General features: G+C 44.5%; 3 protein-coding genes and 1 pseudogene across 3 annotated transcripts; all 4 read left to right on the forward strand.

Moving 5' to 3' along the window:
- Window positions 1-9,635: 9,635 nt before the first annotated feature.
- On the forward strand, window positions 9,636-18,387 carry LOC148478440 (up-regulator of cell proliferation-like). Its single transcript, XM_088455396.1, has 3 exons — window positions 9,636-9,646; window positions 10,028-10,047; window positions 13,673-18,387. The coding sequence occupies exons 1-3, from the start codon at window positions 9,636-9,638 to the stop codon at window positions 18,385-18,387; spliced, it is 4,746 nt and encodes a 1,581-aa protein (XP_088311522.1).
- Window positions 18,388-64,740: 46,353 nt separating this feature from the next.
- On the forward strand, window positions 64,741-80,098 carry LOC148478441 (interferon-induced very large GTPase 1-like). Its single transcript, XM_088455401.1, is given in 4 exon segments — window positions 64,741-64,750; window positions 70,266-70,580; window positions 75,436-76,629; window positions 76,632-80,098. Coding segments are annotated over 3 exon segments (4,956 nt in total). The 5' UTR covers window positions 64,741-64,750; window positions 70,266-70,285.
- A 24,864-nt stretch (window positions 80,099-104,962) lies between these two features.
- On the forward strand, window positions 104,963-180,639 carry LOC148478442 (up-regulator of cell proliferation-like; annotated as a pseudogene).
- LOC148478443 (uncharacterized) lies at window positions 121,367-122,425 on the forward strand. The gene has a single exon (XM_088455390.1). The coding sequence runs from the start codon at window positions 121,367-121,369 to the stop codon at window positions 122,423-122,425; it is 1,059 nt and encodes a 352-aa protein (XP_088311516.1).
- Window positions 180,640-288,358: the final 107,719 nt, after the last annotated feature.

The raw sequence follows: 288,358 nt of genomic DNA on the forward strand, positions 1-288,358 counted from the left end.
TATGTGTAGGAAGCCACTCCCATCAGATGGAGTAGCAGTGGTTCCTGTTTTGTTCTGAGACATAATAAATGATAGAAATGAAAGTAGAAATGTGTTACTAATGAAAGCTGTCTAGTGTCATAGAAATAATGTAAATATGAGGACAGTAGAAAAAAAACGGAAAAATACTATATATTGGACAAAATGTGAAACTGTAAAAAACAATCCAAGTGGCTGTGAAAGGAGAAGAAAAATATTTGATGTGCACCAAAGTCAGTTCATAATTCACACAGATGAAAAAAACAAAAGAAGTGAAAAAAGAAGAATGTACAAAAAAATAAAAAAATAGAGATGTTTCTTGATGGGTTAAAAAGAATAATAATCCAAAACGGGGTGCCTTGCAATCCACAGGGATGTATAAATATACCCCAATGGGAAATTATGAGAGATAACCTTTAGGTATGTGTACTCCCTTTCCCTGCGGCTTGTACGTGTAGTATTTCTTTGTCCTATGCAACATTGTTTGCATATCTTTCTCTTTCTCTTATTTTTTATTTTTTATTTTTATTTTTGCACACTGTTTGTTGGGTCACACTTTAATGTATTGTACAATATTTCATTTACCTACCTGCCCGGGCATTCATGCTCGCATATATTCATTACTTGTATATTTCTGATAATAACGTATTTACCATGATCAGATAGACCACATATTGTTATCATGTGTCTTATGCATTGCCGTTTGAATGTCTTCTGTTACATTATTTATCTGTTAGCGACCGCTACTCAGAACTGGGTTGCCACGGCAACCTCTAGTGGCGTCCTCTGCTCTGAGTGGCCGCGTCATCATGCATGCGCCGGTCCCTCCAGATTGACGTCATTCACTCAGCGGGCAGCAAGGCAGGTTGCACGTTCACATCATGGGATGTTTGGGGGTATAAAGGTATGTTGTGTTATCATGTTGTGCTGTTCTTGATAAAAGTCCAATCGACTTAAACATTGAACGCAGACCTTGTGGAGTCGTGAGTCTTATTTTTTCAAGTCCTGAGAGTGCCGCTGTTATTTTGTGTATATACCTGGTTTCTTAACCATTTTGAGGGCACCCAGGCCAGTATTGTAGTTAGTGTGGAGTGCCGGCGTTCATTCTCTCTCTCTCTCTCTCTCTCTCTCTCTCTCTCTCTCTCTCTCTCTTCAGGGTGTGTAGTCCAGGAATCTTTCCCACATACCAATACTAGTCTGTTTGGTTTCGGGTAAGCGTGTTATTGTTATGCCAAGATCCCCTGGGATCCTACAGAGACCAGCATGAGGATCAGGTGAGTATAGGATCTTTGTTGCAGGTGCTCCCATTGGAATCTATGGGGACAAGTAGACAGAAACATCTGGTAGAAGGTAAATATGTGTGATTGAGGTATGTATGTAACAAAGTTATACTAACTATGGTGTGTGTGTTTTGTATTTATTTAACTATTTATTTTACCACTTTATTACTTCTATTCCCACAGCCCAGGGGTGTGGGGAGGAGCCCTGGGCTTCAGACCAAGCCTGGGGTTTTGGGGGGACCCCTTCTTCGGGGTTTCCCACCTTCCCTGAGATCCCCAGCTTGGCTTGACCGGCTTGGGAATGATAATGCTTTGGCCACAGAGCCCCAGTGAAAAAGTCTCCAGGCTGTGGCATTGCAGCCCAGTCAGTTTGGGTCCGGAGCTGGTTTTAAGTATAGGGGGAACCCTGTGCATATTTTTCCTCCTATATTCCACCTATATTTAAAACCAGGACTAGCCCTGCAGCCTGGTTCTTAAATTACGGTAGAACCCTACTCATTTTGTTCCCTGTAATTTTTGGAACCAGGACTTGCTGGCAAGTCCAGGGCTGGTTTGCCTTTTGGGGGGGACCCCACTTAAATTTTTTTTTTAAATTAACCCTTTAAGAACACTTGCCATTAACAAACATACACAAATCACAATGATTTGTGTATGTTGGATGGCAATCTTGCAAATCAGGAGGTGGTGCATTGAAAACTTCTATTGACTCCCTGATCTGACTGAAAAACAGCCGAATTAAGCAAAATGAATAATGGTAAATTCCTGATTTAGGCAGAAATGAATGAAAAGTACTTCCGATTTGATCCAATGATGAATTTATTTCTAGTGAAAACAACAGCTGAATTAGCGATATTAAACCACCTGATTTCAACCCCAAAAAAAGAACAAATCGCCCGAGTTTAATGATAGTAATTCCCGATTAGCAAAAAAGTGAAATTATCACCAGAAAATGTAAATCGGGACCAACTCAAATCTTAGTAAATTTACCCCTAATAGTCTCTCACCAGCCAGTAAACAGCTTCCAGCTATGCAAAGTCAAATCCAATATGTCCGCCGTCAATTTGTACTGCTGCGGACACTGAAGCCCAGTGTGAAGCGGATGGCAGACACAGGTGCCAGTCCACTGCAGCATGTAAGTGGAAGAAACGTCCCCTCTGTGAAGCCAGCCGCAGCCAAGCAACCCAGTTTATAAGAGCCGCTGGAGCCGGATGCCGTAGGATGTAGCCGCCCAAGTGCGAGACAGGAGAAGAAGCAAGGCAGTTCCAGGTGTCCATGGCACCTCTGAACTCAGGAGAATCCCAATTCCAGGCCCAGGAGGGGCAGAGGACCTTTAGCCACCAGACTAGGTAAAATGAAGCATAGGGAAACACTCCTTCAGGATGATCAGCAGGATTATCAGTGGGAGAGCAGGTAAATTAGCTCCTACACCCAGCCACCCATGCCACACCCCAATTTTACAGACATTTAGCAAACCCTTAGTAAACTTTAGCATTACCAATTTTGAAGAATCAGTTGCACTACTGGATGTGACCGTTAATGCAAGGAAGGAGAAAGATATAAAGACATGTTTCTTTCCAGACATTCCCGTGTTGCTGTAAAGCAAGATGTGTTGGAGGCTCTTGCCATTAACCCTTCTCCTTATTGGATGAGCCAATAACTCCAGTGTAGCCAGAAGGACTATCACCAGGAATAAAACACAGCTTCATTAAACCTGCATTGATGAACAACACTGCAAATATATCTGGAAGAACAGTGCCGAAATTCCCCTGATCTACTGTTATAGACAATACAATAACATCATTGCAGCCAGAAGCAGATGTCAGTGAACATTCAGAACAGCTGTCACTGGAAATATCAGACAGGCTTAGTTTACTTGCAGCTCTGAAACTTTCCTATTTATTATGGAGATCCCCAAAGAAAATTAGGTCTGTTTGTGGAAAACCTGCATCCAGAATTCCTCTGAGTATCATAATCCCACAAATTTGTATTTATAGCAAGTCAGGGCCATTTGTATCATAACACCCAAGCTATTTTCCAGAACATGTTTACACAACCTGCTGGACCACAGGTTTCACTTACTGGGTCCAGGCAGGTTCTGTTGGCCTCTTTTCCATCTTGTAGTCATTTATGAACCATGGCTTTCCCCTACTGGGTCTGGTCAGCTGTAGCAGCATTAGTTTACAACACATCGGCAGTAATTCATGGGTGCTGCCATCTTGGATTTCCTTTCTCCTTTCAACACCCAATCATAGCAATGGAATATCGGTCAGCAGTTCACAGTTGACCAATCACATCTCACCCATTGTTAGGTGGGCTACTTAAACCTGCCTGGAGCTCCACTTCCTGCCAGTAGCACTAACTTCTTCTCTACCAGAGTTAGATGGTCCTTAGGGCCTGATTCAGACCCTCTTGCAAGTATGCATTCGCACGTAGCCGTCCACAGTCAAAGTATGCAAATCCTGCAATCACAAGCAAGACATCAACATACCCACTATGTCTTGGCGTGCAATTGCAGTATGAAGTTAGACGCCCACCAGCCTGAAACAAGATGCCCACTTTCCTTTCATTACATACGTCATCTCCAGGAAGTGTGTTAAACAATCAGTAACATCATCTTACATCGGACCCATACGCACTACTTGTGGCTGACCATGCCCTACTGCAAGCACTAAAATGAAATTGAATGTTCTTATGGTAAATGACACGGCCATAATTGGCCATCACAAATTTGGCTACTGCAAAGTTAAGTTTCTTCCTAGCTTCGTCAATAGCAGGAAAACTCCTAACCCCACGCCAGACCTGTCGAGGTACAATGCAAGACCAAATTAATTTACACGAGGGCCAGGTCGCCAAACCATTGACAGTATCAACTCGTATTCTACAGTGGACCTCTGGAGGAAAGCAGTAAAGAAAAAATGTACTAATTGTCATAAAACAATAAAATTTTATGGTGTATTAGTGGGATCTGATAGAACATTAGTGAGTATCTGCCAAAAAGAAAAATTTTCTATTGGTCGCTGATTTTACTATTTAAAGTGGCTAAGACAAACAAAAGACACAAAGGGGGAGAATGGGTGGGGGGGAAATTGGAAAAAAACAGGTGAACTTGGCAAGAGGTAAAATAAAAACCTGCCGAGGGATGGACTATGAATTAAATGATTGAGAATAGCCGAATTGAATCCGTCAGTTCAGGTAAAAATTGTTAAATCCCTCAAGACTCCCATTGCCAGCAATGGCGAGTAGCTAATCCTGAGTAGGACAGACAGGGGTAACAGACAAGACAAGACAGGACAGTACATGAGACAAGACAAAAAACCAGGCAAGCATAAAATATAAATGTCACAAGAACACACTGTGATATGACTTTAAACAAAGGACCTTAACGCCTAGGTCTAATGTAACTTTATATAACTATCCGATTTCCAGCATCCCAGGGCCTTAATTGCTGATGCCGAGAAACCCGCAGCTGCCGCCGAAGTTGCGGCTCCGATCCGAAACGAGTGTGTACCAAAATTCTGAGGCAGGAGGCCTAAACCTGATACACACCTCTTCATAAACCAACCAAACTGGCATTTGGTAAGCGGAGTCCTGTCCAAATGCATGAGCCATGTACCAGGGACATCTGGACGTAATAATGCATAGCTAGTGCCACAGGGCAGATCTGTTCGTCCTTAGACGGACTCAATGAGATCCACCTACCGTTACCAGCCTGGTCGGTCTTTGACCGCCGTATCCTACACAGCACAGACCTTACATTGACCAAGATATCCGAGAGGAGCATGGTGGCATCAACCCATTTGGAAGACGCCACCAGCTACGATACCCGCAAGGCGTCGTAAAAAGCCATCGGAAACGCCAATTGGATCAGGACCACCTCATACTCGATACTGCCGAAGCAAATGAGCATCCACAGGTTTCCTATGGCCAGCTAGTTGCCGGGAGACCCGTGCCCAACCCTTTAAAGCCTTCATGATCAGAAAGCTTTTTGTAAAGTCAGGCTGTCCCTTCAACTGACAATAAAATGCAATGCTTGCCAAAGAGCGCATAACAGAAGCCCTGGGTCTGCCAGCCAAATGGAAACTCTAAATAAAAGAAAGCATTGAACGATGCTGACTGTTACCTGCCTGCCGCTACGGGAATAATCTACCCATTCATTCCAAGCCTGACGGAATGCTCGCAACGTGGAGGGGCCTAGAGACTGTTCTGCTAAGCCCTCCATGCCGGCTCAATCACCTGCCAAACATAAGAGGGGCAAAGCACCGCGTCAGCGTCAGCACCAGGAGCCAAAAATCGGAATTGAGCCCACTGGAAACATGATAACGCATCGGCTATCTCATTATCAACCCCCGGCACGTGTGTTGCTTTAAACGTGATGTTACAGCGCAAACATGTAAGCACCAGCTGCGCTAGCAAATGCAAAACCAGCAGGGAAGATGCGCGTTGCCAGTTAATCGCGTGCACCATGCCCAGGTTGTCACACCTGATCACATTGCTGCGATTGCATAACCATTCACCCCAGGTTTCGAATGAAACCATTATGGGAAAGAGTTCGAGAAGGAGCAAGTCCTTAGTAAAACCCCTTCCCTCCCATTCCTCCGGCCAATGACCAAAACACCAGGAACCATTGAGGTAGCATCCGAACCCCGTGGCGCCTGCTGCGTCGGTGAACAGCTGCAGCTGGGAATTGTCCATGGGTGGAGACATCCACAACCGGACGCCATTAAAATCCTGAAGAAACGAGACCCAGACAGAGAGGTCCCGCTTATTCTCTGAGGACAAACGGATCAAATGTCTCGGCTTAGTGACTCCAGCCGTGGCCCTCTCCAGCTTTCGCAAAAAAACTCTGCCCACTGGTATGACATTACAAGCGAAGTTTAACAGGCCCAGGAGAGATTGCGCCTGCCGCAGGGTAATTTTACTGGAAGCCGTGCACTCCGCTATGGCATTGCGCACCTTGTGGACCTTATCAAGAGGAAGGCGACAAGCACCCGCTGAAGTATCGATCTCAATACCTAGGAATGACAAGCAAGAGGAAGGGCCCTCAGTTTTGCCCGCAGCAAATGGGAACTCCAAAATGAAAAAACAGTGCTTGCAAAGAAAACAACAAATAACTACATCTATCTGAACTGGAAGGGCCGACACACAGAAAGTCATCGAGATAGTGGGCTATCCCATGACCACCACAATAAAATTCCACGCACCAGTGTAGGAAAGTGCTAAATCACTCGAAAAATGCACATGACACAGAACATCCCATAGGCAAGCATTTGTCGATGTAATATCCGTTGTCCAACTGAAAACCCATAAACCCGAATGACTCTGGGTGTAAAGAAAGTAGGTGAAAAGCTGACTCAACATCTATCTTAGCCATCAGTGCGCCCGGACCATAACACCTAATGACATCCAAAGCATCGTCAAAAGTCTGGTACACCACCGAGGAAACCTCAACTGGTATGGCATCATTTATTGACGAGCCTGTATTTTCCTGGAATTTTCTTGGGAACCACACCCACCGGGGAAACAACAAGATCCCTAATGGGGGGTTCAGCGAAAAGGCCTGCCATATGTCCGACGCCAACCTCAGCAGCCACCTTATCCCTAACAATGTGAGGCAACTCAAACGCAGACTTCAAATTTCTAGGCGAACCCGTGTTGACAGCCCTGCAAATAGGTAAATGAAAACCAAAACTGAAACCCTTTTAACAAAAATTCTGCATCCTGCAAATCCGGGTACCAACGCAACCATTTCGCCATTGCTTTAACACGGACAGGGGATGGGGCTTTACTTAGCACCTGCTCCTTTTGCTGGCTGTGCAGGCTGCTGCTGGGCACCCAGCTTGAAACATTTGGAAGCTGGGTGGTTGCCACTACATAGCAAGCAGAGGTGACGAAAACGACATTTACGTCCCTGCGTACACGTGGAATTGTTAAAAGAGAAACATTTGCCAGACGCCTGCTGTTGGCCTTGACGAACCGAACTAGTCGCTTTGCCTGCGCAAAGCCCTTCATAGGCAGGACACGAAGGCTGCGTGACTTCCAGCCACACCTCCACGTCCTTCCACCCTAGATCCAACACCTGTCTGCCATCTTGCTTGCGACTAAATTCTTCATCGTAAGCGCGCCAAGCCATGCCCTCTGGAAGATAACTGCATGCTATGAACTAAATGCAAATACCTGTTGACGTTCAGGTGCTCCTGAGGACGCATCTCCAAATAACAAGCCGAAAAAATGCAAAAACCGGCCAACCAATTATTGTACTATTTGGAAGCTTCCAAACCTATACCGCCCTTTGCCCTAACCGCTTTAAACGCCTTCTTCGTCTTTTCCGTAAGAGCAAAAATATCCACATAATCTCCCTTGCGGATCTTAGGGCCTGATTCAGAGCCGGACGCTATTTGCGGATGCTCGTTCAGAAAAAGGGGCTGGCTATTTAAATGAAGCGCTCGCTCTTTGCGGTCTGTTGACGCCTCTATGTCTGAACGAGCGAACGAAACATGCGCTCGCTATTTTTTAAAAAACGCCCCCTGCGCGCTCGCATCATACGTCATCTCCGCTATTTATTTGATTAATCGAGTACATCGAAAGGCGTATGAACTGCTCGCAGTGCTTGTGGTTGGATATTCCTACCGCAATCATGCGAGCAGTGCAGGCTAAAAGACAACCAAGTGACGTGATCGATGACGCTGCTTTGATAATTATGCACACCCTTAAAACGCCCGTTTTGACCGTTTGGCACGCCTGCGTTCGGATCTCCACTCCCCGTTTTCAAGCACCTTCCCCTGTTACCACCCACAAACGCCTCATTCTGTCACTCAAATTAGCAGGCATTCGCTATTTTGCGAGCACACGATTTCCGACCGCACTGACTGGTTTGCACATGCGTATTACAACCCATACGCATGCGCAGTTGTGCGAACATCGCTCGGAGCGAACGAGCGGCCGCTTACGAGCGGCTCTGAATCAGGCCCTTAGTGCTGCAAGTTGCCCTTAAACCTCGCAACACAGCGGTGTTGTCGCAGTGTACCCCTGTGGAACCCTCCACACCTTTTTCCACTGGCTTACGCTTAGGGGTGCGATGCTTCCACTTCGAGCGTCGCTTTGCCTCCAATTTCGCATATTTTGCAGCTCGCTTACGCGCTCTGCTGGCACTGTCCGCATTAGATACAGAGGAAGCAAAAGAAGACGTCAAAGAACTAGATTCTGAGAGAGAACCACCTGAAGCCTCCGATGTCTCAGTATCAGAGGAAAATCTGGACGGCCCCTCACTGGCGTCCTCGTCAACAAGTTCGCCTTCCTCGACATCGTCCTCTGAAACAAAAGAAAGGACAACTGCTGAGGCTCCCCGGCAGGCAGCCTCATATCTGAACTGCCCTGACCAGTGCCCTGACTCAGATGATGGAAGGGTGTGTCAGCCACTAAACTCTGCTGGACCTTACTAGGTGCAAAAGCCCTCAATGCTTGCACCAATTGATCTACATCGGACCCCCCTTGAACCCTTGAGGAAGTAACGTTAGCAGATGCGACAGACTGGTTAAGCAAAGAGCCTGCTGGCGGAGATGCTAAGAATGGGGCAAAAACAGCAGCCAGGGCTGACAATGCAGACACGATAGCTGAAGGCTCTGGCTGCACATCAGAGGGAGGAGGGGCAACAATACCTGACACTATTGGGGCTGACAGGGCTTGCACCAGCCTGTGAGCACTAGTGGCCACTTAATCCCCGCCCCCAGACATGGGAACAGGAGTCTGATGCAGACTGCCTGCAAAATGGCTGACCCCCCGATTAAGCCCCACCCCCCGCTCACTAATATGGTGGAGTGGGGAACAGGGAGGCCCCCAGGGTAACTGGACCCTGCAGGCCCTCTAAGTGATGCCCTATCCCCCCGCCGGGACCTCCTCCTTTTACCGGAGGATGAGTCCCTTATGTCAGACGGGGGAGCACGCGCCCATGCAGCTGACATGGCGCGTTCCCGCCCATGACCAGCCGACAATTCTGAGGGAGCAGCGGCCGTGCCCGGGTTCAGTAGAGCCGGGCGCTGACACGCACTCCGCTCCCGCACGGTGATGGCGCTGGGAGCATCTCCTGCCGCACACGCAGCAGGGTCCGCCCCGCGGCGCCGGTACCTAGAAACAGCCGCGAGGGGAACGGAATCCGCCGCGTCCGCAGCAGAGGCCGTTCCCCTACGCTGGCGTGTACCTGGTGTCCTGGTTGCTATGGCGCCAGGAGCAGCAACCGCCGCGTCCGCAGCTGAGGCCGCTCCCTGGCGCCGGCATGGGCTCTGCTCAGCCGCAGGGACTACATAACGGGCAAGAGGGGGCACAGAGCGGCGGGGACGGGGCATGCTGAACAGGTAAGAGGGGGGGGCCAGGAACAGGGCAATAATCCCTGAGAATTGACAGGCCAGGAAAGTAAGAGTAAGAAAGAAAATGCAGAAAAATAGTAGAGAGATATGTAGAGGAAGAGAGATATGAAGCAGAAAAGTGAATACAAGAAAAACAAAAGAAGAGCAATTAACAGTAATCAAACTAGACAATGGCTAATCTCTGTTACTGACCAGAATCTGGAACAAAGAGGCTTTGGCCCACACTTCTAGCCCTTTATATAATGTTCCCGTTACAAACCCGCCCCTGCTTGCCATAGGCTAACTCCAACAAGTCATTTGCATACATGCCGGCCCCCATCCTAGAGGTTTAAAACACCTCTTTTCTTATGTAATCTTTGTTTCTCTTAGGCCAATGGTGTGTTTGAAAGGTAATACGGTGTAGGTGTTTGCAAAGAATTGCTGAATGGTGATGCAGTGCAGGTGTGTGCAGGGACTAACAGGAGTGATAAAAGGTGAGGTGAGGTGATAGGGGTTGGGGTTGGAGGAGAGCATGGGTGGGCTGGTTGGAGATTACTTCGTTATAACGGATTTGACTTCATTGTCAATGTTGAGCTGCCTGGGGGTTAATGTTTTCAGTGTGAATATCCATCTAAGTTCCTCCTTGTTGAGGACATTGTTCTGGTCTCCGCCTCTCCAGTTTTTTTGCATGTGTTTGATTCCTATGAAAGTGGTGCCTTGTGTGCTGCTATGGTGGTATTCTTTGTAGTGTACGGGTATGTTATGGTTCTCTGTTTGTTTGGTGATGTTTCTCAGATGTTCGGCAATTCTGGTTTTTAGTGGTCTGGTGGTCCTACCTATGTATTGTTGATTGCATGGGCATTGTATGAGGTAGATTACGTTGTTAGTGTTGCATGAAATGTGTTCTTTAATTTTATACGTGGTGTTTGTCTGTGTGGATGAGAATGTTGTAGTGGGTGTGGTGCTTCGATATTTTAGTGTGACGCAGTTGGTACATGAGCCGCAGTGGAAGAAACCCCCTGTGAGTTTGGAGTTGTCTAGAGTGCTTTGTGTTCGGATGGGGGGAGGAATGTGGTTGGATACGAGTTTGTTATGGATGTTGGGGGCCTTGCGGTAGATGACTTTGGGTCTGTTGGGTAGGATACTTGTCAGTTGTGCATCTTCCTTAAGTAAGTGCCAGTGTTTGTTGATGATTCTTTTTATTTGTGTCGCCTGGGTGTTGAATTGTGTGATGAAGGAAATGTGGTTGTATGTGTTTTGTGGTTGTTGTTTGTATTCCAGACATGGTTTCCTATCTTCTAGTCCTATTCGGGTGAGTGTGGCTTCTAATGTGTCCGGTTTGTATGCTTTGTCCATGAATTGTTGTTTAAGTGTTGTGGCGTGCTCAGCAACTCACTCCTGGCCAGGGTTGTCTCCACCATCGATCCCCATTTCCATGAGGGACTGTCAGTGATAAGAGCACCCCGCACATCCGGCCGCAAGTCCGCCCAGCCAACATCGCCAGTGACCAGCTCCATCCCGGTCACACTTTCCACATCCCCCCTCCTCCCTGGCTTTTTTTGAATCAGTATCCCAGGCAGACCACCCCCCAGGGGCCGTCCCAGCACACACGCTGCAACTCCCAGCGGCTCACCCATCCACACCTCTGGCTCCGCACCACCAGTGGCACGACCAAGAGCCAACTTCAGCTGCATACTCCAGTCGCTGACCTCCGCAGACCAATCAGAACAGCCGTGCACCTGCAGCACACCAGCAACACACTGATCCAGCTCACCAACAAACCTGCAGCTTCCAACCTATCTGCAACGGCCGCAACGTCGACCTACATCACCATAACAAAAAACCTACTGGTAGGTAAGTACTGCCAAGACTCACACCAACACGCCGCACAGGTTTTCCAACCCACTCTGCAAATCCCCCCACCCCCCCGAGACTTCCTAGACTGTCGACCATAGGTCCAGCAGGGGTGACATGCAAGGTCACTGAACCGCAGGGGAAGGAGCCCCCTAAAAGGGTCCACCTACCTCCCCAGTCTCATCACCACTCATCACTGAACTCCACCCACCTGCCTGGGATCAGCATTGTGACTACTCAATAAAAGATTTTGCCCCAAATTACTGTGTCTCGCTTTCCTCATTTTGATCCTATTTCATTCCCCTTTTCACATTACTCCAAACTACACTCCATACCCAATCACACCCTCCTCACTCCCAAAACATCACCAGAAGAAACATTCTAATTAACACCACTCACAAACACACACAAGTCATCACCATCACCACTACTAGCAGGAAGAGCGCACCTTACCCCCCCTACCTACATACAGTACTATCAGCATAATCACAGTCACCACCTACATACAGTACTATCAGCATAATCACAGTCACCACCTACATACAGTACTATCAGCATAATCACAGTCACCACCTACATACAGTACTATCAGCATAATCACAGTCACCACCTACATACAGTACTATCAGCATAATCACAGTCACCACCTACATACAGTACTATCAGCATAATCACAGTCACCACCTACATACAGTACTATCAGCATAATCACAGTCACCACCTACATACAGTACTATCAGCATAATCACAGTCACCACCTACATACAGTACTATCAGCATAATCACAGTCACCACCTACATACAGTACTATCAGCATAATCACAGTCACCACCTACATACAGTACTATCAGCATAATCACAGTCACCAACTTCTTTTTTGCAGCTGAGAGTCAGGGCAGTTTTTATTTTAAATGTAAAATATTAATATTCTTCCTTAAGTGTCCTGTAATAATATTTAATTTTAATGTATTAAACTTGTTTATCATATTACACTTATCTAGGTTACTGTATGACAAAATTCTGAGATACCTCTGAGTCATGCGCAGGGCTTTTGCTTCTCTCCTGTCTCTTCCACACTACGGCAAGTAAGATGTTGTCTGCAGACATATAAAATGCTGATAAACTAATATAGATAGTGGTGGCAAAGGCAAGAACTATCAGAGTCTATCTAATGCCCCATCACAGGGAAATACAATTTGGGGAGAAGGTTTTACTGTCATGGAACATGGACTTCAGCCCTAAGTTATTGTGCCTGATTCAGCAAGGAATTCAAGCCTGCGTTTGCACGTACCTGGCCGATGTTTGCGTTCTGCGTATGCGTTACAGTGCACGTGGGCGAACCTGCTGCCGTGATTAGGAAGCAATGGCAGCGAGATAGCAGTGTAATGGCAGAGTGCTTGACAGGAAGTGTCCGTTTGGGGGTGGTGACGGGGGGTGGTCAGAGAAACGCTGTTACAGGGGCATGCATAGTTAAGCCCCAGCGTCAGCATACGCAGCCTGAGTACTAGTTACCAACAGGAAGTTTAGCATTTTGTGAGAGGTCAGGTCAAACACAACTGTGCGTATGGGTCCGATGGTTCTCGATGTTACCAATGTTTTCGCTGTATTGCTAACTATTGTGGACAGGGGCACTTCTAAAGAGGAGGGGGTCTGTGTGCAGTCTCCGCAGCGGCCATTTTCCAGTCGTTTTTAAAGCGCCTAACCCCTGCTTTGACGTGGGACTCTCGTAATAAATACGCATTCGGTATGGAATGCCGGCTGCCGCATGACCAGCAGTTCGAATCCCGGCTGCGGGTGCAGTGTGTGCGGTGCAGTGCCCCTCTGGACCCAGGGGCCCTTGTGCCCCACACACACTGCACCCATTATAGATACGCCCCTGATTGTGGATGTGAGCAAAGGGAAGGGGGCGGCTTTATGTAGTGCTGGGCAACTGCATTGTTTGCTGCGCCGGCAGTGCGATTGCAATCATTTGCATAATTTTGTAGTGGCCAGGTGCGTGCGCGTGCAAGCTTGTGATCCATGCTGAATCAGGCCTATTGTCTATAAGTACATAACTGTTATGTCTAAATTACACATTAGTTGAAAATGATGAGTACATTTATAGAAATAAAATAATGAAAGACAATAAATTATATACATATGCTTATGTTCTGTAATGAGAAGATTATTTTCTTTCAACAGAAAAGAAAAATTCTTGCAAAATTCTGGAGAAAGTAAATATAAAACACCCAACTGAGTCAAAGCTGACCCTGAGGGAAGTTCTAGAGATTGGGTCAGAGAACCAGGATGAGTCTCAGCCTCAGGACATAGAGGATATTCCCTGGCACTTTATAAGGAAGCTCATGGCCCTGGACAGAACTGCAATAAACACCCAATTACAAAAACTTTCACCAAATATGGAAACAAATGAAAGTGTAGAAGAGTTTAATTTATCAATGACTGAAACAGAGGACGATTCATCTCCATATATCCACCCCCTGGACGTGGTGTGTGATGTCCTGCATTGCTCAGAGAGTTTTCTACAGCAAGAGATTGTATCAAAAATGTCCATGTGCCAGTTTGCTGTCCCTCTGCTGCTCTCTGCTGGTGATGGCCCAGAATGCACCTTCATGCTGTGGGCAATGAGAGATATTGTGAAGAGATGGAGACCTCAGTCATTAGCTGACAGTAAAGGATTCAGAGAAGAAAATGTTGTGGATATCCCCATGCCGATCTTCTCCTTTGTAAAACTGGGGAAAAACAAACTATCCAAATCTAAAATCCTGAATCAAGTTCTTAGTCCCCCTCAGCAGCATCACGACTTCTTCATACATGAGAATATGGAGGGAGGAAATATTGAGAGGAAAATATCTGATGGACTTGTGGAAATTTCCTGGTATTTTCCTTGCGGTCAGTCTGATGTCTTCCCAGAGCCCATCGCAGTGACCAACCTACGTGGTGACCTGGCGTCCAGCTGGGAACAGTTCACGTTTCTGACACGAGTCTCATCGGCTGTGTTTGTATTTATTGAGAGTATTAGTGAGAGAGAATTCAGACTGTTATCCACCTGCAGTAACACGGGCACCGAGTATTATCTCATTGTTACTCCAAGTCCTGGGAAACAAGTGAATACAGAGACTGAGAAGCACATAAACAATCTAATGTCACACCTAAATATGAAGAAAACAAACATTATACAAAAGAACAGCACAGATAATGATGCAGCTTTTGTGAGAAAGATACAAAACACCATTCAGAGTCTTATAAATAATTGTCAGAAAAGAAGTTTGGTTGGTATTAAAGATGAGATACGAGGAGATTATATCTGTGTAGATGAGAACACGGCTGCATGTCAGCGTGCAAATGACTATGCCAGGAACATCACCTCTGTAATACACGATGTGGCAGAGTATAAGAACCAAACTCTGACATTACAGGGAGATCTGTGGAAACAATTGTCAAAAATAGACAAAGAACTTTGCAGAATGACGAAACAAGGCGGGAAAAATGCTCAGGAATATAGAAGTGACCTCATACAGCAACGTAATTCCCTGCACAGGAAACAACATGAACACGGCATTTCCGATGGCATCTCATTGTTTATTAATGCAATTACTCATTTGTCTCACGTAGAAAAACATTATTTTTTGAAATGGATGAAGTTTGAGCTGGATTCAATTGCCAGAAATAATATTTCTACACTGCAGTCTGAGTACAAGGAGAAATGTAACAATACATCACATAATGTAGAAGAACTAAAACAACTAGACCAGAAAATCTCTGACAGCTCATTAGGAATTGAGCATTTCCTACGTGAGCTGGGGCAGGTTTATGAGGCTGAATGTGCAGTGGTTAATGAGCAATTTATTTCTAAAACCCAAAAACAATTTACAAAACTCCCAGGAATCGCTGCTGATCTTCTGCTGGATGGGTTCCCATTGGAGCTGATTGATGGAGATGCCTCCAACATCCCCCTGCAGTGGATAACTGATGTCCTGACTGAGCTGGACACCAAGACAGGAGGACACTGCAGAATGAGAGTTATAACTGTGCTTGGAGTACAGAGCACGGGGAAATCCACCCTTCTGAACACCATGTTTGGGTTACAGTTCCCTGTGGCCAGTGGTAGATGCACACGAGGAGCCTTTATGACCCTTATTAAGGTGAAAGAGATGCTTCAGGAGGAACTGGGCTGTGACTTCATTCTGGTGATTGACACCGAAGGGCTGAAAGCTTCTGAGTTGGCTTCTCTGGAGGACAGTTATGAACATGACAATGAGCTGGCGACACTGGTGGTCGGGTTGAGTGATATCACCATCGTCAATATGGCCATGGAAAATACATCTGAAATGAAAGACATATTACAGATCGTGGTCCATGCATTTCTTAGGATGAAAGAAATTGGGAAGAAACCCAACTGCCAGTTTGTACATCAGAATGTGAGCGATGTGTCCGCACATCAAAATAACATGAGAGACAGGAAGAAACTTTTGGAACAGTTAAATGAAATGACAAAAGTTGCTGCTGAAATGGAGAAGATAAGTGGAATTACAGCTTTCAGTGATGTGATGGACTATGACCTAGAGAGACACAACTGGTACATTCCTGGGCTGTGGCAGGGGGTCCCACCAATGGCTCCGGTAAATTTTGGTTACAGTGAAAATGTTCATGAACTAAAAAAGTATTTGTTTGAATTCTTAAAATCCCATCGGTCTGATCAGAAGCAATGTCACATTCCTGATTTTATTATATGGTTAGAAAGTTTGTGGAATGCAGTTAAACATGAGAAGTTTATCTTCAGCTTTAGGAACAGTCTGGTAGCTGAAGCCTATTACAAACTGGCTGCACAATACTCTCAGTGGGAATGGGAATTCACCAAAACCGTCCACAGCTGGGCGATCAGCACAGAGACCAGTATTAGGAATCAGTCTGCTGATAGACTGGATACAGAAACCTGCGCTCAGTATAAGGATGTTCTCCAACAGCTGCTACATGACGAAGAAAAAAAAATGGTTGAACTACTTAAGAAATACTTTGAGAATAAATCTAACAATGTTCATCTCATAGAGAGATACAGAGAAGATTTCAACATGAACATAATGTCCCTAAGAAAAGAACTAGAGGGGAATGTGATCAACATGGTCAATGAAGCTGTTTCTATTCAGAACAACAAGCTGAAGATTCAGAAAATCGAGAGCAAATCTCAGGAGCTAATTGAGGCAGAAATCACAGATCTCCTGAGACGCTGCAGAGAGAGAAACTGTGACCTGGGGGACATGGAAGTGAGGCGAGAATTTGAGGCAATGTGGGAGAACACACTGAGTGACTTACAGGTGAAGGAATTACCGAGACATAACATCGGCCAAGCCATGCTCCATCTGCTGAGAAAGGAAATGAGTGTAAAGGGAGCTGGGATAAATGAAGAACTTTCTAAAGTGATGAGTTTAGATGGTTATGGACGAAAAGCATTTAAGATGGAGGAAAAGTGCATAGATGCCTCTTGGTTTTCTATTAATCGCCATCCATTATATGTTAGACAAGAAAGCTATGATAAGGTCAGAGATCTTGCTGCATCCTTGTTAGATAGATGTGATACATATGTCACAGAGAAGGTAGAATCACCTAATGACTATAATGACACTTACTGCCAGGAATTACTGTACATGATCAATACTAAACTACAGGAAGGAAACCGTAACAAGCTGCATTTCTCCTCTCAGTTTGAGCTGGACATTAAGCTTCTCATCTTTGGAAAAGCATCTGAGAAATTCCAGAAGATGCACGATACCTTTATCCAAGAAAATGACCCCAAAATCTGCCTAGAAAAATTAAAACCTCAATATTTATCCACATTTGAGAGTATTTTTAAACAAAACGATAAGTGTCAGGACAGAGCCAGGAAATTCTGTGAGCAATGCCTGAGACCGGCACTAACTGAGTATGTTCTGAAGCACCTCGGGAAGGAAATCATGGACGAGATACTAAACAGTTCTGATAAAACAACATTTAGCAGCAGAAGTAACTTCCAGATAAAACTGCTGACAGAGCTGCTAGAGGAAAACTCATTCCAGCATTATATAAACTACATTAATTCATATGAGAAATATTTGCAAAACTGGATATTAAAGTATGTGATAGGAAAATACAAGGATAGAACAGCCCTAAATGCTTTACAGGTAAATATTTTGGATATGATCATTGCAAAAATACTAGATGCTCTTACAAGGGAAAAATCTTTAAAAATATCCAGCATTTCAGGTTTTTTAAAGACATTTTGTGTACTATTCAGAAAAGATTTAGTAATATCACGGAATGAGATGAATGTGGTCACTTTCCAGAATACTTCAAGTGTTAAGGAGTTCTCTGAGGACATTCTGTCCTATCTCCCCACCATAGAGGAACAAATCCAGATAGAGCTGGGATCATGGGACATTGAGTCTGTTCTTTCCAAGGTCACACTGAGGCCTCAGGATGAGCTGTATAAGAAGGTGATTGGCTGTAGAGTGCAGTGTCCTTTCTGTAAGGTCCCCTGTGACAATGAAGGGGTCTATCATAGGGAACATTCTGCACATGTCCATAGACCAAAGGGATTGGGATGGTACAGATGGACAAAAGATGAGACGTTGTGCACTGACATATGTTCTAATGCTGTTGTATCCAATACTACATTTGAAAACTCAGACACAAATCAGAAACCGCAACCATACAAAGAGTATCGTACATATTACCCAGTCTGGGCCATCCAACCTGACTCCAGCAACAAGGCCTCTGATTACTGGAAATACGTTTTTGCTCAGTTTAATGAGAAATTTGCTGAAGAATATAAAGCACGGCCAGCTTTACTGCCAAAGGACTGGGGGAGAATAACGAAGGAACAAGCTTTGGAAAGTCTAAAGGAAGCTTTTAAAATTAAGTAAATTTTAGTAAATTTAGTAATCAGCTGTTTATTGAATCTCACACTTCAGATGTAGTTTCCGATTCACACTCCAGTATTGATCATCCTGCAGTTTGGAGGGTCTATTCTCAGACTACATCCAATGTATGACGGCCTGCAGGTTAGGAAAAGCCTGATTATAAAACCAGATATAAAAATGTTCCCTAACAGCACAGACTACTCAGCATTGGGCTCTGTCCTCTATGGCAGGTCCTGAAAAAGGATCAGACCTTCCATCCTAGAGGGTAGTAACCCAATGATAACTAGCACTAACACCTTCTGGCAACTCTGCTTTTTGCAAGATTTTGCTTTGTGGCACTACAAGTGCCAGCATTCACTGACAGCCCATGTGTGTTGTTGCATGCCGGCATTTGCAGAATTAGAAGCTGCAGCATGCAGAGGTGTATACTAGAACCTGTAGTACCACAGATGTGCACTATGGGGCCGATTCAGACCCGGACACTAAGCCGCGTTCGCTCGCTATGGGCGATTGTCGCCCGTCTGCGCATACATATGCATCGCAGTGCGTGTGCGCAAGCTTGTCTCTGCAATTGGGAATTGTGCGCTCGTTGTACACAGACTGGATGTTACTTTGAGTGACAGACAGCGCCGTTTGTGGGTGGTAACAGGGGAAGGTGCTTGTGAATGGGGGAGTGGTGGTGTGAACGCAGGTGTGTCGGGCGTCAAAACGGCATTTAATTGGCATCCATAATTAGCATGGACGTGTCATTGTACACGTCACCTGGTTGTATTTCAGCCTGCAGTGATCGCAGTGCTTGTGGCGGGGTATGGTCTACCTCAAGCGCTGAGTGCAGCTCCGATTTTTCTGATTATTCAGACACTTCCTGGAGATGACGTGTGCTAAGTAAGAATAGTGGGCGTCATTACACTGGCGTGCGCTCATTTTGACGTCGCTCTCTAAGACATAGAGGGCGTCCTTAAGCCAGACAGTGCGATTGCAGAATATGCATATCCGGCCCCTTTTGGATGCGAGCGATCGTGGCTTAGCGTCCGGGTCTGAATCGGCCCCTATATGTGGTGCTCCCCTTATAATTAATTAAATATTTACCTATTCCATCCATTCCTTAAGGAAAATACAGGTAGTCAATGACTTAGCCCACTATAAATAATCAATTCATGGCGATTTAACTAATAAATGCTGGCACCCTAATAAATACTTACATACAAGTTTATTTGATTTATTTGACTAGCCTATTTAAAACGTAATCTCGTCCTTTATTATATGTACGTGAGGTTCAGACAAGGAGCATAACATGAAATAGTGGAAAATGTATCAAGTTGTGAATCAGCCAAATGCAACTCATAATATATAACAACCCAGAGGATTCAATCCAGTCACACCTGAGGTTATCACACCTGAGGTTATCACACCTGAGGTTACTGAGGTTACTAAATAAACACATGCATCTACTGTAGCTATTGCAAAATATCAATATAATATAAGATTACCAGGCTACATTGTTATCAACCTCATTCAGCAACATCTAAGGCAGAGATTCATTTAGCCACAATAAATTATTGGGAGTGAAAAAGGGAGATAGCTTCAGGATTTATTGACCATGGCTATTCAATTAGGCTTCATTTTTCCCCTATACCTGTGTTAAAAAGTTCATGGATTCGAACGTTAAGTGTCTGTTATTGCCCGAAAATAGGACACTTGTCTGGAATTTCTTTTCAGGGTCACATAGGACCCACAAAGATATCCCTGTCAAGTGGGGCTAATTAAATAGCCCTTGGTGATCAATTTACAATGGCTAATTGAATCTTCCCCTAAATATTAACCAATTCCAAGTGATATTAAGCACAGAATACAGTACTATAAGGCATCTGTGTATGTGTATTGTTGGAAGGACCAGTTATATTACTACTTACAGCGGAGTATGTACATGAATAAGGGGATTACATTCTGTAGATATTGTCCACTTATCCCAGGCTTTATATCCATTTTCTGTCCTGCGGTCTCCAGCTGTTGAACCACAAGCCCCCACATCCTCTGCAAACAGGACTGGCAGGTCATAGTAGAATTTGGAGTCACACAACTATAGAGCTATAGGATGCCTAATCCTGGTCCATGTTCTCTGTGATTGGGAAATCCCATTATTTGTAGTAATATAAACTGCTTTCAAGATTGCAATATCCCTTACTCAGAAACACCTCACCTGTGCTGTGTATCACTGCCTGGACTGGGGACATATCCTGTCTCTGTCATTGTTCCTCAATCACATACATTTTCCATCCCATGGTTCATGTCGGGAACACAGAGTAGAATAAAGAAAGAAAATAACACATAGGGGCATATTCAATTGGGGGCGAGAAAAGCAAAAATCCCGCACCTGTGAGGTTTTCCTGCAGGTGTGGGATTTTTGCTATTCAATTAGCTGCAGTTCTTTTCCTTTTTTGAGTGCCAGGAGGATTTTATTCTCGCATCTCCAGAGTAAGTGTGATTTTTTCTAAAATCGTTAATTTTAGGAAAAATCAGTGGGACTTGCTCTGGGACCCCGGTGGCACGCCCCCTGAGGAAAAACTAAGCAATTGGAAGTTTCCAATTAACTTAATTAGTCCAAAATTACTTACCTTCTACAGTGTCGAAAGCCGGGTCTTCTGCCGCAGCGGTGAGTATGTCAGTGTGTGTGTTGTTTGTTAGTGTTTGTAAGTGTGTATGAGTGAGTTTGTGTGTGTATGAGTGTTGTGTGTGTGTGCCCCCAATATGTGTACCCCCCATAATGGGCGCTGGGAGAACTACATCTCCCAGCAGCCCTTGCTCCTCCCATCAGCCCCTGGATCCTCCTAGCAGCTCCTGGGACTCCCAGCAGCCCTCTCTCCAGTGTGAAGATGGAAGGGAGGCCACCAGGAGCAGCGGAGACCACCAAAGACCCACGGATAGGTAAGTGTAGAATTGATTTAATATTTTTTCACGTGGCACTGGGTTTCCAGAGCTAACCACTTTTTTTTTATTGAATACCGCGGGTATTAGGAGCGCGCAAACCCACGGTAATCGAAAATTGGGCGCAAGGTTTTTCCTCTCTAAACCTTGTGCTCAATTGATTATGCCCCAAAATGTACAGTATTTGAAAACAGAACTTTTCAGCCATCATGATGGACAATGTAACTACAATAGTGCCTGGGAGACCTTCTCTGAGAGTCAGTGGGAAGGGGGTTTGGTTATGAGAATATTTGGACCACCTGGTTTGCTTGATTGGATTGGCTACAGAGGTACTAACTGACTGTGCCTGGAAACAGAGCCGTGTAGATAAGAGGGGTGGGTATAATATACCAGGGGCAAGAGCCAGGCAGAGAGCTGTGACTATACCCCCAACACAGTGTGACCATGTCCCTTCAGTGACATACCACTGGAATGAGGCCCAAATGTCACAACACTCCCAACTGCATAACCATTCCAGTGTGCGATGTTTCCATTAGTGGTCTTACCTGAAGATACGTTACTGACCTATACCCAAAATGTATTAATTGTAATTTAAACTTTTATGATATATCCATCCAAATTAAATTAAAATATAGTTAATTATGAAAGCCAAGTATCCGATTGCCATAATTCCAACTCCCAGGAACCTTATATTAGGGTATCCTTACTCCTACAGGCTCTCTCTGTATGTTACATTGTAGGAAATTATGCTGACACCACAATAGATCTAAGCTTTTATATCTTTAATCACATTCTTTAGGGGATTTGTCAGTTCAGGAAACACCTCAATGTCTACATGTACTTAGCCTACAGGTGATTCAGGTGATATTTGTCTTTTACTTATATACAGAGATGCGTTTTATCAGTTAATAACTGAGCCCAGGACAATAGAGGAAAGATCAGCAGCTGACAGATATCTCCTGGGTGACAGATTGAGGTCCCTGTGTTACTAAGCTGCACTGCGATAGAGGAGGTCTATTCACCATAGTGACCTTATACACATATAATGCAGAGCTTTACCATTACTTCTGCTGCAAGGCTTTACCGTATCTATTATGTTATAATAACTAATAGGCGCAGGAATAATTATAGATAAAGATATATGTGTATAAGTCTATCATACTCTCTTTGTATTAAACATTTAGTAAGAGTTAGATAGTTCTGTGATGAATGTGTAAGTCCTTTCTTATCTAGGGGGAGATTTATCAAATCTTGTAGAGAGATAAAGTACCAGCCAATCAGCTTCTAGCACAGTCTGTAAAATGACAGATAGACACTGATTGGTTGCTTCTCTCTCCACTTTATCTCTCTATCTAAGAATTGAAAAATCTCCCCCCAAGAGTTTTGTAAGACACTGTACATTCTAGACAGCTTCAATGACAACAAAATAATTTTTTTAAACTATTATAATATAATGTAAGCCTAGCTGTAGTGCTGTTGTCATTAGTGATTAGGTAGAATAATGCTGCCATGTGTTATCTATTATATGCTGTTATTGTGTATACAGAAGGTTTCATTAAAAGTGGATTAAAAGTGGACTCTAAACTTGTAAGTGCCCCAGTGCTCTACTACTAAGGTGCCCCAGTGCTCTACTACTAAGGTGCCCCAGTGCTCTACTACTAAGGTGTCCAGTGCTCTACTACTAAGGTGTCCCAGTGCTCTACTACTAAGGTGCCCCAGTGCTCTACTACTAAGGTGTCCAGTGCTCTACTACTTAGGTGCCCCAGTGCTCTACTACTAAGGTGTCCAGTGCTCTACTAATAAGGTGTCCCAGAACTCTACTACTAAGGTGCCCCAGTGCTCTACTACTAAGGCGCCCCAGTGCTCTACTACTAAGGTGTCCCAGTGCTCTACTACTAAGGTGCCCCAGTGCTCTACTACTAAGGTGCCCCAGTGCTATACTACTAAGGTGTCCCAGTGCTCTACTACTACTAAGGTGTCCCAGTGCTCTACTACTAAGGTCTCCCTGTACTCTACTACTAGGGTGCCCCAGTGCTCTACTACTAAGGCGCCCCAGTGCTCTACTACTATGGTGCCCCAGTGTTCTACTACTAAGGTGCCCCAGTGCTCTACTACTAAGATGCCCCAGTGTTCTACTACTAAGGTGCCCCATTGCTCTACTACTAAGGTGTCCAGTGCTCTACTACTAAGGTGTCCCAGTGCTCTACTACTAATGTGCCCCAGTGCTCTACTACTAAGGTGCCCCAGTGCTCTACTACTAAGGTGTCCAGTGCTCTACTACTTAGGTGCCCCAGTGCTCTACTACTAAGGTGTCCAGTGCTCTACTACTAAGGTGTCCCAGTACTCTACTACTAAGGTGCCCCAGTGCTCTACTACTAAGGCGCCCCAGTGCTCTACTACTAAGGTGTCCCAGTGCTCTACTACTAAGGTGCCCCAGTGCTCTACTACTAAGGTGCCCCAGTGCTATACTACTAAGGTGTCCCAGTACTCTACTACTACTAAGGTGTCCCAGTGCTCTACTACTAAGGTGCCCCGATGCTCTACTACTAAGGTCTCCCTGTACTCTACTACTAGGGTGCCCCAGTGCTCTACTACTAAGGCGCCCCAGTGCTCTACTACTATGGTGCCCCAGTGTTCTACTACTAAGGTGCCCCAGTGCTCTACTACTAAGATGCCCCAGTGTTCTACTACTAAGGTGCCCCATTGCTCTACTACTAAGGTGTCCCTGTACTCTACTACTAAGGTGCCCCTGTGCTCTACTACTAAGGTGTCCCAATACTCTACTACTAAGGCGCCCCAGTGCTCTACTACTAAGGCGCCCCAGTGCTCTACTACTAAAGCACCCCAGTGCTCTACTAATAAGGTTCCCCAGTGCTCTACTACTCAGATGCCCCAGTGCTCTACTACTCAGATGCCCCAGTTCTCTACTACTAAGTTTTCCCTATGCTCTACTACTAAGGTGCCCCAGTGCTCTACTACTATGGTGCCCCAGTGCTCTACTACTAAGGTGCCACAGTGCTCTATTACTAAGGTTTCCCAGTGCTCTACTACTAAGTTTTCCCTGTGCTCTACTACTAAGGTGCCCCAGTGCTCTATTACTAAGGTTTCCCAGTGCTCTACTACTAAGTTTTCCCTGTGCTCTACTGCTAGGGTGCCCCAGAGCTCTACTACAAGGGTGCCCCAGAGCTCTACTACTAAGGTGCCCCGGTGCTCTACTACTAAGGTACCCAGGTGTTCTACTACTACTACTAAGGTGCCCCAGTGCTCTACTACTAAGGTATCCCTGTACTCTACTACTAAGGTGCCCCAGTGCTCTATTACTAAGGTGTCCCGGTGCTCTACTACTAAGGTGCCCTTGTGCTCTACTACTAAGGTTTCCCTTTGCTCTACTACTAAGGTACCCCAGAGCTCTACTACTAAGGTGCCCCAGTGCTCTACTACTAAAGCACCCCACTGCTCTACTACTAAGGTGCCCCAGTGTTCTACTACTAAGGTGCCCCGGTGCTCTACTACTAAAGCACCCCAGTGCTCTATTACTATGGTGTCCCAGTGCTCTACTACTAAGGTGCCCCGGTGCTCTACTACTAAGATGCCCCAGTGCTCTACAACTAATGTGCTCCAGTGCTCTACTAATAAAGTGTCCCAGTGCATTTTATCAATTCTTACCAGGATAATACAGGAAAGTTCAGCATCTGACAGATATCTCCTGGATGACAGATTGAGGTCCCTGTGTTACTAAGCTGCACTGCAATAGAGGTGGTCTATTCACCATATTAATCTTATACACATATAATGTAAAGCTTTACCATTACTTCTACTGCAAGGCTTTACCGTATCTATTATGTTATAATAACTAATAGGCCCAGGAATAATTATAGATCAAGATATATGTGTATAAGTCTATCATACTCTCTTTTTATTAAGCATTTAGTAAGAGTACTTTCACTATTTAACTTTCATTGGGAGGCTGCAGGCTGCTGGTGCATAATATTAATAAGTGCATAATTTTACAAGTGCACTGTATCCATATTTTGGCGTTAGACCGGAATTTATTAGATTTTATCTTCTGCTGTTATCGATTGTGAACTGACCCCGCCTTTCTCCTCCATCTGCAGGTATATCTAAAACCAAACATTGCTGGAAGTATATACTGATGTTTGCAGTTATCTACTGATTACTAGCAGGGCCGGATTTACCGCTTGGCAACCAAGGCGGCCGCCTAGGGCCCTGCGGGTCCCCAGGGGCCCGTAGCCGGGCCCCCTCGGTAATCCGGCCCTGGAGAGAACCTGCAGTGCTGCTCTGAGCTTTGAGCGCACCAGCCGGGGCCCGGGGAGGAAGCAGTCTGATCAAACCCGGTTTAAAGGGTGGGGGGGGTGTGGTCATTGGAGGCAGATCGGATCCGATCCCGCGATCCACAGCCACTGATGCAGCATTCACAGAGTCCCCGCCGGCGCCGCAGAGCAGTGCTAAATTGCCGGGCCGACGGTGGACCACTCAGATGCCGAGTAGCAGCCTGCGGCTCCCAGTGACTGGTTGGCGCGCAGGCTGCAGGGAAGAGAGGGTGTGACGTGGAAAGGAGGGGCGGGCGCTGGGCACACAGCCACAGGGGAAATAAGCTCAACCCAGAAGAGAAGGTGGAAGTTGGAACATGCCGCGATGCAACTGAGGGCGGCTGTGAGTCTGTCAACATCATCATAAAAGTAAGACAGACAGTATTGAAGAGCTTTGTTTTTTTTTTTTTATCACCAAATAAAATGTAATTACTGTAATTGAAGGCACTGGGTCCTATAGCATTGTATTTGTATGTGTATATATATGTATATGTGTGTGTATATGTATGTGTGTATATATATGTATGTATTGTATGTGTATATATATATATATGTGTATGTGTATGTGTGTGTATGTATATGTGTGTGTATGTATTTGTGTGTATATATATATATATATGTGTGTATGTGTACTGTATATATGTATGTATATATATGTGTGTAAGGTGCGGCACTCGTCCCAAAAGAGTCATCCGCGTCAGGTATTCAGGGGTGAAGTGTTTATAAGGTAAGATGGCTTGTTTTTTCTTTTGTATCCTGAAGATAATGTATTAAAAACACTGAAATGTCGATAGCTTTATACCTGACTTGGATGATTCTTTTGGGACGAGTGCCGCACCTTACATATCTATACTGGACTCTTTGTGGGGGCACCGCCTGCAGATACTCCTGTTGTTTTTTGGCGTACCGGTCTGTACATTGTATATATATATATATATATATATATTATGTCTATCTATCTATCTATCTATCTATCTATCTATCTATCTATCTATCTATCTATCTATCTATCTATCTATCTGTCACAAAGGTTACTGGCACTCATACTTGATCCAAGCTACTAACGGGTTGCTTGCTGAGGTGCTCACCCTGGGGAAATGTATCCCTCCACATATACAAACAAGAAAATGGCGGCACACCCAGACTGAATAAAACACAACAATAGCCGGTGCTTTAGTCATCAACGTTTCGGGGTCAGCCCCCCGTCATCAGTAAAGCACCGGCTATTATTGTGTCTTTTTCAATCTGGGTGTGCCACCTTTTTCTTGTTTGTTCATGTATGTGTATGTATATATGTATATGTGTATATATATATATATATATATATATATGTGTGTGTGTATACATATATATGTATACTGTCTGAGAGGATGCCACCTGAGCAACGTTAGCCACTACACAGTGTTAGTGCCGAAGAACATATGGTGGTGTTACCCTCTGGGACGAGGTGCTTAGTACATAAAGAAAATGTGGTTATACCCCCGTTTATGGTGTTTTACTGCATTTTCCCATTTAGTACATCCCGGCCAATGTGTGAAGTTTGGCACTCTGGAAAAGAAACAGTATGCCGGGCTGCCCTCCTACGTTAGTAGAAGCATATTGGTATCCAGTACATAGAAAGAAGCATCACTCCACATACTTTTAAATTAGTGTAAGTCTGTACCCTGAGGAAAAGACTGATAGAGATCTTGAAATATCGGTAACTATTAAAACAGATTTAAACTATTTTAAAAGTTTGTGGGGTGCAGCCTCTTCCTTTCTACAGGGTACCTATATGCTATATATAATATTAATATTCACCAAATAATTGTACCATACGGTAATTCTCTCTCTAGTGATTGATGACACTATGATTTTCATTTTAGACTTTAGGGTCCCCCTGCCTTAAGTGCCCCAGGCCCTCCAAAGTCTTAATGCAGCTATGAGTCTGATAGCAGCAGCACGGGGGAGGAGGAGGCAAGGTTGAGTAACTCACTCAGAGGGGCGATCTGCTTTGAGGGGAGAGGGGGTCTGTGCAGTGAGGTAGAGGGGGTTTGTGCTGAGAGGGGAGAGCGGTCTGTGCTGTGAGTAGAGAGGGGTGCTCAGAGGTAAAAGGGGTCTGTGGTGTAAGTAGTGAAGGGAGAGGGGTGCTCAGAGGGGTTTGTGCGTGAGGGGAGAGGGTCTGTGCTGAGTGGGTTCTGTGCTCTGAGGTGACAGGGCTTTTGTGCTGTGAGGGGAGAGGGGTTCTGTGCTGTGAGACAGGAAGTGAATGGGGTAGTATGTAGTTCTGTGAGGGGTTAATACGTGGTTCTGTGAGGGGACAGTGAAGGGGGTAGTATGTGGTGCTGTGAAGTGGGCAGTAACTGGGTCAGTTTGTGCATTGGGGGGTCGATGTGCTATGGGGGAAACAAGTGAGTTGGGATGAAGGTCAGTGTGCTGAATGAGTGATTGCTGTGAGAGGGCAGTGAGTCAGTGTAATATGGACTGGCAGTGAGAGCTATAGAGGGGGCAATCAGTGGGGCCAAACTCTGAAAAGCTTAGCAAAAATCAAGTGTATTTATACATAAATAGCTGACGTTCCAAGGCCGTGGCGTATCAGGGTGCTGTACAGCAGCATGATTTTGGAATGAAAGTATAGTGCTATGGATTGCTTGGGGGAGGGGGGCCCCAAAACCGGTATCTTGCCTAGGGCCCCATGAGGTCTAAATCCGGCTCTGATTACTAGGTATATCTATCTAAATTCCATCACTGCAGCAGTATGTCTCTTTCTAAACCATCTGCACAGTGCATTGCTAACTAGACCAAGTTCCTCTTAGCTTTGTGGTATTCATTGTTTGTTTGTGTTAGGAATTTATTACTTGCCATTTTAGTGGGTGGGTTTTGGGGGTTAATTGCAATCATTGCCCGGGTACTGCAACATCCTGTGGGACCACAGCATGTTGGGCATGGCTGCATCCATTTGTGGGTGGCTCTAGCATGTGAGACGCACCCACTCATTGGAGCATGGCATAGCATCCAGCAGCTGGGATTAAAGTAGTCACTACTGTATTAGGATGGCGGGACAGTCCCATAATATATCCATTTTTTATCAGGATGTATGTAGATGCTAAAATGTAACACACAATAATTAAAGTGCTACTACTTTATTATATATATCTCTCATGTAAATAACACATAAACAAAATCTATTTTCTGTAATAGAGACAGATGAATGAAGGACTTAATCTTGACATAACATCAGGTTATCTTAAACACACACATACCGCAGCACATATCCTAACACACTGTTCCATGCTCCTTCCTCACTATCTACCCCATCTGTGTCGCCCCTGTCTGTGTGCCCTTCCCCCTTAGAATGTAAGCTCTCACGAGCAGGGCCCTCATCCCTCACGTGCTTCTCCTCCCCCTACTTATAGTATAATCTACTCCTAACTCCCCACAATGACACCAAACACTCGGTTGCTCATGTCCTCCTGCTTGTGTTATGCAGCTATGTGTATAAACCATGTCCTTGTCCTACGTTGTTTTGTATTACTGTTAACTGTTTTTCTTGTGTGCTCATTTATGTACTGTGTAAAGCGCTGTGGAACCTTTGTGGTGCCATATAAATAAAGGATAATAATAATAATAATAATCATTGCATACACATGTCAGCATTCACTATTTAACTTTCATTGGGAGGCTGCAGGCTGCTGGTGCATAATATTAATAAGTGCATAATTTTACAAGTGCACTGTATCCATATTTTGGCATTAGACCGGCGTTAAACCGAAGTCAAACAGAAGGAGACTACTCTAACCTGAACCCATCCAAAAAACCTGACCATCTGGACAAAGTATAAACAAGATATGTAACTTCAAAATCTCTTCTCTACAAGCAACTGCTGTCTGCTCAAGCTGGACAATAATCACTGGACTCTGTTTGCTCACTCTAAGAACTTTACTTGCTAATATTTGGGCTGGCTCTCTGATTTCACAAATATTTTACAGCATAATGTACTGTATCTGTGCCAATTCAGTTTATCTCTACCTTAATTATTTGCCAAGCCTGTCATCTGTCTTCTAACACAGTTTACTTTAATAATCCATTTTTTCCCTGCTAAATCTACATTTTTCCTTCCCTCAATTATATCCTTTTATCAATACAAAAATACACCTTCTTCCACTGTACTTTTACTTGATTCTCTGCAAATCTCCTGCACTTTCTCTTACAAATATACTCTATTCCTACATCTACATTGCCCCCCCAAACTCTACCCAGCCACACCATGACCATGTTTTCATCCAATTCCTCCTCCACTCAGTGTCTACCTGATCCACTGCTTTGCCCCTTCTTCCACCTTTATCATTTCCCCCTTCTCTCCTCCACCTCCTCCTTCCTTTATCTCCCCTCCTCTGTCTGCCTTCCTCCCTCTCCTCTCCCATTACTCCACATTTGTTCTCTTCTACCCCACCTGGGTCCTACTACCCCACCACTAATCCCTCCTCCAAGCCTCCTCTCCATGCCATGCCACCCCACCTCCACCCACATCTCATTAAACTCCCTCCCTGCCCACCTCCTTCAGGTTCTCTTCCCAACACTGGTGCCCGCACAATCTCTCCACTACATTAATTTCGATCACCCAAATTAATCTCACCTTCTCATCACAAAAACCCTGATAATCTTATTCACATCTCTCCCATAAACACTGTCCCTCTATCTTGTGCCCTCTGGAATGCCAGATCAGTCTGTAATAAACTGATTCCCACCCATGACCTTTTAATTTCCAAAAACTTGCATCTCCTAGCCATTACTGAAACCTGGATTTCACCCTCTGATACCACTTCCCCTGCAGCTCTCTCTTCTGGGGGCCTCACCTTCTCTCACACCCCTCACCCCGGGGGTCACCATGGTGGTGGTGTGGGGGTCCTTCTATCCCCAGGTTACTCCTACCAACTCCTACCCTCTGAACCATCCCTTACATTCTCTACATTTGAGGTTCATGCTATTCGCCTCTTCCAACCAGTACACCTGCGAGTAGCTGTCATTTACCATCCCCCTGGCCCTCCCTCTAAGTTCCTTGACAACTTTGCTTCCTGGCTCCCTCACTTTCTCTCCTCTGACCTCCCCTCCATTATCCTTGGTGACTTCAATATTCCAATTGATATCCCCACAGAATCCTCTGCCTCCAAACTCCTTACCCTCACATCTTCATTTGGTCTCTCACAATGGACCTCCTCACCCTCACATGTGAGTGGGCACTCACTTGATTTAGTCTTCTTCCACTGTACTATTTCTAATTTTTCCAACTCCCCATTCCCTCTCTCTGATCATCACCTTCTCTCTTTTAACCTCTCTCTCTCTCTCCCTCCTCTCCTCTACCTCCGAAGGCCACCATCACTAAGCGTAACATTGAGGCTATCAATGCTGTTTCTCTATCTTCCCTGCTTGACTCTCTTCTCTCACCTATCCTCTCTCTCTCCTGCCCTGAACAAGCTGCTTCCCTATACAATGCCTCCCTTACTTCTGCTCTGGACTCTGTTGCACCAGCAATCACTACTCACCCTCACAGATCCACACTACAACCCTGGCATTCCAAATGCACCAGATATCTGCAAAAGTGTTCAAGAACTGCCGAGCGACAGTGGAGAAGATCACGCTCTAAGGCAGATTTTCTCCACTTCAAATTTATGCTCTCATCCTACACTGTTGCCCTTTCCCTATCTAAACAGTCCTACTTCAAAAACCTAATTTCCTCCCAGTCCTCAAATCCCCAGCATCTCTTCACCACCTTCAACTCCCTCCTCTGTCCACCCCCTCCCCGCCTCCCCTCCTCACTCACTGCCATTGACTTTGCTACCTACTTTACATCCAAAATCGATTCCATACATCAGGACATCACATCCCACCAGTCCCCCAGCTCTACACCTCCTTCTTTCCCTGATCACCCATCTCCATCCATTTCACCGACTCTGACAGCCTTCTCCCCTGTATCTGGAGAGGAAGTCATGGCTCTCATCTGGTCCTCCCCCCTTTCTACCTCCCCCCTTGACCCTATCCCTTCACGTCTCCTCCACTACATCTCTCCTTGTGCCTGTTCCCATCTTGCTCACCTCCTCAATCTCTCCCTCTCATCTGGCACTGTCCCTTCTGCATTCAAACATGCAATAGTCTCCCCCATTCTTAAAAAACCTACCCTTGATCCCAACACTCTCTCCAACTACTGTCCCATCTCTCTCCTCCCTTTTGCCTCCAAGCTCCTTGAGCGTGTTGTTTACAAATGCCTTACCATCTTTCTTTCCTCCCACTCCCTCCTTGATCCTTTTCAGTCTGGCTTCCATTCTCTCCACTCCACTGAAACTGCCCTCACAAAAGTCAGCAATGACCTCCTTGCTGCCAAATCCAAGGGCCACTATTCTCTGCTTATTCTCCTTGACCTCTCTGCTGCCTTCAACACTGTTGACCACCCTCTCCTGCTGCAAATCCTTCACTCCCTTGGATTACGTGACACTGCTCTCTCCTGGCTGTCGTCCTACCTCTCAGACTGGTCCTTCTCTGTCTCTTCTCATGACTCCTCTTCCCCACCACAGCATCTTACAGTAGGTGTTCCCCAAGGTTCCATTCTTGGACCTCTACTATTCTCCCTCTATACGTCCTCTCTAGGTGAACTCATCAGCTCATTTGACCTCCATTATCATCTCTATGCTGATGATACTCAGATCTACCTTTCCTCCCCTGACCTCTTCCCCACTCTCCTCACTCATATCTCCAACTGTCTCTCTGCTATTTCTTCCTGGATGTCCCAGCGATTTCTTAAACTTAATATGTCTAAGACTGAGCTGATCATTTTTCCACCCTCCAACATAACCTCACTTCCCACTATTTTTTTAACAATTGATGGCACAACTATCTCTTCTAGCCCCAAAGTGCGCTGTCTTGGAGTTATCCTGGACTCCTCCCTCTCCTACAAACCACATATCCAGAGCCTCTCACAGTCCTGTCGCTTCCATCTCAAAAATATTTCCAAGATTAGACCCTTTCTCACCCAGGATGCCACCAAAACCCTCATACACTCACTGGTCATATCCAGATTGGACTACTGTAACCTTCTCCTATCTGGCCTCCCCAACTCCCATCTCTCTCCTCTCCAGTGTGTCCTCAATGCTGCTGCTCGACTCATCTTCCTCTCCAAATGCTTTACATCTGCCTCCCCTCTCCTACAAGCCCTCCACTGGCTCCCCTTCCCTTTTAGAACACAATTCAAGGTTCTAACACTTGCTGACAAAGCCCTCACCCATTCCTCTCCCATTTACATCTCTGACCTCATCTCCCTCCACTCTCCTGGCCGCCCCCTTCGATCAACCAATACACACCGCCTCTCATGCCAACTGATTACTTCCTCCCACCCCCACCTCCAAGATTTTGCCCGTGCTGCTCCCGACCTTTGGAACTCTCTCCCTCTCCCTATCAGACTCTCCTCCTCTTTACGATCCTTCAAACGGGCTCTCAAGACCCACTACTTCATCAAAGCCTTCCAGCTCCCATACTAACTTGCTTCAACATGCTCCTTCCTCCGTTTAACCCATCTGTGTCATACCTCTTTGTCTGCCCCTACCCTTTAGAATGTAAGCTTTTACGAGCAGGGCCTCTACCCTCTTGTCCTTCTCCTTACTTTACTTTTGCCTACTTCTTACCCCCCACCAGGGCACCTAACACTTGGTTGCTTACGCTCAGTTGCATATCTAGTTGTTATGGTCACTTATGTATCAATGTATATTATCCATGTCCTTGTCCTATTTTGTACTGTAAGTCAGTTGTCAAATTATTTGTTTATGTACTTTGTAAGGCGCTGTGGAACAGTTGTGGCGCCATATAAATAAAGGATAATAATAATAATAATAATAATAATAAGAGTTAGATAGTTCTGGATGAATGTGTAAGTCCTTTCTTATCTCGGTGGAGATTTATCAAATCTTGGAGAGAGATAAAGTACCAGCCAATCAGCTTCTAGCACAGTCTGTAAAATGACAGATAGACACTGATTGGTTGCTTCTCTCTCCACTTTATCTCTCTATCTAAGAATTGAAAAATCTCTCCCCAAGAGTTTTGTGAGACACTGTACATTCTAGACAGCTTCAATGACGCAAAATATATTTTTTAAACTATTATAATATAATGTAAGCCTAGCTGTAGTGCTGCTGTCATTAGTGATTAGGTAGAATAATGCTGCCCTGTGTTATCTATTACATGCTGTTATTGTGTATACAGAAGGTTTCATTAAAAGTGGACTCTAAAGTTGTAAGTGCCCCAGTGCTCTACTACTAAGGTGCCCCAGTGCTCTACTACTAAGGTGTCCCAGTGCTCTACTACTAAGGTGCCCCTGTGCTCTACTACTAAGGTGCCCCTGTGCTCTACTACTAAGGTGTTCCAATACTCTACTACTAGGGTTCCCCAGTGCTCTACTACTAAGGGCGATCCAGTGCTCTACTGCTAAAGCACCCCAGTGCTCTACTACTAAGGTGTCCCAGTACTCTACTACAAAGGTGCCCCAGTGCTCTACTACTAAGGTGTCCATGTGCTCTACTACTAAGGTGTCCCAGTGTTCTACTACTAAGGTACCCCAGTGCTCTACTACTAAGGTGTCCCAGTGCTCTACTACTAAGTTGTCCCAGTGCTCTACTACTAAGGCACCCCAGTGTAATACTAGTCTGATGTGCCCAGTGCTCTACTACTCAGATGCCCCAGTGCTCTACTACTAAGTTTTCCATGTGCTCTACTACTAAGATACCCCAGTGCTCTACTACTAAGGTGCCACAGTGCTTTATTACTAAGGTTTCCCAGTGCTCTACTTCTAATTTTTCCCTGTGCTCTACTATTAAGGTGCCCCAGTACTCTACTGCTAAGGTTTCCCCTTGCTCTACTACTAGGGTGCCCCAGAGCTCTACTACTAAGGTGCCCCGGTGCTCTACTACTAAGGTACCCATGTGTTCTACTACTAAGGTGCCCCAGTCCTCTACTACTAAGGTATCCCTGTACTCTACTACTAAGGTGCCCCAGTGCTCTATTACTAAGGTGTCCCAGTGCTCTACTACTAAGGTGCCCCGGTGCTCTACTTCTAAGGTTTCCCTTTGCTCTACTACTAAGGTGCCCCAGAGCTCTACTACTAAGGTGCCCCGGTGCTCTACTACTAAGGTTTCCCTTTGCTCTACTACTAAGGTGCCCCAGAGCTCTACTACTAAGGTGCCCCAGAGCTCTACTACTAAGGTGCCCCAGTGCTCTACCTCTAATGTGCTCCAGTGCTCTACTAATAAAGTGCCCCAGTGCAGTACTACTAAGGTGCCCCAGTGACCTACTACTAAGGTGCCCCAGTGCTCTACTACTAAGGTGCCCCATTTCTCTACTACTAAAGTGCCCCAGTGCTCTAATGCTAAGGTGCAATGGTGCTCTACTACTAAGTTGCCCCGATGCTCTACTACTAAGTTGCCCCTGTGCTTTACTACTAAGGTGTCCCAGTGCTCTACTACTAAGTTTTCCATGTGCTCTACTACTAAGATACCCCAGTGCTCTACTACTAAGGTGCCACAGTGCTTTATTAATAAGGTTTCCCAGTGCTCTACTTCTAATTTTTCCCTGTGCTCTACTATTAAGGTTTCCCCTTGATCTAGGGTGCCCCAGAGCTTTACTACTAAGGTATCCCTGTACTCTACTACTAAGGTGCCCCAGTGCTCTATTACTAAGGTGTCCCAGTGCTCTACTACTAAGGTGCCCCGGTGCTCTACTACTAAGGTTTCCCTTTGCTCTACTACTAAGGTGCCCCAGAGCTCTACTACTAAGGTGCCCCAGTGCTCTACCTCTAATGTGCTCCAGTGCTCTACTAATAAAGTGCCCCAGTGCAGTACTACTAAGGTGCCCCAGTGACCTACTACTAAGGTGCCCCAGTGCTCTACTACTAAGGTGCCCCATTTCTCTACTACTAAAGTGCCCCAGTGCTCTAATGCTAAGGTGCAATGGTGCTCTACTACTAAGTTGCCCCGATGCTCTACTACTAAGTTGCCCCTGTGCTTTACTACTAAGCTGTCCCAGTGCTCTTCTACTAAGTTGTCCTGGTGCTCTACTACTAAGTTGCCCCTGTGCTTTACTAGCAAGTTGCCCCAGTACTGTACTACTAAGATGCCCTGGATGGTGGGGGCTCCTTCTGTTGGCTGAATGCATTAAGTTTTCCTGCATTGATCTATTGGCATGAAGAGACTAAAATTGCAGGTGATTTTTTCCAAAGATCATAGGTGTCAAATGGTCACCTCTCATCCAATCACGTAATGCTCTTTGGATGATGCCTCCTTCTGTTGGCAAAATGATGCACTGGGCTTGAGGTATTTAAACCCTTTTTAACTTTTACATAGTATTTTACACAATTACACCATTTCTTTTAAAGGCCATACTTACATCACAAGAGTCATGCTTGATTTTGTCCAAAAATTTATTAAGTCTCTAATAAATGAACATGCAAACAAATAGGATGGGAATCAAATGAATGACTCTACTGTTGGGAGGAAGCAATGCTAGCCATTGAGCAACTTTGGTGACACTGAGGTCATGGACATGGTCAGTAACAAACAAGAATTCTAATAAAAACTACAGCACAAAGTCGGATAGATAAAGTCTTCTGCAGATGATGAGTGATAGTGACATCCTTATATGCACCAGCAGGGCTGGACTGGGACTAAAAATAGGCCCTGGCATTTTAAAGCCCACAGGCCCACCTTGGTGTCAGCATCTGGTACCTGGCACAGACTCCTCCCTTTACTATTCCTGACTCCTCCCACTGCCTAGTCTATGCTCTTACACATATAATTAATATTAGAACAACATAAAAGTGTACATTATTCTCTCTGTTAAAACACACACAACAGAGCACATCCTGCAGGCGATTTAAGCATGTGCTACAGTCAGACAATTGGTAGTTGGTTGGTTCGGTTAGGTAAAGCTGGTGCTACATTGGTGTAGATCACACCCAAAGAAAAGGTAAGGCATTTTCCCAATTGACCAAGTACTAGCTTAGCAGCTGTAGAGGATTAGATAGGGATCACTGTAGGTTTTTTTAGGGCAGGGGTGCAGAACACAGAGAAGGACACATTTGTGTACACCAAAGCAGAGCTGTTACTACACAGGAGAGTACCAAAAAAAAAAACAGGTGTGTGGCCTCGATGGGAAGGGATGTGACCACACAATAGTACCCCCAATACAAATTATACCACACTTTAGTGCCCCTCATGGACATTACACCACACAGTAATGCCCCATATGCCATACTATGCCCCGGCAGCTGCCCAGCACATAAAAAGAACGGGCTACTTTTGGAGCCCCTGTCCCTGCCAGTGCCGAATTACGCATTCCAGCGATAGGTTTGCATCCTGCAATGCGATCATGGGCGGTAATGTCATGCCCAGCTCGCAATGCAATTGTGATAATTAACAAATGGGGCCCCAAATAATAACCCAGTGAGAGGTGGTTTGGGAATTTAAAGTAGCCCTGGAAATATTAAGCATTCCTGTGCAGCGACTGGTAAATAACAGGGGCTGTGGCAAATCCATCACACGCAGATGTTGCGTCTTATAGGAGTGTTGCTGGAAGCGGCTACGTACAGAGACACAGCAGCTTACATAGGAGGCCTTACTGAGGTGAAACTGCATCTGCCATAGGTAATGTAACAGCTTCACATGCTGCGAGTGGGTGTCTCAGCCCTTGTAAATTTGGGTGCATGCTTGTACACCAGGGAAGAGATTTCTAGCAGCATAAAATCTGCCTCAGTTTCAGAATCAGGCCCTAAATATATTGAAAAAAAGGAATTTCTATGAATTTAGTATGGATCCATCTGTTTCTCCTCCTCTCTTTCCTCTTATTCCATCTCTCGCTTCCCGTTCTCTCATACCCATATCTCTGCTTCCATCACTATTTCTCTCTCTGATATTCTTCACCCTCTTTCTCTGATCCCGCTTCTTTGCCTCTTCCATCCCTTGTTTTGTTCTTTCCCCCTGTCACTGTCCTGCCCTTCTATGTCTATGGGCCGAATGTAATAGGGTGAGAGTTAAGAAAATGTGAGAGTTTAGCAGTAATCTATTACATTGGCCGAGGTTTATGTTCAAAATGGGAAAACATCTGGATGAGAGTTTAAATCGTGAGAGTTTTTGAGTCTGAAAAACACGCGAGTTTCCATGTTCCGACTATTACTTGGCTGAGGTTAAAAAGTATGAGAGTTTACTGCTAATTTCTCACGTTTTCTAAACACTTACATTTGGCCCCAGGTCTTTGTTTCCATTCTGCCCCTCTTTCTTATTCATTTTGTGTGATGGAGAAAACTGAGGGTGATTGTATTACTTACAATGGGCTTTTACCATACAATTATCTGGCCAATCCACAAATTATCTACTGATTGGCAAATTATCTACTGATTGGTACAGTGTTTGAACGTGACCGATCAGAAAATATTGATTGGTCAGATATGCCGGAGGGGGGGTTATGGAGAGGGTGAGGGAGGGTTACAGGGAGGGAGAGCATGGGGCCACTGATTAAGGGTTACAGGGAGAGTAAGGGCTGGGGCACTGGGGGGGCTTACAGGGAGGGTGAGGGAAGGGATACTGATTGGTGGTTACAGGGATGATGGGGCTTGGTTACTGATTAAGGGTTACAGGGAGGGAGAGAGCTGGGATACTGATTGGGGGTTAAAGGGAGGGTGAAGACGGGGACACTGAGGGGAGGTTAAAGGAAGGGTAATGATGGGGACACTGATTGTGAGTTACAGGGAGGGTGGGTGCTGGGACACTGAATGGGGGTTACAGGGAGGGTGAAGACAGGGACACAGATTGTGGGTTACAGGGAGGGAGAGAGCTGGGACACTGATTGTGGGTTACAGGGAGGGTGGGGGCTGGGACACTGATTGTGGGTTAAAGGGAGGGTGAGGATGGGGACACTGATTGTTGGTTACAGGGAGGGTGGGGGCTGGGACACTGATTGTGGGTTACAGGGAGGGTGGGGGCTGGGACACTAAATAGGGGGTTACAGGGAGGGTGAGGCAGGGACACTGAGGGGAGGTTACAGGGAGGGTGGGGGCAGGGACACAGATTGGGGGTTAAAGGGAGGGTGAGGACGGGGACACTGATTGCGGGTTACAGGGAGGGTGAGGGCTGGGACACTGAGGGGAAATTACAGGGAGGGTGAGGGCAGGGACACTGAGGGAGAGTTAAAGGGAGGGTGGGGACGGGGACATTGAGGGGAAATTACAGGGAGGGTGAGAGCAGGGACACTGAGGGGAAATAACAGGGAGGGTGAGAGCAGGGACACTGAGGGGGAGTTACAGGGAGGGAGGGGACGGGGACACTGACAAGAAATTACAGGGAGGGTGAGGGCAGGGACACTGAGGGGAGGTTACAGGGAGGGTGAGGGTAGGGACACTGAGGAGAGTTACAGGGAGGGTGAGGGCTGGGACACTGATGGGAAATTAGAGGGAGGGTGAGAGCAGGGACACTGATGGGAAATTACAGGGAGGGTGAGGGCAGGGACACTGAGGGGAAATTACAGGGAGGGTGAGGGCAGGGACACTGAGGGGGAGTTACAGGGAGGGTGAGGGCAGGGACACTGAGGGGAGGTTACAGGGAGGGTGAGGGCTGGGACACTGAGGGGAAATTAGAGGGAGGGTGAGAGCAGGGACACTGAGGGGAGGTTACAGTGAGGGTGAGGGCATGGACACTGAGGGGGGTTACAGGGAGGGTGAGGGCATGGACACTGATGGGAAATTAGAGGGAGGGTGAGAGCAGGGACATTGAGGGTGAGGGCTGGGACACTGATGGGAAATTACAGGGAGGGTGAGGGCTGGGACACTGAGGGAGAGTTACAGGGAGGGTGAGGGTAGGGACACTGAGGGAGAGTTACAGGGAGGGTGAGGGCAGGGACACTGAGGGAGAGTTACAGGGAGGGTGAGGGCTGGGACACTGAGGGAGAGTTACAGGGAGGGTGAGGGCAGGGACACTGAGGGAGAGTTACAGGGAGGGTGAGTGCAGGGACACTGAGGGGAAATTACAGGGAGGGTGAGGGCTGGGACACTGAGGGGGGTTACAGGGAGGGCGAGGGCAGGGACACTGAGGGGGAGTTACAGGGAGGGTGAGGGCAGGGACACTGAGGGGGAGTTACAGGGAGGGTGAGGGCAGGGACACTGAGGGGGAGTTACAGGAACGGTGAGGGCAGGGACACTGAGGGAGAGTTACAGGGAGGGTGAGGGCTGGGACTCTGAGGGGAGGTTACAGGGAGGGTGAGGGCTGGGACACTGAGGGAGAGTTACAGGGAGGGTGAGGGTAGTGACACTGAGGGGAGGTTACAGGGAGGGTGAGGGCTGGGACACTGAGGGAGAATTACAGGGAGGGTGAGGGCTGGGACACTGAGGGGAGGTTACAGGGAGGGTGAGGGGAGGGACACTGAGGGGGAGTTACAGGGAGGGTGAGGGCTGGGACACTGAGGGAGAGTTACAGGGAGGGTGAGAGCAGGGACACTGAGGGGAAATTACCGGGAGGGTGAGGGTAGTGACACTGAGGGGAGGTTACAGGGAGGGTGAGGGCTGGGACACAGAGGGGGAGTTAAAGGGAGGGTGAGGGCAGGGACACTGAGGGGGAGTTACAGGGAGGGTGAGGATGGGGACACTGAGGGGGAGTTACAGGGAGGGTGAGGGCTGGGACACTGAGGGGAAATTAGAGGGAGGGTGAGGGGAGGGACTCTGAGGTGAAATTACAGGGAGGGTGAGGGGAGGCACACTGAGGGGAAATTACAGGGAGGGTGAGGGCTGGGACACTGAGGGAGAGTTACAGGGAGGGTGAGGGTAGTGACACTGAGGGGAGGTTACAGGGAGGGTGGGGGCTGGGACACTGATTGTGGGTTAAAGGGAGGGTAAGGATGGGGACACTGATTGTGGGTTACAGGGAGGGTGGGGGCTGGGACACTGATTGTGGGTTACAGGGAGGGTGGGGGCTGGGACACTAAATAGGGGGTTACAGGGAGGGTGAGGCAGGGACACTGAGGGGAGGTTACAGGGAGGGTGGGGGCAGGGACACAGATTGGGGGTTAAAGGGAGGGTGAGGACGGGGACACTGATTGCGGGTTACAGGGAAGGTGAGGGCTGGGACACTGAGGGGGAGTTACAGGGAGGGTGAGGGCTGGGACACTGAGGGGAAATTAGAGGGAGGGTGAGAGCAGGGACACTGAGTGGAGGTTACAGTGAGGGTGAGGGCATGGACACTGAGGGGGGTTACAGGGAGGGTGAGGGCATGGACACTGATGGGAAATTAGAGGGAGGGTGAGAGCAGGGACATTGAGGGGGAGTTACAGGGAGGGTGAGGGCTGGGACACTGATGGGAAATTACAGGGAGGGTGAGGGCTGGGACACTGAGGGAGAGTTACAGGGAGGGTGAGGGCAGGGACACTGAGGGAGAGTTACAGGGAGGGTGAGGGCATGGACACTGAGGGGGGTTACAGGGAGGGTGAGGGCATGGACACTGATGGGAAATTAGAGGGAGGGTGAGAGCAGGGACATTGAGGGGGAGTTACAGGGAGGGTGAGGGCTGGGACACTGATGGGAAATTACAGGGAGGGTGAGGGCTGGGACACTGAGGGAGAGTTACAGGGAGGGTGAGGGCAGGGACACTGAGGGAGAGTTACAGGGAGGGTGAGGGCTGGGACACTGAGGGAGAGTTACAGGGAGGGTGAGGGCAGGGACACTGAGGGAGAGTTACAGGGAGGGTGAGGGCAGGGACACTGAGGGGAAATTACAGGGAGGGTGAGGGCTGGGACACTGAGGGGGTTTACAGGGAGGGTGAGGGCAGGGACACTGAGGGGGAGTTACAGGGAGGGTGAGGGCAGGGACACTGAGGGGGAGTTACAGGGAGGGTGAGGGCAGGGACACTGAGGGGGAGTTACAGGAACGGTGAGGGCAGGGACACTGAGGGAGAGTTACAGGGAGGGTGAGGGCTGGGACTCTGAGGGGAGGTTACAGGGAGGGTGAGGGCTGGGACACTGAGGGAGAGTTACAGGGAGGGTGAGGGTAGTGACACTGAGGGGAGGTTACAGGGAGGGTGAGGGCTGGGACACTGAGGGAGAGTTACAGGGAGGGTGAGGGCTGGGACACTGAGGGGAGGTTACAGGGAGGGTGAGGGCTGGGACACTGAGGGGGAGTTACAGGGAGGGTGAGGGCAGGGACACTGAGGGAGAGTTACAGGGAGGGTGAGGGCAGGGACACTGAGGGGAAATTAGAGGGAGGGTGAGGGGAGGGACACTGAGGGGGAGTTACAGGGAGGGTGAGGGCTGGGACACTGAGGGAGAGTTACAGGGAGGGTGAGAGCAGGGACACTGAGGGGAAATTACCGGGAGGGTGAGGGTAGTGACACTGAGGGGAGGTTACAGGGAGGGTGAGGGCTGGGACACAGAGGGGGAGTTAAAGGGAGGGTGAGGGCAGGGACACTGAGGGGGAGTTACAGGGAGGGTGAGGATGGGGACACTGAGGGGGAGTTACAGGGAGGGTGAGGGGCTGGGACACTGAGGGGAAATTAGAGGGAGGGTGAGGGGAGGGACTCTGAGGTGAAATTACAGGGAGGGTGAGGGGAGGGACACTGAGGGGAAATTACAGGGAGGGTGAGGGCTGGGACACTGAGGGAGAGTTACAGGGAGGGTGAGAGCTGGGACACTGAGGGGGAGTTACAGGGAGGGTGAGGGTAGTGACACTGAGGGGAGGTTAAAGGGAGGGTAAGGATGGGGACACTGATTGTGGGTTACAGGGAGGGTGGGGGCTGGGACACTGATTGTGGGTTACAGGGAGGGTGGGGGCTGGGACACTAAATAGGGGGTTACAGGGAGGGTGAGGCAGGGACACTGAGGGGAGTTTACAGGGAGGGTGGGGGCAGGGACACAGATTGGGGGTTAAAGGGAGGGTGAGGACGGGGACACTGATTGCGGGTTACAGGGAAGGTGAGGGCTGGGACACTGAGGGGGAGTTACAGGGAGGGTGAGGGCTGGGACACTGAGGGGAAATTACAGGGAGGGTGAGGGCAGGGACACTGAGGGAGAGTTACAGGGAGGGTGGGGACGGGGACATTGAGGGGAAATTACAGGGAGGGTGAGGGCTGGGACACTGAGGGGGAGTTACAGGGAGGGTGGGGACGGGGACACTGACGAGAAATTACAGGGAGGGTGAGGGCAGGGACACTGAGGGGAGGTTACAGGGAGGGTGTGGGTAGGGACACTGAGGAGAGTTACAGGGAGGGTGAGGGCTGGGACACTGATGGGAAATTAGAGGGAGGGTGAGAGCAGGGACACTGAGGTGAAATTACAGGGAGGGTGAGGGCAGAGACACTGAGGGGGAGTTACAGGGAGGGTGAGAGCAGGGACACTGAGGGGAAATTACAGGGAGGGTGAGGGCAGGGACACTGAGGGGGAGTTACAGGGAGGGTGAGGATGGGGACACTGAGGGGGAGTTACAGGGAGGGTGAGGGCTGGGACACTGAGGGGAAATTAGAGGGAGGGTGACGGCTGGGACACTGAGGGAGAGTTACAGGGAGGGTGAGAGCTGGGACACTGAGGGGGAGTTACAGGGAGGGTGAGGGTAGTGACACTGAGGGGAGGTTACAGGGAGGGTGGGGGCTGGGACACTGATTGTGGGTTAAAGGGAGGGTGAGGATGGGGACACTGATTGTGGGTTACAGGGAGAGTGGGGGCTGGGACACTGATTGTGGGTTACAGGGAGGGTTGGGGCTGGGACACTAAATAGGGGGTTACAGGGAGGGTGAGGCAGGGACACTGAGGGGAGGTTACAGGGAGGGTGGGGGCAGGGACACAGATTGGGGGTTAAAGGTAGGGTGAGGATGGGGACACTGATTGCGGGTTACAGGGAAGGTGAGGGCTGGGACACTGAGGGGGTTACAGGGAGGGTGAGGGCTGGGACACTGAGGGGAAATTACAGGGAGGGTGAGGGCAGGGACACTGAGGGAGAGTTACAGGGAGGGTGGGGACGGGGACATTGAGGGGAAATTACCGGGAGGGTGAGGGCTGGGACACTGAGGGGGAGTTACAGGGAGGGTGGGGACGGGGACACTGACGAGAAATTACAGGGAGGGTGAGGGCAGGGACACTGAGGGGAGGTTACAGGGAGGGTGAGGGTAGGGACACTGAGGAGAGTTACAGGGAGGGTGATGGCTGGGACACTGATGGGAAATTAGAGGGAGGGTGAGAGCAGGGACACTAATGGGAAATTACAGGGAGGGTGAGGGCAGGGACACTGAGGGGAAATTACAGGGAGGGTGAGGGCAGGGACACTGAGGGGGAGTTACAGGGAGGGTGAGGGCAGGGACACTGAGGGGAAATTAGAGGGAGGGTGAGAGCAGGGACACTGAGGGGAGGTTACAGGGAGGGTGAGGGCTGGGACACTGAGGGGAAATTAGAGGGAGGGTGAGAGCAGGGACACTGAGGGGAGGTTACAGGGAGGGTGAGGGCATGGACACTGATGGGAAATTAGAGGGAGTGTGAGAGCAGGGACACTGAGGGGGAGTTACAGGGAGGGTGAGGGCAGGGACACTGAGGGGAAATTAGAGGGAGGGTGAGGGTAGGGACACTGAGGAGAGTTACAGGGAGGGTGAGGGCATGGACACTGATGGGAAATTAGAGGGAGGGTGAGAGCAGGGACACTGAGTGGGAGTTACAGGGAGGGTGAGGGCTGGGACACTGAGGGGGAGTAACTGGGAGGGTGAGGACGGGGACACTGAGGGAGAGTTACAGGGAGGGTGAGGGCAGGGACACTGAGGGAGAGTTACAGGGAGGGTGAGAGCAGAGACACTGAGGGGAGTTACAGGGAGGGTGAGGGTAGTGACACTGAGGGGAGGTTACAGGGAGGGTGAGGGCTGGGACACTGAGGGGGAGTTACAGGGAGGGTGAGGGTAGCGACACTGAGGGGAGGTTACAGGGAGGGTGAGGGCTGGGACACTGAGGGGGAGTTACAGGGAGGGTGAGGGCAGGGACACTGAGGGGAGTTACAGGGAGCGTGAGGGCTGGGACACTGAGGGGGAGTTACAGGGAGGGTGATGGCAGGGACACTGAGGGGGAGTTACAGGGAGGGTGAGGGCTGGGACACTGAGAGGGAGTTACAGGGAGGGGGAGGGCTGGGACACTGAGGGGAAATTACAGGGAGGGTGAGGGTAGTGACACTGAGGGGAGTTACAGGGAGCGTGAGGGCTGGGACACTGAGGGGGAGTTACAGGGAGGGTGAGGGCTGGAACACTGAGGGGGAGTTACAGGGAGGGTGAGGGCTGGGACACTGAGAGGGAGTTACAGGGAGGGTGAGGACTGGGACACTGAGGGGAAATTACAGGGAGGGTGAGGGCTGGGACACTGAGGGGGAGTTACAGGGAGGGTGAGGGTAGTGACACTGAGGGGAGTTTACAGGGAGGGGGGCTGGGACACAGAGGGGGAGTTACAGGGAGGGTGAGGACGGGTGAGGGTAGTGACACTGAGGGGGAGTAACAGGGAGGGTGAGGACGGGGACACTGAGGGGGAGTTACAGGGAGGGTGAGGACAGGGACACTGAGGGGGAGTTACAGGGAGGGTGAGGGCTGGGACACAGAGGGAAAATTACAGGGAGGGTGAGGGTAGGGACACTGAGGGGAAATTAGAGGGAGGGTGAGGGTAGGGACACTGAGGGGAAATTAGAGGGAGGGTGAGAGCTGGGACACAGAGGGGAAATTAGAGGGAGGGTGAGGGTAGGGACACAGAGGGGAAATTACAGGGAGGGTGAGGGGAGGGACACTGAGGGGAAATTACATGGAGGTGAGGGTAGTGACACTGAGGGGGAGTTTCAGGGAGGGTGAGGGTGTATCTGCATGCAAAATGCTACGTTACAGTGTCTGCGGCAGTGATACTGTAACATATGGAATGTAGATACACCCGCAGTCACAAACAGAATATAGGAATGCTGCTGCTTGTGCATTCTTTTCACAACACTGTCCGAATAAGATGCATCGGAAGGTAAAAAGTCACACAAAAAAAGACGATTGGCGCTACCGAATCACAGAGCACTCGCGCGTTATGTGTAACGCGATTGCTAGTGCAGGGAGGGTACATGTATATGAACACATCTGTACATCACTGAATGTAGATTAAAAATAGTTCATATAGCCACCTGGGCAAGGGGTGTATACTTTAGTCAGCTGTTTGAACACCAGCTGTACTGTAGCTGTGCCAGAGACCAGGGGTACACAGGGCTGCAAGGCTTTGCTGATACAAGGGCAGCAGTGAGGGTGTCAAGAAATGAGGATATTTAACTCATAGATGGTTGAGGGGTAGAGAACTATAACTGGGCATAATATGTAGAGAACAAGTTGGCAATATCTAAGGGGTTAATGCCTTTAGTATCACTGGTGTCTCTGGAGACCTTGGGCCTGATTCAGAGCCGGACGCTCTGACCAGAGCGCTCGGTCTGAATCAGGGCCCTCCTACCTAAAATTGGAGCGGCCTCTTGGATGCTCACATAGCTGTAGGTTACCACCCACAGCTTATGCGAGCATCCATGATGATGGTCGCGATGGTCAAGACCATCGCGACCATCGGGCTTGCGACGAGACCCTGCGGTAGGGTCTCGGTGACAGCAAGCCCTGGAGTGATTTTGGCTCTATCAAAGCCAAAATCACTCCCACTGATATCACTAGTGATGTCAGTGGGGCCGGACCCAGACGGTAGGCGTTCCCATGGGCAGCCACGCCCTCGGCAAGCCCACTAAAGGGGGCGTGCTGTCACTCATCATCAACAGCACGCCCCCTTTGGTGCGAGACCCCGAGCAACGACTTCCTCGTCGCTCGCCGGGTCTCCTGCATGCGCACGATGGAGCCAACTCCGCGTGCGCATGCGCATTTGGGTACCATCGACCCGCTTGCGAGCGTCCTGCGCTCACGAACAGGTCTGAATGAGACCCCTTGTTGTCAGAAGTGTAAAACCTATGCTATAGGTGTGTAAGATCAGACTGCATATGAAGCATGAACAGCTCCAGGCAGGCTCTGCTGCAGAGATTCTGGCAGCTGGGTGACATTACAGGCAGCCTACTAGCCACATGTAGAAACTGTGAGTGAGTGGCAGTGCTGGCCATAGAGCTCTGTGTTCTGTATGGCCGCACCCCTCACACACCCGTAATTACAGCCCTGATGATCAGGACACACAAGTTTTTCTTGTCAGAAATGGTTATAGCTTTGCATGCCAAGCAAGAGTAACATTGCCCCTAGGGATGGGAAAGTGTCACATAAATTGTTACAGTAAGGAGGTTCTGTATGCCCTGGATTATACATTGTTACAGTAAGGAGGTTCTGTATGTCCTGTATTATACATTGTTACAGTAAGGAGGTTCTGTATGCCCTGGATTATACATTGTTACAGTAAGGAGGTTCTGTATGTCCTGTATTATACATTGTTACAGTAAGGAGGTTCTGTATGTCCAGTATTATACATTGTTACAGTAAGGAGGTTCTGTATGTCCTGTATTATACAATGTTACAGTAAGGAGGTTCTGTATGTCCTGTATTATACATTGTTACAGTAATGAGGTTCTGTATGTCCTGTATTATACATTGTTACAGTAAGGAGGTTCTGTATGTCCTGTATTATACATTGTTACAGTAAGGAGGTTCTGTATGTCCAGTATTATACATTGTTACAGTAAGGAGGTTCTGTATGTCCTGTATTATACAATGTTACAGTAAGGAGGTTCTGTATGTCCTGTATTATACAATGTTACAGTAAGGAGGTTCTGTATGTCCTGTATTATACATTGTTACAGTAAGGAGGTTCTGTATGTCCTGTATTATACATTGTTACAGTAATGAGGTTCTGTATGTCCTGTATTATACATTGTTACAGTAAGGAGGTTCTGTATGTCCTGTATTATACATTGTTACAAGTAAGGAGTTTCTGTATGTCCAGTATTATACATTGTTACAGTAATGAGGTTCTGTATGTCCTGTATTATACAATGTTACAGTAAGGAGGTTCTGTATGTCCTGTATTATACATTGTTACAGTAAGGAGGTTCTGTATGTCCTGTATTATACATTGTTACAGTAATGAGGTTCTGTATGTCCTGTATTATACATTGTTACAGTAAGGAGGTTCTGTATGTCCTGTATTATACATTGTTACAGTAAGGAAGTTCTGTATGTCAAGTATTATACATTGTTACAGTAAGGAGGTTCTGTATGTCCTGTATTATACAATGTTACAGTAAGGAGGTTCTGTATGTCCTGTATTATACATTGTTACAGTAAGGAGGTTCTGTATGTCCTGTATTATACATTGTTACAGTAAGGAGGTTCTGTATGTCCTGTATTATACATTGTTACAGTAAGGAGGTTCTGTATGTCCTGTATTATACATTGTTACAGTAAGGAGGTTCTGTATGTCCTGTATTATACATTGTTACAGTAAGGAGGTTCTGTATGTCCTGTATTATACATTGTTACAGTAAGGTGGTTCTGTATGTCCTGTATTATACAATGTTACAGTAAGGAGGTTCTGTATGTCCTGTATTATAAATTGTTACAGTAAGGAGGTTCTGTATGTCCTGTATTATACATTGTTACAGTAAGGAGGTTCTGTATGTCCTGTATTATACAATGTTACAGTAAGGAGGTTCTGTATGTCCTGTATTATACAATGTTACAGTAAGGAGGTTCTTTATGTCCTGGATTATACATTGTTACAGTAAGGAGGTTCTGTATGTCCTGTATTATACATTGTTACAGTAAGGTGGTTCTGTATGTCCTGTATTATACATTGTTACAGTAAGGAGGTTCTGTATGTCCTGTATTATACATTGTTACAGTAAGGTGGTTCTTTATGTCCTGTAAGGAAGGACATAAAGGAGGTTCTGTATGTCCTGTATTATACAATGTTACAGTAAGGAGGTTCGGTATGTCCTGTATTATACATTGTTACAGTAAGGCGGTTCTGTATGTCCTGTATTATACAATGTTACAGTAAGGTGGTTCTGTATGTCCTGTATTATACATTGTTACAGTAAGGTGGTTCTGTATGTCCTGTATTATACATTGTTACAGTAATGAGGTTCTGTATGTCCTGTATTATACAATGTTACAGTAAGGTGGTTCTGTATGTCCTGTATTATACATTGTTACAGTAAGGTGGTTCTGTATGTCCTGTATTATACATTGTTACAGTAATGAGGTTCTGTATGTCCTGTATTATACAATGTTACAGTAAGGAGGTTCTGTATGTCCTGTATTATACAATGTTACAGTAATGAGGTTCTGTATGTCCTGTATTATACATTGTTACAGTAAGGAGGTTCTGTATGTCCTGTATTATACATTGTTACAGTAAGGAGGTTCTGTATGTCCTGTATTATACATTGTTACAGTAATGAGGTTCTGTATGTCCTGTATTATACAATGTTACAGTAAAGTGGTTCTGTATGTCCTGTATTATACATTCTTACAGTAAGGAGGTTCTGTATGTCCTGTATTATACATTATTACAGTAAGATGGTTCTGTATGTCCTGTATTATACATTATTACAGTAAGGAGGTTCTATATGTCCTGTATTGAATATTATTACAATAAGGTGGTTCTGTATGTCCTGGACTATACAACATTACAGTAAGGAGGTTCTATATGTACTGGATTATACATTGTTACAGTAAAGAGGTTCTTTATGTCCTGGATTATACTTCGTTACAACAAGGAGGTTCTGTATGTCCTGGATTATACATTGTTACAGTAATGTGGTTCTGTATGTCATGTATTATACAATGTTACAGTAAAGAGGTTCCATATGTTCTATATTATACATTGTTACAGTAATGAGGTTCTATATGTCCTGTATTATACAGAGACCAGGGGTACACAGGGCTGCAAGGCTTTGCTGATCCAAGGGCAGCAGTGAGATGGTGTCAAGAAATGAGGATATTTAACTCATAGATGGTTGAGGGGTAGAGAACTCCTCTCATAAGTTGTATAACTGGGCATAATATGTAGATAACAAATTGACAATATCTAAGGGGTTAATGCCTTTAGTATCACTGGTGTCAAGAAGGCATTAAATTCTATTACAGGTCTGACGTCTCTGCAGCTTATGGGCCAAATGTCTCTGGAGACCTTGGGCCTGATTCAGAGCCGGACGCTCTGACCAGAGTGCTCGCTCTGAATCAGGGCCCTCCTACCTAAAATTGGAGCGTCCTCTTGGACGCACACATAGCTGTGGGTTACCACCCACAGCTTACGCGAGCGTCCATGATGATGGTCGCGATGGTCAAGATGGTCAATGTATAATCCAGGACATGCAGAACTTCATTACTGTAATGAGGTTCTGCATGTCCTGGATTATACATTGTTACAGTAATGAGGCTCTGTATGTCTTGATTTATACATTGTCACAGTAAGGAAGTTCTGCATGTCTTGAATTGTACATTGTTACAGTAAGGAGGTTCTGTATGTCCTGAATTATACAATGTTACAGTAAGGAGGTTCTGTATGCCCTGGATTATACATTGTAACAGTAAGGTGGTTCTGTATGTCCTGTATTATACATTGTTACAGTAAGGAGGTTCTGTATGTCCTGTATTATACATTGTTACAGTAAGGAGGTTCTGTATGTCCTGTATTATACATTGTTACAGTAAGGAGGTTCTGTATGTCCTGTATTATACATTGTTACAGTAAGGAGGTTCTGTATGTCCAGTATTATACATTGTTACAGTAAGGAGGTTCTGTATGTCCTGTATTATACAATGTTACAGTAAGGAGGTTCTGTATGTCCTGTATTATACATTGTTACAGTAAGGTGGTTCTGTATGTCCTGTATTATACAATGTTACAGTAAGGAGGTTCTGTATGTCCTGTATTATAAATTGTTACAGTAAGGTGGTTCTGTATGTCCTGTATTATACATTGTTACAGTAAGGAGGTTCTGTATGTCCTGTATTATACAATGTTACAGTAAGGAGGTTCTGTATGTCCTGTATTATAAATTGTTACAGTAATGAGGTTCTGTATGTCCTGTATTATACAATGTTACAGTAAGGAGGTTCTGTATGTCCTGTATTATACAATGTTACAGTAAGGAGGTTCTTTATGTCCTGGATTATACATTGTTACAGTAAGGAGGTTCTGTATGTCCTGTATTATACATTGTTACAGTAAGGTGGTTCTGTATGTCCTGTATTATACATTGTTACAGTAAGGAGGTTCTGTATGTCCTGTATTATACATTGTTACAGTAAGGTGGTTCTTTATGTCCTGTATTATACATTGTTACAGTAAGGAGGTTCTGTATGTCCTGTATTATACAATGTTACAGTAAGGAGGTTCGGTATGTCCTGTATTATACATTGTTACAGTAAGGCGGTTCTGTATGTCCTGTATTATACAATGTTACAGTAAGGTGGTTCTGTATGTCCTGTATTATACATTGTTACAGTAAGGTGGTTCTGTATGTCCTGTATTATACATTGTTACAGTAATGAGGTTCTGTATGTCCTGTATTATACAATGTTACAGTAAGGTGGTTCTGTATGTCCTGTATTATACATTGTTACAGTAATGAGGTTCTGTATGTCCTGTATTATACAATGTTACAGTAAGGAGGTTCTGTATGTCCTGTATTATACAATGTTACAGTAATGAGGTTCTGTATGTCCTGTATTATACATTGTTACAGTAAGGAGGTTCTGTATGTCCTGTGTTATACATTGTTACAGTAAGGAGGTTCTGTATGTCCTGTATTATACATTCTTACAGTAAGGAGGTTCTGTATGTCCTGTATTATACATTATTACAGTAAGATGGTTCTGTATGTCCTGTATTATACATTATTACAGTAAGGAGGTTCTATATGTCCTGTATTGAATATTATTACAATAAGGTGGTTCTGTATGTCCTGGATTATACAACATTACAGTAAGGAGGTTCTATATGTACTGGATTATACATTGTTACAGTAAAGAGGTTCTTTATGTCCTGGATTATACTTCGTTACAACAAGGAGGTTCTGTATGTCCTGGATTATACATTGTTACAGTAATGTGGTTCTGTATGTCATGTATTATACAATGTTACAGTAAAGAGGTTCCATATGTCCTATATTATACATTGTTACAGTAATGAGGTTCTATATGTCCTGTATTATACAGAGACCAGGGGTACACAGGGCTGCAAGGCTTTGCTGATCCAAGGGCAGCAGTGAGATGGTGTCAAGAAATGAGGATATTTAACTCATAGATGGTTGAGGGGTAGAGAACTCCTCTCATAAGTTGTATAACTGGGCATAATATGTAGATAACAAATTGACAATATCTAAGGGGTTAATGCCTTTAGTATCACTGGTGTCAAGAAGGCATTAAATTCTATTACAGGTCTGACGTCTCTGCAGCTTATGGGCCAAATGTCTCTGGAGACCTTGGGCCTGATTCAGAGCCGGACGCTCTGACCAGAGTGCTCGCTCTGAATCAGGGCCCTCCTACCTAAAATTGGAGCGTCCTCTTGGACGCACACATAGCTGTGGGTTACCACCCACAGCTTACGCGAGCGTCCATGATGATGGTCGCGATGGTCAAGATGGTCAATGTATAATCCAGGACATGCAGAACCTCATTACTGTAATGAGGTTCTGCATGTCCTGGATTATACATTGTTACAGTAATGAGGCTCTGTATGTCTTGATTTATACATTGTCACAGTAAGGAAGTTCTGCATGTCTTGAATTGTACATTGTTACAGTAAGGAGGTTCTGTATGTCCTGAATTATACACTGTTACAGTAAGGAGGTTCTGTATGCCCTGGATTATACATTGTAACAGTAAGGTGGTTCTGTATGTCCTGTATTATACATTGTTACAGTAAGGAGGTTCTGTATGTCCTGTATTATACATTGTTACAGTAAGGAGGTTCTGTATGTCTTGAATTATACATTGTTACAGTAAGGAAGTTCTGCATGTCTTCAATTATACATTGTTCCAGTAAGGAGGTTCTGTATGTATTGAATTATACATTGTTACAGTAAGGAAGTTCTGTATGTCCTGGTTTATACCGTGTTACAATAATGAGTTTCTGTATGGCCTGGATTATACATTGTAACAGTAAGGTGGTTCTGTATGTCCTGTATTATACATTGTTACAGTAAGGAGGCTCTGTATATCCTGTATTATACATTGTTACAGTAAGAAGGTTCTGTATGTCCTGGATTATACATTGTTACAGTAAGGTGGTTCTGTATGTCCTGTATTATACATTGTTACAGTAAGGAGGTTCTGTATGTCCTGTATTATAAATTGTTACAGTAAGGAGGTTCTGTATGTCCTGGATTATACATTGTTACAGTAAGGAGGCTCTGTATATCCTGTATTATACATTGTTACAGTAAGGAGGTTCTGTATGTCCTGTATTATACAATGTTACAGTAAGGAGGTTCTGTATGTCCTGTATTATACAATGTTACAGTAAGGAGGTTCTGTATGTCCTGTATTATACATTGTTACAGTAAGGAGGTTCTGTATGTCCTGTATTATACATTGTTACAGTAATGAGGTTCTGTATGTCCTGTATTATACATTGTTACAGTAAGGAGGTTCTGTATGTCCTGTATTATACATTGTTACAAGTAAGGAGTTTCTGTATGTCCAGTATTATACATTGTTACAGTAATGAGGTTCTGTATGTCCTGTATTATACAATGTTACAGTAAGGAGGTTCTGTATGTCCTGTATTATACATTGTTACAGTAAGGAGGTTCTGTATGTCCTGTATTATACATTGTTACAGTAATGAGGTTCTGTATGTCCTGTATTATACATTGTTACAGTAAGGAGGTTCTGTATGTCCTGTATTATACATTGTTACAGTAAGGAAGTTCTGTATGTCCAGTATTATACATTGTTACAGTAAGGAGGTTCTGTATGTCCTGTATTATACAATGTTACAGTAAGGAGGTTCTGTATGTCCTGTATTATACATTGTTACAGTAAGGAGGTTCTGTATGTCCTGTATTATACATTGTTACAGTAAGTAGGTTCTGTATGTCCTGTATTATACATTGTTACAGTAAGGAGGTTCTGTATGTCCTGTATTATACATTGTTACAGTAAGGAGGTTCTGTATGTCCTGTATTATACATTGTTACAGTAAGGAGGTTCTGTATGTCCTGTATTATACATTGTTACAGTAAGGTGGTTCTGTATGTCCTGTATTATACAATGTTACAGTAAGGAGGTTCTGTATGTCCTGTATTATAAATTGTTACAGTAAGGAGGTTCTGTATGTCCTGTATTATACATTGTTACAGTAAGGAGGTTCTGTATGTCCTGTATTATACAATGTTACAGTAAGGAGGTTCTGTATGTCCTGTATTATACAATGTTACAGTAAGGAGGTTCTTTATGTCCTGGATTATACATTGTTACAGTAAGGAGGTTCTGTATGTCCTGTATTATACATTGTTACAGTAAGGTGGTTCTGTATGTCCTGTATTATACATTGTTACAGTAAGGAGGTTCTGTATGTCCTGTATTATACATTGTTACAGTAAGGTGGTTCTTTATGTCCTGTAAGGAAGGACATAAAGGAGGTTCTGTATGTCCTGTATTATACAATGTTACAGTAAGGAGGTTCGGTATGTCCTGTATTATACATTGTTACAGTAAGGCGGTTCTGTATGTCCTGTATTATACAATGTTACAGTAAGGTGGTTCTGTATGTCCTGTATTATACATTGTTACAGTAAGGTGGTTCTGTATGTCCTGTATTATACATTGTTACAGTAATGAGGTTCTGTATGTCCTGTATTATACAATGTTACAGTAAGGTGGTTCTGTATGTCCTGTATTATACATTGTTACAGTAAGGTGGTTCTGTATGTCCTGTATTATACATTGTTACAGTAATGAGGTTCTGTATGTCCTGTATTATACAATGTTACAGTAAGGAGGTTCTGTATGTCCTGTATTATACAATGTTACAGTAATGAGGTTCTGTATGTCCTGTATTATACATTGTTACAGTAAGGAGGTTCTGTATGTCCTGTATTATACATTGTTACAGTAAGGAGGTTCTGTATGTCCTGTATTATACATTGTTACAGTAATGAGGTTCTGTATGTCCTGTATTATACAATGTTACAGTAAAGTGGTTCTGTATGTCCTGTATTATACATTCTTACAGTAAGGAGGTTCTGTATGTCCTGTATTATACATTATTACAGTAAGATGGTTCTGTATGTCCTGTATTATACATTATTACAGTAAGGAGGTTCTATATGTCCTGTATTGAATATTATTACAATAAGGTGGTTCTGTATGTCCTGGACTATACAACATTACAGTAAGGAGGTTCTATATGTACTGGATTATACATTGTTACAGTAAAGAGGTTCTTTATGTCCTGGATTATACTTCGTTACAACAAGGAGGTTCTGTATGTCCTGGATTATACATTGTTACAGTAATGTGGTTCTGTATGTCATGTATTATACAATGTTACAGTAAAGAGGTTCCATATGTTCTATATTATACATTGTTACAGTAATGAGGTTCTATATGTCCTGTATTATACAGAGACCAGGGGTACACAGGGCTGCAAGGCTTTGCTGATCCAAGGGCAGCAGTGAGATGGTGTCAAGAAATGAGGATATTTAACTCATAGATGGTTGAGGGGTAGAGAACTCCTCTCATAAGTTGTATAACTGGGCATAATATGTAGATAACAAATTGACAATATCTAAGGGGTTAATGCCTTTAGTATCACTGGTGTCAAGAAGGCATTAAATTCTATTACAGGTCTGACGTCTCTGCAGCTTATGGGCCAAATGTCTCTGGAGACCTTGGGCCTGATTCAGAGCCGGACGCTCTGACCAGAGTGCTCGCTCTGAATCAGGGCCCTCCTACCTAAAATTGGAGCGTCCTCTTGGACGCACACATAGCTGTGGGTTACCACCCACAGCTTACGCGAGCGTCCATGATGATGGTCGCGATGGTCAAGATGGTCAATGTATAATCCAGGACATGCAGAACTTCATTACTGTAATGAGGTTCTGCATGTCCTGGATTATACATTGTTACAGTAATGAGGCTCTGTATGTCTTGATTTATACATTGTCACAGTAAGGAAGTTCTGCATGTCTTGAATTGTACATTGTTACAGTAAGGAGGTTCTGTATGTCCTGAATTATACAATGTTACAGTAAGGAGGTTCTGTATGCCCTGGATTATACATTGTAACAGTAAGGTGGTTCTGTATGTCCTGTATTATATATTGTTACAGTAAGGAGGTTCTGTATGTCCTGTATTATACATTGTTACAGTAAGGAGGTTCTGTATGTCCTGTATTATACATTGTTACAGTAAGGAGGTTCTGTATGTCCTGTATTATACATTGTTACAGTAAGGAGGTTCTGTATGTCCAGTATTATACATTGTTACAGTAAGGAGGTTCTGTATGTCCTGTATTATACAATGTTACAGTAAGGAGGTTCTGTATGTCCTGTATTATACATTGTTACAGTAAGGTGGTTCTGTATGTCCTGTATTATACAATGTTACAGTAAGGAGGTTCTGTATGTCCTGTATTATAAATTGTTACAGTAAGGTGGTTCTGTATGTCCTGTATTATACATTGTTACAGTAAGGAGGTTCTGTATGTCCTGTATTATACAATGTTACAGTAAGGAGGTTCTGTATGTCCTGTATTATAAATTGTTACAGTAATGAGGTTCTGTATGTCCTGTATTATACAATGTTACAGTAAGGAGGTTCTGTATGTCCTGTATTATACAATGTTACAGTAAGGAGGTTCTTTATGTCCTGGATTATACATTGTTACAGTAAGGAGGTTCTGTATGTCCTGTATTATACATTGTTACAGTAAGGTGGTTCTGTATGTCCTGTATTATACATTGTTACAGTAAGGAGGTTCTGTATGTCCTGTATTATACATTGTTACAGTAAGGTGGTTCTTTATGTCCTGTATTATACATTGTTACAGTAAGGAGGTTCTGTATGTCCTGTATTATACAATGTTACAGTAAGGAGGTTCGGTATGTCCTGTATTATACATTGTTACAGTAAGGCGGTTCTGTATGTCCTGTATTATACAATGTTACAGTAAGGTGGTTCTGTATGTCCTGTATTATACATTGTTACAGTAAGGTGGTTCTGTATGTCCTGTATTATACATTGTTACAGTAATGAGGTTCTGTATGTCCTGTATTATACAATGTTACAGTAAGGTGGTTCTGTATGTCCTGTATTATACATTGTTACAGTAATGAGGTTCTGTATGTCCTGTATTATACAATGTTACAGTAAGGAGGTTCTGTATGTCCTGTATTATACAATGTTACAGTAATGAGGTTCTGTATGTCCTGTATTATACATTGTTACAGTAAGGAGGTTCTGTATGTCCTGTGTTATACATTGTTACAGTAAGGAGGTTCTGTATGTCCTGTATTATACATTCTTACAGTAAGGAGGTTCTGTATGTCCTGTATTATACATTATTACAGTAAGATGGTTCTGTATGTCCTGTATTATACATTATTACAGTAAGGAGGTTCTATATGTCCTGTATTGAATATTATTACAATAAGGTGGTTCTGTATGTCCTGGATTATACAACATTACAGTAAGGAGGTTCTATATGTACTGGATTATACATTGTTACAGTAAAGAGGTTCTTTATGTCCTGGATTATACTTCGTTACAACAAGGAGGTTCTGTATGTCCTGGATTATACATTGTTACAGTAATGTGGTTCTGTATGTCATGTATTATACAATGTTACAGTAAAGAGGTTCCATATGTCCTATATTATACATTGTTACAGTAATGAGGTTCTATATGTCCTGTATTATACAGAGACCAGGGGTACACAGGGCTGCAAGGCTTTGCTGATCCAAGGGCAGCAGTGAGATGGTGTCAAGAAATGAGGATATTTAACTCATAGATGGTTGAGGGGTAGAGAACTCCTCTCATAAGTTGTATAACTGGGCATAATATGTAGATAACAAATTGACAATATCTAAGGGGTTAATGCCTTTAGTATCACTGGTGTCAAGAAGGCATTAAATTCTATTACAGGTCTGACGTCTCTGCAGCTTATGGGCCAAATGTCTCTGGAGACCTTGGGCCTGATTCAGAGCCGGACGCTCTGACCAGAGTGCTCGCTCTGAATCAGGGCCCTCCTACCTAAAATTGGAGCGTCCTCTTGGACGCACACATAGCTGTGGGTTACCACCCACAGCTTACGCGAGCGTCCATGATGATGGTCGCGATGGTCAAGATGGTCAATGTATAATCCAGGACATGCAGAACCTCATTACTGTAATGAGGTTCTGCATGTCCTGGATTATACATTGTTACAGTAATGAGGCTCTGTATGTCTTGATTTATACATTGTCACAGTAAGGAAGTTCTGCATGTCTTGAATTGTACATTGTTACAGTAAGGAGGTTCTGTATGTCCTGAATTATACACTGTTACAGTAAGGAGGTTCTGTATGCCCTGGATTATACATTGTAACAGTAAGGTGGTTCTGTATGTCCTGTATTATACATTGTTACAGTAAGGAGGTTCTGTATGTCCTGTATTATACATTGTTACAGTAAGGAGGTTCTGTATGTCTTGAATTATACATTGTTACAGTAAGGAAGTTCTGCATGTCTTCAATTATACATTGTTCCAGTAAGGAGGTTCTGTATGTATTGAATTATACATTGTTACAGTAAGGAAGTTCTGTATGTCCTGGTTTATACCGTGTTACAATAATGAGTTTCTGTATGGCCTGGATTATACATTGTAACAGTAAGGTGGTTCTGTATGTCCTGTATTATACAATGTTACAGTAAGGAGGTTCTGTATGTCCTGTATTATACATTGTTACAGTAAGGAGGTTCTGTATGTCCTGTATTATACAATGTTACAGTAATGAGGTTCTGTATGTCCTGTATTATACAATGTTACAGTAAGGAGGTTCTGTATGTCCTGTATTATAAATTGTTACAGTAAGGAGGTTCTGTATGTCCTGTATTATAAATTGTTACAGTAAGGAGGTTCTGTATGTCCTGTATTATACAATGTTACAGTAATGAGGTTCTGTATGTCCTGTATTATACATTGTTACAGTAAGGAGGTTCTGTATGTCCTGTATTATAAATTGTTACAGTAAGGAGGTTCTGTATGTCCTGTATTATATACTGTTACAGTAAGGAGGTTCTGTATGTCATAGATAATACATTGTTACAGTAAGGAGGTTCTGTATGTCCTGGATTATACATTAATACAGTAAGGAGGTTCTGTATGTCCTGTATTATACATTGTTACAGTAAGGAGGTTCTGTATGTCCTGTATTATAAATTGTTACAGTAAGGAGGTTCTCTATGTCCTGTATTATAAATTGTTACAGTAAGGAGGTTCTGTATGCCCTGGAGTATACATTGTTACAGTAAAGTGGTTCTGTATGCCCTGGATTATACATTGTTACAGTAAGGAGGTACTGTATGTCCTGTATTATACATTGTTACAGTAAGGAGGTTCTCTATGTCCTGGATTATACATAGTTACAGTAAGGAGGTTCTGTAGGTCTTGAATTATACATTGTTACAGTAAGGAAGTTCTGTTTATCCTGGATTATATATTGTTACAATAATGAGTTTATGTGTGCCCTGGATTATACATTGGTACAGTAAGGAGGTACTCTTTGTCCTAAATTATACATTGTTACAGTAAGGTGGTTTTGTATGTCATTGATTATACATTGTTACAGTAATCAGGTTCTGTAAATCCTGTATTATACATTGTTGCAGTAATAAGGTTCTGTATGTACTGGATTATACAGTGTTACAGTAAGGAGGCTCTGTATTCCCTTGATTATACATTGTTACAGTAAGGAGGTTCTGTAAATCCTGTATTATACATTGTTGCAGTAAGGAGGCTCTGTATGTCCTGGATTATACAATGTTACAGTAAGGAGATTCTGTATGTGCTAAATTATACATTGTTTATTAAGAAGGTTCTGTAAATCCCAGATTAAACTTCGTTACAAAAAGGAGGTTCTGCATGTCCTGGATTATACATTGTTACAGTAAGGTGGTTCTGTATGTCTTGATTTATACATTGTCACAGTAAGGAAGTTCTGCATGTCTTGAATTGTACATTGTTACAGTAAGGAGGTTCTGTATGTCCTGTATTATACATTGTTACAGTAAGGAGGTTCTGTATGTCCTGAATTATACACTGTTACAGTAAGGAGGTTCTGTATGCCCTGGATTATACATTGTAACAGTAAGGTGGTTCTGTATGTCCTGTATTATACATTGTTACAGTAAGGAGGTTCTGTATGTCCTGTATTATACATTGTTACAGTAAGGAGGTTCTGTATGTCTTGAATTATACATTGTTACAGTAAGGAAGTTCTGCATGTCTTCAATTATACATTGTTCCAGTAAGGAGGTTCTGTATGTATTGAATTATACATTGTTACAGTAAGGAAGTTCTGTATGTCCTGGTTTATACCGTGTTACAATAATGAGTTTCTGTATGGCCTGGATTATACATTGTAACAGTAAGGAGGCTCTGTATATCCTGTATTATACATTGTTACAGTAAGAAGGTTCTGTATGTCCTGGATTGTACATTGTTACAGTAAGGAGGTTCTGTATGTCCTGTATTATACAATGTTACAGTAAGGTGGTTCTGTATGTCCTGTATTATACCTTGTTACAGTAATGAGGTTCTGTATGTCCTGTATTATACCTTGTTACAATAATGAGGTTCTGTTTGTCCTGTATTATACAATGTTACAGTAAGGAGGTTCTGTATGTCCTGGATTATACCTTGTTACAATAATGAGGTTCTGTTTGTCCTGTATTATACCTTGTTACAATAATGAGGTTCTGTTTGTCCTGTATTATACATTGTTACAGTAAGGAGGTTCTGTATGTCCTGTATTATACATTGTTACAGTAAGGAGGTTCTGTATGTCCTGTATTATAAATTGTTACAGTAAGGAGGTTCTGTATGTCCTGTATTATACAATGTTACAGTAATGAGGTTCTGTATGTCCTGTATTATACATTGTTACAGTAAGGAGGTTCTGTATGTCCTGTATTATAAATTGTTACAGTAAGGAGGTTCTGTATGTCCTGTATTATATACTGTTACAGTAAGGAGGTTCTGTATGTCATAGATAATACATTGTTACAGTAAGGAGGTTCTGTATGTCCTGGATTATACATTAATACAGTAAGGAGGTTCTGTATGTCCTGTATTATACATTGTTACAGTACGGAGGTTCTGTATGTCCTGTATTATAAATTGTTACAGTAAGGAGGTTCTGTATGTCCTGGATTATACATTAATACAGTAAGGAGGTTCTGTATGTCCTGTATTATACATTGTTACAGTACGGAGGTTCTGTATGTCCTGTATTATAAATTGTTACAGTAAGGTGGTTCTGTATGCCCTGGATTATACATTGTTACAGTAAAGTGGTTCTGTATGCCCTGGATTATACATTGTTACAGTAAGGAGGTACTGTATGTCCTGTATTATACATTGTTACAGTAAGGAGGTTCTCTATGTCCTGGATTATACATAGTTACAGTAAGGAGGTTCTGTAGGTCTTGAATTATACATTGTTACAGTAAGGAAGTTCTGTTTATCCTGGATTATATATTGTTACAATAATGAGTTTATGTGTGCCCTGGATTATACATTGGTACAGTAAGGAGGTACTCTTTGTCCTAAATTATACATTGTTACAGTAAGGTGGTTTTGTATGTCATTGATTATACATTGTTACAGTAATCAGGTTCTGTAAATCCTGTATTATACATTGTTGCAGTAATAAGGTTCTGTATGTACTGGATTATACAGTGTTACAGTAAGGAGGCTCTGTATTCCCTTGATTATACATTGTTACAGTAAGGAGGTTCTGTAAATCCTGTATTATACATTGTTGCAGTAAGGAGGCTCTGTATGTCCTGGATTATACAATGTTACAGTAAGGAGATTCTGTATGTGCTAAATTATACATTGTTTATTAAGAAGGTTCTGTAAATCCCAGATTAAACTTCGTTACAAAAAGGAGGTTCTGCATGTCCTGGATTATACATTGTTACAGTAAGGTGGTTCTGTATGTCCTGGATTATACAATGTTACAGTAAGGTGGTTCTGTATGTCCTGTATTATACATTGTTACAGTAAGGAGGTTCTGTATGTCCTGGATTATACATTGTTACAGTAAGGTGGTTTTGTATGTCCTGGATTATACAATGTTACAGTAAGGAGATTCTGTATATCCTGAACTATACAATGTTATAGTAAGTAGGTTCTATATTCCCTGGATTATACATTGTTACAGTAAAGATGTTCTGTATGTCCTTGATTATACATTGTTACAGTAAAGAAGTTCTGTATGTCCTGGATTATACATTGTTACAGTAAGGAGGTTCTTTATGTCCTGGATTATATATTGTTACAATAACGAAATTCTGTATGTCCTGGATTATACATTGTTACAGTGAAGTGGTTCTGTATGTCCTGTATTATACAATGCTGTAGTAAGGAGATTCTGTATGTCCTGAATTATACAATGTTATTATAAGGAGGTTCTGTATTCCCTGGATTATACATTGTTACAGTAAAGAGGTTCTGTATGTCCTGGATTGTACATTGTTACAGTAAGGAGGTTCTGTATGTCCTGGATTATACATTGTTACAGTAAAGAGGTTCTGTATGTCCTGGATTATACATTGTTACAGTAAGAAGGTTCTTTATGTCCTGGATTATACATTGCTACAGTAAGGAGGTTCTGTATGTCCTGGATTATATACTGTTACAGTAAGGAAATTCTGTATGTCCTGAATTATACAGTGTTATAGTAAGGAGGTTCTGTATGCCCTGTATTATACAATGTTATAGTAAGGAGGTTATGTTTGTCCTGGAATATACAGTGTTATAGTAAGGAGGTTCTGTATGCCCTGGATTGTACATTGTTACAGTAAAGTGGTTCTGTATGTCCTGGATTGTATATTGTTACAGTAAGGAGGTTCTGTATGTCCTGTATTATACAATGTTACAGTAAGGAGGCTCTGTATGTCCTGGATTATATAATGTTACAGTAAGGGAGTTCTGTATGTCCTGGTTTATACATTTTTACAGCAATGTGGTTCTGTATGTCCTGTATTATACATTGTTACAGTAATGAGGTTCTGTATGTCCCAGATTATACATTATTAGAAGAGTGAAAGTGAAAGGTCTTCTCTTTACTCAGAACTCATTTGATTTTCTGCCATGGGCAGGTCCTTCTGGATTGTTAATGTTTAACTTTTTCTGGTACTCCCTGACTAACACCTGAGGAGACAGAAATTCTGCATAGAGGAGTCATCTACCCTGAGCTGCTCCGTGTTACATACATGAACTGATGGTAAATAAAGTGGGGTCCTCAGGTTTGTACAGTGAGGGCTGGTATACAATGCTAGTATTACATACGCTGCACTCACACTGTTATTAATTAGCTGCCACAGAAAAACAAACCTCTAAACTAAGATATTATTGTCCAGATTTGAGTAACTGAGACTTTTTCCCTTGTTACCTTGTTTATACACTCACAGTTATTATATACTGCTCAGTAACTTTCTCCAGCAGACACATTATACAACAGACACATACATGTACATATACATGTGTGTGTATATGTTAGATATCAGAATGATATTCTATGATATTCAGTTATTCACTAATTTGGTCAAACAGTGCTTTATAGAAAGAGAATCACATGCTCAAAGAACAGTAGACTTGTGGTATGCAATTAATTATGTGCTTTTAGACTTTAATTATTATTATATTAAAATAGTTCTAATACAATATAGTTTATAAATTGTTTATATGTATAATATACTATAGCAAAGAATGTTGGAAAGTAGATGATAAATATCTAAATATATAAAATCTGTTGAACTGCATGTATATATATATATTATTTTAAATGAATGGGAAAGTGAATTCATATGCAAGTAACTAACCAATTCATTAAGTAAACCCTGGAGGTATAAAAGGAGACCAAATAGAAGTGTGTCTTCAGTCTTGAAAATGAATGAAGTATAGGACGAAACACGTTAACCAGTGCCTTCCAGGAGATCCATGAGATCCTGAATAGATGTACCATCAATAGTGCAAACTTGTTCACATATCAGTCCGGGAATTGTCCTGCAGATGAGGAAGCAGCAACGGCTATTTAGAGTCTAATTGTCCGACTGGCGGAGAAGCTGGAGTACTAATTGCCCAGGAAGTCCGGTCCGACACACAGTCAGCGGCCGCTGCCGCTACACCACAGACGTGTCTGTGAAAGGAGGAATTGGAGGACTAATTGCCCAGCAAGCCCTGCACATCACGTATTCAGCGGTACATTGCCATTTACTTTATCAGCTGCACACGATCCTGGCCCTTGCCAGAGGAGCAGGAGAACGTATCATCTAGTACACCCGGTCTGTTCAGTCAGCGGTAACCACCGCCTCCTGCTGCATCTACGGGCATACCAAGTTTGGAATACTGCTTGCTGTGACTTTTTACATCTATCTACAGGACCATATGAATATCAGTAGCGTGGCCACGCACATTGTATCCATATACATTGGTTATACAGAGACAGAGTTAATATGTACACTAGCGCACGCAGGGGGGGTTTCTGGGTACCCAGAAACCCCCCCTGTCCAACTATTTTTTTTTTTTTCAGAGACAGAGACAGCCTTGTCTCTGTCTGCACAATCAGCTGGCCACACTCGGAGCTGCCTAGACGCTGCCTGTTCAGTTGCTTCTGCGTCAGGTGGCTTTCATACCACCAGATGCGGAAGCGCTGACAGCTGCACTGACAGTGGCCAGGCGGTGCACAGCAATCACCAGGGCCGTCATCAAAGAATACACTGGAGGCCCGGATAGAGAGGGGGCCCCGCTCGCCTGGCAGTGCCGACCCCCGCACCCGCTATTTTTTTGGAAGGAGAGAGAGACCCGTCGCGCATGATGTCACGCCACGCCATAGAGCAGAGGACTCGGACCCGCGGCTTTTGACTGAGGAGCTACAAGCATCAGGTAAGGGTGAGGTTGGCTGTCTGGGGCTGGCAGGCTGGAGGTGTTTTATTCACCTCATATGTTGCAAGTCAAAGTAATACCATTAGCTGGTCAACGTTTCAGCCCATACAGTGCCTTTGTCAAGACCTGGCAGACCCACAGCAACATGGGAAATATTGATAAGTAGGTCAAGGGGCCTATTTATTAATGTACTATCTGCAGTCAATCTTCCGAAAAGGATTGCTGCTTTATTGAGTGTTGGGGCTATTTAACTTAATGGTACTTACATTTTTAATTCACAAAGCAGTGCCCAAATTGGCCTATTTACATTTTACCAAGCTCTGAAAAGCTTAGCTTTCGGAGCTGGCACCTGGAAACTAATGCCACCTAGAAATGGTGTTCGTCATTGTCAGCCTTTCAGCAACCTTTTCGCAAAGAGGGATCCTCAGACCCCTGGGTGTGCATTCGTAAGAGGTCAGCGGGTCCTATCCTCCCAGTAAAGTGATCGCATATGCTATCATTTTACCTTTTACGGGTTGGGGTTGGCTGTCTGGATAGAGGCTGGCAGTGTGGGGCAGGGGCTGGCTATCTGGGGCTGGCTGGCTGGGATGACTATCTGGTGCATGGGCTGTCTGAGACTGGTTGTTTGTGGCTGGGGCTGATATACAGTATATGTGTGTATGTGGAAACCCCCCCAAAGAAATCCTACGTTTGCCCCTGATGTATATTCTAATGATCTAGTGCTGGGACGCCAGCATCTTTCCATCATTCATTTAATTTTTCTTTTTTATTTATATCTATTTATTCGTTTTATCATTTTTATGGCGCCAATTAAGCTGTTACACGTTTACCATTCTATTAGTAACATTAGTTACTCATCATACAGCTACAGCCATTGTATTAACGAAGATTTTATATTTCAACAAGTCTCCTGTACATTTCATCAGAGAGCAATATATATATCACTTTATATAGATATTTGGTATCAATTTCTACCTTACGCAGTAGCTACATGGTTTTCTTTTTGGTTGTTATACATTTATTGGTGATAACTAGACCAAGATTGCTACTAGCTAGTAGGTGGTATATCTGCGTATGCAAATTAATAGAGAACGCTGGGTATTTTAGCTTCAAAAACTAAAAACCAATTACATATGTAACAGCATATAGTATATACTTACACATGTTCGGCTTGGTTTCAGGGTAAGTCATTTTATTGTTTTGCAAAGACCCTGGATGCTACGGAGACCAGTGCCAGGATCAAGGTGAGTATACGATCTTTTTTGCAGGCCATTCCACACGGATTCTACATTGGAGAAGAGGACAGGAATATCTGGTAGAAGGTAAGTATTTGTGATAGATGGATGTGTGTAATAAATCTTTACTATTCACGGTGTGTGTGTTGCGTCTTTTTTTAACTATTTATTTTACAGTGGGAGTATGGGTGCTTGCTGCCTCTAGTAGTTCCACAAGTGCCAAGGGCAGGCTTGCTGGCACCTGTAGTTCCACTGTAAAATACAATAGTTTACATCTATTCTTCACTTTATTACCCCCGTACCCACAGCCCAGGGGTGCGGGGAAGAGCCCCGGGCTTTAGACCAAGCCTGGGGTTCAGGAGAGGGGGGACCCCTTTTTTATGGGCTCCCCACCTCCCCTGAGATCCCTGTCTTGGTCTGAGCAACTTGGGGGGATAATGCTTTGGCCCTGGAGACCCGGTAATAGGGTCTCCGGACTGTGGCATTACACCCCAGTCGTTTTGGGTCCAGTGCTGGTTTTAAATATAGGGGGACCCCTACATAATTTTTTTTCCCCCTATATTTAAAACCAGGGCTGGCCCTGAAGCCTGTTGCTGGTTCTCAAATTATGGTGGAACCCTACTCATTTTGTTCCCCCTAATTTTAAGAACCAGGACTGGCTGACAAGTCTGGGGCAGGTTATGGCTTTTGGGGGGGACCCTACATAAGTTTTTTTAATAAAAATTAACCCTAAAAACACAGGTTTCATTAAAAAACATACTGATTTGTGTATGTTGGATGGTAACTCGCAGCTCTGGAGGTGGTGCATTTAAAACCCGATTTGAGTGTAAAACGGCCGACTTTAGCAAAATGAATAATGGTAAATTCCCGATTTGGCTGAAATAAGTGAAAAGTACTTCCGTATTGAGCCGATGGTGATATAATTTCTATTGCAAATAACAGCCAAATTTGCTGCATTAAACTATCCAATTTCAACCCCGAAAGATGAAGAAATCACCCAATAGTAAATTCCCAATTTGCAAAAAAGTTTGCATTCTCACCTGAGAATTCAAATCAGGACCAAATCGAATTTTAGTAAATTTACCCCTATGCCCTTGCTTCAGCATTTATCCATCATTCCAAAACTCCAAATAGCCGGATTTTGTGTAGAGGGTTTCATAACAAAATCTGCATTTGTAATTGATAAGGCTTTGTTTTTATGCTAATTTTCATGAACTTGAGTTTAATCTCATACTGTCTATGAGTAATCTGGTATACCAACAAGGCTACTACTTTACAGTACTGTACAGTGTTGGAAGGCTAAAAAAAGAGGGGTTTCCCGACTTTACAAGGGATTCCAGCCATGGTTGACCAGTTTGCGGCTGGTTAATGTTATGGCAGGGAGACCCCACGCTGTGTGTCTCCCTGCCATAGCATTATCCCCCTGGCTGGTTCAGCCTGGTGCTGGTTATTAGAAAGAGGGTGCGCTAATGCCTCATGGCTGGTCATGTAGAAACCGCTGGAGATCAATGGCGCTTTCAGATTAGACATCAAAACTGAACTTTTGTAAATGCTACTAACTTGAAACTTAAACCACCGTCAATTGATGACAGTTTCTAAATGACACCAAAACTAGCTGCTTACTAAATTGACCCCAGGTGTCATAAATATAATTCTCACCTGTGATGCGCTTACAGTACCAGGACCAATAGCTTCACCTATAGCAGTTATTAGACTCATAAAGCATAGCCTGCTTACATGTACTCAGATACCCCCAGGACTACAGTGAGAGTAGTGAAAGCTTATTAGTGCAGATGTAATCTAATCAGTGAGAGGACACCTTACTAGACATAGTAATATTAACAATACCCTCCTGAGATATAATTCTCAAGTGTGGGTATACAGAGTATGTAGATGCAGTGCCTACAGTAGCGGTGCCCCCTATTCAGTGCCCCCAGTAGTAATGCACCCATTAGTAGTGCCCCCATTATTAATGCCCCCTGTAGTAATGCTCCCTGTAGTAGTGCCCCCTGTAATAGTGCCCCCAATAGTAATTCCCCCAGTAGCAATGCCCCCATTAGTAGTTCCCCCATTATTAATGCCCCCTGTAGTAGTGCCCCCAATAGTAATGCCCCCAGTAGTTGTGCCCCCAGTAGTAATGCCCCCATTAGTAGTGCCACAGTGGTAATGCCCCCAGTAGTGACGCACCCTTTAGTAGTGCCCACATTAGTAATGAACCCAGTAGTATTGCCCACAGTAGTTGTGCCCCCTATAGTAATACCCTCATTAGTAGTGCCTGAGTGGTAATGCCCCCATTAGTATTGCCCCAGTAGTAATGCCCCCAGTGGTAATACCCTCATTGGTAATGCCCCCCTATAGCTGTGCCCCCAGTAGTAATGCACCCATTATTAATGCCCTGATTAGTAATCCCCCAATTAGTAGTGTCCCCTATAGTAATGCCCCCAGTAGTAATGCCCCCAGTGGTAGTGCCTCTAAAAAGAAAAATACAATTAAAAATACAGACACAATACTTACTTTAAGCCCTGCTCCTGCGTTCACTGCTGTCTGGTCCAACCTCTGCTTAGATCTATGGGAGAGACATCATGGCATCTATCCTAGAGTGCTTACTGCGGAAGCTAGAAGTCGGAGCTCAGGAGTGAGCACTAGCCTCCGGATGCCGCTGCAGGGAATGAGCCGGGTGCCCGCTGGTAATAAAATCTCAGCAGGCGCCCAGCAATTGGATCCTCCCTGTGGCAGCTGGAGGGGGGGTGCATGTAGCTGGAGCAATGGGTGTGGGGGTTTCTAGGTACTCAGAACCCCCCTTGTGTGCACGTATGATTTACCCATACTTGCAGAAATTTGATCACTCCTCAATGGGAGATGCCCAGAGAGGAGACACAGTGGGGCCACTTCAGGGGTGGGGCCAGCATCCCCTGTCATCGCTCCATATGGAGCCTCGATTCCCAGCTATGTCCCCATCCTGCCCACTTCACTAGAGAGGGTGGGATCCGGGACATCCGGACACTCCTCTGGGTGTACGGGGGGCAACCAGAAAATTTGGGAGTATGTATATATATATATATTTACCCTGGCAGCCATCTTACATATTGTATTTTATTTGGATTTTAGGCATAAGCGGTCTGAAGAATGTTCCTATCAAATGCTCAACAAAAGTTTATGGAGAATTGATGAATTCCGTATCGAATTTTCATTAAGAAACGGATGTGATTGAATTTATGATCTGTGATTAATCCTTAAATAAATACTGTTTTTTAAAGAAATATCACAGACTCTTCAATTGGGGGAAGCATTTTGTCACCACTAGTGAAAACACACCAGATTTAATAAGATTATTAAATAGATGTTAAGTAACAAACAGTAACAAACACACATGAGGCAATAGTGTAATCAGAGACAACAGCAAAATGTCAGGACAACAGCAAAATGTCAGGACAACAGGCAAACATGCAAAATCCAAGGCAACTTTAGGTTAAAATATAAAAGAGCAAACAAGAGTCTTAGCTGGAGGCACAGAAGAATCCAATGGTCTATTCTATCCCTCTCAGGGTATTAAAGCACTTTTTATAATGAAGCAACCCAATGAAAACTGATCATTTGAGGTGGAGTGATTGGATGAAGCCCATGGTAATTCTCCCGGCAGCAGTATTTGTGCTGGTGAACACATCAGAGAGAGAGAGAGTTATTTATTCCTCCAGAAAATATGGATGGATGAGTCTTCCACCTCATGGGACAGTTCACTTTCATGAGGAGAATGTCTATCCATGGTTCCCATAGGGAGACAAAGTCCCAACAAATCAGCTCCTAACTGCCATGTCACAGGCTGTGTTTGAAAATTGACAGTGAGGAGTTAAATGGTTGGAACTTTATCTCTGTTCATGTTATCTCCACCCTAGGCTTAGAAAGAGACCTCTCAGTGTCCGTGGCAGGAAAAGATCTCTAGTGAATGATACACAAGGTTGGACTTTGGGGATTCTGGAGAAATCGCTTCTTGTGTACATAAAAGAAATATAAGTGTGCAAGGTTTTGTTGCTAAACTGGTTCCGATAGCAGATAGAGATTTGCAGATAGAAGACCTAAATGTGGGGCTCTTCTATCATGCATCCATCTTGGATCCGCCCATCGCAAGTCCATTAAAATGTTTTTTTACAGAAAAATATCCTTACTATAAACTGTACAGACTACTAATGATTCATCTTCATTACATGATTTTATTTAATAACCAACACAGAGGACTCTTTGTACTGTATGTAAACTAAATCACTGCTTAAACTTATTTTCAGACTGTGAAATAAAGAAAACAATGGCTCCAATCAGAGAAGCTTCACAGACTACTAAACACTTGAGATGGAAATTAGTGGAAGTGTTTGAGGAGAATGTGGACGGTTTGTGTGATGAGCTGGACTCTCTCCACCTCATTACTCCCCAGGAGTATATAGATCTGTATAAGGCTGTGACCCCAGCAGAGAGAGCTGACAGACTGATAAACATTACACTACAGAAGGGAGAACCGGCCTGTGAGACGTTCCTCCACCATCTAAAGAACATGATGTCCAGGTTCCCGGCCTTGTCTGATGTGTCCCAGCACTTACCAGAAAGTGAGTAACTTCTCACAGTCACTAGTAACCACAGACAAATCCAATATGCACAGACATGGCCAATATTCTGCTGTATTTCCGAAATAATCAGTGAGACAGAATCACATCTAATAAAATCCATTCATGTGAATTGTGTTCTGTTACAAATGGATGGAATGTGAGGGAGAGCAATGTGAGTATTTGATACATATAAAACAATACAACTTTTTACTAGTTTTCCCTAGCTAAAGATTTTAACATAAAATCATTTGATTTAAAATATTTCCTAACAAAAATTTCCATGGCAATATGAAAGGTAATTTATTGATATAAATACAAAAACTAGAAATGAGACAATGCTGATAGAGCTGAATATTGGAAAAAACCTAAAAAAGAATAGGTGATTTAGATGGAATAATATTAAGCTCATCTGAAATTAATATATCTCTGAAACTGTGAATAGAAATTTTTGAAATTCCTAATATTCTTTGCACAACCTTCTTTATAACTCTATATTAGTTCACTGGGAAAAAAAGAAAAAAGACCAGATCCCATTCATGTGTAGTGTACAGAGTGTGTTCTGTATATACAATAAAATAAATAATAGACTTATCTGATGCAGAATGTGTAGCTGACTCCCACCCTCACACCTACAGGTCTAGAGCCAGACATGACATTCTAGACAGGGGATATCTGCTCTTACTCTTATTGTGAATAGGCCATACTGTACACAACTATCTCTGGTGTTTCCCAACTTCGCTGCCTGGATGTCACTCGACTCCTCCCTCTCCTTCACCCTACATTCAATTTCTTGTCTAATCCTGTTAGTTCCAGCTCCTTAACATTGCTTGTAATAGACCCCTCCTCTCCCAGGATGCCACTAAACCTATTGCTCACTCACTGATCATGTCTCATCTTTACTACCGCAACCTTCTCATTACTGGCCTCCCGCACCCCCACATCAGTTCTCTCCATTCTGTTCTCAACACTACAGCTAGACATCTTCCTCTCCCACTGGCTCTACATCTGCCTCCCTCTTCTGTCAATCCCCGCACTGGCTCCCATCCCTCACAGTCTTCAAACTCCACTCCCTAATATACAAGGCCCTCTGCACTGCTCCCTTCATCTCCAGCCTCATCTCCATACATATTCCCCCCCGCCCTCTCCAATCAGCTAATGACCATCACCTCTCCTCCTGGTTACTATATCTCAATCCCTGATCCAAGATTTCTCCTGTGCTGCTCCCCTCCACTGACTCTCCATGACCTCATTGTAAGGGGCTTTCCACGAGCCTGCATAGCTTATAATGGCTGCTGAAAGCCCACCTGTTCATAAAAGTGTACCAGTCCATCTCAAGGTGTGTTACCATGTAGCTTACTGTACCTCACTCCCTGCACCCACCAATCTCTACCACTCTTGCTTCCTGCCATCAGATCCCTTTACACTGGCTCTTTCCCATACACTACCTCACTTCTCATGTTATCCCTTTGTCTCCCCCTGTACTGTTCATTTGTAATCTCCTTGTAGCAGGGTCCTCCCTCCTGTTCTCCCAGCTTTTCTATTCTTGAACACGAGAGGAACTCTATACCCCCTGTGTGGTCCTATGTCCCAATATTCCACATGTTCATAACTTTTTGCATTTCTTTCAGTGGCTTTAATTCTGTTAGTTTCACCAATGATAATTTGAACAGGTTTCAGCCAGTGCTGAATAATACACTCGCACCTCTTGCTCCTGTGGCTGTTTTGTGTACTTAGAATTGTGTTAATTGTTACTTATTTGCTGTTATGTATGGGTTACTGTACTGTTTTACCTTGTACTGTCTAATTGATTGCACAGTGGTGGGTACCACTTGAGGTGCCCTATATTTAAAGTGTAATAATAATACATAGGGTGAATATCTCCTTACTAAATAGCTGCTATTGCTGCTCTGCTTATAACAACCCTACTAAAACAGAGAAGAGTATCAGTGATCGCCCGGTATAACCCCCTGGTAAATGTCACCTCCAGAGTTAGTATGATCATGAACTGGCTAGGAAACATTCTCCATGTTGTGCATATACAGACGGTCCCTTATGGTGCACCTGTCATCTGATTAACATTTAAGCTCTCTACATTATAGATTGCTTAGATGTAAGCTAGTTCCCTAGCCCAATCACTGTAGATCTCCAGTTTTACTGGAACTAAAAATACCAACATTCCCAGTAAATACACAGCTGTCCCCTCACTAAATGATATATCTGTACTAGGCCCTAAAATAACGACTGATCCGCAATTCAGGGCCTGACACAGAGCTGGGCACAATTATGTTGTGCAGGGGCAGATGTAGCGATTTCTCAGAGTTGCGCACGCTCAGTAGCTAAGCATATGCGACTCTGAGCACCTACGGGTGGTTTGGAGTCATACATGTCTCCACTTGTAGCTGAGCGGGTGTAACTGAGTGGTAACTGAGTGGTAACTGGGCAGTCACATGTAGCATAAGTGAGGGTGTGATGTGGGCGTGTATGTGGAATTGGGGGCTATTCAGTGGTGGGTGTACAAGAGAACTGTCTGATTCCAGATGGATCTTTTGCACCAAGAATTGGGCTGGTACTATAATGTGCTGATATGGTTGCTGGTGATTTTCAAAAGTGGATAAATGGGGGCGCAGTGGCCACAAAGATGCCGGAAGCTCGTAATGCATGCAGATATCAGGCCGACTTGTGTGCAACCCTGAAACCGATCATCAGTGTTTAGATTTCTTGACTTTGGAGGGACATTTAATAAAATGTGATTCCATGTGTGGTTTGTGAACCAAGGGATTAGCTAAAGGCCCCTCACACAGCAATAAGGCATCTCTAACTGCCAGATCTGAATAATCTATTTTGATTTTGAGACATGGAAAATAAACACATGGAGAAGTAAATGAAGCAACAGTATTCAAAACTGCATGTAATACCATTAGAGTTTTATTGTAGATGTGGCTCAGAAAGGAGAGATTGCTCACATTACATTTTATTTTCCCTTAAGCTTTTGGGAATCCAGTAAAATTTTAAAAAAATTACATTTATTTCCAAATTGCATCTTTCTGTACTCCATTGCTGACAAGGTTGGAGCAGAGCAGGTGTATCCATTAGGTCATCTAGGTTTGCACCTAGGGCATACTATGAATGGCGATGGTCCAAATATTCTAAACAATTTTAAGTGGGATTTTTATTTTACAAATGAAGGGAAGAAGGGACCCTAAACTTGTATCTTGCATAGGTTCTGTCATGGTCTGGGTATTAAGTAGATCTGGCTCGGGACCCTTAGATCTGACTGACGTGTATAAGAAACGAGGTGGCTTACTGAAGCTTTGGCATATGGGTATGAACAGGAGCTCAGGAACACTAGTGACAGTGTAGGAACCACAGACTTGTGATAATCATGGATACTGGACTGGAACCGAGGTGAATAGAGCAGGTCCACTGTGCAGTCCCTCATCTAGTGACCTGTGAATTCCAGTAAGACCAGGAGTATACTCCTGCAACAAATGTGACCCCCAGAACTTAGAATAGTATAGTACTGGTAGATAGGAACTCAGAACTCAAGCCAGGAATCAGAGTCTTATGTAGTCAGAGTACAACTTGTGAAAGCTGTAACTCTGGTACAGCTCTGACGCAAGACCTGGAACCCAGTGAGGAACTCAGAAACTGAGAGTCATGATAGGTAATACAGTTCCTGAGCACCTCAGTGTACAGACCATATACTGAACCATAGCCCTGGAACCAGCACCCTTCTTGTACCAGCCTAAAACAATAGCACACAGTGCAGGGAAGCCAATACAAGTCAGCACAATAGTATCACATGATAACCTGGACAACAACTGAGCATCGAGAATAACAGCAAAAGTAACCTGCATGCACTATCTCAGCGATATGATAAAATGTAATGGGCTGATAAATGCACAATGTGAGCTGATGATGGCATCTCATGTAAATAAATATGGCTCGTAGTCTGGCTCTGGTTTTGGGCTATATTCGGCACACGCCGGTTGCTGTTGTCAGGCTACAACATTGCTGCCTATGTGATAAGAGCAGGAAGTCACAGAATGCCCACCTTACAGTACCTTGTCACTGCTGATCCCCAGGTATATACGAGTATAATATGAGGAGTTTTACTGTCACACAGCCCTGCAAATAGAATGTTTAAACTGGAATTGACAATATGTAAGCAAAGTTTTTCTAGGGCTAATTTACATCACTGCTGAAAAGGTATGTAGTCAGGAAACCGACAGTCGAAATCCCAACCGCCGGCTTCCCAACTGTCAAATCCCAGCAGGGGTCTAAGGATAGGTGTCAAAATCCCAAAGTCTATCATTATCCCTGTGCTGGGAGCCCGAGGCCCGGCATACCGAACGAAGGCGGGCGCGGACATCCACGGGTGGGGAGGGTTAGGTTAGGAGTTCCTGTGGAGGAGTTAGGCTTAAGCACCACCCAGGGAGTGTTAGGGTTAGGCTTTGGGAAGGGGGTGTTAGGGTTAGGCACCCCCGGGGGAGGTTAGGGTTAGGCACCCCCCCAGGAAGGGTTAAGTTTAGGCTGCGGTGAGGGGGGGTTAGGTTTAGGCAATTACAGCGGGGAGGTTAAGGTTAGGCACTAGGGGGGAGGTTAGGGTTAGGCACCCCTATAGGAGGGTTAGGGGGGGAGAGGGTTAGGGTTATTTAATTTACTTACCCCATCACGATCTTCACTTCCGGTTTGAACCGACGGACTTAGGTCCGACAATAGATCATACTGATTCCGCTGAAAATAGTAAGGTACATTTATGAAAATGATGACAATTCATTTATATACATTTATCATTTTAAAATTAAATTAAAAATGTTAATACATGTAACATGAGGTTATTTTCTTTTTACAGTCAAAGAACAAACTTTTCAAAAGCTCCTGGATAATTTAAATATACAACACCAAAGAGGATCAAAGCTGACCCTGATGGACATTCTAGAGATTGGATCGGAGAACTTGGATGATAATCAGGCTCAGGACACAGCGGATATTCCCTGGCACTTTATAAGGAGGCTCATGGCCCTGAAGAGAACTGCAATAAACACCCAGTTACAAAAACTTTCACCCAACTTACATCCAGATGAAAATGAGGAAGAGATTGGTTTACCAATGTGTGAAGCAGAGGATGATTCATCTCCATATATCCACCCCCTGGACGTGGTGTGCGCTGTCCTGCATTGCTCAGAGAGTTTTCTACAGCAAGAGATTGTATCAAAAATGTCCATGTGCCAGTTTGCTGTCCCTCTGCTGCTCCCTGCTGGTGATGGCCCAGAGTGCACCTTCATGCTGTGGGCAATGAGGGACATTTTGAAGAGATGGAGACCTCAGTCATTAGCTGACAGTAAAGGGTTCAGAGAAGAAAATGTTGTGAATATCCCCATGCCGATCTTCTCCTTTGTAAAACTGGGGAAAAACAAATTATCCAAATCTAAAATCCTGAATCAAGTTCTTAATCCCCCTCAGCAGAATCACAACTTCTTCATACATGAGAACATGGAGGGAGGAAATATTGAGAGGAAAATATCTGATGGACTTGTGGAAATTTCCTGGTATTTTCCTTGTGGTAAGTCTGATGTCTTCCCAGAGCCCATCGCAGTGACCAACCTACGTGGTGACCTGGCGCCCAGCTGGGAACAGTTCACGTTTCTGACACGAGTCTCATCGGCTGTGTTTGTATTTATTGAGAGTATTAGTGAGAGAGAATTCAGACTGTTATCCACCTTCAGTAACACGGACACCGAGTATTATCTCATTGTTACTCCAAGTCCTGGGAAACCAGTAACTACAGAGACATCAAAGCACATAAACAATCTAATGTGAGAGCTAAATATGAACACCGCAAACATTATTTATAAGGGCAGCACAGCTAATGATGCAGCTCTTGTGAGAAAGATACAAAACAATATTCAGGGTCTTTTAAATAATTGTCAGAAAATTAGTTTGATTGGTATTAAAAATAGAATCCATGGAGATTATATCTGTGTAGATGAGAACACGGATGCATGTCTGAATGCAAAAGTCCAGGCCAGGAAAATTACTTCTAAAATAACAATGTAGACGAATATAAAAAACAAACTCTGAAATTACAGGGAGATCTGTGGAAACAATTGTCAGAAATTGACAGAGAACTTTGCAGAATGACAAAACAAGGGAGGAAAAATGCTCAAAATTATCGAAGTGACCTTATACAGCGACGTAATTCCCAACACAGGGACCAATACAAACATGGCATTTCTTTTGGCATCTCCTTATTTATTAAAGCACTTACCCAGTTGTCTCAAGTAGAAAAACATTATTTTTTGAGGTGGATGAAATTTGAGCTGGACTCAGTTACAAGAAATAATATTTCTACACTACAGTCTGAGTACAAGGAGAAATGTAACAATACATCACATAATCCAGAAGAACTGAAGCAACTGGATCAGAAAATCACTGACAGCTCATTAGGAATTGAGCATTTCCTACGTGAGCTGGGGCAGGTTTATGAGTCTGAATGTGCAATGGTTAATGAGAAATTAATTACTAATATAGAAAAACTATTTACAAAACTCCCAGGAATCGCTGCTGATCTTCTGCTGGATGGGTTCCCATTGGAGCTGATTGATGGTGACGCCTCCAACATCCCCCTGCAGTGGATAACTGATGTCCTGACTGAGCTGGACACCAAGACAGGAGGACGCTGCAGAATGAGAGTAATATCTGTGCTGGGAGTACAGAGTACGGGGAAATCCACCCTTCTGAACACCATGTTTGGGTTACAGTTCCCTGTGGCCAGTGGACGATGCACACGAGGAGCCTTCATGACCCTCATTAAGGTGAAAGAGACCTTCCAGGAGGAGCTGGGCTGTGACTTCATTCTGGTGATTGACACTGAAGGGCTGAAAGCTGCTGAGTTGTCTTCTCTGGAGGACAGTTATGAACATGACAATGAGCTGACAACACTGGTGGTCGGGTTGAGTGATATCACCATTGTCAATATGGCCATGGAAAACACATCAGAGATAAAGGATATATTACAGATCGTGGTCCATGCATTTCTTAGGATGAAAGAAATTGGGAAGAAACCCAACTGCCAGTTTGTACATCAGAATGTGAGCGATGTGTCCGCTCATCAGAAGAACATGAGAGACAGGAAGGAATTTTTGGAACAACTGAATGAAATTACAAAAAATGCTGCAGAAATGGAGAAGACAAGTGGAATTACAGCTTTCAGTGATGTGATGGACTATGACCCAGAGAGACACAACTGGTACATTCCCGGAATGTGGCAGAGTGAACTACCAATGGCTTTGGTAAAATCTGGTTACATTAAAAGTGTTTTTGAACTAAAAAGGTGTTTATTTCAAATTTTTAAATTACAAAAGTTTGATTACAAGCAATGCAGCATTTCTCAGTTTTTGATAAGGATAAAAAGTTTGTGGAATGCAGTTAAACACGAGAAGTTTATCTTCAGCTTTAGGAACAGTCTGGTAGCTGAAGCCTATAACAAACTGGCTGCACAGTACTCTCAGTGGGAATGGGAATTCAGCAAAGCCATCCACAGCTGGGTGATCAGCACAGAGACCAGTATTAGGAATCAGTCTGCTGATAGACTGGATACAGAAACCTGCGCTCAGTATAGGGGCGTTCTCCAACAGCTGTTACTGGAAGAAGAAGAAAAAATACTTGGACTACTTGGAGAATACTTTGAGAATAAATCTGACAATATTCATCTCATAGAGAGATACAGAGATGATTTTTGCATGAATGTAAAGTTCTCAAAAACAGATCTAGAAAGGAACGCGCTCAGCAAGGTCAATGAAGCTGTTTCTATTCAGAACGTAAAGTTCAAGATACAGAGTATTCAGAACACATCTCAGAAGCTGATTGAAGCAAATGTCACAGATCTCCTGAGACACTGCAGAGAGAGGAACTGTGAGCTGGGGGACATGGAAGTGAGGCAAGAATATGAGGCAATGTGGGAGAAAACACTGAGTGACTTACATATGGAGTCATTACCAAAATGTAATATCGGCCAAGCAATGCTCCATCTGCTGAGAGATGACATGAGTGTAAAGGGACCTGGGATAAACCAAACCCTACCTAATGTGATGAGTTTAGATAGTTATAGACACAGAGAATGTCACATGGAGAACAAGGACATTGATGAAAACATTACAGAATTTGCTGCATCCTTGTTAGATATATGTGATACATATGTCACAGAGAAAGTAACATCACCTAATGATTATAGTGACACTTACTGCCAGGAATTACTGTGTATGATTAATGCTAAACTTGAGGATGGAATCTGTAAAAAGCTGCAATTTTCCTCTCTGTTTGAATTGGACATTAAGCTTCTTATCTTTGGAAGAGCATCTGTGAAATTCCAGAAGATGCACGATACCTTTATCCAAGTAAATGACCCAAAGATCTGCCTAGGAAATTTAAAACTTCATTATTTTTCTACATTTGAGAGTATATTTCAGGAGAAAGACGAATGTCAGGAGAGAGCCAGGAAATTCTGTGAGCTGTGCCTGAGACCGGCACTAACAGAGTATATTCTGAGGCATCTCGGGAAGGAAATCATGGACGAGATACTAAACAGTTCTGATAATACAATATTTAGCAGCAGAAGTAATTTCCAGAGAACTCTGCTGGAGAAGCTGCTAGAGGAAAGCTCATTCCAGCATTATATAAAATACATTAGAACATATGAGAGTTTTTTGAGAAGCTGGATATATCAGTACATTGCAGGAAAATATCAGAGTCCATCTGCTCTAAGTATATTACAAATAAATATTTTGTGTATAATCACTAAAACAATCCAGGAAGTCCTTAAACATGAAACATTTTTAAAAACAAAAACAATTTCACATTTTTTAGAGAAATTCTGTGAATCACTCAGGGAAGAATTAGTAATATCACAGAATGAGATGCAAGTGATCACTTTTCATGATACAGCAAATGTCGGGCAGTTCTCTGAGGACGTTCTGTCCTATCTACCCACCATAGAGGAACAAGTCCTATCAGAGCTGGGATCATTAGACATTGAGATTGTACTTTCCAGGGTCACAGTGAAGCCTCAGGATGAGCTGTGTAAGAAGGTGATAGGATGTGGACATCAGTGTCCGTTCTGTAAGGTCCCCTGTGAGAATGTAGGAGGTGATCACACAGAGCATTCTGCATCTGTCCACAGACCTGAAGGACTGGGTGGGTACAGTTGGATTGATGATGAGACATTGGGCACTGACATATGCTCTACTGCTATTGTATCCAATGCTACATTTGAAAACTCAGACACAAATTGGAATCCGCACCCATGCAAAGACTATCGTACATATTACCCTGACTGGGCCATCCAACCCGAATCCAGCACCAAGTCCTCTGATTACTGGAAATACATTTTTGTGCAGTTTAATCAGCAATTTGCTAATGAATATGAAGTAAAGCCAGCTGTATTGCCAGAGGACTGGAAGAAAATAACAAAGGAACAAGCTTTAGAAAGTGTAGAGGAATCTTTTAATATTAAGTAAAATAAAAATGTTATATTGCTGTTATCGTTCAAGTAAGTGATATTGCAAAAAATTACTGGATATGCAGCAAATTTGTGAACCCCATTTAAGATCAATCCATATAATTCTATTACAAAATTTGCTTCTACAAACATTATATATACGTACAACAAAAGACAACGGTCATGTACATTCTAGACAATCCCTGTATTGTCAAACACACAACATAGAAAATAAACCTTAACCTTCCTCATCTGTTTATAAGCGCACAATAATGAGACATCTCCTGTAATACTGTAACACATATGTGTACATTTAATGTTGGATAAATCAGTTACATTACTACTTATGCAGGTATAGAGAAAAACACTATCAGCCCTAATATAATATTATATTCTATATAATAATAATAATAATAATAATAATAATAATAATACTAATAATAATATTTTACATAATAATAATAATAATAATAATAATAATAACAATAATTATAAATATAATAATAATAATACTACTACTAACAATAATAATATTCTACATAATAATAATAATAATAATAATAATACACCTTACTTTATATTATCAACCTACTGTATAAAACCCTCAAGGTAGTCAGACACGAGACAGAATGTAATCACATTTGTTATGCAATAATAATAGTAATAACCACATTACACAAGCACTATAACTCTGGATAATTCTAGATAAATCAATAAATACATAAGTGCACACGGGAACCAATTCAAGGAAAGTTTCAATCTTCTAACACAGCAAAATAAGGGTTAATGGCCCTGATTCAAAGCCGGACGCTCTGACAGAGCGCTCGCTCTGAATCAGGGCCATCCTTCTTAATTTTTAGAGCGGCCTCCTGGCCGCTCGTATAGCTGTGGGTGACCATCCACAGCTACAGCGAGCGGCCAGGAAGATGGTTGCGATGGTCGAGACCATCGTGACCATCGGGCTTGCGACGAGACCCTTGTGGTAGGGTCTCGTTGCCGCAAGCCCTGGAGTGCTTTCGGCTCTATCAAGCCGAAGGCACTCCCACTGACATCACTTGCGATGCCAGTGGGGCCGGCCCCAGATGGTAGGCATTCCCATGGGAACACATCTGTCTGGGCAGTCACTCCCCTGGCCCGCTCACCAAAGGGGTCGTGCTTTCACTCACCATCGACAGCACGCCCCCTTTGGTACGAGACCTGGAGCGACAGCTTGCCCGTCGCTATCCAGGTCTCGCGCATGCGCATGACGGAGCCGGCACTGGGCCAACATCGACCCGCTTGCGAGCGGGTCTGAATCAGGGCCAATGTTCTAAAGGGTCTATGTGAATGGTAATAATGATGAGTCTGTTCTATGAGCCTGATTCTGAGGTGGGAGTAAAGTAACAAAGAGGAAGTAATTGTGCACCTGGACAAACATCTTGCAATGCAAAGGGGATATATACATTTATAACAGTATGTTTGCATGCAGGGTAAATACTGGCTGCTGTTGTATGTAACTTACAAGTGCTGCGCCGTTTTATTGTTACACTATAATTTAGATTTGGGTTTGGATACACCACATCTAAATCTCTTTGCACGTGTTATATGGGGTTGGATATGGGATGGTGGTGCTCGTGATCTCAGTGGTCAGAATCCCGATGCCGGCATCCCGACAGGGTTAGGATATAGAAAGCTATATCTGTTGGTCAGTATCCTAGCACTCCCCCTCTCCCTACCCCTAACCCCAACCCTACCTCCCTGGTGCCTAAACCTTACCCACCCATCAATTGCCTAAACCTAACATCCCCCTGCAGCCTAAACTAAACCCTTCCCACTTAGATGCTAACAATAACCCCCCTAAGCCCAGTACTCATCATCAGGATGCCGGCATTAGGATTCTGAAAAGTGTTTCCTGCACCGACATTCTAAGCTCCGGCATCCCAACTGTGGGGACTATGACCCAATACATCTGTCCCCCCTCCTCTGTTCAATCAATCCTATCTGTGCTTAAACATGGAAAAACATGAGCCAGGCACGATTCTTAGTATATTTAACCCTATGAGAGTCCTGAATCTGCAGTTACCCACAGGATTTGATGGCACCATATTTGTATTGTGTGAATGAGCAATCTCACTCTATGAAAGTGCTGAATGTGCAGGTAACCACAGAGTGTGATGGCACCACATCTATATTGTGTGAGTGACAGCAATCTCACTCCATGAGGGTGCTGAGTCTGCAGTTGCCAATAGGGTTTGAAGGCACCATATCTGTATTGTGTGAGTGACAGCAATCTCACTCCATGAGCGTACTGAATTTGCAGTTACCATAGGAAGTGATGGCATAATATCTGTATTGTGTGACTGACAGCAATCTCACTCCATAGGAGTGCTGAATCTGCAGTTACCCACAGGGTGTGATAGCATACCATATCTGTATTGTGTGAGTGACAGTAATATCACTCCATGAGAGTGCTGAATCTGCAGTTACCACAGGGTGTTATAGCACTATATCTGTATTGTGTGAGTTACAGTAATCTCACTTGATAAGAATGCTTTTTCCAGGGGCATAGCAAGAGATGAGCAAGCCCATGTGCAGTCCCCATATGGGGCCCTCTCCTCTCTCCCCGGTAGTCAGCATGCATCTACCACAGCAGTAGACTCTGGGCACTACTCTGTGCCCAGAATCTACTGCATATGTGCAGGTCACCAAGAAAATTGTGCAGCTGCCATTTTCCCAGGGATTTCCCCAGTGCACATGTGCAAAACACCTGGAAATTGGCCTTGGTGACCATTTTCTAGGTGTTTTGTGCAGGGCTGCTACAGCCAATGTGGGACTTTTCAGAGTTAGTATTAAAAAATATGGGTGCAGGGTGTGTGGTGTGGGCCCCCTCTTTACCCAGGGGCCTGAGTGCACAGCAAACTCTGCACCCATTATAGATACACCACTGGTTGAATCTGCAGGTAACCACAGGATGTGATGGCATACCATATCTGTATTGTGTGAGTGACAGTAATCTCCCTCCATGAGAGTGCTGAATCTGCAGTTACCACAGGGTGTGATGGCACCATATCTGTATTGTGTGAGTGACAGTAATCTCACTCCGTGAGAGTGATGAATTTGCAGTTACCCACAGAGTATACGGAATAGCTAAGGTGACCAATGGGGTCATGCAGCCGGCCGTCGCAGCCTCGAGAAAGAAGCCGGAAAATCTCTGTCAATGGCAGCGACATGCCTTAGTTTCAGGAAACGGAGGTCATTGCCGCCCCCTCCCCACCACCAAATGGCAGCAGAATGTCAATCACTGACAGTCTGCTGCCAGTGTACATGCAGGATCGCAGAGCCGTTCTACACATCTGCCCCTTTAGAATGTAAGCTCTTATGAGCAGGGCCCTCTACCCTCTTGTGCTTCTTCCTACTTTACTTTCATTAACTTCTTACTCCCCACTAGGGCACCTAACACTTGGTTGCTTATGCTCTGCTGCTTATCTGGGTGTTATGGTCGATAATGTAACAATGTATATTATCCATGTCCTTGTCCTGCATTGTATTGTTTTGTACTGTAAGTCTTTGGTCACATATTTGTTTATGTACTATGTAAGGTGCTGCTGAACACTTGTGGCGCCATATAAATAAATGATAATAATAATAATAATAATAATAATAACCAGTGGTGGATTAGGCCCTGAGAGTACAGGATATTTCTTTTCCACCTAGAGAGGTGACAGTTATTAAAATGTACATAATTGTTGCTGTCAACTTTTTTGATATAGTCTCAGTCTATCCATAAATAGGCCAAGGGAAGTGTCTAACACAATATCCCAAAATTCTATCTCTATTGACAACTCTCCCTGAAGAGTCCAGCAATCTCCCTAATTGCACCTTACCCCCATTCTGTAACTGTTATATACTTGGAAAAAATAAATAAACCAGAGACATACAGGGGTGTCTTAAGAGAGGAAGGGGCCCGTGTGCATTCCCCATCAGGGGCCCCCTCCTCTCACCCTGGCGGCCGGTAGCCGACTGACATGGCTGGCCGGCCATCGCATCATCAAAAGACTCTGGACACTAGAGTGTGGCCAGAGTCTATTGTGCATGCACAGATCGCCGAGGAAATGGCACGGCCGACATTTTCCCAATAATTTCCTCACAGCGCATGCGCAAAACGCCTGAAAAATGGCCGCAGCAGCCATTTTCCAGCATTTTGAGCAGCGCTGAGAGACCCGACGCGGGACCTCGGAAAGGTAAGTTTTAAATAACATGGGTGCAGGGTGTGCGGTGCAAACCCTCCTGGACCCAGGGGCTCGTGTGCACTGCACACCCTGCACCCATTATAGATATGCCCCTGGAGACATATACATCAAATGGTATAATCAGGGTCATTTCCCTGCATTGGTTATAATGCACAATACTCCATATGGCCACTTGTATGGAACCACGTGTAATACACAATACATGAATAAGCATTGAAAAGTATCAGTGTGTTTTAATCAAAAAGTAGATCTTACTAACTGCTTTGGGGCTTATTTACATTTGAATGCAAGTAATATTTATCTAACATATCTCAGATGTAGCAGTACAAGTCCACTTTACCGCCACGCTCATAGGTGTTACTTTCACTACAATATCTCCCTGAAATCCTTTATCAAAAGTAGGCAAGTCTGTGGTACAGTACTTCACACTGACATATAGGGGCATATTCAATTGAATGTGAGGTTTAGCAAGGAAACACACCTTGTGCCCCTCGTGCCCAATTTTGGATTACCACGGGTATGTGCACTTCCGAAACTCACATTATTCAATAAAAAAAGTGGTCACAAGGTTTTCAGCTCTGAAAACCCTGTGCAGCGTAAAAATAAAAAAAAAACTACACTTATCTGCTCGGTGGTCTCTGCAGCTCCCGGTGGCCTCTCCTCCATATTCTCACTGGAGAGCAGGCTGCTGAGAGGCACCAGGTGCTGCAGGGAGGCACAAGGGCCCATTACGGGGGCGGCATACATATATTTGGGGGGGACCACCAGGGGTCACACATACACAGTCACACACTCATGCACATACACACTCATTCATAAACACTCACACATACTGACATATTCACCGCTGCTGCAGGAGACCGGGTATCGACGCTGGATGCAGAAGACAGCACTTCGGACGGTGAGTATTACTGACTAATTAAGCTAATTACAAACTTCCAATTGCTTATTTAGTCATTAGGAGGGGTGCCGCTGGGGTCTCAGAGCATTTACCGACCATTTTACCTCCCAGCGCTCAAAAAATCAAAATCCCCGATCCTAATTGAATAGCAAAAATCCCGCACCTGCAGGAAAACCCAGCTTTGCTCGCTCCTAATTGAATATGCCCCATATACTGACTGTGTTGGTGTATGCAGCACTTTACATTGACATATATACTGACTGTGATATATGGTCTTTCTGTTTTCATTGTTTTTATGAATATAGTTAAAGCGTATTTAGAGAATTATTTATGTTTATCATTTGTTTAGGTTGTTTAAACATTTACTTTGATATGTTATATATATTGTTTCCCATTATGGTTGTTTTAATCTCTACTGTGACTTCTAACTTTATTTACTTCTTGTGTAAATATGTATTTTGATAACATGTATATAATATAATTTATTATGTAATTATCAAAACAACAGACTACAAATAATTTGTGGATGAATAGGATACCACTATAATTTCCATATATTAACCGATTTATTCCATTATGAAAGAGTTATAATATACAAGACTTGTAATTCAGTAATGACTTTATATGCTCAGACCCCACTACTAATTTCTAAGGTATGCCACCACTGTCTGCAGTGTCACAGTGACCGGCACTTACTGCTGTGTACCAATTAGCATCATATTATGCAAGCTCCAAGTGGCACAGCAGTGCCGACATTGCCGCAAGTGTTCTGCATAAAACGCACGGTCAGTTTGTAATCAAAAGACACCTCTTTGTGGATTGAGACTTGTAGTTCAATGATGGTATTATGCACCGCTACTCAGACCCCACTACTATATTCTAAGACATGCCATTACTAAGACATGCCATTACTGCGTGAGCGCCGAACACCATTTTATACAGTGCCGCAGTGACCGATGTTAATGCGATGTGTTCAAGATTTATTTATAAATCTTACTTGCTATAAAGGATAATGAAATAATTCACACACATACAGATTCTAAAATAAATGACAATGCTGTTTCTTAAAGACAGCATAATTATACATGTATTTTTGCCAATGCAGAGATACAACAAAAAGCACTTAGGTTATATTAGCAGCAGTAGGGAATATTTGTGAAGTAAATTTTTGTGACACCCAGTGCAGCATCAGTCAGCCAATTTCATACATATGTACGGCAATAGCACCCGGCACCCTCGTTGTGTGCTCCCTCCTCCTTCCTCTGAGTGCTCCCAGACTGCTCCCCCCCTCTCTCTCTGAGGAGTTTTATACTTAATCCTGGCTATACCTCCAATTAATCCAATGGGGAATATTAATTTATTTAATATTCGTACGTGCTAGACCTTAATTGGTTATGTGTCTCTTAACCAAAATATTGACACTATTCGGTGTTATCTTTCTGTTCTCATGTCATAATTGCTCATCTGGCCTTCACCTCTGACTATTGCAGACAAAGGCTATCTCAGTTACATCATTTGTTTATAATTACTGAGACTTGCTGTCCGCTAGTCTGCTCACGCTAAAACTGACACACTTTAAACCCATGACTCTTTCTGCTAGAACAAAATGGCTACCACAGTTCTAACCTATACACATCTCTGCAGTTAATCACACCTGCATAGAAATAAACACTAATCCCTATATACTTTTTAATACATCATATAACATACCTTTAACTAGAATATTAAACAAAATGGCTGCTGTCTCAGACACGCACTTATTTACTTTAGACAGGTAAGGGAAGGCCTTATCATTCTAGGCCTGAGGCCATTCGACAAATGCGGTCTTCGGCAACTCACACAACTAATTCTAGTACTGAATATAATCTCAAACATTTCTACACACTCTTAATTGTGATAAAAGTAATAGTGAAATACACAAGCATGCATATATTCGTGAATTGCTGAAGAAACATGTACATCCACATAATTCTGTGTTATCACCGGTACTTACTGCTGTGTACCATTTACTGACATGTTGTACAAACCCTAGTGGCACAGCAGTACCAACATTGCCACAAGTGTGCTGCATAAAACACACAGGGGGTCATTCAGACCCACTCGCAAGCGGCAGTATGCTCGCAAGTGGGTCAATGTTCCCCACTGCGCATGCGCACAATGGAGGGAGCTCCGTCATGCGCATGCGCGAGACCCGGACTGCGACAGCCAAGCTGTCGCTCCAGGTCTCGCACCAAAGGGGGCGTGCTGTCGATGGTGACTGACAGCACGCCCCCTTTGGTGGGTGTGCTGGGGGCGTGCCTGCCAGACGGAGGCACTCCCTTGGGAATGCCTACCATCTGAAGCCGGCCCCACTGACATCACTAGTGATGTCAGTGGGAGTGATTTTGGCTCTGATAGAGCCAAAATCACTCCAGGGCTTGTGGCTGGGAAACCCTACCGCAGGGTTTCCGTCGCAAGTCCGATGGTTGCGATGGTCAAGACCATCGCGACCATCTTTTTGGACGCTCGTATATGCTGTGGGTGGTGACCCACAGCTATACGAGCGTCCAGGAGGACGCTCCATTTTAATGGAGGAGGGCCCTGATTCAGAGCGAGCGCTCTGGTCAGAGCGTCCGGCTCTGAATCAGGGCCACAGTCAGTTTGTAATTTTGTAATTTAAAGATACCACTTTCTGAGCTGAAACATTTTTTGAACTGCGCTTTCAAGGTTAGTAATAAATGAATGATGTAACAGTTCTTACAGCTTGGTAGCACCTGTCTGAGTAACTGTAACAAAAACAAGGCTTCTCTTAAAAATATACAATTTAATTTGACACAATATGATACACATAACTCACTGACAGTGGCGTAACTAGGGTATTTGGAGCCCAGGGCAAATTTGAAAATGGAGCCCCCCCCACTATGTGCGCATGCGGTGAAAAAAATGGGTGTGGTCACAAGGGGCGTGGCCACTGAAAATGGGCGTGTCAACATGACACACACCCCTTTCTTGTCACTGGGAAATTTTTTCCATTTGCACCTTAATGCAGTGCCCCTTATACAGTCCCCCCTATGCAGTGACCCTAGTAGTGGTCCCCCTTATATAGTACCCCCAGTATACAATGCCCCCAGTAGTGGTCCCTCTTATGCAGGCCCCCAGTAGTGCCCCTTATACAGTACCCCCAGTAGTGGTCCCCCCTTATGCATACCCTGATTAGTTCACATTATACAGGCCCCCAGTAGTGATCTCCCATATGCAGTGCCCCTTACACAGTTCCCCCTGTAGTAGTCCCCCTTATGCAGCCCGCCATTAGTTCTTCTTATACAGTGCCCCCAGTAGTGATCCCCCATATGCAGCCCCCAAGTAGTCCCCCTTATGCAGGCCCCCAGTAGTTGTCCCCCCTATGCAGTGCCCCCTGTAGTGGTTCTCCCTTTTCAGTGCCCCCTGTAGTGGTCCTCCCTGTGCAGTGCCCCCAGTAGTAAGCCCCTTATATAGTGCCCCAGTAGGAGTCCCCTTTGATGCAGTGCCCCCAATAGTAGTGGTCCCCCCCAGTAGTAGTCCCCAGTAGTGGTCCCCGCAATGCAGTTCCCTCAGTAGTAGTCCCCCCTACACAGTGCCCTTTATAGTGGCCCCAGTAGGAGTCCCCCTTAATGCAGTGCCCCCTGTAGAAGACCCCAGTAGTGGTCCCCCCCAATGCAGTGCCCCCAGTAGTATCCCCTCCCAGTAGTAGCCCCCAGTAGTGGTCCGTGCCCCCCCTTGAAGCAGTGCCCCCAGTAGTAGTCCCCTCCTTAGTAATAGTCCCCCCTTGTAGTAGACCCCAGTAGTGGTCCCCCCGAAGCAGTGCCCCTAGTAGTATCCCCCCCAGTAGTAGTCCCCAGTAGTGGAACCCGCCCTTCCAAAGCAGTGCCCCCAGTAGTAGTCCCCTCCTTAGCCCCCCCCAATAATTACACACTAAAATGAAACAATAAAGTAAAAATTCTTACCTGAATCCACGCTGCCATCCGCACATCAGTCCTCCCGGGCTGGCGCACTTTGCATTATGGGAGAGACGTCATGACATTTCTCCCATTACCCACTGCAGGAGCTGGAAGGGAGCGGCTCTTGCAGTGGGCGCTGCAGCTGCAGCAGTCAATGATGCTCATTGACTGCTGTTTAACACACACATTGCCGCCAGCGCTGGCGGTGATGTGTGTGCAGCAGCAGCAGCAGCAGCCAATGAGAATCTGTCTGACCTCATTGGCTGCTGATTCACACACACATTAGTGCCGCTCGGCAGTGATATGTGTGCAGTAGCAGCAGCAGCCAATGAGAGTCATCTGACTCTCATTGGCTGCTGGTTAACACACACATCGCCGCCAGTGCTGGCTGCGATGTGCGTGTCAGCACAACCTGAGCCAACCCGCCTGCCACCCTCCTCCTGGCACTATTGGGTAAGCACTCAGGGGGAGGAAAGGGGCTCAGCTGTGCAGCACAGGACCGGTGCTGGAGGCCTAGTGCTGGTCCTGTGTAAATGTGTAGTGCTGACCACACTCACTGCGGTCGGCACTACACTGGCTAACTAGGGCGGGCCGGTACCATGGCCGGCGGCACACACACACCCCCACGCCGCAGGTCCCATGGTGCCCAGGGCATGTGCCCCGCTCACCCTGTCCTAGTTACGCCACTGCCCACTGACATGACATACAACAATAAGAAATAGAAACTATTTCTGTATAACCAAGTACATATCACTGGTCAAGAAATATTATTAACTGTGTATTATGTTACTGCTAGAATACACATCAAGAGGGACCAATGTCCACAGTCATTAAAATTTTTCCTGATAGAAGTGTTTCTTCATTAAAAACTTGTACAGTAATTTGAATGCACAGCCCGTGAATAAATTGGTACTCTTACCTGTCGGCAGAGTAGTGAGTCCAAATGGGTGCAAGTAATGCTATGAAATGGCTGTAAATTGCCTGGTTCAGTAGCTCCGGAGCTCTACCACAATCCGATGAAGGTAACAGTGCACTGCTGTGTGAGTTGGATCCGTAATTCGGGGAGACCAGGGTGCAGATGGTGCAGCAGCCGCCTGCTAGCACCTGGTCATTCCCTCCATGGCTGCTTGGTCTCCGGTCCGCTCAGAACTCACTCAATTGCCAGATGTTAAGGTGAATAGTAACGGGCTGAAAAGGATTGAATGCCTTCCCACTTTTTGGGCTGAGATTTGTAGTTCAGTGATGGTTTTGTACAGTGCCCTTCAAACCCCACTGCTCATTTCTAAGGCATGTTATCACTGTGTGAGTGCCGCACATTCCTGCAGAACAATGTGCATGGCACAAGTCGCTTGGACTGGCACTGCATTTTCTAAAATGAGGTGTTATTGTGCTGATAAGTGTATCTAGCATAATATACAGGTAATGTAATAATGATTGCAGAACACATTTATACATTGTTTTTCAGAAGTGTACTCATGACTCAAACACAAATAATGTAATCCTTTATTATAAACGCTCTTGATCCATGATAATTACTGTATAGCGTACTGAATGACAGGTTCATTCAGCCAATCAGCGGGCGCTAATACAGTCATACAATTGTCTTTTTTTATGCATGCGCAGTGCAGTTTAGGAAAAGCGACATCTGGTGGACAGAAATTTGTATTACACTCTCTGACTTTTCCAGTGCTGCAGTACGTTATTATGCAACCAGGGCCGTAGCTAGGGTAGTGCGCCGGTGCCATCGCACAGGGCACCACAGGTCAGTGGGCGCTGTTTTGGCCTGTCAAATTTCTATTTATTATCATTATTGCTTGTAGCTTCCTCTAATTTCATCCCCAGCATCTCCTGGCCTCTACTATCGCTTCCCTGGCCCTTCCCCATGAGGCCATGGCCCTTTTTTGGGTGCATTATGTCCCTTTGAAAAATGAGGGAGGCGCCAATGCACTTTCTGGCACAGGGCACCAAAAAGTCTAGTTACGGCTCTGGATGCAACTCAATATGCTACAGCACAGAATGACTAGCAGGGCACTCTACATGGCATATAGAGCAAAGATGTAACAGGACACATCTGTATTTGAAGATTAGACAACAAAACGGAAAAAAAATTTGCAGATTAGAAAACTCCATTACTGCAATAGAAACTCCCATACATCCAGGGTCTTGCTAAGTAATTGTGCAAAAATAATGTCCTGCACCATGCACAATGGATACAAGAGTGGTAGGTTTGTAATACTGTTATTATTGTTATTATTACCACTTATTTATACAGCAGTGGTGCATAAAAAGCAAGTGTGATACCTGTGAGTATTTATTTCTGGCCGATGTTTTCTTTGCTGTGCTCTCTGGTCAGTTGGCAATGGCATTAAAGGTGTGCTGCAGGAGGCAAGTGGTAGGAGCCGATGGTAGCACTTCCAATCCTGCTATAGCAATGCAGCTGGCCGGTGTCTTGTCTCAGTCACACGCTGCCTCTATTGTGCAATGTGCCTTGCCCCTGTTACTTTCACTGGTGCTGGCAGAGCAGCATGTAGAGCTGAGGTCCTGGGACCAAGGAAGTAGAACTGGAGAGGTGTATCCTAGCGCAGACCTCACTTGTAGAGGGTAGAACTTGACGCGTTTCTCAGCTGTGAGCTGTTTCATCAGAAGATACATACAAGTCCACACAGTTAGAGGCGAGGTAGTTAATATACCGGCTGTTGGTATACAGATGCTCACAAAGCTGGCGACGTAATCCCAACACCAGTCACAATCCCTGTTTCGGCATTCTGACCGCCGGCATCCCAACAGTAAGTAGTAGGGCAATGGGAGGGTTAGCGGTTAGGGTTATGCACTAGTGGGGGAGGGTTATGATTAGGCACTAGGGGGAAGATTTGGTTTAGTCACCAGGGGGATTTAAGGATTAGGGTGTGGGGGGAGGGTTAGATTTAGGGGCAGGGGTAGGGGATGGGTTAGGGTACATACCGAGCGTTGCCAGTATTTTAACCCTATCAGGATGCCAGCATCAGGATTCTGACCACCAGGATCCTACTGTAAATGCTGGCATCCCATACCCAACCCAGTAAGAGCTGTGGTTGAAATGAAACCTACAACTTCATGCAAGGCCGGGTCGCTCTGTCTGTGAAATGGGCATTTCTGGGCATCTACTATGTGAAAATCCCCCTCCTGTAAGTGCTGTGGGTGAGGCAGACATCTGTGCATCTAGATGTTGTGGAGGAAGATGGGCCAGACAAATCTTTTGCACCAAGAATGGGGTGGGTGCAAGTGCCAAAATTACAAGGGCTGATTGAAAAGTAATGAGACTCCCTCAGTTTTTCTGTCCCATAGTTACAGTAGACGTGGCAACGCTATGCTGGTTATTGTGAAGCTCATACATGTGTCTGAACCTACGGTTGGACTGCCGTAGTCTTCTTTATTTGGTTACAGTAAGTGGAAGATCTTCGTACGTTTTGTCATGGTGGATGAGAAAGACGTGTCTGTGAGATTACATCAGAGATGTGTGATTGTATTTTGTGTTAAACTTGAAACTCATGAAATGTTACGGCAAGCATACGGTGGAGAAGCAAATAGCCATGCTGCAGTATATCGGTGGTGGAAGCACGTCAAAGAGGGTAATATGCGAGTGACTGATGAAGTGCATTCTGGGAGACCATCCACCATGGCTACAAATGTCTACATTGGCAAAGCTGCAGAGATGTTGCAAATTACAGATGGTTAACTTTTGTCACATGTCAAAATCGATGTCAGGAAATTTTGTATGCTCTCCGACATTTGTACAGTGCTATTGTACAATTCAATTTGTCATCACATCTGAGACTTATAGGTACCCACGTGGCACACATGATGCATATTCAGTTCCTTTGTCACAATATGCTTAACCTGATCGAATGAGATGCCAAGCAGAGCCGTAACTAGACTTCTTGGTGCCTTGTGCCAGAAAGAGCATTGGCACCCCCCTCATTTTTCAAAGGGACATAATGCACCCAAAAAAGGGCCATGGGAAGAGATAGGGGAGGCCAGGAGATGCTGGGGATGAAATTAGAGGAAGCTACAAGTGAGAATGATAATAAACAGAGATGTGACAGGCCCAAACAGCGCCCCCTGACCTGTGGTGCCCTGTACGATGGCACCGGCCGCATTACCCTAGCTATGGCCCTGATGCCAAGTGAAGCCGGAAGTTCACGTAAAGGTAACCTTCTGTCATTTAGCAATAACCAGCATAGCGTTACTTATGGGACAAAAAAACAGAGGCAGTCTCATTACTTTTCAATCAGCTCTCGTAATTATGACGGCTGCAGACAGGAACATATAAAAACATAAAGAAGTGTGAACGTACACATAAAGACAGTCGGATACTCAGTTTAGACAGGGGCCCACATTAGTATAAGTCACAGGTTCTCAAACTCGGTCCTCAGGACCCCAAACAGTGCATGTTTTCCAGGTCTTCTCACAGAATCACAAGTGAAAAAATTAGCTCCACCTTTGGACCTTTTAAAATGTGTCTGTGAGTAATGACTACACCTGTGCACCTGCTGGGTGACGAGGGAAATTTGACCTGTGTGGGGTCCTGAGGACAGAGTTTGAGAACAACTGGCATAAGGGAGTAAATCTGGCTGGCACATAGCTTCGCACTTGCGTCTGACACAGAATAAAGTACTTGGCGAGTAACAGCAGCTTTATATATTGTCTGTGACTTTATATTATTAGATAACTAATCGTGTTATTATTTTAACCATCAGTTAATTTTTTACACAAGATTCTGCCTAACAAATACCCGTACATAATGTATTTTGTGTATACATGTATGTGACGAGGCCATGTTTCCCTGAATGGCTGCATTAAGCTTCTTTCTCTCATCATTGTGGGGCAGATTTATATTGTATTTATATTATGAGTCACTCAGTCAGGAGGAATGGGAAAGTTTTAGGTTTCGTTTCTGCATGTGTCCAGCCCTATGTGTTTCCTTGTCCTTTATTCAGACTATTTATTCTCTGTGTGATTATAGTCAGCTTCTGGCAGCGCTGCTTATCCTGCGGACTGATAGATTCGGGGTAAGTAAATGGCTGTTACTCTTCACAGGCAGAACTAATGCAACAAATGAGTTCCTCTGTAATAACTTCAATATACTGTAGATTCCTGAGTCTAAAGCTGCATACACACGTAAAGATTATCTGTCAAACCAACCAACTAGTTGATTGGTTTGACAGATAATCTTTACATGTGTATGCAGCTTAGGATAATGTTATTTGGTGCTATAAGACAAGGGAGACAAGTATTTCATTAATACGTTACTGTATGTAATAAGTGATTGTCCTAATAAATCAATGTTGTTAAATATATATAATATATATTTATCTCTCCAAACAAACATATTTCAAGAACCTCATCACCTCCCAGTCCTCAAACCCCCGGCATCTCTTTGCCACTTTCAACTCCCTCCTCTGCCCTTCCCCTCCTCGCCTTCCCTACTGGCTCTCTGCCCTCGACTTTGCCACCTACTTTACATCTAAAATTGACTCCATACGTGAGGACATCATATCCCATCAGACCCTCAGCACTCCTCCCCCTCCTTGCCCTTACCACCCCTCCCCTTCTGTCTCACCAACTCTGACATCCTTCTCCCCTGCTTCTGGAGAGGAAGTCATGGCCCTCATCTGGTCCTCCCCTCCTTCCACCTCCCCTCTTGACCCTATCCCTTCCCGTCTCCTCTCCCACCTGTCTCCTTCTGCCTGTTCCCATCTGGCTCACCTCCTTAATCTCTCCCTATCATCTGGCACTGTCCCTTCTGCATTTAAACATGCTCTTGTCTCTCCCATTCTTAAAAAATCTACCCTTGATCCTAACATACTTTCCAACTATTGACCCATCTCTCTTCTCCCTTTTGCTTCCAAACTCCTTGAGCGTATTGTCTACAACCGCCTTACCACCTTTCTTTCCTCCCACTCCCTCCTTGACTCATTTCAATCTGGCTTCCGATCTCTCCACTCCACTGAAACTATCCTCACGAAAGTCAGCAATGACCTCCTTGCTGCCAAATCCAAGATCCACTACCCTCTGCTCATTCTCCTTGACCTCTCTGCTGCATTTGACACTGTAGACCACCCTCTCCTCCTGCAAATCCTTTACTTTCTCGGTTTACATGGCACTGCCCTCTCCTGGCTTTCCTCCTACCTCTCTGATCGTTCCTTCACTGTATCCTCTCATGACTCCTCTTCCCCCCCACTTCCACTAACAGTAGGAGTTCCCCAAGGTTTTGTTCTTGGACCTCTCCTTTTCTCCCTATATACATCCTCTTTAGGTGAACTCATTAACTCCTTTGACCTCCAATATCATCTCTATGCTGATGATACTCAAATTTACCTTTCCACCCCTGAGTTCTCCCCCTCGCTCCTTACCCGTATCTCCAACTGTCTCTCTGCTGTCTCTTCGTGGATGTCCCAGCGCTTTCTTAGACTTAACATGTCTAAGACTGAGCTGATAATCTTCCCACCCTCTTCCACTACATCACTTCCCACAATTTTATTATCTATTGATGGCACAACTATCTCCTCTAGCCCCAAAGTGTGCTGTCTTGGAGTTATCCTAGACTCCTCCCTCTCCTTTAAACCACACATTCAGCACCTCTCACAGTCCTGCTGCTTCCACCTAAAAAATATCTCTAGGATTAGACCCTTCCTCACCCAGGATGCCACTAAAACCCTCATCTACTCACTGGTCATATCCAGATTGGACTACTGTAACCTTCTCCTAGCTGGCTTCCCAGTCTCCAACCTCTATCCACTAGAATCAGTTCTCAATGCTGCTGCTCGGCTCATCTTCCTCTCCAGACGTTCTACATCTGCTTCCCCTCTCCTTCAAGCCCTACACTGGCTCCCCTTCCCCTTCAGATGCTAATTCAAGGTTCTTACACTCTCCTACAAAGCCCTCACTAAATCCTCTCCCACATACATTTCTGACCTTCTCTCCCTTCACACTCCCGCCTGTCCACTTCGCTCAACAAATGCATGCCGCTTCTCTTGCCAAATAATCACTTCCTCCCACTCCCACATCCGAGATTTTGCCCGTGCTGCTCCCTGCCTTTGGAATGCTCTCCCTCTCCCTATCAGACTCTTCACCTCTCTACAATTCTTCAAACGGGCTCTCAAGACCCCCTACTTCATCAAGACCTTTCAGCACTCATCCTAACCCACCTCATGCTCTTTCCTCCCTATCTTCCCCTTCTGTGTCACGCCTGTCTGTCTGCCCCTTCCCTTAGAATGTAAGCTCTCATGAACAGGGACCTCTTCCCTCATGTGCTTCTCTTTACATTTTCTTCTACTCTCTACTCCCCATTAGGGCACCTAACACGTGACTGCCAAATTCCTGCTGCTTATTGTGAGTGCTTTAATCGCTATTGCAGCAATGTATATAAGTTGTGTCCTTGTCCTGCACTGTAATGTACTGTAAGTTACTTGTTTCTTGTTCACCTATTAGTTCTATGTACCATGTAAGGCGCTGCAGAACACTTGTGACGCCATATAAATAAAGTATAATAATAATAATTAATCAGTGTATCTTATGTGGTTGTAAAGTAAATTGGAGCTAAAATAATGAATTATGTGTCTACAGTCAGTTTGTATCCTGCCCCTTTCTGCTAAAATCAGGAATCCTGGCTGTATCGGGCAAATTCAATAATGTGAATTTTGCCCTTAAATAGAATCCCTTATTAATTTATAGCACAACAATAAGAAATTATGCTAATATGGAATTTATTAAATCTCTTGCTGAAATAAGGGCTCAAATTAGTTGATGCTGCTATCACTTTACTTCTGGGTACGGAGCAGGTGAAGCTATTGCGCATGTGCGTCTGTCAGACTGCGCATACACAAGTAAGTGCCGACAGGCAGATTTCAGAAGGATCCCTCTCTGAAAATAGACCAGCGCCATCTGAAGATGGTGTAAGCTGCTAGGGCCAACATCTGGATGGTAAGCTAAGCTTTTCAGATCTTAGTAAATTTGTCAGTATGGCAGTCCCTGTAGACAGATATATGGACAGCTTCTGTGTGCGGTAGCAGAGGTACCTTCCTAATAACTACATAAAATATCTGGCAAGTCCGAAAAAACAGATTTTCAGAGGATTGGCCACAGATCTAGTTTAATAAATATGCAGCACAGAAACAATAGCCTATTGTAGGAGATTTCACAGATATCTGCAAAAGGCTAATTACAGTAGCTCCCAAAAAGCATTAACCACTTTATTCTCATAGGAACCTCTGTTCTTCTCCGATGATGTTGGCACTGATATGCAGACACATGGCCAGAAGGGGAGGAGTCCTTCAAATATGCCAAAGACTCCTTGTTTGTGTATTGTGCAGGGACAGCCTGTTCTCACAACTGCTGCTCCAACATACATGTTTTATATATACAGGGGGCTAATTACAGTATGCTAAAAAAGATGGACACAGATGGATAAACAATGAGGCATGTCACGACACCGTGCCCAGTTTGCGCTCAGATACACCAACCTGACGTAGCTGGTTGGTTGTGACATGGGTTTTACATTTTCCAGATACATAAATCTCACTTTAACTCACAGTTATACACAAATATAGCATGGGCCTCTACAGGCACGTGAATTCATTAGAGCACAGAGATAACGCTGATAAATTTTTAGTATTTATTGAGAAATATCTCCCGGGTTAAATTACAAGAAAAATAGGTAAATAAACAAGACATATATATAGTAATAATAAATGCACAGATTGATTACAGATAAGTAGAGGTTAGAAAGTCAGAATCCTAAGGTATCTTACGCTGAAGTCTTAGAGAATCTGTGTGGAGGGAGACCAGCATAGACCGACATGGGGAGCACTTCTTCGCTCTCAGCTATCCCTAGAAGTGAACACCTAGCAGTGTGGACTGCTGAGCATTATAGTTCCATGACTTGCACATGCCCCAGCAGCCTCCACCCTTTTCAGGCTCCAAAATAGTGGTCTTTGCTCTCCCAGGGCCTGTGTAGTTGCAAATTAGCACAGCTACAGGACCCAAACCTCAGAAAACACTCTTGGCTTTGAAGGTATTTTATTGTAGGAAGCCTGCTAATGTAAGGTGCTACAAACGACCCTCTTGCTGTATTCGAGCAGGGCCACCTGGAGTGAGAGCAGATGTTATGTCCATGAAGCTTGTCTTCAAAGGCTAGTTATCACATGGTCATTTGCTCTGTTTAGCTAATGCAACCCAATTTTGACATACTGTACAGCCATTTCTGAAATATATCCTTTAGGGGAATTTTAATAATATACACACTTTATCCAAAGAGCACCCAAACTACGTAAAGTCATGACACAGGCTTTTGATGAATCACTGTAACATATGGCGATGGTCACAAGGCACAAAGAATAATATCGTAGGGTGCTGCACTCAGCCTCTAATGTGTGGTTTTCTAGGTGACATAAAGTAACAAGTGTAGTTTTATCTACAAAATACAGAGAGGTAAACATGATATAACAATCCAAATGGTCAGTTAGAATGAAAGGAGGCACATGAGATAACCAAATACATAATACATCACTTTACTAATGAATGATAAAAACAGTACCTAAAGCGTAGATGGTAATCATATTTGATATATGGCACACTAAGGGCTCAATCCAATTAGGTGCGAATGGCGAGTTGGGAGTTTGTTTCTTGAAACTCACATACTTCACAGTAAAGCGCGTTCCCGAGAATTCTCCAATCCAACTAAAAATGCCTATTCGCAGTACTCGCAGCGGAGGGGTGCGAATTGACAGACAAATGAGATTTGCAAGAAATGCATGAAAATTTGGGGAGACCATCCTGGACCGTAAAAAAATTAATAATTTTGTTAGCAGGACTGTATAGACGGCTGTTTGTGGGCATTAGGAAGTTATTGTAGGTTTTGAAATGGTGTCAAATGGCTGATTTGTGTTTTTTTTTAAATGCAAGAGAATTATAAAAATCAAACTTTTACGTTTAATCTCAAACAAATGAAAGAAAAATGCAAAAAAAAAGTAGGAAAAAGGGTGATTTTGGGGTACTTTGAGGGCACTTTGAAAAATTAAAAAAAATTATACAAACTATTATTTTTCAACTAAAAAATAATTGCAATTAAATTTAGGGTGCCTAAACTAACAAAAAAGTTGATTTTGGGGTAATTTGAGGACATTTTTTTTTTAAATCCCAAAAAAATTACATGTAATTATTGGACTAATTAAGCTATTTGTAAACTTCCAATTGCTTAATTGGTCATTAGAGGAGTGTCCAAGGGGTTCAGCACAGGGTCCTCACATTCTAACCTTAAAATATTTTCCTTTCCACCTCTCACCCTCAGGGAGGTGCGAATGGAAAGTTGCGAATTCAGTCTGACTGATCGGTGCGAGTTGCTAATTAGATTGCAAAATGAATTCGCTATGCAAATTCGAAGTGAAAATAGCAACTCGCACCTCGCACCTAATTGGTTGTCCCCTATAACTCTTTGCTTTGTAATATACTAGCATAGGATCCAAGATGTTGATGGGTGTAAGAGAAGTCTGTGTAGTGCATCCTGCTGCTCTATGAATAAACAGTCAAGAGTCTGTGCACTATATCACTGCAGCTGAAATCTGTCTTCTGGTTCCCCGGGGTATCTGGCAGGTGCTAGGCTGCTCCAAACTGGGCTCCAAACTGGGCTTTCCTTTCTGCAGCCCAGCCGCCAGCAGTCTGTCTGAGACATAGGCATTCCTTGGGGTCCGGATATTGCAGAGAGACTGCAGCTGTCTGGGGGGTATGTTACCAGTTTCTGTTCATCGGAACTTACCCCCTGTCACCCCCCCTGCTATGGAGGCTTTGCTTTTTCAGCCTCCTGCCACTGTTCACTCTGTCTCCTTGCTGGTCTACTCCTTCAGCGTCCATCACCTCGCCGGCTTGCTCCTTCAGCGTCCATCACCTCGCCGGCTTGCTCCTTCAGCGTCCATCACCTCGCCGGCTTGCTCCTTCAGCGTCCGTCACCTCGCCGGCTTGCTCCTTCGGCGTCCGTCACTGAGCAGCTCTGGTCTCACTGCTGGGCTTCTGTGACCGTTAGTATGGAGGGGTGGGAGTTCTGCAGTGATGTTACATCAGCAAAATTCGCCATATTGCTGTTGTCCTTCTTGTAATATTCAAACGCATTTTAACCATACATGGCCTTCATCTAGGTTTATCAGCATAATCTATACTGAGAAGCTTAGACTAGCAATAACTTGTAGCTATATTTACTCTAGAGATTTGCAGTTTGGTTTTCCTGAATATGAACACAACTTAGGGGTTCTGAGTCGAATCGGTTCCCACCCGCTAGGCTGCGGTCGAATGCAGCCAACAGGGGTCCAAGTATGTAAATCCCACGATCGCACAGCAAGTCATCAGGACGCCCACTATGTCTTAGCGTGCAGCAGCAGTGCGATTGCAAGCCAGTCTAATGACGCCCCCTTTCCCTTCGTAGCAAACGTCATCTCCAGGAAGTGTGTATAACAATCGGTAACATCGAGAACCATCTGCTGCATACGCAGTGGTTGTGGTTGACCCTACCCTACCGCAAGCACTGCGAGTGCTAGGTGACATGTACAATGACGCTCCACTTTAATTATGCATGCCCAAAGAACGCTGTTTTGACGTTCGCACCACCACTGCCCCGTTTTCAAGCACCGTCCCCTGTCACCACCCACAAATGGCACATTCTATCACTCAAAGTAGCAGACTGTCTGTGTACTTTGGGCAATCACTTCCCAAATGCAGTGACTGGCTCGCACACTGCAATGCATACACATCGCAGCGCAGATTGCAAAAATTGGGTGGCTGCATGCAAAGTTGCAAACGCAGTCTAGCGAGTGGGTCTGAATTGGGCCCAGAGTTCCCATGTATGTCTGCTGTCAGTTTGGAACTTGGATTAAAAGCTCTTGTGTTTTGGATTTCATGTAAGTGGCGCCCTCATGATCCATCATTTCACACAGGCGAGCAGAGGGAGAGGGTGTGGGACTCTAGGCTATAAGCAAGCCATCAGGCTCCCATTAGATTTAGGTTAGGAGGAGTTAGGTTTAGGAGTTTAACAGGTAAAGCTGGAGACAGGAGTAGGTGTCTGGAAAATTGATTTCTTTAAAAAATGATAAAAACAGCTAAAATAATGTAATGCGTACCTGTTTTTGTTCCTACAGTATTATGAACTTCAACAATAATAATGTCCAGTCATTTACAGTGAATTTTTACCACCTCACAGCTCATAATAGTGTTTTCATCTATATTGACCAAAGGCTGCAGCGAGCAGTGGCACAAACACATTGCAGTTTAAAAAGGAATATAGCACATATAGGAGACATAGTGGCACTCGAGTGGCAGACAGGATGGCAGTTTAATATAAACAATACAATGCATACATGCCTACCCTCCCGGTTTTCGCGGGAGGCTCACAATTTTTCAGGTAACCCCCCGCACCCCCGGAAGGGTAGGCACTTAGCCCGCATTTTGCCCACTTCCTAGTAAAGTGGGCAGAATGGGGAGAAATTCCACGGTGATCGCCGGTCCCTGTGTAGGGGGCGGGACTTAATGGCGCGATTCCCAGTGAATTGCATCATTAAGCCCTCCTATTTAAATTTAATTCAATCGCGGCAATTTGCAGCAAAGGGGGCAGGGCTGAATGACACAACCTGTCAGGCCCTGCCCCCATTACAGCCCACCTGCTTCTCCTACCAAGGCTTCTCCTGGGGAGGAGAAGCCAAAGGTAGGCAACTATGATACAATGTTATTGGAATGTTTTTACTAATTGAGAACTAGATCAAAGACTCGAGGCCAGCGCAGGTAACTGTAAGTGGAGATTAAGTCGAAGCCAGGTAAAGTATTGCTTGAATGATTACAGTACTAATATAACTATAAAGAATAAAAAATCTGAGACATAGAACAAACTATTTCAAAACAAGCATCCAGAATCCCAATGAGATTTTTAAAGTGGAAGCAGAATCCAAGTTAGAAATCACAGACCTCAGGATTCAAGGAAGAGTAACAGCCCAGTGAAGTCCATAATTTATATGATTTGATAATACTACTCTGTATCTGCTAAGAAGCTGTGGGAATTGGGACTTATATGCCTGGATGATGGATGGCATTTACACAAAGAAGAAATACAGGTGCACAACTCCAAATTAACTGATTATATATAAATAAATACATTTTGCAGTAAATACAATAGAGGTTTTTGGCATAATCTTGGCCAAGCTTATGGGCCTGCCCACCATGTCCATTCCTCCATTTAATACACTCCAGTTCAAGTGTATTTGGAGCCCTGTTGGGCGAAGATATTCAAATGCACAAGCAGTTCTCCTGGGCTATAATTCTGTCAGCCTGTGACAGCCCATCAGCACACTGCAGAGAGAACACTCTCCCGGCTTACAGAATAGGCCAGTCTACATCTCCGTCTTGAGTGAGAGTTACTTTTTTCTTCTTCGGTGTATTCATGATGTGATTACTGCCAACCAGACCAGGTTGCTAATGTTAATGCACCTGCTGCACAAAGTAGAACATAAATATTATTAAACAAAGTAATAAGTCCATCCCTGCTACTTCCACAAATGTGATTAAGCCAGGTCCTATGTCCTATGCCAGGGTAGTGAGCAATGCTAGTTCAGGTAATAGTGGTCCTGATCTAGAGTTGTGGCCAACCAGTAAAGAGAAGAAATGTCATCCAGTGGGTGGGGGAGGGAGAGGTCCCCAATAAGGCACATTTCTTGATGTGATTTTTTCTTTGGGGTACAAAGCCATGGATTTATATGCATGTATACACCCTGTCAGCCCTGATTTTGTTGTAAGTTTCCTGTCTCTGAATGGTCTTCAAGCCTTTTGTTCCCAATGGGAGTTAAACAAATTATAAGAGCCTTATACATTTTCTAAGACAAATATGGTGATGAGGCAGGACAGAGTCAAGGCAACAGTTTTAGTACACAACGAGTCCCTACCTCAAGCTCATATTATATTCTGGTCTTCCTGTGTGGGTGATATATTGGCTGCGGGTCATTTATAGTCAGTTGAGAACTTCCCACTAGTAAATGGCAGGGTAGGCCAAGCATTCATGGTCAAATCGGGTGTCCATCAGTAGATGCCCCTTGAGCCCCCTTCTATATGTGTCCTCAATTGATCCCGTCGTAAGTAGGATTGAGAGTGGCACTGTAGGGGGTGCAACTGGGCCCTGAGTCTCTGTTGAGGGCGGTAGCCTATGCAGATTACATCACGATTGTACTGTCATCTTTGGCAGAGGCATGTGGCAAAGAACATCTTCTCTGTGAGTACTCTGAGGCTTCATGCTCTAGAGTCTACCAGGACAAGTGTGAAGCTTTCTGGATGGGGAAGGAAGGTGATGAGTTTGCCTTTCCAGATGGTCTCCCCTGGACCGGCCCTGAAATCAAAATTTTAGGTATAAAATTTGTCTATGATGATTATGCCACTGAAAACTGGGAGAAAAAGCTGGAAGATGCTACCAGGAAGGTACAGTCTTGGAGAAACTGGCAGCTTTCTTACAGACATAGGGTTGACTTGTGCAAAACTTACCTGATTCCTTTGTTTCTTTATGTCATTTATGTGTTCTTCTTGCCAGAGTCTTTGTGGACCAGGATTACTTATTTATTCTTCCTATTATTATGGGGAAATAGAATTAATCCAGTCAAAATGGGGATTACCTACATGTCAAGGGAACAGAGTGGCCTAAGGGCCTGATTCAGACCCTGATGCAATTTGCGATCGCCCGCTAGCAAAAAGGGTCCGGATATTAAAATGAAGTGCTCGCACTGCGTCGTGTGTAGATGCCCACTAAGTATTAGCGGGCGGTGGCAACATGCGCTCGCACCTGTATAAAGATGCCCCTTTGCCACTCGCAACACACGTCATCTCTGGCAGTTGAAGGATTAATCGTGAACATCGAGGGCCATCGAAGCTGCTCGCAGCACTTGTGGTAGGCTTTCCCCACGGCAACAGAGTGAGCAGTTCAGGCTAAAATACATCCCAGTCACGTGTGTAATGACGCTACTTTGCTAATTATGCACACCCATTAAACTCCGTTCTGACGGTCAGGCACGCCTGCGTTCGCACATCCAGTCCCCCATTCACAAGCACCTTCCCCTGTTAGCACCCACAAATGGCACATTCTGTCACTCAAAATAGTGTCCCATCTACGGGCGAGCACTTTCCCATTGCACTGACTGGTTTGCGCATGGGCGCTGCGACTTATACGCATGAGCAGTTTGCGAAAAATGTCTCAATGCGAGCGCAGCATTGCGTCTGGGTGTGAATCAGGCCCTAAGTACAGCGAAACCAGTGGTAGTTTTATAAAACATAACCTTGGAAATTTTTAATTTTAGTTGCTCCCCCTCGATGGGTAGAGAGCTTTTGGGCCTAGGTGCTTCCCTTCCTTGATTTCTGGTTTGATGGTAGAAAAGTGAAAAACTTTTGGGTTCGTGTGACCACCTCCTGATCTACATCCTCTTGTGCTTGAAGATGACACGGCGTTGGGGCTGGAGCTGGGTGAAGTCAAGATCCTCACCTGGAGGGAGTTGGAGAGAAGAATTTTGTGGACCCATTTCTTTGTTCTGCTGTCATTCAGTGACTGCCCGGGCAGTGTTTGCTGAGATGGGCTATCTCTGTTCAATTCTCGGAGTACATTGCCTGGCTCTCCTTTCATTTGAAGCTTTATGTGAATGGTAATCTCAAGTTTAAAAGTGGTAATGATCATGTTTGCCCACATGAGGAATGTCTAGAGAAGGAGATGTTAGTCCATTTTTTCTTCAGTGTCCTTCAATGTAAATTTTACAATGGAGTTTCAAGAGCCTCATGCATCTCGTGCCTTTCGGCGCATAGTTATCATGAGTGGGATTATGGGGTGTTTAAAGGGTACAGGAGATTTGATTAGATTTGACCACTACTTTTATAGTTAGCTTTGCTGTTAGATATCACATGTGGAGAGCACGGTGTCAGGTTTCCCTTAGACAAAAATGTATCCCCTGTGCAGGGGTAGTGGAAGGCATTTTACACAAGGTGAAGAGGCTAATGGATATGGGTAGGGTGAGAATGGATGCTGTCAGGAATTCCTGGTTTTGGAGCCACATGAAGCCCCCTTAAGTGGGTGGCAGACTTCTCCCTCTCCATCTTTTGACTATCTATTTTTCTCACTCTCTGTAGATTTTGGACTTGGTTTTTCATTTTTGCTTAAAATGGTTTAAATGTGGCTAAAACCCCTTCATTTTCTATTTACTTGTAATTAATATAGGTGGTTTGTAGTGCTGTGATTATAAGTATACGTTGTACATAGTTGTGTATTGTCTAGTTTTGGTTGTTAGGTTTAACTTGTCAAGCCATGAAAATATATGCAAGATTCTGTTGGTTTATGCTATTAATTATGTTATGATTTTAGTTTTGGCCATACAGCAGTTGTGTTTTGGCCTGGTTTTATGTTTTCTTATTTAATGATTGCACAGTATGTTGCAAGTTTTCTAATAAAATAACTAACCAGGGGAGAACAGTAGTATATGCACCTCGGTTATACCAGGAGAGAACAGTAGTATATGTGCCTGGGTTACACCAGGAGAGAACAGTAGTATATGTGCCTGGGCTACACCAGGAAAGAACAGTAGTATATGTGCCTGGGTTGCACAGTATGTTGCAAGTTTTCTAATAAAATAACTAACCAGGGGATAACAGTAGTATATGCACCTCGGTTACACCAGGGGAGAAAAGTAGTATATGTGCCTGGGTTACACCAGGCGAGAACAGTAGTATATGTACCTGGGTTACACCAGGAGAGAACAGTAGTATATGTACCTGGGTTACACCAGGAGAGAACAGTAGTATATGCGCCTGGGTTACACCAGGAGAGAACAGTAGTATATGCGCCTGGGTTACACCAGGAGAGAACAGTAGAATATGTGCCTGGGTTACACCAGGAGAGAACAGTAGTATATATGCCTGGGTTACACCAGGAGAGAACAGTAGTGTATGTGCCTGGGTTACACAGGAGAGAACAGTAGAATATGTGCCTGGGTTACACCAGGAGAGAACAGTAGTATATATGCCTGGGTTACACCAGGAGAGAACAGTAGTATATGTGTCTGGTTTACACAAGGAGAGAACAGTAATATATGTGCCTGGGTTACACCAGGAGAGAACAGTAGTATATATGCCTGGGTTACACCAGGAGAGAACAGTAGTGTATGTGCCTGGGTTACACCAGGAGAGAACAGTAGTATATGTGTCTGGTTTACACAAGGAGAGAACAGTAATATATGTGCCTGGGTTACACCAGGAGAGAACAGTAATATATGTGCCTGGGTTACACCAGGAGAGAACAGTAGTATATATGCCTGGGTTACACCAGGAGAGAACAGTAGTGTATGTGCCTGGGTTACACAGGAGAGAACAGTAGAATATGTGCCTGGGTTACACCAGGAGAGAACAGTAGTATATATGCCTGGGTTACACCAGGAGAGAACAGTAGTGTATGTGCCTGGGTTACACAGGAGAGAACAGTAGTATATGAGCCTGGGTTACACCAGGAGAGAACAGTAATATATGTGCCTGGGTTACACCAGGAGAGAACAGTAGTATATGTGCCTGGGTTACACCAGGAGAGAACAGTAGTATATGTGTCTGGGTTACACCAGGAGAGAACAGTAGTATATATGCCTGGGTTACACCAGGAGAGAACAGTAGTGTATGTGCCTGGGCTACACCAGGAGAGAACAGTAGTATATGTACCTGGGTTACACCAGGAGAGAACAGTTGTATATATGCCTGGGTTACACAAGGAGAGAGCAGTAGTATGACACTGCCATGACCCTTCCACAGGAGAGAATTTTTGAGTGTTGCTTCGCAGTTAGTGCCTAGTTTTTGCCCATTTCACGAAAAGTGATATCCGACAGAGATCCATCCAACTCAGAAGCAATTGTAGGTATACAAAAATGCTCTTGTACTTCATGGTAAAAATCGCTATTTAGATCTGCGAGGAGACTCTGAGCCAGCTCTATGTGATAACTAATAATTCCACTTAATTCCACTTAATTAACTAATAATTCCAAATAATTCCACTAATAATTCCACTTCATTATATTTACTAATGCATCCAGGTAAAACAGTTTATAAACACAGACTAATCACTGGGAGTTCTAATTTTTAGGCTGTGCATTGTATAACACAATTGGTTCTAATGAGGAAACATCATGGTGGTGGAATGTCGTTGGATATGTAAAGAACATTATTCCCGGTTTTTCAGCCAATGCTGTGTCTCAACCAGAAGGTGAGTAACCTCTCTCCACAGTCACCTGTAATGGCAGACCAGTTACATATACATAGTGCACAATGGCAAATGCAGGATTTCTAGAGGGGTGTTTCCAAATGCTTGATTTTAGATTGAGTGTGGCCTGTCCATGAAGAGGGCATAATTAGCACTTATCCAGCTTTAATATGTTACATACAAAATATATTGTGTTTCATAATTCCAGCATATACAGGACCAGCGATCACAGTAACCCATTATATGTGTCATACAAAGTATATCGTGTTTCATAATTCCAGCATATACAGGACCAGCAATCATAGTAAGTCATTAGATACGGCAGTAGGTCCATCCTGTCTGAGCAGAATGATTTTTTTCAGATATGTGCACCATTCCTGAGCATTGGAGCAAGTCCGGGAGTCTGGGGGAGCAGCAGAAGAACCTAGCACTGTCCTGGACATATATGTACAAATTGGTCTCCTTATGTACTGGACAGTGTATTATTATACAGTATTAATTATTAGCCCAATTGATGGTCTATAGCAGTGCACCCCTAACATTGCATGTTTTCTACATCTCCTAGTTGGTGCACAGGTGTATTTATTACTGGCTGACACATTTTAAAAGATCCACAGTTGGTGCCAATCATTTCATTTGTGATACTGAGAAGAACATGCAGCACTAGTAACATTCTATTATATTACTATTTCTATTGTGGTCATGGTGTATGCTGGGGAGGCAGACGGAAACCCCCCCTGCGTTTGCCTATGGTGCATACAATTATCTGTACCTGCAGACATGTCTCATGAAATAAAGCAGACAGTCACTTTTGCCTGTGGACCTGTCACATGACAAACCCCACACATTTGTACTTACAGACATCTTACATGACATATAGCACACAGTCACCTTTACCATACTTACCAACCTTTTGGCTGACTCCTCCTGGAGGTGGCAGCCAGGTTGGCACTGGGGGGGCAGGACACTGCAGAGGTGGGTGGGTCTGGGGGCTTGATGATATGATCTCATCACTGCAACCCTGTCACCCACTATGCAAAGCCATGATAACTGGCATTGTAAAGAGGGGGCACGGAGCCACAATGATGCAATTCTATGCATATTGCATCATCATCTGTCTATGCCACCTACTTAATTTAGGAGGTAGGTGGCCTCAGCCTCTGGAAGACTTGCCTACCTTTCCAGGTGGCTGGGTAGGGAAGTATGACCTGTACCTACAGATATGTCAGGGCCTGATTAAGAGATGTATGCTAACCTGATAGTTCTGTATGTGCAGAACGGGTCCTGCAATCTCATCCGCAGACCCCCCAAGCCACAGCATGATTGACATGCTGCAGCATTTGGGGGGCAGACCTGGGTGTGGCTGCCCATTGTTCCCAGAAATGGAAGAGTGTCATTCCCATTTCCAGGAGGGACAAATCCAGGATCTGTGTCCTTGGTGGATGCAGATTTCCTGGTCTCACAAGTGACCAGTACCTGGCCAGGCTGACCAAGCTTCAACTAACACAGCCTGGCCAAAGGGGCAACCATTGTGACCGATGGTGACAATGGTGATCCGAGCCAGCATCTATGGATGCTGCACTCAGATCTTGCAGATGCAGCCAGCGGAGGTCTACTGACACCTCCTGCTGCATTTACATTTTGTTGGACAGTATTTCACAGCCGCTTTTGTGTGGCTATGCAATACCAGCCACCTGTATCTGCAAACATGTCACATGACATACAGCACACGGCAACCTATACCTGCAAACATTTCACATGACATACAGTATATTTGGGCACTGGTTATCGATAGAAACAATTTACAGTCATGATTAGGAATTTTCTTCTTTGCTTATGAAAGCATCAATGGGAAATCACATCTGAGAAAATCCATTAATGTGACTTTTGTAATGTTGTTCCACCTACTTGAGTGACTCCGCCCAAGAATGTGAGATGTAACATCTCAAATATTGCTCTAAGGTTTGATTAACTCTCTCCAACTAGCCACATAATGAACAAAAGACACTCCAGAACCTCACAATGACCTGTGGTCTGTTTGAGACTATATTAAAGGGAATGCCAGGTCATCTAAATATGTTTTGAAAAAACAGACCAGCTGATGGAATATCAGTGAGAGGAATAAAATGAGCAATTTTGCTAAATCTATCAATGATTACCTAGATGGCCTTGTATCCACGAGAGAGATGTAATCCAACAATGACACTCAATGAGCTATAGGACCATTGCTTTTCAGGAATAGGTATTAGTGGACAAATGGTTGTCCTCTGGTACTTTCCTTGTAAGCACAATTATACAGAATAATACAAATCTTGTGTTCTCTTATGGAAGGCCACTACACAGCATGGTAGAAGATGCTGAATGTCTTGGAGGTCCCCAAGTGTACTGCAGTTTTGAAATTATGAATCTCCAGTAAAAGTGCCTGCCTTAGATTCTTAGGAACAAAGAGAAGTCCAGTGGGAGCCTCTGCTGGTTCCTGATTATTTGATGGGTACATGAGATTCAATAGATCTCTAGCGTGAGCCAAATAAGTCCTGTTCCAGAAAATGATTGTTGTGGTAGAAGAAGAATCAATATGTAGTTTGAGAAAACATCTTGAACGGGCATCTGCCTTTAGGTTTTTTTGTACCCTGCTTACTGGAAATCTTGAAGTCAAATCTGGAAAACGAGAGAGCCCTTCTGGCCTGTCTGGGGTTCAATTTCTTTGGATATTCTATATAAAGCTATTTTTTTTCCAAACAATTCTCCCAATCTTCAATAGCATACTTCCTAGTCAGCAATTTACTGCTTCCAAAATCATAGTTACTATTTGCTGAAGAAACACTATTTTCAAAGTCTCAGAGGCTCTGGAAGCAACTTCTGACCAACTAGTAGGGTCAGCTCCTTTATGGATTAGAGCTGTGAGTAAAGCCACTACAGAAGAAAATCCTAACGAATCTGCTATAATAGTTGGAAAAGACAAAACAATTTTGCTAAGCTTTGAGGTTCAGGGGAGTTTTCCAATCCAACCTTTTTGGAGTCCATGGAGAGCCCGTTAGCTAAAATTTCATATTCCAGGAACAATACAGATACAATTATTAAATACAGTTCTTCCAGATTTGCGTAGAAGTTGTTTTCCTTTTGTAAGGATCATACAGATCTGCTCCTGATGCTTCATCAGAAACTTTGGGGTATATTCACTAAAGTGCGTGTTTTTATAAGTGGAGATGTTGACCATAGCAATCAATCAGATGCTAGCTATTATCTTACAGAAGGTGCTAGATAAATGTTAAATAGAATTTGATTGGTTGCTATGGACAATGGCCCTCATTCAGAGGCGCTCGCAAAATGCGAGCGCTCATTCTGAATGAGGGCGGCCACTTGAATTTTAAGTGTGGCCTCCTGGTCGCTAGCTAACCTGTGGGTTACCACCAACAGCTTTAGCGACTGACCAGGTTGATGGTCGCGATGGTCATGACCATCGTGACCATCGGGGCTTGCAATGAGACCCTAAGGTTGGGTCTCGGCAACCGCAAGCCCCAGGGAGCTTCCTGCTCTGATCGAGCAGGAAGCTCCCCACTGACATCACTGCTGATGTCAGTGCGGCCGCCCACAAAATGGCAGGCGTTCCTTAAGGAATGCCTCCATTTGTGAAACCACCCCCCGCCATGCCTACAAAATGGGCCGAGCTGTCTATTAACATTGACAGCCGGCCCTTTTGTAGTGAGCTCCAGAGTGAGAGAATTCTCTCTCGCTCTGGGGCTTGTGCACACGCAGTGCGGCCGCTGCATGTGCGCAGGGCCTAAACATCGACCCGCTTATGAACGCATCTGAATGAGGTCCTATATCTCCACTTCCAAAAACTCTCACTTTTGTAAATATACTCCTTGGAGTGAATCAAAATGTTGTCCAAGTAGACCACCACAAACCTGCCAATGAAATATCTTAATAAGGCATCAATAAAATCTTGGAAAACCACTGGCGCATTGCTAAGACCAAAGGATATGGGTAGACATTTATCATGAGCCATGCATGTTTTGAAAGGTTTTCCACTCATCCCCTTCTCCAATGTGAATCAGGTTGTAAGGCTTTAGCAACACACCAGTGGTTTTCCAAGATTTTATTAATCAAGAAATTACTGGCAGGTTTGTGGTGGTCTACTTGGATGATGTTTTGATTCATTCCAAATCCCTAATGAAGCATAAGGAGCAGATCTGTTTGGTCCTTCAAAAATTAAGGACAATTATTATTATTACATTTTATTTATAGGGCGCCATAAGAGGTCCACAGCTCCGTACATACAGTAAAGGGTACACAGAACATTACATTACAATACAATAACCAACTTATAAACAGAGCACAAGTAACAATTAGCAACTCAATTCTCCATACACAATACAGCTGGGAAGGTGAAGGCTGTCATAGAAGTGCTAGAGAAGGAGGTTATGAGACAGTGGGGAGGAGGATCCTGCTCCTAGGAGCTTACAATCTAGGGGAGAGGGGAGATGGACAGATGACATGAGGCATGATTCTGTAGAGGGGGATCTGAGTGCAGGAAGTAGGTGAGGTAGAGATGGCTGAGACAGGAGGGACAGAGACTTGGTGACAGTTATGTGGTGCAAGGGTATGCTTTGATGAACAGGTAGGTTTTCAGTGCACGTTTGAAGCTCTGAAAGGTCAGGGAGAACCTGATCAAGCGAGGAAGCTCATTCCAGTGGAGGGGGGATGCACGGGCAAAATCTTGGACACGAGCATGAGATGAAGTAACCAGGGTGGAGGAGAGGTAACAGTCATTGGCAGACCGGAGTGAGCAGGAGGGAGTGTGTAAGGAGATGAGGTTGGAGATGTAGGGAGCAGTAGAGTTAGAGAGGGCCTTGTATGTGAAGGTGAGGAGATTGAAGATGATTCTGTAGGGGAATGGGAGCCAGTGCAGGTTTTGGCAGCGGGGAGCAGCAGAAGTGGAACGGCGGGAGAGGAAGATAAGTCTAGCTGCCGCATTGAGAACAGACTGGAAGAGAGCAAGATGGCAATGTCGGAGGCCAATAAGGAGAAACGGTTGCAGTAGTCAAGCCGAGAAATGATTAATGAATGAATAATCAGTTTGGTAGCATTCTGGGAGAGGAAAGGCCTAATATGAGCGATGTTGCATAGCTGGAGCCGACAGGATTGAGCCAGAGATGGAATGTGGGGGGTGGAGTCAAGGGTGACATCCAAGCAGCAAAGTTGGGGGACAGGGGAGATGATTGTGTTGTCAACAGTGATAGCGAGATTGATTGGAGTGGAGACTCTATTAGGGGGAAAGATGATGAGTTCGGTTTTGTCCATGTTGAGCTTCAGAGAGCACTCAGACATCCAGGAAGAGGTGGCGGAGAGGCAACTGGTTATCTGAGAGAGGACAGAAGGGGAGAGTTCAGGAGAGGAGAGGTATAGTTGTTTGTCATCAGCATAGAGGTGGTATTGGAGGCCAAAGGACCTGATGAGTTCTCCTAGTTTAGAAGTGTACAGGGAGAAGAGTAGTGGGCCCGGGACAGAACCCTGCAGGACACCAATGGGAAGGGTGGAAGGGGGAAGGTGGAGCCAGAGGCAGACACAGAAAAGGAGCAGTTGGTGAGTTACAGAGTGAACCAGGCATGGACGGTGTTAGAGATGCCAAAAGTCTGAAGGGTGCGAAGGAGGATAGTATGATTCACGGTGTCAAAGGGGTGCACAGAGGTCCAGGAGGATGAGCAGAGAGAAGTGGCCCCTGGATTTGGCTGCAGGCAGGTCATTGGTGACTTTGGCCAGGGTAATGTCAGTGGAGTGACGTTGACGAAAGCCAGATTGGAGAGGATCAAGGATGGAGTTGTCAGAGAGATAGCTGGTGATGCGGCTGTAGACAAGCCGCTCAAGTAGTTTGGAGGCAAAATGGAGAAGAGAAATGGGGTGGTAATTGGCAGGTGAGGACGGGTCGAGGTTGTTTTTTTTAAGAATAAGTGTGACAATAGCATTTTTGAACGATGAGGGAAAGATGCTGGTGGGGAGAGATAAGTTGAAAAGGTGGGAGCAGGCAGTGGAGGAAAGGGAGCGTAGAAGGCAAGAAGGGAGGGGGTCAAGGGGGCAGGAGGAAGGGGGAGAGGACAAGATGGGCCGAGCTCCTCCACGGGGACCTCCTCACCCGTGGTGGGGCTGAAGGAGCATAAGATGGGGTGGCCGGGAGGTGCAGATGGTGGGGGAGGTGGGGTTGCATCATGGAGATTGGAGGATTTACTGTGACGAATTGCCTACATTTTGGAAGAGAAGAAGGAGGCAAAGTCAAATGCAGTGAGGGAGGATGGAAGGGGTGGAGGTGGGGGGCGGAGGAGAGTGTTGAAAGTACCAAAGAGGCGGCGGGGATTGTAGGACTGAGAGAAGATGAGAGGGAGAGGGCCGAGCTGTAGGAAGAGAGGAAACACTTGAAGTGAAGGAAGTCCACCAAAGTGCGAGATTTCCTAAAGAGGTGCTCGGTTGTGCGCGAACATTTTTGGAGAAACCGGATCAGTGTGGAGTGTCAGGGCTGCAGTTTGGACTGACGGATGGGGACAGAGTAGGAGGGAGCAACGGAGTAAAGTGCAGAAATGAGGGTGATGTTGTAGAAAGAGGTTGCCTGGTTAGGGCAGGCCATGGTTGATGGAGGAGAAAGGAGAGTATCAAGTGAGGAAGACAGGTCAGCAGGGTCGAGAGACTCAAGATTGCATCTGGTGATGGTGGCTTTGGGTGAGGGGAGGAGTGGAAGACTTGAGAGAGTGAATGAGCGTAGATGGTGGTCAGAGAGGGGGAAGGGAGAGTTGGAGAAGTTAGAGAGAGCACACAGATGGGTGAAGACAAGGTCAAGGGAGTGGCCAAGGCAGTGGGTAGTAGCGAGGTCCATTGAGAAAGACCAAAGGAGGAGGAGAGGGCAAGAAGATTGGTGGATGCAGGATTTGTGATGTCAATAGGGATGTTAAAGTCACCAAGGATTATAGAGGGGAGATTAGCAGAGAGGAAGTGGGGAATCCAAGCTGCAAAGTTGTCAAGGAATTGGGTGGGGGACGGTAAATGACTGCAACACAGAGATGAATGGGGTAGGAGACAGATAGAGTGGACCTCAAAGGTGGAAAAAGAAAGGGAGGGCTCAGGTGGGTTAATGCGAAAGGTGCAGTTGGGGGATAAGAGGATGCCAACTCCACCACCTTGGCGGTTGTCAGGTCTGAAGGAGTGGGTGAAGGAGAGGCCCCCATAGGAGAGCACAGCAGGGGAGGCAGTGTCAGAGGAGGAGAGCCAGGTTTCAGTGATAGCGAGAAGATTTAAAGAGTGGGAAATAAAGAGGTCGTGGATAGCGGGCAGTTTATTGCAGACGGATCTGGTATTCCAGAGTGCACAGGGAAATGGGAGGGAGGGGATGGGGGATATGTGGATGAGATTGTCTGGGTTGTGTGTGAGGGGGTGTGGGATAGATCTAAGGGGAAGGTGTAAGCCGGTGGAAATGGTTGGTATGGGTCAGGGGTGACGAGGCATGGTGGCTGACACAAGGTTGAGGGAGAACAAAGGATGACAAGTGAGAAAATAGGAGGTACTGTAGGCAGGGCAGCACAGCAGAGGATACAGGTATTAGAGGGGAGGTAGACAATTAGGCAGTGTATTATGGCAGTGAGGTAGTGGAAGAGAGTAGGTAAGTAGTGTAGGAGAAATAAAAGTCAGAAAATAATACACTGATAAGAAGTACATTTAGACAGGGCAATCATGTGTATATAAGGCTAATGACATTGTTTAGGATTTGCATTCAGATGTTTTTCAGAATCAGAAATTACAATGCTCGAAGCTGCAGCGAAGGAGAAAAGTTTTGCAGTGTCCAAACCAGGGAGATCACTGTAGAGAATGCAGGTTATGCAGACTGCATGAGGTAGTTTGATGTTTATGTTGACTCACTGTATAGCTTGAGTGTAGTCCATCCGTGTTTTTCCTGGCTTGTAGTTTGGTTTCCTTTGGTTTAACGCTGGCATAATGCTAATTTTGATTTTAAATGCTCAATACACTTGAGATCTAAACACTTCAGAATATAAACACCTAGCAGCCTACTCTGAACAGAATATACAAGGCTACAAACATGTGCATCCTGATTTAGCCCCACCCCCTAGCAAACAGCCCTCCACCCTCAGCAGAATGTGCTAATTAAATCTGTGCATAGTGAGGTCAGTATATCACTCTAATTCCATGTAATTTATAAAACATAGTACAATTTTAAAACAACTTACAGAAAGTAATATTCATTTACCTATGCAATGTAATTGCTGTTATGCTATAAAAACATAGATCAGTTGCATCTGAAGGAAGTAGTCAGTGGTCAATTTACCTGTGGGATGAAAGATGGCAGTGTCACTTCTCAGCTAACAAGAACACTGGCATAACGCTAATTTTGATTTTAAATGCTCAATACACTTGAGATCTAAACACTTCAGAATCTAAACACCCTAGCAGCCTAAACGGCCTAGCAGCCTAAACGGAAAATAAACCGGTATGCAAAGCTGGAAAGTTTTATTTCAAAATTTCATCTAAATTTGCATCTTAGTATATATTTCAATCTTAGTAAATATTACTGATTCTCTTAATTGATTTGTAAATAGTTCTGGAATCAGGGGTAGTGGGTACTGATTTGAATGCTGTTTCTTGAATGTTATTTTGTTCAGGTCACTGTAATCGGTGCAGGCACTCAAGCCTAATCCTTTTTTGTTTACAAAAAATAGCCCAGCTTCTAAAGGTGACATTGGAGGTCTAAAACCATCCCCGTTTAAGGTTCTCCTGAATGTATTTCTGATTTTAATTCAGGTGTTGATAATGAGAAACATCTCTCTTTAGGTAGTCTAGCTCCAGGCACCAATTACAGTATATACTGCAGTCATAAGGCTGATGGAGTGCCAGTGAGCCAATGTCCTTTCTGCAGAATACAACTGTATAGTCCAGGTAGGATTCTGGGATTACATTGAGTGGTACTGTAATCAATGTCTGGTTCAGTCTTAACCACAGTTAAGGACATGACCCAACTTCCAGTCGGTTAAAGAATTATGGGTCTGACTCAGCTTTGGGAATAGAGTAAGAAAAAGCCAGTAACTGTACATCTTGGAAAAACCATGCTACACTGCCAATTGGGCAAATGTAAAAGTTGTAAAGAAGAGTTAGATTTGGGAAGGGTGAGTCCAAACTGACATCTAAATTGCAGTGTAAAAATAGTTGTCCAGTATTTGTGAGATACATGCAAAAGCATCCAGTATATATCCTACATACAAAAAAATTATGTATTTGCACCCCTTGCATTGCAACATGGTTTGTCCGGGTGCACAGTAACTTGCTCTATTTTATGCTATTTCCAAAACTGAATCAGCCCCTACTGTATGTATGGACAGCCATGGCAATCCTAAAATCAGTGTACAGTATGCAAGAAAGCGGATTAGAAACAGGGAGATGGATTGCAAGCAGATCACTTAAAATAATAGGAGTGGTCTAAAACTTAATAGCTCCACCAGACAGCAGAACATCATCCAAACAACAATGGAAATACGGATATTAAGAGGAATAACTTGAAGTGCCAGTTTAGAAACAAAAGTCTGGTTGATAAAACTCCGAGCAGGTCTACAGTACTGTCCAGAAAAGCTGTCTCCTAAGACAAGGATGCTTGAACAGGAACTTGTGGGCAGTTTGAATACATTTTAACTGAATTGCTTGAGAATCTGTCCCTATAAGTGCTCAGGCTTTATTATTCAGGGACATGCAGTCAGGGTAGGCAGGAGAGGCAGAGCCACCCTTGTAATACTCCCTAAGATTTGATATAAAAATTATTAGAATAATACAGAAGATGTTTGTAATTTCCTCTTTATTTTTGGAATCATTTTTTTAGTTAACACTCTACAGCTTTGTGGAGCTCCCTGGGACTGCATGGAATTGAGAGATGAGGCAGAAACAACTCGGCCTCACTTCTGTAAAGTCAGACACTGCTTACAGTGCTGGGATGGGGCCACACCATGGGCAGTAAACTACACAGAAGAAGAGCTAATAGAGACATGCCTCTGAGTTTGGGGGGGGGCATGCCTTGAGCACTGAGGGACACCTTGGATGTGCCATGTGACCAAGAAGTGCCCTGAAGTGTTTAGAGATCAGAGTCTGTCAGCAGCAACAAGAAAAGACAGTGATGCAGGTAGGAGAATCCATAGAAAAGCAACCGGTGGGTCAGGGGGTGAATACAATGAATATATGACAAGATTCGTGTTCTAAAATTAAATTGTATTAAATCACAAGTTTAAAGTTAGCATTTACCCCTTGAAAACAATCTTATCATTGAAGATAAACAGTGTAACAAAATTGTTAATATCCAGTATTCTGAATATAAGAAATCTGCGGACCCGCTAACTATTAAATTAATGTGTCCAATAGCTGTTAAAAATGATTAAACACTTGCCACCAAATTGAAGTATGGTAAAAATAATAATAATGTCCTCCCTCGGTAGCAGATGTGTCATTGTGATTGAGGATGTGTCATTTAAACACATGCAACGCATACTTGCCCTCAGGGCGGCCATCGGGAACAGTGAGTAACTCACTGTCTGTGACTTCCACGGCGCCCTCCCCACTCTGGCATTCTATGTGACCTCGTACCTGGCGTATACAGTAGGTCGGGCCAGGCCTGGCCACCAATACTAGAGGCACCCTGCGGGGGCTGACTGGAGGGACACTGCAAGATCTCGTGGGAGGGACACTACTGGGGGCTGGCAAGAGAAACACTGCGGGAGCTGGCAGGAGGGACAATGTATATGTGTGATCTAGTGACACCTAATTTAATAACTGCGCATATATTACAGTAGTTGTTTCTGAAGCAAGATAGATAGATCTTGCTCCAGAAACACCTACTGTAATAATAGTACATATATTACAGTAGATGTCACTAGATCACATTATCTCTCTCTCTCTCTCTCTCTCTCTCTCTCTCTCTCTCTCTCTCTATATATATATATATATATATATATATATATAAAGACAACGTTTAGACCGGCACTCATATATAACATTCAATTAGGGTAGCTCCGGTGCCACAACCCAAAAGCACTGTATATCCAAGGTAAAAATGGAAAGGCACTCAGAGACGCAAATAATTTCAAGCTGCTACAATGATGTAATCAACGTTTCGGAGAGGACCTCCTTTATCAAGACTGTATAATGAAAGTAAAAGACAAACATACATTAAATAAACTTGGCTTACCACCCTCGTGACATGTGCAAGCAATTCCAACCGACGGCTGAATCCCGCTGACGTCACACATGCGACTCGGAAAAGCCGGGGACTCCCAGAGGGGGAGTGGTTAGACAGTGACAGTGGTGAAAGGGCCATCACCAGTCTCATGGGTAGCAACAAGCCGGCTCATTTTCTGACTCGTAAGCCGGGGAACTACAGATGTACAGGCTGCACTACTTGCAGTTTCTTAGAAACTGGGGACACCTTTGCTCACCCTAGATCTGGCAAAATCTACAAAATCCATCATGCCCTGACATGCTCTAGTCGTTTTGTCGTTTATTTTATAAGATGCCCCTGTGGATTGTTTTACATAGGGAAAACATCAAGACAAATGAAAGAACGCATGGCCCTACATAGGTCCAGTTTTAGAGTGGCCCTTGATGGCAAACAGATTGACCAACCTGTACCTAGACACTTTAAGGATTTCCAACACAATCTATCAACCATCAGATACAAAATGATTGATTATGTGCCCCCTTATCCTAGGGGAGGTGATCGTGATCGCACTTTGCTGCAAAAAGAAGCACAATGGATCCACAGATTACAGACGGTCCAACCCAGGGGACTGAATGAATCTCTTGTGTTTTCATGCTTTCTGTAATGTCTATGTTATTTGTTGATTTCTCCGCTGATTCCTCAGGGAGCTATATGCACAGATATTCGATATCAGACTCTGATCTTATCGTTGATCCTGCTTATTAACATTATCCATATTATTATATTCCTGCCTCAGATGTTACATCAGTTTGCTGTTATACTCTTCATGCATTCTATGTCTTGCTTTCATTGTCATTATTTCATGCAGGTTTGTGGCGTCCCCAAAAATAGGGGAACCCACCAGTGGAGCATAAGAATGCTGATTAGAAGGGGTGGTCTAGTTAATTTTTAAACCCTGCTTGTATGTAAATGTTTAAAATGTGTAAGGAAAATAGGTTGGAGGACTGTCCCCTGAAATGAGGGGAGGACTTGGTTCTGTCCAGTGGAAGGCCTATTAGGCTGTGGGGGAACACGAGGACGGGACACTACCAAGGGCAAGAATAGGGAGGAAAGTGCCCTGTTGCAGGAAAGGGGAGAGACAGCACGCGAGTAATGGCCCGTTGAGAGGAGCATGAGGAAGAAGAGACTGCTATAAAAAGGGACATACACGCGACAAGTGCGCAGTTGTTCCGGAGTACGGGGGAAAGCTGGCTGTTACGTGGCTGAGCGGTTCTTACCTGTTCGACCGGGAGGTGTCCACCGGTTGTCGGAAGTCAGGGAGCAGCATTAGCGACATCTCGGAAGGGTCCCAAGCCGGGAAAGAAGGTAGCCGGAAGTGAAGGGGCGTCTCGCCGGGCGAAGGCAGGTTGGAAGGTGGAGACGTGGAGGCTGATAGTCGCGTCAGGCAGAGGCAGGTCCGGAGGCGGGGATTTGGAGGCCGACACCCACGGAGGTGGAGCAAGACCCTGGGTGCGAAATATAAAAGAGAGAGCTGGGGTTTGACGGAGCGGGGTAAGAGACTATTGGCCATATGCACACCCCAGCCTTCCCACACGCACTCACAATTAACCCCTATTCTAAGCCCGTTACTTGCAGCCTTTGGTCCCTTTGATTAGGGTCTTACATTTTTTATAAATTCTCATGCAGAGCAAAGTAAGAATGGAATATAAAGGCACCCTACGGCTGCTATTGATTAATTGTTAGCAGCCACCTCATCCTTAGGACCCCTCCATAGACTAGCACAGCTAAAGAACTCTGTACCAAAGGAAAAAAGACTGTGTTACAGTATTATGTCTCCATACAAGTAAACCTTCGTGGCAAGTTACAGTAGAGGCTCTTTTAAGGATAAGGAGGTCTAGGGAGAACGGAGCTAGCTCATAGACTATTACAGCCAACGGAGCAGAGTAACAAAGTAACAGTCCCCTTTGACGTTATAGCAACTCTCCCTCATTGCAGTTTACCTGCACAAAACAGATAGAGACTTTGTATCAATGCCTAGCAGTCAGCCAGGATTTAAAATAAATGAGGAATCATTCGCAGCTAGGAACAATTTAGCTTCACATTGATTGCAAGCGGAACTTATTCTGTCAAGCAGGCTAAGGACAAAGGTACAACCATTATCCCGGGCAACGCGGTGTACACGCAGGTGGACTTGTCACGTTATTAGGTGATTGATGTGTAGCTTCTGGCCAGAAAGCGTTAGGAGAGTTAATGCACATTTTAAAGTAATTGAAGTTGTTTGCCATTTCTGTTATGGTGTGATTATAGTGGATAAGATTAATTGTGTTTTATTGTGCTGCAAACAATAATTTTTGAACCAACAGGGACGACAGTTGCTGATCGTGGTCAATCCAATTGACTGGTTGTTTGGTGAATAGACAAAATAAATGTTATTGTTATTGTACATGCTGTTGTGAGTAGATCTGTGGTTCGCTCTAAGAAAGAACACTAGTGGAAAATACTACATTACCTGTTGTGGAAATAAAAGATTGTAAACTTCTTTTCTGAAATCGTTGCATACTTACCTCCTCACCTCTCTGTACTAACAAAAAAGAATCTAGAAACCCCCGTCCTACGTATACCCGGAATTTAGAAGTAGGTCACATTTGGCGTCACTAAGTACAGGATCCAGAGTCCAAAGTGAGGAGTGTAGGTGAGAAGTCATTAGAAAAGTGTACAATGTCACAGGAACAAAGAGCAATGGGGGACTCGGCTGGAGCAAGTGGAAGTGGTATTCCGCAAATCAACCCCATAACCCTTCCTTATTACTTCGGTGCTCCCTGGCTGCCTACTTTTAGTGGAGATAGATATGGAGGCGAGGGAAGTAACTTAACGGAATTCCGAAATAAAATAAGATCGATGTTTAGACTATACCCGTTAAATGAACGTCAACAAGTGGAAATCCTTATTGGCCAGTTAAAAGGGGCGGCTCTACGAGAAGTGACATCATGGCCAGCAGAGGAAAGACGTGATGTTGACCAAATCTTTCAGCGACTGGCCGCTACATTTGAAACCAGGACAGTATCAGAACTCAAGACGTTGTTCTATGGCCGTAAACAAATTCCAGGGGAGACACTAAGAGATTACGCTCTAAGTCTACAAGAGGCACTTCGGGATATCCGGACTATTGGAAACGAAGAAGTGGGAGATACGGATGAAGTACTCATAGCCCAATTCATTGAGGGCTCTAATGGAGAAGGCATCAAGTCCCAACTGAAATTGTTAAGAATGCAGATGCCGGAACATTCTTTTCTGGATTTCAAAGAAATGGCTATAAAAATAGTAGGTTCCCAAAGAGGACCCGAGTTAAGTTTTCCAGAGATGCCAGACTTCCAGGAGGGTCATAGTGGGACCAAGACAAGACACATGGGAGAAGAAAATTCTTTGACTAGAAAGGACCTTGTGAAACAAAGCACTCAGTTACCCTCTAATGATCCTCTTGAAACTGTAGAGAAGCAGCTGAAGGAATTAATGTTGGGAATGGCTGAAATTCGTCACGAAATGCGGACTTTGAAGAAAAACAAATCTACCAATTATCAAACCACATGGTGGAGGAATGATAGAGAACGGAATACGGAGGATTGGTGGGCCCCTCCTAGAAGAACGGGACGAAGGGCGACCGACCAATTTGATACCCAGGGGCGTCCTATTTGTCGACAATGCCAGAGACCAGGTCATATCGAAAGGAACTGTCCTCAAGGGGAGAGTTTAAACTCCCAGGCCCCGGGGAGAGAGAACGAACCTCGGGGGGAACAATAGTCACAGATCCTAAAATGGGGGAATGGTGGCCCTGTTATGTGGGAAAGTGTCCCATGCTCACCATTGATATTAATGGAATCAAAACCCCTGCAATGATTGACACTGGGTCACAGATTACCATGATTCAATTCACTCTCTTTCAACAACATTGGGCCGCGGACCAAGTCATGCTACCCCCACCATCCTGGTTACAATTAATAGCCAGCAATGGGCTAGGCATCGATTGTCTTGGATACTGTGAAGCAGATATTAATATTGGCAACAGTTCCCTACCTAAACAAGGATGTCTGATTACGCATTCGGAAGATCCCAAGTCGATACCCGTTATACTTGGCATGAATATTCTCCAAAAATGCCCTGATGAATGGATTACTGCTTTGCGGAAAGAACTATCGCAAGCCATGATGGCGGAACAACGGATTCTGAAGAAGACGATTAAGGTACTCCTCGGGCATCAACATCTGGTAAAGGCAAAAGGAGAAGTAGGATGGGTACGAATCGGGGATGGCAAACCTGTTAAAATCCCACCTAACTCGGAAGTTCTTCTATGGGGAAAAGGACCCTGTGGACCCCATGGAGAAAAATACGAAGCCATAATAGAACCATGTATGATGCTGAACCGGGGGGAAGTGGCAGTGGCCCATGCTGTTGTCACTGTGGACCGAGGACGAGTACCTATTAGGGTACTGAACCCCCATAATAAGACGGTGAAACTATATCGACATCAACCAGTGGCCAAACTTATTTGGACATCGTTCCAGGATGTTCATAGTTTGGGAATGGAAACCAAAAAAATGGAGGAAAGGACGGAAGAGAACAATTCCGAGGGGCTGCCTTGGTGGGAAGAGTTACACATTGGCGGTGAGGAAACGACACCAGCTCAGAAGGAAGGAGCCCTGAGGGTGGTGAGAGAAAAAGGCGAAGCTTTTAGTAAGCATCCGGCTGATTTTGGGACGGTAACTCATATTCTACACCGTAGTGTGACTGGGGGAGTGCCACCAATTAAAGAAAGACATCGTCCCTTAGCGCCAGCCTTATATCAACCCGTGCGCCGAATGTTGGAGGAAATGAAGGCTGCAGGAGTGATCCAAGAGAGCCATAGTCCTTGGGCGGCGCCCATTGTACTAGTGAAAAAGAAAAATGGTCAACTACGACTATGCGTTGATTATAGGAAACTCAACAACGTTACACATCGAGATGCCTATCCACTGCCCCGGATAGAAGAGTCACTGACGGCCTTAAAATCTGCACAGTATTTCTCTACATTGGACCTGACCAGTGGATACTGGCAAATACGAATGGCCCCGGAAGATCAGGAAAAGACCGCTTTTACCACCCCAATGGGCTTACATGAATTCTTGAGGATGCCGTTTGGACTATGCAATGCCCCCGCAACATTTCAAAGAGTTATGGAGCATTGTTTGGGACATCTAAACTATGAGTTAGTACTCTTATATTTAGATGATATTATCATATTCTCCCGAACTTATGAAGAACATCTCAACCATCTTCAGGAAGTGTTCCAACGCTTGATCAAATACGGACTCAAGCTTAACCCAGCAAAGTGTCATCTGTTAAAACCTGAGGTGAAATATCTGGGACACATAGTAAGTTCAAAAGGGGTGAAGCCCGATACAGATAAAATCCAAGTAATTCAGGAATGGCCCGTGCCCCGAACCATTAAGGACGTGAGGCGTTTCTTGGGATTTGTCGGGTATTATAGACGATTTATTAAGAACTTTGCCAAAGTTGCCTGTCCATTGCATGAACTACTTAGAGGAGTACCCAAATCAGGAAGAGAAGTGTCCAAGGAAGTAGAGTGGAATGCTCGTCAGCAAGAGGCGTTTGAGCAACTGAGACAGGAATTAATGCAGGCGCCTATTCTGGCATACCCCGACTACAGTCGCCCTTTCTCCCTGTACACGGATGCGAGCAAACAGGGGTTGGGGGCCGTGCTGGCACAGAAGCAAGATGGAGATGAGAGGGTTATAGCCTACGCTAGTAGAGGGTTAAGAAAGACAGAACGGAACGATGCCAACTACAGTGCCTTTAAATTAGAGTTCTCGGCTTTAGTGTGGGCTGTCACTGAGAAATTCAAAGACTATTTAACTATGGCAGTTTTCACAGCTTACACTGATTGTAATCCACTAGCCCACTTACAGACAGCGCAATTGGGAGCTGTAGAGCAACGCTGGTACTCCCGTCTCGCAAACTTCAGATTTACCATCGCCTATCGGACTGGTAAAAGTAATAGCAACGCGGATGCGCTATCCCGCTTACCAAGTCAGGAAGAACCAGAACACATAGACCAACGGGAAACTATAGAGATCCCCGCTTTCATCAAAAACTTCATACCAAAAAGGAAAGCGGTCTCTGCATGCAGTTCCATTAATTATGAAGTCATAGACTTGGGGTCTGCGGGGGAGTGGCAAAAGTGGCAACAGGAGTCCTTTATGTTTAAACAACTAAAAACCATGTTACAACAAGGGAAGAGGCAAAAGAAACAACAATTACCGGAGGAGTTAACTAAACTCTGGCGGCAAAGGGACCGATTGACTGTGCAGGAGGGCATCATCTTAAGACAAAGCATAAATCCAAAGACGCACCAGTCCCATAGTCAAATCCTAATTCCGAGGGAGAAGTCAGCTGAATTGTTGCAGGCATACCATGACCGGTCAGGACATTTCGGTTACAAAAAAACAGAAGCTAACCTAAGACAGCGGTTCTATTGGGTCAGTCTACGCTTGGATGTAGAGGAGTGGTACCAGAAATGTATTAATTGTAACTTGAGGAAACCATCGTTGGGTACCCAAAAGGCCCCCCTACACCCCATCAACAGTACAAGTCCATTAGAATTGGTCACATTAGACCATGTAAAACTGGAAAGAAGCCGTACCGGATTCGAGTATGCACTCACTATTGTCGACCACTATACTAAGTTCGCAGTGGTACTACCGGTAAAAGACTTAACAGCAAAAACCACTGCTGAACTTTTCTGGAGAGCTTTCGTACGCCCTTACGGGTACCCAATGAAAATATTAACGGATCAAGGACCGGCGTTTACCGCGAAGCTGTTTAAAGAGTTGTGTGCCTTATATGGGTGTCAAAAGCTGCAAACAACCGCCTACCATCCTCAAGGAAATGGGTTGTGTGAACGGACCAACCAAACTCTAATCCATATGCTGAGAGCATTGTCCATGCAAGAAAGACAGGAATGGCCTATGTGGGTGGCTGAACTAATATATATATACAATAATACCACTCATGACGCAACAGGGCACACGCCATATTATTTGTTGTTCGGAAGATTAGGGCAGCTACCTGAGGATATTCGTCTTCAATTACCGTTCGCTCGACGGCAAGAACCTACTCCAACCTCTGACTGGGTGACAGAACATCAACAGAGACTTAAAGCCACTCAAGAGATTGTAAAACGGTACATGGACATTGCTCATGAGAGGCAAAAAGAGAATTATAATCTGTCCGCTTGGGCTGAGCCATTGAAAATAGGAGATAGAGTTTTAAGAAAGAACAATCAAAGGCATAATAAAATTGACCCATGGTGGGAACCAACACCTTACCTTATATTGGAATCGGCACATCAAGAGAAAGATGTATATAAAATACAAAAAGAAGATGGAGATCGTGCCATAGTGGTCCACCGGAACCAACTGAAACTATGTCCTTATCAAACAGAGAATGTTCCGCAGAGAGAGGATTATACTAATAGCATGCCAAGGGAATCAGATACTCAGAAAACTGATGAATGTATGAACATAGTGATGAGTACATACTGGCCAGTACTGTGGTCCTCCAAACTTTCCGAAACTGTGAGATCGGAGAAGAATGCAGCAGCCATTCCAATAGAAACAGAAGAGAAAGAGAGTCAGTTAAGACGCTCCGAGAGAAGCACAAAAGGACTATTACCACTTAGATATCGTGAATAAGAGTTAATCGTTGTAACTATCATTCATTGATCAAATTATACAGTAGGATGTTCTAAAGTAATGATAAGAATTAAATTGTTGCACCTGTTATTGATTGATCAAATTATACGTTGGAATGTTATAAAGTAAGGTTTGCTTAATTTGTGGAAATGGTGAAATGCGTGAGGACACACATGATTCAAGTGGGGAGGAATGTGGCGTCCCCAAAAATAGGGGAACCCACCAGTGGAGCATAAGAATGCTGATTAGAAGGGGTGGTCTAGTTAATTTTTAAACCCTGCTTGTATGTAAATGTTTAAAATGTGTAAGGAAAATAGGTTGGAGGACTGTCCCCTGAAATGAGGGGAGGACTTGGTTCTGTCCAGTGGAAGGCCTATTAGGCTGTGGGGGAACACGAGGACGGGACACTACCAAGGGCAAGAATAGGGAGGAGAGTGCCCTGTTGCAGGAAAGGGGAGCGACAGCACGCGAGCTGGCCCGTTGAGAGGAGCACGAGGAAGAAGAGACTGCTATAAAAAGGGACATACACGCGACAAGTGCGCAGTTGTTCCGGAGTACGGGGGAAAGCTGGCTGTTACGTGGCTGAGCGGTTCTTACCTGTTCGACTGGGAGGTGTCCACCGGTTGTCGGAAGTCAGGGAGCAGCATTAGCGACATCTCGGAAGGGTCCCAAGCCGGGAAAGAAGGTAGCCGGAAGTGAAGGGGCGTCTCGCCGGGCGAAGGCGGGTCGGAAGGTGGAGACGTGGAGGCTGACAGTCGCGTCAGGCAGAGGCAGGTCCGGAGGCGGGGATTTGGAGGCCGACACCCACGGAGGTGGAGCAAGACCCTGGGTGCGAAATATAAAAGAGAGAGCTGGGGTTTGACGGAGCGGGGTAAGAGACTATTGGCCATATGCACACCCCAGCCTTCCCACACGCACTCACAATTAACCCCTATTCTAAGCCCGTTACTTGCAGCCTTTGGTCCCTTTGATTAGGGTCTTACATGTTTTTTAAATTCTCATGCAGAGCAATGTAAGAATGGAATATAAAGGCACCCTACGGCTGCTATTGATTAATTGTTAGCAGCCACCTCATCCTTAGGACCCCTCCATAGACTAGCGCAGCTAAAGAACTCTGTACCAAAGGAAAAAAGACTGTGTTACAGTATTATGTCTCCATATAAGTAAACCTTCGTGGCAAGTTACAGTAGAGGCTCTTTTAAGGATAAGGAGGTCTAGGGAGAACGGAGCTAGCTCATAGACTATTACAGCCAACGGAGCAGAGTAACAAAGTAACAGTCCCCTTTGACGTTATAGCAACTCTCCCTCATTGCAGTTTACCTGCACAAAACAGATAGAGACTTTGTATCAATGCCTAGCAGTCAGCCAGGATTTAAAATAAATGAGGAATCATTCGCAGCTAGGAACAATTTAGCTTCACATTGATTGCAAGCGGAACTTATTCTGTCAAGCAGGCTAAGGACAAAGGTACAACCATTATCCCGGGCAACGCGGTGTACACGCAGGTGGACTTGTCACGTTATTAGGTGATTGATGTGTAGCTTCTGGCCAGAAAGCGTTAGGAGAGTTAATGCACATTTTAAAGTAATTGAAGTTGTTTGCCATTTCTGTTATGGTGTGATTATAGTGGATAAGATTAATTGTGTTTTATTGTGCTGCAAACAATAATTTTTGAACCAACAGGGACGACAGTTGCTGATCGTGGCCAGGAGGCCAAGTTCCTGTACAATAAAATCCAATTGACTGGTTGTTTGGTGAATAGACAAAATAAATGTTATTGTTATTGTACATGCTGTTGTGAGTAGATCTGTGGTTCGCTCTAAGAAAGAACACTAGTGGAAAATACTACATTACCTGTTGTGGAAATAAAAGATTGTAAACTTCTTTTCTGAAATCGTTGCATACTTACCTCCTCACCTCTCTGTACTAACAAAAAAGAATCTAGAAACCCCCGTCCTACGTATACCCGGAATTTAGAAGTAGGTCACAGGTTTATCTCCTTTCAAGTTATTAGATTGATGCATTTAGCATATTAGTTTGTGGTTCGCTTCTTCACCCTTCTATAGCACGGTGTTTTGCCGTGTTATGTAGCGTTGTTGTTTACATGTTACCCTGGTGATGGCCCTTTCACCACTGTCACTGTCTAACCACTCCCCCTCTGGGAGTCCCCGGCTTTTCCGAGTCGTATGTGTGACGTCAGCGGGATTCAGCCGTCGGTTGGAATTACTTGCACATGTCACGAGGGTGGTAAGCCAAGTTTATTTAATGTATGTTTGTCTTTTATTTTCATTATACAGTCTTGATAAAGGAGGTCCTCTCCGAAACGTTGATTACATCATTGTAGCAGCTTGAAATTATTTGCGTCTCTGAGTGCCTTTCCATTTTTACCTTGGATATATATATATATATATATATATATATATATTTATATATACATATACCAACACTAGGAACTCCAAAGGCGAGTAATCAATTCTTACTATGGCGCCTTCCCAGAGTGTATAATCACTCACCATATATAAACAGAAAGGCTGCTCTCATTAGTCGTTTTTTTTCTTTATATATATATATATATATATATGTATATATATATATATATATATATATATATATATATAAAAAGACGGTTCTTTATTGCATATCAATGTTTTGGGGTTTCCCCCTTCATCAGGGACAGCAGCATACAAACTATTACAACAAAAGACAGACATATATAACCACAACTATAATTGCAAAGTCACTCACTTGCCAGATGCCAGTGTCAGACATCCAGAGCCGTGAATCGAGACCAGATGTTGCAGGCCACATGACATCATCCACCGGTGCCTGTACATGAGCGTAACAAAATAAACTGGTTGCCAGGTAATAAACAACAAAAGCGATCATAGGAATTAACCAAAAATTAAATAAAATCCACCTATAATCACATATATACAATACACCAATATAAAATACTATACTGTCACATTAAGGCAGACTAGTACCTAAAAAAAATGTCCTATGCATATTAGCAAGCATATCCCCATATCTGAATTTTAACAATACCTTTATATGCACAGAAATAACATACAAAATAATATTTAAGCTTTTTAAACAACATATACTGATGGGAGATTTACAATAAGTGTATAAATAGGTACTAAAGTAAACATTGGAGTCCTGTAGACTAATTTAAGCCTCTAGGGGAAATAGTATTAAGAACAAAAATCCACTTACTCGCTTTCTGCATAAGGATTCTATTCCTATTACCACCCCTTAATAAAGTGGGTACATGGTCAATAAGGATTGCTCTAATGGATGCTACTGTACACTGTGTTTTAAATGAGCACAGAGATGAGCTACCGGTCGCTCTCTGAATTCAATCTCCAGGGCTTGTCGTATGGCAGAGCGATGGAGCGCCATTCGCTCTTTAAGCTGTCTCTGGATTTTGCCTACATATGACAGGTAACAGGGACAAGTGAGATATAGATCACATAAGTGGTTGAACACGTAAGTGCAAAATTAATGTGGTATCTCTTGCCATTGTGAGGGTGGCAAAATTGTGTTACCTGTAAGTAAGGACCTACACGTAACACACCCAAGGCAATGAAAACAACCCTTTCTAGTGCTTTAAAAAGGTGTGAATTTTTCTTGACGACTCAAGGCAGTAATGTCCAAATGGACTATAAATGGTCACTAATATTCCTACTCCTCGTAAAACTAGGGGGTAATCTAGAACCCTGTAAGGCGGGCAATTCTTTATCAGTATTTACAATGGGCCACCATTGTTTGGCCTGTTTAACCATATGTGTACTGTTCAAATTAAATTGGTTAACCCATGGTATGCAATGTTCTTTCATAGAATTCTGTCTATTTTTTAGAATTAGAAGGTCACTACGGGGTATGTGTTGCACTTTATTTTTAATAACCTTCATAAGCTCTGCAGACAAACTTTTCAAGCATATCTTGAAGGGCCTATTCTACTTTTTCATCTGAAGTAATACGTCTTGCTCTCAGGAATTGAGAATAAGGTAATCCTATTCTCTAAGGTTGAGGGTGTAATTTTCGTAAACAATGACATATTAAATCTACTTCTATCATGAGATGAGAACATCCAAATAAATTTACTTTGCGAAGGTCAATCTGGTATGTAAGCTTGATAATGCTCTTGGATGCATTCTGCATCTCCAATAAAGCAATTAACTGAGACTCAGATCTTCTCCAAAAAATTAGTAAGTCATCTATAAATCTAAGGAAAAGTACTACTTCTTTTATAAGTTGGTTTTGAATATAAAACATTGATTGTTCAACAGATCGCATGAAAGCAGTGGCATATGATGGGGCCACAGAGGACCCCATCGCACACCTTGCAATTTGTAGATAAAATCTACCATCAAATAGAGACTGTAGAGGCTGGTGACAACCGCTGTGCACATAAGCAGAGTGCATCCCTCCACCTGTAAATCTCAATATAAGCAGCATGGAATTAGTGTCTTTCAAATATGATAATAAACATTGGATACATGGATTTAATAAAGAGTCTAGATAAAGACTCTTCATGACATTCTGGAGTATATGCAAATTGCCATCATAAAAACTGAAGCAACAGACTTTGTGAAAACCAATACTTGTATCATTTTCAAAACTTTTGGCCATGGCTGTAGTTGTGGTTATATATGTCTATCTTTTGTTGTAATAGTTTGTATGCTAGTGTCCCTGACAAAGAGGGATACTCCAAAACGTTGATATGCCATAAAGGACTGTCTTGTTATATATAAAAAGGACTACTGAGTGCCACCCTTCTGTTCGTTTATATATAAGATAAAAAATACCTAAATTTCACACTTAGAAAATAAACAGCACTATAGGAGGAACCTCTGTTAGAAAGAACCAGTACAACATGAACACATAAATAATTCCTAAGTGTGCTATTTGCAGACAGATTAAAATAATTAGGGATAGCAGGTTGCTTGAATGTGAAAGTCCATTCCCTAAATGTTTAAGAGAGGTATTCTCATTTTGAACTGTATGACATTAGACCATGAGGGACCCTGTGGATATACTCCCACCAAAAAAAATCACACAATAAAAGGCCAAAAAGGCCAATTAAACAAGATACCAAATGTTTATTACTGATATAAACATAGGTTCAATAATCAAAAGTTCTACTTCACATGAGCAAAGTAAAAATTACATAGATCCAATAAATCAGTGAGCCAAGGCCAGTATAGATGAGATGTTATTTTTGAGACCCACCTCACCTTTAGACAGATGTGAGCTCAGATAGAGAGGGAATCTTCACACAACTGGTCATTGGAACTGTAACTGATGAACCCAATGCGGTGCGTCTTTCGACTTCATCAAGGGTAGGTATCTTTTAATGGGTGAAAAAGGCAGACTTTTTAAAAATAGCTTGGTAGAGAATTAGAATTCAAATGAGTATATACATAGTTATTGGCCATATAAATAGTACATACCAAAATAATTGTGTTGATAACCCATAGTATTGTTATTACAGGTAATAATTGAGAATTGGTGGGTATCGCTGTACCTCAGCTGATTAATCACGACCAAATTGGGCCCAAAGAGTAGTCCAAGTCTGATAATCGATTATCTACTCTTACCAGGATCATAGTAAAGGTCAGAGTTAAACTCAAAAAGACTTACAGCATATAGTAAGTCAGCGGTAACTGTCCAAAGCTCCTCCAAAACATTCAAATCCGCATAAGGCCTGGGTATTCCCTTCTGTGTGAGCAGACAGGTGTGAACCAGGAACCTTGAAGCTTGAGACTGGTTCACACCTGTCTGTACCCCTGTCTGCTGTGTTCATATATATATTTATATTATAGATATCATCATGTTATAAATATGAACATTAAGCCAACTGTGTATACAAACATGTTTATGAAAGGAATATGTATATAGTAATATGATTTGTTTGAGGGAGGAGGGCCCCAAACCAGTATCTTGCCTAGGGTCCCATGAGGTCTCTGCTCCCCTGTCATACTCCTGAGATTTGATATAAAAATGAGTAGAGTAATACAAAGAAGATATTTATAACTCCTAAACATCTTCATTGTTGTTTGTAATAATTTTTATAGTTAACACTCACCTGCTTTGTGGAGCTTCCTGGGACTACAGGGAGATGAAAGATGAGGCAGCACCAGCTCAGCCTCACTTCTGTATAGTTAGGCACTGCTTGCAGAGCTGGGGGCGGGGCCACACCATGGGCAGTAAACTACCCAGAAAGATAGCTAATAGAGGCATGCCTCTGAGTGTGTGGGGTGTGCCTTGAGCACTGATGAACACCTTAGATGTGACAAGTGACCAGGAAGTGCCCTGCAGTATTTAGAGATTGGAGTCAGTCAGCAGTTGCAGGAAAAGACACAGTGATACAGGTTGTAGAATCCATTGACACTGAAGCTAAGTGTATTGAGGGGAGAGCTACAGTGAGTAGAGGGTGAGACACGCTCCCAGCACTCAGGCCCATCTCCATTTGTGCCTCCCCAGCCATTGACCTCACTGCTTGTCACTGTTCTTATTTTACTGCTTGTTAGGACAATTCTGGACCAGAAGGCCCCTTCTCCACAATACAGACAGAGCCCTCTTAGATGACTCCTGGACCTCTCAGCATATGAGATTCAAGATGATCTTATCTGCATAGACTTGGATTCCATTAATGGTCCTTAGGAAACTGTGGATAAGACGATAGCAGAGGCTCCCAGATTGAAACCATTTTCCTGACAAATTTTCCTGAGTCTTTAATCAATATGGATGGCCAATTGCATTAGTTTTTCTAGAGATGTGGAATCTAGATATTGAACTAATGCATCCTTGGTCTTTCCAGATAATCCTATCCTGAACTGAGGGCCTGATTCAGACCCGGTCGCAAGCGTTGAGCGCTCACAACAGGGTTGATGGTGGCCCACAGTGCATGCGCATGACGGAGCCGGCATCGTCGTGCACATGCGCGAGACCAGGCTAGCGATGGGCAATCCATCGCTCCGGGTCTCGCACCAAAGGGGGCGGGCTGTCGATGTTGAGTGACAGCTCGCCCCCTTTGGTGGGCGGGCCGAGGGGGTGGCTGCCCAAATGGTGGCATTCCCATGAGACCACCTACCATTTGGGGGCGGCCCCACTGACATCACAAGTGATGTCAGTGGGAGAGCTTCCGGCTCTGTTGGAGCCGAAAGCTCTCTTGGGCTTGCGGCCACGAGATCCTACCACAAGGGTCTCGTTGCAGGCCCGATGGTCACAATGGTCTTGACCATCGCGACCATCATCATGGCCACTCGCATTAGCTGTGTGAGTGGCCAGGAGGCTGCTCTAAAAAAAAAAGCCCGGCCCTGATTCAGAGCAAGCGCTCTGAATCAGGCCCCGAGTACGTAAACCTGAATCATTTCACTTACAGTGAACTCTGTGCTCTACTACTAAGCCAATCTGCAACCCTGGCATAAAGCATGAAGGTTTGTCTTATCCAAAGCAACAATGTCAGGGTCATATAGTAGGCTAAGGCAGAGAAAAAGGTATTAGTGGACTCTAAAGCGGGGCCCAACCCAAAAATGCCCAGTTTTGTGCATCACCATGGAGAAGAGAAAATGTTGATATAAATAATTTGAGTTCAAAATTAAATTTTCAGCTTTCTTTAAATTTCCCAAAAGTTCTTTGGTCTCCAGAAAACTCTGGCAATATTGGGCTCCACTGTTGGTAAATCCATTATTGGTACAGTTCCAGGGACATTTCTCCCAGCCTTATCCTGAGCAACCACTCTCTTGGATACAATAAATCATACACCACTTCAGTAAGTATCTGAATTTGATTCAAATACATTTGCGCTGGACACCAATTTATTTTTTCCATGGTATTAAGCTCATGTGATGTGGCTGGTGATAATGTTGTGAATCACTGACATAGAGTACATAGTGGTTCTGCAGACTCACCAGTCTAGTTAGCCACAGCTTATCTTGAGGGTGTGATGTCTAAACACAACACAGGTTTTCCCCAGTGACACCTGCAAGAGAATAGGGTCTTTGTTGCAGTCCTGTGCAGGTCACTGGCTCCCAAGTAAACACCAGATGAGACGAGGAAGAGGTAACTTGTTACCAGGAAGTATGCAAAAATCAGGAATTGTTTAGAAAGCTCAAGCTTAACAGCAGCTAACTAAACAGCAGCATCTGCTGTGGCTCAACAGTCTGAGGAACTAGTCTCAATTTCACCATGCCCAGGTGCTTGAGATTGAATCCTACTGAATATGCCAGTGTTTTACATTTGCAGGATCAAGATTCCATGCTTCTAACATAATCACCTTATTCATATTTAATGGTTTAATGATGGTGGTAACATTTTAGGTTTAAAACCTCCATAAAGACTTCCGGTTCCGGGTTTGATGGAGTAAAAGAGAGAAAGCCGGAGCTCCGTCATTCTCACCCTAAGACACAGCTTTTCAAGGCATTTAAACCTCCATATTGCCTCCCACCTACCGTCCTCTCTGTCCGCTAACCTGATGGACCACTTTGTAACATTGGCAGCCCCGTCCACACACGCCGCACAGCCGGAACCATGGTGCTGGATTCAGGGCTGTACTCAGCTTCCCCAGCATCTAAGAAGGTGGTGGCGGAGTCCCCGGCTAAGTTAGCTGCTCAGGTACTCCCTGCTGACACTCCGGTCACCTATGGTGAAGTGGTGGAGGCAATTAAGTCCACCACAGCGCCTCTCATAACTCAGGCTGTCAGTGATATAACCAGCCAGCTGCAGCATCTCTCACAACGAATCTCACCAGCTGAAAATCAGCTTGGGGCAGCTTTACATGAAGTGGAGAGGATTAAACAATCGGTAAAAGATCTCACTTATGATAATTACCGAATCTGGAATAAATTAGATGTATTGAGAATCATGCCTGCATAAATAATATTTGGCTAGCCAGTTTGCCTGAATCAGTAAAAGGCACTTCACTCGCCCACTTTGTGCGCAATACTCTGCCTTTTCTTCTGGGAACTGAACAAGAATGTCGCGACTTGGTTATAAAAAGAGTCCATCGTGTTGGACCGACTCCTAATCCCAATAAACCTCATCCAAGAGTGACCCTCTTCCTTTGCTTAAATTACCTCCACAAAATGGCATTTTGGGCAGATTGTGCAGAATGAGGGATCTTCAATGGGAGGGCCACAAACTCTTCATTTTGCAGGACTACTCCGTGGAACTGACCAGGGCCCGAAAAGCCTTTTCCCCTATTTGCTCACAATTAATTAAAGAGGGCTGCAAGTTTGGATTGTTATATCCAGCATGTTTACACCTGTATGAAGGGTCCTCCCACAGAGATTTCCTCTCCCCTGCTGATACAGCAGCTTATCTGAGGAACCTCACACATTCTAACTTGTCTGACATTACCTTGACCCACCTTCAGCGACAGTCTGATTGAATCCTTGGTATAATATTAAAAAAGATCCAAGCAGAATTTAGACATACGAATAAACATCCGGTGAGCAAGAGAAAAACAAGAATCATTTCTGTAATAAGATATCTCTGATACATCACATGGTAATGATCTCGGAGAACAATGAGAAAAATATGAAGGTTCCTTAAGAAGAGAACATTCATATTTTTCTCAGTGTTCTCCAAGATCTTTACCATATGATGTATCAGAGATATCTTATTACAGAAAATTTTCTTGTTTTTCTCTTACTCACCGGATGTTTATTCGTATGTCCAAGTTCTGCTTGGATCTTTTTTGATATTATACTGTCGCTCCTCAAAATGAAGTTGGCTGCACCAGTTGAGGCTTTAAAACCTGGCTATAGTTGTGATACCATTTATAGCTGATACCAGAGCATTTATATTCTCCTAAATTTGGGAGGTGCTATTCATTTAATTAAAAAAATATATACAATTTATGCTTGGAGTGTGAGGTCAGAGCTCACCTCCATCCACCATTATACATTTGGCATGTGTGACCCAACCGCGGTTTATTTGGGTATCTTCACCGGAAGTATTGTTTATTTTTATGTATTCTCCCATTTCATACATTGTTGTGTGATCACCGATGCTATTTGTTTGATGTCTTGTCTATGACTTCCCAACCCTATTTTTACCTCTCTGACTTCCCTCCCCATCCACCTTTAAAGACCATGCTATTATGTTTATCTTTGCTATATGCTATGACAGCTTTACTCATTTTTACAATTTTCATTGAGGTATGCCTAATATTAATGTCGGGTCTTGGAACGTAGGAGGAATCAGTTCCCCAGCAAAACTAAGGAAAATCATTCTATATTTAAATAAACAAAATATTGATTTAGCATTCCTTCAAGAGACCCATCTCTCATCGACAGAAAATATCAAATTAAATATGCTACAATGGTCAGTACTTGGCTTTAGCGCTTATACATCTAAAGCAAGAGGTGTTACGATATTTATAAAGAGAAACATTCCCATTGAGATCATCAAGGTGATTGCAGACCCTGAAGGCTGATATGAAATTGTAAATCTCCAAATTAGAGGTCAACCATTCCTACTCTGTATTGTATATGCTCCAAACAGTTATTCAAAGCTCTTTTTTCAAAAATTGTTTGCAATATTAACCCCCTTATTGTCTACTCCATTGATCCTCTGTGGTGACTTTAATTTAGTATCCTCCATTTATTTAGAAAAATCACAAAGATCATACCGTAACAGTTCTTTACCCAAATTAGGAGTTCCAACGGTGGCTGATAGACTACAACTGGTTGATGTATGGAGATCCCTTCACCCTACAGATAGGGAATACTGCTATTTATCAGCGGCTCATAATATATTGACTAGAATAGATTATATTCTCATATCTACTACTTTATTTCCGAATGTAACAGAAGCTCGGATAGAACCGATTGTTCTATCAGACCACACATTGGTATTCGCTTCCTTACACATACCAGACACTCAGGATGACCCCAAACTGTAGAGATTTCCAGTGCATTTAGCAAAATCTCTTAAATTTAGACAACAATTAGAGACTAGTTGGAAAAACTATAAAAATTCTAATCTTAGCATCTCGAAACAGACCCCATTTTGTTCTGGATGACAGCTAAAACGGTCCTCAGGGGAGAAATAATATCATATGTTTCGGCCACTAATAAAAAATATGCTGCCCAATATATGGAATTTCAGAGCGCATTGTCAACAGCCTTTCAGCAATACAAAACTCAACAAAACCCCACACTAAACACCTATACCTCTTGGCAAAAACCCATTGTGATGAATTCATGCAAACTATGGGGGATCTTTATAATTTCTCAGTGAATTACCGGTACCATAAATTCAGCAACAGAACGGGAAATCTTCTAACCAACATCCTTAATGGTTCACATCCACCTATGATAACATGTCCCCTGAAAACTGAGTGAGGCAATTATACCACTAGTAAAGCAGAAATTTCTTAGCAGATGCATTCATTCTATGAAAATCTATATTCTGGACCCCCCTATTCCCTCATCATCTGATCTCTCGCAAGATGAGTTATCCAATGATTTTTGGGATATACTTTCTGTGCCTAAACTCTCACCAGAGTTGATTCAATCCCTTCTTACACCAATTACACTAGAGGAAGTCCAACAGGTAATATGGCAGCTTCAGGGAGACAAGGCTCCAGGCCCTGATGGATTTAGTTCCAATTTTTACAAAATCTTGCTTCCCAAGATAGGTGACACTTTAGTCTGAGTTCTAAATTCATTGATTTTATCCAAATCTCTGACCCTACATTTTAATACAGCCATAATTATACTCCTGCCGAAACCCGATAAAGGCTTATCTCTTCCAAGTTCATATAACCCCATATCATTACTAAACCTGGATTACAAACTACTGATTAAAATACTAGCTGAACGTATAAAACCTCTTTTTCCCCATGTAATACATCCTGGTCAGACAGGATTTATATGGGGCAGACACTCTGCAATTAATGTCAGGAGAGTTTTATCAGCAGTTTATACCTCCACAGTCACCTCCCCATCAGATAATAATATGATTCTTTCACTAGACACCGAAAAGGCATTCGACCTAGTTGAATGGAATCACTTATTTTTGTCTTTATCACATTTTGGTTTCCCTGAACCTTTTATTAATCTCATCAAACTACTTTACACTAACCCACAGTCCTGGGTCTCATGTAATGGTGTTCTCTCTACCCCCTTTGAGATATACTATTTGCCGTGGCCCTGGAACCCCTGGCTATAGCCTTACGATCATCTGCAATATTTAGGGCCATCAGAATTGGCGATATTGAACTCAAAATCGCCTTATTTGCAGATGATATTCTCCTCTTCTTATCAGATCCTGCCTCTTCTTTACCTGAAATCCTCCAAAAAAAATCAACCTTTTTGGAAGAAGAGCGGGATATCGAATCAATATCGCCAAGTCTGAAATACTCTCTTTCAGTAATTCCCATAGATCACTTTCCCAAACATTATTACTCTCGTCTTTTAAGGTAGTAGCCACAAAAATCAAATATCTGGGTATCCAGGTCACGGCAGATCTCTCTAAGCTATATGAGGAAAATTATACTCCTACACGAAAGAAAATAACCTCATTATTCTATAATTGGAAGTTGTTACCATTGTCAATTTTGGGCAGCATTGCTGCTTTTCAAAGTGTTGTCTTTCCAAGGCTGTTCTATATAATGCAAATGTTGCCTATCAGTCTCATTAACCATGATCTCTTATATCTATGCAAAATAATAACATTTCTCTGGAAGGGGAAAAAAACACTCAAAGAGGGGTATTCAATATGGGAGCGATAACATCGTTTTTGCATTAATATCGGAGGTATGACGTCATTATCGCAGGTTTTACTTTTACACCGTATTCAATTTCAAAGACTTATCGCAGTTTTGAAAAGTCTTTGATAAAAAACGGGGATAACTTTTCACCATTGAATAGGTGTCGAAAAAAAGTGCAGAATTGGGGTTTAGGGGTGCAGGCTTAAAAAAAAATAGCCTGCACCCCTGGGAATGACATTTAAAAAAGAACTGTGTCAAAAAAAGTTTAAAAAAAAAATAGGGACACCCCAAAAAATTAATTTAAAAATTGGGGTGAAAAAAAAAAATGGGAAAAATTGTATAACAATAGGGAAATAGGTTCAGGGCTATTCTGCAAGTATGCGGCAGGTGTTTTCTAGAATAGATTTATAGCGGCAGGTGCACAAATGCAGAATTTTTAAAAACTTACTTTAGGGACTTAAAAATATGCTAGTACCCATTTTCATGTACCCCAAATTTGTTGGGACCACTTAAAAATACGAAAAAAATAACCTAAGTGCTCTTCTGCAACACTTCTTCAATGTCGGGAAAAAAACACCTGCTGTGGCTATTTAAATCCCCCACTTTCATTTAAAGGCTAAAACGGGGGTACCCATAGTGATCCCCCATGTTTTTACAACTTTAGGGGGTCTTACAATTTTTTTAAGGAACAATTCGTAACTTCACGCAAATCCAACTTCGGCGGTTCCCGTTTTCGTTAATTTTATGTTGAATACGGGGATAAGCGGGCGCGCGCCCGATACTTTAACGCAGATAAAAACTCCGATATGAAACGTTAACTTCGACAGTGAAGTTAACGTTTCATATTGAATACCCCTCATACTGTTGGAAAAACTTATGGCCCCGAGGGCATTGGGGGGAGCAGGAGTCCCTGATTATTTATCATACTCCCTTTCTACCCTATTTAAATGTGCTTCTGATTGGCTGTTTGATAGATGAGCTTTTACAGACCCAAGATTAGACGCTGCTCTTTTTTTCCCCATTCTCCCCGAGAGGAGTCCTACATTCTAAAGCTTCTGATATCCCTACCCATATTCTTCATAATCCTTTGTTTAATGATATTTATTATGCATGGATTGCTCTAAATAAAAAATTAAAAGAAACCCACAAACTTCTCTACGTATACCTTTATGGGGGAATCCAGCTTTTCCTCCCTCACTCTCTAATGCAAACTTTCTTTCATGGAGAGATAAAGGGATATCAAATTCTTCCAAGGTGTTTGATACAGGAGGCATGATCATTCAATTATCTGATCTTAGAGACACATACTGTTTGCCACATTCCCACTTTTTCATGTACCTGCAAGCGAGACACTGGACCTCATTCAGAGTTGGTCAAAGCGGCCGCACGGTCGTACGGGAAAAGGGGCCGGATATGCAAATGATTCCCTCACAAGTTGCGTTCCTAAGTTCGGATCGGTAGCTGGCCGACCAAGGGGAGGAAGCGGCCGGAAGACAAAAAAATACGCCCCCTTCTCGTACGCATTACACGTCATCTCCGGGCATATAAGGATTAATCGAGACCATCGCGAACCATCGGAACTGGTCGTAGAGTTTAAGGTTGACCATACCCTCTCTTAAGCTCTACGATCATGTCAGTGTAAAAACCTTCCATGTCACATGTGCCATGACGCTACTTTGTTAATTATGCACTCCCATAAACCGTATGCACTCCCATAAAACGCCCATCTCACAGGCTGTGTTTGAAAAATGACAGTTGGGAGCTGATTGGCTGGCACCTTATCACTAACTTATCACTTTTCACTCTGTCTCCTAACACTCCTTAGTAAATAGACCCCTAAGTCATACATGTCTACCCTCCCGGTTTTCGCGGGAGGCTCACGATTTTTCGGGCAACCCCCTGCACCCCAGGAAGGGTAGGCATTTCTCCCACATTCTGCCCACTTCCTAGTGAAGTGGGCAGAAGAGGAGAATACCCGCGGCGATCGCGGGTCTTCGTGAAGGGGGCAGGGCTTAAGATGTGATTCTGCATGAATCACAGCATTTGGCCCTGCCCTCTATGTAAATTTTACCAAATCGCGGCAGTTTTACCGTGAGGGGGCGGGGTTTAATGACGCAAATCGTTAGGCCCTGCCCCATCGACCCCCTGCTGCTTCTCTTACCCGGGCTTCTCCCGGGAAGAGATTATTAAAGGTAGGTAAGTATGCCCCTAAGTGATTAATAAATGTCCTTTAATATGTTTTTCATACATGACAGTATACTGTATATTAGAGTTAAAAAAATAATTAAGATTTAGGGGCTTACAGACACGCCCAAGTTCATTGTGGCCGATCGCGGCACAAAAATGCCTGCGAGTCGTGCAAAGGTACAATATGCCGTGTCCTCGATTGCGTGAGTGCGTTTCCATTAAGTCCTATGGAGAGGAGAATGCGAGTCTCCGATCAGGGGTGTCCGTCTGTGCTATGGACAACGATGTAGCCGGGCAGATCTGTATTTAATATAAATGTGAGTGGTTGCTATGGATTACAGTCCTATTTTAGCATAATTTATTTTTGGTAGGTGACACATTATAATATTTAGGTTGTGTAAAAGAACAGTGATTTATTGTAAGTATACTAAGATGATGTTGTGAATCTCATACTTTTCTCCAAGCCATACAAGTCTCATCTGTGGATATTTAATTGAAAACTGCTGACAACATTGTTATTATTGTTAATATAATTGTAAAATGTAATGCATTGATTTTAAAAGAGTCCAGGGACACAAATAAGGGAAATGTTAACCCTATTCTGTCCACAAATAAAGTAGCATTAAATGTTCTTTAGTTTTACTTACAAACTTCTGTTAGTCAATATACTGATGGTTGGCAAATCTGCCTTATAGTGTCCTGTATGGGCTTCTCAGAATGATCTAAAATAATCCTCCCAAAATGGATTTATTAGGGAAATCTTCCCCCGGATCAACTGCTGCACCCTCATGTCACACTCTTGGACCCTCCTTCTCCTTCCCTTCTATTAATGTCCACACAGGAGTAAAGTGTTTTATTCTCCAGTTTGCTCCAGTCTAGATTAAATATTGTCTTTCAGTTCCTTGTTAGTGTGTGTGGTGACACTTCTTGTTGTGTGTTATTGCAAACCTCAGTTTTTCTCCTTGTTTTTTCTTGTGTTGTGTTTTTATATCACCACCTCAAAATAAATATATTGTAGGTTAAAGCCCCCCCCATATATCTGTAATGTACTGGGCCAATCCACCAATCCCCAGACCCTGGGGCATCTGTGAAATCCTACATGCTGGGTTAATATGCTGATCCCAACCAAAATATGATTAGGATCAGCAAATTGTCGTATTTCAACATGAAGACTTTCATCGATTCCCCGACAGATCAGTGATCATCAATGACTTCCGATCGGCATTTCCTAACAGCGGATCGGCGGTACCACTCCAATCAGGGATTCGGCAAAATGGCCGCCAGATGTATGGGGCACTGTAGTGTCCTTAGTAGGATGTGTGCAGGATCTTAGAAGTAGGAAACAGGTATGTTAACACTTCTGTTGGTTGTTCCTCATATTTGGTCTTGTGATTCTTTGCAGCTGCTGTAACTCTTCTATGTAGGTAAGAGGTATGAGTGACAAGGGATGTTGATAAATTGAATCAAGTCACTAACAGTAAATAAATGTAAATTAATAAACTCAATCAAACTCAATCATGGTCATTCAGGCTTGATTCAGTTGATCAGCTACCAATGGAATTTTTGCAATGCTTACAGTATAATACTAATGTGATACTCCCTATTCTGGGAGTATCACTAATAAGATGCCTGGTTTATGTGGGATAGATGTGTCTAATATTTATTTGGGTGTGCATGATGCCCCAGGGCTGTGATGTGTATTATTTATGTACTGGACACTGGCATTTGTATGCCTTATATTATGCCCACTGGACTCTCTAATCCCCTTTTACCCCCGCTCCTCTGGGATTATGAACTGTCCCCAGCCGTGAACTGTTAATGGTGGGGTGGCGCAGGGTCTGGACTGCCCCACTGGACTTGAGGGGGAGCCCAGCTCGCCCTCCTACAGTGATATATGACCATTGTGACTGTAATGTAGCACACAAACCTGGCGGGAACAGAGCCGGCGCGTGTCAAGGACCCGAACATAGCCTTTAAGAGGAGCTGCCCAGCTGACTGCCAGTTAGTCCTGAGGCAGCGTGACACAGCACAGGGTTCGAGCATTCTCCGGACAGCTGTGAGATTATCAGAGGGAGCCATGGGTGCCGCTTCCACGGTGAGAGGCTGGACTGACCGGAGCATGGCTGTGAGGAGAAATGACCATCAGGGAGGGAGTGGTGTCACCCGGAGCTTGTCAGGAAGCTGTTGCTGCTTGGGAGAGGAAGCAGCATAGGCGGGACTGCCCCGAAGCCTTCCCCCTCTGCGGTGACTGACAGCGGGGGCTGGATTGGAGGAAAGGACGCTATCCCAGGTGCTGCAAGGGCTGATCAGCTGGACTACAAGGAGCAGGTCTGTTAGATGCACAGTGTTTTGCACCATACAGAGCTGAGAGAAGCTGCAGGCAGATATAGACAAGCTAAGGGCTAATTACCTGTGAGATCATAGTTGTTTCTGCAACACTAAGAGATTAACTACAATACAGCCATTCAATGACGATAGAGCCTGATGGAGTTAATTTATCCTCATCTACTTTATAGCAGCAGGATAATCCCTTCTCCTATACCCAGATACTCTGCTTGAATTAACAGTTATTAAGGAACTGTGTTGTTTCGTCCAGATCAACTAAACTTCACTTATGTTGTATTATACAGAGTTAAACTTTCTCTGCTAACACCCGTGAATAGAACCACCAGAGTATACTCATTTTAGGCAAAGGCAGCCTTCTTCAGTGACAGCTACAGGCTATCTTAAAGAGGTTCCAAACCCGGGCTTGCAGCTTTCAAGGTTCAGCAACAGTATTACCATCAGTCAGGGCTGCCATCAGAAATTTAGGGGCCAGGGACTGACAAAATAGGCAGGCCCCCCCTCCAAGGTTTTTAATCCAGTCCCTGGCCAGCATTTAATTTTTTCCCCAATCACCCCCCCATTATTAGATCCAGTCAGTCTCTGGCCAGCATTTTTTTTCCCTCTCTCCGCCCCTCCCCACCCCATCCCGTTATTAGATCCAGTCAGTCTCTGGCCAGCATTTTTTTCCCCCACTCTCTGCCCCCCCACCCCATCCTGTTATTAGATCCAGTCAGTCTCTGGCCAGCATTTTTTTTCCCCACTCCACTCCCTCCCCTTCACCATTTATTAGATCCAGTCTCTGCCCGCTGTGCACACCACTTACCTTATTTCCTTGTAGTCTTCGGCTTCTTCTCTGCCTCTTCCCCAGCACTGCAGATACTGGTCCAGCTCCTCTTCATCTGCGGCTCCTCAGACTCTCCCTCCAGCTGCATGATGTGGCGTGACATAATGACGTCACACGCGCTGACTTCAAAATAGAGCAAACTTTATTAACATACGGGGCAGGCGAGTGTTGGTTGGTGGAGGAGCGGCTCGAGCGGGCCCGCTGCCTCTTCCATTATTGGGGACCAGGGGGGCGGCCGCTAGCAGCAGCGCCGGTGGCTGGGCCTCTTTTCTTCTGATAGCAGAGTTAGTTCGGGCTGCAGGCTGTGCAGTGGCGAAAGCGGGCAGGCCCCAGCGGACCCCCCCTCCTTCATACAGGGACCGGGTCCGGGACTCCAGTCTCGGCAGTCCCCCCAAGATGGCGGCCCTGCCATCAGTGGCAGTGTAGCATCCACAGATAACTTCGGATATCCTAGCAACATAGCCTTAACGCCTTGGTTATTGAAAAGTGCACCAACGCAAGAGGTTCTGGCCAGACATTCAGGGACTAAATGTTCACTAGGTTGCAAATATTGTTTTATACAAATGGTTAATGGTATTATCATATGCAGTGTGGCTAAAATAGTGTATTGCTAACCCCTTGCAGCACAAGAATGAAGTGATCCTGTTAAATAAAATTACACAAGGATCCGAGTGTCTTTACTGTTGTCTTATGCATGCATACATTTTTGTAATGTGAATTGTTGTTTCAAATTCAATTTATTGTTCCTATTTGTATTGAATAATTTGGAAGACTAACAGATGAACCAGGAACTGTTTTTGGTAAGAAATCCACACCTTACTACACAATTCAATCCTAGTGGTCAGGGTGTCACACTAAAATATACATGTACTACCAGATTGACAACAGGGCATCTAAGATGGTCCCCTAGGGCCCCCCATACATAACTACATGACAAGCATGAGTGGGCGCTATAGCATAATGTGAACTGGCGGGCATTACTGTGTTTTTAACACATTTGTGGTTCTGGGAGTATTTATAAATTATATGCTGTATATTATACTTTTTAAATAAATAGTCAGCAAACAGACCAATCTTTGCTCTATCTGTCATGTAGCGAACCATGCTAGTCACTCCATGCCGTACCGCTGCTTGGCGTTCTATATCGCATCATGCTGCAGTAAGATGCAATGTAATGTACTGAAGCGCTGGAAAAACCAGAGCGTGTAATACAACTTTCTGTCCACCAGATGTCACTTTTCCTAAACTGCACAGCGCATGCATCAAATAGCCAATGATGCTTTTGTAGCGCCATCTACTGATTGGCTGATGGCACCTGCCATTTATTACATTATACAATAGTACTGAACTGTGTTTTGTCATGAATGCAGGATTAAATAAAGAGTTATCAGCATTGGGCAGAAGATACACACCCAGTATTAAATAAAGACAGAGAAATTCAAATTCAATATTTTCAGGGAACTCTGCCAAACTCAATACATTGCTCCAAACTTACCACCACCTGTCATATCTATGTTATAGTATGCCACCCAGTTGTATTTTACACTAAACCGCTAAATATATTGTATTGTACATGTTACAGGGTCTTCCGTACTGCACAGTAAACTGTCCTTACATGATGTAAAAAAACCTGTGGTGAAGACGCACTGGAAGTTTGTCATAAAAACAGATTATATCAGGTTCAATACTCTTAAAAAAATCTTCTCAACTTTATGTATTGCTCCTTACTTTCCAATATTCATATTGACAATTTTATTGGTAGGGTCCCCACAAGTTAGTTAGCATGGGGCCATAAATAGATCTTAATCCACTCCTGCTTATTTTAAGAGACTCTCCTTTCCCCAGTTTATATGTCCCTCCCACCCACATACTAAGCTTCATACAACACAAGCCATAGGACACCAGGTTTTCCCCACCTAGGCATTCCAAAAATCGTTCTTTTTTAATTTGTCCATATATGAGTTATCAAACTATGGGCCAAACCTATACCCCATAGCCATGTCCACTGTTGGTAGATAATATAGGGTTACCCTGGATGTTGTAGTGGGCATTCACATTAGATAATCATTGTTATTCTCTTCACTAGTCAGTGGTTTTAATGTTATGGCTGACGGGCATATGCCCCAATGACACATGTGTTTGGCATTTGCCCTGGTCTCTCCTGACCTCCTCCTGATATCCAGCCAGCAGAGCTGATTCTGCTCCTGATCGGTCCCCTGCCAGCAGTGAGAGTAGACGTGTGAGGTGTCTGAGATTACATTGTGGTCACATATTTGTATTTTATTGTAAGTTACTCAATACAATGAATGTGAAAGTCGCTGGGTGCTTTAGGTTTCCTTTATACAGCTCTTTGAGTAGTGTCCCATCCTTTACTTAGACTATTTACGCTCTGACGTCTGGCACCGCCGGTCACCTTAGAGGAATAATGGATATAAGGTGAGTAAAACGCTGGTATTTACCAAACACAGATTGGCATCAAATAATTGGAATCTGCTGGAAAAGATCTGTCTACTCTTTAATAACTTTGATAATAGTTACTATGCCTGAGATAATATTATATGGTGCTGTATGCAGGGATATCACTACCATTAGATGAATCAAGGTGTCACCTGGGGCATCAGGGTTTACAGGCTCTGAATGAGTGACATAATGTGATTAATGTCACTGTGGCACCTCTACGCTTATCACTGGCTACTGAGATGGTGGAGCAGTAACTGGCAGTTTTATACCCGTGAAGCTGCTGAATGCTCTTCCATGTCTGTCATACAATAAAGATCAGTCTCCTCACTTGTGGTCTGAGAATGTAAAATGCTGCCTCCAGTCTCTTGTCTGCTAAAGCTAGATGAAGACTGAGTAGATCGAACGGGGTAACTAGTGATCCCACACAGCTCCTGCCAGTCCTAGCAGCATGTTTAGGGGATTAGCAGTTACATATTACTGTAATTGATTAATAAATGTTCTTTAATATGTTTCCCATACATGACAGGATATATTAAAGCTAAACAATGAAGTAAGATTTAGGGGCTTACAGATACGGCATTTCCTAACAGCGGATCAGTGGTACTACTCCAATCAGGGATTCGGCAAAATGGCCGCCAGATGTATGGGGCACTGTAGTGTACTTAGTAGGATGTGTTCAGTATCTTAGAAGTAGTAAACAGGTATATTAACACTTATGTTGGTTGTTCCTCTTATTTGTTCTTGATCTATTTTGCAGCTGCTGTAACTCTTCTATGTAGGTAACAGTATGAGAGACAAGGGATGTTGATACATTTAATTTAGTCACTAACAGTATATAAATATAAATTAATAAACCTTAATTACACTCAATCATGTTCATTCAGGCTTGATTCAGTTGATCAGCTACCAATTGAATTTTTACAATACTTACAGTATAATGCTAAAATATACTTGTGCCAGAAAGACGACAGGACATCTACAGCAGCTCAAAACTGCTTGACAAGCATGTAGGGGGGCGCTATAGCATATGTGAACTGCGGTTTCTGTGTAGCATAATGTGAACTGGGGGCATTACAGTGTGTTTAATACATTTGTGGTGCTGGGAGTATTTCCAAATGATATGCTGTATATTATACTTTATACATAAATTGTCAGCATACAGACCAATCTTTGTTCCATTAGCCATTTAGCGCGCCATGCTAGTCGCTCCCTACCGTGCTGCTGCTTGGCGCTCTATTGCATCATGCTGCAGTAAGATGCAATGTAATGTAGTGGAGTGCTGGAAAAAGCCAGAGTGTGTAATACAACTTTCTGTCCACCGGATGTCACTTTTCCTAAACTGCACAGCGCATGCGTCAAATAGCCAACAATGCTTGAGTAGCACTTTCTAGTGATTGGCTGACAGAACCTGCCATTAATTACACACACCCAGTAATAAATAAAGACAGAGCAATTCAAGTTCAATATTCTTAAGGAACTCTGCCAAACTCAATACATTGCTCCCAACTTCCCACCACCTGTCATTTCTATGTTACAGTATGCCATCCAGCTGCACTTTACCCTAAACCGCTATAGACATTGCATTGTACATGTTACAGGGCCGTCCATGCAGCACAGTAAACTGTCCTTACTTGATGTAAAAAAGCCTGTAGTGAAAACACATGGTAATTTTCCATAGAAACAGATTTTATCAAGTTAATACTCTTAAAACAATCTGCTCAACATTATTTATTGCTCCTCACTTTCCAATATTCATATTGACAATTTTATTGGTAGGGGCCTCGACAAGTTAGTTTCCCTGGGGCCACAAAAAAACCTTAATCCAGACCTGCTTATTTTAAGAGACTCTCCTTTCCCCAGTTTATATGTCCCTATCACTCACATACTAAGCTTTATACAACACAAGCCGTATGACATCAGGTTTGCCCCACCTAGGCCATTCCAAATATCATTCTTTTTTAATGTGTCCATATATAAGTTGTCAAACTATGGACCAAACCTATTACCCATAACCATGTCCACTGTTGGTAGATAAAATAGGGGTACCCTGGATGTTGTAGTGGGCACAGATAGGTTAGGTGTAGATGGTACCTGAGGCAGCAGCTTCAGCAGATATTTCCTTATTTTTTGGCAATGACTCCACAAGCTTTATCCATCTCAGCCTGTAGAATAGATGCTTGTCACATACACACAGTAACATGAAATAGCGTGATAAATAATTGTATCCAGTAGATTTAGTAAAGTGGGGTCAGAGGATGTAGGTCCAGAGCAAGTCACTGTCTGATAAAAATAATGATCACCATACATATGACAGGAGATTGCATCACAAAAGGAATATAGAAGTTACTGTACAAAAGAGTCATTTGCTATACAGTAGTGACTAGTTAAAAAGTTAAAAAGGCTTCTTAATTTTAACTGCAGCGGCACCACTTTGGCTATAACTAGGAAAAGTGTAGTCTCTCAATTGTCTGAATACACTATACTTTAAATTTTAAACACATAATAACCCTTACAAAACACAGATATAATGTAATTGCAAAATGGAATATTACTCAGCATACTTTTTCATTTTCCATAAACTTATCAACTAAACTTAACTGAAGCCTTAATCTCACCATAACTCTCACCCTCACTCTAAATCTAACCTTGACTCTAACTGTAACTCTCACCCGAACCCTAACTCTAACCCTAATTCTAACCTTAACCCTCACCCTAACTCTAACCCTAACTCTAACCCTAATTCTAACCTTAACCCTCACCCTAACTCTAACCCTAACTCTAACCCTAATTCTAACCCTCACGCTAACTCAAACTTTAACTATAATCCTAACCCTAACTCTAACCCTAACCATATCTCTAACTCTAATCCTAACCCTATCTCTAACCCTAACTCTAACCCTAACTCTATCCCTAACTCTAACCCTAATTCTAACCTTAACCCTCACCCTAATTCTAACCCTAACCCTAACTCTAATCCTATCTCTAACCCTAATTCTAACCTTAACCCTCACCCTAATTCTAACCCTAACCCTAACTCTAATCCTATCTCTAACCCTAATTCTAACCTTAACCCTCACCCTAATTCTAACCCTAACCCTAACTCTAACCCTAACTCTAACCCTAACCCTATCTCTAACCCTAACCCTAACTCTAACCCTAACCCTATCTCTAACCCTAACTCTAACCCTAACCCTATCTCTAACCCTAACTCTAACCCTAACTCTAGCCCTAACTCTAACCCTAATTCTAACCTTAACCCTCATTCTAACCATAACTCTAACCCTAATTCTAACCCTCACACTAACCCTAACGCTAACTCTAACTCAAACTTTATCTATAATCCTAAACCTAACTCTAACCGTAACCCTAACTCTAACCCTAACCCTAACCCTATCTCTAACCCTAACCCTAATTCTAACCCTAACTCTAGCCCTAACTCTAACACTCACCTTAACCCTAACTCTAACCCTAACCCTCACCTTAACCCTAACTCTAACATATAACCCATCCATTAAGTGTAGAGAAGTGGCTACAGGAAGATATGTACATGTATGGTTGCTGTGGAGCATGTACAGTGCAAAAACAAATCACTGATAAAATGCTTTCCACAGTATACTAAATAGACTCCTATGGGGATTATTTATCACTGTTGATACAGAACGTAGTTTGCACTTTATTTGTCACTATTGATACAGAACGTAGTTTGCACTTTATTTATCACTGTTGATACAGAATGTAGTTTGCACTTTATTTGTCACTGTTGATACAGAATGTAGTTTGCACTTTATTTGTCACTGGTGATACAGAATGTAGTTTGCACTTTATTTGTCACTGTTCATACAGAACGTAGTTTGCACTTTATTTGTCACTGGTAATACAGAACGTAGTTTGCACTTTATTTATCACTGTTGATACAGAACGTATTTTGCACTTTATTTATCACTGGTGATACAGAACATAGTTTGCACTTTACTTATCACTGTTGATACAGAACATAGTTTGCACTTTATTTATCACTGTTGATACAGAACGTAGTTTGCACTTTATTTGTCACTGTTCATACAGAAAGTAGTTTGCACTTTGTCACTGGTGATACAGAACGTAGATTGCACTTTATTTGTCACTGGCGATACAGAACGTAGATTGCACTTTATTTGTCACTGGTGATACAGAACGTATATTGCACTTTATTTGTCACTGGTGATACAGAACGTAGTTTGCACTTTATTTGTCACTGGTGATACAGAACGTAGTTTGCACATTATTTGTCACTGCTGATACAGAACGTAGTTTGCACTTTATTTGTCACTGGCAATACAGAACGTAGTTTGCACTTTATTTATCACTGGTGATACAGAACGTAGTTTGCACTTTATTTATCACTGGTGATACAGAACGTAGATTGCACTTTATGTGTCACTGGTGATACAGAACGTAGTTTGCACTTTATTTATCACTGGTGATATGGAACGTAGTTTGCACTTTATTTGTCACTGGTGATACAGAACGTAGTTTGCACTTTATTTGTAACTGGCAATACAGAACGTAGTTTGCACTTTATTTATCACTGGTGATACAGAACGTAGATTGCACTTTATTTATCACTGGTGATACAGAACGTAGTTTGCACTTTATTTGTCACTGTTCATACAGAAAGTAGTTTGCACTTTGTCACTGGTGATACAGAACGTAGATTGCACTTTATTTGTCACTGGCGATACAGAACGTAGATTGCACTTTATTTGTCACTGGTGATACAGAACGTATATTGCACTTTATTTGTCACTGTTCATACAGAACGTAGTTTGCACTTTATTTGTCACTGGTGATACAGAATGTAGTTTGCATTTTATTTATCACTGGTGATACAGAACGTAGTTTGCACTTTATTTATCACTGGTAATACAGAACGTAGATTGCACTTTATTTGTCACTGGTGATACAGAACGTAGTTTGCACTTTATTTGTCACTGGTGATACAGAACGTAGTTTGCACTTTATTTGTCACTGGTGATACAGAACATAGTTTGCACTTTATTTATCACTGTTGATACAGAACGTAGTTTGCACTTTATTTATCACTGTTGATACAGAATGTAGTTTGCACTTTATTTGTCACTGGTGATACAGATCATAATTTGCACTTTGTCACTGGTGATACAGAACGTAGATTGCACTTTATTTGTCACTGGTGATACAGAACGTATATTGCACTTTATTTGTCACTGGTGATACAGAACATAGTTTGCACTTTATTTATCACTGGCGATACAGAACGTAGTTTGCACTTTATTTGTCACTGGTGATACAGAATGTAGTTTGCACTTTATTTGTCACTGCTGATACAGAACGTAGTTTGCACTTTATTTGTCACTGGTGATACAGAACGTAGATTGCACTTTATTTGTCACTGGTGATACAGAACGTTGTTTAAAATTTATTTATCACTGGTGATACAGACCGTAGTTTGCACTTTATTTGTCACTGGTGATACAGAACATAGTTTGCACTTATTTATCACTGGCCATACAGAACGTAGTTTGCACTTTATTTGTCACTGGTGATACAGAATGTAGTTTGCACTTTATTTGTCACTGGTGATACAGAACGTATATTGCACTTTATTTGTCACTGGTGATACAGAACATAGTTTGCACTTTATTTATCACTGGTGATACAGAACGTAGTTTGCACTTTATTTGTCACTGGTGATACAGAATGTAGTTTGCACTTTATTTGTCACTGGTGATACAGAACGTAGTTTGCATTTTATTTATCAATCCCGCAGAGCTGGAAAGGATTTGCTTGATTACCCCTAGACAAACAGCAGGAGACATGACAAAATGACACTTTCTTGGGGATATGGCCGTAATGATTCTCAGTTAGTGCAGATTAAATAATAAATTCAAACAGTACATTAAATGCTAAAACAAATAGGTACAATAAATATACTATAGACAGCTGTTGAAATTGGTAAACCGATGGCGGGTGGTAGACATCTGAAGAGGTTAAACTGAATTTCTGTGAAGCTTATGTACTATCCTGTAGTTTTATACAAATGTTTACCAATGATATAATGTGTGAAGTGAACATTCGTTTCTAATTTGATCACTTTCAAAAGTGTAATAATTCTTAAGATGCAATTTCAACATGTTTTCCCTAATTTGAATTACATCTAATCACATATAAAAGTAATGTTTTCTGTCTGACAAATATGAAACGATTGGGACCATGGATAGACTGACTTGTTTGAAATATAACTACTGTAATCTGCATGAATTTAGAGCTCATTACAGACAATGATTAGCACAATTTTCTGTCATTTATTAAAATGATAAAAATCTATTCCTAATGGGGGTGGGGTTTATAACAATGAACTCTACATGATCTCAATGCATACTTGCCGACATTCAGCTCCCTCCTTCCGGGAGGGAACTGAATGCCTGCATTCTGCGGGGGGCGTGGCCGGGCTCTGATGCTGTTTTGGGGGCGGGGCCAGGGCGTGACCGCACGATCGCGTTATCGTGGCCCCGCCCCCTTTTCACAACCCCGCTGCGGGGTTTTTTTGTAGTAGTTCGGGGGGGTAGGCAGCAGCCGGGAGGCTTGCCTGCCTTTCCGGGGGGTCGGGAGCAGCACCCGATATTCGAGAGGCTCCCGACCAAATCGGGAGGATAGGCAAGCCTGTCTCAATGACAAATTAGTATGATTAATAACCAACACAATTAAATGATTGTATATGAACGGGCCAATTATTGTATTTTTATTTATTTTCAGATGGTGAAATGCAGAAATCAATAGCTTCCTCCAGAGATGAGTCTCAGGTTATTAAAGATTTCAAATGGAAATTAATGGACTCGGATGAGGAGAATGTGGACGGTTTGTGTGAATAGCTCGACTCTCTCTACCTCAGTACTTTCCATGTGTATATAGATCTGTATGAGGCTGTAACCCCAGCAGAGAGAGGAGATAAGCTGATAAACATTTTACTAAAGAGGGGAGAAATTCCTCCACCATCTAGAAAAGATGAATCCCAGGGATCCGGCATTGTCTGATGTGTCCCAACACTTACCTGATAGTGAGTATCTTCTCTCCTCACAGTAACCAGTAATCACAAACTTATGATGTTAAGTAAACATGGTCATTGTATTTAAATTAATTTTCTAACATAGTTTTGAAAGCATCAGTGAGACAGCATTGCATCTAATATTATCCATTTCTGTGAACTTTGTTGTGTAGTGTAAGGCACTAAATGATGAAAGCACCAAGCAAGGAGGAAAGTTGGTTATAAAGCCGTCACAAGGGCTTAATTATGCACTCCCTGTAACGGCATTCAAATGCACAGGCACGCCTGGGTTCCTTCATCCACCTCCCCCTCTCCACCCACAAACCGCACTTCCTGTCAATCATTTCTCAGTGGCTCTACGTATCCGCTGCACTCGTATTCGTGATTGCAGCTGTGGTGCATGCGCAGAAAGCAAACATTGACTGGGTCGTGCAGTCCAAGCCCAATTTGAAATGCCCAAAAAACAAAAGATCATCTTTGTTTTATTATCAATGGAATCATTTTTCTACACAGGCGAGAACCCACATAGATGTATTGTCCATGAGAAACTTGTCTGACATACTATAACACTGCATCAACTTCAATGGTAGATGCATCAACTTCCAAAAAGTTGGCCATAGATATATCAGATTGTCTGATGATTGGTGCAGAATTGAAGGCCTGATTGTAATAAGTGAAGTCCATGTTTTGGTGAGATTTGAGTAACTGTAGTGATGGGAGCTATAACTTTTAGTAGTTTGGTAGTTTTTAGTAAACTACCAATAGTAACTAGTAAATTGAAGGAAACATTGAGTAGCTCTGAGACCAATTGGCTAAGGCCCGTTGATGATATCCTCTAATTTCTGTGGATCTATCTGGAGCCAGAAATGGAAATGATGAATCCTAAGAAGGACAACTGCATTTGTTAAAAAAAATGTCTAATTTGCAAAACAAATTGTTAGTATTCATGAAAATAGTAAGAATCCTTGTTGGAGCATACTTTATATGAATTAATTGTAGAAATAAAATTAAGTTTTATTAAGCCACTTAAAATAATGGGTACCAAACAAATATAATAGAGAAATATCCAATAATTATGTATCACAGTATAATAATTTCACCAATTATAAACTGTATAGAGGAGTGGCGAAATATGATTGAGATTCTAATCCTGGTGAGTTTCAGCCGGAGGATGAGCTCACTCCTGAGAGCTCTGGCTTCCGGGTCTGGCAGTGCACTATGGGAGTTCCGAGGAGCGGGCGCTGGGGATGGACAGTAGCAGGCACTGGAGCGGGGTTTAAGGTAAGTATTGTTTTTTTTTGTGTGTGTATGTCGGTGTGCGGTAGGATGGGCTTACTATTGGTGGCATAATATGGGGGCATTACAGGAGCCTGCCTTACTACTGGGGGCACAATATGGGGGCATTACAGGGGCCTGCCTTACTACTGGGGGCATGATATGGGGGCACTACAGGGGGTATTACAGGGGCCTGCCTTACTACTGGGGGCATAACATGGGGGGACTACAGGGGGCATTACAGGGTCCTGCCTTACTACTGGGGGCATTACAGGGACCTGCCTTACTACTGGGGGCATAATATGGGGGCATTACAGGGGCCTGCATTACTACTGGGGGCATAATATGATGGCACTACAGGGGGCATTAATGGGGGCCTGCCTTACTACTCGGGGCATAATATGGGGGTATTACAGGGGCCTTACTACTGGGGATACTACAGGAGGCATTACAGGGGCCTTTCTACAGGGGGCATCATATGGGGGCACTACAGGTGCCTTACTACTGGGGGCACTATTGGGAGCATTACAACTGAGGGCACTACAGGTGCCCTTACTACTGGGGGCACTTCAAGGGGCATTACAGGGAGCATTACTACTGGGGGCACTACATGGGCCATTACTACTGGTGGCACCACAGGGGGTATTCCTACTGGGGGCGCTACTACAGGGGACATTACTTTTAGGGGCATTATTACCAGGGGGCATTGTTACCAGGGGCATTACTATAGGGGGTATTATTACTACTGGGGGCACTGTGTAAGGGGCACCATTACAGTGGGCATTGCATAAGGGGCACCATTACAGTGGGTATTTAATGTTTTAGGGGAACTACTATGGGCATTGTGTAAGACCTAAGTTAGGAGGGCCCCTTAACAATGTTGCTATGGGGCCCAAACAGTTCTAGTTACGCCCCTGGCGATCCATGTACATTTTTGAAAATTCCTCAAATAACTATATTACTTTCTTGTTACATGTGAGTCAGGCACTTCTTGCACTAAGTTATTACACTTCCGGGACTTTCCTGTTACACCCAGGGGCACAGAGAGCAGGAAGGTGGAAACTAATTACTCTGGCCCGGGCTTGTTGGAGGGGTCCTGTTGGGGGCCTTTGTTCTGATGCCGCCCCTTTCCCTCTTACCTGTCAGCAGCCCAGCACTCGCTGCTCTATGCTAAGCTGCATTGGGAGACCAGGGAGACTGCTCTCTGCCTCTGAGCAGCAGCAGCGCTCTACTCTCCTCTGCCTGCAGGGGGAGCGATCACACTGATCCCTCCCCCCTGGAATTTTGCCAAGCTGAGGGGCTAACAGCATCCCCCTCCCCAGCGTGTGCTGCAAATAGTTATCTCTAAGGGGGTGTGGTCATGCCTCCTGCAATTAGGTCACGCCCCCGATAATAATGAGGCTCGGATCAGCTCTCTATGGCCCTGGGTACAGCGGACTTCAATTGAACAAATTAAAAATGGAATTACCTCACACAGGTATAAAATACAGCTCCTATATGAGGCACATCTGTACTCATCTTTATTTTATCTTTTATTTTCCAGAAGTACTCTCATTAATACCCTTTATTGGCAAACTTCTGCTCTGGATTAATCTCATCAGAAGTTGGAATAGAGCTATGACCAAAAGCAGATCCAACCCATTACTCTGTCCATCAGGGCTGGATACCTCTCTGCACTCTCATTCCCCTGTTCTCTGCTGCATAGCACACAGGGGAGCAGTAGAAACAGGGAAAATATCCACATACACCTGACACTTTGGGGTATTATTATTCACTGAATTTTATTAAGGAACCATATCACAGCGGATATTTCATTTTTAATGAAAATATACCTGCTATGCACTATGGGAAGCTCGCAGGGACAGCAGTTGTGGTAACCACCATCCCTGTGAGTTTTATCCCTGGGATTTTGTGGAAATCTTTCATGTTTGTGAAAGACTTCTCCTGTGGATGCTGACACAGCACATGAGCACGGTGTCAGTTTCCTGTGCAGGAAAAGGAACGGAAGATCTCCCCTGCTCCTGGAGCCTCCATAAGCTTAAAGCAGTTACCACTATCTGAAAATGGTATAAACTAAGGGGGACAAACTCTGAAAAGCTTAGGTACATAGGGGTCAGATCGTAGTCCCCATTGATAATAATAGGGGTTGCGATCTGCAGTGCTAATTAGCACTTTGCCGGAGCTTTCTGTGACATCTCCTGCATTGTGCTATTAGTACATAGCTGTAATACATAATATTATGCAAAAACTGCAATTTCTACATAATTTTACAGAAAAAAGCTTTATATATAGGCCCATTTATGTCTTTACTATGCACATTCCAAGCATGTATCTTCTAATATTGTGGTTGACAGTACTATCATCTGAAATCAACAGCTACATTGGCATTGAATTTATTTCACATATATGCTTTCAATTCTTAAGGCCAGGACACACTAGATGATGTCTTGTGTGTATCGACCTCATTGGCCACGTACCCGGAGGGGGTGTCATCATCGGCAAGTACATACACACTTTCCGATGCCGGCAGTGACGGAGCGATGGTGAGGGGATAGCGGGGGCCATGCTGCATTCGGTAACATGGCATCACTAGAGACATCCTCAGATCTTTCTGCATGTACAAATATTCTGAGGATGTGATGGACAACTGGTGGGAGCACGCACCGGCATCAGCTTTGTGCGTACACACACTGGATGATATGAACGATTTGTCATGCCGATGCATCTGAATTGGCCAAATCGTTCAAGGTATCGTCTAACGTGTACTCAGGATATGGCATTAAACATAATTACTATGTTACAGATATGTCCTCCTATATCCTGATGATCAAGCTACAAACATGCACACGTATTGCGCCATGGGATTACCCGCAGCAGCATATGCTACGGTACTCTATGGCATGCACTGCGATCTCCCCAGGCAATCCTATGTAGGTGTGGGTGCAACTACAGTGCGTGTATCTGCTTGCAGGTGCACTCCTCACACTATGAGGGCACGATCTGTCACGTCCACAGCAAAGATGATATATCTGTATTTCCACTGTGATTAGTATCTGCAACATTTTTGCACAACTGACTTTATGGTTATTGCTGCCTCATATTACAGCACATGTAACCTGCATTTATATTCACAGCTGCTGAGGAAAAATAGGCTGTGTCACTTGTATGCTTTGGATTTAAGTGAACATATTGCTTATACTTTTATCACATATTTCCTTTAACCAATTATATATCTTATCTAACTGATTGCCTGTCACATGAAGCACTTTTGGGTTTTATCCTTTCAGCTTTTAGGAGTCTAATATCATTATTATTCTTCACTATTTGCCAAGTAACTGCTACATGGGTTCATTGTCTGATGCAATATAACATCTGGTAGTTTATACACAAGGTGCTCAAATCGCAATACAGGGCTGGGTATGGGAACCTGGTGGTCAGGATGCCGATGGTTAGAATACCAACATTCAGAATCCTGAGAAAATTTGGTAAGTAACCCTAACCCTTCCCCAAACCTCCCCCTAACCCACCTTTCCTGCAGCCTAACCCTAACCCTCCCCTCCCACAGCCTAACCCTAACTCCTCCTCTCCTACAGCTTAACCATAACCCTCCTCTCCTGCAGCCTTATCCTCCCCTCCAGCAGCCTAACCCTAACTCCTCCTCTCCCACAGCCTAACCTTAACCCTCTCCTCTGGCAGCCTAACCCTAAACCTTCCCTCCCGCAGCCTAATCCTAACCCTCCCCTCCCACAGCCTAACCCTAACCCTCCCCTCCCACAGCCAAACCCTAACTCCTCCTCTCCCACAGCTTAATCTTAACCCTCCTCTCCTGCAGCCTTACCCTCCCCTCCGGCAGCCTAACCTTAACTCTCCTCTCCTGCAGCCTTACCCTCCCCTCTGGCAGCCTAACCCTAAACCTTCCCTCCCGCAGCCTAATCCTAACCCTCCCCTCCCACAGCCTAACCCTAACCCTCCCATCCCACAGCCTAACCCTAACTCCTCCTCTCCCACAGCCTAACCCTAACCCTCCTCTCCTGCAGCCTAACCCTCCCCTCCCATAGCCTAACCCTAACTCCTCCCCTCCCACAGCCTAAACCTAACCCTCCTCTCCTGCAGCCTAACCCTCCCCTCCTGTGGCATAACCCTAAACTTCCCGCATGCTAACCCTAACCCTCCCCTCCCACAGCCTAACCCTAACCATCCCCTCCCACAGGCTAACCTTAGCCCTCCCCTCCTGCAGCATAACCCTCCCCTCCTGTGGCCTAACCCTAACCTTCCCGCATGCTAACCCTAACCCTCCCCTCCCACAGCCTAACCCTAACCCTCCCGTCCCACAGCCAAATCCTAACTCCTCCTCTCCCACAGCTTAATCTTAACCCTCCTCTCCTGCAGCCTTACCCTCCCCTCCGGCAGCCTAACCTTAGCCCTCCCCTCCTGCAGCATAACCCTCCCCTCCTGTGGCCTAACCCTAACCTTCCCGCATGCTAACCCTAACCCTCCCCTCCCACAGCCTAACCCTAACCCTCCCCTCCTGCAGCCTAACCCTAACCCTCCCCTTCCGCAACCTAATCCTCCCTCTCACAGCCTAACCCTAACCCTCCCCTCCCACAGCCTAACCCTAACCCTCCCCTCCTGCAGCCTAACCCTAACCCTCCCCTTCCGCAGCCTAATCCTCCCTCTCACAGCCTAACCCTAACTCCTCCCTTCCCACAGCCTAACCCTAACCCTCCCCTACTGCAACCTAACCCTCTCCTCCTGTGGCCTAACCCTAAGCTTCCCGCATGCTAACCCTAATCATCCCCTCCCACAGCCTAACCCTCCCCTCCTGCAGCCTAACCCTAACCATCCCGCATGCTAACCCTAACCCTCCACTCCCACAGGCTAACCCTAACCCTCCTCTCCTGCAGCCTAACCCTTCCCTCCCACAGCCTAACCCTAGCCTTCCCCTCCCACAGGCTAAACCTAACCCTCCTCTCCTGCAGCCTAACCCTTCCCTCCCACAGCCTAACCCTAGCCCACCCCTCCCACAGGCTAACCCTAACCCTCCTCTCCTGCAGCCGAACCCTTCCCTCCCACAGCCTAACCCTAGCCCTCCCCTCCTGCAGCCTAACCCTCCCGCATGCTAACCCTAACCTTCCCCTCCCACAGGCTATCCCTAACCCTCCCCTCCCACAGACTAACCCTAACCCTCCCCTCCCACAGTCTAACCTTAACCCTCCCCTCCTCCTGCAGCCTAACCCTCCTGCATGCTAACCCTAACCCTCCCCTCCCACAGGCTAACCCTAACCCTCCTATCCCGCAGGTTAACCCTAACCCTCCCACAGGCTAACCCTAACCCTCTCCTTCCATGGGCTAACCTTAACCCTCCCCTCCCGCAGTCTAAGCTTAACCCTTCCCTCCTGCAGCCTAACCCTAACTCTCCCACAGGCTAACCCTAACCCTCTCCTTCCATGGGCTAACCCTAACCCTCCCCTCCCACAGTCTAAGCTTAACCCTTCCCTCCTGCAGCCTAACCCTAACTCTCCCACAGGCTAACCCTAACCCTCCCCTTCCATGGGCTAACCCTAACCCTCCCCTCCCGCAGGCTAACCCTAACCCTCCCCTCCCACAGTCTAACCTTAACCCTCCTCTCCTGCAGCCTAACTCTCCCGCATGCTAACACTAACCCTCCCCTCCCACAGGCTAAACCTAACGCTCCCCTCCCGCAGTCTAACCCTAGCCCTCCCCTCCCACAGGCTAACCCTAACCCTCCCCTGCCACAGGCTAACCCTAACCCTTTCCTCCCACAGGCTAACCCTAACCCTCCCCTCCCACAGTCTAACCCTAACCCTTCCCTCCCGCAGGCTAACCCTAACCTTCCCCTGCCACAGTCTAACCCTAACCCTCCCCTCCCACAGTCTAACCCTAACCCTTCCCTCCCGCAGGCTAACCCTAACCTTCCCCTCCCACAGGCTAACCATAACCCTCCACAGGCTAACCCTAACCCTCCCCTCCCACATGCTAACTCTAACCCTTCCCTCCCGCAGGCTAACCCTAACCTTCCCCTCCCACAGTCTAACCCTAACCCTTCCCTCCTGCAGCCTAACCCTAACTCTCCCACAGGCTAACCCTAACCCTCTCCTTCCATGGGCTAACCCTAACCCTCCCCTCCCGCAGTCTAAGCTTAACCCTTCCCTCCTGCAGCCTAACCCTAACTCTCCCACAGGCTAACCCTAACCCTCCCCTTCCATGGGCTAACCCTAACCCTCCCCTCCCACAGTCTAACCTTAACCCTCCCCCATGCTAACTCTAACCCTCCTCTCCCACAGGCTAAACCTAACCCTCCCCTCCTGCAGTCTAACCCTAACCCATCCCTCCCACGGGCTAACCCTAACCCTCCCCTCCCACAGACTAACCCTAACCCTCCCCTCCCGCAGGCTAACCCTAACCCTCCCCTCCCACAGTCTAACCTTAACCCTCCTCTCCTGCAGCCTAACTCTCCCGCATGCTAACACTAACCCTCCCCTCCCACAGGCTAAACCTAACGCTCCCCTCCCGCAGTCTAACCCTAGCCCTCCCCTCCCACAGGCTAACCCTAACCCTCCCCTGCCACAGGCTAACCCTAACCCTTTCCTCCCACAGGCTAACCCTAACCCTCCCCTCCCACAGTCTAACCCTAACCCTTCCCTCCCGCAGGCTAACCCTAACCTTCCCCTCCCACAGGCTAACCATAACCCTCCACAGGCTAACCCTAACCCTCCCCTCCCACATGCTAACCCTAACCCTCCCCTCCCACAGGCTAACCCTAACCCTTCCCTCCCGCAGGCTAACCCTAACCTTCCCCTCCCACAGGCTAACCCTTCCCTCCCGCAGGCTAACCCTAACCTTCCCCTCCCACAGGCTAACCCTAACCCTTCCCTCCCGCATGCTAACCCTGGTTATTAAAATGGAACAGGAATAATTATTCCTTTTGTTTAGTTTGTTTAGTTGGTAATTGTACTATTTTAATTATGGAAATAAAAGTTACATTTTAAATATAATTTAATTGTAAGAGAGCCCCGAAAACAATCTCTCTTTTTCTTCCTACAATTACATGTGCAATAGGCCTCAGTCCTGAATAATGGTTAAATTCACTGATTATTTAGGGGTCTATGTATTAATAATCACGGAACTGCCACGGTTATTAAGGATCCATATTGCGGTGGATATTTTCATTTTTAGGTGTTTATTATCCCTCATACTCAGACTTTCTGGTGCACCTAATAAATGTGTTACAGGGGTGTGTAATCCAATCAAGAGGGGGTAGTATGGCCAGCAGGTCAGCCTCCTAATATTTGTTAGTATAAAATAGGCTGTTTTGGAGTTTGCTGGTCTGCAGTGCAACTATTAATTTTTTGATGTTTTTTTCTTGTTTTATTTTTTGCTTACTGATTCACCTGTTTTAGAGGTGACACATCTAGGGGTATATTTATATATAATAGCTAGAATCTGATTGGTTGCTCTCGGCAACATCTCTACTTTTAAAAATGTCTCACTTTAGTAAATATATGCGAGATTACAGAAGATGCCAGACTGTGTTTGGCCCTGGATTTCACAATATGAATTTTTAGCATGGAACAGCAGTAGCAGGACCATGTCATGCTTGTATTTGATTGTGGCGCCAGAGTCGAGTAGATGTCTGTATTAGAAGTGGGAGGTGTGTATGCAAAGCTGGCAGGCCTGAGGAGACCTCTTCACATGTAGTTAGATGTTTTCTTGAACGGGAATCGAATCCAGGTCTTGGCAGAGATGGCGGATCGTACCCACTGGACCATCAGGGACATTGGTGTTGTTGAGGGTAGAATGTTTGTAGCAGAGAGGAGTGTAGCAGTAGATTAACCAGGCTGAACTGGGATATTACTTAATAAATAAAGCACTCTTCATACTTGGTTCTGTAGTCCAGGACACTTGAGTGTCAGATTTTGGGAGTAGGATTTAACAGGCTTGGACTGGGTCTTCTCTGTAATCTGGAAACACTCAATAGATGACGGGATCTGATACAGACCGAACACCAGATTGGATGGTAGCTGTGGAATACTCTGGAAAGGATTCAGGTAAAAAGGAACGGCAATATACCTGTGCAGACAGGTGGATGGTGGATGCTTTGCACAGATGTAGCACAGATACAGCACACTGAAACACACTGAGATTACCTGTGCAACTTGAGATACTGATAATACAGGAGTAGAATAGCATAGAGAGTTAGTGAAGCAAACTAAGGCAGAACTGCACCAGCCGGATAACAATATGACTGCAATGGAGCAAATTTGAGCTTCACTCAGTAAGGACTGAGCTAGACATTGTACTGGCAATGATTAAGAGCCAGAGACTGGAATATATACCCCAGGGTTAGCCAGGATTGGACGAGCAGCATCAGATGGCCTCGGCTGACCCAGACTGGTTAGGGATTGGCTGGATCAATAAGGTGATTGGGACAGCAGTACACCAGTGTTGGCTGGATGTGAGCTGCGGCCTAGCAGGCCAGGAACAGTAAAGCCTGTGTCTCACTGGGATGGTAGTGGAGGCACTACCCGTACTCAGGGAACGAGCTGACTTGCCACAGGAGTGGTAAATGACTCAGTGGCAAGGGTAACAAACACAGGTTGTGACAGACCATAATTAACAAAGGAAGATCGTGGTCTGAGCCTTTCTTTGTCACTGTGTGCGGTGTACAGTATGACATGTTGGCAATTTTACATTTTTTCAGCAGTAACTTTTTCCTTCAATTAAAATTGCCTCTCATATTAAGAAGCATGAACAATAAACATATAAAGACTTAGAATTTCAACTTTTAGGCCTGTAGGCAAGACATAGATTTCACCCACACAACTTTTCTTTCTCTTTGAACAAATTGCTAATATTCGTGAAGTCCTCAACACCTTTTACTTGAGAGCTACCCAAAGGAATATCTACCAATTGAATCTGAAATTTTATAATGAGGGCAACAAAGCAGGGTGAAATATAAAGCCCCTGGGTCAGATCGCTATTACAATATTATTTAAATTGCCTTTCAGGATGAGTTTTGAAGGTGTTTGAAGTGGGATCCTCGATGGGTTCCTTTCCAGCTGAGATTCTGGAAGCTCATATAATAATATATCTTAAACATGGGCAGAAGCCAAGTCAAAATTATCATCCCATTGCACTCCGTGACTCCCAATTCTCAATCTGGTTAATCTAGACCAAGTAGGCTCTTTGTGGTAAATCTAATTATATAATAACCTTGTTAACAGTATACAGACATGACAGGTTATACATGAATAACAGACATTACTTAGTTTCATGTTCTTTTGGAAGATTCCTGTAACAATGATAGCACATCAACAACACTTTATAACAGCGCCAGCTACTGTCCTTCCAGTGTCTCAGTCTGTTGTAATATCTAAACAAGATGGAGGCTATTAAGATGAAGATGCTACCAAAATTGTTATATTTATTTTCATCTATTCTTCAGGTCATGAATGCTTTTATTTTGAGGGCCATTAAAGCTTATCTGGCAGGAGATACTTATCTTTACCTAAATCCACTGGGAGACTAGCCTTTTCAAATCAGGAATTATAGCATACAGTTTGTCTGTAGGCTCAGCTGCAAGATTGTTTTTTTACCTAGTCCCATGAAGCCTTGGACTAATCTTGAATTTAACATGCACAGACGTTCCCAGCATGAGACCTCCTGTGGTTACCAGGCCCCGCTAGAAAACTTTCTTCTGCCACATAAACTACACTCAAAGCTTGGGACAAACTACTGTCTCTTTATAATATTCCCTCTTCCCCTATGCTTAATATACCCATATCTAGCCTTGAACTGTTTATATTTTATTTATTATTAACAGTTTCTTATATAGCGCAGCAAATTCCGTTGCGCTTTACAATTTGAATCAAGATTAACATTATACTGGGTTGTAAAAGACATACATACATACATACATGACATACATAGGGGTAAGAGAGCCCTGCTCGCAAGCTTACAATCTATAGGGAAATAGGTGTTGATACACAAGGAGAGGTGCTACATATTGCAAATTGGTCCAGCCCAATTGCAGATTTTCTTGGTGGGCTGTATAATCCAATCACACTGGAAAGTTGGCCTAGGGTTAGGAGGATGTTCAATTATAGAAAGAGAAGATGTAATAGGTGTTTACTATAAGAAGAGCATTAGATACGGAGCTATAAAAGGTTAGGTGGGCGGTCCTGGAATCTGATAAGCTTGTCTAACTTTCTTTGGAAAATTCACACAGCTTAGTATAGTGACCATCAAAGATATTATTGTGGATGACGGTATTATGTCCATCATCCAAATACTCCACTTTGGCCTTCCCTTCAAAGACTTCTTTAAATTTGTGCAGATCCGTCATTGGTTTCAGTCCTCTTCCTCTCCTGTGATTGAACTTCCTATTCTCTCTCCTCTCTGGGCCTTACTTGATCTACTCCTGAAGGGAACATCTCTAGATGGTACAAGATCCTCATTTCTGAACCAGTCCCCTTGTGACTCACTATCGAAATATAGGGGCATATTCAATTAGTTGTGAAAAGTCGGCAGCTTTCCGAATGCCGGACTTTTCGCCGTCATCACTGGTTTTACCAGCGGAAAAGTTTCACTCGCGTCACCGCTTATCGCCCTATTCAATTCCAAAGGATGCGAAAACGGGACCCGGCGGAACTCAAACAGGTGAAAAGTGCTGTCAGATTTGGAGAAATCAGTCTGGTACCCCCCAAAAGATGCACTAACATTGGGGATCACTATAGATGCCCTCGAATACCCCTACTGAAGGTATTTGGGGTACTTAAATGCTCTCAATAGCTTCTATTTAGCGTCTTTGCATAAGTGGTGAAGAATGGCATTAAGCAATATTTTTTCAGCAAAATAACTAGTCCCGGCAAATTTGGGGTACATGAAAATGAGGGGTAGCATATTTTGAAGTTGCTAATGTGAAGTTTTAAAAACCATAAAAAATCTACCTTCCGCAAGCACCTGCAATCCCAAAACCACCTGAGGCATACTTAGGGACCTCCCTGGAGTTTATTTTGCTAGTTTTTAAGTTTGTCCCCCAACTTTTTCACCCTCTTTTTTAAAGTAATTTTTTTGGGATGTTCTTAAGTTTTTTTAAACTTTTTTTTGACACAGTTTACCTTTGGGGGGCTGTCCCAAGGTTGCAGGGGGGCTCCCGCAAGTTTGCACCCCTAAACTGCACTTTTTTGTCAACTGCTTTCAAAGGCGAATCTTTTCTGCAGATTCCAATGCATTGACTCTCCGCACTGGCGAAAAAGCCTTTGGAATTGAATATGAGGATAAGTTTTTGCCTGGTGAAATGACGTCACCGGAGAAAACTTTTTGCCGAAAACGGCTTATTGCGGCTAATTGGCTATTGGGTAAACATTCTCGTATGATGTTTTAAACTATCTAAGTGTATTAACCATGTAGAGATGTTCTTTAAACTTCTCCACAGGATGTACCTCACCCTGGAGAAACAACATTGCCCTGGTGTTTGGCAGTTTTAGAGTGAAATGGAGAACTTGATTCTCCATATTATAGGCCTTACCCAGATTTGACCCATGTAGTAGCTCTCCTCCACCATTATTCATCTTCTGTTCTGGCTGACAATAGATTTCTTCTCGGACACATCCCAGTTGCTGCAAAAACTATTGTTGCCAAAATGTGTAGGCAACCATCGCCCCAACCTTTTTCATTGGTTGCACTCAAAGTTCACAGAAACTTTAAAATGGAAACAGCTGACTGTCCCTATTCTGCTTCTCCCTCTTCCCCACTCATGAAATGGTTTAGGTGGCATGAGTTTGTTACCAATGGGTCAGGGAAGTATCTCTTTAACCTTTAGGCTAGGGCTATTGTTTTTAGATTGGCTTGTTCCATACTTATGTAATTTTCCGACTTACAATATCTCAATCTTAAAGTCTTAAATCCTGTTTATAACCTGATTTATTCCTCTTTTATTATTTTATTTTGTGGCCTATTCTGTAGCTTCCATTGACTTTGTGGAGTTTTCATATGTCAACCCCCTGTTTTGTTTTCTTGTCCTTTTTTCCTTTCTGTATTTATCTAGTTTTTATCACTAGAAAGCAATAACAAATAGTATTAAAAAAATGATAAATACAAATGTAACACAACACAAATGCAAACTCGCCAGACCTCACATAACTGATCACAGAAATCTAGATAAGTTACACCCACCAGGACCTTTGTAACTGGCCTTCCTCAGAAGATAGTTTTGCACCAGACCAAGTTTAGGTTCTAACACTGATGTTCACTATCCTCTAAAGTGCCACAGAACTATACATTCTAATAGTACTCTATACATAGGGGCGTATTTATAATGGGTGCAGGGTGTGCGGTGCACACAGGTCCCTGGGTCCAGGGTGGCCCGCACCGCATCCCCTGCACCCATATTATACTTACCTCTGTGTCTGCACTGTAAAAACGCCCATTTTTCTGGTGACCTGCACATGCGCTATAGACTCTGGGAACTAAGAGGACTAAGAGGAGGGAGCCTGTGAAGCAGCCTGCACATGGGCCCCTCCTCTTTAGAGATGTCCCTGACTATACATCAGCAACTAATACAGTGGGGATGGACAGTTTGCTATTCGCCCTTATTCATGGTGTGTGATCTGCAGATGGAAGCCGATAGATTTACACATTGATGGATACTATTTGCTTCCACTGGATTTCTACATGATCATCGGCTCTTGACTCAGTACTCTGTGCAGAGCTGTCATCATTTGTTTTAGTTGTCCTTTGATTTAAGACCGGTGAAGGTTTCTGATACATCACTTTTAGTTTTATTTTCCTGCTGTGCTACATAATTGCAGGGTTTCCCCTCCATGCAAATTTCCTCATTACTCCTTGTTTTATACTTCATAACTCAGTGTTGTACTTGTCGGCCAGATAATATCAGCACCACTAAGTTGTACTCGTTAAAATGTTAATAAAACATTTTAAAACTGTTGTCAGTATAACTGTAAACATGCTGTTAAAGAATCCTATTTACTGTAATACTCCTACCGACGGCAGTAAAATGCTTTCATTAGCACTTTAACAAGTTTGCCAGGTTTATGCTACTGACAAGTACAGTTTCTGCATTTGTGCCTGTACTGCCCCGCACTAAGTGTCTGACAAATTTGGAGCAGCCAGCATAACCAACACTCTATCTTCCAATAATCCAGTCAGATGTGATCTGAAGAACTGAGTTTATTATTCAATACAGGAACTTGCGTGGAAATGATAAGTAATGTGATAAGTGATGATATGACAAGTGATGTGATGATAAGTGATGGCAAGTGATGTGATAAAACTGTAAACAAACAATGAAAAGCAATTACTATATGTACATGGGAATGCAAGGCAAACATATACATAACATGAGATATGCAAACAACATGAAACATACAGTATGCGAAGTACAGGCTGCAATGTCACATAGTACAGCTAACAAGCATTACTGACTAAGCAGATCTACAATATGATGGCACAGTTGAAGCTTAGAACTCACCATCGGATGCTGTACCAGGTTGAGCATATGTAATGATGACTGTCTGGGACCATGTGAAAAGGAAAATGGCTGCTTACAGCTCCTTTGGCCCAGAATGCATTGCTAGACTGCTATGGAATGCTAAGAAGGTCAAAATGGATCAGAATTAAACTGCTGCTGTCCTGACTACTATATGGGGCTGCTAATATGAAATAGTGTAACATAACAAACCCTGTGCTGAAGGCATGGCACTCCCCGTCTGGTATTGTTGATACCACAAATTTAAACTCTAAGTAGGTAACAGTAAAAACAGTTCAGACACTGGTCTGAGAAACAACTTAGTCTCTCCTTGCTTACAGATCTTGACATCGACCTTACAAACTTTTCTGTCCTTGCTCGGGAACGTCTTGGTGACAATACTCAAAGGCCACTCGTTACATTGTGACTAGCAATCTCTGACAAGCACAATGTCACCAGGTTTTTGGTTGGGTTTGGCAACTTGCCACTTGGTCCTTGGCTGCAGGGTAGAGATATATTGTCTTTTCCACCTGTCCCAAAAGGTGTTTGCTAGGCTTTGAACTTACCTCCATTGTCGTTTGGATAAGTCTTTGTTGGTGAACTCTTCAGTAGGAGCATCGACACTCCCGGTCTTCTGAGTAAGAAGAGTAGCTGGAGTAAGTAGAAGCGGTTCTTCTGGGTCATTAGAAACTGAAGTCAAAGGTCTAGCACTGACGATAGCTGAGACTTCAGCCATGAAAGTTGTTAAACTCTCATGAGTAAGTCTTGCAGTACCTACTTGTAGGAATATGGAATCAAGGATTCTGCGTATGATGCCAATCAACCTTTCCCATGTACCTCCCATATGAGAAGAATGAGGTGGGCTGAAAGTCCATGTACAACTTTGCTCACTGAGGTATCTCTCTACACCTTTAGTGTTGATGAATGAGTGAATTTGTAATTCTTTGGTTGTGTAAATATTTTGGCAGTGATGCCAACCTATACATTCAGTCACTCTTAGAAATTTGGCACGTTTAAATGAATGGGCTATATGAGTTAGGCAGGTAATTGCCTTGGAAGTGATTTCCAAGTAGAGAATCTTTGGAATCTGTGTGGCTCAACTTGACAATGTGAGATCATGGTATGGATCGTTGTCACAGCTAGCACTGCAGCACAAAGTTCTAGCCTGGGTATGGTATGCTCTGGAAGTGGTGCTAACTTCGCTTTGCCCATGACAAACCCAATATGACACTGGCCGCTAATATCTACAGTTTTAAGTTATGCAACAACGGCAATTGCTTGGATTGAAGCTTCAGAAAATACACATAGTCTCTGGTTTTGTACTTCTGTAGAAGGCACAGGAGCATATGAACGTGTAATATAAAGGTTGGTTAATGTGAACAGAGAACTGTTCCACTCCTCCCACAAATCTCTTTTCTGAGGAGACAGTGGCGCATCCCAGTCGGATGACTCACAGGTTAGGCCTCTGAGCAAGGCTTTACCTTGGATAGTGACAGGAGCAGCAAATCCTAAGGGGTCATACAAGCTGTATATAACAGACAAGACACCTCTGTGGGTGTAGGGTCTTTCCTCACTGTTCACTTGGAAGGTAAAGGAGTGAGATTTTAAGTCCCATAAGAGTCCAAGGCTATGTTGAGCTGGTGGAGAATCAGTTCCTAAATCTAAATCCCTTAAGTCACTGGTATGATCTTGAGAACGGAAGGCTTCCATCACTCTTTTGCTGTTGGAAGCTATTCTGTGAAGCCTGAGATTAGAGTAGGCAAGCATTTCCCGAGCTCTCTTGAGGAGGCTGATTGCTATCTCATCCGTTGGCATAGATTTTAAACAGTCATCTACATAGAAATATTTTTCTACAAGTTATCTAACATCAGAACCATACTCTCCATACCCTCTTGAGCTGAACGTCTGAGTCCATAAATGGAAACTGCAGGGTCAGGGCTGTTACCAAAGATATGTACCCTCATGCGGTACTCTGCAATATCTTTAGAGGGGTCATTGTCTCTGAACCAAAGGAATTTTAGGAAATTCCTGTCACTTTCCCTCACGAGGAAGCAATGAAACATTTGTTGAATATCAGCTGTGAAGGCAATAGAGTCCTTAAGGATATGTATGAGTACTCCAAGGAGTTTGTTGTTAAGGTCTGGTCCTGTCAGGAGAAAATCATTTAAGGAGATGCCTTCGAACTTGGCACTGGAATCAAACACGACTCTGATCTGACCTGGTTTCTTTGGGTGGTATACTCCAAACATTGGTAAGTACCAGCATTTATCTGTGTCCTTAAGAATGGGAGCTATCTCAGCATGACCATTATCAAATATTTTGTCCATGAAAGAGAAGAAGTGATCTTTCATTTCTGGCTTCCTGTGGAAGTTGCATTTTAGTGAAGAGAAGCATTTAAATACTTGTTCTCTGTTGTTAGGCAGGCACCGTCTGTGTGTTCTAAAGGGTAGAGGTGCAACCCAACTGTTGCCATCATCTTTGACTAGTCCCTTTTTCATTATTTCCAGGAATAGATTGTCCTCTTTGGACATTGGGACTTGATCATCCCTTTTTGTTCTTTGGAAGACTGTGCACCCCAAATGATCTTGGTAGCTGTCACAGATGTGGTTATCACTAGGAGAGTCTATGACAGTGTAGTGTGGTAGTTCCTTTATGAGGGAGTGATTGTGACATGGTTGAAATAGAGAAGGGCATCCATTTTCTAAAGTAGAGGTAAGCATGCTGTTGACAGTAACTGGTTTCCCAAGACATACTTCTCCTATTATGACCCATCCTAGGTCTAATCTTTGAGCATAAGGAGCATTGTGTGGACCGTTAATCTGACTTCTGACTTTGTGGACTTGTAAGATATCTCTCCCAATGAGTAGAATTATCTGGGCTAGTGGGTCCAGTTCTGGTATCAGATTTCCTATGCGTTTCAAATGTGCATGGTGGATAGCTGCATCTGGTGTAGGGATTTCAGACCTATTATCAGGGATCTCATTGCATTCAGTGATAGTGGGTAAGGGAAGTCATGTCTTTCCGTCTAAGGACTCGACTTGATAGCCGATTGCTCTTCTCTCCATTGTCTCAAAACTCCCTGCACAAGTCCTTAAGGAGTATGGAGTGCTGGGTCCTTTGATGTTAAAGGTCTCAAAGAAGGTTGATCTGGCTAGAGACTTGTTACTTTGATCATCTAGGATTGCATAAAGTTTGATGGCTTTCTCTGGTTGGCCGTTAGGGTAGACTCTGACTAAACAGATTTTGGAGCAAGATCTACCACTAATAGTGTCTTTGCAAACTTCAGTACATTGTGAAGTAATCTCTGGTATGACTGCAGTAGTGTCTCTTTGCTCCACACTGAGCTCCCCGCCATGCTCTGTGTCACCAGAACTGTGTTGTAAAGTCAATGGGGAAGGTCCAGGGTGTAGAGCTGTGTTGTGTTCTGTGCTGTGACATTCTGTGCAGTTAACACTAACCTTACAATCCTTGGCAAGGTGGGTTGTAGAAGAGCAGCACTTGTAGCAGATGCCGTTTTCTCTTAGGAATGCTTTGCGGTTCTCCAGGGACTTTTCTCTGAAGGCTCTGCATTTCAGGAGAGGATGCGGTTTGTTATGCAGGGGACACTGCTTGGCAGGATCTTTATCTTTGTTCTCTTGATGAGTAGAACAGGTAGACCTGTGGGAAGACTCTGTATAATGCACATTAGTCTTGTGAACTGCGACTGACATTTTGCGGGGGTTAGGTAGAATAGGGGTTGAGCTAGTCAGGGTAAAAGCAAAACTAGGATCATTCCTGGTCTTAGCTTGTTGGGGCACGAAGTCCACAAAAACAGAGAATGGTGGAAATGGCACGTTGTGCCGCTGCTTATATTTGGAACCATGGATGAGCCATTGCTCCTGCAGATTGTAAGGTAGCTTTTGCACTATAGGGTTAATGCCTCTGGCTGTGTTTAGGAAGGCAAGTCCTGGTAAGTCTCCCTCACACTTGGCTACTTGAAGCTCCATTAGTAAGTCACTTAATTCTCTCAGTCTCTGATAGCTTTTGTTAGGTAACCTAGGGAAATCATCAATTCTTTTGAATAGTGCACTTTCTATCATCTCTGGTGAGCCGTAGCACTCATTTAATCTATCCCAGATCTTGTTAAGGCCATTCTCAGGGTGGTTAATATTGATCACTCTTATCCTTCTAGCATGTTCAGTGGAATTATTCCAAAGCCCTTTAATTAAAAGGTCTATCTCTTCACTATGTGAAAGGTCTAACCCTCTGATTACATTTTGGAAAGAGGATTGCCAGGCTCTGAAGCTCTCAGGGCGATCATTGAACTTTGAGAGTCCTTTTGTGACCAGCTCAAGGCGAGCAAGAAACTTGGCAAAGTCTAATGTATCTTGATTGGCTCTAGGAGATGCTGTTTGTGCATTAACATGGTGAGTAAATGGTGCGTGGTCATACCTGTTAGGATTGTATGGTTCCTGTTGGCTTGTATCATACCACTTTTATGTGTGGGTAGTTGTGTCTTTGTTGACACCTGGTGTAGGGAAAGGTTGTCCCTCATGGGTTCTTTTTGTCTAGAATTTTCTTGTTTGCAAGTTTGCAGTTCACTGTTGACTAGTGGGGGCACTACATTATGTGTTTGGTTTGTTTCACTGATGAAATCTGAATGCATGCTTTGTACTGATTGAGGTTTGCTACTCATTTTGGATGCTTGATTGACATATTCTGATGTGCGTTGCAATTAATTCTGCGATCCAAGCTCTGTGTCAAGCACATTGATCTTCCTGATATTAATAAGTTCTACAGATTCTAAGAATGCTGCTTCAGCAATAGCAGCTGCTGCCTCCTTCTCTGCAGTGAGATTCTCACTAATTGCTTCTAGGCATTGTTTCTCCATATCTCTTTCTGCATCCAGACGTAATCTTTCTGCATAGAGACACTACTTTCAATTGCATCTCTTGTTCAGCAAAGGGGGCTCGCACTTTTGCAGCTTCCGCTTTTGCGCGTGCTATTATGGCTGCATTGCTGACAGATAAAGATTTGGAGGAACTAGAGACTTGGGACCTTGTTTTGTATGAAGATGTCGTTTTCTGTGACATGATGATGGAATGGAAATGCTTGACTGTGTAGAGGCTGCTGAATTGTAATGTGCAGATAACTGAGCTGACACTGTAGCAGGTCTTTGAGTAGTCAGGGTCTTGGGACTGTTGTTAGGCTGTTTGACTGTGCAGGGACTGATGTCTGGCCATATGCAGGTGGCTGTACTGACAGTGTGAAATTCCTATGTAGTCAATGGGGGTACTCCTATTGCTGAGCTGCCACGGTTAGACTGTATAGAAACTCCTGTGCTGTCATATGCAGATAGCTCTGGCTGGCAGTGTAACAGACCTGTGAGTCAGTATGTGTCCCACTTGCTGACAGAAAATGTTGCTGACGAAATCAGATATATGCATCACATGCTGGGAGCCCGATGTTTTACTGTACCGCCCCGCACTAAGTGTCTGACAAATTTGGAGCAGCCAGCATAACCAATACTCTATCTTCCAATAATCCAGTCAGATGTGATCTGAAGAACTGAGTTTATTATTCGATACAGGAACTTGCATAGAAATGATAAGTAATGTGATAAGTTATGATATGACAAGTGATGTGATGATAAGTAATGGCAAGTGATGTGGTAAAACTGTAAACAAACAATGAAAAGCAATTACTATATGTACATGGGAATGCAAGGCAAACATATACATAACATGGGATATGCAAACAACATGAAACATACAGTATGCAAATTATAGGCTGTAGTGTCACATAGTACAGATAACATGCATTACATATCTGGCTAAGCAGATCTACAATATGATGGCACAGTTGAAGCTTAGAACTCCCCATCAGATGCTGTACCAGGTTGAGCATATGTAATGATGACTGTCTGGGACCATGTGAAAAGGAAAATGGCTGCTTACAGCTCTTTTTGCCCAGAATGCATTGCTAGACTGCTATGGAATGTTGAGAAAGACAAAATAGGTCAGATTTAAACTGCTGTCCTGACCACTAGGTGGGGATGCTAATATGAAATAGTGTAACATCACAAACCCTATGCTGAAGGCATGACCATGCCCAATCCCTCCAGTACTATAGACCTCATTCAGAGCCGGTCGCACAGAGCGTGCAGTCGGTCTGAATGAGGGGAGGACATCTTGAATTTTCAAGACGTCCTCCTTTGCGGTGGTAAGGCTGTGGGTTAACACCCACAGTCTTATGACCGCCTAAGGTGATGGTCGCAATGGTCAAGACCATCGCGACCATCGGGGCTTACGACGAGACCCTAGGGTAGGGTCTCCCTTGTCGTAAGCCCCGGAGAGCTTTCAGCTCTGTCTGAGCCGGAAGCTCTCCACTGACATCACTAGTGATGTCAGTGGGGCCGCCCCCAAATGGTAGGCGCTCCCATGGGAACGCCCCCGTTTGGGCTGCCACCCACCCGGCCCGCCTTCCAAACGGGGTGAGCTGTCAATCAACATCGACAGCTCGCCCCCTTTGGATCGAGACCCGCTACGAATGGCGCTGTTGGTTGTAGCGGGTCTCACGCATGCGCACGACGGCGCTGGCACCGTCGTGCGCATGCTCTGTGGGGGGCCATCGACCCGGTCCGAGCGCATCGGCGCTAACGACCAGGTCTGAATGACCCTCTATATCTTTATTTGCAGCAATATAACAGTCTGCTACCTTACATGGATATGGGGATTTGTCCCAAAGCAGCAGCTCACATCTGCAGCCTCATCAGTATTGTTATCTGGGGTGAGGCTTCATTTTATTGCATATAGTCTGTAACCCAGAACTTGTGTATGAATGATATACAGTATTTCCTGTTATTATATGGTCGTTCTTATTCTTCCTAACGATGTATATTATGTTTTGTTGTAAACAAATTTTGACTTTTTTACACCAACCTCAATGTCTGCTATTATTAATGTTTTTACAGTGTTATCATATATAAAAGGTAAATGAATGACAAAATGGGTCCCGATGACTCATCATCTACTAAGGTTCACATGGTTGCAAATGCTGGTGTACACTTATGAAGATGAGTAATGAAAATGAATTATATACTGTTCATATATAAAGTAGAGTATGTATATATAATATACTCTAACAGGGAATAATTTTCTTTTCACAGGCAAAGTACAGACTTTTCGGATATTTCTGGAGAATTTAAATTTAAAACACCAAATTGATTCAAAGCTGACCCTACAGAATGTCCTGGAGATTAAATCAGAGATTCTGGATAATGTTAAAATGCAGAACATAAAAGATATTCCCTGGCACTTTATAAGGAAGCTCATGGCCCTGAACAGAACTGCTCTAAATACTTGGTTTGAAAAACATTCAAATAAATTAGATAAAGATGGAAATGGAGAAGAGCTTGATTTATCATTCATTGAAACTGAGGATTCATCTCCAAATATCCACCCCCTGGACGTGGTGTGCGCTGTCCTGCATTGCTCAGAGAGTTTTCTACAACAAGAGGTTGTATCAAAAATGTCCATGTGCCAAATTGCTGTCCCTCTGCTGCTCCCTGCTGGTGATGGCCCAGAAAGCACCTTCATGCTGTGGGCAATGAGGGACATTGTGAAGAGATGGAGACCTCAATCATTAGCTGACAGTAAAGGGTTCAAAGAAGAAAATGTTGTGAATATCCCCATGCCGATCTTCTCCTTTGTAAAACTGGGGAAAAACAAACTATCCAAATCTAAAATCCTGAATCAAGTTCTCAATCCCCTTCAGCAGCATCACAACTTCTTCATACATGAGAACATGGAGGGAGGAAATATTGAGAGGAAAATATCTGATGGACTTGTGGAAATTTCCTGGTATTTTCCCTGTGGTAAGTCTGATGTCTTCCCAGAGCCCATTGCAGTGACCAACCTACGTGGTGACCTGGTGTCCAGCTGGGAACAGTTCACGTTTCTGACACGAGTTTCATCGGCTGTGTTTATATTTATTGAGAGTATTAATGATACAGAATACAGTCAGTTATCCACCTGCAGTAACACGGACACCGAGTATTATCTCATTGTTACTCCAAGTCCTGGAAAAAAACTAAATACAGAGACTGTGATGCACATAAACAATCTAATGCCACAGCTAAATATGAAAAAAACTAATATTATACAAAAGAACAGCACAGATAATGATGCAGCTCTTGTGAGAAAGATACAAAACACCATTCAGAGTCTTTTAAATAATTGTCAGAAAAGAAGTTTGGTTGGTATTAAAGATGAGATACGAGGAGATTATATCTGTGTAGATGAGAACACGGCTGCATGTCAGCGTGCAAATGTCTATGCCAGGAACATCACCTCTGTAATACACGATGTGGCAGAGTATAAGAACCAAACTCTGACATTACAGGGAGATCTGTGGAAACAATTGTCAAAAATAGAAAAAGAACTTTGCAGAATGACGAAACAAGGTGGGAAAAATGCTCAAGATTATAGAAGTGACCTCATACAGCAACGTAATTCCCTGCACAGGCAACAACATGAACACGGCATTTCCGATGGCATCTCATTGTTTATTAATGCAATTACACATTTGTCTCAAGTAGAAAAACATTATTTTTTTAAATGGATGAAGTTTGAGCTGGATTCAATTGCAAGAAATAATATTTCTACATTGCAGTCTGAGTACAAGGAGAAATGTAACAATACATCCTATAATCCAGAAGAACTGAAACAGCTAGACCAGAAAATCTCTGACAGCTCATTAGGAATTGAGCATTTCCTAAGTGAGCTGGGGCAGGTTTATGAGGCTGAATGTGCAGCGGTTAATGAGAGATTAATTGCTGAATCCCCACAAAAATTTACAAAACTCCCAGGAATCGCTGCTGATCTTCTGCTGGATGGGTTCCCATTGGAGCTGATTGATGGAGACGCCTCCAACATCCCCCTGCAGTGGATAACTGATGTCCTGACTGAGCTGAACACCAAGACAGGAGGACACAGCAGAATGAGAGTAATAACTGTGCTGGGAGTACAGTGTACGGGGAAATCCACCCTTCTGAACACTATGTTTGGGTTACAGTTCCCTGTGGCCAGTGGGCGATGCACACGAGGAGCCTTCATGACCCTCATTAAGGTGAAAGAGACCTGGAGGAACTGGGCTGTGACTTCATTCTGGTGATTGACACTGAAGGGCTGAAAGCTGCTGAGTTGGCTTCTCTGGAGGGCAGTTATGAACATGACAATGAGCTGGCCACACTGGTGGTCGGGTTGAGTGATATCACCATCGTCAATATGTCCACAGAAAATACATCAGAAATGAAGGATATATTACAGATCGTAGTCCATGCATTTCTTAGGATGAAAGAAATTGGGAAGAAACCCAGCTGCCAGTTTGTACATCAGAACGTGAGTGATGTATGTGCTGATCAGAAGAACATGAGAGACAGGAAGAGGCTTCTGGAACATTTAAATGAAATGACAAAAGTTGCTGCAGAAATGGAGAAGATAAGTGGAATTACAGCTTTCAGTGATGTGATGGACTATGACCTACAGAGACACAACTGGTACATTCCCGGGCTGTGGCAGGGGGTCCCACCAATGGCTCCGGTAAATTGTGGTTACAGTGAAAATGTTCATGAACTAAAAAAGTATTTGTTTGAATATTTAAAATCCAATTGGTCTGATCACAAACAGTATAACATTCCTGATTTAATTGAATGGATAGAAAGTTTGTGGAATGCAGTTAAACACGAGAAGTTTATCTTCAGCTTTAGGAACAGTCTGGTAGCTGAAGCCTATAACAAACTGGCTGCACAATACTCTCAGTGGGAATGGGAATTCACCAAAGCCGTCCACAGCTGGGTGATCAGCACAGAGACCAGTATTAGGAATCAGTCTGCTGATAGACTGGATACAGAAACCTGCGCTCAGTATAGGGACGTTCTCCAACAGCAGCTACATAATGAAGAAAAACAATTATTGGAACATCTAAAAGAATACTTTGACAATAGATCTGACAATGTTCACCTTATAGAACGAAACAGAGAAGATTTCAACAGAAGTGTAACATTCCTAAAACAAAATCTGGAAAGGAATGCGCTAGACAAATTCAATGAAGCTGTTTCTATTCAGAAAGCCAAGTTCAAGATACAGAATATTCAGAACACATATCAGAAGGAGATTGAGGCAAAAATCACAGATCTCCTGAGACACTGCAGAGAGAGGAACAGTGAGCTGGGGGATATGAAAGCAGAACAAGAATTTGAGGCAATGTGGGAGAAAACAATGAATGACTTACAGGTGGAGGAATTACCAAAATCTAACATCGGCCAAGCCATGCTCCATCTGCTCAAAGATGACATGAGTGTAAAGGGAGCTGGGATAAACCAAACACTATGTAATGTGATGAGTTTAGATGATTATAGAGGCAGAGAGTTTAAGATGGATAAAAAGTACATTGATATCTCTTGGGGAAACCTATCAGTTTCATGGCGTACAGTGACATGCAATCCAGCCTACATTAGTGTAGAAAACTATGATAAGGTCGCAGATCTGGCTGCATCCTTGTTATATATATGTGATAATTGCGTCACTGAGAAAGTAGCATCCCCTGAGGACTATAGTGACACTTACTGCCAGGGATTACTGCGTATGGTCAATACTAAACTAGAAGAAAAAAACTGTAAGAAGCTGCATTTCTCCTCTCAGTTTGAGCTGGACATTAAGCTTCTCATCTTTGGAAGAGCATCTAAGAAATTCCAGAAGATGCATGATACATTTCTCCAAGTAAATGACCCAAAGCTTTGTCTAGAAAAGTTAAAAACTCAATATTTTTCTACATTTAAGAGAATATTTCAGGAGAAAGACGAGTGTCAGAACAGAGCACAAATATTCTGTGAGCTGTGCCTGAGGCCGGCACTAACTGATTATATTCTGAGGCATCTTGGGAAGGAAATCATGGATGAGATACTAAACAGTTCCGATAAAACAATATTTAGCAGCAGAAGTAATTTCCAGAGAACTCTGCTGGAGAAGCTGCTGAAGGAAAACATATTCCAAAACTATGTAGAATACATTGATTCATTTGAGATTTATTTAAAAACCTGGATATTTCAGTACATTACTGGAAAATATCAGAGTCAAGATCTAATTACTTTACAAGGAAATATTTTGTGTGTGATCACTAAAGAAATCCAAGAAATCCTTAAAAGTGAAACATATTCAAAGATAGAAACAACTTCAATGTTTTTAGAGACATTTTGTGAACTATTCAAGGAAAAATTAGTTATTTGCCAAAATTCTATGAATGTGATCACTTTCCATAATAAAACAAATGTTGAGCAGTTCTCTAAAGACATTTTGTACTACCTCCCCACCATAGAGAAACAAATCCTGTCAGAGCTGGGTTCAGAAGACATTGAGTCTGTACTTTCCAAGGTCACAATAAAGCCTCACGATGAGCTGTATAAGAAGGTGATCGGATGTGGACATCAGTGTCCATTCTGTAAGGTCCCCTGCGAGAATGTAGGAGGTGATCACAAGGAGCATTCTGCATCTGTCCACAGACCTCAGGGATTGGGAAGATGCCGATGGGAAAACAATGAGACACTTATGACTGATATATGTTCTACTCTTGTTGTATCACAGTCTCGATTTAAAAATCTGGATACAAATGAAAAGTTTCACCCTTACAAAGAGTATCGTACATATTATCCTACCTGGGCCATCCAGCCTGACTCCAGCATCAAGTCCTCTGATTACTGGAAATACATTTTTGTACAGTTTAATCAGCAATTTTCAGAGAAATATAAAGCAAAGCCAGCTGTATTGCCAAAGGACTGGAGGAAAATAACAAAAGAACAAGCTTTAAAAAGTCTAGAGGAAGCTTTTAATACAAAGTAGAGATGTGCAGGTTCAATTTACTGAAATACAAACACACCCGGACCTGAGGTGAATCGACACCCAATTTGGAATCACTTTGGGGTTTTGAGTAGAACCAAGACCTAACACAGGTCTTCTCGTGATTCGGAACTCAGATTTAATATACAGATCTTGCATATTTTGAATTGCATTTAAGTCCATCCCTTGTTATTTAGGTGCTGTGAGGTGGTCAAAATTGACTGGAAATTATTGTAAATTTAAGTTAATTATACTTTAGGATCAAAAATAGTTAAAAATTACATGATTTTAGCTGTTTTGAAACATTTGTGTAGAAATCCATATTGACAACCATAGCCAAATTAAAACCAAAACACATCTCTAATACAAAGTGACAATAATAAGTTTATATTGGTCTTATCATTCAAACCAAGCAAGTAACTAGAAATAACAGCATATAGAACAGATCCCAAATGCACCCATTATACACCAACCCATAGCGTACAAAACAGTGACACACAAACTTTTTAAATAAAACATAACACTCCCTAGTACTGTACAATAATGCCAATACACTACAATACACACTGACCAAAACCAGTAATTATAATACTCAAACACAGTTACAGTAGGGGCTATTTGTGAGTCACATGCAAAGAGGCTGTATTAGTGGGCAGGCGAGAAAGCTGGATTTACTACCTTATGATAATGTGAGATTCTGTTCAGCTAATGCGATCATCGGTATGTCTGCAAGATGGAATCTGCTGTGTCCCATGCTAGGTGCAGGAGATCCATCATCATTAGTATTAGCACTTCCATGAGCCCCAAGCTAGGTACAAGACATTCATCATCATTAGTATCAGCACATGCACCATCCCCATGCTAGGTACAAGACATTCATCATCATTAGTATCAGCACATGCACCATCCCCATGCTAGATGCAGGAGATCCATCATTATTAGTATCAGCACATGCACCATCCCCATGCTAGATGCAGGAGATCCATCATTATTAGTATCAGCACATGTACCAGCTCCATGCTAGTGCAGGAGATCCATCATCATTAGTATCAGCACATGCACCATCCCCATGCTAGTGCAGGAGATCCATAATAATTAGTATCAGCACATGTACCAGCTCCATGCTAGTGCAGGAGATCCATCACCATTAGTATCAGCACATGCACCATCCCCATGCTAGATGCAGGAGATCCATCATTATTAGTATCAGCACATGTACCAGCTCCATGCTAGTGCAGGAGATCCATCATCATTAGTATCAGCACATGCACCATCCCCATGCTAGTGCAGGAGATCCATCATCATTAGTATCAGCACATGAACCAGCCCCATGCTAGTGCAGGAGATCCATAATAATTAGTATCAGCACATGTACCAGCTCCATGCTAGTGCAGGAGATCCATCACCATTAGTATCAGCACATGCACCATCCCCATGCTAGTGCAGGAGATCCATCATCATTAGTATCAGCACATGAACCAGCCCCATGCTAGTGCAGGAGATCCATAATAATTAGTATCAGCACATGTACCAGCTCCATACTAGTGCAGGAGATCCATCACCATTAGTATCAGCACATGAACCAGCCCCATGCTAGTGCAGGAGATCCATCTTCATTAGTATCAGCACATGAACCAGCCCCATGCTAGTGCAGGAGATCCACCATCATTAGTAACAGCACATGCACCAGCCCCATGCTAGGTGCAGGAGACCCATCATCATTAGTATCAGCACATGTACCAGCTCCATGCTAGGTACAGGAGATCCATCATCATTAGTATCAGCACATGAACCATCCCCATGCTAGTGCAGGAGATCCATAATAATTAGTATCAGCAAATGTACCAGCTTCATGCTAGGTGCAGGAGATCCATAATCATTAGTATCAGCACATGTGCCAGCTCCATGCTAGAGCAGGAGATCCATAATCATTAGTATCAGCACATGCACCATCCCCATGCTAGGTGCAGGAGATCCATAATCATTAGTATCAGCACATGTACCAGCTCCATGCAAGTGCAGGAGATCCATCATCATTAGTATCAGCACATGAACCAGCCCCATGCTAGTGCAGTAGATCCATCATCATTAGTATCAGCACATAAACCAGCCCCATGCTAGGTGCAGGAGATCCATCATCATTAGTATCAGCACATGTAACAGCCCCATGCTAGGTGCAGGAGATCCATCATCATTAGTATCAGCACATGAACCAGCCCCATGCTAGTACAGGAGATCAATCATCATTAGTATCAGCATATGAACCAGCCCCATGCTAGTGCAGGAGATCCATCATCATTAGTATCAGCACATGCCCAGCCCCGTGCTAAATACAATTGAGCCATCATCATTAGTAACAGCACTTCCACCAGCCCCATGCTAGTGCAGGAGATCCATCATCATTATTTTCAGCACATGCACCAGCCCCATGCTATTGGGAAGAGTTCTGTCAGAGCCAGGCTTCCCTTCCCCATACACAGGACTCAGAATCACATGGAGCTGTTGATACATGTCCATCCCACGCCAATGACACTCGCAAAATTCAGGATATATCTGTGTGGTCACATTGTCACTGCCTAGTTAATGCCCCCAAACATTCAGTTTTAAGGAAAGAAAGATCCGGGCATGTTCCAGAATACGATGGATATGAGCAAAAATGTGTAAATCCTCATCTGCTCATGTGCTGTATGGTGAAACTCGCCGTTTGCGTTCATGCACCGAGGTCAGCCCCTTAATAACATATTAACCTTGATAATTCCCAAATGATTTTAAGTGCTTAACCCATCACTACTATGGTTATACTTCCCTGCATATTGTATATCCCATTATGTATATCACACTCATCCTCAGCAATGTGCGACAGTATATAGTACCCTCTCTTATATTGTCTCTTATCACAGATTATAATTTCACTATAATAGCAAAAATAAAACTGCCAATATACTGTATATACACATGTCAATGCAAAAAAAAACAGAACAATATGCTGCCTCTGCTTCCAGATGAACTACAGCTATTCATTAATATACAATATAGGTCATATAGGTCTTCCTTTCAGTAAATAATAGAAGGTCCTAACCGGGTGATAATTGCTAATTTCCACCTGAGAAAGTAATTACCTTCCCTTGATAAACAGACCCCTATGTTCAGTGGTGTAAATTCATCCCAGATGCCCGGAGGCAAGTTATCATTCGGTGCCCCCTCCCCCCCCCCGAATATGTGACTATGGCTGCTGCTATGGAGCAGTGGGATGGGGAGTTGTGGGCAAGGGAGAGCACTGGACATGTCTCACTGGTATAAGAAGCTGCTGAGCAGGGACAGGCTATAAAATTGATGGTGGCATCTGATAGTGAGACACAGAGCCCTCCACTAGTATATGGTTATGGTGGCTTTTCAGGTGTCGGGAAGAGGTGCCATGAATTGAGCAGCTGTGACGGTACACTCTGGGTACATAGCTACAGCCCTAAGTATGTGAATATATTGTGGGAGATGGAGGAGGTGCCCTTTCAGTGCTGGCGCTCAGCTCACCTGTCTCATAAATTCTGCAAGTCAAGTCAAGCTGTGTGTGCCGTTGCAGTGGCATCCCATCACTCATTCTGCAATGGCTTTCCTTCTGCATGCGTGATCGCAATGCTATCATATGCAGGCGAATAACATACCATCGACCGATCTGCATGCGTGGCTGCAATTGTGATCCATGCTGAATCAGACCCTATGTCCTCCAATGTCAGTGGTTCAGCATCTGAGTTTGCAACCAATACTATGGCATACATGCAGCACTCCTATAACACACCCATAAAACAATATCCGTACGTCTGGATAGCAACCTCCCAGTAACTTCTCTGTCTCTGCCCAGGAATGTCCATTACATTTCCAATAAATTTCTGTGCATCTCAGTCTGTTCTGTGACTCTGTACACAAACATTCGGGATGCCTGACATTTTAACTTGAAATTCAATAGTTGAAAATGAGTACTAATTAACTGGTTTGAGTTAATTGATTTCAAATACAATTGATCTATATCCAACTTCCTTGCTAGCTTGAATGACTATCAGTACCACACCTGCCAAGGGAGAGCACATAAATCATTATACACATGCTAAGTTCCTTATGTTTATAGGCACCACCAGCTTCCTTCTCCTGTCTCATGTGAGGCTCCCACCTCTGGGGACAAGATCTGCTCTGGTGCCATAGACACTACCAGCTTCCGTCTCCCATCTCATGTGAGGCTCCCACCTCTGGGGACAAGATCTGCTCTGGTGCCATAGACACCATCAGCTTCCTTTTCCCATCTCATGTGTGGCTCCCACCTCATGGGACAAGATCTGCTCTGGTGCCATAGACACCACCAGCTTCATTCTCCCATCTCATGTGTGGCTCCCACCTCTGGGGACAAGATCTGCACTGGTGCCATAGACACCATCAGCTTCCTTCTCCCATCTCATGTGAGGCTCCCACCTCTGGGGACAAGATCTGCTCTGGTGCCACAGACACCACCAGCTTCCTTCTCCCATGTCATGTGTGGCTCCCACCTCTGGGGTCAAGATCTGCACTGGTGCCACAGACACCACCAGCTTCATTCTCCCATCTCAAGTGTGGCTCCCACCTCTGGGGACAAGATCTGCACTGGTGCCATAGACACCACCAGCTTCCTTCTCCCATCTCATGTGAGGCTCCCACCTCTGGGGACAAGATCTGCTCTGGTGCCATAGACACCACCAGCTTCCTTCTCCCATCTCATGTGAGGCTCCCACCTCTGGGGTCAAGATCTGCTCTGGTGCCATAGACACCACCAGCTTCCTTCTCCCATGTCATGTGTGGCTCCCACCTCTGGGGTCAAGATCTGCACTGGTGCCATAGACACCACCAGCTTCCTTCTCCCATCTCAAGTGTGGCTCCCACCTCTGGGGACAAGATCTGCACTGGTGCCATAGACACCACCAGCTTCCTTCTCCCATCTCATGTGAGTCTCCCACCTCTGGGGTCAAGATCTGCACTGGTGCCATAGACACCACCAGCTTCCTTCTCCCATCTCATGTGAGGCTCCCACCTCTGGGGACAAGATCTGCACTGGTGCCATAGACACCACCAGCTTCCTTCTCCCATCTCATGTGAGGCTCCCACCTCTGGGGACAAGATCTGCTCTGGTGCCACAGACACCACCCGCTTCCTTCTCCCATCTCATGTGAGGCTCCCACCTTTGGGAACAAGATCTGCTCTGTTGCCATAGACACCACCAGCTTCCTTCTCCCATCTCATGTGTGGCTCTCACGTCTGGGGACAAGATCTGCTCTGGTGCCTTAGACAGCACCAGCTACCTTCTCCCATCACATGTGAGTCTACCACCTCTGGAAACATGATCTGCTCTGTTGCCATAGACACCATCAACTTCCTTCTCCCATCTCATGTGTGGCTCCCACCTCTGGGGACAAGATCTGCTCTGGTGCCATAGACACCACCAGCTTCATTCTCCCATCTCATGTGTGGCTCCCACCTCTGGGGACAAGATCTGCACTGGTGCCATAGACACCACCAGCTTCCTTCTCCCATCTCATGTGAGTCTCCCACCTCTGGGAACAAGATCTGCTCTGTTGCCATAGATACCATCAACTTCCTTCTCCCATCTCATGTGTGGCTCCCACCTCTGGGGACATGATCTGCTCTGGTGCCATAGACACCACCAGCTTCATTCTCCCATCTCATGTGTGGCGCCCACCTCTGGGGACAAGATCTGCTCTGGTGCCATAGACACCATCAGCTTCCTTCTCCCATCTCATGTGAGTCTCCCACCTCTGGGAACAAGATCTGCACTGGTGCCATAGACACCACCAGCTTCCTTCTCCCATCTCATGTGAGTCTCCCACCTCTGGGAACAAGATCTGCTCTGTTGCCATAGATACCATCAACTTCCTTCTCCCATCTCATGTGTGGCTCCCACCTCTGGGGACATGATCTGCTCTGGTGCCATAGACACCACCAGCTTCATTCTCCCATCTCATGTGTGGCGCCCACCTCTGGGGACAAGATCTGCTCTGGTGCCATAGACACCATCAGCTTCCTTCTCCCATCTCATGTGAGTCTCCCACCTCTGGGAACAAGATCTGCTCTGGTACCACAGTGGGAGAAGACATATTTCTAAGGGAATAAGTGTGAGAGTCATCTTGTGGGATATCCCATGAAAACAGACAGTTTTGGTTGATACCAGTAAAATGTAACAGGACATATGGATAGGGGGACAGCATGGTTAGCGATGACAAAAGCTGATCCCATAAGGTGGCTACATTGTGAAATTTACCAAGTTCTGGAATGCTTGGCCCTGATGCCCATAGTAGTGTATGAGCTAATCTATCACATTAATTACCAGAGACGGGACCTTCGGATCTCTTTTCATCAGCCCTTACTGACACATGTGCAGCCATCGCTCATCATAACTATAACTTTGCGCCCCGCTCTTTGCCGGGATGTGCTCTAATCATAGTCTGTTTCCTGGCAAGAGACAATCAAGGGTAAATATATATAATTTTTTATTTTGGTAATTTAGCCTGTCAAAGATAAAATATAATGATTTTATTTAATCAATAAAGGCGTTTATATGAGGTGACTAAATGCTAATATTATAATCATGCAATAATCATAAGTGTATTTCAGTGAATAGAAATAGTCTTGCATTAATAAAATATCAATGTGCAATTAGAATATACATATTTAGATTAGAAATAAGTGTTTAGAAGTTGATAGAAGGTTGCGTATAGAAAATGCACATTATAAATCTTACAAGATGGCCGAATATCGAGTCTTTGCATTAATATGTATTATTGTTTCTTACATGATGTGTGGACAGTCTGAAAGCTTACATAAGCACTATGATTGTATGTATAGATAACGTTAGAAGCAGACTTATGGTGTTTGATCTATAAAGCATTTAATAATTAGTGAAATAACACAAGGCTTGTGTGACTGATTTGGGTAAAAGGTATTTTCATTCTAAGAAGTTTAAAGTATTTAACCCTTACACTAAGTGTATAAAGTATATTCCTATTCTCCTAAACATGGCTGATAAGGATGTTTCTCAAATATAAGGTTTCAGACATGGTTTTAATTTCTTGCTGAGTGTAATCTGCAGACACCCTGATGCCTCCTGAGATAGCAGGCTGTAGATATGGAAATACATGTGTTACTAGCCAATGGTGGTCTCTGGTACCATAGCAAGAGTCCAGGAGAAGGTGGCACAGTGTTAGCTGAAAGGCTGCCCTTGTATGATGTATGAGACATTCTCAGAATCTAAGAGGACTCTTGACCTATGGACAATGAGATGCAGCCACAGAGATTTGTATAGGAGTGATGAGAATTAGGGAATGTCACTTTAAATTCTCAAAGATGTATATCTGCAGTATTGAATACCTGATGACACTGTATACTTATGAATATTGTAATGAGCTATGTAATGAGCTATGCTATATAAAGCGACTGCTGTAATAAGATGATTTGCATTCAATTTTGAAGCCCAAACATGATGCCGCTGCGTCAACAGCTGCTGATGTAATTGCTGATTTATAATGCTTTGATGGAAATATATAAAGAAGACTCTTATCTGTTATCTCTGGTGTGGTGCACCTTTATTATCACTTTGATAAACCTATATCTTCTCATCATAGCCACATTAATAACGGAGATTGTAAAAAAATATGTCCCTACATATGTGGCACAAACCTTGGATGTATATAGAAGAAACTTGCTCTGGACATACAGTGGTTCCTAAGGATAGATACCTCTACTATAAATGACTGAGACATTATTGACACAATTTTCATTTGTAAAGCTCTACATACTGTATTATAATGAGACTGTTTCAACATGATCATTGCCAAATATGTCCCTTTTTCCTGTCACATACACATTTGATATTATAATCACTTTTCAGTTACAGTAGCTCCTGCTCCACAAATGTGGAACATAATTGTGCTATAACACATGCATATTACATATTATATTATTACCAGCTTACTGATGTTTCTGCAATTAGAAGAACCATACTGAGAATATGAATTGATCAGTCATTTCCTAGTTTACCTCCATAACGGATTAACTTACAATAACCTAAGTGATAAAATGCAACACCTCACTCTCTATCCATCTGCTGGGAGAAGCAGAGGTCACCTCCGTGAAACGTGTAGCTTTTGGATTCATGATAAAGGTGAGACTTATTTTTATTGCATTTTAGATTTTAATTTTGTTTGATAAACAGGTTCAGACATGGTTTTATTTCAGACATTGTTTTTATTTCAGCTTGCTCTTCATCATTCACATATTGTTACAGTGTTTTTCTGTGTCAAACATTTTATCATCCAAAATTGAAATCATTATACTGTGTGTGTATATATATATATATATATATATATATATATGACGAAAGAATGACAGCGGCACTCAGGGTCTTAGAAAAATATCAAAGTGGTATATTCAAAAAATTTCACAGCATATGTTTTGGGGCTCGTAGCCCTTTTGTCACCTTGACAAAGGGATTATGGGCCCCGAAACGTTGGACATATGCTGTGAAATTTTTTGAATATACAACTTTGACATTTTTCTAAGACCCTGAGTGCCGCTGTCTTTCTTTCGTCATTTAAATAACTTACACAGAAGGCACTTGGGCATTTCTATGCAGGTCAGAGGAGTACCAGTCCACATCTACTATATATATATATATATATATATATATATGTAGAACAATGTAATGGCTATGGCGCCAGCCAATAACAGAATGTGAATAAATTATATATGGACAAATAAATAAAAGTGATTCCAATATAATGATATATATGGCAGGACGCTCTACCTGAGGGTGTCAGCTGAATACCAGTGAAAGGGAATGGGGCGTGAATCCCAAATAAAAAATAGGGAAATAGTGAAGGATACAGCGACAGGCATCTCTAATAATAAAAGTGCAAGTGCAATAAATATATGAAAATGAAAGCATTTAATCCAGATTTATATAGACACACTGATACAGACAAACAATAAAAATGCACACAATAATAAACAAATATGAAATTGATCCTTTAAAAATGTCAATCTATTTCAGCATTTAATTAAAAGGACCTTAATGTAATGAAAGAGCAAAAAAATGAAACTATTTAGCCATGTGCTTATTTAACAATACAAGTCATAAATGAATCTCAGCACCATGATGACCTTGAAAAAGTTCCATTGGATGAAACGCGTTGGTTAGCTGTACTCTTGCCTCTGAGTTACTAAGATAAGCATTTTTAATTTGCTGCTGGTTTTAAAACCCGATTCTCTGCATATATTTATTTGTTTTTAGTATATATTATTGGGTTTGTGCAATATATACTATTGATTGTTTGCACTTTATTTAAACATCATGGTGCTGAGATTCATTTATGACTTGTATTTTTAAATAAGCACATGGCTAAATAGTTTCATTTTATTGCTCTTTCATTACATTAAGGTCCTTAAAATTAAATTCTGAAATAGATTGACATTTTTAAAGGATCAATTTCATATTTGTTTATTATTCTGTGCATTTTAATTGTTTGTCTGTATCAGTGTGTCTATATAAATCTGGATTACATGCTTTTATTTTCATATATTTATTGCACTTGCACTTTTATTATTAGAGATGCCTGTCACTGTATCCTTCACTATTTCCCCATATATATATATACAGTCAGGTGCATAAATATTGGGACATTGACAGAATTTTCATATTTTGGCCTCTATTCACCACCACAATGGCTTTGAAATGAAACAAACAAGATGTGCTTTAACTGCAGACTTTCAGATTTAATTTGAGGGTAATTACATCCAAATCAGGTGAACGGTGTAGGAATTACAACGGTTTCTATATGTGCCTCACACTTTTTAAGGGGCCAAAAGTAATGGGACTATCAACTCAAAAGCTATTTCACGGACAGGTGTGGGCTATTCCCTCGTTATTTCATTATCAATTAAGCAGGTAAAAGGTCTGGAGTCGATTCTAGGTGTGACATTTGCATTTGGAATCAGTTGCTGTCAACTCTCAATATGAGATCCAAAGAGCTTTCACTATCAGTGAAGCAAGCCATCATTAGGCTGAAAAATCAAAACAAACCCATCAGAGAGATAGCAAAAACATTAGGTGTGGCCAAATCAACTGTTTGGAACATTCTTAAAAAGAAATAATGCACCAGAGAGCTCAGCAACACCAAAAGACCCGGAAGACCACAGAAAACAACTGTGGTGGATGACAGAATAATTATTTCCCTGGTGAAGAAAAACCCCTTCACAACAGTTGGCCAAATCAAGAACACTCTCCAGGAGGTAGGTGTATATGTGTCAAAGTCAACAATCAAGAGAAGACTTCACAAGAGTGAATATAGAGGGTTCACCACAAGATGTAAACCATTGGTGAGCCACAAAAACAGGAAGACCAGATTAGAGTTTGCCAAACAACATCTAATAAAGCCATTACAGTTCTGGAACAATATCCTATGGACAAATGAGACAAAGACCAACTTGTACCAGAGTGATGGGAAGAGAAGAGTATGGAGAAGGAAAGGAACTGCTCATGATCCAAGACATACCACCTCATCAATGAAGAATGGTGGTGATAGTGTCATGGTGTGGGCATGTATGGCTGCCAATGGAACTGGTTCCCTTGTATTTATTGATGATGTGACTGCTGACAAAACAGCAGAATGAATTCTGAAGTGTTTCGGGCAATATTATATGCTCATATTCAGTCAAATGCTTCAGAACTCATTGGACGGTGCATCACAGTGCAGATGGACAATGACCCGAAGCATACTGCAAAAGCAACCAAAGAGTTTTTTAAGGCTAAAAAGTGGAATGTAATGCAATGGCCAAGTCAATCCCCTGACCTGAATCCGATTGAGCATGCATTTCACTTGATGAAGACAAAACTGAAGGGAAAATGCCCCAAGAACAAGAAGGAACTGAAGACATTTCCAGTAGAGGCCTGGCAGAGCATCACCAGGGATGAAACCCAGCGTCTGGTGATGTCTATGCGTTCCAGACTTCAGGCTGTAACTGCCTGCAAAGGATTTGCAACAAAGTATTAAAAAGTGAAAGTTTGATTTAGGATTGTTTAGTTTGTCCCATTACTTTTGACCCCTTAAAAAGTGGGAGGCACATATAGAAACCGTAGTAATTCCTACACCGTTCACCTGATTTGGATGTAATTACCCTCAAATTAAATCTGAAAGTCTGCAGGTAAAGCACATCTTGTTTGTTTAATTTCAAAGCCTTTGTGGTGGTGAATAGAGGCCAAAATATGAAAATTCTGTCAATGTCCCAATATTTATGCACCTGACTGTATATATATATATATATATATATATACACAGAAAACTCAGCACTCACTGTAATACATAAATAATGGGGTTTTGGTTAATGGATTGATCAATGTATTTAAGCCTGCAGCCCACATCACGGGTCCCCACTTCTCTGCAGGTCCTATACTATCTGTCATACTTATGGAAACCTGGTAGCTGCTATCACAGAGTTGAAACTGAAAACATGTTACCTGGTTTAAAGCTCACCTGCCAAATTATGTATGGCTTTTAAAGGCAAGGTGGTGTTAGGTTTAGGGTGCAGGGAGGGGGAGGTCAGGTTTAGGCACTAGGGGGGAGCTTAGGTTTAGGTACTGGGAAGGGGGTGTTAGGTTTAGGATGTGGGGAGGGGAGGATTAGGCTTAGGCACTAGGGGCATAGGTTAGGGTTAGGCACCAGAGAGGGAGGGTTAGGGTAAGGGTTAGGGTAGGGGTTAGGGGGAAACACCATTACTTTCTATGGCTGTTGGGATTCTGACCGTCGGGATGCCACTGTCGGTATCCCAACAGCCGGGATATCATAATGAGTCCTGATTCAGAGTTGTACGATTCTTCAGGGAAGCAGCTGTGTAATACCATACAACTAATATGCTGATGCAGCAGGAAGATTTTTATGTACAGTATAGAGGGAGAATAGAAGAGGTCCAAGAACAGAACCTTGGGTGACACCAACTGTTAATGGAAGTTGGGTGGCGGAATCATGAAAGGAGATGGAGAAAATTCTGGGAATTAGGAGGACAGCCTGGAGAGGGCAGTATCACACAGACTGAGGGAGTGAAGGATTTGCAGCAGGAGAGGGTGGTGCACAGTGTCAAAAGCAGCAGAGAGGTCAAGTAGAATGAGCAGAATGTAGTGGCCCTTGGATTGGGCAGGAAGGAGATAATTGCTGACTTTAGTGAGGGCAGTGCCTGTGGAGTGGAGAAGATGAAATTCAGTCTGAAATGGATCAAGGAGGTAGTGGCAGGATATACAGACGGTAAGGTGGTTGTAGACAATAAGATCAATGAGTTTGAGGCAAATGGGAGGAGACAAATGTGGCGGTAGTTGGAGACAGTGTAGGATCGAGGGCGGGTTTTTTAAGAATTGTGGAGGCAAGGGCAGGTTTCATCCAAAGTTGTAAGTGGTTGTGCCTTTGTTGTACCTTATGCAAGATGTGCGTGAAATAGGTGATTTTGGGCTGGAGCTGGGTGGTGAATATTTAGATGCACAGATAGGAATGTCATGGAATTGTTGTGGATGGGTGTCATGGCTTTATGTAGGTGTGCAGACACAGATGGGAACCTTGTTATACAAATCTCTGGCAGCTAGCATGGGGCTGGTGTAAGTCTATATACTAATGATGACCGCTGCATCACAAACGCTAAGAAACAGTAGATGGCGATATTTGTACAACAAAGACAGACTTGGATCCACACAAGCGGAGACTTAGCATATCTTATACTGAAGGCTGGCATATCGGGGACACATTCCAATGTCACTGCTTCCAACTCTGAATAAGGCCCTATGTACATAAGTCTGAACCAGCCATATAAATAAAGGATAATGATAATAATAATAATAATAATAATAATAATAATCTATAGCATGGTTGACATACTTGGTTTAGTAAATGAATTCCAGTCATTGCTAAAATTAAAACTACCCATAGAAGAGTTTTCAGGCCTTGAGAACAAATAATTGGTCTTTGGGCCGGATTCAGCACAGATCGCTCGTGCAAAAGCTTAAGCAGGCGGCTGATTGTTGCATCTTGTCCATGTGTATGGATCGCAATGCACGTGCACGAACAGTGATCTGCGTTCATACTGCGTTCATGCAGTGCATGACAAGCCATCGCTGAATGACAGGCAGAGAGCGTTTCGGGGGGGTTTCGGGGGTGGTCAGAGAAACACAGGGGTGTCTGACTGTTTGAACGCTGTTACATGGGCATGCAAAAATTAGCCACTGTGATGCCATACGTAGCTTGAGTCCTTACTGCGTGCAGAAAGGTTAGCAATTTCTAAGTAAGTGAAAAAGGGAGAAGGGAAAATGGGAAAACAATTGCACAGGGGTAAGTATAGTGTAGGTCAAATAACATAATGTAATGGGGATTGTATCTTGTTGAAGGAAAAATGGGGGTGCTCCCTAGAATGTGTAGTAGTATGCAGAAACAGAGGGTAAAGAGAAAGACTCCTTTGTGAGGCACATCCCAAATATCACAATCACAAGCAAAACATATTAATTAAAACATACCTTTTATCAAATACTAAAAAAAATAAGGGTCACTATATTCGAGCTTGTAACCATTGAGTAGAAGAATAAATTGATGATCAAAGACATATATCACACAAAAAATACCAAAATAAATACGAGACCGTGTATGTGAAGTCTCAGACAATATTATCATATATACCTATGGACTAGCGTAAAAGAAGGGTAAATTGCTCTATGCCCACCGTTATGGATATTTAATAATTGTAGGCAGATGTTCTCAAAGAAAAAACAGATGTAGTGTTTATGTATTTAAATGCGATATCTTACTAAAATTACCGCACACATATATGCAGAATCCAAAAGTACTCTATGCAAAGGAGAACAATTCAAGATCCTATGCATGGAAAAACCTCTTGTAGGCATAAATATTGAATACACAAGAATACAAAATATCAGTACATCTGAAAATGGATAACGCCAATTAATCAGCACGGTAAGGGCAAAATCACAGGTTTGACAACACATAATAATATATATGAATGAAAAGAAAGGCGAAAATAAGACTAACAAATATAACATATATATAACATAACACAAATTTTAAAAAAGCTGTTCACCATCAACCAACCAAATTAAATAATCACAATGAATGTATAGTGGTAATCAGAGGAGTTTTTCTATTTTACCAGGGAAAATATAGGTTTAAATGAAATCTAGATAGACTGGAAACTCAGAGCATGTGTGCTTACAGGCCAGATTCTGTCGTCCAACATCTTACTATGTAAAGGATGATGAATGAGTTTCACTGTCTCTGGGCACAATAGAAACAGTGTAGTCTGCTTCTGCTGTTAGTGCCTGAGATATCCTGCAGTCCCTGTTGCACTGGGCACCGCAGAGAATCAGAGTATCCGGCCCATAATGAGAGAGCAGGGAGATAAAAAGAAAGATAGTACAGTAAATGTTCCTAATTCTCCCAGCAGGTACTGGTTTGGAAGTCCACAGTGCGCACTGGGGGCCCCCCAGCTAATGAGCCGACATGCATTTCGCCGGTAGCAGGCTTTGTCAAGGAAGCTGTCAGTGAGTAAGGTCTGACCGGCTGTAATTGTACATGAGGCTCCGATGTACTTCGATGTTATCGATGTTTTGGCTGGACTGCAAGATATTATGGATGTAAGATAGCGGTACTGGGCGTATGTATGTTGGCTGTGCGACGTCTTTGCAATTGCAACATTAGCATATTTTTGCAGCAGACCGGTGATTGCAGCCGTGATCGCATTAACGATCCATTCTGAATCAGGCCCTTTGTCTATAACAGCCACTTATCACTTAATGCTGAATAGTCTTACTGATACTCATATGCCACCAGGGCAACATCTATGGGTGGCAAAGACTTGTCACTTTTAGGGGTACATTTTTACTTAGAATCACTTTGGTACCGATTTTATCCGTTTTTAGACATGGATAAGATCAATCATAAACGGACGTTTTTTTCACAAATAAAATTGGGAAATTACCAAGCACCTGTTTTTTACAGGATCGTGTTGTCCGATGGTGTATTTGATCAATCCTGTCCGTGTTTAAGCCCCAAGTAAGCAGCATGCAAAATATGTGCAGGCTGCTTGTGTGTGTAACTGTGTTGAAATGGTTAAAAAATATATATATGTAGGGCCACCCAAAAGCACAACCAGCCCTGGGCTGCTCAGCCAGTCCTGGTTCCTAAAATTACAGGGAAAAATGTGTAGGTTTCCCCCCTCTCCCGAGCACACCAGGCTTAGGCTGAAGCCAGAGACTCTTCCCCACACCTCTGGGCTGTGGGTATGGGGGTAATAGTGGGGGGATGTAGTTGAAAGTATTGTATTTTACAGTGGAACTACAGGTGCCAGTATGCCTGCCCTTTGACACTTGTGTAACTACAAGTGCCAGCAGGCATGGGATTTCCCGAAGAGGCCCTTCTCCTGTCATTCGCAAAATATATAGTACGGAGATGTTACAGACATCAGTGCCAGGATAGAGGTGAGTATCAGATCTTTTTTCCAGGTACTCCCATAGCATTCATCTTGGACAAGGGGACAGATCACCTGGCAGCAGATAAGTATGTGTGAATGAGGAAGGTAGGGGTATGTAATAAAGTTTTACTGAACATGGTGTGTGAGTGCTGTGGTTATTTAACTATTTATTTTACAGCGGGGTACGGGTGCTGGCTGTCTGCTGGCACTTGTAGTTCCACAAGTGCCAAAGGGCAGCCATGCTGGCACCTTTAGTTCTACTTTAAAATACAAAATTTTTAACTATTTCCTCCTACTATTACCCCTGTATCCACAGCCCAAGGGTGTGGGTAAGAGCACTGGTTTTAAATATAGGGGGACCCTTACACATTTTTCCCCACTATATGTAAAACCAGGTCTGGTTCAGCAGCTAGGTACTGGTTCCTAAATTACAGAGGATCCCAACATATTTTTTTTCCCTGTAAATTTAGGAATTGGGGCTGGTTATGTCTTTTGGAGGGGGGGATTCTACATCTTTTTTTAAAATTAACCCTTAAAACACAGTTTCCATGAATAAACATACACAAATCACAATGATCTCTGTATGTTTCATGGAAACTTGCAGCTCAGGGGGTGGTCTATTTGAAACTTCTCTTTAGTCCACAATTTTGCTGCAAAAATGGCTGATTACCACAAAACAAATTGTAGTAAAATCCAGTTTTATGCTGAAGTGAATGAAAAGTACTTCCAAATTGAGTTGATGGTGTATTCATTTCTACTTAAAAGACACGGCTGAATTCACCCCCAAAAAGTGAAAAAGTGAAAAAAAACACCCGATTTCAGCAATAGTAAATTTGCAATTTGGAAAAACCTGATATTTTCACCCAAGATTGTAAATCGGGACCAACACGAATCTTAGTAAATTTACCCCTTAGAGTAGTATTTAGATTTATCAATAGACATGACTTAAACTAGGGAAAAAATTATCTAAGAATCGTGTTTGGACGAGAATGCTTTACCGTGCGAGTTTCCCCTGAATTTGCAACTCAGAGATTTATTAATGGCAGATTTGCATGAATCTCACATGCAAAACACAAACTTATATGCAAATATAACAGCTATAGACCACCGGATCAAATACAGAACACTTTACATGGTCAGGAAAACAACCTACGGATTTACTAATAATCATGTTTGGAAACATGATAGAACATAGACAAAACCCAAAGCAGAATAAAAGACTCAAATATACTGTAAGTGCCTGTGAGCAGCAGGTTGTGTGGAAGCACTGCATCAAATCTGTGTGTTACAGTGTAAAGAAATAATAACAAATTTGAAAAATTGGTGTGAGGTCCTTCCAAAAAGCATAATCAGCCCTGGATTTCTGACCCAGTTCTGGTACTGGAAAACAGCTTGGGGTTCCAACCTGCACTGGGCTCAACCAGACAGGGTGTAATGCCATAGTAGTGGGACTCACATCACAGGCTCCCCCTGCCATCACATTAACCAGCCCCAAAATGGTTATCCTAGGAGCATAGGACTGGCAATCCTTGGAAAGTGGGGAACCCCCAAAAAAGGATCCCCTCTTCCTAGGATACTCCATTGTTGTGATGAAGCCTGAGGCTATTACTTGCACCTCTGGTGGAGGTGGGTGCAGGGTTAAAGTGTGAAAATAGTTACAAATTTTGTTCATTAGAGTGGAATTAGAAATCCCAGCAAGCCAGAATAGTAAGGGCTTGCTGTACCCCCCACTGTAAAGAATATATTTAAAAAAAGACAAGACATCCACTGATTATGTTACCCTTCATTAACCACTCACATGCACTCACTCTAACATTATATACTTACCTACTCCATAGTGCTGGACTGTTCCCTTCTCCATTTAGAAATCTTAGCACCAATTGGTTAAGAGTTTGACCTCTGTTAGCCAATCAGGGCAGCTGACATAGAAACTGCTCACTGATTGGCTGAGAGATGTCATGCTGCAGTGTTTGGGGGATGGAGCAGGGACGTGGATTGTCAGCTTTCCTGGAAATGCGGGCATGTCTCACTATTTGCCGGGAGAGACTAGGTCAGAGTCTGCATTTTGTGGATGCAGATTTCCTAGCCTCACAAGTCACCAGGAATTGACCAGGCTGAGTAAGCTTTGGCTTACACAGTACATTGGCAAATAATAAAAAAAAAACACAAGATAACTAGGTGAGATGTAAACCCCCCAAAAAGCTGAAGAACTTATTTTTATTTTTGAAGCCAAATTACATCCATTAAGTCAGACAAAAAAAGGAAAATCTCTCAACACACCTACTGTAGAAAATGGAAAGTACTGTAGCAGACCATCTATCGACAAGATTTAACGATAACATATATAGATAAGTAGGGGGTAATTGTAAATTAGAAAATAATTAAAAATGAACCATTGTGGAAATTAAATCTATGCAGGGCATTTTCTTTAACTAAAAATACACCTATTATCATCATCTTTCCATCCATCCAAGTATTTGGCTCATTGGAACAAAAATATGGTAATGTATGGAGGCACATAATTGTCTATTTACTCCCAAACACTGGAAAATGGATGAATATCCTTTTGATTTAACCAATTTGTCTAAACAACCATTGTCATCCATTCCCAGTGCTTTGGAGCAAATGGTCAATTGTCATTTGCTCCCATACTGTAAATTATCAGATAATATTTCAAAAGATTATATTAAGGTGTATTATGTGGTCTGCTTTAGTTCAGCAAGAATATTAATATAAGGGAGTGGCTTGAATAAAATATTTCTGCACTCTCTAGCTTTTGACAGAAGACACACCCCATCACAGAATTGAAATGGATCCAGAAACAACTGTGCCTGATGTAATGTGACCTTCCCAGCAGCTAAACATGGATCCATGGTATCTTACAGTTAGTCCTATTTGTCTGGTGGAATGATGGGAGTTGAGAACAGCTGCTAATGGTATGGAAATAGTACCAGGTTACAACAGCTTAAGAGTAGTAGCATAAGTCTTGTTCCTTGCAAGTGGGTCACCAAAGAAATTTAAAATCAAATGAAGGCAAAAAACAATTGCACACAGCGAGGAGTGTTTGCTGGACCCACAAAAGAAAAGTCATGTAGATCTTACACTGTCCCTTGATTCCTTGTCCAGGCCTTAGTACTCCAATGCAAAAAGGTGCTGAATCATTCAAAATATTCACAAGACACTGAATATCCCAAAGGCAAACACTTTTTCTATATAACATCCTCCATCCAGTTGGAACCCCATGAACTTGAAATTATCAGGAAATATAGTACAACATCCACCTTACCCGACAGTGCTTCCACACCTTGATCTCTCACTATATACAAGGCATTAAATGACCGCTATGTCCCATAACAAATGGAATGAGATATAGCTTAATTAGCTGTCAGCCCTGCAGGATAAGATGAATAATGAGTCAAAAATTCTCAGGTATCTTCTTAGGGACAATGCCTATGGTGGACAGCACAAAATCAGCAATGAGTGGGACATTAAAATTAACAACCGTATACCCCTAGCAAATCTCCTTTATCACCTATTCCTTCACAACTAGTGGTAAGTCTGCTCTTCAATAAATTCAGATAATAATCCAAAGAAGGTTTACAGTAATCTATATCTAATAGTACCAGATGTAAATTAAGACATCATCAAGACATTACACCTTATTTCTTCAGCAGCTTATGTTATCCTACCTGCCTCAAACATTAAGAAGAGTTGTATTTGTTATATATAGTGCATTACCAGGAGCCAGACTAAGCCCCTCCAGCAACTACTGCATAAAGTCTAGGCCCTATACAAGAGCAAATTTCACAACCACAGTTCACCTTAAAATTGACTAGTCTTAGTACTGTCTAACCATTTCACATCTTAGAGAACACTCTCAGTCCGGGCTTAAGTTAAACTGATTGAGTGCACTCATATAACAAAAGCTATATTGTGAACTAACTAATTTTGACTGTCAAGGCTATGTTACATTTAGTTACATCCCTAGAGTTACTAAGAAGTTATTTAGATATCTAATAAGATAACAAGAGATAACATTTAAGGGAAGTTATATAATAGCTAAATCTTAATTAATGATTAAGGTTCAAGTGGAGACAAAATGCAGTCATAAGGTTTTGTTGATATAAGGCCATGTAAAATGTATACAAAAATGTACCTGCCTTCATTATAAGTTGAAGGAGTTAAGTCCTGTGAAATAAAATATAATTTTTTTAAACCATGTGTCACATTATTAAGCTGGAGGTGAAATTTGGGTTTGAATACTTGACAACCTACACAGAAACAGAATAGTATCTAACATTACCTCAGGAGATTGCCTCAATCCTGCTTCTGGGGAACAACAATATTGAGGCTTGAGTGGAGGCACTCTATAATGACTGTAAGATACTAATACTTAGGGGTTATTATTATTATTATTATTATTATTATTTATTTATATGGTGCCACAAGTGTTCCACAGTGCCTTACAAAGTACAAAAACAAATAAGTTGACCAGTGACTTACAGTACCATACAATACAGGACAAGGACATGGATAATATACATTGCTACTTAGAGACCATAACACCCAGATAAGCAACAGAGCAAAGCAACCAAGTGTTAGGTGCCCTAGTGGGGAGTAAGAAGTAGATGAAAGTACAGAAGGAGAAGCACAAGAGGGTAGAGGGCCCTGTACATAACAGCTTACATTCAGGGTTATCCGGCTACAAAGTTGGAGGCACTGCTGAGATTTCCAAAGATCATTCTCAGTACCTGTTCCGCAGAGCCATCATAACATACAGTATACAAGGAGGGGACATTTGGAATTATGTAGGAGTTTCACCGTTAAAACATTTTATTGGTTATTGCTCAAATACAATACTAATTTGCAACACATTTTTACCAGAAATAATGTGATACCTCACAAAAAAACAACAACAGAATTATGAAGCATATTTAGTATTATTCAGTAATATGCAAAAGTATAATTATTCACAACAGTCTTCAGAAATGCTTGCAAGCTTATAGAACATGGATAAACAGAACATCTAGTCTAAATGTAGGAGAAAAAACATGGTATATTGTCCCTCAGATTCTCTGGTGCACTTCATAAATGTTCTACAGGGTTGTGTTACCCTATTAGGATGAAGGGGGAAGGGAGTAGTATGGTCAGCAGGGCAAACACTATTTTTTTAGCTAAAGATAGGCTGATTTGGAGTTTGCAGCCCTACAGTGCTGCTTTGGTTTATCTCAAATTTAGTTTTCTTAATCAAATAATCATGATCTCTTCCACTACAAATTTCACATCTATTTCCCTGTACTATACCCTCTGACCTCTGATCTAGTTCTTGATTAATGAAAACATTATTTCTATGGGTTTATGTAGTTTTCTAAACTACCATTCTATCTGCCACTGCAGTGCCACTCTGTTTCCTACATGTGCCATATTTGAAGTTGAACAGCAACATTTTTTTGATACCCACTGCTGTCACTTAGCATAGTCAGTCATCTAGCTTGCTACAGCCTTTGGCCAATATTGGTGTCAACAATATTGTGAGTTATGAGGTCATAAAAATTGACTGAAATTGACTGGAAATTAATATTATTGAGGTTAATAATATTGCAGGAAAAAAAATAGGCCCCCAAAAAACATGATTTTAGATGTTTTCCTCAATTAAAACAAACAGATCCAAAACACTTGACAATGGTTTTGCAAAACACTAGACAAAACCAAAACATTAAGAATAATCCACAAATAATTAAATTGAAAGTTTAATGACACTTGCAATGCTGCTAGTACATGTATTGTCTTTGTAGGGTCTCTCCTTCCAATAAAGGAGTCTGTTCCCATTGGGTATGGTAAGCCTTCAAAGTGGAATACACAGTATCACAAACCAGGTGATGATCTGAATATATTCAAATGGAATATCCCAGTGTGCATCGGATATTCATGGGAACACAAAGGAGAAAAATAATGTTTTAAAACATTTATTTTAAACAAAAGTTTATCCCTTGTGTCACTCTAGGTTCACAGAGAAACCAAATAACAAAGTACACACAGTGGGTGGTATAATACTGTATATCAATAAAGTGGCTAAAATAAAAGTTGGAACTGTACCGTGTTTGGCACATGGTCAAGTGCCACAAAGTGAGTATTATGGGATGTATCCGGAATCCTTCCCTCCTCCCTTCAAGTCAACAGTGAGACTGTCCACAGATGGCTCTCACAGACCCCAGATCTATGGTGGTGATACAATGAAGACCCCAGATTTCTGGTGGTGATACAATGCAGACCCCTGATCTCTGGTGGTGATACAATGCAGACCCCAGGTCTCTGGTGGATAAAATGCAGACCCCAGATTGGGACCAGAGTAGTGTGGGCATGGCCAGAGTTATCTAATCCAGTCCTTCACTGTGGGTGACTTAGGACACCCAACACTGGTCCTGATTCAGAGATGGACGCTGCTGCATCCACTCATGCTGGTTTATCGGAGTTGCGGGTAAAAGAATATGCAAGAACAAGTATTAGCTTTCCCATTGGGCAGTAGCAAGAGACGAAGTGTGCAAGCACTGTGAAGGCCATTTTCCTTGCCCCTTTATGCAGTAACACTGGCAGTGAGTCTGGATAGTCCACCATGGCTCCCCATTGCATCCACTATCAACACTTGCTCCTGTCTCTGGCAGTTGCAGTGTCTCTGTCTGATCATCGCCTCTTTGGAAACATCTGTACATCTGAGAATTCAGACCCGCTATTACAGACATGTCCAAGACACTCCTATAACACGTCCGTGGAGGATATTTGTGCATTCACTTTAGGCCAACTCCCAGACACCATCCAGGAACACCCATAACTTTGCCTCTCATGTTACATTACCAGCTCTCCTGATTGCTACAGAACCATTGTGCATACATTCTGTGATATGCATGTGCCATAGGGATTTCCGATTATTTTGCACATATGCAATAGCGAATAATCACTCATATCCACCAACATCAGCAATGCATCAGTTAGTGTCCTCTGCTACATCAGACCAGAAGAGTCACCAAGTCCGGTGACATCAGGTGCGCACCTCAATACCCCTCTGTGTGTTGGAGCCATACATGCTGTAAAAGTGGGGATGGCCTAACATAAAGACAAGTTGCTTCTGGGAAATCCTGATTGCATCTGCGGAGATGCTTGGTTGCCCCAAGAGATTAGTGACTGCACTGTCGGCTCCTCATTTGTGACAGTGTCACACTGCAACACCCAGCTCCTGTCACTGAGGAACCAGAATTTTGGTGTCAACCCCTCTGAGGGTGACACCTGGGTGTGGTCTGCACCCCTCTAGTGATGCCACTGCATCAGGCCCATTGTTTGGTGATGGCACGTGGGCTCCCCAAGGGAAGTCTAGTTTGCTTAATGAATAATCTGCACATTTTATTACAAAATAGCTTATGAGTTATGGCCCGAACACACGGTCAGACAAACTGCACGATTTTAACGATAATGATAACGATCATATCATTAAAATTGTACAGTTTTGGGCCCCTGCAAATGATCAGATGATGGTCGATGCACAGGCACGAATGATCGATGACGATCATCGGCTATCGCTTGTGCATGCAGGCCAACATGGTCGATATCAACTATGTTAGCCTGTTTACTATAGGATCTGCGATCATTGATCGTGGGTCATTATAGTAGTGGGGGTTAATGCATGTGCTCGATGTTCAATCCAGCGCATCATCTGATCATTGTCTGATTATTTTCATCGCTCCGTGTACGGAGCTTAACACTTTACTACAAATGGCGCTATAAGCTATAAACAACTAGAAATGGTCATATGACTTTTAGCTATCTGCTGAGGGGCATGTGAGTGGTATGTTGGTGGTATTTCCCCTACTATGATTGTAATGTATCTAATGATTGTTAGAGCAGTGCAATTTTACTACTTGTATGAGCAGCAAATAACTACTGTAGGGTAGAACAATGATACTTTCCTACTAGAGATGTGACCAGACCCCTGTGTTTTGGTTCTAATTGATCATCATGTTTTTTTTTTGCAAATCCATGCTCATTTGTTTTGTTTTGGATTCGGTTTTGTATTCCTTAAATATTGATATTATAATTTGGACCTGTTTATATGAGTTCTGATCTGACAGCAGAACCAAGCCAGGACGCGGTTCCAATCAGAATCCCAAAGTGATTCTGAACTGGGACTCGTTTTGACTAAGTTCGGGTGTGTTCGTATTTCAGGAAATATAAACCACACATCTCTAGTTCCTACTGATAACCATATGAGTGGTACACAAATACTAGTGTGCATTATATTGGCATATATCTACAAATGGACATATTAATGGTCATATATCTTTTCCTGGAAATATTATTGTGCATATTACTGCTGCTGCAAAGTCCTTTTTCTACCAACAAATACCTTGCTAATGCTTACATAAATGTTCCATGCTAATTTTAGCTTCTCAGTATCTGTACATTACAGAATGATAGAGGGAGGGGTTGGTATTGCTTTAGAGAATGTCACGAAGGAAGGTGGTGGGTTTGTATAGAGAATGCTGCAGTGAAGGGGAGCAGCTGCTGACTGGACTGGAATTTGCTCCTTTGCACAATGGCTGCTGTCTGGCTGGAAAAACAAGTAATTCTCCCCCTGAGCTAATGTTAGAAATTCTGTCATTCCCCACCCAACAACAGTATCTCCTTTCTCTATCTGCATTTTACATATTATAATGTACGTATATAAATGCACTGAACCCTTATATCATGGATCAAGTTTCTTTGTTACATTGCCTATAGATGTGGCCCCATACTCCTTTACTGAAATCGCACCAATTATTCCAATTTGGAGCACAGAAGATATTGTGACTTAGCAGCACCAAGCTCCCCGCCAGAGTCATTATCTTATAATTAGCATCTTATTCACATCACTAATGTGACAAATGTACAATGCTGGGCAACCGGACTACTGACGCTGGCATTTCATGTACTTCTGTGTGCGACTAAGTAACTAATCTGGGCAAATATGCAAAAGACAGAGTTCCCATATGAGTCACCCACCTTGTGCCTCATGTCACGTATCGTTATGTTTTATTATGCTTAATATGTGACTGTATGCTGCACTTCACACCAGATCATTTGTGACAATAGTGTGCACTGTAAGTGACTTTGTATGTGACTACAATGTGAATAAATTGCATCATTCTGGAAAAAGTATGGATCGCTACCCATGAGGGACCATCTTAGTTGCGCCAACCGTCTCCTGGTTTATGGTGCAAAAATGCTCAATGAGGACACATCTGTACATTAACAATCAGAAGAGTGTATGTAAGTTATAATGTACAATGCAGAGGACAATGGCTATTCTGGTATCCTCAGTCTTTCCTACTACTTAGTATGATGCTGCCGGTTGTATTTGCAGAATATACTCCCATAAGTAAAGGTCAGTCCAAAGACATCTGCACCTATTTATATACATGGCAATGCTCCAGCTGTGGACTCCTGGCTTTAAACTCAGATTTATTATCCCTTTAGTCACTTTCAGTTAAGTAAAAGTGACAGTAATTACAGCTTCTTAATTATACCGTATCTGTCTACACTGTCACCAATTTGATGTAATCTGAGTTTCAACTGAATCTCTTTATTTTTCTAATTATCTCCAATTTAATATTTCAAATATAATTTCCATTATATAAACCTCATTATCGGTATCTCAGTCAGTCCACATATAACTGACACAATTTAGGGTACAGAGATATCTGTCGCTCCTCTGAGATTTTCTAGGTCACTTGTACTTTGTATTCCCTTTAATTCAAAGCACAATTAATTTGTTTATTTGTCTTTATAGGAGGAATTGGAACTCAGTGTAATTAATACTCTATACTTTAAGAATAATTGCATTCTGTCACCAAGTCTATAAATATTAGCATACATATTAATACCTAGGGAGGATGTGACATTGGGTATCCAGCATAAAATACTGAGCGGATGCACCTGCTCCTGTATACTTTACATGCCTCCTAAGAATTCATTTCTGCAGTTAGTTGCATGTAACCTGTACAAAAATGTTGCAGCAAAAACATGTTGCTGCGCAGAAGAGTCTGTCTGTGACTATTATATCTTTGTGAAAGGTTTATGGAGATACACAATTGGTATCAGCACTGCTTATATGTTTCCAGTAACAATACAATGGATCTTGGGGATACTGCACCCTGGTAGCAGGGTTAGTGGTGATAATATCTGGGCAATAAGAGAGCAACAGGTTGGTGAGGACTAGACTTGTGGCACACACAATGGTTATCAGCACTGGTTATATGGTGCCAGTAACAATATGATGGATCTTGGGGATACTGCACCCTGGTAGCAGAGCTAGTGGTGATATTATCTGGGCAATGAGAGAGCAGCAGGTTGGTGAGGACTAGAAATGTGGCATACACAATGGTTATCAGCACTGGTTATATGGTGCCAGTAACAATACGATGGATCTTGGGGATACAGCACCCTGGTAGCAGAGCTAGTGGTGATAATATCTGGGGAATAAGAGAGCAGCAGGTTGATGAGGACTGGTAATGTGGCATACACAATGGTTATCAGCACTGGTTATATGGTGCCAGTAACAATACGATGGATCTTGGAGATACTGCACTCTGGTAGCAGAGCTAGTGGTAATAATATCTGGGGAATAAGAGAGCAGCAGGTTGATGAGGACTGGTAATGTGGCATACACAATGGTTATCAGCACTGGTTATATGGTGCCAGTAGCAATATGATGGATCTTGGGGATACTGCACCCTGGTAGCAGGGCTAGTGGTGATAATATCTGGGCAATGAGAGAGCAGCAGGTTGGTGAGGACTAGAAATGTGGCATACACAATGGTTATCAGCACTGGTTATTTGGTGCCAGTAACAATACGATGGATCTTGAGGATACTGCACCCTGGTAGCAGAGCTAGTGGTGATAATATCTGGGCAATCAGAGAGCAGCAGGTAGATGAGGAACTGGGAATGTTTCATACACAAGTTACTTACATATATTTTGCCATATGCCAGCAGTTATGAGAGCAGTGATGTATGAGGCTTCATCTTATCAAATTACTGCTAACAGCTTATTTGCTTCAAAATACACCTACTGAATATATATTGTAATAGGAATGGGTAAGTGTACTAATAGTCCAAGAAGTTCTCACACCATGTCCCAGGGGATGCAGGAAATGAATATTGCCCATGCTTGCTGTCTTCTCGGTATGAGTCTCTGCAGAGCCCCATCTCACATTTACTTGTCTAACCATCTGTTTTATTTGCCTTCCACAGATAAGTCTGTGGTTTCATACTACTGATCTTATTAGCCGAAGCTCCACCATTGTCAGCTAAGACCTGAAAATCTCCATAGAATCCAGGTGTTGAAATTTCTGTGGAAGAAACATCGGTCTCAGGAACATCAGGAAAAGTTTCCTCACCTATTCTCAGACATTGGCCATTATTCTCCTGCTCTGCAGTACACATAATTACACGGAGGCTCTGCAGAGGCATAAATAGGAGAATGTATCATCTGCACAAACTGTGCAATGTCTATGCTACACTAGTTATACTGTATGTACTGGAGCTGATGAACGGGTCCTGAGAACTTTTGCAAATTGTACTTAATACATAGTACGACAGTAAGTCTTATGTATATAACTTATAACAATTATTTTCAATCATAAGGGTTGATAATAAAACATTAATCATACATGACCTCATAAGAAAATAACTTCCTTATATTGATTTACCTCACCCTTATTAATGGAGAACAGCAGTCACTCTACATGTTCACAACTATGACATCTGTGTAAGGACTATCTCTCAGGAATGTGCTGATAAATAGATATTGGCCCAAATGTAATAGTCTGTGATTTGTGAGAGGAGACACAATTTTACCATTTTATCCACTAGATTTAAAGTGGGGATTAATTTTAATGAAAAACCAGGATGGCTTTGTCTCAAAATTCTATGCCGGTTTAAATCTAGCAGCTATGAGCCTGATTGAAAGCTGTACAGTGTTGCACAGCTGCAGGGAAGCGTCTGTGTAATAACGTACACCTAATATGCTAATGCAGCAGGAGGAGTATCGTTTAAATAGTGGCCTCCGGAGAACATTGCAGATCAGAGTGTTGTGTCCTAAGATGCAGCATCGGACCATCTGTGTGACTATATATAGGACATCTGAGTAACCCTGAGTTTACTCACATGGGCCCTCGAGGCTCTGTAGCTGAGGCCAGGATGTCTGCATCTGAAGATGCAGACCCTGGCCTCTGCACTCCCAGAAAATGGAGCAACACGCCCCCCATTTTCTAAAATCCACTCCCAACCCCCAAATGGCACTGTGGCTTTGGAGAGCTATGAGATATCTAGCAGTAGAAGACTGGTGCATGCGAAGTATTGCACTGATTTACTACTCTGAATCAGGCCCAATATCACCAAAATCATTCCGGTACCGCAAATCACAATATTTAGCCCTTGAGCTGTGATGTGATATGTGGGTTACATATAATAAAAAGTCTTCACCATGTGTTAAATTACAGATGAAGAAAACATACTTTCATCTTAATTTTCATAATAATCTGAGTACTAGAAATTTGCTATATTTTATTTAACCTAAATAAATGTAATTTCAAAAATGTAATTATTACCCTGATTAAAATGATTTAGTTCTTTAATAATTGGGCTAGCAATTGTTTCAGACTCACATCATAAAAATGTTACTCCTTAGTGCCATGCCACCAAAAACTTTTATTGTTTTTTGCTTAAAAAATATACATGTATATAAAAATTTGAATATCTTCTTAAATAAAATAATTGCTACATCACCAGCTTTTATCCTCCGACTGAATTTTGTCTTCTATTCAGTCTTCGTTTCTCCAAATTGAAAGTGAGTCCCATTGTTCTATGTATTTAATAATCACAAGCTTTAGGAAAACAATTTAAATATGTAATGCATCGTATTATCTCTGTCCCTTCTCCTGTGTTAGCTGTACATTCTCATTTCTTCAAGTCTTATCCAATAAGTTTTGTTATAAAGCCCACTCACCAATTTAGTATCCCCTCACCAAAAGTTTTCCTTTTTCTGAATGTTTTTTAGTAGTAGTGCCTCAAAAACTGTGCACAGAACTCAAGGTAAGGTCTTTCCAGTGATCAAGTGGCAATATTACTCTCCTCAGATATGACATTACAAACAAAAAATAATAAAGAATACATTATTTATTAAATGTGTCTGATACAACAAAAAATAGAGGGGTAAAATTACTAACTTTAGTTTTTTCATCATTTTCAAAACTGACAAGTATAGATGCATGTTTTTGTCTAACAAATCTGTATTTAGTATCTGTTAGTTATCAGTGTCATTTGAAAACCAATGGTGATGTTGGTTGTTTTTTTTGTTGTCGTTAAATCTGTTGGTTTTGTCATTTCTGATGGAAACTGATGTCAAATTGAAATGAAAAATCAACCAAAAACTGACCAAAAACTGGACACTTCCCATTTCTCTTCTATTGGCCAAAACAAACTACAAGCAATATCTATGTCACAAACACCCATAAAAATGTCCCAAAATGCCCAAGTACATTGTGAGGGTCTAGTAAGTTGGTTGGAGTTAGTAGGACAAATAAGTTTGAAGAGTATTTTGGTGGGATATACTGCAATTGTTGAAAGCTATTTTTTTCTGTGTAATCGTGTCTCAGTTTAAAGTTTGTAATCTTTTTTTTGTCTGCTGTCAGCAGAAATCTGTGGAGGTGACAATGGAATCAGAAGCCAGGAGCAACAGCCATAGCCAGAATCCCTGTGTAAAAAATTATACCATTAAGTTGAATGACAAAAGTGCAAAAAACATACTCCACAGTCACTCCTTACAGCATTTCTTCCACCTTAAACTTCACATAGAATTAAGAGTGTATGAAGATAAAGGTAGTAGTTGTGGAACAAACATGGATAGTCAGCTGAAACACCCATTAGTTTTTGTTTTGCAACACACACACAACCTGTACATTCATAGAACAGATGTGGTGCCTATTGATATAAAGTACTCTTCTTAAGTGGTATCAACCAAATGTGTTTTCATTCTATAGCTCCCAGGACATTAGGAATGCCTGAAAGACTACACTTAGTTCATGCCACTGTGACTCCTGGCTAAGAAAATAAATGGACATATAGAAGAGGGTCTTCATGGCTGCTGTAATGGTGATGGGGATTGAGATGGCAACTAAAAGTTGGCTTCTATATACCCAGCTTTTAGAGGTGACTAAATGGAAGGAGCCAATGACAAAAAATACAGAGCACATAACAGCTTGTGCAGGTCTGATATGGTATGTTCCCATGTAGTGTCTAGCTCAAGCTAATTCTTGACAAGTGCATACAAGTTCATTAAAATGGTAGTTAAAGTAGAACATGTGCATGACCTCACCATCAGACACTGCATTGAGGGTTATAGAAGTACAGGCGGTGCTTAATTGCACAAAAATAACATTACTACTAAAAAAATATAATATTACACATTACTATAAAATACAATATAACACATTTATTAAATTCAAATAAATAATAAATCTACCGGGAGTGGAGTATAAAACAATTTAGCAATCAACATGCACTCAGATTTTGCTGTTAATCTCTACATAGCCATGTAGTAAAGTCAATCCAGCAATGAAACAGTGTTTTAGTACCAAATCAGTAGATCCTCAAGTAAATAAATCAGCGGGTGTTCAATATAAGCTGATTTTTTACTTGAGAATCCTCTGATGCACAGTAGTACTTTAGTACCTCAGTGTATAGAGACTGATAGAAACATCCAGGAGATGTATTATTTTTTGAATTTATTAAATGTGTAATATTATATTTCTATTGTATTAAAGTTGTTTTAATGCAATGAATGTAGGTGGAATGGCGCTAGATACACATATTAAACGTGAGAAATGTGAAAATACATAAACCTTTTACTAAAGATGAAAATAAAAATAGGCAATGCTAATTAGCAAAAGAAATTGATAAAATCATTGACATATAAAAATGTAACAATATCTCTGCATCACTAATGTCCAGAAATGCAAATATTGTACTGTATCACAGAGTAGCAAGAATAACCCTGAGGAAGAGCATCAGCTCAAAATGCATTGGCACTAATTCACTATCTCTGACTACTCTACACCTGAAGCACAAGGACTATTCAGCATCACCTCCAGTTAGACACACAGGGTGACATCCAGAGTCACCTTGCTTGCACCCTATGTTTTCCTGGGTGAATATCTGGTACAGTGTGCCATCTTGTGACTATTTTACCAAGCTGTGTTTACATACTGATTTTTTTGCACAGTCATTTAAGCCAATTTTGCACTTTACCGTATTGTTATTTAAAATCCATCCACATGTTTTTTATGCTCTAGTCAGAGCAAAGATATTATTTTTATTAGCTTATATTGAAAAAAATATTTTTAATTACATATTTTATCTTATATGAATAAATTTCTATCTATGGGATTACACTATGTTTGTTTTTACTTTTTCTTTTTTATGGTGAAAATTCTGATCAAATATTGAAAAAAGAAACCTTCTTGAAGGAAAGTATCTCATATTTTAATACATATTGTATTAATTAGAGTCACTAGTGCCTGGAGTTGTTATTACCTACTGTTGTTGTTCATATTTCTAATTAGGTCCTTAGGGTAACCTTGGTTTTGATAACTGTAGGCTGCTGGGTTGCACTTTTTGGTCTTTTACACCTCAACTATTCTGTATTTTGCAAGTATACCTATTTGTGATTTTAGTTGAAATAACTACAGTATGAAACAAACAAAAGAAAAGTAAGCTGCAGAGTAGTGGCACAAAAGCATGGCAGTTTTAAAAAATATAGAACATCTATGAAACATTTGCCACACAGCAGTGGCAGACACGATGGCAGTTTAATAAACTATAAAATTAAAAATGTCAGGCAGCGAGGCACCAAACAGCACATAATGCAAAGAACAGAGGTGCAAGATGGAATTGTCCTTGGGCCCTTTCACTCACCCTAACATTATGTTGTGTATATTGAATTTAACAGGACATGCACAGTTTAACAAACCAATCACTTCAGCAACAGAGATTGTCAATTCTGGCTGAAGTGATTGGTTTGTTTGGGCTTATACAAAACAAGCTACCAATGGGAAGCTGACATTTCTGGCAATGATCTCTATGTGCACAAACTTGCATTACAGGGGCAAGATGTTGTCGCCGTCATCATCTGATTCCTCATCCTCATCAGTGTATACATCATCTTCCCACAATATTAATTTATTGCTTTAATCCACCATTATGGTGCCTCTGATATAATTTGCATTAAAAGTCTTCCTTGTGGAAATTGCAGTTAATTTTGATGATCTATTTCACATTTTGAAGAAGCAACCTCCTATGCCGATTGCTGACAAGGTTCCCTGCTGTGCTGAAAACTGTTTCTCACAACACACTGGAGGGTGGGCAGCTCAAAGTAAAGCAAAGCCAGTTTGTGCAAGGGCCTCCAAATTGCCTTTTTTTCCTAGCAGTAGTCAAACGAATTGTCTGACATGCCTATTTGGACGCTATAATGAAAATATTCCTCATCTTTTTTTTGAATGGTGACCATATCAGATGGAGTAATGGTAGAGGTCTCATTAATTGTAATTGCAATTCTTTTATACCCGACCAGATGTCAAAACTTGGTTGTGTTGACTCATCTGCATCACCAGTGGGTCTTCTAGGAAAGTTTAGCTTTTTCTTGGCACCCACACTTTCTGGAGAATCTGAAGGGGGAGCCATCACTGCATCACAAGCTGCTTCAGCTGACAATATGTTTACCAACAGCTCTTTCAGTCTCTTCAGATCTGTGTCCATTGGGAAGAAAGACACAATGTATGACTTAAACCTAGGATCGAGCACGGTCGCCAAAAAGTATTGATCCAATTGGAAGATCCTGACAACCTTTAGATCCTGGCAAAGCGAATAAAGGATTTGATCTACAAGTGTGACATACTTAGTGGAATCACTTTGTGTTAGCTCTTTCTTCAGTTTCTCAAGCTGCTATTCCAACAGTCTAATTAGGGGAATAGCCTGACTTAAGTTGACAGTGTCTGAACTCATAGATGACTACTTCGAAGGGTTTTAGCACTTGAACAACACAAAAAGTATTTTCCACTGAGATTGAGTAAGGTAAATTCCCCCTCCTCTTCCTTTCTATGATGCTGGACTGCTTGTTGTAACTTTTTTAGCCAAAGTTCTGAATTTGGCAAAAACTTTTGGTGGATGTGATGCAGATGATGTAACAGGGAGGAGGTTCCTAGATGGTTGAGGTCCATGCCTCTACTTACTATGACTTTACAAAGGGTATAGATGGCTTGACAATTGTTGTCCAGATTTGGTTTGAAAAAATTTGACACATAAGTGGATTTTTTTGTCATGCCTAGTCATAACAATGTTTTCCTTATCATGTTTCTACCACTGGTTCCTGATTTAGACAAATAACATCCTCATCATCATCAACTTCCTAATCATCAACAGCCTTATTATCATCAGCTACAAAAATTTCCTCCTCATTCTGATGCACTTCCATAGCACAGCAGAATTTTTTATTTCTATGTCAGCATGTTTACTTGTGCTGTTCATTCTCACATTTGCAGATGGTGCACAAATGGTGGAAGGAGGCTCCTCTTCAAGTTCAGAATTGGAAAGGTCAGGCTCACACAAGGCACCTGCCGACACACTTAGAATCGCCTGAGGTATTTGTGACATTTCTGAGCTCACAGCTTGTTCCTGTGCCTTAACGATTTAAATTTGTTTGAAACATATACAGGGAAAAGGGCTTACATCATAAGAGCCAGAACCACCAGTCATAAATAAAGGCCAAGGCCTTAAACTTTCCTTGCCACTTTGTGTGGTGAAATGCATATTGCCAATTTTATGTCTTTTATGCAGCTAACTTTCCCTTTGATATTTTTTTATTTACAACTGTAAAAGATTGGTTCTGTGATTGAAGATGCCCTGACTTAAGCCCTCTTTGAACTTGGGCATCGGGTTTAGTAGATGATGTTGATGGACTAGTATTGTCATGACTGGTGGCACTGGCATCAGCTCCAGCACAAGTGATTCCAGCTCTCCTCTCCCTGATCATTTCCCATATAAACTAAGTTGTGTACAGCACAAACCACAGTTTGGTTGAACCAAAAAATTTTATATTTAACTTTAAGATTATTTTAAACTGTTAATAAATTACATTGCTCAGTCACAATGCTTATGTGAATGCACTTGGGTAGAGCCTACAGCATCACAATACTTGTATGAATATTACACTACAGTATTACTGACTGACAGCATCACAATACTTGTATGGATATTACACTGTGGTATTACTGACCAACACCATAACAATACTTGTATGTATATTACACTACAGTATTACTGACTGACAGCATCACAATACTTGTATGGATATTACACTGTGGTATTACTGACCAACACCATAACAATACTTGTATGTATATTACACTACAGTATTACTGACTGACAGCATCACAATACTTGTATGAATATTACACTGTGGTATTACTGACCAACACCATAACAATACTTGTATGTATATTAGACTACAGTATTACTGATTGACAGCATCACAATACTTGTATGGATATTACACTGTGCTATTACTGACCAACACCATAACAATACTTTTATGAATATTAGAGTGAGGTACAGATGGCAGCATCACAGTGCTGATATGGATACACTGGGGTACAGCACAAAAAAACTTTAACTTCTTTTAACACTTTTTTTTGACACCTAGTTACTTTTTTTTTTCTACAACCCATGGACAAACAGTACACCCCTGGATTGGACATACAGCTCCCTGATTGAGCATTCCTCCCCCCTGGGCAGAGCATAGCACACCCGTTAAAACAGTAATGATACTGGATCAGAACCTCTATATACCCCTGCCTATACCTTTTAAAATCCTTCCTATAAACCTCTAAGGATGACGCTTATTTGCGTACGCAGTCATACCGTAAATAAAGACTTAGACGTGGAATCTGTGGTTCCAAAGCACAAAGTATTATTCAAGTAAAAGTACAGTCAGTTACACGCTATTGATCCAGACACAATTAGACGCAAAGGAAATATACAGACCCAAGTACAGTATACATACGCAGCGCTTTCCGGACCTGGATGATAGGTATCAGCAAGAAACCCCTTTGTCATTCAGCATTCAGCAAGAAGACTAAAAACCCAGCATTTGAGCATACATTTATACCCCCCCAGAATAGAACGGACAATAGAGGAGTTTGTTGCTGATGTCATTGGTTCCCAGGGGAGAAGCATCTGTTACAGAACATTTAACAGGCTAGTTCAAATAGACTCTCCCTGCCTCTAACAGCTGGGAGTCTTCCCTTCCCACCCCCCAATGCTGCATAACAGTTGTTCCTAAAATATAAATTTTCTTGCTTGTAGTCTTCTGCAGTCCATAAGTTGCGAATGCATGATGCGATCTCCACACCGATAGTACCGGAATTCTGTTGAAAGAGTACGCATCAGTACGGACCCAAACACTGCTTTCTTATCATGTACAGAACCTAAGTTATCAAATATCTTTATTTCACAGCTTTTAAACTAACTGAACCAACTTAAATCATATACTTTAAAGCTTACTAAACCTTATGTGTGAATGTGTAATGTGTGAGTGAGCAGGGTTTGATATAAGGACACTAGCTAACTTGGGGCAGATGCGTGCGCATAAAGCTAATTATACAGCGGTTTCATACAAAGTCCTATGCATTCGCTAATATGCGACTAGTTAACAGCGCAATTGTGAGTATTAATGTGTGTATGAGGAATGATGAAAGATGCAATCGCATGTTGCTAATAGTAATATCGCCATATGTACTAAGGGGTAAGTTTATCTAAAATGGCGCTTAGGCGGCCATTCGCAAAATGGCGTCTTGCGATCTTATTTCCAAAATGGAGTCTTGCGGCCAGTTGCAAGATGGCATTGCTGCGATTGAATTTTAAACTGAACTTGTCTCAACCAATTATTCAGCTTCGACAGGAGTTCTTGGAACTTCTAGATGCTACCAGCTGGGAGTAAACTCAAAGTAGGAAGCGAGTGGTGAAGCTTGTAGTTAAATTCACCACAAGTAAAATAATTCGCCAGGTGGTTATTTTTTCTCCTTGTTTATGCACACAGACTCTATCACTTAACAGGAAAGTGGTGCATAGCGGGAAGAAGTGAGCGGCTGAAGCTTGTTTGAATTCGCCGCAGGTAGAATAATTTACAATAGGTGGTTATTCTGCTCCTTATTATGCAAGCCGACTGTAACACCAGGTGTGCCGACTGTGCATAATGGGAGGGTGTGCGTGAACGTAGCTCTGAAAATCGTTCACCAATCAAAATTCTCTAGAAATTGCTAAGCGTTTTCTCAGATGGGTGCGGGGCAATCTCTAGTAATGGTCAATGATGTGCTGCTGGTGGAAGGGCCGCATGGGTTGGCCAGGTATATTATGTTTAAAAACTATGGTGCGTATGACACGGCGTACTGTAGCATATGGGTCAACATGGCCAAGGTATGTAGGAAATCTTTTCCAAAAATTGGTAGCTTTGATTCAGAGGTACTGAATAATGTTAGAAAGAGTATACGTTTAATGAAATCTCTAAAGAAAAGGATAATGTTTAATGACTGTTTAAAGTTGTGGCAGCACAAGGGAAACATGTGGCTTAGTGGTGTGCACATGACGCTAACTAGCGTCACGATCACGATGCAAGGGAGTGCGTACTTAATGCTAAATAACGTGTGTGTGCTGAAAAAAGCGTGCACGCACAGCAAGGTAGCATTGCAGAAGGTATTGTTAGTTGCGCATGCACACCACCTCTGCCCTATGCGGATAGGGGTCAAGGTACAGTCAATCTCAAAAATCATAAAAATTTAACAAGTAACTTGTACCCTCTCCTAAGCAACTATAAGGAACATGTTTATGATGTAGATGATGAACCTGTTGTGATGTCAGCTCTTTCCCATGTTGCCCAAATGTTAGATGTACCATCACAGCAAGCACAGGTAGCTGCCCCACCAGTACCAGTAATGGAGGGAGCCCCACCATTGATAGTGCAGGAAGTATTAACACCTGCTTTAACAGTAGCGTAGGTTGTTAATACCATACGTAGTAGTAGTAGTAGGCTGAACCCTCATCCAGGTAATCAGGCCAAAGGTAGCAGTGTGGCAGGCATCCATCCCGTCCAGACAATAACTGTTCCAAATGGGAATCCGGATGCACATGGTGTAGTGGCCACAAGGAATGTAGCGATGCATTGTCCATGGACAAGAGCAGAACTACATTCCATAATGATAGATTTCCCTGACCCTAGGAAAGAACTGGCAAAGTGCCAGAGATTTGTAAAGGATTTAGGTAATGCTCATGAGCCAACCAACAAAGATTGGCGAGTGGCATTACAGGCATGTCTTCCACACAATAACGATGTGAAAAGTTTATCACGGCCTGTGTATTGGATGGAGATAGTCCCATAACTGATGAAGATAATCAGGACAACATAGCCCGCATTGTCACCCAGTTGGCCGTATATTTCCCAGTAGTAGTTAACTGGAGTAAGATTTTAACAAATAAACAGAAAAAGAGTGAGTCTGCAGCAGATTATTTCACCTGAGCGTTGCAGACTATTAGATATAAAAGACAACACACACCACAGGGAAATGACAATCATAGTGCTTATGGATGGTCTTAAAGACACTCTAAAGGCCAGGGTTCAGACCTCATTTCCTCGGTGGAGGGGAGTTACGGTAGACATCTGCAATTGAACATGATAAAAACATCCTTAGGAAGAGAAATGCAGAGCAAGAAACTAATGGCTGATAGTATTCAAGTTCTGGAAGGAATGCAAATAACACTGCAGCACTCCTATCACACACAGCCACAATACACTCATCCCACACAATCTACAAACTCTTATCCCCATACACAACCACAATCTTTTCATACCCCCCAACCCACACAACAACAACCTTTCAATACACGTCAACCACGAAGGTGTTATAGATGTAACAAGGAGAGGCACATAAGTAGGTTTTGTAAAGCTAGACAGTGGGAAACCCCAAACCAGGGAACACCGAGATACCCACAGAAGGGACACCCACCACTGTCAGGACAATTCCAGCCATCACACGCTCACATCGTAGCAGTGAATGCTTTGCTGGAAGAAGATAGTCAGCTCTAGGGGTCAGGTCACACCTGTAGTCTACAGCCAGTCAGGTTAACTGGGAGTACTAATGACGGTTGATGTAGCTGGTACTAAACATTCTTTTCTTGTAGACACAGGGGCGACCAGATCAGTGATAAAATCTCCATCTAATTTACAGGTGACCAGCAAAACAGTACCAGCAATGGGTGTAATGGGTACAGTGCAACATTATCCTTTGACCAAATCTCAAATCTGTAGAGGTTACTATCGGTCCATTGCATACCAGACATTCCTTTCTCCTGGCAGCAGCGGCCCCTACTAACCTACTTTGAAGGGATTTGTTATGTAAAATGGGATGTGTCATTTATTGTAACCCTGATGGTATATTTTAGATATCCCAGAGGTGAGGGATATATTGGACACTCCCCAAAGGTTAATGTTTCACTCTACTGTTTCAGATAAAAATACATCTCAGGTAGAGCGGATGTTATCTCAAATACCAGATTCACTGTGGACCAAATATGGACAGGACACTGGATTGATGGCAAATGTAGCTCCCTTAATGGTAAATCTAAAAAGCGGTAGGCAAGCTCCAAAAATTCCCCAGTACCCGTTAAAACCAGAAATAGAGATAGGGGTTTATCCCATAATTGAGCGGTTATTGGAACAGGGAATTTTAGTCTGTACAGCAAGTGTAGCCAATAGTCCAATTTTTCCAGTGAAGAAGGTTGGGGGGAGGGGCTATAGGTTAGTACAGGACCTTAGATGGTTTAATAAGGTAGTTGAGAGCCAATTTCCCGTAGTGCCACATCCAGCTGTCATTCTCATGCAGATCCCACCAACTGCAACCCATTTTACTGTCGTTGACCTCTGTTCTGCCTTCTCTGTCCCTCTCCATCCTGACTGTCAGTACCTATTTGCATTTACATACAGGGGGTACAATGCACATGGACACGATTGCCCCAGGGCTTCATACACAGCCGCAGTATCTTTTCAACCTGCCAATGGATCTGTTCTAATGCAATATGTAGATGATTTATTGTTGTGTTCTGATTCGTTTATGTCATGTTTAAATGATACTAAACTACTGTTGCTTCATCTCTCACAGACAGGGCACAAGGTTGCTAAGGACAAGTTACAACAATGCCAGACCAGGGTTAAATACTTGGGACACAGCCTAACTCAGGGGTTACGACATCTGTCTAATGATAGAGTCTAGGCCATACAGACCATGACACTGCGGCAGAAGCAACAGCAAATCCATACCTTCTTGGAAATGTGTGGATACTGCAGAATGTGGATCCCTGGTTTTCTATTTTGGCTTTACCATTACAGGACTTAGGACCTCATTCAGACCCGCTCGCAAGCACTGAGCGCTCGCAAGCAGGTCGATGTCTTGGCCCTGTGCATGCGCAGCGGCCGCACTGCACATGTGAAAGCCCCAGAGCAAGAGAGAAATTCTCTCGCTCCGGAGCTCACTACAAAAGGGGTGGCTGTCGATGTTGATCAACAGCTTGCCCTGTTTTGTAGGCATGGCGGGGGGTGGTTTCACAAATTGAGGCATTCCTTAAGGAACACCTGCTGTTTTGTGGGTGGCCGCACTGACATCAGCAGTGATGTCAGTGGGGAGCTTCCTGCTCCCTGGGGCTTGCGGTTGCTGACACCCAACCTTAGGGTCTTGTCGCAAGCCCCGATGCTCGCGATGGTCTTGACCATCGCGACCATCAACCTGATCAGTCACTAAGCTGTGGGTGGTAACCCACAGCTTAGTTAGCAACCAGGAGGTCGCACTTTAAAAGAGAAGCGGCCGCCCACATTCAGAACGAGCACTCTGAATGAGGGCCTTAGTCTCTTCCTCAAAGCAGAGGAAACAGAGCAGGCTTTCCTTAACCTTAAGGATAGTCTGACAAGAGCACCTGCATTGGGAATACCTGATTAAGAAAAAGTTTTTGATTTGTATTGTACGGAAGCTAATGGTGGCGCAGCAGGTGTCCTCACACAAAAATATGGTGATGCTAGCAGACTCGTAGCATACTACAGTGCACAATTGGACACTGTGGCAAGATCACTCCCAATGTGTTTAAGAAGTGTAGCAGCAACTGCTCTATTGGTCAGTAAGAGTGAGGATGTACTGTAGTATTAGGCCATGATATGATTGTTCATACACCGTATGCTGTATCAGCTTTGTTGAATTCTGCCCAAACCAGACATGTTTCCTCAGCTAGGTTCACGAAATGGGAACTAGCCCTGATAGCACCAGCAAACATCACCATTAAGCAGTGCAGTACGTTAAACCCAGCAACATATTTTCCATATGTGCCCCAGGATGCACAAAGGGTGGAGAGAGGTGAGTTTCTCGTGGAAGGTGAGTTCTGCAGGTATATTGATGCACATGATTGTATGGAATATTTGAATCAGAGCTTTATTGCAAGACCTAACATACGTGATACACCATTAGAAAATGTAGATGTGACATTTTACATGGATGGGAGTTGTCATAGACAAACTGACACTGGAGAGTTATGCACAGGCAGTGCTGTTGTAAATAATGAAGATGTTGTAGAAGCTGAACCACTTGGTCCACCTCACTCAGCACAAGTAGCTGAGCTGGTGGCATTAAGGAGAGTGTGTGAACTGGTAGAAGGTAAGTCAGCTAACATCTACACTGACTACAGGTATGCCTTTGGGGTAGTGCATGATTTTGGTGCTCTTTGGCATGTTCAAAATTTTATGACAGCAGCAGGCACACCACTAGCACATTCGTACCACATAAGAGGACTGTTGACAGCGATTCAGAAACCAAAGGCAGTGGCCGTCATTAAGTGTAAAGCCCATACATGTGAGGATGATCCGGTGTCACTGGGCAATAACAGGGCAGATGAAGCTGACAAATATGCAGCAGGTTTAAAATGTAACATGCCAATTAACCAAATGATGATGCTTCAGACGATTGATATGCAGAAACTAATTGAGATGCTAAATTTGTGTTCCATTCAGGAAAAGGCAGTCTGGAGATCTAAGGGATGTGGGCAAGAGTCCTCTGGACTCTGGAGAGATGGACAAGGTAAGCCGGTGGCACCCAAGTTTGACTGAGGCAGCGCACGGTCTGACCCACCTGGGAAAGAAAGGTATGTGCAAGTTGGTCAGGGTGTACTGGTGTGCACCAGGTTTCTGTTCCCAAGCCAAAAAGAGGGCAATGTCCTGTTTGACATGCTTGAGGAAGAACATTGGAAAAACAATACCAACCGAGCCATCCCACATTCCTCCGACAGATGGACTCGTTCAGGTAATACAAATTGATTTCATCCAATTACCACCCTGCAGGAACTTCAAGTATGTATTAGTTTGTACAGTTATATTTTCTAACTGGGTAGATGCATACCCAGCTGCCACTAATACTGCTGCATTCACTGCTAAAAAGATTGTACAGGAGTTTCTATGCAGATACGGTATCCCTAGAATTACTGAAAGTGATAGGGGTACTCATTTCACAGGTGATGTCTTCCAGAACATATGTAAGTTGATGGGTAATAAGATCATGGCAGAAACTGGACTGGGATGGCCAGAAGCATTACCACTAGTCCTTCATAGCATCAGGACTACTCCTAGACCCCTCTTAATCTGTCCCCCTTTGAGATACTATTTGGTAGACAACCTCATTTGATTATAAGTCCGCAGGAAGATTTGAAGAGTAACAACGAAGTTACTGTAAGGTATCTTATAACAATGAGTAAACAGTTAAAGCAGCAGCAGCAGAAACTGAAATTATTGTCATCTGATTTGCCAGAGACAAACTGTCATGATGTTGTACCTGGAGAATTTGTTATGATCAGAAATTTCTTACGTTCAGGTTGTATGACAGATCGGTGGGAAGGTCCATATCAAGTGTTGCTGATGAGTACAACATCCTTGAAAGTGGCAGAAATAGATACCTGGGTCCATTCCACTCACTGCAGAAAGGTCAACCAACAGGTGAAGAAACAAAGGTGGAGTCGAGGCAGATAACGTAGACCTGTCAATCGCGAGCTTGTTCCAGGAGAGTTTAAGGACTGCCGTGATATAACCTGAGCTAGGGAAATTTGCAGCCCACTGTTCCAGCAATGGAGTGGCGGGCTGGGTTTGTGTTCTTACTTTTTTCCACAGTTCTCATGATCCTTGTTTGGTTCGGGAGGTCCTGGTTCTGTAACGGTGGGCAGATGATGGAGAGGGAGGTCATTGGTGATATTGATGGAGTGGAGTCGGGAAAAGGAGTGTTAACCAATCGGGGGAGTATCTGACCAAACCCAGTACAGTAATTGCTAAGAGATCTGTTATTTTGGAAACTCGGAGACAGTGTGAAGGTCTATCATCTGAGGACTATTGTATTTGTGAGTTTTGTGGGTCCCTAGTCGATGAGAGATGCATCCAGCAGTGTCAGCCTAAGTATAACCTGTATTGGGGTGGGTATCCTTTAGAGGATTATCATACCATGGTGGGTAAAGTTTTAAACCAAACTGACTGTTGGGTGTGCTCTCACATGCCTCAGGGACAGCATAATGTAGGGTTAGTGCCATTCCCATTGAATGTCTCTAAGGTTTTAGAATAGCAAAAAGGGGAGGCACTGGATGGAAGATTTCTTATGTCCAAACCACCCCATTTTAAACTCCACCAGTACCAAGTAGATAGATTACTGTTATGTTTGAACATCACCAACTCAAATAAACCAGGAATTTGGGAGGTGGCTGGGAATAACCAGACGATGACCTTTTCACTAAGAGCTGATAATGAACCTATTAATTTTGAACTTTTACGCTCCATTAGACTAGGTGGAAGACACTTCCGGTATAAATAAACACTTAGTTCCACCAAGGAAATAGTTGGTAGGGTACCAGAAGGGTACTGTGCCAGGAAGGATAATACAACCAGATACGTGTGTTAGTAAAATGGTAAAATCTGAAATAGGATTATTTGTTAGAGAATATGTTTGACAATAATGATATATTCTATCCCTTATGTACTCCCAGATGATGTGGAAGGAAAGCATGTAAGTGGCTCTCTCCGAGTTCCAAAGGTTTATGTTATTTGGAAAGGGTACTCCCAGAGGTTATGACCCTTACACATGGTGAAATGCTTGGTGTCCATAAAAACACACCATCTCCATATCTTCATATGCATTATGAACACTGGTGACCCCAAGGAGGTGATAGACTGGAAGATGGATGAAATTCTGCAGCTGAAATGGGAATTTTGAAAGAACCATAATGCTTCACTGGTTGAAGTAGAAGAAAAGGTAGAAGAGTGGTTCACTTGGTTGAACCCTGTGAAATGGTTCTCCAGTCTAGGAGAGTGGGTCCAGGACCTGGTTGCTACTGTGGGTAAACTCCTGATCCTTATACTGATTGTCATCATAGTAATTGGCTTATGTGTCAGGTGTGTTCCTAATGTATTGAAGTGCAGAAAATGTACCAGGGCGAACAGAGAAACCGAGATGATGGTGAAGCGCAATGATATTATGGATACCAAGGTCAAGGAGGAACTGAATTAGAGTGTACAATATGATGATATAATCTGGATTTGTTTGGTCATGCAGACATGTATTGTTGATTGCAGACATGTATTGTTGATGTTATTTTTAAAACATCCTAGATAATACAGTCCCAATCCCCCTTCAAGACTTCCCTTATAGGTTAGGTGCATCCCCACATCTTTCCCATGATCCCTTATAGATCCGCGGTGTCCGTATAAGGGCAGTTTTATGTCCCTTCCAGAGGAGCATTATTTAATGGTTCAAATGACCACACTGTGTCATACTATACATAACATTAAACAGTATATTATCATGCATGGCTAAACAGATTCAGGACAGGTTGTGATAGCGCTTTATTTGCTTTCAAAGGGCGGACTGTTGAAGCTGAATGGTTGGCTAAGACAGAGGCTCTTATTCAGAGGCACTTGCAAGAAGCGAGTGCTCATTCTGAATGAGGGTGGCCGCTTCTATTTTAAGTGCTGCCTCCTTGTCGCTAACTAAGCTGTGGGTTACCACCCACAGCTTTAGCGACTGACCAGGTTCATTGTCACGATGGTCAAGACCATCAGGACCATCGGGGATTGCGACAAGACCCTAAGGTTGCCGCAAGACCCTAAGGCAGCTGCAAGCCCCAGGGAGCTTCCTGCTCTGATCGAGCAGGAAGCTCCCCACTGACATCACTGCTGATGTCAGTGCGGCCACCCACAAAACAGCAGGCATGTTTGTGAAACCACCCCCTGTGCCACCTACAAAACAGGCCAAGCTGTCGATCAACATCGACAGCCGGCCATTTTGTAGTGAGCTCCGGGGCAAGAGAGTTTCTCTCTCGCTCCGGGGCTTGCGCACGCACAGTGCGGCCGCAGCACATGCGCAGGGGATAAACATTGACACGGTTGCGAGTGCTCAGCGCTTGCGACCGGGTCTGAATGAGGAACAGAATCTGTTAAAATTAAAATCTGCATTACGCCATTTTGCGAACGGCGACTCAGTGCCATTTTGCGAATCCTACACAGTATACGGCGCTATGTTATTATTTAGCGTTGTGCATTTCCTACACAATAAAACACTCTTAAAAGTCCTTACAAAAACAATACGTACATTTATTAAAACACATATATCAGTGATGACAGACAAAGTCTTGTAGACATGTCTGTGACAAATAATTAAGAATACACAAAGATACTGTGAGTGTTTGCTCCGCATATAGATACAGTATGTCTGTGACAATTGAAATATAACACAGACACTAATATGCTCAGAGAGAGTGGATTTAGAAACAATTGTCAGACGTTTAGCTATCGTTAGAAATTGTAGGCCTTGTGTCCCATGCTGATGTGGTTAAGAGGGACAGACAATTGTATTCTGAGTAAACATAGGAAAGCCTTTTGTTAAAATTATCAGACTGTTTGCCAAAGCTTGCTCAACCTGTGAACAGGACAAACTCCATTGTCTGTCATTATTTTAGTTCAGACAGAAGTAATATTACTGTTTGGAGTTATGTATATATATATATATATATTAATATATTGGTATATATATATATGTACATATATGTATATATACACTTAAACGATCACATGGGTATCCACAATGTGTGCACACATATATATATATACAGTTACAATTATAAATAGAAACACACACATGCATGTATTGTGCTGTAACACAAACCCTGCACACAGCGCACCTTTTTACACTGCATGTAGACACACAACGCATCATTACATATAACTGTGGGAGACTTGAACACGACAATACAGGAGACAGTGGAGCATAGCCATTGCCACGAGATTGCAGAGATCTTGCGCAGCCACAGGAGATTCCAAAATGGCAGCACCGGAAATACTGCATATGGTAATGCCCAATTATGGGAATGGGTATATAAGTCAGACCAGTTAGTATGATTAATATCCTCCTGACGATGTCCAGCAGATATAGCGTGAGTGATGAAACACGTTGAGGGTGGTAATGCTGCTGTCCTAATCCGGTTATTTGGACGCCTCAGATAAGCTTTCTCAAAAAATTTTTTATAGAATTATATTGTTTGTTTGTTATTTGTTTTACATTAAATTTAAATTACACTATGAGAGTGTCTATTTCTCTCCTCTCTAATTTCATATTGTTGAGACCCATGTCTAAAAAGACCATTGAACGGTGAGCTAAGGAAATACATGCAAAGAAACCTACTACATGACTGTTTATACACCAATTTGGGGTACGAATATTGGATTATTCTTTCTATATATAATAAGTTCCCATAAATTACTACACCATAAGGTGCTTGTTCTCTCACTTTTTTGTCTTTCATAACTATCTACGACTTTTTGAACAACGGTCTATTGGAGAGTTGAAGGCTGCCACTGCTACAATGGGAGGTGTATTGTAAAAAGGACTTTTTACATAAAACAATCTGGATTATTGAAATCAATGTGGTGGTGTGGCACCAATATTAGTACCTATATCTAGACATTATGGTTTATATTAAAGTTATTAATTATGATATAAAATGCATGTATTTAATATTTATGGTATACAACATGATAGACATGGCATGTTTGGTACTAAACTGACACACTGTTTATTTCCAGATATCTGAACCTATCAGCGAGGGAGTCGCATCTTGCTTTCGATGGTTATGGAATATAGGAAATTATTGGTTAGAATGTATACACTGTAATGTAGTGTCTCTATCTAGTTTAAATCAAAGGAAGACAATGTAATCTGGAGAATTGGGACATACCCCTAGTAAACTGTCCTATGAACTACAGCGTACTACAAAGACCAAGAGCAAGAACCAATGGAATTATGTTTGTCTGTCTACATTGTTGTTATCATGATCTGTTAGGGTATATAGCCTGTGTCCTGGTCCCAGTTAGTAGCCATTCTTATTGGATGACCACAGGCTTCTGGATTGATGACTGTAACTGGGACCAGTGCGCATGCGTGTGTATCGACTGTACCTTGTTTATGTATAATCTTTTGCGCTAATTGTATTTAGATCACAGCGTGTAACAATGCTTTTTATGTGAATAATAACTTTTTGTGCTTTGGAACCACACTCAAAGTCTGGAAAGCCATTATTTCTTGTGCGACTTACAACGCTAAATAGCGACATTTAGGGTGTATAGATTATTAGGTATTCATAAGACCTAATGACTGTAAAAGTGACCATGGCAAACAAGACCCATGTCGACCAATGGTGTGTCGGCCATGAGTCTGTGTTGACCAAATTACCATGTCAACCAAATGTATGTCGACCGTGTGCATGCAACGATAATAACTGTCAGTCATTGTCTGTCAGTTACTTCACACCCTACAGTACAGTATGTCACAGAAGTGCATTGTATTCATGTTACTGTACTGTATACTGTAATTACTATGTAGGAGGCACCTTATTAGCCTCTGGAGCCATGGGGCATCTCTGCGCGCCATATCAATCCATCGCCTTTGTAGCGATCAGGTGATCAGATCCCAGCCCAGTCTGGTCAGAATCTCACACCATGCCTTCCAGTATGCCTGCCCCTTTTCCTGATTATTGACGAGAGGCTGGTCCCACCATTTAATCAGGATGAGCAGCTCCGCAGTTGTAAATAGCCTCTTCCTGGTTTGCGATTTTGCTGGAGTGGAGGACGCATGATGAAGGACACATGCTACAGTATGACGTACATTGAAGGATGTCAATGAAACATAGGGCCTGATTCAGCAAGGATCACTCGGCTGCATTCGCACGCATCTGGTCGATGTGTGCAATCTGCGCATGCCTATGCATCTCAGTGCGTGTGCACAAACCGGCTGCTGTGATCGGGAAACATTCGCAGTGAGCGCATAGAGTCTTCACACAGTGATTGACAGGAAGTGTCCATTTGAGGGTGGGTGGTGACGGGGGATGGTTATAGAAACGCAGGCGTGTGTGTGCGTTTAAATGCCGTTACAAGGGCATGCATAATTAGCCCCTGTGATTGCATATGCTGGCACATTCAGTTCTAGATGAGATGGCGACAGGAAGTTTAGCAGTTTGTGTGGTAGGGTCAGGTCACCCACAACTAGGCGAATGGTTCCGATGTTACTCGGTGTTACCGATGTTTTTGCTGACTTGCGGATGCGTGTCATGGGAAGTGGGCAGCTTTATACAGTGATGGGCGTCTTGGTATAGAGCTAGGGTTGCCGTGCAATTGCATTCATTAGCATATTTTCACAGCTAACGGGTGCGTGTGAATGCAGCCTTGTGAAACAACCTGAATCAGGCCACAAGACTGGTGGTTTGCAGTCAATTGAAGATAGCCTGGACTTTCTCTGGGTCCAACGGGAGACCTGAGCTGTATATTATGCTCCCTAAAGGGAATTGTGCAGACCTCAAGGAAGCATTTCTACAACTTGCAGCACAGATTACTTTGTTGTAGACACAGAAGAAATTCTTTTACATGCTTACAGTGGGATTGTAGGTTTTTGAAAAAAATTAGACTGTCATCCAAGTACACTACTACGGTGACATATAGCAGGTACAAGAAAACAGACTGAAAACTTTGAGGGCACGCTTGTAATAGAATGAAGAATCAGGGGTCTACTTACTAAGCAGTATTAGGAGACAAAGTGAAATGAGATCAGGTATCAGCCAATCAGCTCCTAACTAATTTTTCAAACAGAGCCTCTGAGATGGCAGTTAGGAGCTGATTGGCTGGTACCTTATCACTTTTCACTCTGTCTCCTAACACTGCTTAGTAAATAGACCCCTATATACTTAAAATGTTACTTTTATTGTGAATATTAAAATAGCTTGAATAATTTTCAGCAAACAATCAAAAATATTGGGAGAAAAATTAAAAACTCTTATAAAAGTGTATTTTATAGTATAAGTAAGCCTTTAGGCCCGTATTCAATTAGAGACGAAAAGCCGGAAAGTTTTCGCCTGTCCGACTTTCCGCCTCATTCGCCTGTTTCAGAGGTGAAATCATTCCGTGTGCGTCCCCGCTTTTTGCCTTATTCAATTGAATAGCGGAAATAGGCGAATGTGGAACAGGCAAAAAGTACTGAAAGAATTGTGGAAATTAGTCTGTACCCCAGAAAAAGATGCACTAACATAGGAAATCAATATAGATGTGTACTAATAGCCCTAATAAAACTAATTTGCATACTTAAGTTGTGTAAATAGCATGCTATTAGTGTCTTTGTAAAAGTGGTGAAGAATGGCATAAAGCTGAATTTTGGGGGGAAACTGTAGTCTAGTCAAATTTGGGGTACTTGAAAATGGGTGCTAGCATATTTTTATGTCTCTCAAGTGAACTTTTTAAAAACTTGAAAAATCCACCTGCTGCATGCACCTGCAATCCCAAAAATACCTGAGCCATACTTGCAGCCCCTCAAGAAGCATATTTCCCCACTTTTTATGTACTTAGGGTTTGTTTTTTTTATGCAGATTTATCCTTTGGTGGGCTGTCCCAAGGGTTCACATTTGCACCCCAAAATAAAGATTTTGCACTTTTTTTCATCTGCTATTCATTGGAGAATTTTTTGTGCCTAATTCAATGCATCGAGTTTCTGCTTAGGCAAAATCATCATGGAATTGAATTAGGCAAAAAGTTTTTAGGCAATATTTTCGCTAAAAAACAGGCGAAAAAGGCTTTTCGACTGTATTATTATTTGTATATCTGACAATAAAGATGATATCTTGTGTTACTGTACTTTAATATTGTCACAAGGATTATGGTCTTGTTATAGTAATTCATCACAAAATATGTATATCATGATCAGAGTGTGTTTTTAATCTGTTTCTTCTCTGTCATACAGCTGGTCCCAATAGGGAATGGGATTGAAATGCCAGCGGCTGTTTAGACCGACAGCGACTGCCCGACAGGAGGAGATCCTGACAGAGGCAGGTAAGTATGCTAACCTCCCCTGTACCCCCCCTAATCCTCCCTTAGTGGTGCCTAACCTTAACCTCCCTCCCTAGTGCCTAACCCTAACCTCCCCCCACAGGTGCCTAACCCTAAGCCCCCCCTTACCACTGCTTAAACCTAACCCTTCTGGGGGGTGCCTAACCCTATCCTCTCCCCGCCAGTGCTTAACCCTAAACATCACCCTAGGGGTGCCTAACCCTAACCTCCCCCCGCAGGTGCCTAACCCTAACCCTCCCCTAGGGGTGCCTTACCCTAACCTCCTCCCAAAAAACCTAACGCTAACCCCACTAACCACCCTAAACCTAACCCTCTCCCCCATGGATAACAGGACACATGGCCCGTACTTACCTCGTTTGGGCATGAGTCGTCCTGGATTCCGGCATTGGGATTATGATAGACGTCAGTATTTCAATTCCTTCTGTTGCAGCATTCTGCTGTCGGGATTATGACATATCTACATCCCCCCAGAAGATCTCATTCAAAAAGTGTTGGAATACTGCCAGGACATTGCATAACCCAAAGGGCATCACAAAGGACTCATAGTGCCCATCCCAAGTGTTGAATTCTGTATTTCATTCAGCCTTATGATTAATTTTCCAAAACAGCGAAAAGGGGAGAAGGAACCACTGCACTAGTAACTGATAAATCCATAAACCACAATTCAATATATTCAAAATCAAAGGATTATTTGGTGGGGTGCTGCAATGGACAATATGAAGAACTTAAAATAAAATATAACTGTGACCGGACCCCTTTCGTTTAGGCCGGCCCTGGTCACGGGTTAGCGCTTTCAGACTCCTACTCACCATCAGTGACCGCCTGGCACTGACTCCACCCACTGCACCATGGGCATTTACTGAAGCTGCCACCACCAAGCTCCTTTCAGTGGCGCTTGGAACCGCTTTTACTGCGTATGCTTGATGCACTGCGGCCACGCCTCCTGGTTGGTGTTGGCTGGTACCTCCCTGGCCCCTCGCAATGGACCAAGCACAGCACAGTAGCTGACCGAGGGCTTGAGCTTTGGAGACACTTGGGCTCACTACAGAACAGAATAGCGTTTGGAGCAATTCTGTTAGGCACAGTATGCAGATGCGTAGAGGCAAAAGGTGTTTATTGCTCAATAGTCTTGAAAAAGACTCCTTCTGGGTGAAGGAATTTACAGCATACAGTTGATATAACAGTAGACAGTGGCGGGCTGGTCCGGGGGGCAGGGTGCCATGTGCCCCCCGGGCCGCAGCGTCATGCGGGCCGCGGGCAGTCTGTGACACTGTGACACAAACTACACCGCGTGTGTAGCGCTGACCGGACGGAGTTCGGTCAGCGCTACACAAGTGACAAACACACAGCCGCTGGCTCCGGCAGCTGTGTGTTTGTTTTGTATCAGCAGCCAATGAGAGTCTGTCAGACTCTCATTAGCTGCTGCTGCGCCCACTGCGGGAGCTGCTCCATCTTCCAGCTCCCGCAGTGGGCAATGGGAGAGGCGTCATGATGTCATGACGTCTCTCCCATAATGCAGAGTGGCCCGGCCCAGGAAGGACAGATGGAGGAGCGGATGGCGACGGCGGGAGCGGGGATTGAGGTAAATGTTTTTTGTTTTTTTATTACGTGTGTCTACTGGGGGAGAGGTGGGCACTACAAGGGGGCGACCACTACTGGGGGCACTACAAGGGGGACTACTACTACTACTACTGGGGGCACTACAAGGGGGGTGGGGGACTACTACTACTACTGGGGGAGAGGTAGGCACTACAAGGGGGAGACCACTACTGGGGGCACTACAAGGGGGACTACTACTACTGGGGGCACTACAAGGGGGTTACCACTACTGGAGGCACTGTAAGGGGGGACTACTACTACTGGGGGCAATACAAGGGGAGGACTACTACTACTGGGGGCAATACAAGGGGGGACTACTACTACTACTGGGGGCACTACAAGGGGGGAACCACTACTGGAGGAACTGCAAGTAGGGGACTACTACTACTGGGGGCAATATAAGGGGGGACTACTACTACTGGGGGAACTACAAGGAGGGGGACTACTACTACTGGGGGCACTACAAGGGGGGGACTACTACTACTGGGGGCACTACAAGTGGGGGGACTACTACTACTAGGAGCACTACAAAGGGAAGGGACAACTACTAGGGGCACTGCATAGGGGGGAGGGGACTACTACTAGGGGCACTACATAGGGGAGGGGACTACCACTGGGGGCACTGCTTCGAGGGACCACTGTTGGGGGGTCTATAAAAAGGGCAATACTGGGGGTACTGCATAGGGGGAAGACTACAACTGGGGCCACTATTTAAGGGGCACTGCATAAGGGTTACCACTATTGGGGGCACTGCATGGGGGTGGACTGCTACTGGGGGGCACTATTTAAAGGCCACTGCATAGGGGGTACCACTACTGGGGGCACTATATAAGGGGCTTACTACTGGGGGCACAAGGGGCACTGCACATGGGGGACCACTACTGGGGGCACTGTATAAGGGGCACTGCATAGGGGGGATCACTACTGGAGGCCTGCATAAGGGGGTCCTCTCCTGGGGCACAGGGGGCACTGCATATGGGCACCACGACGGGGCTGCCCCTAATCTTTATTTTTACTTTAAATTAATCCCATATAGACCCGCCTCCTTCCTGGAACACTTGAGGGGGGTGGGGGGGGCGCCGTAGCACGCACGTTCTTTGGGCACCCTGGCTACACGCTACTCATCTGCCAGGGCCACCTGCATGCATTTGCCCCCCAGGCTAACAGTTTGCCAGCCAGCCCCTGACAGTAGACATCCACAAAGGATCCACAAGGAATATATACATTTCAGAGCCCACAAGCCCTTCTTTTATGCTCCCTCAGGGCACAGTGTCACAGGGGGTAAGTCTGCCCTGTGGTCCTTAACCAATCAATTTAAGTGCATGAGCTGTGCATGTGCTGGCCTCATGCATGTTTAACATTGTCCCTTATGGCAAAGGGGAGTGGTGACTCCCCTGTGCCTGGGCTCAACCTTGGAGCTGGGCAACACCCATGGCTCCGCTTCGTCTGGATACAGCCTGGGGAGATAAGGATCTCACTCCGAAAACAGACTTCCCTGCCTCTAGCCCCCTCTCCGATACAATGCACCAGGGGTGAACTTCAGTCATCATCGCAGCCGCCGGAGACAGTCCGGGGCTGCGGCACAACAACGTGGTATTAACAGTTGAAACAGTTGAAACACCCGGCGCCTAGCGACGGTAAAACATTTCCAAGATGGCACCTAGCACCGGTAATACATTTACATCAGGGCGCCTGGTGCCTATTGTCCGTTTAAAAATGGCGCTGCAACACGGGGGTTAACCCCTTCAGTGCCGCGGCCGCCATTAGCCTTGTGTGGCCAGCCTCTGGCCACAATAACCTTTATTAATTATTCTTCTAAAACCAGTATTAAAACCAAACAGAAAGATACCAGAATAATGCAATTAAAGTTTAAAAAGGTGATACACTAAAATTTACGCTGACACACTGTATGCTGTACAGTGTTTACCTTTCACTGTCATTTTTGTCACGAAGCCTTATGTTAAACACAAGTTTTTATGTTTCCCGGTCTTGGACTATTTGTGGGAGGTAATGGGGGAGAGGTGGCTCAAACGCAGGCTTGACGCAACCATTTTCGGGGGATTGCAGACTTTACAGGATAGCACCCTGGGCCTATGACCTACTGGCAGAACATAGGCAAACACAGGGGGGTTTCTGGTTTCCTTCAGGAACGCCTCCGTTTGTGCAACCACCCCGCCTACAAAACGGGGCGAGCTGTTGATCAACATCGACAGCCGCCCCATTTGTAGCGAGCCCCGGAGCGAGAGAATTTCACTCTCGCTATGGGGCTTGCGCCCACAGTTCCTTGATAAATTTCCATGCATCATCTCCTTTGTCAAGGTCTTTTGCAACCTACTAATCATTAGTGACAGCTAGAGTTAACCACCTGCATACAAATTAGGCGTGAGTGGGTTCAGATTTATGAAATCCGAACCCCCCCAAGCCCCCCCGATCCGAGGCCGATCCAAGTCAGGCTCGACTTTTCCAGCCTGACTCGGATCTGAAATCGAGGCAAAACGTCATCAACCCGCCTTCCGGGTCTCGCGGGTTTTGGATTCTATATAAGGTACCCACGTCAAGCCTTGAATTTCACATAGACAACAAGGTAGAGTTCCCCATGAATAGAAGTCCTACTTACCTGACATAGACCAAGCTCTTAAATGCTGTCCTCATGGCACCGTATCCCGGTTGCGGGCCACGTACACGTTCCACATGCTGGAACGCATCACCCGGAAGTCGCATCACTTCCGGTCATGTGATGTCCGCCATGCAAGCAGCGGTGAATATCTAAGTATCGTCACCAGACTCATGTCTCTAGTGACAAGCTATCACATAAGCCCGCCCATGTACTGGTAACAGTCAGGGCATGTATACAATATACACTATAATACCTTAAATCGTCAGAATTAGTATTTATATTAAATAGAACAAATTTACAAATACCCAGATTGAAGGAGAGTCTGCCGATCTCACAGTTTTTAAGAGTTCTGAGACTGAATTCGGAAGAAGAGATCGCTGAACAACAGATTCTGGATATGAAAGCACATTTCATTGAACGCGGGTATACGCACTCTACTGTTGAGAGGTGTTTATTTAAAGTGTGATCTAAACTAACTGGTACACCTAAAATTGATGTGGTCTCTAGCCCCAAAAGGATGATCTATGCCAGTAGGTATGACAACAAAGCAAGCCAGATTAATAAATCTTTTAGACGAAATTGGACTATATTGGCAACAGAGCCTGTGCTAAAAAAGAATATGCAGCATCCACCAATTATGGATTACAGGCGAGGTCCCAATTTAAAACAACTTTTGATGCGACCATTATGCCAACCTGATGATGGACATAGTGACAATTGGCTGAAGTCGACAAGGAAGGGATGCTTTAGGTGTCCAAATTGTGTGACCTATTGACAGGTGCGACATTTTCATACCCTCATAGTGGTTAACCAATAAGGATTATGCACAATCTCTATTGTACAATGGACCATGTCATTTATATGATTATATGTCCTTTCGGACTGGTGTATGTGGGCCTCACGACCCGGAACTTTAGAGAGCGTATGGCAAACCATAGAAGCTCGATACGTGCCGCCATTGCCTCAGGTTCATTGGATAAACCAGTAGCCAGACATTGGCAGAGAAGTAACCACCAGATATCATCCCTGATATGTAGATTGATTGATTGGGTTCCGCCACATCCAAGAGGTGGATCACAGGATCACAGGAAAAAACTGAAAGTAATAAAAATACATATCAAGTAATATACAAAATTGATCAATCTGGCAAAATTGTTAATCTCACAATTCCTTTGTATACTCATAGATAAATAATATATTATTAATTAACAGGGAAATAGAGTAGATGCCCACCTTACTTAGATGTGAGATGTATACAAAAATATCATTAATTCACTAAGTATCAATTTAAACACATCAAGATTGTAGCAGCCGCATATCAAAATTGAATCATTATGCTCATGATTGAAAATGGCAGAATGAACAATAGGCAATTGAGAAACATGTCTGATCAGATTACCTAGTTCTGTCCATTCACTGTCAGACTTGAGAGCTCACTTTCCCCGGGGTAATTAACAAGGAAATGATGACTTCAAAGTTATACAGTGTGTATATGAATACACATATGTATGCGTCAAAACAAAGAGTATATGTCACATAATATGCATGAACAATAATCTGAACGAGTTTGATATATAGAAGGTTGACGTACATATAAAGTCAATGATGTTAATTGTATCCACTTAATATGTAAGTGGATATCACAGAGTTAAATCACTGTATCACAGAGTTTAAGAAAAGCCTGGGGAAAAGATAAATTATAATCTCACAGTATTAAAAAAATATTTATATAGTTACTCCAAGTAAAGGCATCAACATGGTATGGTAAAATAGTGAGTATTGATCCAAGGTGATAGATGATGTTGTACACAGAGCTAGACTCTCCATAATTAAAAATTAAGTCAATTATACAGTGATCAACCTGTGGGGAAAGTATATATAATTTGTATAAACTCATGTTGAACCTATAGTGGAGTTATATATCATATACAATAGTCAGTCACTAGAACACATCAATTAAGATATCCATGCATGAATACAAATTGATCAAATATCTAGAGCAGGGGTCTTCAAACTTGGCCCTCCAGCTGCTGTGGAACTACACATCCCAGCATGCACTGCCACCTTTTTTATATAACAGCATGCTAAAACTATGGCAGTGCATGCTGGGATGTGTAGTTCCACAGCAGCTGGAGGGCAAAGTTTGAAGACCCCTGATCTAGAGTATCCATAGATATAAGCCAGTGTATGAAGACACTGTACAAAATATATACACCTATATATATATATTAGGGGTGTGCACCGGCCACTTTTCGTGTTTTGTGTTTTGGTTTTGGATCTGGATCTTTCTTCGTGTTTTGGATCTGGATTGGTTTTGCCAAAACCACCCTTCCGTGTTTTGGGTTCTGGGTTTTGTGTTTTGGATCTGTATTTTTTTGAAAAAAAGCATAAAAACAGCTAAAATCACAGAATTTGTAGGTTTTTCTGCTCCTATGCTATTATTAACCTCAATAACCTTAATTTCCACTCATTTCCAGTCTATTCTGAACACCTCACACCTCACAATAGTGTTTTTATGTCCAAAAGGTTGCACCGAGGTAGCTGGATGACTATGCTAAGCGACACGAGTGGGCGGCACAAACACGTGACCCATCTAGGAGTGACACTGCAGTGGCAGACAGGATGGCAGTTAGAAAAACTAGGCCCCAAACTGTACATAATGCAAAGAAAAAAAGAGGTGCAAGATGGAATTGTCCTTGGGCCCTCCCACCCACCCTTATGTTGTATAAACAGGACATGCACACTTTAACAAATCAATCATTTCAGCGCCAGGGTCTGCCACACAACTGTGGCTGAAATGATTGGTTCGTTTGGGCCCCCACAAAACAAGCTGGCAATTAATGTGTCCCTGCACAAACTGGCTCTACGGAGGCAAGATGTCATCCTCATCCTCCTCATCCACCGATTCCTCACCCTCTTCAGTGTGTACATCCTCATCCTCACAAAGTATTAACTCGTCCCCACTTGAATCCACCACCACAGGTCCCTCTGTACGTTCTGGAGGCTGGTCTCCCTGGAAGAGCTGATAATTCATTTTGATGAACATCATCTTCTCCACATTCTGTGGAAGCAACCTCCTACGCCTTTCGCTGACAAGGTTCCCGGCTGCACTAAACACTCTTTCGGAGTACACACTGGAGGGGGGGCAACTCAGGTAAAATAGAGCCAGTTTGTACAGGGGCCTCCAAATTGCCTCTTTTTCCTGCCAGTACAGGTATGGACTGTCTGACATGCCTACTTGGATGCTGTCACCGATGTAATCCTCCACCATTCTGTCAATGGTGACAGTATCATATGCAGTGACAGTAGACATGTCAGAAATTGTTGCCAGGTCCTTCAGTCCGGACCAGATGTCCAAACTTGGTCCTGCCTGCCCTGCATCACCGCCAGCGGGTTGCTTAGGATACCTAAGTTTTTTCCTGGCAGCCCCAGTTGCGGGAGAAAATGAAGAAGGAGCCGTTGACGTGTCACGTTCCGCTTCAGCTGACAGTGTGTTCACCAGCAGGTCTTTGCACCTCTGCAGGCTTGTGTCGGCCGGAAAGAGAGACACCACATAGGCTTTAAACCTAGGATCGAGCACGGTGGCCAAAATGTAGTGGTCTGATTTCAACAGATTGACCACCCTGGAATCCTGGCAAAGCGAATGAAGGGCTTCATCCACAAGTCCCACATGCCGAGCGGAATCGCTCCGTCTTAGCTCCTCCTTCACTTTCTCCAGCTGCTTCTGCAAAAGCCTGATGAGGGGAATGACCTGACTCAAGCTGGCAGTGTCTGAACTGACTTCACGTGTGGCAAGTTCGAAGGGCTGAAGAACCTTGCACAACACGGAAATCATTCTCCACTGCGCTTGAGTCAGGTGCATACCCCCTCCTTTGCCTATGTCATAGGTGGATGTATAGGCTTGTATGGCCTTTTGCTGCTCCTCCATCCTCTGAAGCATATAGAGGGTTGAGTTCCACCGCGTCACAACCTCTTGCTTCAGGTGATGGCGGGGCAGGTTCAAGAGTGTTTGCTGGCGCTCCAGTCTTCGGCACGCAGTCGCTGAATGGCGAAAGTGGCCAGAAATTTTTCGGGCCACCCAAAGCGTCTCCTGCACGCCCCTGTCGCTTTTCAGAAAATTCTGCACCACCAAGTTTATTGTGTGAGCAAAACATGGGACGTGCTGGAATTTGCCCAGATGTAATGCCCGCACAATATTGGTGGCGTTGTCAGATATCACAAATCCCCAGGAGAGTCTAAGTGGGGTAAGCCACTGGGCGATGATTTCCCTCAGTTTCTCTAAGAGGTTGTCGGCGGTGTGCCTCTTACTGAAACCGGTGATACACAGCGTAGCCTGCCTTGTAACGAGCTGGCGTTTCTGAGATGCTGCTACTGGTGACGCTGCTGCTGTTGCTGCGTAAGGTGATACATCTACCCAGTGGGCTGTCACAGTCATATAGTCCTTAGTCTGCCCTGTTCCACTTGTCCACATGTCCGTGGTTAAGTGGACATTGTGTACAACGGCATTTTTCAGGACACTGAGGACACTTTTTCTGACGTTTCTGTACAGTCTCGGTATCGCCTGCCTAGTGAAGTGGAATCTAGACGGGATTTGGAACCGGGGACACACTACCTCCATCAATTGTCTAAATCCCACTGCACTAATGGCGGATACCGGACGCACGTCTAACACCAACATAGCAGTCAAGGCCTCAGTTATACGTTTTGCTTCAGGATGACTGCTGTCGTACTTCATCCTCCTCGCTAAGGACTGTTGGAGGGTCAATTGTTTAGTAAAAGTAGTGGTGTTCCTACTTCCTCTCTGGGATGATGAACGACTCCCAGCAGCAGCAGCAACAGCAGCAGCGGCAGCAGTAGGCGTAGCAATGCAGGATCCTCCGGAGGAATCCCGGATAGGAGAGTCAGTCATGCCAGTGATATGGCCTGCAGGACTACTTCCGATCCTGACTAAGGAGGAAATTGACGAGGAGGGAGTTGACGGTGTGGTTTGCAGGCGCTTGGATACAACAGGACAACGGGATTTAGGTGTCCCTGGACTGCTTACGGTCTGAGCCAAAGTTTCTGAACTTGACAGTAACTTTTTATGAACGCGCTGCAGGTGCCGTATAAGGGAGGATGTTCCTAGGTGGTTGACGTCCCTACCCCTACTTATTTCACCTTTACATATGGTACATATGGCAAGACAGTTGTTGTCCGGATTTGGATAGAAATATTGCCAGACCAAAGAGGTGGAATGTTTGGTCTTCTGCCCAGGCATGACCGTGATGGGCTTTTTCATCCCACGGACAACAACTGTCTCCCCCGGAGCCTGATTTAAACAAACCACATCACCATCAGAATCCTCCTCACCAACTTCCTCCTCAGCGCCAGCTACACCAGTATCCTCATCCTGTTGTACTTCAACAGTGACATCTTCAATTTGCATATCAGCAAGTGGACTGTGGGTGCTCCTTTCAGCACTTGCAGGGGGCGTGCAAATGGTGGAAAGAGCCACCTCTTCCCGTCCAGTGCTGGGAAGGTCAGGCATCGCAACCACCACCACACTTGGACTCTCCTTGGGGATTTGTGATATCTTCTTAGAAAGCACAGTTCTTCGCTGTGCTTTTGCCAGCTTAACTCTTTTGATTTTTTTAGTGGGAGGAGTGCTTCCATCGTCATGTGAAGCTGAACCACTAGTCATGAACATACTAGGGATCGACCTTAGCCGTTCCTTGCCACTCCGTGTCGTAAATGGCATATTGGCAAGTTTACGTTTCTCTTCAGCTGATTTAAATGTCTTTTTCAAGGTCATTTTCCTGAACTTTGCCATTTGGGATTGTATGTGCCCTCTACTATGACATTGGGCATCGGCCTTGGCAGACGACGTTGATGGCATGTTATCGTCTATGTCATGACTAGTGGCAGCAGCTTCAGCACTAGGAGGAAGTGGTTCTTGATCTTTCTCTATTTTATTTTTATCGGAGAAAGTTTGGTCCTCCATTTATGTTATATCGATTTGATATATACGTGCGGCTAAACACAGAAAATAATTTTTTTTTTGGTTTGGACTGGAGTGTACTTTCGGGGGTTACAGCACCCTTTAACGGTCAAGCCAGCCGGCCCTTTACTTATGACACAGGCGCACTCTTGGCACTACTTTGTTGATGCACGTGCGGCTACTGCGCACACAATTCACAAACACAGAAAATAATTTTTTTTTAGGTTTGGACTGGAGTGTACTTTCGGGGGTTACAGCACCCTTAACGGTCAAGCCAGCCGGCCCTTTACTTATGACACAGGCGCACGCTTGGCACTACTTTGTTGATGCACGTGCGGCTACTGCGCACACAATTCACAAACACAGAAAATAATTTTTTTTTGGTTTGGACTGGAGTGTACTTTCGGAGGTTACAGCACCCTTTAACGGTCAAGCCAGCCGGCCCTTTACTTATGACACAGGCGCACGCTTGGCACTACTTTGTTGATGCACGTGCGGCTACTGCGCACACAATTCACAAACACAGAAAATAATTTTTTTTTAGGTTTGGACTGGAGTGTACTTTCGGGGGTTACAGCACCCTTAACGGTCAAGCCAGCCGGCCCTTTACTTATGACACAGGCGCACGCTTGGCACTACTTTGTTGATGCACGTGCGGCTACTGCGCACACAATTCACAAACACAGAAAATAATTTTTTTTTTGGTTTGGACTGGAGTGTACTTTCGGGGGTTACAGCACCCTTAACGGTCAAGCCAGCCGGCCCTTTACTTATGACACAGGCGCACGCTTGGCACTACTTTGTTGATGCACGTGCGGCTACTGCGCACACAATTCACAAACACAGAAAATAATTTTTTTTTAGGTTTGGACTGGAGTGTACTTTCAGGGGTTACAGCACCCTTAACGGTCAAGCCAGCCGGCCCTTTACTTATGACACAGGCGCACGCTTGGCACTACTTTGTTGATGCACGTGCGGCTACTGCGCACACAATTCACAAACACAGAAAATAATTTTTTTTTGGTTTGGACTGGAGTGTACTTTCGGGGGTTACAGCACCCTCTAACGGTCAAGCCAGCTGGCCCTTTACTTATGACACAGGCGCACGCTTGGCACTACTTTGTTGATGCACATGCGGCTACTGCGCACACAATTCACAAACACAGAAAATAATTTTTTTTTAGGTTTGGACTGGAGTGTACTTTCGGGGGTTACAGCACCCTTAACGGTCAAGCCAGCCGGCCCTTTACTTATGACACAGGCGCACGCTTGGCACTACTTTGTTGATGCACGTGCGGCTACTGCGCACACAATTCACAAACACAGAAAATAATTTTTTTTTTGGTTTGGACTGGAGTGTACTTTCGGGGGTTACAGCACCCTTAACGGTCAAGCCAGCCGGCCCTTTACTTATGACACAGGCGCACGCTTGGCACTACTTTGTTGATGCACGTGCGGCTACTGCGCACACAATTCACAAACACAGAAAATAATTTTTTTTTGGGTTTGGACTGGAGTGTACTTTCGGGGGTTACAGCACCCTTAACGGTCAAGCCAGCCGGCCCTTTACTTATGACACAGGCGCACGTTTGGCACTACTTTGTTGATGCACGTGCGGCTACTGCGCACACAATTCACAAACACAGAAAATAATTTTTTTTTAGGTTTGGACTGGAGTGTACTTTCAGGGGTTACAGCACCCTTAACGGTCAAGCCAGCCGGCCCTTTACTTATGACACAGGCGCACGCTTGGCACTACTTTGTTGATGCACGTGCGGCTACTGCGCACACAATTCACAAACACAGAAAATAATTTTTTTTTGGTTTGGACTGGAGTGTACTTTCGGGGGTTACAGCACCCTTTAACGGTCAAGCCAGCTGGCCCTTTACTTATGACACAGGCGCACGCTTGGCACTACTTTGTTGATGCACATGCGGCTACTGCGCACACAATTCACAAACACAGAAAATAATTTTTTTTTAGGTTTGGACTGGAGTGTACTTTCGGGGGTTACAGCACCCTTAACGGTCAAGCCAGCCGGCCCTTTACTTATGACACAGGCGCACGCTTGGCACTACTTTGTTGATGCACGTGCGGCTACTGCGCACACAATTCACAAACACAGAAAATAATTTTTTTTTTGGTTTGGACTGGAGTGTACTTTCGGGGGTTACAGCACCCTTTAACGGTCAAGCCAGCCGGCCCTTTACTTATGACACAGGCGCACGCTTGGCACTACTTTGTTGATGCACGTGCGGCTACTGCGCACACAATTCACAAACACAGAAAATATATTATTTTTTAGCACTTGGGGGGAGCACCCCTGATGGACAGAGCACCCCCTGGACAACACTACAGCACCCCTTTAGGACTGGGACACTGCACAGGACTTTGGAGTGGACACAGCCCCTATGGAGAACTGACTGCACAACACAGTCCAGCCAGCCCCTATGGACTTTGAAGTAGTGGACACAGCCCCTATTAACAACAGCAGCACAGCACAACACAGCCAGCCCCTATGGACTTTGAAGTAGTGGACAACAGCAGCACTACACTACACTACACTACACAGCACTAACTCCCACCCTCCCTCTTCACTGTCCACAGCCGAGTGAGAAAATGGCGCCGACGCGGGTACCTTATATAGGATCCAAAACCCGCGAGACTCGGAAGGCGGGATGATGACGTTTTGCCTCGATGTCAGATCCGAGTCAGGCGGGAAAAGTCGAGCCTGACTCGGATCGGACTCGGATCGGGGGGGCTCGGGGGGGTTCGGATTTCAGAAATCCGAACCCGCTCACCCCTAATATATATATATATGTATACATGTGTACCCACACACATATATACACCTACATGTGCAAAAATGTGCATGTACACTAGGGGTGAGTGGGTTCGGATTTCTGAAATCCGAAACCCCCCGAACCCCCCCCCCCGATCCGAGGCCGATCCGAGTCAGGCTCGACTTTTCCCACCTGACTCGGATCTGAAATCGAGGCAAACGTCATCATCCCGCCTTCCGGGTCTCGCGGGTTTTGGATTCTATATAAGGTACCCGCGTCTGCGCCATTTTCTCACTCGGCTGTGGACAGTGAAGAGGGAGGGTGGGAGTTAGGGCTGGCTGGGCTGTGTAGTGTAGTGTAGTGTTGTGCTGTGCTGTGCTGCACTGTGCTGCTGTTGTCCATAGGGGCTGTGTCCACTCCTCCAAAGTCCATAGGGGCTGGCTGTGTTATGCTGTGCTGCTGTTGTCCATAGGGGCTGTGTCCACTCCTCCAAAGTCCATAGGGGCTGGCTGTGTTGTGCTGTGCTGCTGTTGTCCATAGGGGCTGTGTCCACTCCTCCAAAGTCCATAGGGGCTGGCTGTGTTGTGCTGTGCTGCTGTTGTCCATAGGGGCTGTGTCCACTCCTCCAAAGTCCATAGGGGCTGGCTGGACTGTGTTGTGCAGTCAGTTGTCCATAGGGGCTGTGTCCACTCCAAAGTCCTTTGCAGTGTTCCAGTCCTAAAGGGGTGCTGTAGTGTTGTCCAGGGGGTGCTCTGTCCATCAGGGGTGCTCCCCCCAAGTGCAAAAAAAATATATATTTTCTGTGTTTGTGAATTGTGTGCACTGTGGCTGCATGGTTATCAACAAAGTAGCGCCAAGCGTGCGCCTGTGTCATAAGTAAAGGGCCGGCTGGCTTGACCGTTAAAGGGTGCTGTAACCCCCAAAGTGCACTCCAAACAAAATAAAAAATTATTTTCTGTGTTTGTGAATTGTGTGCACTGTGGCCGCACGGTTATCAACAAAGTAGCACCAAGCGTGCATCTGTCTGTTAAAGGGTGGTGTAACCCTCAAAGTGCGCTCCACAAAAAATAAAAAATTCTTTTTTTTCTGTCTTTGTGAATTGTGTGCACTGTAGCTGCACGTGCATCAACAAAGGAGCAGCGCCAAGTGTGCGCCTGTGTCCCATAAGTAAAGAGCCGGCTGGCTCATTTCTTAAAGGGTGGTGTAACCCACAAAGTGCACTAGTCTCCAACAATAATAAAACATTATTTTCTGTGTTTGTGGGCACCTTAGCCACACGTATATATCAATATAACATAAATGGAGGACCAAACTTTCTTTGATAAAAATAAAATAGGGAAAGATCAAGAACCACTTCCTCCTAGTGCTGAAGCTGCTGCCACTAGTCATGACATAAATGATAACATGCCATCAAAGTCGTCTGTCAAGGCCGATGCCCAGTCTCATAGTAGAGGGCATATACAATCCCAAATGACAAAGTTCAGGAAAATTACCTTAAAAAAAACATTTAAATCATCTGAGGAGAAACATAAACTTGCCAATATGCCATTTACGACATGGAGTGGCAAGGAACAGCTAAGGTCTATCCCTATGTTCATGACTAGTGGTTCAGCTTCACATGATGATGGAAACCCTCATCCTGCTAAAAAAATCAAATGAGTTAAGATGGCTAAAGCACAGCGAAGAACTGTGCTTTCTAAGAAGATATCACAAATCCCCAAGGAGAGTCCAAGTGTGGTGGCAGTTTCGATGCCTGACCTTCCCAGCACTGGACGGGAAGAGGTGGCTCTTTCTATCATTTGCATGTCCTCTGCAAGTGCTGAAAGGAGCACCCACAGTCCACTTGCTGACATGCAAATTGAAGATGTCACTATTGAAGTACAATAGGATGAGGATACTGGTGAAGCTGGCGCTGAGGAGGAAGTTGGCGAGGAGGATTCTGATGGTGATGTGGTTTGTTTAAATCAGGCTCCGTGGGAGACAGTTGTTGTCCGTGGGATGAAAAAGCCCATCACGGTCATGCCTGGGTAGAAGACCAAACATTCCACCTCTTTGGTCTTTCAATATTTCTATCCAAATCTGGACAACAACTGTCTTGCCATATGTACCATATATAAAGGTGAAATAAGTAGGGGTAGGGATGTTAACCACCTAGGAACATCCTCCCTTATACGTCACCTGCAGCGCAATCATAAAAAGTTACTGTCAAGTTCAGAAACTTTGGCTAAGACCGTAACCAGTCCAGGGACTCCCAAATCCCTTTGTCCTGTTGTATCCAAGCGCTTGCAAACCACACCGCCAACTCCCTCCTCGTCAATTTCCTCCTTAGCCAGGATCGGAAGTAGTCCTGCAGGCCATGTCACTGGCATGACTGACTCTCCTATCCGGGATTCCTCCTGAAGATCCTGCATTGCTATGCCTACTGCTGCCGCTGCTGCTGTTGCTGCTGGGAGTCGGTCATCATCCCAGAGAGGAAGTAGGAACACCACTACTTTTACTAAACAATTGACCCTCCAACAGTCCTTAGCGAGGAGGATGAAGTATGACAGCAGTCATCCTGAAGCAAAACGTATAACTGAGGCCTTGACTGCTATGTTGGTGTTCGATGTGCATCCGGTATCCACCATTGGTGCAGTGGGATCTAGACAATTGATGGAGGTAGTGTGTCCCCAGTTCCAAATCCCGTCTAAATTCAACTTCACTAGGCAGGTGATACCGAGACTTTACAAAAACATCAGAAAAAGTGTCCTCAGTGTCCTGAAAAATGCGGTTGTACCCAATGTCCACTTAACCACTGACATGTGGACAAGTGGAACAGGGCAGACTAAGGACTATATGACTGTGACAGCCCACTGGGTAGATGTATCACCTTACGCAGCAACAACAGTAGCGTCACCAGTAGCAGCATCTCAGAAACGCCAGCTCGTACCAAGGCAGGCTACGCTGTGTATCACCGGTTTCAGTAAGAGGCACACCGCCGACAACCTCTTAGAGAAACTGAGGGAAATCATCGCACAGTGGCTTACCCCACTTAGACTCTCCTGGGGATTTGTGATATCTGACAATGCCACCAATATTGTGCGGGCATTACATCTGGGCAAATTCCAGCATGTGCTGTGTTTTGCTCACACAATAAACTTGGTGGTGCAGAATTTTCTGAAAAGCGACAGGGGCATGCAGGAGACGCTTTGGGTGGCCCGAAAAATTTCTGGCCACTTTCGCCATTCAGCGACTGCGTGCCGAAGACTGCAGCACCAGCAAACACTCTTGAACCTGCCCCGCCATCACCCGAAGCAAGAGGTTCTGACGCGGTGGAACTCAACCCTCTATATGCTTCAGAGGATGGAGGAGCAGCAAAAGACCATTCAAGCCTATACATCCACCTATGATAGGCAAAGGCGGGGGTATGCACCTGACTCAAGCACAGTGGAGAATGATTTCCATGTTGTGCAAGATTCTCCAGCCATTCGAACTTGAAGTCAGTTCAGACACTGCCAGCTTGAGTCAGGTGATTCCCCAAATCAGGCTTTTGCAGAAGCAGCTGGAGAAAGTGAATGAGGAGCTAAGACGGAGTGATTCTGCTTGGCATGTGGGACTTGTGGATGAAGCCCTTCTTTCGCTTTGCCACGATTCCAGGGTGGTCAATCTGTTGAAATCAGACCACTACATTTTAGCCACCATGCTCGATCCTAGATTTAAAGCTATGTGGTGTCTCTCTTTCCGGCCGACACAAGCCTTCAGAGGTGCAAAGACCTGCTGGTGAAAACACTGTCAGCTGAAGCGGAACGTGACACGTCAACAACTCCTTCTTCATTTACTCCCGCAACTGGGGCTGCCAGGAAAAAACTTAGGTATCCTAAGCAATCCGCTGGCGGTGATGCAGGGCAGGCAGGACCAAGTTTGGACATCTGGTCCGGACTGAAGGACCTGGCAACAATTTCTGACATGTCTACTGTCACTGCATATGATACTGTCACCATTGACAGAATGGTGGAGGATCACATCGGTGACAGCATCCAAGTAGGCATGTCAGACAGTCCGTATCTGTACTAGCAGGAAAAAGAGGCAATTTGGAGGCCCCTGTACAAACTGGCTCTATTTTACGTGAGTTTCCCCCCACTCAAGTGTGCACTCCGAAAGAGTGTTTAGTGCAGCTGGGAACCTTGTCAGCGAAAGGCGTAGGAGGTTGCTTCCACAAAATGTGGAGAAGATGATGTTCATAAAAATTAATTATCAACTCTTCCAGGGAGACCAGCCTCCAGAACGTACAGAGGGACCTGTGGTGGTGGATTCCAGCGGGGATGAATTAATACTCTGTGAGGATGAGGATGTACACAACACTGAAGAGGATGAGGAATCGGTGGATGAGGAGGATGAGGACGACATCTTGCCTCTGGAGAGCCAGTTTGTGCAGGGACAGATTAATTGCCAGCTTGTTTTGTGGGGGCCCAAATGAACCAATCATTTCAGCCACAGTCGTGTGGCAGACCCTGGCGCTGAAATGATTGGTTTGTTAAAGTGTGCATGTCCTGTTCATACAACATAAGGGTGGGTGGGAGGGCCCAAGGACAATTCCATCTTGCACCTCTTTTTATTCTTTGCATTATGTACTGTTTAGGGCCTTGTTTTTCAAACTGCCATCCTGTCTGCCACTGCAGTGTCACTCCTAGATGGGCCACGTGTTTGTGCCGCCCACTCGTATAGCTTAGCATAGTCATCCAGCTACCTCGGTGCAACGTTTTGGACATAAAAACACTATTGTGAGGTGTGAGGTGCTCAGAGTAGACTGGAAATGAGTGGAAATTAAGGTTATTGAGGTTAATAATAGAATAGGAGCAGAAAAACCCACAAATTCTGTGATTTTAGCTGTTTTTATGCTTTTTTAAAAAAAAAACTACAGATCCAAAACACAAAACCCAGAACCCAAAACACGGAAGGGTGGTTTTGGCAAAACCAATCCAGATCCAAAACACGAAGAAAGATCCAGATCCAAAACCAAAACACAAAAAGTGGCCGGTGCACACCCCTAATACAAAGTAACTATTTTCAGGATACTTCAGATTCCTTTGAGTGCAGCATTACTTATTGTACAGTAAAAACTGTATAGACTACGAATGAAAGTTAAATACTACAGGAATGTATCCATCATAGGCAGAGTCAGCCTTCTAGAGGGACAGCTGCAGTTTACTTAAAGGACTTCACAAGCCCGGGCTTGCAGCGTCCAAGAGTAATAGTGCATACACACGTTACGATTTTTTGAACGATTTATCGTTAATGACATCGTTATCGTTCACTTCGTTTAAAAAATTGTTTATGGTGAACGATGAACAAAAATCGTTCAAGAGCGCTCCCGTTTGTAGTTTGTAGTTTTCGTTCATCATCCTTTCTGACTGTCCGACATGACGATTTTCGTTCAGAAAATAGTTCATGTTTGACAGAATGAACGATGGACGGCCCCTCCCTCCACACTCCCAGCCGGACTCCAGTCATTCCCACGTTTGCAGAGGCTACAGACACCATGTTTAGCAGAGACCCGGACAAGCTGCTTAAAAAGGTAAGTACCCATCTCCCCCTCCCTCTCCCACCACTGACCACCAATGTTTAGGGGCACATATGGATGTATATGAATGGAGTGATGTGTGTTTGGCTCTGTCAGCCATGCTATGCAGGGGTGGTGGAGGACAGAGGGGATCTGACTGGCATGTTGTGCAGGGGGAATATGGGTGCCATGCAATGTGGGGTGCTGCTGTGCAGGAGGAATATGGGTGCCATGCAATGTGGGGTGCTGCTGTGCAGGAGGAATATGGGTGCCATGCAATGTGGGGTGCTGCTGTGCAGGAGGAATATGGGTGCCATGCAATGTGGGGGTGCTGCTGTGCAGGAGGAGTATGGGTGTCATGCAATGTGGGGGTGCTGCTGTGCAGGGGGAATATGGGTGCCATGCAATGTGGGGCTGCTGCTGTGCAGGGGGAATATGGGTGCCATGCAATGTGGGGGTGCTGCTGTGCAGGAGGAGTATGGGTGTCATGCAATGTGGGGGTGCTGCTGTGCAGGGGGAATATGGGTGTCATGCAATGTGGGGGTGCTGCTGTGCAGGAGGAGTATAGGTGCCATGCAATGTGTTGGGGTGCTGCTGTGCAGGAGGAATATGGGTGCCATGCAATGTGGGGGTGCTGCTGTGCAGGGGGAATATGGGTGCCATGCAATGTGGGGGTGCTGCTGTGCAGGAGGAGTATGGGTGTCATGCAATGTGGGGGTGCTGCTGTGCAGGGGGAATATGGGTGCCATGCAATGTTGGGGTGCTGATGTGTAGGGGGAATATGGGTGTCATGCAATGTGGGGGTGCTGATGTGCAGGAGGAATATGGGTGCCATGCAATGTTGGGGTGCTGATGTGTAAGGGGAATATGGGTGTCATGCAATGTGGGATGCTGCTGTGCAGGGGGAATATGGGTGCCATGCAATGTGGGATGCTGCTATGCAGGAGGAATATGGGTGCCATGCAATGTGGGGTGCTGCTGTGCAGGAGGAGTATGGGTGCCATGCAATGTGGGGGTGCTGCTGTGCGGGAGGAATATGGGTGCCATGCAATGTGGGGGTGCTGATGTGTAGGGGGAATATGGGTGCCATGCAATGTGGGGGTGCTGCTGTGCAGGGGGAAAATGGGTGCAATGCAATGTGGGGGTGCTGATGTGTTGGGGGGAATATTGGTGCCATGCAATGTGGGGGTGCTGATGTGTAGGGGGAATATGGGTGCCATTCAATGTGGGGGTGCTGCTGGGCGGGAGGAATATGGGTGCCATGCAATGTGGGGGTGCTGATGTGTAGGGGGAATATGGGTGCCATGCAATGTGGGGGTGCTGCTGTGCATGGGGAATATGGGTGCCATGTAATGTGTTGGGGTACTGCTGTGGAGGGGGAATATGGGTGCCATGCAATGTGTTGGGGTGGAGGGGGTATGTGATTTTGTGTGTGCATGTGTGTGTGTGTGTATATGTTTGTTGTATTAAAATACATTTTTTCAATGGCGTGTGTTTTATGTTGTTTTTTAATATTGTTTTTGCTGAGGAACTACAAGCACCAGCAGGCCCATAATGCCCTGCATGCTGATACTTGTGGTTCCCCAAGTACCAGCATGCGGGGGAGGCTTGCTGGGAACAGAAGTTCCACAGCAAAAGGCAATTTTAAATTTTTACTTGCACCACACTTTACACAATCAACCCAGCACCCACCGCCCAGGGGTGCTGGGGATTACCCCGGGCTATCAGCCTGGGCCTGGGGTGCCCTGGAGAGGGGGACACCTTTATTGGGGTGGTCCTCAGCTCCCCTGGGATCCCCGGCCTTAGCTGACTAGTGGTCAGGACTGATGCTGCTGCTGGGGGGGCCCGTGAGAGGGCTCCCCTGGCTGTGACATCAGCCTCCCGCTAGAAAAAGTCCTGTGCTGGTTCTGGAAAATACAGGGAGACCATACAAAATTTTCCCCCATGTATTTCCAGAAATCAGGGACGGCTCACAGCCCAGTGCTGGTTGCGCTAAATATGGGGGACCCCCTATGTCATTTGACCCCCATATTTTGCCAGCTAGGCCTGGGTCAGAAAAGCCTGGTGCTGGTTTGGCTTAATACGGGGGACCCTCACGTAATTTTTCTCCTCTATTAATCTCAAACAGCAAGGCATTTTCCAAAGTCCTGTGTTGTTTTTTTAGGGGGGTTTTGGCCCATTTGGAAGTTAGTAACTTCAAAATTGTATTTAGCTTAAAGAAAGGTACACATTCAATAGTCCTGCATGTGAAAAGGGTGGCATTTTCAAACCAAATTGAATATGCCTCCATAAGCATCTTGAATGGAGCTACCAAATACAAAAATAAATTTGTGTGCTGCTCCTTCCCTCGGGTATTATTGCTTGCACTGGCGCAAGTGGTAAAAATGTAGTACCATACATGTGGATTAAATTCTGCTCCCACACAACCTTCTGCATTCTATATTTTGACCTCTGTGGGCCAAATTAGTAATATCAAATATTATTTTGTTATATTTAGAATGTTGGTTTTTTGAGAAATTTGAATGTGTGCAGTCTTTGCAAGTTATTTATCTACTATTTATTAAGGGCTTTTTGTCCTGGTTTGCATGAGTACTGTTTTAAAAATAGCAATTTAAAGTTTTATCTAAATGCATTAATACATGGCTCTTATGTACATTGGTGTTCTAGGTATAGATTTCATATGTACAACATTATCTCTAATAATATGTTTTTTCATTTTTTCCAAACAGCAATAGCAGCTAGTGGTGAATTCTGGACAGAGGGCCTAATTCAGAGCCGGACGCTCTGAATCTGGGTGGTTTTTTTTTTGGTAGCGGCCTCTTGGACGCTCGCATAGCTGTGGGTTACCACCCACAGCTTATGCGAACATCCATGATTATGGTCGCGATGGTCAAGACCATCGCAACCATCGGGCTTGCGACGAGACCCTTGCAGTAGGGTCTCGTTGCTGCAAGCACTCCCACTAACATCACTAGTGATGTCAGTGGGGCCGGCCCCAGACGGTAGGCGTTCCCATGGGAACACCTCCATCTGGGCAGCAACATCCCCGGCATGCCCACCAAAGGGGGCATGTTGTCCCTCACCATCGACAGCACGCCCCCTTTGGTGCGACACCCATAATGATGGCTTGGCCGTCGTTATTCAGGTCTTGCGCATGCGCATGATGGAGCAGCCGCTGTCCTGCGCATGCGCACTTGCCCAACATCGACCCGCTTGCATGCGCTCAGCGCTCGCGAGCGGGTCTGAATTAGGCCCTGAGAGAATGAGTGACTGTGGGACTGAAGTCTAAAGTCCTACTCAGATCGGACAAAGAAGAACCAGGTATATGAGAAATTGCTCACATATGTGAGAGCCCAAGATGTAAAGGCAGACATAGCTTCTGGGAAGCAAAATATCAATAATTTCTGAACAGGGTTTATGAGGGAACACTACAAATACATGAAATCCATGCATTCTGGAGCAGGGACAGATGAGGTACAGAAACCATCTTTATGGTATTATGATCTATTCAGCTTCGTCTTGGAGAAAGAGCCGTAGAAGCCGTCAGTGAGTTCGCTGGATGAGGACTTGGAGGTTCCTCTAGAGGAATAGGAGAGCCAGCATGCCTTAAGTTTTCTCAGTTCTCCAGCTCTTTCTCTGAGATGATTATTGAATAGATCATCATATCATAAAGATGGTTTCTCAACCTCGTTTATGTTGGTTCTGGGATGTGTGATTTCAGGTATATGCTTGTGTTTTCCCCGCATTCAATTTAAAAGGAGCGAAAACGGGACCGGCGAAATAGGATCTACGAAAAAAATGGGAATTTTCAGGAAATATGCCTGGGACCCCCCTAAAGATGTCCAGAAATGGGGGATCACTATGGGTACCCCCATTTTTGCCTGCTGATGGAAGTCGGGGTTTGTAATAGCCGCTGCAAATGCATATTTGCAGTTATGAAGAAGGGGTGAAGAATAGCACTTAGATTTTCTTTTTGTTAAAATAACTATTCCTATCAAATTTGGGGTACATGAAAATGGGGGTAAGCATATTTTTAAGTCCCTCAAGTTATTTTTTAAAATTCTACAAAAAAGCACCTGCCGCTAGTCCTTGCAATGAAGAAAACACCTGAACCCCTCTGGAATCTATTAAGGTACTTTAGGATGTGTTCCCACTTTATTTTTTTTAACTCTTAAATTTACAAAGATTTTTTAGGGGTGTCCCGAATTTTTTTTATAACAATTTTTAACACATGGGGCCAAATGTAATAGGGTGAGAGTTTAGAAAAGTGAGAGTTTCTGACACTTTTTCAACTTTGCCAATGTAATAAAGTCCAAAAACAAAGTAACAGAGCGAACTTGCATGTTTTTTTAGACTTAAAAAACTCTCACGATTTAAAATCTCATTCAGATGTTTTCCCATTTTGAAGATAAAGCTCAACCATTGTGAGAGATTACTGCTAAACTGTCACATTTTCTAAACTCTCACCCTATTACATTTGGCCCAGAATGTTTTTTGGGGTCATTTCCAAGGGTGCAGGCTATTTTTTTTTAAAGCCTGCACCCCTAAACCCCAATTTTGCACTTTTTTTCGCCAGCTAAAGGCTTTTTTTGCGAAGACTTTTCGAACCTGTGAAAAGTCTTTGAAATTGAATACGGGGATAATTGAAACATGCAAAAATGATGTCATCAGCGATAATTTATAATGTCATCTGTGATGATTTCATAAATGATGTCATCTGCGATAAATTGTCGCAGATTCCGATTCAGATTTCGCTCCAAATTGTATATGGCCCTATGTCTGCTTTTTGCATTTGGGTTCCTGCAATTACATGTGCAAGTTCTCATGTGCCTGGTTCTAGCAATCTGAGTAGGACGTATGTTAAGGGCACTCATTTTCTCTGTAAATTTATTGGAATCCTGTCCAGAATTCATGTTACTGTATTTTGCATTAATACTTGGTTAAAAATGCAAATCCAAAAACCCATTGAGTGGCGTTTTGTTTTTGAAAAAAAAATGGGCAAAATACATTTGGTATTTTTAATGATTAAAAATTAATTTTGAAAAATACTAAATTAAAAAAGGTAACAAAGGCAATAATGTTACTTAAGCTAATCGATGGTAAATTATTCAAAATGGTAACACAATGGAACCCAGGTAACAGAAGGTACACAGGTAACAGAAGGTACCCAGTTAACACATTGTAGTCAGGTAACACATGGTATGCAGATAACACATGGTACGCAGGTAACACATGGTACCCAGGTAACACATAGTACCCAGGTAACACATGGTATGCAGGTAACACATGGTACCCAGGTAATACAGGTAACACTGGGTACCCAGGTAACACAGGGTATGCAGATAACACATGGTACGCAGGTAACACATGGTACCCAGGTAACACATGGTACCCAGGTAACACATAGTACCCAGGTAACACATGGTATGCAGGTAACACATGGTACCCAGGTAATACAGGTAACATTGGGTACCCAGGTAACACAGGGAATGCAGATAACAGAGGTAACACATAGTACACAGGTAACACATGGTACACAGGTAACACATGGTACACAGGTAACAGATGGTACACAGGTAACAGAAGGTACAATTTATACTTGAGGATGTGAATGTGAAAATTGTAGGCATACGTAGCAGAAATTAGTATAATTTATAAATGTGAGATCATTTAATAAGGTAAAATGGTAAGACTACATGAGAACAGTTAATAAAATCAACATTTTGATTTTTGAAAACTTCCAGTATACTTAAATTATGAGACAACATTATTTAGAATAATTTAATTTTTTTTTAAATAATATGGCCTTCTTGCCTGGAAACAGCACCTTCCCCATTAAAGAAATTAAGATATTCGTGTCTAATCTGTCTTCCAGCAGGAGTACTAGTAGATGGAACTGGGGGCCGAGACAGAGGTTAGATTTTCCAGAATTTGCTCTGTTCCATCAACTGCCAGAGAAATCATTTGACTGAAGCTCTTTCTCCTTAGTAAATTGTGTAATGAACAGGAGGCTAAAACCACACAGTTTATTTTGTCAATCCGGAGGATAATTGAGGTATGAAATTCTCTAAACCTGTTAGCTAGCAGTCCAAAAGCATTCTCAACAAATCTACGTGCCCGGGATAGACGATAGTTAAAGATTTGCCTATCGTGGTTTAGAGTTTTTTGGGGAAAGGGCTTTAAGACATGTTGACCTAACGCAAATGCCTCATCGGTAACAAACACAAACCCAAGGCCATGAGGGCACTGATCCTGGAGGGTCTTGTTAACGAGGCGTTCATAAAACTTGGTGTTTCAGAAATAACCCCCATCAGAAGACTGTCTGTTTTTCCAACATCGACAAATAGGAACTCCAAATGTGCATTAACTACAGCCATAAGGATGATACTGAAAAAGCCCTTATAGTTAAAATATAAGGATCCTGATTTGCTGGGTGGGGTGATTCTAATATATTTGTGATAGATGGCTCCCCCGCAGTTGGAAAAATTCCATTTCAAATCGAATTCCGAAGCAACAGCCTGCCATTCCGCTTCCAAACTTGGACCCTGTAAATGAAATGAAAGAAAAAGTTGCATTAATCCAAATGTGTACAAAGTTAAAAATAACTTGCAAACATTAAAAACGCATTTAAATTTAATCCACAAATAAAAAATTAAATTACTGATAAAAATTAAATTTTCATAGGTTATTTTAGTAATTATGTTACACCCACATATATTAATATGTTTAAAGAAATTATTACACAGGGACTATGCACCCCGTGTGCAAATGTGGGGGTGTTTATGATTACGCATTTTGTTTTCTGGTTCTATAAAGACATCCTTAAGACCAAGTTAAGGGGGTTGAATGGTTATTGATAGGCTGAATAATTAGGTTGGCAGAAACTTCATTGGTCAACCTTCTGCCATCATAGGTATGAAGTCCGCCGGGCACACAGCCATCAGCATTTCATAGTAATTCCATCTGCCATATATTATTAACTAGTTAATGTTTCAGTATATGTTTAAATCACATCCAGATGCTAGTATATTTAAAAACACCTAATAATACACCTGTAATTGTTCTACTAAAAATATAGTCACCCTAGATTGACAAGGGACAACATTTCTACACTGCTATCTCTGGCTTTAGATGCAAATAAGCCAGTATGCCTCTTCAGCCATATTCAGCTTGCAGAAGAAATGTCCAAGGTGGGACTTTGCAGCATTATGGTAGGTTTTCCCAGGGATAATAAAGTATCGGCTGCGTATCTGCTTATCGCAGTATGCAATTAATATGCGGTGATAAATGTACCATGCAAAAAAATAAATTTTTAAAACTTGCAGACAATATAGGGGAAAACTTCCTGGCACCACGGTAAAGACATGGGGGATCACTAAGGGTATCCCTTTATTTGCCTGATGAAGGTAATCAAGGTTTTAAAATAAGCATGCAAGGTGCATTACTGCACCTGTGAGCAAGGGCTGAAGATTAGCATATCTCTATTGTTTTGGCAGACACAAATTACCCAACATATTTGGGGTACATGAAAATGAGTGCAAGCATATTTTTGGAACCAGAATTGATTATTTAAAAAAATCAACAATATTGCACCTGCCGCTACCATCTGCATTCCACAAAGCACCTGTTACAAAATTTGCTCCCCCCCGGGATACATTTGGATAGTTTAGAAGTTTATCCTACAATATTTTAAAGAATAAAAGCACATAATTAAACATTATTTTCAGGGCGTGTCCTAAGTGATTTTTCACAAATTAATCAACAGAAATTACTTTAAGGGGACATTGCAAAGGCTGCAGGCTACTTTTAAAAACTCTGCACCCCTAAACCCCAATTCTGCACTTTTTAAAAGAACCTAAACAGTGGTGTAAATGTTTCCCCTTTTTTAACAAAAAGCTTTTGCACCTCCTTAAAATTTTTTAAATCCTATATGGGTATAAGTAAACCAGGGGAAAATGACATCATTGGTGAAAAATTAACCCTTGGAAACTTATTTTCACTGCCTAATTTAGTTTGTCCAAAAGCCAATTAGAAATTTTTAAACTTTACAAATGCTCCTTCTAACCAGTACATTCAACCAGAACAAATTAATGACAACATATAAAACATTTAAACATTGTGAGTTTATAGAACAATCAAATTACTTTTAAAATACCAAAAATACAAATACCTTAAAATAATCAGGCTTCAAGGCCCTGTATATAGCCATAGAGGTCTCCGGAATGATCTGTCCCAAAGCCTGGGGGGAAATCAATGTCCCAAACTTTAGATCTGCCTGGGATCTTCCTGTAGCTAGGTAGCATAGGGTAGCAACAAGCCTCTCCTCATCAGATATAGACCTCCGCATTGATGTATCCGGCCTCTGGATGACAGGGGTAACAAGCAGGGGTAACAAGCCTCAACAATTCCTGGAAAGTCTCCTCATCCATACGCAAGAAATTCCTGAAATCATCAAGATTGTTCTCATGTATCTCCATCAAGAGGGGCATATGCGACATGGTTTCCCTCCGCAACAGCCACTCCTTTGTCCAACAGGAACGAGGCCTTCTCCTCCTCTCAGCCCTCGTCCTTATGGGATCCATCACAGAAGCACAAAGAACGCACTTTGTTAAAGGGCAAGCCAGAAACAAAGCCAAGCAAAATAGCTATGCAACAACGTTTAGCAGGTATAAACCAGACCAAACTAGCCACAGAGCATAAATGCAGACCTTTAAAATGGTCGACATCTTTTTATCCTGTCAGGATAGCCCCACCCACCATTCTAAACCATTTACACATTTGTCAAACCTTTTAAAAAAAATAGACCAATCAAAGGATTTTCTATTTCAACTTCATTTACATTTTAACAATTTCGTTCATCGTTCAGAAAATCGTTGACAAAATTGTTTAATATTTTAACAACCAATGACTTTTGTCAATGATTTTCGTTCACTTTTTCAAAGGAAAATCTGAACGAAAATCGTTGGTTACTAAAATCGTTACGTGTGTATGCACCTTAAGTGTCAGTACCAGCATAAGGGACAATATCAAGTGGCAGTGCTGTAGTCATAAGTATTACCAGTCATCAGGAAGTTTTAATGTAAAAACTACAGAGTATTCCAAAGTGCACCAATGAAAGGGGGTTTTGGCCAGACTTTGGGGACTGCTAATGTGATACCCCTAGGGTGTTTGTTGCGTGGTTTACTAAGCAATGTTAGGAGACAGAGTGAAAAGTGATAAGAAAGTGATAAGGTGCCAGCCAATCAGCTCCCAACTGTCATTTTTCAAACACAGCCTGTGAGATGACAGTTAGGAGCTGATCAGGGGCGCCGAGAGGGGGGGGGAGCGGGTACAGTTTACCCAGGCCCGGGCTTCCAGAGGGGCCTGGCGGGGGCCCGGGTCCGGTGCCCCCCCCGTCACTTCCTCCCTCCCTCCCTCCCTCTGCAGCAGCCCAGCACACAGCGTGTGCTGGGCTGAGCGGGAGATTGCTTGCGGCTGCTAAGTTGCAGCCACAGCAATCTCCTATACCTGGAGGGGGGAGCGATCACACTGATCGCGCACCCCACTGGCTTTGCGCCGGGCTGAGGGTCTCACAGCGCCCTCTCCCTGGCGCGCAGCACCGCTTCGCGGCGCTGTAAAACTCTATTTTTTTTCAAGGGGGTGTGGCCACGCCTTCTGAAATTAGGCCACGCCCCCTCTTTACCAGGGCCCCGCGTGGCTCTCTACGCCCCTGGAGCTGATTGGCTGGCACCTTATCACTTTTCACTCTGTCTCCTAACCCTGCTTAGTAAACAGACCCCTGTATCTGTTCTGTATAGTTTGAACAGAGATGGTTCATTTGTTTATACAGTAATGTTGTATAAATAATTAAAAATGCAAATTTATGTATTTACACATTTGGTAGGGCAGAGTTGCCCACATATATAGGTATGTTTTGACCCCTTACCAAGGGGAACTTGGAACGGACTGCCCCCATTGGACTATAGTTATTAACGGGCACGCGGCAGGGATGACTGAGTGTGGCCGCTGTATAGGGGAAAACTGTCCCCATAGAGGATAAGGGGAGCTCTGGAGAGAGCAGCACAAGCAGTGAGCGGGAAGGATCCACACGTGACTGCCACTTTGAGGAGACGCGCAGAGGCTGCCGTGAGTGGAGCAGTCCCTGAGGTGAAGAGAGGGACTTACCGGGTGGCGCTGTAAAGAGCCGCTGCCACCGCAGTCCTGAGGTAGTGGCAACGGGAGCAGGCCAGGACTGCACTGACCGGAGCCAGGTGCAGGGGACTGATAGCGCTATTCAGTGGAGCTGCAGGGTGGTCCCGGCGGCAACCAGAGGCTGTGAGCAGGGCGGAGTTGTGCTACACCCCCACTGGTTAGAGGCTGTGATCCTGAGGAGGTGGAGCCCATCGGTGCGGAGGCCGGCTGGAAGGTGCGCCTGATCCCAGTGTCAGCACTAGTTGGAAGGGGCGGAGGCTTCCATAGTAATAGACATCCCTCTTAGAAGAAAAGAGCCAACGTCACGAGAGGTCTATAAAATACAGTGTACAGCTCTTCCTTATTGTCTGCTCTCTCAGCTGTCAGACCCTTATATCACCTATACTGGCCAGTGAAAGGGAAGCTGCAGTATCTCTCCCTACACGTCAGTCTACTTTGCACCCAGAGTAGCTGTACTGACACAGAAAGCAGACAGCAATGATTACAGGAAACATTATTGTAAGGTAGACTGATAGCTAAGCAATTTTCTGCTGTTAACCAAAAGTAAAAATAGAGAGTGAAAAGGAACCTCTCAGTCAGAATAGCCAAGCGAGTGCAGAAGTCAGACTTATATTGTGAAACATTAAATTACAGATTGAGTCTCCCATATCCAAATATTCCGAAATATGGAATATTCCAAAATACGGAATAATTTTGGCATGACCAAGATAATGAAACCTTTGATTTTTGATGGTTAAATGTACAAAAATCTTGTCTAAGGCACAAATTATTAAAAATATTGTATAAAATTACCATCAGGCTGTGAGTATAAGGTGTATATATTACATAAATCCATTCTGTGTGTATATTGGGGTCCCATTCCCAAGATATTTCATTATGATATGCAAATATTCCAAAATACAGAATATTCCGTTATGCAAAATACCCCTGGTCCCAAGCATTTTGGATATGGGAGACTCAACCTGTACAAACAGAGTGTGTTTTTTTTTGCTAAAAAGGTGTATTATAACTGCCTTATAGCCGTACAATAAACTACAGAACTCAGTACTCTATAGTGATATCCAGAGTTTAATCAGATACCAGTTTGAGACAAGGTTAATAAGCATCAACCATAGACAACTAATGATATCTTCAAACCCGGGTTTGCAACATACAAGTCCACAACAACATTGGCAGATAGCATCCTTTAGTGAAGTAATATTATTGAGAACATTGGCCGTCATTCAGAGGCGGTGGCAAAATGCGAGCGCTCGCTCTGAATGAGGACGGCTTCTTGACTTTTCAAGTGTGGTCTCCTGGTACTAGCTAAGCTGTGGGTTACGACCCACAGCTTTAGCGACCGACCAGGTTGATGGTTGCGATGGTCAAGACCATCGCGACCATCGGGGCTTGCGACGAGACCCTAAGGTTGGGTCTCGGCAACCGCAAGCCCCAGGGAGCTTCCTGCTCTGATTGAGCAGGAAGCTCCCCACTGACATCACTGCTGATGTCAGTGCGGCCGCCCACAAAATGGCAGGCGTTCCTTAATGAACACCTCTGTTTGTGAATCCACCCCCCCGCCACACCTACAAAACGGGTCGAGCTGTCGATCAACATCAACAGCCGCCCCTTTTGTAGTGAGCTCCGAAGCGGGAGAATTTCTTTCTCGCTCCGGGGCTTGTGCACGTGCAGTGCGGCTGCTGCGCGTGCGCAGGGTCTAAATATCGACCTGCTTGTGAGCGCACAGCGTTTGCGACCGGGTCTGAATGAGGACCATTGTTTCATCAGTACTAGGATATTGTGAGCAACCTACTTAACTTCAAACATGCACCAGCGAAGGGTTACTGGCCAGAGTTTATGAGGTCTATTTATCAAGCAGTGAAAAGTGTGGAGAAGTGACCCAGTGGAGAAGTTGCCCATAGCAACCAATCAGCTTTCAAGTAGCATTTATCAAGTACAGTCTATAAAATAATAGGTAGGAGCTTATTGGTTGCTATGGGCAACTTCTCCACTGGTCACTTCTCCACACTTTTCACTGCTTGATAAATAGACCCCTAAGTGACTTAAGTGTGATAAAAAGACACGTATTAGTTTAGTTTAATACAAAGACAATAAAGTTGTTGAATTAATTTGCATATACATGTGGTAGGAGAAAGTGCTAAGCAGCTTCCAATTCAGCTCAAAGAAAGAAGCGTTCCGGTTCAATAAACATTCTTCAGGGACAGAGTGTATTTAATGTATTCCTTGAAATGTTGATGTGAAAATTGCCTTTTACCACATATATCCTATTAAATAAATACTACTTGTGCAAGTACCCTATTGCCTGTATCTAGTACTTACCATCCGGTCGAGTTCAAGACTATCCAAGGTGTTCCAGAAATAGAGTTACTCGGTAAGGGAACACTCTGATATGCCACACTTAGAACAGTACAACCTTAGCTGGGTGTTACACTACATTCACTAAGTTTTAAATATTGTTATACATAATTAGATAACGGTATTACTGTGTTAAGTGTATGGTTCTTAGCGTATAAGTGTAAACTAACTCAGTTGCTTACAGTACAAGAAAAGAATCGTTCCAGCTATATAAAATCTCCAGGACAAAGCTTGTGAATTTCTGTGACTAATGTCATTACTGTAATAATATTGTTGTGTCATCAGTAATTGCTACTTTGAAAAAGAACAACATTGAATAAACTTCACTTCATTGTTCAATCTATTGTTGATAATTGTATCGAAGTATTTGGAAGACTTACAGATGAACCAGGAACTGTATCTGGTAAGCAAATAAGTTACTACACCACACCTAGCCTTACCTGTGTTGTAGGGGTATTACATCCCTGTAGAGTATAGTGAAGTGCACAGGGGAACTTTTAAATGACTGCTACTTTAATACATTGGGCAGTCTTCCATGGAACTCACCGATGATGCCATAAGTCCGCAACCTGTTACATTTACCCATAGGTGATATGTATTTATTTACGCAGCAGACAATACATTGGGCCAGAGTGTATAAGGTGTTACATGTGCTGCACAGCAGATTGGTGCTGATGGCTCTTAGGGCCTGATTCACTACAGACCGCTATTGTAATCGCAACTGCGATTATACCTGCAGGTCTGCAGCAAAAATATGCTAATGACTGCAATCCCAAAGCCACCGCACAGCCAGCATGGAGACGCCCACTACCGCCATCTCACATCTATAATACCCTGCAGTCCTGCGTAAGTGCGTATACATCGGTAACATTGAGTAATATCGGCCCCTCACGCACATTTACAGCAGCTCTGACCTGTCTTAGAAAGTGCTAACCTCGTCGCACGCAGTAAGTCGTATGCTGTCACAGTGGCTAAGTTATGCCCGCCCATGCAACGGCATTCAAACGGACAGGCACGCCTGCGTTTCCCCAACCGCTCCCACGTCACAGCTTTCTTTCTGCGATCAGAGCGATCACAATGATAACTCGCGCACGTGCAGTGCGATGCATACGTAGTGCACAACATTGACTGATCTGTGTACACTGTTGCAATTGCTATTCATGATGAATCCGGCCCTAAGTCTACACGTTTTACAGCTTAATCAGATCTTAGGTTTATACAATAGTTAGAAAAGCAAGTGGCATAGAGACACAGGGAATAAACAGGTACAATACTGAAACTTATGCAGCCAGGAGCATTTTGGTATTGCTGGGCATTGTAGTGCGCCATGTGTCTGAATAGTAAACACCTCATTATATACTTACACTACACCCCTTTATAGTAGCGGTGGTGGTATAGAGTACTTGTGGTTGGTACATAGTAGGCTCTCTTCTGGCTCTCAGTGTGTGGAGTCCCAGAAGGTGCATGCATATATATGGAACGCCAGGGAAGAAAGATGCACCAGCGGGGTACACATGTCCGCATGTCAGAGTTCAAGCCTCCTGCCTAGCCATGGCAGGTCCTAGAAACAGTCTGCTCATGTTACATTGCAGTAATGGATGCAGGATGTGCGCTCCTCATGCATCACACTGTACATTACACTTCTGATTTATGCACAGAGACAAAGGGGAGAGAGAGGTGATAAAAAGTGAAAGTGAAAGCTCTTCTTATTTCTTGTAAATCATTTCATTTCCAGCCAAGGTCAGTCTATTGTGTGCTTTTAGCTGATAAAGCCTTGGTTCAGCCACAGGATACCTAGATAAGAAATTCCACGTATAGCTGCTCAGTGGTTAACCCAGTAAAAAAGTGATTAAAGACAAAACATGCATTCATTTTATTTCCTGAGTTGGATACAATGTAATATCCGCAAAAGGCCACATTTACACAAGTGTGATGCTGGGTACACACTGGCCGATATATTAGCCAATCATTTGATCGACCAATATATCTGCTGCCGCCGGCCAGTGTGTACAGAATTAGAAAAATGACAGTTGTGAGCTGATTGGCTGGAGCACCATTTATCATACACAGTGACATTTATCACTCGTTTTAAGTGATAAACTCGTTGACAGATGAGGTTCACAGACATATCGCATTGGCTGTGTGTCACAGCCGATTGACAGATATGTCTGCAGCAGGGCAGTAACTAGGGTGGTGCGACCAGTGACATGGAACAGGGCACCGCAGGGCAGGGGGCGCTGTTTGGGCCTGTTAATTTTCATGTTTATTATCATGCTCACTTATAGCTTCCTCTTCTTTTATCCCCAGCATCTCCTGGCCTCCCCTTCCCTGGCCCTTCAGGTGCCTTCTTATGTCCCTATTTAAGAAATGGGGGGGGATACCTATGCTCTCTCTAGCACAGGGGACCAAAAAGTCTAGTCTGGTCTGCAGATATATCTGTCCATCGGCAAGTGTGTACAACCGATCACCCGTACACATGCAGCGGCAGCCACGGGGAGGGGGTTGGCCCTGCCCCCCGGCCAGTGGGACCCGCGGCTGCCGGATAGATAATGGTCATTCAGTGTATATGAATGACCATCATCTAAAGATACATCTGTCAGGCGTGCACCCACCTTAAGCCTGTGAACATTCCTAATTCTAAATATTTTTCCTTTAATCTGATTTTCATTTGCAGCCACAAATTAAATAACATCTCACATTGTACATCTGGATTTGGAAGACCTAGAGAGATTTACCAAAACTTCTAAAAATGTAAATGGGTGGTGGTGCCCATAGCAACCAATCAGATTCTGTTTTGCATGCTAGAATATGACAGATAGAATCTGATTGGCTGCTGTGGGGAATGCCATCACTTTCATGTTTAGAAGCTGTGGTAAATCTCCTCCCCTAAAATAATTTTTTTCTACACTAGAATCTGATTCCCAGTGGCTCATAATGCAGCAGCCACAACTTCGGATGCCCACTGCTAATGGATTATTAGGGGTATTCAATATGGAGCGATAACATCGTTTTTGCATTAATATCGCACTTATGACGTCATTATCGCAGGTTTTACTTTTACACCGTATTCAATTTCAAAGACTTTTCGCAGGTTTGAAAAGTCTTTGATAAAAAACAGTGATAACTTTTCACCATTGAATAGGTGTCGAAAAAAAGTGCAGAATTGGGGTTTAGGGGTGCAGGCTTAAAAAAAATAGCCTGCACCCCTGGAAATGACATTTAAAAAAGAACTGTGTCAAAAAAAGTTTTAAAAAAAAATAGGGACACCCCAAAAAATTAATTTAAAAATTGGGGTGAAAAAAAAAAATGGGAAAAAGTTGTTAAACAATAGGGAAATAGGTTCAGGGCTATTCTGCAAATATGCGGCACGTGTATTCTAGAATAGGCTATTAGCGGCAGGTGTATTCTAGAATAGGCTATTAGCGGCAGGTGTATTCTAGAATAGGTTATTAGCGGCAGGTGTATTCTAGAATAGGCTATTAGTGGCAGGTGTATTCTAGAATAGGCTATTAGCGGCAGGTGTATTCTAGAATAGGCTATTAGCGGCAGGTGTTTTCTAGAATAGGCTATTAGCGGCAGGTGTTTTCTAGAATAGGCTATTAGCGGCAGGTGTTTTCTAGAATAGAATTATAGCGGCAGGTGCACAAATGCAGAATTTTTAAAAACTTACTTTAGGGACATCAAAATATGCTAGTACCCAAATTTGATGGGACCACTTAAAAAAATGAAAAAAATAACCTAAGTGCTCTTCTGCATCACTTCTTCAATGTCGGGAAAAAAACACCTGCTGCGGCTATTTAAATCCCCGACTTCCAATTAAAGGCTAAAACGGGGGTACCCATAGTGTTCCCCAATGTTTTTACAACTTTAGGGGGGTCTTACAATTATTTTAAGGAAAAATTTGTAACTTTACGCAAATCCCGTTTTCGTTAATTTTATATTGAATACGGGGATAAGCGGGAGCGCGAACCAGACTTTAATTCAGGTAAAATCTCCGATATGAAACGTTAACTTCGACAGTGAAGTTAACGTTTCATATTGAATACCCCTCTATGTATGGTATTCGGAGTCAGTATCCACCTGTATTTTCATTGCACCCAGCCCCTCCGCATGACCAGCCGTCATCACTATCATCTGCTCTTACATCTACCCCATCCTATTTGCAGGAGATCCATCTACATTTAGGGCCTGATTCAGACCCGCTCACGAGCACATAGTTGTCAGGCAGTGCGCACGTGCAGCGTGCGTGAGCCCCGGAGCGAGTGAGAACTTGGACTCGCTCGGGGCTCGCAGCAAAACGGGGTGGCTGTCAATGTTGGTCGACAGCTCACCCCGTTTTGTAGGCAGGTCGGGGGGGTGGCTGCACAAACAGAGGTGTTCCCGAAGGAACGCCTGCCATTTGTGGGCGGCCCTACTGATATCACCAGTGATGTCAGTAGTGAGCTTCCTGCTCTATTAGAGCAGGAAGGTCACTGGGGTTTGCGGTGGACGAGACCCTACCACAAGGGTCTTGTCGCAAGCCCAATGGTCACGAAAATCACGACCATCGCCTGGCCGCCAGCTAAAGCTGTGGGTGGTCACCCACAGCTTAGCGAGTGGCCTGGAGGCTGGGTTTAAAAAAAAAACAGGCCACCCTGATTCAGAGTGAGCGCTCGCAAATAGCGTGCGCTTCTGAATCAGGCCCTTAGTGTCCACTCCTCCTACATGCAACTCAGAGAATAGCAGCTCTGCAATGGTGTAACTGGGTTTAATGGTGCCCAGTGCAAATGAAAAAAAAAAATCACCCCTTGAAAACTTGCGGTAACTCTACTTAGGTAAGAGCCAGCGCTGGTGCTCAACCTTTACCATTCCAAAGGCCACATTGAGAGATAGTATTCATGTAAAGGGGCTGCATTTTGCCTGGCTTATACCTCTATCATACAGTACATACAACTTGCTAGCGGATAAGCAATGTCATTTTGCAATTATGCCAAACCTTGCAGCAGTGTTAAAAAAAATCATTTTTAGAAATAAATATGTGCATTTCTCATAGGCTTGCACAGACTGGAGATGGGCTAAAGGCTCATACGCACTAGATGATGTGTGTAAAGAGCAACATTGGTGAAAGATTTCCCTTGAACTTTCTGTAGTGCAGGACAAAAGATATTGGGAGTACACAATGAACGATATTGTTAACGATATCATTCAGTGACATCATCTTGCCACATCTCTGAACAGGCACTTTCTGATGATATAGTCAGATTGGCCTGTATGTTTGCATGTCTGAAAACATTGTTACCGACCCGCGGGAGCGTGCATCGGTGTTCAATGCATACACGCTGAACAATATGAACGATATATCATTCAACGATATTATTATCGTCCATATCATTCAAAAAAATCATCTAGTGTGTATGTGGCTTAAGAGTCACAGATAGGTTGTTCAAGACAGGAGAATGGCAGGGAGGTTGGTCCATAGGAGAATGGAGGAGAGCTTGTTGAAGATAGGAGAAGGGAAGATAGGCTGGTACAATCGGGAAAATGGAAGAGAGATTGTTACAGATAAGAGAAGGGCTGAGAGACTGGCACTGACATCAGAAGGGCAAAGATTGGTACATACAGGATAAGGGCAGATAGACTGGTGCTGACAGGAGAAGGGCTGAGAGACTGGTGCAGAGAGGAGAAGGGCTGAGAGACTGGCACAGACAGGAGAAGGGCTGAGAGACTGGTACAGACAGGAGAAGGACTGAGAGACTTGTACAGAGAGGAGAAGGGCTGAGAGACTGGTGCAGACAGGAGAAGGGCTGAGAGACTGGTGCAGACAGGAGAAGGGCTGAGAGACTGGTGCTGAAAGAAGAAGGGCTGAGAGACTGGTGCAGACAGGAGAAGGGCTGAGAGACTTGATCAGAGAGGAGAAGGGCTGAGAGACTAGTGCTGACAGAAGAAGGGCTGAGAGACTGGTGCTGAAAGAAGAAGGGCTGAGAGACTGGTGCTGACAGGAGAAGGGCTGAGAGACTGGTACATACAGGTGAAGGGCTGAGAGACTGGTACAGACAGGAGAAGTGCTGAGAGACTGGTGCTGAAAGCAGAAGGGCTGAGAGACTGGTGCTGACAGGAGAAGGGCTGAGAGTCTGGTACAGACAGGAGAAGGGCTGAGAGACTGGTGCTGAAAGAAGAACGGCTGAGAGACTGGTGCTGACAGGTGAAGGGCAGAGAGACTGGTGCTGACAGGAGAAGGGCTGAGAGACTGGTACAGATAGGAGAAGGGCTGAGAGACTGGTGCAGACAGGAGAAGGGCGGAGAGACTGGTGCAGACAGGAGAAGGACTGAGAGACTGGTGCAGAAAGAAGAAGGGCTGAGAGACTGGTACAGACAGGAGAAGGGCTGAGAGACTGGTGCAGACTGGAGAAGGGCTATGAGACGTGCTGACAGGAGAAGGGCTGAGAGACTGGTGCTGAGAGAAGGGCTGAGAGACTGGTGCTGACAGGAGAAGGGCTGAGAGACTGGTGCTGACAGGAGAAGGGCTGAGAGAGAGGTGCGGACAGGAGAAGGGCTGAGAGAGAGGTGCGGACAGGAGAAGGGCTGAGAGACTGGTGCTGACATGAGAAGGTCTGAGAGACTGGTGCTGACAGAAGAAGGGCTGAGATACTCGTGCAGACAGGTGAAGGACAGAGAGACTGGTACAGACAGGAGAAGGACTGAGAGACTGGTACAGACAGGAGAAGGGCTGAGAGACTGGTGCTGACAGGAGAAGGGTTGAGAGACTGGTGCTGACAGGAGAAGGGCTGAGAGACTGGTGCTGACAGGAGAAGGGCTGAGAGACTGGTGCAGACAGGAGAAGGGCTGACAGACTGGTGCAGACAGGAGAAGGGCTTAGAGACTGGTGCAGACAGGAGAAGGGCTGAGAGACTGGTGCAGACAGGAGAAGGGCTGAGAGACTGGTGCAGACAGGAGAAAGGCTGAGAGACTGGGGCTGACAGGAGAAGGGCTGAGAGACTGGTGCTGACAGGAGAAGGGCTGAGAAACTGGTGCTGACAGGAGAAGGGCTGAGAGACTGTTGCTGACAGGAGAAGGGCTGAGAGACTGGTGCTGACAGAAGAAGGGCTGAGAGACTGGTGCAGACAGGTGAAGGGCTGAGAGACTGGTTCAGACAGGAGAAGGGCTGAGAGACTGGTGCAGAGAGGACAAGGGCTGAGAGACTGGTGCAGACAGGAGAAGGGCTGAGAGACTGGTGAGACAGGAGAAGGGCTGACAGACTGGTGCAGACAGGAGAAGGGCTGAGAGACTGGTGCAGACAGGAGAAAGGCTGAGAGACTGGTGCAGACAGGAGAAGGACTGAGAGACTGGTGCAGACAGGAGAAGGGCTGAGAGACTGGTGCAGAGAGGAGAAGGGCTGAGAGACTGGTGCAGACAGGAAAAGGGCTGAAAGACTGGTGCAGACAGGAGAAAGGCGGAGAGACTGGTGTAGACAGGAGAAGGACTGAGAGACTGGTGCAGACAGGAGAAGGGCTGAGAGACTGGTGCAGACAGGAGAAGGTCTGAGAGACTGGTGCAGGCAGGAGAAGGGCAGAGAGACTGGTACAGACAGGAGAAGGGCTGAGAGACTGGTGCTGACAGGAGAAGGTCTGAGAGACTGGTGCAGACAGGAGAAGGGCTGAGAGACTGGTACTGACAGGAGAAGGGCTGAGAGACTGGTGCTGACAGGAGATGGGCTGAGAGACTGGTACAGACAGGAGAAGGGCTGAGAGACTGGTGCAGACAGGAGAAGGGCGGAGAGACTGGTGCAGACAGCAGAAGGACTGAGAGACTGGTGCAGACAGTAGAAGGGCTGAGAGACTGGTACAGACAGGAGAAGGGCTGAGAGACTGGAGCAGACAGGAGAAGGGCTGAGAGACTGGTGCTGACAGGAGAAGGGCTGAGAGACTGGTGCTGACAGGAGAAGGGCTGAGAGACTGGTGCAGACAGGAGAAGGGCTGAGAGACTGGTGCAGACAGGTGAAGGACTGAGAGACTGGTACAGACAGGAGTATGGCTGAGAGACTGGTACAGACAGGAGAAGGACTGAGAGACTTGTGCAGACAGGAGAAGGGCTGAGAGACTGGTACTGACAGAAGGGCTGAGAGACTGGTGCAGACAGGAGAAGGGCTGAGAGACTTGTACAGAGAGGAGAAGGGCTGAGAAACTGGTGCAGACAGGAGAAGGGCTGAGAGACTGGTGCAGACAGGAGAAGGGCTGAGAGACTGGTACGGATAGGAGAAGGGCTGAGAGACTGGTACAGACAGAAGGGCAGAGAGACTGGTGCAGACAGGAGAAGGGCGGAGAGACTGGTTCAGACAGGAGAAGGGCTGAGAGACTGGTGCAGACAGGAGAAGGGCTGACAGACTGGCGCAGACAGGAGAAGGGCTGAGAGACTGGCACAGACTGGAGAAAGTCTGAGAGACTGGTGCAGAAAGGAGAAGGACTGAGAGACTGGGGCTAACAGGAGAAGGGCTGAGAGACTGGTGCTGACAGGAGAAGGGCTGAGAGACTGGTGCTGACAGGAGAAGGGCTGAGAGACTGGTGCTGACAGGAGAAGGGTTGAGAGACTGGTGCAGACAGGTGAAGGACTGAGAGACTGGTGCAGACAGGAGAAGGGCTGAGAGACTGGTGCAGACAGGAGAAAAGCTGAGAGACTGGTACAGACAGGAGAAGGACTGAGAGACTGGTACAGACAGGAGAAGGGCTGAGAGACTGGTGCAGACAGGAGAAGGGCTGAGAGACTGGTGCAGACAGGAGAAGGGCTGAGAGACTGGTAAAGACAGGAGAAGGGCTGAGAGACTGGTGCAGACAGGAGAAGGGCTGAGAGACTGGTGCAGACAGGAGAAAGGCTGAGAGACTGGTGCAGACAGGAGAAGGACTGAGAGACTGGTACAGACAGGAGAAGGGCTGAGAGACTGGTGCAGACAGGAGAAGGGCTGAGAGACTGGTGCAGACAGGAGAAGGGCTGAGAGACTGGTGCAGACAGGAGAAGGGCTGAGAGACTGGAGCAGACAGGAGAAGGGCTGAGAGACTGGTGCTGACAGGAGAAGGGCTGAGAGACTGGTGCTGACAGGAGAAGGGCTGAGAGACTGGTGCAGACAGGAGAAGGGCTGAGAGACTGGTGCAGACAGGTGAAGGACTGAGAGACTGGTACAGACAGGAGTATGGCTGAGAGACTGGTACAGACAGGAGAAGGACTGAGAGACTTGTGCAGACAGGAGAAGGGCTGAGAGACTGGTACTGACAGAAGGGCTGAGAGACTGGTGCAGACAGGAGAAGGGCTGAGAGACTTGTACAGAGAGGAGAAAGGCTGAGAGACTGGTGCAGACAGGAGAAGGACTGAGAGACTGGTACAGACAGGAGAAGGGCTGAGAGACTGGTGCAGACAGGAGAAGGGCTGAGAGACTGGTGCAGACAGGAGAAGGGCTGAGAGACTGGTGCAGACAGGAGAAGGGCTGAGAGACTGGTGCAGACAGGAGAAGGGCTGAGAGACTGATGCAGACAGGAGAAGGGCTGAGAGACTGGTGCAGACAGGAGAAGGGCTGAGACACTGGTACATATAGGAGAAGGGCTGAGAGACTGGTGCTGACAGGAGAAGGGCTGATAGACTGTTGCAGACAGGAGAAGGGCTGAGACACTGGTACATATAGGAGAAGGGCTGAGAGACTGGTGCTGACAGGAAAAAGGCTGAGAGACTGGTGCAGACAGGAGAAGGGCTGAGAGACTGATGCAGACAGGAGAAGGGCTGAGAGACTGGTGCAGACAGGAGAAGGGCTGAATGACTGGTGCAGACAGGAGAAGGGCTGAGAGACTGGTGCAGACAGGAGAAGGGCTGAGAGACTAGTGCAGACAGGAGAAGGGCTGAGAGACTGGTACAGACAGGAGAAAGGCTGAGAGACTGGTGCAGACAGGAGAAGGACTGAGAGACTGGTGCAGACAGGAGAAGGGCTGAGAGACTGATGCAGACAGGAGAAGGGCTGAGAGACTGATGCAGACAGGAGAAGGGCTGAGAGACTGGTGCAGACAGGAGAAGGGCTAAGAGACTGGTGCTGACAGGAGAAGGGCTGAGAGACTGGTGCAGAGAGGAGAAGGGCTGAGAGACTGGTGCAGACAGAAGAAGGGCTGAGAGACTGGTACAGACAGGAGAAAGGCTGAGAGACTGGTGTACACTGGAGAAGGACTGAGAGACTTGTAAAGACAGGAGAAGGGCTGAGAGACTGGTGCAGACAGGAGAAGGGCTGAGAGACTGGTGCAGACAGGAGAAGGGCTGAGAGACTGAAGCAGACAGGAGAAGGGCTGAGAGACTGATGCAGACAGGAGAAGGGCTGAGAGAATGATGCAGACAGGAGAAGGGCTGAGAGACTGATGCAGACAGGAGAAGGGCTGAGAGCCTGGTGCAGACAGGAGAAAGGCATAGAGACTGGTGCAGACAGGAGAAGGGCTAATACACTGGTACATATAGGAGAAGGGCTGAGAGACTGGTGCTAACAGGAGAAGGGCTGAGAGACTGGTGCAGACAGGAGAAGGGCTGAGACACTGGTACATATAGGAGAAGGGCTGAGAGACTGGTGCTGACAGGAAAAAGGCTGAGAAACTGGTGCTGACAGGAGAAGGGCTGAGAGACTGATGCAGAAAGGAGAAGGGCTGAGAGACTGGTACAGACAGAAGGGCTGAGAGACTGGTGCAGACAGGAGAAGGGCGGAGAGACTGGTGCAGACAGGAGAAGGGCGGAGAGACTAGTGCTGACAGAAGAAGGGCTGAGAGACTGGTGCTGAAAGAAGAAGGGCTGAGAGACTGGTGCTGACAGGTGAAGAGCTGAGAGACTGGTACAGACAGGAGAAGGGCTGAGAGACTGGTTCTGAAAGAAGAAGGGCTGAGAGACCGGTGCTGACATGTGAAGGGCTGAGACACTGGTGCTGACAGGAGAAGGGCTGAGAGACTGGTGCAGACAGGAGAAGGACTGAGAGACTGGTGCAGACAGGTGAAGGACAGAGAGACTGGTACAGACAGGAGAAGGACTGAGAGACTGGTACAGACAGGAGAAGGGCTGAGAGACTGGTGCTGACAGGAGAAGGGCTGAGAGACTGGTGCTGACAGGAGAAGGGCTGAGAGACTGGTGCAGACAGGAGAAGGGCTGACAGACTGGTGCAGACAGGAGAAGGGCTTAGAGACTGGTGCAGACAGGAGAAGGGCTGAGAGACTGGTGCAGACAGGAGAAAGGCTGAGAGACTGGGGTTGACAGGAGAAGGGCTGAGAGACTGGTGCTGACAGGAGAAGGGCTGAGAGACTGGTGCTGACAGGAGAAGGGCTGAGAGACTGTTGCTGACAGGAGAAGGGCTGAGAGACTGGTGCAGACAGGAGAAGGGCTGAGAGACTGATGCAGACAGGAGAAGGGCTGAGAGACTGGTGCAGACAGGAGAAGGGCTGAGACACTGGTACATATAGGAGAAGGGCTGAGAGACTGTTGCTGACAGGAGAATGGCTGAGAGACTGGTGCAGACAGGAGAAGGGCTGAGACACTGGTACAAATAGGAGAAGGGCTGAGAGACTGGTGCTGACAGGAAAAAGACTGAGAGACTGGTGCAGACAGGAGAAGGGCTGAGAGACTGATGCAGACAGGAGAAGGGCTGAGAGACTGGTGCAGACAGGAGAAGGGCTGAATGACTGGTGCAGACAGGAGAAGGGCTGAGAGACTGGTGAAGACAGGAGAAGGGCTGAGAGACTAGTGCAGACAGGAGAATGGCTGAGAGACTGGTACAGACAGGAGAAAGGCTAAGAGACTGGTGCAGACAGGAGAAGGACTGAGAGACTGGTACAGACAGGAGAAGGGCTGAGAGACTGGTGCAGACAGGTGAAGGGCTGAGAGACTGGTGCAGACAGGAGAAGGGCTGAGAGACTGATGCAGACAGGAGAAGGGCTGAGAGACTGATGCAGACAGGAGAAGGGCTGAGAGACTGGTGCAGACAGGAGAAGGACTGAGAGACTGGAGCAGACAGGAGAAGGGCTGAGACACTGGTACATATAGGAGAAGGGCTGAGAGACTGGTGCTGACAGGAGAAGGGCTGAGAGACTGGTGCAGACAGGAGAAGGGCTGAGACACTGGTACATATAGGAGAAGGGCTGAGAGACTGGTGCTGACAGGAGAAGGGCTGAGAGACTGATGCAGACAGGAGAAGGGCCGAGAGCCTGGTGCAGACAGGAGAAGGGCCGAGAGACTGGTACAGACAGGAGAAGGGCCGAGAGACTGGTGCAGACAGGAGAAGGGCATAGAGACTGGTGCAGACAGAAGAAGGGCTGATACACTGGTACATATAGGAGAAGGGCTGAGAGACTGGTGCTGACAGGAGAAGGGCCGAGAGACTGGTGCAGACAGGAGAAGGGCTGAGACACTGGTACACATAGGAGAAGGGCTGAGAGACTGGTGCTGACAGGAAAAAGGCTGAGAAACCGGTGCTGACAGGAGAAGGGCTGAGAGACTGATGCAGACAGGAGAAGGGCTGAAAGACTGGTACAGACAGGAGAAGGGCTGTGAGACTGGTACAGACAGAAGGGCTGAGAGACTGGTGCAGACAGGAGAAGGGCGGAGAGACTGGTGCAGACAGGAGAAGGGCGGAGAGACTAGTGCTGACAGAAGAAGGGCTGAGAGACTGGTGCTGACAGGTGAAGGGCTGAGAGACTGGTACAGACAGGAGAAGGGCTGAGAGACTGGTTCTGAAAGAAGAAGGGCTGAGAGACTGGTTCTGAAAGAAGAAGGGCTGAGAGACTGGTGCTGACATGTGAAGGGCTGAGAGACTGGTGCTCACAGGAGAAGGGCTGAGAGACTGGTGCTCACAGGAGAAGGGCTGAGAGACTGGTACAGACAGGAGATGGGCTGAGAGACTGGTTCTGACAGGAGAAGGGCTGAGAGACTGGTGCTGACAGGAGAAGGGCTGAGAGACTGGTGCAGACAGGAGAAGGGCTGAGAGACTGGTGCAGACAGGAGAAGGGCTGAGAGACTGGTGCAGACTGGAGAAGGGCTGAGAGACTGGGGCTAACAGGAGAAGGGCTGAGAGACTGGTGCTGACAGGAGAAGGGCTGAGAGACTGGTGCTGACAGGAGAAGGGCTGAGAGACTGGAGCTGACAAGAGAAGGGCTGAGAGACTGGTTCAGACAGGAGAAGGGCTGAGAGACTGGTACAGACAGGAGAAGGGCTGAGAGACTGGTGCAAACAGGAGAAGGGCTGAGAGACTGGTGCAGACAGGAGAAGGGCTGAGAGACTGGTGCTGACAGGAGAAGGGCTGAGAGACTGGTGCAGACAGGAGAAAGGCTGAGAGACTGGTGCAGACAGGAGAAGGACTGAGAGACTGGTACAGACAGGAGAAGGGCTGAGAGACTGCTGCAGACAGGAGAAGGGCTCAGAGACTGGTGCAGACAGGAGAAGGGCTGAGAGACTGGTGCAGACAGGAGAAGGGCTGAGAGACTGGTGCAGACAGGAGAAGGGCTGAGAGACTGGTGCAGACAGGAGAAGGGCAGAGAGACTGATGCAGACAGGAGAAGGGCTGAGAGACTGGTGTAGACAGGAGAAGGGCTGAGAGACTGGTGCAGACAGGAGAAGGGCTGAGACACTGGTACATATAGGAGAAGGGCTGAGAGACTGGTGCTGACAGGAGAAGGGCTGATAGACTGGTGCAGACAGGAGAAGGGCTGAGAGACTGGTACATATAGGAGAAGGGCTGAGAGACTGGTGCAGACAGGAGAAGGGCTGAGAGACTGGTACAGACAGGAGAAGGGCTGAGAGACTAGTGCAGACAGGAGAATGGCTGAGAGACTGGTACAGACAGGAGAAAGGCTAAGAGACTGGTGCAGACAGGAGAAGGACTGAGAGACTGGTACAGACAGGAGAAGGGCTGAGAGACTGGTGCAGACAGGTGAAGGGCTGAGAGACTGGTGCAGACAGGAGAAGGGCTGAGAGACTGATGCAGACAGGAGAAGGGCTGAGAGACTGATGCAGACAGGAGAAGGGCTGAGAGACTGGTGCAGACAGGAGAAGGACTGAGAGCCTGGTGCAGACAGGAGATGGACTGAGAGCCTGGTGCAGACAGGAGAAGGGCTGAGAGACTGGTGCAGACAGGAGAAGGGCTGAGACACTGGTACATATAGGAGAAGGGCTGAGAGACTGGTGCTGACAGGAGAAGGGCTGAGAGAATGGTGCAGACAGGAGAAGGGCTGAGACACTGGTACATATAGGAGAAGGGCTGAGAGACTGGTGCTGACAGGAAAAAGGCTGAGAGACTGGTGGTGACAGGAGAAGGGCTGAGAGACTGATGCAGACAGGAGAAGGGCTGAGAGACTGGTGCAGACAGGAGAAGGGCTTAGAGACTGATGCAGACAGGAGAAGGGCCGAGAGCCTGGTGCAGACAGGAGAAGGGCCGAGAGACTGGTACAGACAGGAGAAGGGCCGAGAGACTGGTGCAGACAGGAGAAGGGCTTAGAGACTGATGCAGACAGGAGAAGGGCCGAGTGCCTGGTGCAGACAGGAGAAGAGCCGAGAGACTGGTACAGACAGGAGATGGGCCGAGAGACTGGTGCAGACAGGAGAAGGGCCGAGACACTGGTGCATATAGGAGAAGGGCCGAGAGACTGGTGCTGACAGGAAAAAGGCTGAGAGACTGGTGCAGACAGGAGAAGGGCTGAGAGACTGGCGCAGACAGGAGAAGGGCTGAGAGACTGGCGCAGACAGGAGAAAGGCTGAGAGACTGGGGCTGACAGGAGAAGGGCTGAGAGACTGGTGCAGACAGGTGAAGGGCTGAGAGACTGGTGCTGACAGGAGAAGGGCTGAGAGACTGGTGCTGACAGGAGAAGGGCCGAGAGACTGGTACAGACAGGAGATGGGCCGAGAGACTGGTGCAGACAGGAGAAGGGCCGAGACACTGGTGCATATAGGAGAAGGGCCGAGAGACTGGTGCTGACAGGTGAAGGACTGAGAGACTGGTACAGACAGGAGAAGGGCAGAGAGACTGGTACAGACAGGAGAAGGACTGAGAGACTTGTGCAGACAGGAGAAGGGCTGAGAGACTTGTGCAGACAGTAGAAGGGCTGAGAGACTTGTACAGAGAGGAGAAGGGCTGAGAAACTGGTGCAGACAGGAGAAGGGCTGAGAGACTGGAGCAGACAGGAGAAGGGCTGAGAGACTGGTGCTGACAGGAGAAGGGCTGAGAGACTGGTGCTGACAGGAGAAGGGCTGAGAGACTGGTGCTGACAGGATAAGGGCTGAGAGACTGGTGCTGACAGGAGAAGGGCTGAGAGACTGGTGCAGACAGGAGAAGGGCTGAGAGACTGGTGCAGACAGGAGAAGGGCTGAGAGACTGGTGCAGACAGGAGAAGGGCTGAGAGACTGGTGCAGACAGGAGAAGGGCTGAGAGACTGGGGCTGACAGGAGAAGGGCTGAGAGACTGGTGCTGACAAGAGAAGGGCTGAGAGTCTGTTGCTGACAGGAGAAGGGCTGAGAGACTGTTGCTGACAGGAGAAGGGCTGAGAGACTGTTGCTGACAGGTGAAGGGCTGAGAGACTGGTGCGGACAGAAGAAGGGCTGAGAGACTGGTGCAGACAGGTGAAGGACTGAGAGACTGGTTCAGGCAGGAGAAGGGCTGAGAGACTGGTGCAGAGAGGAGAAGGGCTGAGAGACTGGTACAGAAAGGAGAAGGGCTGAGAGACTGGTGCAGACAGGAGAAGGGCTGACAGACTGGTGCAGACAGGAGAAGGGCTGAGAGACTGGTGCAGACAGGAGAAAGGCTGAGAGACTGGTGCAGACAGGAGAAGGACTGAGAGACTGGTGCAGACAGGAGAAGGGCTGAGAGACTGGTGCAGACAGGAGAAGGGCTGAGAGACTGGTGCAGACAGGAAAAGGGCTGAGAGACTGGTGCAGACAGGAGAAGGGCTGAGAGACTGGTGCAGACAGGAGAAGGGCTGAGAGACTGGTGCAGACAGGAGAAGGGCTGAGAGACTGATGCAGACAGGAGAAGGGCTGAGAGACTGGTGCAGACAGGAGAAGGGCTGAGAGACTGGTGCAGCCAGGAGAAAGGCGGAGAGACTGGTGTAGACAGGAGAAGGACTGAGAGACTGGTGCAGACAGGAGAAGGGATGAGAGACTGGTGCAGACAGGAGAAGGGCTGAGAGACTGGTGCAGGCAGGAGAAGGGCAGAGAGACTGGTACAGACAGGAGAAGGGCTGAGAGACTGGTGCTGACAGGAGAAGGGCTGAGAGACTGGTGCAGACAGGAGAAGGGCTGAGAGACTGGGGCTGACAGGAGAAGGGCTGAGAGACTGGTACTGACAGGAGAAGGGCTGAGAGACTGGTGCTGACAGGAGATGGGCTGAGAGACTGGTACAGACAGGAGAAGGGCTGAGAGACTGGTGCAGACAGGAGAAGGGCGGAGAGACTGGTGCAGACAGGAGAAGGACTGAGAGACTGGTGCAGACAGTAGAAGGGCTGAGAGACTGGTACAGACAGGAGAAGGGCTGAGAGACTGGAGCAGACAGGAGAAGGGCTGAGAGACTGGTGCTGACAGGAGAAGGGCTGAGAGACTGGTGCTGACAGGAGAAGGGCTGAGAGACTGGTGCAGACAGGAGAAGGGCTGAGAGACTGGTGCAGACAGGTGAAGGACTGAGAGACTGGTACAGACAGGAGTATGGCTGAGAGACTGGTACAGACAGGAGAAGGACTGAGAGACTTGTGCAGACAGGAGAAGGGCTGAGAGACTGGTACTGATAGAAGGGCTGAGAGACTGGTGCAGACAGGAGAAGGGCTGAGAGACTTGTACAGAGAGGAGAAGGGCTGAGAAACTGGTGCAGACAGGAGAAGGGCTGAGAGACTGGTGCAGACAGGAGAAGGGCTGAGAGACTGGTACGGACAGGAGAAGGGCTGAGAGACTGGTACAGACAGAAGGGCAGAGAGACTGGTGCAGACAGGAGAAGGGCGGAGAGACTGGTTCAGACAGGAGAAGGGCTGAGAGACTGGTGCAGACAGGAGAAGGGCTGACAGACTGGCGCAGACAGGAGAAGGGCTGAGAGACTGGCACAGACTGGAGAAAGTCTGAGAGACTGGTGCAGAAAGGAGAAGGACTGAGAGACTGGGGCTGACAGGAGAAGGGCTGAGAGACTGGTGCTGACAGGAGAAGGGCTGAGAGACTGGTGCTGACAGGAGAAGGGCTGAGAGACTGGTGCAGACAGGAGAAAAGCTGAGAGACTGGTACAGACAGGAGAAGGACTGAGAGACTGGTACAGACAGGAGAAGGGCTGAGAGACTGGTGCAGACAGGAGAAGGGCTGAGAGACTGGGGCTGACAGGAGAAGGGCTGAGAGACTGGTGCTGACAAGAGAAGGGCTGAGAGTCTGTTGCTGACAGGAGAAGGGCTGAGAGACTGTTGCTGACAGGAGAAGGGCTGAGAGACTGGTGCGGACAGAAGAAGGGCTGAGAGACTGGTGCAGACAGGTGAAGGACTGAGAGACTGGTTCAGGCAGGAGAAGGGCTGAGAGACTGGTGCAGAGAGGAGAAGGGCTGAGAGACTGGTACAGAAAGGAGAAGGGCTGAGAGACTGGTGCAGACAGGAGAAGGGCTGACAGACTGGTGCAGACAGGAGAAGGGCTGAGAGACTGGTACAGACAGGAGAAAGGCTGAGAGACTGGTGCAGACAGGAGAAGGACTGAGAGACTGGTGCAGACAGGAGAAGGGCTGAGAGACTGGTGCAGACAGGAGAAGGGCTGAGAGACTGGTGCAGACAGGAAAAGGGCTGAGAGACTGGTGCAGACAGGAGAAGGGCTGAGAGACTGGTGCAGACAGGAGAAGGGCTGAGAGACTGGTGCAGACAGGAGAAGGGCTGAGAGACTGATGCAGACAGGAGAAGGGCTGAGAGACTGGTGCAGACAGGAGAAGGGCTGAGAGACTGGTGCAGACAGGAGAAAGGCGGAGAGACTGGTGTAGACAGGAGAAGGACTGAGAGACTGGTGCAGACAGGAGAAGGGCTGAGAGACTGGTGCAGACAGGAGAAGGGCTGAGAGACTGGTGCAGGCAGGAGAAGGGCAGAGAGACTGGTACAGACAGGAGAAGGGCTGAGAGACTGGTGCTGACAGGAGAAGGGCTGAGAGACTGGTGCAGACAGGAGAAGGGCTGAGAGACTGGTACTGACAGGAGAAGGGCTGAGAGACTGGTGCTGACAGGAGATGGGCTGAGAGATTGGTACAGACAGGAGAAGGGCTGAGAGACTGGTGAAGACAGGAGAAGGGCGGAGAGACTGGTGCAGACAGGAGAAGGACTGAGAGACTGGTGCAGACAGTAGAAGGGCTGAGAGACTGGTACAGACAGGAGAAGGGCTGAGAGACTGGAGCAGACAGGAGAAGGGCTGAGAGACTGGTGCTGACAGGAGAAGGGCTGAGAGACTGGTGCTGACAGGAGAAGGGCTGAGAGACTGGTGCAGACAGGAGAAGGGCTGAGAGACTGGTGCAGACAGGTGAAGGACTGAGAGACTGGTACAGACAGGAGTATGGCTGAGAGACTGGTACAGACAGGAGAAGGACTGAGAGATTTGTGCAGACAGGAGAAGGGCTGAGAGACTGGTACTGATAGAAGGGCTGAGAGACTGGTGCAGACAGGAGAAGGGCTGAGAGACTTGTACAGAGAGGAGAAGGGCTGAGAAACTGGTGCAGACAGGAGAAGGGCTGAGAGACTGGTGCAGACAGGAGAAGGGCTGAGAGACTGGTACGGACAGGAAAAGGGCTGAGAGACTGGTACAGACAGAAGGGCAGAGAGACTGGTGCAGACAGGAGAAGGGCGGAGAGACTGGTTCAGACAGGAGAAGGGCTGAGAGACTGGTGCAGACAGGAGAAGGGCTGACAGACTGGCGCAGACAGGAGAAGGGCTGAGAGACTGGCACAGACTGGAGAAAGTCTGAGAGACTGGTGCAGAAAGGAGAAGGACTGAGAGACTGGGGCTGACAGGAGAAGGGCTGAGAGACTGGTGCTGACAGGAGAAGGGCTGAGAGACTGGTGCTGACAGGAGAAGGGCTGAGAGACTGGTGCAGACAGGAGAAAAGCTGAGAGACTGGTACAGACAGGAGAAGGACTGAGAGACTGGTACAGACAGGAGAAGGGCTGAGAGACTGGTGCAGACAGGAGAAGGGCTGAGAGACTGGTGCAGACAGGAGAAGGGCTGAGAGACTGGTAAAGACAGGAGAAGGGCTGAGAGACTGGTGCAGACAGGAGAAGGGCTGAGAGACTGGTGCAGACAGGAGAAAGGCTGAGAGACTGGTGCAGACAGGAGAAGGACTGAGAGACTGGTACAGACAGGAGAAGGGCTGAGAGACTGGTGCAGACAGGAGAAGGGCTGAGAGACTGGTGCAGACAGGAGATGGGCTGAGAGACTGGTGCAGACAGGTGAAGGGCTGAGAGACTGGTGCAGACAGGAGAAGGGCTGAGAGACTGATGCAGACAGGAGAAGGGCTGAGAGACTGGTGCAGACAGGAGAAGGGCTGAGACACTGGTACATATAGGAGAAGGGCTGAGAGACTGGTGCTGACAGGAGAAGGGCTGATAGACTGTTGCAGACAGGAGAAGGGCTGAGACACTGGTACATATAGGAGAAGGGCTGAGAGACTGGTGCTGACAGGAAAAAGGCTGAGAGACTGGTGCAGACAGGAGAAGGGCTGAGAGACTGATGCAGACAGGAGAAGGGCTGAGAGACTGGTGCAGACAGGAGAATGGCTGAATGACTGGTGCAGACAGGAGAAGGGCTGAGAGACTGGTGCAGACAGGAGAAGGGCTGAGAGACTAGTGCAGACAGGAGAAGGACTGAGAGACTGGTACAGACAGGAGAAGGGCTGAGAGACTGGTGCTGACAGGAGAAGGGCTGAGAGACTGATGCAGACAGGAGAAGGGCTGAGAGACTGATGCAGACAGGAGAAGGGCTGAGAGACTGGTGCAGACAGGAGAAGGGCTAAGAGACTGGTGCTGACAGGAGAAGGGCTGAGAGACTGGTGCAGAGAGGAGAAGGGCTGAGAGACTGGTGCAGACAGAAGAAGGGCTGAGAGACTGGTACAGACAGGAGAAAGGCTGAGAGACTGGTGTACACTGGAGAAGGACTGAGAGACTTGTAAAGACAGGAGAAGGGCTGAGAGACTGGTGCAGACAGGAGAAGGGCTGAGAGACTGGTGCAGACAGGAGAAGGGCTGAGAGACTGATGCAGACAGGAGAAGGGCTGAGAGACTGATGCAGACAGGAGAAGGGCTTAGAGACTGATGCAGACAGGAGAAGGGCTGAATGACTGGTGCAGACAGGAGAAGGGCTGAGAGACTGGTGAAGACAGGAGAAGGGCTGAGAGACTAGTGCAGACAGGAGAATGGCTGAGAGACTGGTACAGACAGGAGAAAGGCTAAGAGACTGGTGCTGACAGGAGAAGGACTGAGAGACTGGTACAGACAGGAGAAGGGCTGAGAGACTGGTGCAGACAGGTGAAGGGCTGAGAGACTGGTGCAGACAGGAGAAGGGCTGAGAGACTGATGCAGACAGGAGAAGGGCTGAGAGACTGATGCAGACAGGAGAAGGGCTGAGAGACTGGTGCAGACAGGAGAAGGACTGAGAGCCTGGTGCAGACAGGAGAAGGGCTGAGAGACTGGTGCAGACAGGAGAAGGGCTGAGACACTGGTACATATAGGAGAAGGGCTGAGAGACTGGAGCTGACAGGAGAAGGGCTGAGAGACTGGTGCAGACAGGAGAAGGGCTGAGACACTGGTACATATAGGAGAAGGGCTGAGAGACTGGTGCTGACAGGAAAAAGGCTGAGAGACTGGTGGTGACAGGAGAAGGGCTGAGAGACTGGTACAGACAGGAGAAGGGCTGAGAGACTGGTGCAGACAGGAGAAGGGCTTAGAGACTGATGCAGACAGGAGAAGGGCCGAGAGCCTGGTGCAGACAGGAGAAGGGCCGAGAGACTGGTACAGACAGGAGAAGGGCCGAGAGACTGGTGCAGACAGGAGAAGGGCTTAGAGACTGATGCAGACAGGAGAAGGGCCGAGTGCCTGGTGCAGACAGGAGAAGGGCCGAGAGACTGGTACAGACAGGAGAAGGGCCGAGAGACTGGTGCAGACAGGAGAAGGTCCGAGACACTGGTGCATATAGGAGAAGGGCCGAGAGATTGGTGCTGACAGGAAAAAGGCTGAGAGACTGGTGCAGACAGGAGAAGGGCTGAGAGACTGGTACAGACAGGAGAAGGGCTGAGAGACTGGTACAGACTGGAGAAGGACTGAGAGACTGGTGCAGACAGGAGATGGGCTGAGAGACTGGTGCAGACAGGTGAAGGGCTGAGAAACTGGTGCTGACAGGAGAAGGGCTGAGAGACTGGTGCTGACAGGAGAAGGGCCAGAGACTGGTACAGACAGGAGATGGGCCGAGAGACTGGTGCAGACAGGAGAAGGGCCGAGACACTGGTGCATATAGGAGAAGGGCTGAGAGACTGGTGCTGACAGGTGAAGGACTGAGAGACTGGTACAGACAGGAGAAGGGCAGAGAGACTGGTACAGACAGGAGAAGGACTGAGAGACTTGTGCAGACAGGAGAAGGGCTGAGAGACTTGTGCAGACAGTAGAAGGGCTGAGAGACTTGTACAGAGAGGAGAAGGGCTGAGAAACTGGTGCAGACAGGAGAAGGGCTGAGAGACTGGAGCAGACAGGAGAAGGGCTGAGAGACTGGTGCTGACAGGAGAAGGGCTGAGAGACTGGTGCTGACAGGAGAAGGGCTGAGAGACTGGTGCTGACAGGATAAGGGCTGAGAGACTGGTGCTGACAGGAGAAGGGCTGAGAGACTGGTGCAGACAGGAGAAGGGCTGAGAGACTGGTGCAGACAGGAGAAGGGCTGAGAGACTGGTGCAGACAGGAGAAGGGCTGAGAGACTGGTGCAGACAGGAGAAGGGCTGAGAGACTGGTGCAGACAGGAGAAGGGCTGAGAGACTGGGGCTGACAGGAGAAGGGCTGAGAGACTGGTGCTGACAAGAGAAGGGCTGAGAGTCTGTTGCTGACAGGAGAAGGGCTGAGAGACTGTTGCTGACAGGAGAAGGGCTGAGAGACTGTTGCTGACAGGAGAAGGGCTGAGAGACTGGTGCGGACAGAAGAAGGGCTGAGAGACTGGTGCAGACAGGTGAAGGACTGAGAGACTGGTTCAGGCAGGAGAAGGGCTGAGAGACTGGTGCAGAGAGGAGAAGGGCTGAGAGACTGGTACAGAAAGGAGAAGGGCTGAGAGACTGGTGCAGACAGGAGAAGGGCTGACAGACTGGTGCAGACAGGAGAAGGGCTGAGAGACTGGTACAGACAGGAGAAAGGCTGAGAGACTGGTGCAGACAGGAGAAGGACTGAGAGACTGGTGCAGACAGGAGAAGGGCTGAGAGACTGGTGCAGACAGGAGAAGGGCTGAGAGACTGGTGCAGACAGGAAAAGGGCTGAGAGACTGGTGCAGACAGGAGAAGGGCTGAGAGACTGGTGCAGACAGGAGAAGGGCTGAGAGACTGGTGCAGACAGGAGAAGGGCTGAGAGACTGATGCAGACAGGAGAAGGGCTGAGAGACTGGTGCAGACAGGAGAAGGGCTGAGAGACTGGTGCAGCCAGGAGAAAGGCGGAGAGACTGGTGTAGACAGGAGAAGGACTGAGAGACTGGTGCAGACAGGAGAAGGGATGAGAGACTGGTGCAGACAGGAGAAGGGCTGAGAGACTGGTGCAGGCAGGAGAAGGGCAGAGAGACTGGTACAGACAGGAGAAGGGCTGAGAGACTGGTGCTGACAGGAGAAGGGCTGAGAGACTGGTGCAGACAGGAGAAGGGCTGAGAGACTGGTACTGACAGGAGAAGGGCTGAGAGACTGGTGCTGACAGGAGATCGGCTGAGAGACTGGTACAGACAGGAGAAGGGCTGAGAGACTGGTGCAGACAGGAGAAGGGCGGAGAGACTGGTGCAGACAGGAGAAGGACTGAGAGACTGGTGCAGACAGTAGAAGGGCTGAGAGACTGGTACAGACAGGAGAAGGGCTGAGAGACTGGAGCAGACAGGAGAAGGGCTGAGAGACTGGTGCTGACAGGAGAAGGGCTGAGAGACTGGTGCTGACAGGAGAAGGGCTGAGAGACTGGTGCAGACAGGAGAAGGGCTGAGAGACTGGTGCAGACAGGTGAAGGACTGAGAGACTGGTACAGACAGGAGTATGGCTGAGAGACTGGTACAGACAGGAGAAGGACTGAGAGACTTGTGCAGACAGGAGAAGGGCTGAGAGACTGGTACTGATAGAAGGGCTGAGAGACTGGTGCAGACAGGAGAAGGGCTGAGAGACTTGTACAGAGAGGAGAAGGGCTGAGAAACTGGTGCAGACAGGAGAAGGGCTGAGAGACTGGTGCAGACAGGAGAAGGGCTGAGAGACTGGTACGGACAGGAGAAGGGCTGAGAGACTGGTACAGACAGAAGGGCAGAGAGACTGGTGCAGACAGGAGAAGGGCGGAGAGACTGGTTCAGACAGGAGAAGGGCTGAGAGACTGGTGCAGACAGGAGAAGGGCTGACAGACTGGCGCAGACAGGAGAAGGGCTGAGAGACTGGCACAGACTGGAGAAAGTCTGAGAGACTGGTGCAGAAAGGAGAAGGACTGAGAGACTGGGGCTGACAGGAGAAGGGCTGAGAGACTGGTGCTGACAGGAGAAGGGCTGAGAGACTGGTGCTGACAGGAGAAGGGCTGAGAGACTGGTGCAGACAGGAGAAAAGCTGAGAGACTGGTACAGACAGGAGAAGGACTGAGAGACTGGTACAGACAGGAGAAGGGCTGAGAGACTGGTGCAGACAGGAGAAGGGCTGAGAGACTGGGGCTGACAGGAGAAGGGCTGAGAGACTGGTGCTGACAAGAGAAGGGCTGAGAGTCTGTTGCTGACAGGAGAAGGGCTGAGAGACTGTTGCTGACAGGAGAAGGGCTGAGAGACTGGTGCGGACAGAAGAAGGGCTGAGAGACTGGTGCAGACAGGTGAAGGACTGAGAGACTGGTTCAGGCAGGAGAAGGGCTGAGAGACTGGTGCAGAGAGGAGAAGGGCTGAGAGACTGGTACAGAAAGGAGAAGGGCTGAGAGACTGGTGCAGACAGGAGAAGGGCTGACAGACTGGTGCAGACAGGAGAAGGGCTGAGAGACTGGTACAGACAGGAGAAAGGCTGAGAGACTGGTGCAGACAGGAGAAGGACTGAGAGACTGGTGCAGACAGGAGAAGGGCTGAGAGACTGGTGCAGACAGGAGAAGGGCTGAGAGACTGGTGCAGACAGGAAAAGGGCTGAGAGACTGGTGCAGACAGGAGAAGGGCTGAGAGACTGGTGCAGACAGGAGAAGGGCTGAGAGACTGGTGCAGACAGGAGAAGGGCTGAGAGACTGATGCAGACAGGAGAAGGGCTGAGAGACTGGTGCAGACAGGAGAAGGGCTGAGAGACTGGTGCAGACAGGAGAAAGGCGGAGAGACTGGTGTAGACAGGAGAAGGACTGAGAGACTGGTGCAGACAGGAGAAGGGCTGAGAGACTGGTGCAGACAGGAGAAGGGCTGAGAGACTGGTGCAGGCAGGAGAAGGGCAGAGAGACTGGTACAGACAGGAGAAGGGCTGAGAGACTGGTGCTGACAGGAGAAGGGCTGAGAGACTGGTGCAGACAGGAGAAGGGCTGAGAGACTGGTACTGACAGGAGAAGGGCTGAGAGACTGGTGCTGACAGGAGATGGGCTGAGAGACTGGTACAGACAGGAGAAGGGCTGAGAGACTGGTGAAGACAGGAGAAGGGCGGAGAGACTGGTGCAGACAGGAGAAGGACTGAGAGACTGGTGCAGACAGTAGAAGGGCTGAGAGACTGGTACAGACAGGAGAAGGGCTGAGAGACTGGAGCAGACAGGAGAAGGGCTGAGAGACTGGTGCTGACAGGAGAAGGGCTGAGAGACTGGTGCTGACAGGAGAAGGGCTGAGAGACTGGTGCAGACAGGAGAAGGGCTGAGAGACTGGTGCAGACAGGTGAAGGAATGAGAGACTGGTACAGACAGGAGTATGGCTGAGAGACTGGTACAGACAGGAGAAGGACTGAGAGATTTGTGCAGACAGGAGAAGGGCTGAGAGACTGGTACTGATAGAAGGGCTGAGAGACTGGTGCAGACAGGAGAAGGGCTGAGAGACTTGTACAGAGAGGAGAAGGGCTGAGAAACTGGTGCAGACAGGAGAAGGGCTGAGAGACTGGTGCAGACAGGAGAAGGGCTGAGAGACTGGTACGGACAGGAGAAGGGCTGAGAGACTGGTACAGACAGAAGGGCAGAGAGACTGGTGCAGACAGGAGAAGGGCGGAGAGACTGGTTCAGACAGGAGAAGGGCTGAGAGACTGGTGCAGACAGGAGAAGGGCTGACAGACTGGCGCAGACAGGAGAAGGGCTGAGAGACTGGCACAGACTGGAGAAAGTCTGAGAGACTGGTGCAGAAAGGAGAAGGACTGAGAGACTGGGGCTGACAGGAGAAGGGCTGAGAGACTGGTGCTGACAGGAGAAGGGCTGAGAGACTGGTGCTGACAGGAGAAGGGCTGAGAGACTGGTGCAGACAGGAGAAAAGCTGAGAGACTGGTATAGACAGGAGAAGGACTGAGAGACTGGTACAGACAGGAGAAGGGCTGAGAGACTGGTGCAGTCAGGAGAAGGGCTGAGAGACTGGTGCAGACAGGAGAAGGGCTGAGAGACTGGTAAAGACAGGAGAAGGGCTGAGAGACTGGTGCAGACAGGAGAAGGGCTGAGAGACTGGTGCAGACAGGAGAAAGGCTGAGAGACTGGTGCAGACAGGAGAAGGACTGAGAGACTGGTACAGACAGGAGAAGGGCTGAGAGACTGGTGCAGACAGGAGAAGGGCTGAGAGACTGGTGCAGACAGGAGATGGGCTGAGAGACTGGTGCAGACAGGTGAAGGGCTGAGAGACTGGTGCAGACAGGAGAAGGGCTGAGAGACTGATGCAGACAGGAGAAGGGCTGAGAGACTGGTGCAGACAGGAGAAGGGCTGAGACACTGGTACATATAGGAGAAGGGCTGAGAGACTGGTGCTGACAGGAGAAGGGCTGATAGACTGTTGCAGACAGGAGAAGGGCTGAGACACTGGTACATATAGGAGAAGGGCTGAGAGACTGGTGCTGACAGAAAAAAGGCTGAGAGACTGGTGCAGACAGGAGAAGGGCTGAGAGACTGATGCAGACAGGAGAAGGGCTGAGAGACTGGTGCAGACAGGAGAAGGGCTGAATGACTGGTGCAGACAGGAGAAGGGCTGAGAGACTGGTGCAGACAGGAGAAGGGCTGAGAGACTAGTGCAGACAGGAGAAGGACTGAGAGACTGGTACAGACAGGAGAAGGGCTGAGAGACTGGTGCTGACAGGAGAAGGGCTGAGAGACTGATGCAGACAGGAGAAGGGCTGAGAGACTGGTACAGACAGGAGAAAGGCTGAGAGACTGGTGTACACTGGAGAAGGACTGAGAGACTTGTAAAGACAGGAGAAGGGCTGAGAGACTGGTGCAGACAGGAGAAGGGCTGAGAGACTGGTGCAGACAGGAGAAGGGCTGAGAGACTGATGCAGACAGGAGAAGGGCTGAGAGACTGGTACTGATAGAAGGGCTGAGAGACTGGTGCAGACAGGAGAAGGGCTGAGAGACTTGTACAGAGAGGAGAAGGGCTGAGAAACTGGTGCAGACAGGAGAAGGGCTGAGAGACTGGTGCAGACAGGAGAAGGGCTGAGAGACTGGTACGGACAGGAGAAGGGCTGAGAGACTGGTACAGACAGAAGGGCAGAGAGACTGGTGCAGACAGGAGAAGGGCGGAGAGACTGGTTCAGACAGGAGAAGGGCTGAGAGACTGGTGCAGACAGGAGAAGGGCTGACAGACTGGCGCAGACAGGAGAAGGGCTGAGAGACTGGCACAGACTGGAGAAAGTCTGAGAGACTGGTGCAGAAAGGAGAAGGACTGAGAGACTGGGGCTGACAGGAGAAGGGCTGAGAGACTGGTGCTGACAGGAGAAGGGCTGAGAGACTGGTGCTGACAGGAGAAGGGCTGAGAGACTGGTGCAGACAGGAGAAAAGCTGAGAGACTGGTACAGACAGGAGAAGGACTGAGAGACTGGTACAGACAGGAGAAGGGCTGAGAGACTGGTGCAGACAGGAGAAGGGCTGAGAGACTGGTGCAGACAGGAGAAGGGCTGAGAGACTGGTAAAGACAGGAGAAGGGCTGAGAGACTGGTGCAGACAGGAGAAGGGCTGAGAGACTGGTGCAGACAGGAGAAAGGCTGAGAGACTGGTGCAGACAGGAGAAGGACTGAGAGACTGGTACAGACAGGAGAAGGGCTGAGAGACTGGTGCAGACAGGAGAAGGGCTGAGAGACTGGTGCAGACAGGAGATGGGCTGAGAGACTGGTGCAGACAGGTGAAGGGCTGAGAGACTGGTGCAGACAGGAAAAGGGCTGAGAGACTGATGCAGACAGGAGAAGGGCTGAGAGACTGGTGCAGACAGGAG

This window comes from Taudactylus pleione, unplaced genomic scaffold, assembly GCF_031769625.1.
Source record: "Taudactylus pleione unplaced genomic scaffold, aTauple2 ptg000653l, whole genome shotgun sequence".
Taxonomy (NCBI): Eukaryota; Metazoa; Chordata; class Amphibia; order Anura; family Myobatrachidae; genus Taudactylus; species Taudactylus pleione.

What these genes read in the sequence shown, in the direction of transcription:
- LOC148478440 (XM_088455396.1), top strand. An exon ending in GCCAATGGTGTGTTTGAAAG is followed by an intron (nt 10,048 to 13,672) that starts GTAATACGGTGT and finishes TTCTTTCAACAG; the next exon opens with AAAAGAAAAATTCTTGCAAA.
- LOC148478443 (XM_088455390.1), top strand. Translation starts at nt 121,367, where the DNA reads ATGGGGGACTCGGCTGGAGCAAGTGGAAGTGGTATTCCGCAAATCAAC.